This window comes from Gorilla gorilla, chromosome 3 (assembly GCF_029281585.2).
Source record: "Gorilla gorilla gorilla isolate KB3781 chromosome 3, NHGRI_mGorGor1-v2.1_pri, whole genome shotgun sequence".
Taxonomy (NCBI): Eukaryota; Metazoa; Chordata; class Mammalia; order Primates; family Hominidae; genus Gorilla; species Gorilla gorilla.
The window spans coordinates 172,145,748-172,376,761 of record NC_073227.2 but is presented as its reverse complement, the minus strand read 5'-3'; the positions used below and the strand labels follow the sequence as shown (position 1 = coordinate 172,376,761).

General features: G+C 41.0%; 2 protein-coding genes and 1 pseudogene across 15 annotated transcripts; 1 reads left to right on the top strand and 2 right to left on the bottom strand.

Annotated features, from left to right (window-relative positions):
* Window positions 1–15,717: 15,717 nt before the first annotated feature.
* On the top strand, window positions 15,718–223,211 carry SH3D19 (SH3 domain containing 19). 14 transcript variants are annotated; one of them, XM_055385529.2, is made up of 23 exons: window positions 116,663–116,842; window positions 118,366–118,438; window positions 118,520–118,559; window positions 155,958–155,998; window positions 161,722–161,762; window positions 164,054–164,096; window positions 166,493–166,631; window positions 166,761–166,923; window positions 167,775–168,779; window positions 177,557–177,664; window positions 183,961–184,073; window positions 193,938–193,999; window positions 195,326–195,590; window positions 199,223–199,291; window positions 199,461–199,601; window positions 203,694–203,766; window positions 205,655–205,785; window positions 208,380–208,438; window positions 210,280–210,482; window positions 211,133–211,185; window positions 215,169–215,355; window positions 215,809–215,906; window positions 221,290–223,211. In XM_055385529.2, the coding sequence occupies exons 5-23, from the start codon at window positions 161,747–161,749 to the stop codon at window positions 221,404–221,406; spliced, it is 3,045 nt and encodes a 1,014-aa protein (XP_055241504.2). In that variant the 5' UTR covers window positions 116,663–116,842; window positions 118,366–118,438; window positions 118,520–118,559; window positions 155,958–155,998; window positions 161,722–161,746; the 3' UTR covers window positions 221,407–223,211. The 14 variants fall into 14 exon arrangements, with proteins under 14 accessions (XP_055241501.2, XP_055241502.2, XP_055241498.2 ...); XM_019025166.4 differs by lacking the exon at window positions 116,663–116,842 and having other exon boundaries at window positions 118,208–118,438; window positions 166,761–166,914; XM_055385523.2 differs by lacking the exons at window positions 116,663–116,842; window positions 118,366–118,438; window positions 161,722–161,762 and adding an exon at window positions 15,721–16,235.
* Window positions 40,590–40,687, bottom strand: LOC134758413 (uncharacterized; annotated as a pseudogene).
* On the bottom strand, window positions 49,422–66,662 carry PRSS48 (serine protease 48). The gene is made up of 5 exons (XM_031010049.3): window positions 66,551–66,662; window positions 63,812–63,974; window positions 61,355–61,620; window positions 60,495–60,664; window positions 49,422–50,166 (listed from the first exon to the last, which is right to left on the bottom strand). Exons 1-5 carry the CDS (start codon window positions 66,600–66,602, stop codon window positions 49,777–49,779), a joined length of 1,041 nt encoding a protein of 346 aa, XP_030865909.2. The 5' UTR covers window positions 66,603–66,662; the 3' UTR covers window positions 49,422–49,776.
* Window positions 223,212–231,014: the final 7,803 nt, after the last annotated feature.

Sequence of the window (231,014 nt, the reverse complement as noted above, 5' to 3'; positions counted from 1 at the left end):
TAGCCAGGTTAGTCTCGAATTCCTGACCTCAGGTGATCTGCCCACCTCGGCCTCCTAAAGTGCTGGGATTACAGGTGTGAGCCACCGCACCTGGCCTAGTTATTGCTATCTCTTACTTTACTGATCAATAAACAGTTCAGAGCAGTTAAAATCACAGGATGAGGAAGTGAACCTGAGTTTGTCCAAAGTCCATCTTTTCTCTTCATTCCTGCTATCTTAGCCCAGGTGGAGACATTAAAGAGAAGGCTGTGTTGAGGACAGTGACCAGCAGAGGGTGGGGAGGAGACCAGTGGGCAGTGGATGCTGGTCATGGCCAGGCTATGAAGGGCCTCCAAGTACTAACGCTTGTAAAATGTGTCAGTCCCACTACTTTGCTCATGATATTTAGCTCTAAGAATTGCTGAAGCTGAACATTCCCTTTGGAATGCACAGAATAAGACAAGCTCTGTGTAAGACATTTTTGGTCTTGCTAAGGTCAATGTGGTGGGTTTGTTGCTGAGGAAGAGTTCTGACAATTACTATGGAGACACTACATAAGCAAAGGTAAGCAAAAATGTTTGTCTTTCAGAAGCAAAATTAGAGGGAAGCACAGTAATCAAGATTCCGTACATAACAGGTTTTGTGAATAAACACCAATTCAAACAAAAAGTTCAGAAAATTATGTTGAAATTGAACAAGTCCTTAAAGAAGACTCACTCACTCTTTTCTCCAGATTGTTGGATTGCTTGCAAATGAGGACATTTACTTTCATCATCCTATGGCCTCTTTATTTTGAGAAATATAAATAAATAGAAAATTTACCTTTGATCTCTATTACACAGTTGAAAACATCATATGATTTAAAGTGAAGGAGCAGGGTGCTATTTGTACTCTACTGGGGGAAGAAGAATATTATTTCCACCTAGCTTTTTAAATAATACATTTGGTATTGATTTTAATATAACAGAAAATGCATTAGCATTGAGTTTCAATTAAGAACAATTCAAGAACATTATCAATACCTATTTAATCTGATATATTTTAAAGTATAACTTAGATGAAAGCAAACCAAAAGAGGTGTTTTTTTTTGTTTTGTTTTTTTCATGCAGAGTCTTGCTCTGTCACCCAGGCTGGATTGCAGTGACAGGATCTCAGCTCACTGCACCCTCTGACTCCTGGGTTCAAGCCATTCTCCTGCCAAAGGCTCCCGAGTAGCTGGGATTATAGGCGTGCACCACCATACCCGGCTAATTTTTGCATTTTTAGTAGAGACAGAGTTTCACCATGTTGGCAAGGCTCGTCTTGAACTCCTGACCTCAAGTGATCCACCTGCCTCGGCCTCTCAAAGTGCTGGGATTACAGGCATGAGCCACCATGCCCAGCCAAAAGAGGTCATTTTAATAGCATATCTTCTTGTTCCCGTAATAAAAACGTACACGTTTTCTGCCAATATTATTTACTTATTTAATCAATTTTTACTGAGGATTTACTCTGTACCTAGCTTGGTGTCAGGCACTAAGAATGCAGTCATGATAAAGGCAAACACAGTCCCTGCACTGGTGGAGTTTACAGTCTGATAATACCAGAAAATTATACCAAAGTGTTCAAGTTAGACATTTTAATCATTACATTGCAATAGGTTTGCACTGGTGAGTGCATAGAGCAGTGCTTCTCAAAGTTTACTGTGCATGTGAATCACCTGGGGATCTTATTAAAATGTAGAGTCTGATGCAATGGGTCTGGGGTGGAGCTGATATTCTGTATTTAAATAAGCTGTCAGGTAATGTTGATGCTGCTGGTCCATGGATCACACTTTGTAGCAAGGGCATACAATATTAATATGAAAGATGGTAAGATGTAATACTAAGATGTAAGGCATAGAGTAAGATTAGTAATTTTTCTTTTCTGGAGGTATAGAGCACTTGGTAATATTTCGGTGAATGACATGCATCTACGGACAATTGTACCAGACAAATGTGAAATGTTCACAAGGGGAGGTAGAAAGTGGCATAGGGGCTAAAGAGAGGAGAAACAGGATTTAGGTTGGGGAGAAGAGGGGGTTCAGGAGATGCTTCTTAAGGAAGGCAGAGTCTCTAATTGAGCCAGGAAGATGTGGAGGATGTTTACTAGTGGAGCAGAGCAGGATGGTGCTCCAGGCTGAGGGCTGAGCACTGGTGTTGGTGTTTTTTGTTTTTGTTTGTTTTTGTTTTGGGTTTTTTTTTTTTTTTTTTTGAGATGGAGTCTCGCTCTGTCGCCAGGCTGGAGTGCAGTGGCAAGATCTCAGCTCACTGCAACCTCTGCCTCCCGAGTTCAAGCGATTCTCCTGCCTCAGCCTTCCGAGTAGCTGGGAATACAGGCGTGTGCCACCATGCCCAGTTAATTTTTGTATTTTTAATACAGATGGGGTTTCACTATGTTGGCCAGGATGGTCTCGATCTCCTGACCTTGTGATCTGCCTGCCTTGGCCTCCCAAAATGCTAGGATTACAGGCGTGAGCCACCGGTCCTGGCTGGTGTTGGAGATTTTGTAGGTCAGCACAGAGAATGGCTAGTGGTCCTGTTTGGCAGCTCTTCCATTCAGGGAAGCAGGAAAGATAAGGCCATAAAGTAGAGAACCCCCAGCAAGGCCAACCTCAGCATTCCTAAGCATGAACCCAAAACCTGTCATTTTCTCTGAATACATAACGGGCAATACCTTGCTTTATTGCTCAGTGCTCTGTGTGGTGTCCAGTTCAGGCATCTCTGTGTTTCAGCTCTTCTGGCTACTGTCTGATACCTGCGTACCCCTATTATTTCCCAGTACAGTGCTTTTCTCCTTTTTTCTATCATGGCACTTTTTGGGGCAGAATATCTGCTAATAGACTTATTTGCATTGGCCCCAAGAACCCTTTTGTGACCTGTTGCTTTGGGTACTCTGCTGAGTTCTGTTGTCATCACCAGAATTCTTGTCAAGACTGGTCCCAGGCCAGGTGTGGTGGTTCACACCTGTAATCCCAATACCTTGGGAGGCAGAGGTGGGAGGATCACTTAAGCCCAGGAGCTCAAGGCTGCAGTGAGCTATGATCATGCCACTGCCCTCCAACCTGAGCAACAAAGCAAGACCCTGTCTCTAAAAAAAAAGAAAGAAAGAAAGAAAGAAAATTGAAAAGAAAAAACTGGTTCCACATTCCTGCAGCAACTGACTTGCTGCTGCCCTTCTCAAATGGGCGTCAGCTCTCCCGTTCACCTGATCTTCCCATTTCCTCATTGTCTTGCTCAGTTATATTATCTTGGTCCTTGAAGGCATTTGAGGTTGCAGTCTGATTGAAATGGGGGACAAAGCAAACAAGGAGTCAAAGATAGAGTAGTAAGGAGGAGCCATTAGGAGCTATGTCTGCTTTATTCACTTCTGTATCCCCTGTGCCTCAGACAGTACCTAATCCATAACAGGAGTTCAACAAATCTCAGCTGGCTTTTAAATACAGACTTCGTATAATTGTATTTCACTGATTTTTAAGACATTATTAATTCAGAAAAGCACTCTGTTTAGGAAATTTCTTAGGTTGAAGAACTTTCTCAACTGACAAATTTTGAAGGTAGGTGAGGTAATGTTTGTGGTAAATGGACTTCTAAAATGATCCCCAACAATCCTCATCCTTCTGACTGTGGGTGGAACCTGAGAATATAATGAGATATCACCACTACCATTATGCTATGTTGTGTGAAGATTATTTTGGATGGGCCTAACATACACATATGAAACCTTTAAAAGCAGAGAAGTTTCTCTAGATGGTTGCAGACGACAAAGCCGGGATTCAAAGCACAAGAGGGATTCAGTGTACCGTTACTGACTTGAAGATGGATGGGCCACGTGGAAAGAACCCAAGAGTGGCGGCTGGGAGCTGAGAGCCAGCAAGAAAATGGTAACTTCAGTCCCACAACCACGAGGAAGTGAATTCTGCCAGCAACTTGAATGAGCGTGGGAACAGATTATTCTCCAGAACGTCCAGATAAGAGCCTGCCTTAGGCCACACCTTGATTTTGACTTTGTGAGACCCTAACCAGAAACCTATTTGACCCAGCCTAGGCAGAACTGTCAGCTAATAAGTGGATGCTGTTATTAAGCTGCTGAATTTGTAGTAATTTCATATGAGGCAATAGAAAACTAATATAATGTTTTATACCTCAAGGAAGTTTACAGTGTGTATGTACACATGTATACATATGTATTTATCATGTGTTCACGTGATATGTGCATTTAACTTGTCTGTATTCTACTATATGTACTAGAGGAAAAGAAAGGAGAGAACAATAATTTAAATAGCATGAACAATAACCTTACCTTGATTATCCCATTCAATAAGCTATCAGCAATATCTGACAGAATGCACTCTCTTCTTGTAACACATTCTTCACGTTGCCTAATGAAAAGCCTCCTTTCTTGGTTCTCCCACCTCACTGGACACTTCTTTTCACGCCTTTGCAGATTTCTCTTTATGTTTCCTAATTCTAAACATTCCTACATACACTACACATACACATTACCTGACATGGTGGCATAAACAAAATATATATACAGTTCTTTATAGGCAATTAAAAGCTATTCAAAGGGCCAGGTGCAGTGGCTCATGCCTGTAAATCTCAGCACCTTGGGAGGCTGAGGCGGGCAGACCACTTGAGGTCAAGAATTTGAGACCACAGACTGGCCAACATGATGAAACCCCGTCTCTACTAAAAAATAAAAAAATTAGCAGGCATGGTTGCACACACCTGTAATCCCAGCTACTCAGGAGGCTGAGGCAGGAGAATCCCTTGAACCCAGGAGGTAGAGGTTGCAGTGAGCCAAGATAGCACCAGTGCACTCCAGCCTGGGCAACAGAGCAAGACTCCATCTCAAAAAATAAATAAATAAAAAGCTATTCGAAGGTAATTTTTTGACTATTCCTTGCTTAAGAAGAAACTTTAGTTTATTAGTTTTTCTCATCTAAAATTGGGAGGCACCCAGCTATTTCAGTATGAGGTCAAGAGGAGTAGTGAATTAACCTTGCCTTCACACTGGATTTCTGCACTAGCTCTGAACCTGTGCTGTCCAATATGGTAGCCATCAGTCACATGTAGGGATTTAAATTTAAATTTTAATTAATTAAAAATAAATGAAATTTAAAATTTAGCACTTCAGCTGCACTAGCCACATTTCAAGTGTCCAATAGTCAATGTGCTCCTTGTTACCACATTAGACAACACAGATATAGAGCATTGCCATCATCACAGGAAGTTCTATTGGACAATGAAAAGACCTATACCTTTAATTGCCATTTGGTCTGCTCCACTTAAATATCCCAAACCCTTTGCTGTCCCCCAGAGGAGATTTTGCAAAGAAGTGATGTGAAAAGTGCCTTCTTTGGGATCAAATTGTCTGAGTTTGAATCCAGCTCTATTGTTTGCAGGCTCTGTGTCCTTAGGAGGGTTACTTGACTTCTCTGTGCCTCAGTTTCCTTTTCTGCAAAGTGGGAATAATCACAGGAACTATCCCTTAAAGTTGTTGTGAAGATTAAATGATATAATTTATGTAATGTACTTAAAATAGTACCTAACTCTTAAGTATTGAATAAATTTAGCTATTGTGTTTTGTATTAGCATTATTTTAGAGACCAAATTGAGATTCATCGCACTTCATTTATCTGAAGATTCATGACATTTATTAATTCTGGACCATTTTCAGTAATTATCTTTTCAAATGTTGCCTTTCCTCAGTTCTTTTCTCTTTTCCGTTCTAGAATTCTGGTTGGACATTCATTGTACCTTATCATATCTCTATAACTCTTATGTCAGTTTCCTTTTCTGTAAGATGATGATACAAACAGTATCTACCTCATGGAGTTTTTGTTAGGATTAAGTGAGTTGAGCTATGTAAAACACTTAGAATGGCATCATATGTGTGCCAGCTATTATTGACACTCTGGTTTAGCTCCTTATTTATTTTTGGCCCTTGGAGATTTCCCTCAATTCATTAGAGATATTTTGTAATAATTTAGTCCACTCTATAAGACCAAAAGTTATTCTAGACTCTTTTTTTTTTTTTTAAAGACAGAGTCTTGCTCTGTCTCCAGGCTGAAGTGCAGTGGCGTGATCTCAGCTCCCTGCAACCTCCGCCTCCCAAGTTCAGGCGATTCCCCTGCCTCAGTCTCCCGCGTAGCTGGGACTACAGACGTGCGCCACCACTCCCGGCTAATTTTTTGTATTTTAGTAGAGATGGGGTTTCACCCCATCTACTAGGTTGGCCAGGATGGTCTTGATCTCCTGACCTTGTGATCTGCCCGCATTGGCCTCCCAAAGTGCTGGGATTACAGGCGTGAGCCACTGTGCCCAGCCCAGATTCTCTTTTTGTTGCAAGCGTGACATACACGGTTTCTATTGTTTGGTACACTTTCTTTCCCTCTTAGCTCCCTTCATGACTGTTTAAAACAGAATTTAATGTCTGTATTACTTTGAGTTATATTAAGTATGTAACAGAAAACACAAAATAACCATATCTTTAAAAAGTAGAAGTTTCTTTTTTTCCCCCATAAATGAAGTCTAGAAGTATGAGGTCCATAGCAGATATGCCTTCTCCATAATCATCAAGAGTCCAGTCTTTTTTCAGTTTCTCAACATTTGGCCTTCTTCTTGTGATCCAAGATGACTGCTCTGGTTCCAGCCATTACATCTAAATTCTAGTCAACAGAGGAAAGGGCTAAAGAAGGAATGCCTCTTCACTTCAATACATTCTTGTAAAGTCATATGTACCATTTCCTACTGGCCAGAACATAATCACATGGCCGTGCATAATGCCATGGGACACTGGAGAATGTCATCTCTATTCTTGACCGCCAAATGCCAAGGAGATAACAGATATTGGGGGAAACTAGCAGTTTTTGCCACAATGCCTCTTCTGTGTTCCCTCTAAGAGTATATCCTCCCTATCTTGTTCACCTCTGGGGTGAATGACTTGGCCTGGTTTACCTGGGGCTTTTATGGAGTTAGCACTGAAAGTCTTGTGTCTCAAAACCTCCCAAACACACATCAGTCCCGGACAAACTGGGATGGTTGGTCACCCTGCATCTACCATGGATCTTATCCATGGTAGATCTTAAGGACAGATCTGTGTCTATTCACTGTTATATCTTTAGTATCTCACACAGGGCTGCACGTACAGGATGTATTCAATAAATAGCAAATACTTACGTGGTGCTTTTATATGCCAGGAGCTGTTCTAAGGGATTTATGTATATATCATGAGTTGAATTTTGTTCCCCCAATATTCCTATGTTAATATCCCAGTACCTCAGAAGGTGACCCTATTTGGTATAGGGTTGCTGCCAATGTGATTATTTAGGATAAAGTCATACTGAAATAGGGTGGGGCCCTAGTCCCATATGACTGGTGTCTATATAAACAGGTGAAATTTGGATGCAGAGACAAGCATGCAGGGAGAAGGTCATGTGAAGATTTGAGTTATGCTGCCAAAAGACAAGGACCTACCAGAAGCTGGAAGAGAAGCCTGGAACAGATCCTTCCCCAGAGACTTCAGAGGGAACAGGACCCTCCCAGCACATTGATCTTGGACGTGTAGTCTCCAGAACTATGAGACAATAAATATCAGTTGTTTAAGCCACTCAGTTAGTGGTACTTTTTTTAATGGCAGCCTCAGCAAACCAATACAGTATATTAACTCATTTTAATCTTTACAATTTTCTTGTGAGATAGCTATTATTATTATTATCCTCATTTTACAGATGAAGAAATTGAGGCACACAGCAGTTAAGAAAACTAAAGAATGCCAAGGAGGCATAAAGAGAAAGTGGTAAAGGCAAACTGAAAGGAAGGGAAGAAGAAAGGGGAAAATCTTGAAGTTAAAAGATGGACAGGAATAAAGAGAAAGAAAGAAAAATAGTGGAAGAAAAGGATTAAAACTTGACCTGACATGACTTTCTAAGAACATTAGAAGCTCTAGGTCACTATATAAACCATTAACATTTTTTTTTCAGATGTGTCATTAACATTTTCTTTTTTAGATGAGTCTGAATAACTCTTCAAAATGAAGGAATAAGGAAATGCTCCCTCGTTTTTGACACTTGCAGGTGTTTTATTATATTTAGAAACTGAAGCTACAGCTCTTAAGAGTCCTCGTCTTGATTTTGCAATATATGGTTCATTTTTATTTGAGGGGAAGGACTAATAATAACTTGTTTTATGAATGTAACTTTAAGAAGTTTAGAATTTATGTTCACATGCTTTATAGATCTGTTTTTGATGGGTGAAATAACACTTACTTTAAAAAGTTTTGACTGGGTGTGGTGGCTCATGCCTGTAATCCCAGCACTTTGGGAAGCCGAGGCAGGCAGATCATGAGGTCAAGGAGTTTGAGACCAGCCTGGCCAACATGGTGAAACTCTGTCTCTACTAAAAATACAAAAATCAGCAGGGCGTGGTGGCGTGCGCCTGTAGTCCCAGCTACTCAGGAGGTTGAGGCAGGAGAATTGCTTGAACCTGGGAAGTGGAGGTTGCAGTGAGCCAAGACCGTGCCACTGCACTCCAGCCTGGGCAACAGAGTGAGATTCCATCTCAAAAAAAAAAATGCTTTATATGTTGTACTTCTTACCTCTAGTTTATATATGTGTATTCCTGCTGAAGGCATAAATGAAATGCAAAGTCAGAGGCAATACCCTGAGAATATGGAGCTTAATCTTCCAGAATGCAGTATACACATTGTATCAGAGACCTTTACATGGTGCTGTATCTCCAATCAGAATCTGTAAATCTGGGATCAGAGGGGTGGACCCAGGATTGGCTGCAGTTACAATCACTCCCAATGGCCTACTGGGGACATCTTGCTTCCGGGGCTCCATAAGGTTAGAGGTCCTGTTGCCAGCAGGGGCACATGCTCACCAGAGGATGCAGCTAAGGTCCAATTGATTACAAATTATGGATGCCCTCTGGGCACTGAGTTTCTTGTGGCTAGGGGCCAGCAGGTAAGAAGACTGACCATCTTGGCAGAAATAATAACTCTGATCAGCAGTGGAAGGTAAGACTGATCTTACACAATGGGAACAGGAGACGTGTGTGGAATTCAAGATGACCCATTTGGGTGCTTCTTGGTTGTTGGTTCTCCCTTGATAGATCATAACTGTGAACAGACAAGTGAAGCAACTCCCACCTGAGAAGGATATGATCACTAGGGGCTAAGAAAACTCAATAATGAATGTTTGAGTCATACCACTAGATAAGCCACCGAGACCAGCAGAGGTGGTGGCTGGGGGGCAAGAGGAATTTAGATGGAGTGTGGAGAAGGGAGATTATACTGGAGGCCCTGAGACCAACTGTGGTGATGGAGGGTAACCTGAGCTATTTCCTGAACATGTATGGAAAAGTAGATTTTCATGATACAAGGAACAGATCTGCATGACAGCTGAGGCAGACACTGAAGCTAGGGACTCTCAGCATACTGACATAGCATACCATATCCAGCATACCTGGGCAGCAAGGCTTTGTTGGAGGGAGATTTGAGTGGCACATCTCTTTGTGTCTCCCATAGTGTCTGCCTCAGCTTTCATGCAGTCTAAGTCAACGTGGGAGGCACATCTCTTTGTGTCTCCCACAGTGTCTGCCTCAGCTTTCATGCAGTCTAAGTCAATGACTCAGCAAGGTGGTGATTCAAGGGCCCACCCATTTACATTAAAAGTGGAATTCTGATCTTTATTCTAGAGCTTCCCGTTGGACTAGCAGAGGCTATGTCAGGTCTGCATAGTGGTATGACAGTTCCCCTTGACCAATCTTTCTGTCTCCCTTGCTCCTTTCACAGGTGTTAACCCTCTAAACTTTCGTACTAGAACTCTCTTTCAGCCCATTGATTCCTGGAGAATCCCAAACCAGCACATGCTGCATAGCAAACAATCACATAACCTCACTGATATAAAACAGTAAGCACTTCTTACCACATACAAGTTTACAGGCCAGGTGGCAGTGGTTTTAGTCTTAGTTGGGTCACTCATGTGTCTGTAGTCATTTGTTGGTTAGATAAGCATTTCTGTTGATCTTAACTGGGTTCTTTCACATGTTTGGGGGTTGGTTGGCTGCATGCTGGTCTAAATGGCCTCAACTGGGACAACTGGCCTTTCCTTCACGTAGTGTTGCATTCTTTAGTTGGCTCACGTTGGCTTGATCACATGGTGGTAGAAGGCATCTGATATGGTTTGGCTCTGTGTCCCACCCAAATCTCGTGTTAAATTGTAATCCCCAATGTTGGGGGAAGGACCTGGTGGGAGGTGATTGGATCATGGGGGCAGATTTCCCCCTTGCTGTTCTCATGATAGTGAGTTCTCATGAGATTTGGTTGTTTGAAAGTGTGTAGCACTTCCCTCTTCATCCATCTCTCTCTCTCTCTCTGTCTCTCTCTCTTTCTCTCTCTCTCTCTCCCTCTCCTGCTGGCCATGTGAAGATATACTTGCTTCCCCTTCACCTTCTGCCATGATTTTAAGTTTCCTGGGGCCTTTCCAGCCATGCTTCCTGTACAGCCTGCAGAACTGTGAGTCAATTAAACCTCTTTTCTTATAAATTATCCAGTCTCAGTAGTTCCTTGTAGCAATGTAAGAGAACAGACTAATACATCATCCAAGAGAACAAACTGAAGCAAACAAGGCCTCTTGAGGTCTAGACTTGGAATTCACACACTGTCTTTTCTGCCATATTCTAGTCGGCCAAAGCAAATGCCAGGGCTAGCTTGGCTTCATGGATACAGGGAATCCTGTTTTTTTGTGTTTACTTTTTAGAGTCAGGGTCTCACTCAGCTACCTAGGCTAGAGTGCAGTGGTAAAATCATAGCTCACTGCAGCCTCAAACTCCTGGGCTCAAGTGATTCTCCTGCCTCAGCCTTCTGAGTAGCTGGAATTTGGAACCACTTCTTGATGAAGATGCAAATGTACATTAGAAATGTATAAATAGAGGGAGGCATAAAGATTTTGGAACAGTTTTGCAATAATCTGCCACAGGGAGAATTTCCTAAAGTGGACAGACAGAACTATAGTGGACAAACAGAAACTATGGACAAACAGCACTGGACAAACAGAAACTATAGCTATCTCAATCTATTATACTGTACTTTTAGCTTTTCCTTTATTTTTATTTTTATTTTTAATATAGGTTCTCAGTCTGTCACCCAGGCTGGAGTGCAGTGGCATAATTATAGCTCATTGCAGCCTCCAACTCCTGGGCTCAAGCAGTCAGTCTCCCAACTCAGCCTCCTGAGTAGCTGGGACTACAAGCACATGTCATCAGGCCCAACTAATTTTTTCTTTTTTAAATAGAGATGAGATCTCACTATGTTGCCCAGTCTGGTCTTGAACTCCTGCCCTTAAGCATGAGCCATGGAACCCAGCCTGCTTTTATTTTTTTTGAAATGAAAAATTAAAAGCAAATAGAAAATATGGAGAATAACATAATAACCACTCATGGACTCACTCTTCTACTTTAATATATCTTAAAATTCTGTTACGTGAAGAGCTAAAACTTTGGAGATGCTGTAGTTTTAAAATCCATTGTATATCCCTGTTCTTCCTTCTTATTTCTCCATTGAAGTCTTCAACTGAAAACTTTTAACTCCAGATAGTTACTTTTTAAGTTAAAAGCCTTGAGACTCATGCCTTCTGGTGATTCAGCAAGAGAAAATTGGAATTATATTCATTCAGTCATTAAACAAACATTTATTGTGCTTCTATTTGCTAAACACTGCACCACATATATATTTATATAGTATATTCTTATTTTTTGTAGTGTTCTATTTGCAGACCATTTTGCTTCATGTAAGATTATATATCTAAAGTGAGAAACCAAGAACATTGTCCTTTAAAATGGGGGCCCTTTTTCAATATCTCTTACAAAAAATTTTTATACCTTCAAGCTTTGAGGGTGAATCTTGTTTTACTCTTAGGATGTAAATTTTCATTCCAAGTTTCTTATCACTTTCCTTCTATGGGTTTGGCTCTTGTTGTGTCACTTGGGTGGGTAGGATGTTTGAGCATGTTTATTTAGTTACTAGTTGGCTGCACCTTTGGTTTGCTTTCATATAATTACATTGTTCTGGCTTGTAACTTCTATCTGGTTTCTCTTCCTCAATATGATGACTTCAGAGTGCAGTCCTCTCCCTGGTTTGTTTTCTGTGCTTTTGTAGTGAGCTAGTTATATCTTTTTAAAAAGCAGCTTTATTGAGATATAATTCATGTACCAAAAATGTATCCCTTATATTTACAAAATTGTGCAACCACCACCACTTCTGATTTTAGGATATTCTGATCACCTCAAAAAGAAACCTTATACCCATTGGCCATCACTCCCCATTCTCCCCTCCCCTGGCAACCACTAACCTACATTTTGTTTCCATGGATTAGCCTATTCTAGATATTTCATATAAACAAGATCATACGAATCTTTTGTCTCTGGCTTCTTTAACTTGACATAATGTTTTCAAAGTTCATCTTTTTTTTTTTTTTTTTTTTTTTGAGACAGAGTTTCACTCTTGTTGCCCCGGCTGGAGTGCAATGGCGGGATCTCAGCTCACTGCAACCTCCGCCTCCCGGGTTCAAGTGATTCTCCTACCTCAGCCTCCCGAGTAGCTGGGATTACAGGCATGCGTCACCGTGCCTCTCTAATTTTTTGTATTTTTAGTAGAGATGGGGTTTCACCATGTTGGCCATGGTTAGCCAGGCAGGTCTGGAACTCCTGACCTCCTGAACTCCTGGCCAGGCAGGTCTGGAACTCCTGATCCACCCGCCACAGCCTCCCAAAGTGCTAGGATTACAGACGTGAGCCACTGTACCCGGCCTAATTGGGTTTTTAAACAACTATTGTTGTTTTTTATATGTTCTGAATATAAGGTCCTTATTAGAGATATGATTTGAAAGTATGTTCTCCCCTTCTGTCTTTTCACTTTAATAATCGTGTCCTTTGAAACACGAAAGTTTTAAATTTTGCTAAGTCCAATTTATTTTTTCTTCTGATATTTATGTATTTTGGTATCATATCCAAAAAATTATTTTTTAAACCATGGTCGCAGAGATCTAATCCTATGTTTTCTTCGAAGAGTTTTATAGTTCTAGTTCTTACATTTAGGTCTATGATCCATTTTGAGTTAATTTTTGCATATGGAATGAAATAGGGGCTCAAATTCATTCATATGCATATGGATATCCAGTTGTAAAGACAATTCCTTCCCTGTTGAATTATGTTGGCACCCTGTCCAAAGTTATATCTTTATTGAAGAACTTACCAAGTTTTGTCTCGTTTTGTGTAAACTGTATAGACCTTCCTCTCTCATTGAAGGACAGGGAACATGTTTTGTTCTTTTGCAATGAGAAGACATATGTGAAAAGCACCTACCATAGGATGTGATCATGGATATTTCTTTCCTTCTTTTGAGTCTGCCCACAGCACCTAGCGTGGTACTTGGCACACAATAGTTACCATAAATGTTTGCTAATTGTAGAGTGGGCTTGGGCATGCACCACCCACCCACCACAAAAATATGGATTCCCAAAGCTCTAATTGGCTGGGAAACCCAGAACAACTTTCCAAATTAAGATTCAATGGCTGGGCTCAGTGGCTCACGCCTGTAATCCAGCACTTTGGGAGGCTGAGGCGGGTGGATCACGAGGTCAGGAGTTTGAGACCAGCTTGGCCAACATGGTAAAACCCAGTCTCTACTAAAAATACAAAAATTAGCCGGGCGTGGTGGTGCATGCCTGTAATCCCAGCTACTCGGGAGGCTGAGGTAGGAGAATCCCTTGAACCCGGCAGGCGTAGGTTGCAGTGAGCCGAGATCGTGCCACTGTACTCCAGCCTCGGCAATAGAGTGAGACTCTAGTCTCAAAAAAAAAAAAAAAAAAAAAAAAAAAAATTAAGACTCAATGACAGTAGAAACTGACTCCAATGGCTTAATGAAAGGGTACTGTTGGTCAAGGTAGGGATTTTTAAATTATTCATCCTTGAAGGGAAGTGACAAATAAGGTTTCACTTACCAAACATTTAAAACAACCCTAAAGGTCCAGAACCTTTGTTTTGTTGTTGTTGGCTTAATTTCCAGTTCTCTAAGTGTCTACTTATTTAATCGCTTATGCAGTAATAAAGTTTTAACTTGTGGATTTGACCTCAATTCCACAAAATCGATTGTGGTTCTTATCTGCTTAAAAGCGGAAAGATTTTCTCAGGCGGCAACAGCCACTATTGAAAAGGCAAAGAAACAGCACTCAGGGGTGGCAGGCAATTCTATTTTCAGTGACCCTTTTCTCCCTTTCTTTTTCTCTCCTACTTGCTGAACATTAGGAGCTCTCGGTAATCTCTCAGAAATAGAGCAAGACGCCAAAGATAAAGGCCTGTTCATCGCACTCAGGAATTTCCTAAGCTTTCATGTCCAGATAATATTTCTGCCTGCTACTTGGGTATCTTTTGGTGAAATTCCAGAATCTGTTCCTCTCTGTGTGAAAGTAGGTACGTGCACCTACTGAACCTAAGATGTGTACTGTGCAGGTACACACAACTTTGGTTACACGGTTCTTTCCAGCTTTGAAAAACTTTCTTAGGGGTAGCTCACACAGCTAAGTGCTTCAAATTACAGTTTCTGACTCCAGAGCCAGTGCTCTCTCCACTTCCCCTAGTTGCCTCTCTAATAATCACGTATGGGTCTCTTTAACACATTTCTTCCTGTTCTTCTAGGAATTGTAGCCATATCCTAGCCCTAAATGAACTGGAATACAGTGAGGCTTGATTTATTATTAAACATTTTTATTAGACTTTTTTTTTTTTTTTTTTTTTTTTTTTTTTTTTTTGTTGAGACGGACTCTCGCTCTGTCGCCCAGGCTGGAGTGCGGTGGTACGATCTCCGTTCACTGCAAGCTCTGCCTCCTGGGTTCAGGCCAGTCTCCTGCCTCAGCCTCCCCAGTAGCTGGGACTACAGGCGCCCGCCACCACGCCCGGCTAATTTTTTTTTTTTTTTTTGTATTTTTAGTAAAGACGGGGTTTCACCGTGTTAGCCAGGATGGTCTCGATATCCTGACCTCGTGATCTGCCCGCCTCGACCTCCCAAAGGGCTGGGATTACAGGCATGAGCCACCGCTTCCGGTCTTACTAGACTATTTTTAAGAACAGTTTTAGGTTCACAGCAAAATTGAGCTAAAGGTACAGAGATTTCCCATGTACCCCCTGCTCCCACACATGCATAGCCTCCCCCATTATCAACATCCCCCACCAGAGTGCCACAGTTGGTACAATTGATGAACCCACATTGACACCTCATAATCACCCAAAGTCTATAGTTTACATTGCGGTTCACTCTTGGTTTTGTACATTCTATGGGCTTGGACAAAGGCATCCGCTATTACAGAATCATACGCATAGTAGTTTCACTGCCCTAAAAATCCTCTGTGCTCCAGCAAGTCTAGGTTTTTAAGGGCGAAAAGAGAGGGAAAGAAAAAAGTGTGCATCACAGAGGCTCGACCCAACTCCAAGCCAAGTTTGTTCCAAAGTTCAGCAGCTCCCAGCTGTCCCATCTCTCCCAGTTCGGCCCCGGTCGGGTTCCTCCTCTTTTTGTTTAAGTGTCAAACAAATGGGTTTCCTGTTGACACTGGAATATCGTGAAAAGGCAGGAAGAGGCCAGGTCACCTCCTCTTTCCCCTCTTCCTATCCCGTTTATTTATTTTGCACACGTTTGTTTGGGTCGAGCTGGTGTTTCCAGCGTGTGTGGCTGTGGGAAGGCCTTAGGGGCCGATAACCCCTCCCTGAGGAGGCGAGGCCAGGCCCGAACCCGCCCGATCCGCGGTGGAGCTCTACGGGGCGGGGAAGGCAAAGAGGAAGGGGGAAGAGAGCGGGAGTGGGAGTGGGAAAGGCCAGGGATTAAGAGGCCGCCGGGACGCCGCAAGGAGGCGGGGAATCGGCTCGGCCCGCGCCCTGCCGCTGCCCGGCCGGCTGCAGGTGGAGTTAGCGGAGGTGGCCATTTCCACAGCCGCCGCCGACGCCTCCTCTCCGGGAGCCGCCTTCCCCCCGGCCTGAGGGCGGTGGCGTGGGGCGCCGGGTGCCGGCGTTCTGGGGCGCCGGGGCCGCAGCTCGCCGGCCATCCCGCGGCTGCGCCCCGCGCCTCGCCCATGGCTGAGGGCCGGCGGCGGGAGGACGAGGAGGAAGAGCTACGCGAGCGCCGCGAACTTGGTGGCCAGCGCCGCGCCCGGGGCCGTGCGCTCTCGGGCCACTCGGCCGCAGGTGAGAGGCGCGGGGGACGGGGCGGCGGGGACCCAGAGCTGCGCGCTCTGGGGTCGCTCGGGTCCTGCCCCACACAGCGGCAGCTCCTTCACGCGCCGGGATGGGACCGGCTTCTTTAACTCTCAGAGGCCAGACTCGGGGAGGGTGGCCTTTCCATCACCATCCTCACTTTCCGGCCGAGCCCGAGGAAATTCAGACCCGTCTTTAACTGCTAGTGGTCGTACAGCTGAAACTCCAAATTTTCCGTGCACACTAAATCCAGGAGCTGCTGGCTTGGGACTTGTGGCCTGGTTGATGACTTATCTCTGGATGAGTCAGAGGCCAGTGGCCGTCTCGGTGGACAACGACACCTTCCGAGGGGTTTGCCTGCGCCGCCGCAGCCAGGTCAGAGCACGTGCTCATAACTGAGGCAAGTCCTGTTTCGGCGTCCCTTGCACTTCGGACCTGTGACCCCCCTCCCTCCCTCCCCCAGCCGTCGACCTCACCAGTTTTCTGTAGGACTTGTTTTCGTTAGTTGTGAGACCCTCCCCCACGCAAAGAGAAGTCCAGAATATAGCATTCCAAAAGGCCATTCATTTGGGCTGAGAATCATTTTCGGGCCTGTAATTACTTTTATGATACTGTGTTTTGGGTACACAAAAGCGGCACGGATCAAATAGTTTGGCACATTAGTGAAAGAGTGAATAAGTGTAGATCCACACCCCTTCCCTCTTCCGGGCGGCTTTTCAGTCAAACATAATAGAGAGGACATTCTTTGGCCTTTGGTTCAAACTGGGTAATCCGAGTTATCTGAAAACAAGGGGGAAGAACAAACCTAGGGGGACTGGCAACAAAAGGGAGATAGGGAAGTGAGAGAGTCGGAGGAGAACGATTCACTGAGAGCCTCATTATAAAGTGGAATATAGCGAATATTCCATGCAGTGGAGAAGCTTTTCTGTGTGACTCCCTTAACCACTAAGAGAAAGTTGGAAAAATAGAGAAGATATTGTATCTGTGCGGAACAAATGGAGGGTAGAAAGTAGGATGAAAGGAAAACTTGAGAAGAACATCTTGAAGAAATAGTCAATTTAATGCCTTTGGTAGAATCTTGGAACATAAAAATAATTCTCCATGCTCATTACTACAACTTTTCATCAAAATAAGGCATTTGGCTGTCTATATGAACACCAGTTTTGAACATAATTGGTAATTTTGTTCAGTGTAAACCCAAACCTCGTGAAATAATGAATAGTTGCTGGATATAAGTGAATATTTCTTGCAAGAGTACAATGAAAAAGCTTTACAAAGATATACCGCCATGTCTGACCTATGGATTTAAACAGGGTAGGCCACCTTAGATTCCTGTTACCTTCAGCAGAAAGCTTCACTCTCACAAGAGACTGTACAGTGAAGACCTGTTTTGGAGTTCAGACTAGATGTGATCCAGATGTGTGTTTATCATTTAGTTGCAATATGTGTATTTATTCCAAAGCTGGTGGAAATGACATTTTGTAATTAGTTTTCACCAGTTCCCTAATTTCTCAAGGTTGACAAAGGCTTTTCTAGGTTCTTTGATAATATTTTGCTGAGACATGACATTGTGTACTTTTTGCATTCAGTAATTGGTGTTTGTAGTTTTCTAACCATTTATATGCCCTTTTTCCATTAAAGGGTGTGAGGACGATGTTATGGAATGAGTAAGAGGGTTAAACTTGCGATTTTTGGATTTATTTCTTTTAGAAGAAATTATTTAATAGTTTACATTTCTTTACAAGCTGAGCTCCACTTTCCCCTTATTAGTTAACATGTTTTTCAGACACTAACACATTCCTTACCAAGCTTGGGCATTTGTTAGTTATGTCTGTGCTAGATGTTGCTCTCCTCCAAGTGAGAGGGTATGAACTGACGCAGAAGCTTCATGTTTTTTCTGCATCACCTTTTCAGTTTTTCACTTTTCCTGTTCTCAGTGCTCCCTCCTTCCCTTATCATTTTACAATCTAAAGAGTTTCCTTTTCTCTGATTTCACCTAGCTTGATAACCATAAACCTGGGGTTTATGGACTTAAGGTAGTCTGTGAACTCTTCCTGGTCTCCCTGCTAAATTTTGGAGTGGTTGTGTAAGTGCATTTATTTATTTTTGTAACTTACATACAGAAGAACATATGAAATTTGTAAATTATAAAGTAAAAACTCTTGTAACTCATGCTCAAGTCAAGAAATAGGATATAGTCAGTTCCTTAGAAATGGATTCCTATCCCTCCTAGACTTAGCCGCCTCTCTCCCCTAGATGTAACCATTTTTTTAACCTTTGTGATTATTATTTCCTTTTTATTCTGTACAGTTTTACCATACACATATGCATCTCTATAAAATATTGTTTAGTTTTACCTTTTTAAGATCATTTAAGTGGAATCGTCCTGTATTTTATCAACCCAGCAGAAAGCAAGTAATGACTTGAGATTATGAAAAGTCTGGAATGAGTTCTTTTCATTCAAAGGCCAAGAGCCCCAGGCAGGTTCTGAGCACAGGACAGTCCTTGTAGGGCATCCTTAGGAAATAAATGTGTGTGTGTTTTTAAAATGATGTTAAGAAAATTGGGTTTGATTAATCACAATTTTATTTTACAACAAAGGATGATAGTTGATCTGGTGCCCACCCTCTTTATAAAATGTATTTATGTTTCCCAGCTTTTAAAGTAATAAAATATCTTCAGCATGATTCTAAAATAAATAAAAAGCTCAGTTGAATTTTTTTTTTTTTTTTTTTTTTTGCAGAATTATAGGCAATCAAGTACTGAGGTCAATTCAGGAAAGGTTAATTTTTTTTTTTTTTAATTTAGGCAGAGTCTTGCTCTGTCTCCCAGGCTGGAGTCTAGTGGCGTGGTCATGGCTCACTGCAACCGTCACCTCCCAGGTTCAAGTGATTCTCATGCCTCAGCCTACAGAGTGGCTGGGATTACAAGTGTGCACCACCATGCCTGGCTAATTTTTGTATTTTTAGTGGAGACGGGGTTTCACCATGTTGGCCAGGGTGGTCTCGAACTGCTCCCACCTCAGCCTCCCAAAGTGCTGGAATTACAGGTGTGAGCCACTGCACCTGGCCAGTGAGGGTTAATTCTGTAGTAGCTCATGATGCATGAGATTAATAAGCAGATATAGGAAAGTAAATGGGGAGCAGAGAGTATTCCATTGTTTGGGTTTCATGTGCTGAGGCTAAGGTGTCGTAAATCTGGCACTATGTGAAATATTTACTGTTGATGGTGGTATCCAAGATCCTTAATTGCCTGACCTGACAGAGAGTGGTAATATGAAAGCTAGACACAACACCTGAATTCTTGGGGGTGTCTCACTAATCCACCAAATGCCCATTACAAACAAGGAAGAGAGGATGTGGGTACACTAATCCAGTGGTTCTCAAACTTTTGCCACATGTATCTGAATTGCCTGAAGGCCTTGTACACGCTCAGTATCTGATCACTTGGTCTGGGATAGGGCCTGATAATTTTCATTTTTGACACATTCCCAGATAACATTTATGTTGCTGGTTCAAAAGGATGATGCACTTTGCAAACTCCATGTAATTAAGAGAGAAATCACACCCCAACACAGATTGTTAAATTCTAAGAAATAGTTCCTTTGGCTAATTTGTCCTTTTTAGTAGATTAGATGAAAACCCATGAGATAAACATGGAGATTTCCACAGGCTAACTTATAGGACTTAGTTTCCATTGTGGGTTTTCTCGGTAGCTTAAAGGATTTCATGGTTGATTTATACAGCCTGGCATTTATGATCAACTTCATTTTTGTTTCTTGGTTTTTTTCTTTCTGTTATTGATTGCATATTCTTCATCTCTATCTGCACAACTGAGATTGGTGTGTTAGTGCCACTGTGTTAGTGTTAGTTAGTGCTAGCCAAGGGCAAGAAGTGGAGGGTGGGGGGAATAGGCGGACGAGATTGGGTGACCAACTCTTCCCAGTTTCCCAGGACTTTTCCAGCTTTTAAAACTGAAAGTCCCCCATTCATGGAAACTCCTCAGTCCCAGGCAAATCAAGGATAGTCACCCTAGAGGAAGGATAGCTTGGGTGGGGGAAGAAGGGAGGATAAAGGCTACTGATAATGTTATTTATACTAACATCCCTGCTTTAGTCCAGGTGCTTTTTTCACTCAACATTAAGTTTGTAAGATTTATTTGTATTGTTACATGTAGCTGTGGGTTTTTGTTTGTTTTGAGACAGAGTCTTGCTCTGTTGCCCAGGCTGGAGTGCTGTGGTGTAATCTCGGCACACTGCAACCTCTGCCTCCCAGATTCAAGTGATTTCTCCTGCCTCAGCCTCCCAAGTAGATGGGACTACAGGTGCATGCCACCATGCCCAGCTAATTTTTGTATTTTTAGTAGAGGCAGGGTTTTGCCATGTTGCCCAGGCTGGTCTTGAACTCCTGACCTCAGGTGACCCGCCTGCCTTGGCCTCCCAAAGTGCTGGAATTACAGGCGTGAGCCACTGTGCCCGGTTCTGTTTTTTTTGTTGTTTGTTTTCATTGTATAAATACATACCACAGCATTTTGCCTATTATTTTTTATTGATTTATTGGAGTTCTTTGTTTACCCAGGAATCTCAACTTTTGTTGGTTATGTGTGTTACAAATATCTTCTTCCACCTCCACTCTGGCTTACTTTTTCATTTTCTCTATGGTTTCTTTCGATGTGGAAATTCTTCATTTCAGTATAGATGAATTTATGAATCTTTTCCTTTATAATTTGTGTCTCTTCCCCCCTCACCCCCATTAAGAACATGATTTCTATCCAAGGTCATGAAAATATTCTCCTATATCTCCTTTATTGTCCCCTAAAAGCTTTGTAGCTTTCCTTGGGGAGAAATGCCATAGCTTTCGTCAGATTCTCAAACAGATTTGAGAATCTCTGCCTGATATACAACATTTTAATATTATTTCTCCAAAGGGAGGATATACAAGATTCTGGATCCTCCTCCCAACATCTGGAAGAGTAGTAGGCACATAATAGGGCTTACTAAATGCTAAATAAATTTACTCTTTCTATATTTTGATGTGTTTATGGTAAACCCTGGAAGGACTGATGTAACTGTTGTCTGTTGTGCTTTGAGTAAAATAACTTTAATATCATCAGTATGAGGGCACAGAAGAACATTCACTGTGTTCACTGTGTACCAGGTGCTTCTTTATGTTATCACCTGTGAGGTAGGTATTATTTTCTTCATTTTATCATTGAAAAGACTGAGGCTCACAAACATTTAAGCAACTTATCCACAGTCCCTCAGCTAGTAAATACTGGAATGGTGATTTGAATGCAGGTTTTTTTTGAAGTGGAAGTCCATGTTTTTCCAGGTGATCACACTGACTGCTCATATAAGTCAGTTACTATTGATGCTCCACGCATTTATACCTGTATGCTGCTTGCTGTATTCTAGAAGTACTTTACATTTATGTGGTGCTTTTCTATTTATGAAGGGCTTTCACAACTGCATTCATTTGGATTCTTACAACAAACTGAGAGGGAAGAGGGTAAGTTTTATTGTTCCCATTTTAAAGATGAGTAAACTGAGACTCAGAAATGTTAGAAGGTTTTATCTAAAATTACACAACTAGGTATAGCTGAACCTCAGTCACCTCTATTGTGTGTTGCAAGTTGTAGAGTTTTTTTTAGTTGATTCATAAAAGATGTCAGGTCATATCCTCTCAGAGTCTGTGGCTTTGTCTACTAAGTTAGATAGTTTTGAAAACTGCATTAGTTCTCTGGACCACCAGCTTACTGTTTTTTGTTATTAGAATTCCAAAGTTGTCTAATTTATTTTGAGAAAGTTATTTTAAGTTCCATGGAAACTATGAGTAGATTTACATGTTGTTTAAAAATCCTGTACTCATCACATTCTTTAAGAAGACCTGGGCCAGGTACAGTGGCTCACGCCTGTAATCCCAGCACTTTGGGAGGCCAATGCGGGTGGACTACCTGAGGTCAGGAGTTCGAGACCAGCCTGGCCAACATGATGATACCCCGTATCTACCAAAAATACAAAATATTAGCCAGACGTGGTGGCGGGCACCTGTAATCCCAGCTACTCGGGAGGCTGAGGCAGGAGAATCGCTTGCTAGGGAGGTGGAGGTTGCAGTGAACTGAGATCGCACCACTGCACTCCAGCCTGGACAACAAGAGTGAAACTCTGTCTCAAAAAGAAAAAAAAGACCTGTCTAGTTATCCCCATCAATATAATGTATGCAAAATGGTGCCTAAAATACTGGCAATACAAAGAGATATATAAAATAGGCTCCCTGCTTTTAAAGACTATGCCATAGAATTAGGGAAGGTAAGACTATTACACTTTAAAGAAGATAATTAAGAATATAAAGAATATAAAGTAGTCCATGGTGGGTATCAGTTTGACATGAGAGAATCAGACTGTCTTGGTTCATTTTTTGGCTGACCACTGGCTGTGTGACCTTGGACAAGTTACGTAACCTCTCTGCTTCTATTCTTTATTTATATTTCTAAATTTGAATAATAGTAAATCCTATTGCATTGGGTTTGAAGACTAAATGAGTTAATGTATATAATGTCCTTAGAACATGGCCAAGCCTATAGTAAATACCTATAAAATTATTAGCACTTATTTTATGTCTCCTTTTTCTTATTATTGATAAAATATTTCACAGTTGAGTCTGCATTTTCTTCACTTGGAAATAGTTATGAATTTCATGTTGTCAGAGGAAAAAGAAGGTAAATCTGCAGTGTCATCATTTAATAATCAAATGTAGTTGCTTTTCTTTGGCGTTCATGTATCTCTTGGAAATATCTTAATTCTAGAGGACTCCCAAAGACTGAGGCTAGTTCTTCCTTTGGTATTTCTTAAGCCATATGAATTACTTTAACATGGCCTGGTAATAATGCTCAGCTTTTCTTTTCTTTTTCTTTCTTTCTTTTTTTTTTTTTTTGAGTCAAAGTCTCACTCTGTCGCCTAGGCTGGAGTGCAGTGGCGCGATCTTGGCTCACTGCAACCTCTGCCTCCCAGGTTCAAGCAATTCTCCTGCCTTGGCCTCCCAAGGAGCTAGGACTACAGGCACGTGCCACCATGCCCGGCTAATTTTTTTTTTTGTATTTTTATTAGAGACAGGGTTTCACCGTATTGGCCAGGTTGATCTTGAACTCCTGACCTTGTGACCTGCCCACCTCAGCCTCCCAAAGTGCTGGGATTACAGGCATGAGCCACTGCACCCGGCCCATCTTTTATTTTCTTTTTTTTTTTAAGAAAGAGCCTCGCTCTGTTGCCCAGGCTGGAGTGCAGTGGCACAATCTCAGCTCACTACAACCTCCACCTCCCAGGTTCAAGCAATTCTCCTGCCTCAGCCTCCCAAGTAGTCTCATCCTCCCAAGTAGCTGGGATTACAGGTGCCTGCGACCACATTGGCTGATTTTTGTATTGTTAGTAGAGACAGGGTTTTGCAGAGTTGGCCTGGCTGGTCTCGAACTCCTGACCTCAGGTGATGTGCCTGCCTCGGCTTCCCATAGTGCTGGGATTATAGGTGTGAGCCACTGTGCCCAGCCAACGTTCAGCTTTTCTTTATTGTCCACTGAAAGCTCATTATTGTGACATAAGCAATTATGTTCAAAGTGATCTCAGCAAATCAGAGGTGAGTTGATCAGCCTATGACCTATTTTTAACCAGAGTGCATCCCTTCGTTCTGTTTTCTTTCCCTCTCTCACACTAGTCATCCAGCAGTTCTATAACTTCACTGGCATATTATATTCTGAGGACAACATATTCACTGTTTTCCCTTAGGTCATTTCAGCTTTTCATCCAATGGTGCTTAGAGACTAATCCTTTGAACACTTGGTTCTAATCCCATCTGTCAATTAGCTTTGTAGCATCCAGCAATTTATAGCATCTTTCTGGGCCTTAGCTTTTGGTGTATTAATTGAAAGGATGAGGCTTCCAACTTTACATTTTATGATATTAGGAGATGAGCAGAAAAATAACTTCCGACATAGTTTACAGAAGTTTGCCCATGTACTAAGTTAGATCTTGGAGAGTTTCTCCCGGGCTCCTTGTGAACTGCTCCACTGGTGTAGGAGAAGCCAAAGGGGCAAAGCTCAAGACGGTGTCTCCCTGGTGAGGGCAGTTACATTGGCATAAGTTGTCTAGCATAACTTGTCATGCCGACCCCTTTTCAAGATAGCAGCTTCATTCACTGATAATGTGGCAGTGTTCCCCTTCATCAGTGGAAGACATGGGATGTGTTCTAGGGGAATTTATAGTACTTGACGTGTATGAGGGAAATTCTACTATCAATTAAGTACAAGAGGAAAATACGTGTCAGGTAGTTTCAGGGCATAGGGCAGGGTAAAGGTTGAGGAGGAAGCTTGGATAGCTTGACACAGGGCAGGAAGGAGAAGGCTCTGGCAGAGGCCTGGCCCCCTTGTTTAGAAGCAGCTGGAACGAGTCCTTGCTCCTCAGTAGCTGTTGGCCTCACCTTCAGGAACTGTAAGCTTGTCCTTGTGGTGGGGATGGGCTCATGGGGGTGAGGGTAGGAGCTGTGGACCATTATTTTCTTTCTTTTTTCTTTTTAAAAATAAAATTTGTTCCAAGTTATACCAAGGGAAAAACAATTTGTTCCAAGTTATACCAAGGGAAAAAAATGAATTAAGAAAAAAATAAAAAAATTAAATGTTTTTTAGAATATTTTTTGAGTAACAGAAAAATTGTGAAGATAGTACAAAGAGCTCCCATATACCCCACACCCTGATTATTAGCATCTTAGTATGGTAGATTCATCACAATTAATGAACTAATATTGATGTATGATTAAACTCCATACTTGACTCAGATTTCCTTAGTTTTTGCTTAATGTCCTTTTTTGTGTTGCAGTATCCCGTATAGGAGACTGTATTACATTTAGTTGTCATATCTCCTGAGGCTCCCCTTGGCTATGACAGTTTCTTAGATCTTCCTTGTTTTTGATGACCCTGACAGTTTTGAAGAGTACTGGTCACATTTTTGTATGTTGTTCCCCTGTTGAGATTTGTCTGATGTTTTTCTCATGATCAAACTGGCTTACGGGTGTTTGAGAGGAAGATCACAGAGGTAAAGTGCCATTTTTATCACAATTCAAGGGTATATATTATTATCATGACTTTTCTACTGACCTTGATTACCTGGCAGAGGTAGTGCTTGTGAAGTTTCTCTGCTTGAAAGTTACTCTTTTTGGCATTGGCGTCCACTCTCCCTCCCCAACTGCAAGACCCCATTGCAGTAGTCCTTCAAAAGAAATTTTTTTAAAAAGTTAAGCCTTTTTCCTCTCTTTCCATACTGTAGAAAGTGAAGGAAGTCCCTATGGAGTAAGAGTTATGCTACACTTAAGGAGTAAAGAATTATGCTATACCTCTTTAAGGGTAGAGTATCTACATACTTTTTTAGAAGTTATTTTGCATGAGAGAGACCTTTTTTTTGTAGAAATGGGGTCTTGCTGTGTTGTTCAGGCTGTACTCAGACTCCTGGGCTCAAGGGATCTTCTTGCCTCTGCCTCCCAAGTAGATGGGATTACAGCCACACACCACTGCACCAGCCTAAATTCTTTAATACTCCCTTAGTTTGGTCTCTCCAAAGATCTGATTAGGATTGTCTCTAGGCCCCACCTGTTGGAGAATGTAAGCTCAATTTCTCCATCCTAATTCTGTCCAAAATATCTGATCTGTGTGGATGTCTGGGAGATAATTTCATTGTATAATTAGAAAGGAAAGGCATGAAATACATTTGTCTGATTGAGGTGACCTATGACTAAGACTCATTTACACTAGAGTCCTCTGTCAGCAGGTACAAATGACTAATATAAATTCCTTTCCAATTTTGGAAATGGAGGGGAAGTTAGGGTAGGAAAGGAATTTGGAAAGCACTGGGCTAAGATAATCAAATAACAAGTTAATATTTATTGTTCACTGGGTGCCGAGACAATTCCAGTTGTTTTCAGTGTGTTTTTCTCATTTAGTCCTGGTACCAATCCTATGCAGTAGGTGTGATCGTTTCCTTCATTTAACAGATGAGGAACCTGAGGCCTAGAAAGGGTGAATAATCTCCTCAAGGTCACACAGCAAGGGAGTGACAGAATAGGATTCTGTAGCATGGACTCCTGGTTGCCTCCTTTTTTCCTCATTTCCTCCTTTTTTGGTCAATGGAATCCCTGTATTTCTGGATGTGGCAATGTACCCACCTATGAAGCTACTTCTTCCAGCCTGTTAATGAGATACAAGTAAAAGTTGTTGAATGGGGTTGCCAGGAAAGTTCTTTAAAGGGGGTTCACTCAACTGCACAGAATACCCTTTTCCCCTTACCATCTTCCTCCCACCTCCTACCAGGAACAAGGCTGTGTAGCTCACAGTAGCCACCCTGGGCCATGAGGTTACTTTGAGGTTGGAACCGAAGCACTGAGAATAGTGGAGCAGAACAATAGATGGCCCTACAGTCCCTGCTGATTAGATAGAGTCACCACATGGGTTTTGATTGCCTGCCTCCTCCTTTACTTAGAAGGAAGGAATAAGAAACTCTACCTTGTTTAAGCCACTGTTATCATAGGCCTCAACTGGCAGCTGAAGGCAGTTCCTAACTGATAGATTCTAACTTGATCTTATTGTTTCCTTCCTCTTACCACCAAGCTGTAATACATTTTGTTATAATGAAGTTACCCTAAGATACCTAGATTCTCATTGCTATTTTGTACTTTACTGTAGTGTGACCTTGGACATGTTAGTTAGGTTTTATGAGGCCCCCGCTCCACCGTTTTTTTACATCTTTGGAATAGGAATTATTCATGCTCTAACTACTCTGTAGGCTCATTATGGGGAACATGCTTGTAAACTTCAAGTGTTCATGTGTGATGTGTAGTTTTTGAAGTGGTTGTGGCCATCCTTGGGCAAGTGGAAGGGTACCAAAATGGAAGCCTTGAGAATCTGAATATAGTTTTCTGGTTTTGTTATTTTGCCTAGTGCCAACTTCATTCAGAATAAATAAATAGAAGCTGTGAAGGGAGGTGATGTTGTCCCTGCTCTGATGCATTTGAGTAGATTAACAATTGCATTGCTGATGAGCCCTAGAATGCATGCCAGGGCTGCTGCATGGGACTGAGAGTTCATTTGTTTTCAATATGGCTGCCTTCATTATACTGGAGCTTTGTTTCCAGAAGATACATTAATCAAGGAATCATTATACTGGATGATAGTTAACCGCTTTTTCTCTGAGAGCTGGCCAAGAACAAAGGGCTCGGAAGAAAATGTTTGTACAAGATGTGGAGAATTAGTTTTTCTGGCAATAAATGTCACCATTTCCAAATAGTCCTTTGAAACTAGTGTAGAGGTGTTCACATAACACTCGAAGGCCCCCAGCATAGGGTCACCCATGTAAATGATCCTGTCTTATCTTGCCACCACAACCTTTGTTTCTTCATTCCTTCACAAAGATTCCCCTCAACATACAGGCTAGCTCAGTGGAGACTACTGGAGCTACCTGGAGATTACAAGGTAGATTCGTTACTCTCAGTGAAAGTGTAACTATTGCCAGTGGAGGGTGCGTCTGGAAGTGGGATTCATTTGGAATAAGGAATGTTACTGCAGGTTTTAAAATGTGCACAGCCTGGGCAACAAAGCAAGACCCCGACTTTATAAAAAATAAAATACATTAGCTGGGCGCAGTGGTGTGTGCCTGTAGTCCCAGCTACTCAGGAGACTGAGGGAGGAGGATCGCTTGAGCCCAGGTGTTTGAGGCTGCAGTGAGTCATGATTGCACCACTGCACTCCAGCCTGGGTGACAGAGTGAGACCTTATCTCTAAAATAAATAAATAAATAAATAAAATATGCAGACTTCTATTTGAATATTACTCTTAATTAGATGCTTAATAATGTGACATTCCTTTATATCACAAGTAACATTTTATCTCTCACCTTGTTCCTTTCGTATTTCTCCTTCATGGGAAGTTTCATGAGGTATTCAACTTTATAACGTGGTTTGGTATTTCTTACACCTCTGTAGCAATGGGAACTCTAAAGAGTGCTTCTCAGACTTTGTTCTGCCTACAGATCACCTGGAGATCTTGTTCAAATGCAGATATAATGTAGTAGGTTTTGGGTAGAGCTGTAACTCTGCTTTTTTTTTTTTTTTTTTTTTTTTTTTTGAGACAGAGTCTCGCTCATTGCCCAGGCTGGAGTACAGTGACATGATCCCGGCTCAGTGCAACCTCCCCCTCCCAGGGTCAAGTGATTCCCATACCTCAGCCTCCCAAGTAGCTGGGATTACAGGTGCTCACCACCACATCTGGCTAATTTATTTATTTATTTATTTTCTTTATTTATTTTTTTTGAGATGGAGTCTTGCTCTGTCACCCAGGCTGGAGTGCAGTGGTGCAATCTTGGCTCACTGCAACCTTCGCCTCCCGGGTTCACACCATTCTCCTGCCTCAGCCTCCCCAGTAGCTGGGACTACAGGTGCCCACCACCAGGCCCAGCTAATATTTTTGTATTTTTAGTAGAGACGGGGTTCTTCCATGTTGGCCAGGCTGATCTCAAACTCCTGACCTGATGTGATCTGCCTACCTGGGCCTCCCAGAGTGCTGTGATTACAGGTGTGAGCCACCACGCCTGGCCGACTCTGCATTTCTAACAAGGTCCTGGTGATGCCACTGCTGGTGGTCCCTGGGCCACATTTTGAGCAATAAGGCCCTCAGTTATCTCTACTGTAGGGCCAGGCTTCTCAACTCTTGGCAGGACATCAGAATCAACTTTGAAACTTTAAAGAAAACATGTGCTCATGACCCCACCCTCAGATTTCCAGATTCATTACTCCCGGAATAGTTGCTGAGGAACTGGATTTTTAAAGTTGTATGTAAGGTGAGAATCACTGCCTTAGTATCCTATTTAAAAATACGATGTTGATTGGTTTCAGTGTGATTTCTTATAATTTGAACTGTTATGTTTTTCCATCTTAAGTAATTCATGTTGTGATAACTTTTATTTAAACAGAATAAACAGAATCCATCATGCATTTTTCTTTTTTCCCCCTTTTTCAGCTTTGTGGAGGTATAATTCACTAATGAAAATTGAATATATTCAAGATGTACAACATGATGTTTTTATATATGTATACATTGTGAAATAATTACCACAATCAAGCTGATTAAAGGATCCACCACCTCACATAGCTACCTTTTTTTTTGTTTCTTATAGTGAGAATACTTAAGTTCTCTCAGCAAATTTCAAATATAATACATTATTATTAATTATAGTCACCATGCGATATACTTGGTCTCCAGAACTTATTCATCTTATGACTAAAAGTTTAGACCTTTGAATAATACCTCCCCATTTCCCCTACCCTCACAACTCCTGGTAACCACCCTTCTGCTCTCTGGTTCTTTTATTTTTGAGACAGGGTCTCACTCTGTTGCCCAGGCCGTAATGCAGTGGTGCAATCACGGCTCACTGAAGCCTTGACCTCCCGGGCTCAAATGGTCTTCCCACCTCAGCCTCCTGAGTAGCTGGGACTGCAGGGACATGCCCTGCTAATTTTTTATTTTAAAAAAGTTTTTGTAGAGATAGGGTCTTGCTATTTTGCCCAGGCTGGCCTCAAATTCCTGGTCCCAAGTGATCCTCCCACTTTGGCCTCCTAAAGTGCTGAGATTACAGGTGTGAGCCACTATGCCCAGCCTATTCTCTGCTTCCATGAGTTTGACTTTTTTAGATTCCACATACAAGTGAGATCACACAGTATTAGTCTTTCTGTGTCTGGCTTATTTCACTTAGCATAATGTCCTCCAGGTTCATCCACGTGGTCGCAAGTGGCAGGATTTCCTCCTTCTTTTTCTCTAAACAGGGTCTTGCTGTGTCACCCAGGCTGGAGTGCAGTGGCATGATCATGGCTCAGTGCATCCTTGACCTCCTGGGCTCAAGTGATCCTACTATCTCAGCATCTCAAGAAGCTGGGACTACAGGTGCTCACCACCATGCCAAGCTAATTATTATTATAATAATTTTTTTGTAGAGATGCAGTCTCACTGTGTTGCCCAGGCTGGATTTCCTTCTTTTTAAAGGCGGAATAAAATTCCACTGTGTGTGTATATATATATATATATACATGTATATATGTATACATACATATATATCTCCCTATCTCAAAGAGATATCTGCACTCCCATGTTCACTGCAGCATTATTCACAATAGCCAAGATACATAAGCAGCCTAAGTGTATACATATATAATATGTATACACACACACCACATTTTGTTTATCCGTTCATTCGTCATCAGACTTAGGTTGTTTATGTATCTTGGCTATTGTGAATAATGCTGCAGTGAACATGGGAGTGCAGATATCTCTTTGAGATAGGGATTTATTGGCCAGGCATGGTGAATCATACCTGTAATCCCAGCACTTTTGGGAGGCCAAGGTGGGTGGATCGCTTAAGGTCAGGAGTTCGAGACCAGCCTGGTCAACATGGTGAAACCCCGTCTCTACTAAAAATACAAAAATTAGCCAGGTGTTGTGGTGTGCACCTGTAGTCCCAGCTACTCAGCAGGCCAAGGCATGAGAATCACTTGAACCCGGGAGGTGGAGGTTGCAGTGAGCCGAGATCCTACCACTGCACTCCAGCCTGGGCAACAGAGCAAGAGTCTAAAAAAAAAAAGAGAGAGAGAGAGTGATTTATTTCCTTTGGATATATACCCAGAAGTGGCATTGCTGAATGGTAGTTCTATTTTTAATTTTTTTGAGGAACCTCTGTACTGTTTTCCATAATGGCTATACCAGTGCACCGATCAACAACATACAAGAGTTTCCTTTTCTTCACATCCTTGCCAACACATATCTTTCGATTTTTTTTCTTTGTTTGGTGCAACAGGGTCTTGCTGTGTTGTCCAGGCTGGAGTGTGGTGGTGTGATCATAGCTCACTGCAGCCTTAAACCACTAGGCTCAAGCAATCCTCTTGCTTCAGCCTCCCGAGTAGCTGGGACTACAGGTGTGCACCACCAGTAATTTTTTTTTTTTTTTTTTTTGTAAAGACAGGGTTTCGCTGTGTTAACCAGGCTGGTCTCAAACTCCTGGCCTCAAGTTATCCTCCTGCCTCAGGCTCCCAAAGTGCTGGGATTACAGGCGTGAGCCACCATGCTCAACTGACTTTCTTTTTGAGACAGGGTCTTAGTTATCCTCCTGCCTCAGCCTCCCAAAGTGCTGGGATTACAGGCATGAGCCACCATGCTCAGCTGACTTTCTTTTTGAGACAGGGTCTTGCTATGTCACCCAGGCTGGAGTGCAGCGGTGTCATCTCTGCTCACTATAGCCTTGACCTCCTGGGGTCAAGAAATCCTCCCACCTCAGCCTTCCAGGTAGCTGGGACTACAAGTATGTGCCACCATACCCAGCTAATTTTTAAATTTTTTGTAGAGACTGGGTCTCAATGTGTTGCCCAGGCTGGCCTAGAGCTTCTGGACTCAAGTAATCCTCCTGCCTCGGCCTCCCAAAGTGCTGGGATTACAGGAGTGAGCTGTCATGCCCAGCCTCTGGCTGACTTTTTGATAATACCCATCCTAACAGATGTGAGATGGTATCTAATTGTGGTTTTGATTTACATTTCCCTGATGGTTAGTAATGAGTACCTTTTCATGTACCCATTGGGTGTTTGTATACCTTCTTTGAAAAAACATCTATTCATATCTTTTGCCCATTTTAAAATCTGGGGTTTCTTTTGCTATTAATACGAGTTCCTAATATATTTTGGATATTAACCCCTTATCAGATATATGGTTTGCAAATATTTTCTCCTGTTCCATGGGTTTCCTTTTATTTTTTCCTTTGCTTTGCAGAAACTTTTTAGTCCCGCCATGAATTTTATACATGGATTTTAGTCAACTCCTGTATTGTTTTATAGTCTAAGTAGGCTCCCCATAAAGAACGGTGTAGTGAGTTATCATTGAAGTAACTGGAAAGCACTGTATGTGTTCATTATGTTCTTTCAGCTTGCAAGAAATGGGCATGCTCACCTTAGCTGATGGAGGCTTATTGGAAGGATATACATGTAAGTTGAAAGACATGGAAAATATCTCCGGGCACGGTGGCTCACGCCTGTTATCCCAGTACTTTGGGACACCAAGGCGGGTGAATCACTTGAGGTCAGGAGTTCAAGACCAGCCTGGCCAACATGGCGAAACCCCATTTCTAATAAAAATACAAAAATTAGTTGGGCATGGTGGTGTGCACCTGTAATCCCTGCTACTCGGGAGGGTGGAGCATGAGAATTGTTGAACCCAGGAGGTGGGGGCTGCAGTAAGCCAAGATTGCGCCACCGCACTCTAGTCATAGTGGGTGACAGAGCAAGACGTCTAAAAAAATAAAAAAAAAGAAAGACGCAGGAAACAGTTTCAGAAGGTATTTGAAAATGAGAGTAACTCTAAAAAACTGACAGCAAATAGCTACTCTGGAGAACATTTTTTAATAAGTTGGAATGACTTTGTTGCTCCTTATGGTTAGTGACACTACAGTTTATTGATGTCTGCTTCCATGGCTTCTAAGGTACTAAATAATTGGCTGTCTTTTGTTTTTCTCACAGTCAGCCTCCCCAAGAAAGAGGCTCTAAGTAGGTTGGTCAGCCACAGTTCTGCACAGGATGGCCTTTTGCAGCAGGGTTCTTATGCCCATTTACCTTGGAGGTGTATGGCAAACCCATAGAGAGCTGCCTTTTCAGACCCATCCCAGGTCCCTTTGGGGCAAGATGGCAGAGTCTTGTGGTACCCACATGGCTCACCTAGAAATGCCTGCAATTGCTTTTGTCTAATGGGACCTCGGGCCTGTGGGGGGTACCTTAAGTTTTCTCAGAATGGAAAGAGGGTAAAGTTGGTAGGCTCCAGGAATAAACTGACCACTCTGACTTTCAGCAATGTGAGATTCCTGAGGGAAGAGGCTTACTTTGTTCATATCCCTCATAACTCAGAACAGTGCTTGACACATGTGCTCAGTACATAGCTGTCAAATAGGACAGTCTTGAGTTTTTTAAAAGATGTTTTAGGCTGGGCATGGTGGCTCATGCTTGTAATCCCAGCACTTTGGGAGGCCGAGGTGGGTGGATCACTTGAGGTCAGGAGTTCAAGACCAGCCTGGCCAACTTGGTGAAACCCCATCTCTACTGAAAATACAAAAATTAGCTGGGTGTGGTGGCCCGTGCCTGTAATCCCAGCTATTTGGGAGGCTGAGGCAGGAAAATCACTTGAACCCGGGAGGTGGAGGTTGCAGTGAGATCGCACCATTGCACTCCAGCCTGGGCAGTAACAGCAAAACACTGTCTAAAAAAATAATAATAAAATAAATAAAGATGGTTTAATGTAGTCTTTATTTTTAGTTCAATTACATTTCATTCTAACTGGAACTCTTATGTACACAAGGTTGGAAGGCAAATCCCTCTTCTGCTCATGGCTCACCCTGTGGAGGGGAAACCACGCATGCTAATATGCAAAACTTCACGTTTTCCTGTTTCTTTGTTAGTCCCGAGCGCTTTAGATGTTTGCCGTTTGGTGTCAATACAACTGACCCAGGCTTTGGGCTGCTGCACAGTTCATGGATGTCAAATCCAGGCCCAAAGGCCTTCCCAACTATCCTCAGAGACAGCAAAGGGGCCTCGCAAGGCCTCAAACTCCTGAACGCGATGCCCTTCGTCAGGCCCTGCGGGCACACACCTGCCTGACGGGTCTAGCACCAGGAACTCTGGGAAGGCAGAGCCTAAGGGTTGGCGCCCAGACGCGAGTGGCTTTTTGGGCTCATGAGGGCTGCGCCACCTTGGGTCCTGATTAATTTGGATTTTGAAGCTTAAATGTAGATTTGGATATTTGGCCAAAGAAGGCTCATGTTGTTCAGGTAAGAAGGGAGACACTAAAAAGATAGAAGTCATCATTAGGAGTGTTTGCAGCAGCTGCTGCTTTTTAAAACCCCAAACCCTGAAAATTGTAAGGAATGATGCGGGAGAGTGGATGATAAAGATATTTGAGAAGGAATCTACTGAGTTAGTGACATGGGATGCAGAGCCTGAACATGAGGGACAAGTCCAGTGTTGCTGACGTTTCATGAGTTGGAAAAAGGTGGTTACCATTTGACAGCCTTTTCAGGAAAGGGACAGTGACACTGAACATTTAGTACTAAACCTTAATTACAGCGCATTTGCTACTAGTGTTAAATTTAATGATGAGTACTTACGTAGCATTTAGAACAAACCTTTCAATAGCTCCTTGAGCACATGGGTTTTGCAAACCTTGTAGAATGTAATTTGGTATTGCTCACCTCATAGGTTTCCAATGAATGTTTAATGAAGTTAATGAAGAATTGGGGTTTTAATTCCAATATTCTTTTTTCCCTTGTTTTAGTTGAGTCTCCAGCTTTCTTACTTATTCCTGTAGTAGACTTTTTTAAAAAGTACCGACTTTTTAAAAAAGTACCAACTTTTTAGCATATCTGAATAAAATATTCATCAATCATTTATTTATACTACATATATGTCAGGAACTCCTGTAATTCCCCTAACAATCCTGGAAGGCAGGTTCTTTTGTCATCCTGTTATTAAAATAAGAAAAATGACGTAAACAGAAGTTAAGTGCAGCTGAGATTTGAATCCCTGTAGTCTTTTCTTCTTTAATTTTTAAATGTACATACAGTAAAATTGGCTTCTTTTTGGTGAACAGTTCTATGAATTTTATTACACATGTAGTTTCTTGTGGCAACTACCATAGTCACCATACAGAACAGTTACATCACCTGGAAATTCCCTGGGTTGCCTTTGTAGTCAGACCTTCTCTGCACGCCTTTCCACTGGCAACCAATGATCTGCTCCCTGTCTGTATAATTTTGCCTTTCCTAGAATATTAAATAAATGAATTCATAAAGTATTAATATATAACCTCTGAGACGGGCTTCTTTTACTCCTGAGAATGCCTTGGACATTCATTCATTTTGTTACTATATCAATAGTTTGATCTGTTTTACTGCTGAGTAGTAGTCTATTGTGTGAGTGTACCAGTTTGTTTATGCTGGTACACAATATCCTGATGAAGGATATTTAGATTGTTTTCAGTATTTGATGATTATTAATAAGCTGCTGTAAACATTTGTGTACAGGTTTGCTGGGTCATATGGTAAATATAAATTTAACTTTATAATAAATTTCCAAACTGTTTTCCAGAGTGGCTATCCTGTTATGTGTTATCACTAGCAATGTATGAGAGTTCTCATTGTTCTGCATTCTCACCAGCACTTGATGCTGCTAGATTTTTTCTAGTTTTTGTTTATTTGTTTGTTTTTAGCCATTTTAATAGAGGTATAGTGATATTTCATTGTAATTTTAATTTACGTTTTCCTTTTGGCTAATGATATTGACCATCTATTCATATGGTTAATTGCTATCCATATGTCATCTTTGGGGAAGAATGTTCCAATCTTTGCACATTTAAAAATTGGGTTGTTTATATATGTTCAAAGAGCTAAAGACACTGTTAAATAGAATAAAAAGATAAGCTACAGACTAGGAGAAAATATTTTCAAATCATATATCCAACAAAAGATTTGAATGTAGAATACATAAAGAGCTCCCCAAACAATAATACAGAAGTATAAAGTCTTTGTCTAGTAAATCCAGCATCTGGGCTTCCTCAGAAAGAACAGTTTGTATTGATTACTTTTTTTTCTGTGTACAGGCCATATTTCTTATTTCTTTGCATACCTTGTATTTACAAGTTGAAAACTGAACATTTTGAATACTATAATGTAACAGCTCTGGAAATCAGATTCTTCTCCCTTCCCAGGGTTTGTTATTGCTGCTTGTTATGGTTGTTGTTGTTTGTTTAGTGACTTCTCTGAACTAATTTTGTAAATCCTATATTCTTTGTCATGCATGACACTGAAGTTTCAGTTTCATTAGCTTAGTGGTCAGCTAGTGATTGGACAGAGGTTTTTGTTTTGTTTTGTTTTGTTTTGTTTTATGCCTAGAACCAAAAAGAACCTCCCAGCTTATGTAGATGGGCTCTGTTGTGTTTTGACACACCTTCAGTACTCAGACAGGCAGTTTACAACTCTGCTTTGCCTTTACTTCTTTGTGCATATTCTGACAGTCAGCCAGAGGTGGCAGCTTAGGGCCTTCTCAGGTCTTTTCTGAGCATATGCCCATCCTGGTAATACAGTTGGCCTTCTAGATTCCCGGGAATATGTGGGAGCTATTCAAAGCCTGTATTCCTCAAACCATCTCATTCTCTAGCCTATCTTCCCAACCTTTTTGGTTAGCTTATTGTTTGCCCCAACTGTTATTCTTGTGCAGCAGCAACTAATATATTTATTTGCTTGTCAGTGTTTTCAGCAAGTGCCCTCTAGCTAGCCACTTTTGCACTGATAATTCCAAATTAGGTAAGGTAAAAGAAAGTCTTCTCCAGGGAGAAACCAGACAGGTCAAGACAAATTATTACAGTTCTTTGTGAATAAGGTTGGTTTTGTTCCCTCTAGTCCTGATATTGGTACCAGGAATGCAGGCTAACATTTTTAAGGTTCCCACTGAGCTGGGAAGAGGGAAGGGACCAGGGTAAGTTAAAAATGCCACAAAGCTCAATATTCTAACCAAAATCCAGCTAGTTTTTCTGGATTCAGTGTTTCATTAGTTGCTACAAGCTTTTGGTTAGTTTCTAGAGTTCTGAAAAGTTGATTCTGCCAGTTTCTATCAGCTTTTTATTGCTTTTATGGAGGGATAGACTCTTGGAGGTCTTAACTCTGCCATTTTTTCTGATGTCACTCAGATATGTCAAATATGGCTTAAAGAAAAAAACTGATTAAGATAATCAGAGCTGGGTTGGGTAGTATGTGCCTCTAGTCCCAGCTACTCAGGATACTGAAGTGGGAAGATTGCTTGAGCCTACGAGTTTGAATCCAGCCTGGGCAACAGAGTGAGACCCTATCTCTTAAAAAAAAAAAAAAAATCTGCTTTTATGAGTAAACCAGCCCAAGTTTAAAAAAAAAAAATGAGAGAGCGAGAGAAGGTAGGGATACTCTTAACCCATTTTTAAGTTTTTCTACATTCTACAGTAGCATTATCAAGGTGTTTTTATAGAGAGGAGCCTCACTCAGCTGGTTACAGTGCTGGGCTCAAACCCCTCATTCAGACCTTGAATGGGCAGCTTACTTTTCTCATTTCTAGGCCATATACCACCCCAAACCCCTTTGTTACTTTTCAAAACATGATATCCAAGGGATATCTGGCCAGGGGAACTCTATATTCCTCTTTGTTGTTAAAGTGGCTCAGAGGAAGTAGCTTTACTGCACCGTTCTGAACAAATCAGCCATGTTAAAAAATAATGTATGGCTAATACTCTGGGGAGTGGAATCGAGGAGGGCCTGGAGTGTGTCACTTTATACTTCTGTATTGTTTCAGTTACTTACAATGAATGTTTATTACTTTCAAAATTAAATAAAAATAAATTTAAAATACTGTGAGAAATAATTGGCTGCTGGTCCAGTATATTTCTTGCTCATATTATGGTATTTTTAAAAACCTATTTTTCCCTAAAATGAATTACTGTAATAATCATAGCAAATGCCATCCTGTTAATAAAAGAAATGATCGATAATCTATTCAAGAAAATGGTGGTTGGAAGGAGTATATAATTGTGTTTCCTCTGAAGATCATTTTTCAAAACACTGGCTAATTTATCATTTGTTTACCTGTTTGGTCTCATGACATTTACTTCTTTTCGTGAAAGCTATAATCACTCGAAAAGCAAATCCTCATTTATAACCAAACTGTTGAAAGCTGTTTAACATAATCAAAACCTATCTTTAGCATTCCCTGCTTTATTTATTGTGTGTATTTCATCTCCATCTTGTGACCCAACAGAACCTGTTCTAGAGGACTAGATTCAGAAGACATGCATTCTTTTTTTCTTGTTTCTTTTTATACTTTAAGTTCTGTGGAACATGTGCACAACATGCAGGTTTGTTATATATGTATACATGTGCCATGTTGGTGGCTGCACCCATTAACTCGTCATTTACATTAGGTATATCTCCTAATGCTATCCCTCCCCCCTTCCTCCACCCCACGACAGGCCCTGGTGTGTGATGTTCCCCACCCTGTGTCCAAGTGTTCTCATTGTTCAGTTCCCACCTATGAACATGCAGTATTTGGTTTTCAGAAGACATGTATTCTAATGCTCAACCTCCCACTAGCCTGCTATATGACCTTGATTTAATCTCTCAGATTCTTCATTGACAGTATGAAAGATTTAGACCCAGAGCCCAGGCTCACTGACTGTTTTTGTGAATAAAGTTTCATTGTCTATAGTCGTTTTTTCCTACATCTGCAGAGTTGAGTCATTGCAACAAAGTCCACGTGGTCTGCAAGCCTAAAATACTTACTATCTCACTCTTTACAGAAAAAGTTTGCTAACTCCTACCAAGTTTCTTTTCAGGTTCAAAATTCTTTGTTCTAGTTTTGGAATACTTAGGCCAACTATTTTTTTCATCAGGTTTCTTCTTAACAAATCACCAGAAAAATTTGACTTGAAGAGGGAAACACCAATAAGTCATACATTCTTATTTGTTAGACACCAGTACCTGTCATATTTTGTTGTTAATGCTGTGATTACAAACAACCTCTAGAGCTCAGTATTGTGTAACAGTTATATTCAACTGGTGAGATGTAGCTCAGCCTCACCTGTGGTGCTCATTCTGGGATTCTGGCCGAAGGAGCAATCCCTATTTGGGAAAAAGATAGCAAAGCATGTACCAGTGTTTATAACGATGCTCAGAAGTGGCATGTATCACTTCTACTCACTTCTTTGGTTAACCTGACATTAATGGTGTGGCGGTCCTGCAAGTTACATGGTACCTTGAGTGGCTGGATAATCTTTTTACACAGAGGGCAGTGAATCATTGGGAACAACAAAGTCATCTACCACAGCCTTCTTAAGGGCTTGCTAGTTTTAGCAGACCAAAACTCATGGCAAAAAACTTGGTTTTGGACCTCTTTGTGTGTTATTCTTCATAAACTCCTTGCAAATAATAGTCACTAGAAATTAGCCCAGGGAGCTTTTGGAATATATTGTAGTTCTCTCAGTTTGCTTATTTAATGCTCAATGTAAGAATGTAATGTGCCTTTGGGTTTCCTTTTTGTAGAGTCTTGATATCTTTAACTTATTGTATTGGTCCATTCTCACCCTGTTATACAGAAATAACTGAAACTGGGTAATTTCTTTTAAAAAGAGGTTTAATTGGTTCATGATTCTGCAGGCTGTACAGGAAGCATGGCTGGGGAGGCCTCAGGGAGGTTTCAATCATGGCAGAAGGCGAAGTTGGGAAGCAGGCACATCTTCACATGGCCAGAGCAAGAGGAAGAGAGAGAGCGGGGAGTGCCACACACCTTTAAAACAAGCAGATCTCTGGCCAGGCATGGTGGCTCACGCTTGTAATCCCAGCACTTTGGGAGGCTGAGGCGGGCGGATCACCTGAGGTTGGGAGTTGGTGATGAGCCTGACCAACATGGAGAAATCCTGTCTCTACTAAAAATACAAAATTAGCTGGTTGTGGTGGCACATGTCTGTAATCCCAGCTACTCAGGAGGCTGAGGCAGGAGAATTGCTTGAACCTGGGAGGTGGAGGTTGTGGTGAGCCGAGATTGCGCCATTGCGCTCCAGCCTGGGCAACAAGAGCAAAACTCTGTCTCAAATAAATAAATAAAAACAAGCAGATCTCACGAGAACTCTGTTGTGAGAACAGCCCCAATGGGGGATGGTGTTAAACCATGGAGAAGCTACTGCCATGATCCAATCACCCCCCATCAGGCCCCATTTCCAACTTGAGGATTACAATTTGACATGAGATTTGGGTGGGGACACAGATCCAAACCGTATCGCTTACATTTCTTACCTCTAAACTATTTCTGTGCCAAGGTTCTATATCTCATTGAATGACAGACACCACAAGTTGCCCAAGCCAGAAAGCTGGGTGAAGTACTTAACTTCTTCCCTCAACACAATTGCCTACATATAGTCAGTCAATTACCAGATTCTATTAAATCTATCTCTGATGTAGGTCCTGATTCTGTCTACTTGTCTCCATCTTCATTGCCACTGTCCTGTTCCAGGTACCTCTGGCTGTTTGCAACAGACTGGAAACTGGCCATTCTGTGTCCTGACTTGTTTCTCTAATCCATTCTCTATACAACCACCAAAGCAATTTTTATAAAACACAAACTGATCATGTTATTTCCCTGAATTAAAACATTTCAGTGGTTTGTACATTATACCTCCGCCTAAAAGCTCAAATTTCTTAACATGGCCATACACCTTAAAAAAAAAAAAAAAAAGGAATGCTTGATGAATTTGCATGTCACCCTTGCCATGCTAATCTCGGTATCTTTCCAACTTTAGTATACATGTTGCTGATGTGAGCACATGGCCATACTACCTTTCATTCCCTTTATTTTTTTTATTATTCCTAGTTCTGTCCATTTACACTCAGCTTACATGGCTTTAAAAATATAATCTTCTAGAAATTTTTTCCCTAGAGCATATTTTATGAACTCAGTATTTGCTAAATGTTTTTTTCATTTGTAGAGACTCAAACACTTGATTTAAAAAAAATTGTGCAAAGCTGATGTGTATAGTATCACGCATAGTCCAATGCACAATGCTCCCATCCTGCTGCTCAATAGGTTGTTCCTTCTCAGAAGGGCTTACCATTGGGCTGTAAAGAAAGCTGGGTTGACATTTTTTTTTTTTTTTTTTTTTTTTTTTGAGATAGAGTTTCACTCTTGTTGCCCAGGCTGCAGTGCAATAGCATGATGTCGGCTCACTGCAACCTCCACCTCCTGGGTTCAAGCAATTCTCCTGCCTCAGCCTCCCGAGTAGCTGGGATTACAGGCATGCACCACCACGCCTGGCTAATTTTGTATTTTTAGTAGACATGGGGTTTCTCCATGTTGATCAGGCTGGTCTCAAACTCCCGACCTCAGGTGATCTGCCCGCCTTGGCCTCCCAAAGTGCTAGGATTACAAGCGTGAGCCACCACACCCGGCCGACATTGGTTTTATTTCTTTCTCTGCAACCTGTTTTTAGAAGTTTAAAATAGGCCTATTTTGGAACTAGTTGTTTATTGGACCTCTTTAAATGGGTTAACATATTTTTCCTTGTATGACTCAGCAGCCTCTGGATAAAAAGAATGTGAGACACAAGTGCATTTTTTTCTTGTTTATGGTACTGTCTCCTTGAGGTCTTTCATATTAGCCCTCTGTTCCAGAAATTAAAATAACTTCATTGAACTCATAAGGGAATAGGAGATTTGTCCTAAAATCCAAATACTTGGCTTTGAAGATGCTACAGTGATTTTAATTTTTTTTTTTTTTTTTTTTTTTTGAGACGGAGTTTCGCTCTTGTTGCCCAGGCTGGAGTGCAGTGGCGCAATCTCGGCTCACCGCAATCTCCGCCTCCCAGGTTCAAGCGATTCTCCTGTCTCAGCCTTCCCAGTACCTGGGATTACAGGCATGCGCCACCACGCCAGGCTAATTTTGTATTTTTAGTGGAGACAGGGTTTCTCCATGTTGGTCAGGCTGGTCTCGAACTCCCAACGTCAGGTGATCCGCCCGCCTCGGCCTCCCAAAGTGCTGGGATTACAGGCGTGAGCCACTGCGCCCAGCCATGATTTTAATTTTTTAAGGCCACAATGTTTTCATTATTTAAAATGTGTTGATACAGATTTCTTTGATCAACCAATTGCTATTTTTTGTTTTTATCTAACCTAGTAATATGGAATTTTTAATAAAATTAATCAAACCTCTGAACTCTGAAGCTTTGCAGTAGTTGCAACCATAGCTTTCTGTTATCATAAACTAATTTTAAAAAGCAAGCTTAATTTTAACAAGCAAGATTTTAAACATTTAAAAAGGAATCAGTGGCATATTGACCATGACCAAATCCTTAAGTATGAGAAGAAATGTTAGAGGGTGATGGTGAGGAACACTATGATTATGTGGGGGATTTGAACTTTTTATATAAGGATTTCTGTGACATTTTGTTTTTTGTTTTAATAAGTAGAAGTGGAAAAGAGGTTTTTAAGTTTTTTGAAGTGAAATGATATTCAGTTTCTTCCTCCGTAGGGAGGCAGCAATCTTACTGGGGTTAGAATAGGCTGCTTTGTGATTATATATAATGTTCTGGGAGTTCTGTGAATATAGGGAATTCTTGAACATCTTGAAATTATATAAAAAATATTGTAAATGTGCATGAGTGCTTTCTTGGATGCAGTGTTAAAGGTGATGTGGAGAAGAGGGTCCATGATTCAAACAGATTGTTATGCTTTTATTTCTCTAGTCCTGCCCTCTCTTCTGAACTCTAGACTGCCTATTCAGCATCTTTACTTGGATATCTAATAGGCCTCTCAAATCTAAAATGTCTGCATTTAGTTTCCTATTGCTGTTATAACAAATTAGCTACAAATTTAGTGGCTTAAAACAACATGAATTTGGCTGGGCGCGGTGGCTCACGCCTGTAATTCCAGCACTTTGGGAGGCCGAGGCGGGAGGATCACGAGATCAGGAGATTGAGACCATCCTAGCCAACATGGTGAAACTTCCTCTTTACTAAAAATACAAAAATTAGCTGGGCATGGTGGCGGGCGCCTGTAGTCCCAGCTACTCAGGAGGCTGAGACAGGAGAATCTCTTGAACCCGGGAGGCGGAGGTTGCAGTGTGCCGAGCTACACTCCAGCCTGGCGACAGAGCGAGACTCTGTCTCAAAAAAAAAAAAAAAAAAAAATTATTATTCTGTAATTCTGGAGGTCTAAAGTCTAAAATCAATTTCACTGAGCTAAAATCAAGGTACTGGCAGGACTGCATTCCATCTGTAGACTCTAGGGGAGAATCCTGTTTCTAGCTCCTAGAGGCCACCTGTATTGCCTGGCCCATGGCCCCTTGCTCTGTCTTCAAAGCCAACAGTGTAGCATCTTCATTCCTGTCTTCTTTCTGCTTCCATCCTTCTGTCTTCTGCATACTCTCATTAGTATCCCTGACCCTGATCCTCCTATCTTACTCTTATAAGAAGCCATGCGATTGATTACATTGGTCCCACCAGATAATACAGATAATGTCCCCATCTCAGGATACTTAATCATATGTGCAAAATCCCCTTTACTACGTGTAGTAACATATTCACAGATTCTGGGGATTAGAACATGGACATCCTTAGAGGGGCTATTGTTTAGCCTACCATTTGATTTCTCTGCTTGGCAAATCTATTCCTCCTCTAGCCTTCCTCATTTTATTTAATGGTACAACATTCTCAGACCAGTAACCTATAGTCATTCTTGATTTCTCTTTGTCTTTATTTTTTCCTTCTACCATCTACATCCAATTCATTAAATTACATCCAAATCCAAACAATATGTTATCTTGCTTCTACTACCCAGCTGTCTCTAGATTTGTCTTCTTCTCACTAATTTTCACTAAAAGCAGAGTAGCATTAGCATTCTGGAGCCATAGGCCCTCATCCTATCCTATTCTTTTCACTCCTTGGTGTTCAGAGATAATTATAGTACAAGGCTATGTGGGCTAAGTGTCATAAGAATGGCACACAAAGTGCCACAGGACTAGATTCCAATTACTTTATCCAACTATATGGATATGGAAAGTGAAGGCTTACATAGTAGTAGACAGTGGAGAGAATTTAGGTTGGTTGAGGATAATTATCCTGGAAGGCAAATAGAATTTCCATTAAAGATTTCTATCTTTTTTATTCTTCAGACAGTGAATGTTTCTTCTCAATTATTAGTAGCCAAGAATACATTAATCTGATTTCTGATTATTTTGAATGACCCCTCCCCTTCCTCCTTTTCCTGAAGCAATATATTTTTAAAAGTTCTCAGGGAGCTGATTTCTAGTGTGTGGATAAACTATACACAGTTGGGCAGGAAGAATGAAATGAAACATCTGAAAAGAAAACATTCACTGTTGAAATAATATCAAAATATAGCTTTGACATTTTATTATTCTGAATCCTTTTTCTGTAATGTCCTCACATTTTTGGGGTAACATTACAGTTTAGTGGAATATAGGGAAAAAATGGGTCATTATTTGAACTAGTCTATTGAAAAAGATCTGGAAATAACTAAATTTACAAATCTTCCCCACATTTAGGAAAAAAATTGCTCATAGGATTTTTAGCAACCTTTATTTGTTAAAATCTCACCTTAATTAAAATTTCTCAAGATGTGTGAAATGAAAATTGAAGCATATTAAAATCAGATATTCCACAGAATAACATATTCTGCAAATTTATATTCATTTTTAAGGCAGAAATGCTGTATTGAGCCCCACAAAAGTAAAGATGTCCCTATTATTTCCTCCTCATTCGTGGTGTTACTGATTAAATTAGTTACCAGTAAATAATAATTTTGTTTTGTGAATGCATATGTTTATTGTGTATTTATTTATTTATTTATTTTCTGCAGGGGACAGGCTCTAAGTGTACACTGGGTGGCCCCCTGCCAACTCCGAGTGGCTCCCTCCCCCACACAAATGTTTATTGATCTTTTTCCCTCCAGTAATGTGTTACCAGGTGCTGTATCTCATGTTTGGGGTTGAACTTTTCATTTTATGTCTTAGCAATTGAAACAAAATGTATATAGGTAGGTTGAGCTTTTCTTTGAAATAGAATCACAGAAATTGTTTAGATCTGTGAAGAGCCCTAAATATATTACAAATGAGGAATTATTTGTATACTTTAAGCAGGAGAGAAACTCCCTGTTCATGTTTTAAAAATAGCTTCAATGAGTTATAAATCGCATACCATACAGTTTACCTATTCCCTGTTAATTTTTTAAAATTCTCTTTTTTCCCTATTACTCTTAAAAACCATTTTCTTTCTTTCTTTCTTTCTTTCCTTCCTTCCTTCCTTCCTTCCTTCCTTCCTTCCTTCCTTCTTTCTTTCTTTCTTTCTTTCTTTGTTTTTTTTGAGACGGAGCCTTGCTCTGTCGCCAGGCTGGAGTGCAGTGGTACAATCTCAGCTCACTGCAACCTCCGCCTCCTGGGTTCAAGTGATTCCCCTGCCTCAGCCTCCTGAGTAGCTGGGACTACAGGCGCATGCCATCATGCCTGGCTAAATTTTTGTGTTTTAGTAGAGACAGGGTTTCACCATGTTGGCCAGGATGGTCTTGATCTCCTGACCTTGTGATCCGCCCGCCTCAGCCTCCCAAAGTGCTGGGATTATAGGCGTAAGCCACTGCACCCGGCCTAAAATCCATTTTCTAGGGTTCTTTTAATGTGTTTTTTAGATATTCACTGCCTCCTTTTCTAATCAGTGGGCAGAAATAAGTGGGTTGAGGTATCAAAAGAAAGGTATTCCAGGTGTAGAGGACAGAGGAAATAAAGCCTTGAGGTGGAAATGGAATGAAGAAATGAGAACACTTGTCTGAATAAGAAGAAAACAAACAGGAAGTGAGTTAGCTGTTTTGGTGATGAATTCCGAAGTCAAAGGTAAGAAACTTGGGCTGTACCTTTCTCAAGTCACTTGGTAAATGGGGCCTTACTCTAAGGACAGTGCAGATAAAGAATAGGGGACGGTAACACAACACATAGCCTCATGTGGAAACTCACTGATATTCAGGATACAGCAGTCCTTGTTTCACTCAGCTCTACTTCAGTGCCTTGGTGTCTAATTCTTTCTCTCTGCTTTTTGTTTTGACTCTGCTACCATCTGACTGCCCTCTTTGCCATCCTGGCCCCCTCCTGGCCTCTGCATATTCCCATGAGCAGTGGTGTGGGATTCTCTACTCTTCTGTTCTTTCATCATTCCCTTGCTCTCACTTCACCAGTGGCTTCTCATGTCACTGAGAATGAAATTCAGAGTCCTTACTGAGGCCTAGTAGCTTCTGCAGGACCTGGCCCCTGCTCCCTTTCTTTCTGGTCTCAGTTCATACACCTTTCCACCTTTGCTCACAGTGTCCCAGCCACATTGACCGGCCTGTTCTTCCTCACACCCACCTAACCTCAGAACCTTTGTACTCGCTGTTTACTCGACCGCACCTTCTCTCCTTTGTTTAGTCCTTGCTTCCCTCCTCTGTTTAGGCCTCTATCAAATGTCACCTCCTCAGAGAACCTTCCCTGACCACCCTGTCTAAGGTGGGATTTCCCATCCTGATACTCTTATCTGCTTCTTCTATTTTATTATCAGGCTTTCTTGTACATGACATTATTATAATATGAATTTATTTTGCATTTGGTTATTGTCTGTCTTCCACTGCAATGTAAACTACTTGAAGCCCAGCTTGATTTGTTATATTTACTGTAGTGTCCTCCATGCCTAGAATGGTACCTGGTACATGGTGGGCACTTAATACTGTTGAATGCACGTAGACATACTATATGACTGACATTTGGATTTCTCCAGAGGAGGGTCTATTGTGTTGTCCAACACTGAGTGCATCTGTTGGGTAACATGCTGGGCTAACTGCCCCACCACCCCCTGGGCAACTGTTATGTTAGGTGCCTACGCTTGGTGCATCCACCCAGTAGTGATGAAGATAGTGAGATCATATGTCTTATTCTCTTGATATTCCTTTCTTTGCAGTTGCATGGCCTGGTCCTTCCTTTAAGTTTCAACTCCTTGTTAATGAGAAAAATGTTGCCAGATCCTATGCTGTAGAACAGTTACTTCCAATTTCAAACTAACTTGTATTTAACTGATATTTGAAAACCTACTTTGTGCGAAACATTGCGTCAGGTTCTGGGCTACCTCCATAAACAATATCCAGGTTCTCACAGTACAGTTAGGGAGACAAGCTGAATGGATGATTATTACTCATTCATTTTTTTCAACAAATTATTGAGACTAGGATACAGTGGTGGATAAAAACAAAAATTCTTACATGGACTTACAGTTTGATAAGATAGACATACATTAATTAGACAACTACATAAATGAATGTTCAATTCTAGCTATGTTGAGTTCTATAAAGGAGGGCTCCATAGTGCTATGAGAATTAGGAGGACCTGTCCTGGTTAGGAGAGATGGGGATAGCTTCCTTGAGGAAGTGAAGGGTAAATTGAGATCTGAAGGCACAGTAAGAATTAACTAGACAAGGGCAGCAGGGGAGAGGGAATAGTAGATGCAAAAGTCTGGTGCTGAAAGGGTGCTTAGAACGTTTGAAGAAGTTTAAGCATAGAGAATAGGCTGGAAAGTGAGCCAAATGAGGCTGAAGAGACAGGCTGGGGTCAGATTGGCCGGACTTTGTAGGCCACAATAAGGGATTTGGTCCTTACTCTGTGAGCAGCAGGAGGATGCCTTTGAAGTGCTATAAGCAGGGGGAAAAGAGGAGCAGTATAAACAATACTTTTATTTTTAAAACACTAATCTGAATGCTGTGGAGGAGAATAAATGGAGTTGGGTGTAAATGGAAGGCATAAGAAAGGATGTGGAAATGCTAGTTAGGAGGCTGTAATGGCAATCCAGATGCTACTAACCCAGGTGGGGTTAATAAGGGTTAGCAAGAATTTTAAGTTTCCAAATCTACCCTTACTTTTTTTTTTTTGGAGACGGAGTCTTGCTCTGTTGCCCAGGCTGGAGTGCAGTGGCGCAATCTCGGCTCACAGCAAGCTCCATCTCCCAGGTTCACGCCATTCTCCTGCCTCAGCCCCCCGAGTAGCTGGGACTACAGGTGCCCACCACCATGCCTGGCTAATTTTTTTTTGTATTTTTAGTAGAGACGGGGTTTCACCGTGTTAGCCAGGATGGTCTTGATCTCCTGACCTCGTGATCTGCCCACCTCGGCCTCCCAAAGTGCTGGGATTACAGGCGTGAGCCACCGCACCCGGCCAGTCTACCCTTATTTTCTATTAAATGTATTTCCATTAAATGTACTTTATATTTTATTTTATTTTATTTTGAGACAGAGTCTGGCTCTCTCGCCCAGGCTGGAGTGCAGTGATGGGATCTTGGCTCACTGCAACCTCCAGCTCCTGAGTTCAAGTGATTCTCCTGCCTCAGCCTCCTGAGTAGCTGGGATTACAGGCACCCGCCACCATGCCTGGCTAATTTTTGTATTTTTAGTAGAGACAGGGTTTCACCATGCTGGTCAGGCTGGTCTTGAACTCCTGACCTTAAGTGATCCACCCTCCTTGGCCTCCCAAAGTGCTGGGATTACAGGTGTGAGCCACCTGTAGCTTAAAGCTTAAAGTAAGCCAAAATGTACTTACTTTAAGTCAACTTTCAGAAACAAATTTTTTTTATAAAAGGATCCATATCTTGTAAAAGACACAGATGCAATAAAACTTAAGTTCATTTAAATGAGAAATAAAGGATGACTTAAAGAAGTATGAATGGAATTATACCAGAAAATCTGTGGTGAAGATAATGATTGTAATTGAGTTCAAAAGTTAGCTCTGAGTTTCTGGCAGCCTAGGTATAGAAGGGAATAGGATAGGTTGTGTGATTGTTTAACAAAGGAAGCATGGGATATAATGTTCTTTTCTATAATGTCCTTTGTTCCAAATATTTAAAGTGTTTTTTTATAGATGTGAAGTTAAACCACTTAGATAGGTCCAGATTGTTGAAACCCAAGACCTCAGCTCTTGAGATCATAGCATTAATCCATTGTTCGTAGTAGGTCACACTGGTATTTTAAAAAGTAAAAACTTAAGAAAAATATAGGGCTGAACTACATATATGCATTTCTTTCCTTCTTTTCTTTTCCTCTTTTTTTTTTAAAGACAGGGTCTTGCTCTGTTGCCCAGTCTGGAGTGCAGTGATGTGATCATAGCTCACTGCAGCCTCGAACTCCTGGTCTCAAGCTATCCTTCCACTGCAGCTTCCCAAGTAGCTGAGACCACAGGCACATGCCACCATTCTTGGCTAATTTCTTATTTCTTTTGTAGAGACAGGGGCTGTGTTGCCCAGGCTGGTCTTCATCCCCTGGCCACAAGTGATCCTTGGCCTCCCAAAGTGCTGGGATTACAGGTGTGAGCCAACATGCCTGACCCATGTTTGCATCTCTTTTTTTTTCTTCTTTTTTTACTGCTCCTTATGGAACGGGGCTAGCTAATCCGTAGGCAGTGTGCTTGGAATTGGCTTTATATGAATTTTTTATTAGCCCTCTTGTTACAGTTGAGGAGTAAAGGGAGGGTTAGAAGGGAAGTTAAAGATAATAGAGAAGGTGAGAAATAATAGACTAAAATCCCATGATGCAACCCATGGGCACGAGGTAGACCCTTATTATATTTTCCTGTGTCATCACAGATACTTGCCTGCCTCTGTAGTAGCTATTTAATTTGTGTCTACAAATACTTATTCATAGAGGACATCTTCCTGCCTTGGAAGACACATTAGTCTTATAGCTATTTAATTTGTGTCTACAAATGCTTATTCATAGAGGACATCCTTCCTGTCTTGGAAGATGCATTAGTCAGGGACAAAGAATGTACAGAAGTGGCAGTTTTATTTCTTAACTCTTCACATTCCAACCCCAAAACTTCCAAAATCAAAAACCTTAAAAACAAAATCATTTCAAATTGTAAATAAAGTCACCCAGGGTTAGCAGTGGCTCTCCTGTGAGTTCTCTGCCCCTGGGACTAAATCTCCATGCATTCTCTTCCCAGCCCTGTATGCAAGCAACAGCTTCAGCTACAGTGCCTACTCTGTGTATAATGTTAGGTCCAAAGGCACAGGAGGGACGCAGGAGAGCCAGAGAGAGTAGGACAATAGGGAACAAGAAGTCAGAGAAGTCTAGATTGTTGGCTCTTGAAATAGTGGCATTAATCCATTTTTGGTAGTAGATTACATTGGTGTAGACTCCAGGAAGAGATTTACCACATTCTGATCCCCAGCTTACTACTCCTGTCTGGATCCATACACCATCAATGTGACACGACAGAGGCCCTCCAGAATCACCCTAAGGAAGAAATAAAAGGTAATGAGCATAGTGAAAAGAGGCATAAAGAAGAGAGTAGTAATAAGGGGTGGAGAATTCTTTAAAACTGGGCCATGAGACCCATGGAGCTGTGGAACCCTGCAGGGGGCTGGACTAATCACTGCTTTAGGGAGATATCACAGGAATTTTAGAATTATAGAATTGAAATTGTCAGAGACCTTAGTGAAATATATTAGTAATTTCAAAATATTTGTCTGTGATAAAAAGAGAAATAAAACTAATGGGATGATTTTTTCACTAAAGATAAATTTATTCAAATGAATGAACTGCCTTAATTTCCTGTTCTTACTGCTCTTTTTTAGTGTTAAGTAATCCATTCTTACCTAAAATGATAGTGATAGTTGTTGGTAGTAGTCTTCTAGTCTTGTTCTCTTTCTTTTTTGTAACAGCTTTACTGTCATATAATTCACATACTACATAATTCAGTGGTTTTTAGCATATTTACAGTGTTGTACAACCATCACCACAACCCATTTTAGAACATTTTTATCACCCTAAAAAGAAACCTCATACCCGTTTGTAATTATCCCCATTTCTTCCCAACCCTCCCAGCTAGGCCAACCAGTAGTCCACTCTCTGCCTCTATGGATTTGCCTATTTTAAGACATTTCATATAAATGGAATCATGTAATATCTGGCCTTTTGTGTCTGGCATGTTTCAGTTAGCACATTCTTTTCAAGGTTCCTTCATGTTGTATCAGTTCTCCACTCCTTTTAGGGCTGAATAATATTCCATTGTATGGATGTACCACTTGGTGTTTCTGCATTCATCACCTAATGGACATTGTGATTGCTTCCATTATTTGGGCTATTATATTATAAATAATGCTTCTATGGCCCAGCATGATGGTTCATGTCTGTAATCCTAGTGCCTTGAGAGGCCAAGGCAGGAGGATCAGGCCAGGCATTTGAGACCAACCTGGGCAACCTAGTGGAAACCTGTCTCTTCAAAACAAATAAATAAATAAATAGCTGCTATGGTGGCATATGCCTGTCATCCCAACCACTCGGGAAGCTGAGGCAGAAGTATTTCTTGAGCCAAGTTTACAATGAGCTATGATCCTACCACTGCACTCCAACCTGGGTGACAGAGCAAGACCCTGTTTCTAAAATAATAATCATGCTGCTGTGAACACTTGTGTACCGGTTTTTTCTTTGTTTATTTAGAGATGGGGTCTCTCTGTTTTGCCCAGGCTGGTCTTGAACTCCTGGGCTGAAGCGATCCTTCTGCCACAGCCTTCTGAGTAGTTGAGATTACAGGTGGAAGCCACTGTGCCCAGCTCACGTGCAAGTTTTTGTATGGACATATTTTTATCTTTCTTGGTCATATGCCTAGGAGTGGAATTTCTGGGTCATATGGTAATTCTGTGTTTAACCTGTGAGGAACTGCCAAACAGTTTTTCAAAGAGGCTGCACCATTTTATATTACCACCAACAGTGTTAGAAGGCTCCAATTTCTCTACATTTGCATATCTTTATACCAGTTGGACATTTGTATATCTTTAGAAAAATATCTATTCAGATTCTTTGCTCTTTTAAAAATTGTGCTCTTTTTATGATCGAGTTACAAGTGTTCTTTTTTCTAGATACAGATCCCTTACATATATGATTTGCAAATATTTTCTTACGTTTCATAGGCTACCTTTTTACTTTGTTGATGGTGTCCATTGAAGCATAAAAGTTCTGAATTTTGAAGAACTCTAATCTACTTTTTTTGTTGTTGCTTATGCTTTTGATAACATATCTAAGAAAATGTTGCCTAATCAAGGTCACAAAGACCTACCTATATGTTTTTTCCTAAAGGTGCTATAGTTTAGCTCTTATATTTAGGTCTTAGATCCATTTTGAGTTAATTTGGTATATGGCGAGGTCAGGGTCCAAGTTCATTCTTTTGCATGTGGTTGTCTACTTGTCCCAGCATCATTTGTTGAAATGACTATTATTTGTTCATTGAATTGATTCAATACCAATGTTTAAAATTAATTGACCATAAATATAAGGGTTTATTTCTGTACACTCAATCCTATTTCATTGATCTATAGATGTCTCTCCTTATGCTAGTACCACACTGGCTTGATTACTGTTAGTTTTGAAATATGAAAAATGTGAGTCTTTCAACTTGTTTCTTGTTTTTCAAGATTGTTTTGGGCTCCTTGAATTTCCATATGCATTTTAGGATCAGCTTGCCAATTTCTGCAAAGAAACCAGCTGGGTTTTCTTAGAGATTATATTGAATCTGTAGATCCATTTGGAGAATACTGCAATTTAAACAATATTAACTTTGTTCCTATTTTATTCTTTTTAAAACTATTATAAATGGAATATTGTTTTCTTAAATGTTTCCTTAGATTATTCATTGCAACTACATAGAAATACAGTTGCTTTTTTCTTTTTTTTTTTTTTTTAAGACAGAGTCTCGCTTAGTTGCCCCGCCCAGGCTGGAGTGCAGTGGCGAGATCTCAGCTCACTACGCCCAGCAAGTTTTTGTATTTTTAGTAGAGACGAGGTTTCACCGTGTTGGTCAGGCTGGTCTCGAACTCCTGAACTCAAGGAATCCACCTGCCTTGGCCTCCCAAAGTGCTGAGATTACAGGCCTGAGCCACTGCCCCCAGCCTACAGTTGCTTTTAGTATATTGTCCCTATATCCTTCAGTTTTGCTGAATGTGTTTATTAGTTCTAATTTTTTTGGGGTGGCATTCCTTTAGATTTTCTATCTATAAAATCATGTCATCTGTGAATAGAGATAGTTTTACTGTTTCTTTGCAATCTGGATATCTTTTTATTTGTCTCTTGCTTATTAATTCTGGCTAGAACCTCCAGTACAGTGTTGCATAGAAATGACAAGAATAGACATCCTTGTCTCTTTCCTGACCTTATGGCAAAAGCATATAGTATTTTACCACGAAGTATTTTAGCTGTGGGTTTTTTTGTAGTTGCACTTGATCGAGTTGAAAAACTCCACTCATCTCATTGTTGAGTGTTTTGTTTTTTTTTTTAACGTGAAGCGTTGTTGGATTTTTGTCAAATGTTTTTTCGATATTTATTGACATGATCATATGGTTTTTGCTCTTTATTCTAAGAACATGGTATATTAACATTGATTGATTTCTGGATTTTAAACCAACCTAAGTTTCCTGGGATAAATCCCAGTTGTTTATGGTATATCCTTTTTATTTTTTATTTTTTGAAAAATAAAAAAAGAGAGAGGGTCTCACTTTTGTCTCCCAGGCTGGAATGTGGTGGCACAAACGCAGCTCACTGTGGCCTCGACCTCCCGGTCTCAAGTGATCATCCCACTGCAGGCTACCGAGTAGCTGAGACTACAGGTGGCTAATATTTAAAATATTTTGTAGAAACGAGGTCTCACTATGTTGCCCAGTCTAGTCTTGAACTCCTGACCTCAAGTGATCCTCCCATCTTGGCCTCTCAAAGTGCTGGGATTACAAGGCTTGAGTCACCACATCCTAAAAAGAACCCACATACCCATTTGTAATTACCCCCAGTTTGGATTTTGAGGTCAGCCAACTTGACTTCCTGTTGAAACATGAAATCGGCATTCAGGTATATATAGTCCTTTTTATATGTTGTTGGATTTGGTTCATTGAGGATTTTTGCACCTCTATTCATAAAAGATACTGGTCTATAGCTTCCTTGTGATGCCTTTGTCAGGTTTTGGTCTCAGTAATACTGATCTCGAATGAGTTGGGAAGTGTTCCCTCTTTTTTTTTTTTTTTTTGGAGACAGAGTCTTGCTCTATAACCCAGGCTGGAGTACAGTGGCATGATCTTGACTTACTGAAACCTCTGCCTCCCGGGTTCAAGTGATTCTCCTCCCTCAGCCTCCTCAGTAGCTGGGATTACAGGCATGAGCCACCACACCCAGCTAATTTTTGTATTTTTAATAGAGACAAGGATTTACCATGTAGGCCAGGCTGGTCCCAAACTCCTGACCTCAGGTGATCTGCCTGCCTCAGCCTCCCAAGGTGCTGGGATTACAGGTGTGAGCCACTGTGCCCAGTCCCCTCTTTTATTCTTCAAAAGAACTTGTGTAGAATTGGTATTAATTACTATTATTATTATTATTATTATTATTTTTGAGACAGAATCTCACTCTGTCACCCAGGCTGGAGTGCAGTGGTGCAATCTCGGCTCACTGCAACCTCTGCCTCCCAGATTCAAGTGATTCTCATGCCTCAGCCTCCTGAGTAGCTGGGAATACAGGCACGTGCCACCATGCCTGGCTAATTTTTGTATTTTTTGTAGAGATGGGGTTTTGCCACATTTGCTAGGCTCGTCTCGAACTCCTGGCCTCAAGTGACCTGCCCGCCTTGGCCTCCTAAAGTGCTGGGGTTACAGGTATGAGCCACTGCCTGTGGCCAGAATTGGGATTAATTATTTAAATGTTTGGTAGAATTCATCAATGAATTCTATCTGGACCTGGTCTTTTATTTGTTGGTAGTTTTTTTTTTTTTTTAATCACAAATGCAATCTCTTTACTTTTTATTAGGTTTATTCAGACCATCTATTTCTTCTTAGGTAAGTTATGGTAGTTTGTGTGTTTCTAGGAATTTGTCCATATCATCTTAGTTATCTAATTTTTTGGCATACTGTTATTCATAGTAGTGTCTTACAAATTCTTTTTATTTCTGTAAGGTTGGTAGTAATGTCCCAGTTTTATTTTTAACTTTAGTAATTTCAGTCTTTTTTTTTTCTTGCTCAGTTTAGCTAAAGTTTTTTTTCAATTTTATTGATCTTTTTAAAAACCAACTTTTGCTTTTATTTTCTCTATTGTCTTTCCGTTCTCTATTTCAGTAATTTCCACTATATCCCTTATTTCCTTCTTTGTATTTTCTTTAGGTTTAGTTTTTTTTTTTTATTTTTATTTTATTTTTTTTATTTTTTATTGATCATTCTTGGGTGTTTCTTGCAGAGGGGGATTTGGCAGGGTCACAGGACAATAGTGGAGGGAAGGTCAGCAGATAAACAAGTGAACAAAGTTCTCTGGTTTTCCTAGGCAGAGGACCTTGCGGCCCTCCGCAGTGTTTGTGTCCCTGGGTACTTGAGATTAGGGAGTGGTGATGACTCTTAACGAGCATGCTGCCTTCAAGCATCTGGTTAACAAAGCACATCTTGCACCGCCCTTAATCCATTCAACCCTGAGTGGATACAGCATATGTTTCAGAGAGCACAGGGTTGGGGGTAAGGTCACAGATCAACAGGATCCCAAGGCAGAAGAATTTTTCTTAGTACAGAACAAAATGAAGTCTCCCATGTCTACCTCTTTCTACACAGACACGGCAACCATCCGATTTCCCAATCTTTTCCCCACCTTTCTCCCCTTTCTATTCCACAAAACCGCCATTGTCTTCATGGCCCGTTCTCAATGAGCTGTTGGGTACACCTCCCAGACGGGGTGGTGGCCGGGCAGAGGGGCTCCTCACTTCCCAGTAGGGGCGGCCGGGCAGAGGCGCCCCTCACCTCCCGGACGGGGCGGCTGGCCGGGAGGGGTGCTGACCCCCCCACCTCCCTCCCGGACGGGGCGGCTGGCCGGGCGGGGTGCTGACCCCCGCCACCTCCCTCCCAGACGGGGCGGCTGGCCGGGCGGGGGGGCTGACCCCCCCCACCTCCCTCCCGGACGGGGCGGCTGGCTGGCCAGGCAGAGGGGCTCCTCACTTCCCAGTAGGGGCGGCCGGGCAGAGGCGCCCCCACTTCCCCGACGGGGCAGCTGGCCGGGCGGGGGGCTGACCCCCCCACCTCCCTCCCAGAGGGGGCGGCTGGCTGGGCGGTGGGCTGACCCCCCCACCTCCCTCCCGGACGGGGCGGCTGGCCGGGCAGAGGGGCTCCTCACTTCCCAGTAGGGGCGGCCAGGCAGAGGCGCCCCTCACCTCCCGGACGGGGCGGCTGGCCGGGCGGGGGGCTGACCCCCCCCACCTCCCTCCCAGACGGGTCGGCTGGCTGGGCGGGGGGCTGACCCCCCCACCTCCCTCCCGGACGGAGCGGCTGGCCGGGCAGAGGGGCTCCTCATTTCCCAGTAGGGGCGGCCGGGCAGAGGTGCCCCTCACCTCCCGGACAGGGCGGCTGGCTGGGCGGGGGGCTGACCCCCCCACCTCCCTCCCGGCGGGGGCGGCTGGCTGGGCGGTGGGCTGACCCCCCCCACCTCCCTCCCGGACGGGGCGGCTGGCCGGGCAGAAGGGCTCCTCACTTCCCAGTAGGGGCGGCCAGGCAGAGGCGCCCCTCACCTCCCGGACGGGGCGGCTGACCGGGCGGGGGGCTGACCCCCCCACCTCCCTCCCAGACGGGTCGGCTGGCCGGGCGGGGGGCTGAGCCCCCACCTCCCTCCTGGACGGAGCGGCTGGCCGGGCAGAGGGGCTCCTCACTTCCCAGTAGGGGCGGCCGGGCAGAGGTGCCCCTCACCTCCCGGACAGGGCGGCTGGCCGGGCGGGGGGCTGATCCCCCCACCTCCCTCCCGGATGGGGCGGCTGCCGGGCGGAGACGCTCCTCACTTCCCAGACGGGGTGGCTGCTGGGCGGAGGGGCTGCTCACTTCTCAGACGGGGCGGCTGCCGGGCGGAGGGGCTGCTCACTTCTCAGATGGGGCGGTTGCCAGGCAGAGGGTCTCCTCACTTCTCCGACGGGGCGGCCGGGCAGAGACGCTCCTCACATCCCGGACGGGGCGGCAGGGTAGAGGTGCTCCCCACATCTCAGACGATGGGCGGCCGGGCAGAGACGCTCCTCACTTCCCAGATGTGATGGCGGCCGGGAAGAGGTGCTCCTCACTTCCTAGATGGGATGGCGGCCGGGCAGAGACGCTCCTCACTTTCCAGACTGGGCAGCCAGGCAGAGGGGCTCCTCACATCCCAGACGATGGGTGGCCAGGCGGAGACGCTCCTCGCTTCCCAGACGGGGGGGGGTGGCCGCGCAGAGGCTGCAATCTCGGCTCTTTGGGAGGCCAAGGCAGGCGGCTGGGAGGTGGTTGTAGCGAGCCGAGATCACGCCACTGCACTCCAGCCTGGGCGCCATTGAGCACTGAGTTAACGAGACTCCGTCTGCAATCCCGGCACCTCGGGAGGCCGAGGCTGGCAGATCACTCGCGGTTAGGAGCTGGAAACCAGCCCGGCCGACACAGCAAAACCCCGTCTCCACCAAAAAAATACGAAAACCAGTCAGGCGTGGCGGCGCGCGCCTGCAATCGCAGGCACTCGGCAGGCTGAGGCAGGAGAATCAGGCAGGGAGGTTGCAGTGAGCTGAGATGGCAGCAGTACCGTCCAGCTTCGGCTCGGCATCAGAGGGAGACCGTGGAAAGAGAGGGAGAGGGAGACCGTGGGGAGAGGGAGAGGGAGAGGGAGGAGGAGGAGAGGGAGAGGGAGAGGGAGAGGGAGAGCCTTTTTTTTTTTTCTTTAAGACAGGGTCTCACTGTGTCACCCAGCCTGGAGCACAGTGGTGCAAATATAGCTCACTGCAGCCTTGAACTCCTGGGCTCTAGCAATCCTCCCAAGTAGCTGGGACCACAAGTGTACTACCATGCCTGGCTGATTTTTTTTTTTTTTTTTTTTTAGAGATAGGGTCTCACTGTATTGCCCAGGCTGGTCTCGAACTCCTGGGCTGAAAAAAAATCTCCTACCTTATCCTCCCAAAGTGCTGCGATTACAGGTATGAGCCATCACACCCAGCCTTTTTTTTAGTTTTATTTATGTATATATATATTTTTAAGAGACAGAGCCACAGAGTCTTGGTCTGTTGTCCCGGCTGGAGTGCAGTGGTGTGATCATAGCTCACTACATATGTGAACTTCTGGGCTCAAGGGATCTTCCTGCCCCAGTCTCCTAAGTAGCTGGGACTACAGGCTTGTGCACCATACCCAGCTAACTTTTTAAATTTTTAGTAGAGACAAGGTCTCACTATGTTGCCCAGGCTGGTCTTGAACTTCTTTTTCCAGTGTCTTGTATGGACGATTAGGTTACTGATTTGAGATATATTGTTTAACGTAGGCATTTACAGATATAAATTTCTCTCTAAGCACTGCTTTAGCTGCTTCCATAAGATTTGATATGTTGTTTCTTCATTTTTATTCATCTCAAAATATTTCCTAATTTAGCAGTGTGTTTCCACATATTTGTGAATTTCCGTATTTCTCTCTTATTTACTTCTAATTTCATTCCATTGTGATTAGAAAATATAATTTGTATAATTTTAATCCTTCCAACTTTATTGAGGCTTGTTTTACAGCTTAGCATATGGTTTATTCTGGAGAATGTTCCATGGGCACTTAAGAGGAAAGTATATTCTGCTCTTCTTAGGACTTTTTCTGTTTTTAAAATTTCTTATGGGAGTGACTTGTCTCTGACAAACTCTGCTTTGGGTAACAGTTGTAAATTGTGGACAGCATATAAAAGGCTACTCTCTGAAGGCAGTGGAGAGTGGCCAATAGCAGGCAGAAACTAGAGTCAATCCTTGGAAGAAAAGAATGACACTCTTTTTTTAAAAAGTGGCTTTTCCCTTAAAGCAGGCCCCAGTCATTATCATGCATAGTGGCTGGTAAAAGAAACCCACAGTCTTACTGACTTGAGGAATTAGAGGATAGAGTTCAGAGCTACCTTAGCAGTTGGAAAGTGAAGGGAAATATACCAGAAAGGAGAGAGCCACAGAGCGAGAGTCCCAAGTTCTGCATATAAACTCTGCTCAAATTTCTGAATACATCCTGAATTACATACATGTGCAGGTTAGACTCCAAGCAGCTCAGCTAAGGCTAAAATAACTGCTGATGCCTATCACAGGAGAGATCCAGTTTGGATTTTGAGGTCAGCCAAGTTGACTTCCCGTTGAAACAGGAAATCAACATTCTTTAGAGAAGCATAACAATCTGTACTCCCTACACCATGCTATTGACATTGTCCAGGATATATTCCAAAATGATTAGATATTAAAGTAAACAAAACAACAGGAAAATGTTTTCCAAGATAAACTGGAAAATGCTACTCATGAGAAAAAGCAATTGTTGGAGAATATCCCTGAGATAACTCAGGTTGATTTTGGAATTAGCAGATAAGGATTTAAAGCAACTATTATAACTGTGATCAACACATGTAAAGGAAAATATTTATAATATACAGCTAGAAAATCTTGGCAGAGATCTAGAAAGTATATGTGGATGAGAGGAGAGAATAAAACCAAATGGTCATTCTATAACTAAAAAATAAAATGTCTGAAATAAAAACTTCACTAGATGGACTTAAAATGTAAATGACAGCAGAAAGAGGCAGTGATCTTCAACACAGATCAATTTAAAAGTATCCAATTTGAAGAACAGAGAGAAAAACATAAAAATAAAATGGACTTGTGTAAAAATACCAAAAGGTATAACTTAACAAGTTTATGGTTTCATCTAGAAGGGGAGGAGAGAGAAATGAGGCAGAATAGTTTTTGAAGAAATCATTACTGAAAAATTTCCAAGTGTTGGTGAACTATGTTAAAGAATAGATTTAAAAAACCAAAAACTCAGTGAACCCCAAATAGGATAAATGCAAAGAAAACCACACCTAATACATCATATTCAAACTGCTGACAATCAAAGGTAAAGAAAAAATACTGAAAGCAGCCAGAGCAAAACAACACATTACACTCCATGGAATGACGATGCAAATAATGGCTGATTTTTCATCAGTTATGACCAGGAGACAATAGAACGACATCTTTTAGGTATAGAGTGAAATGTTCTTACTTGAAAAAATTTAAAAGTTGGCAATTCTGCTTCAACCTCATAATATACTTATGAAAATATACAGGTCTATAAAAGTCTAGCAACCCAAGGAGGAAGGATTGCTTGAGGCCAGGAATTTGGGATCAGCCTGGGCAACATAGTGAGACCTCATCTCTACAAAAAAATGAAAAAAGTATGTGGGCCTGGTGAGGTGTGAGCTTGTAGTCCCAGCTACTCAGGAGGCTGAGGTGGGAGGATGACTGATTGAACCCAGGAGCTGGAGGCTGTAGTAAGCTATGATCATGCCACTGTACTCCAGCCTGGGTGACAGAGCAAGGCTCTGTCTCTAATTTAAAAAAAAAAAAAAAAAAAGTCCAATGACCAGTCGTTAGTATTGGTCTAGATCAATAGTCTTATAGTTGAAGAAATTGATTTCACAGATAGAAGTTAAGTGATTTGTCCAGGGTAACATAAGAGTTATTCTTAGAACCCTCATCTCCTGACTCCCAATCCACTGTTATTTACAGATAGGAAAACCTGGATCCAAATTAAGATCTCATGTTTAAAAAAAAATTCTCTAGAGCAAACCCTGACCTTGCAACTATCCTTCATGTTTTGAGTATCACCAGCACAAATCTTGTCTTCTTTGATGACTGGCTCCAGTGCTGGCAAGAAGATACCGATGGGATTGTAGAGCTGTTCACAAGCCTGGCGGTCAATAATGGGTACTTCTGCTTCCTGAAGGGTAGAATGGTAATCTCTATCTGTGGAAGAAGACAGGAACAAAAGATTAAAGCAACCTAGAAAAGTGCAGGGGCAGCATTCAGTCATGATGTGCAGAAGTCTCTGAATGGGAATCCAAAAGCAGCTTACAATGCCTTTCCAATCATATTTGCTTATGGGTGGATCTTTTGGTACACTTAAATCTAAAACTCAGTAATTATAAATTATTTCTGCTTGAGGTTTTTTTTTAATTGAGCCATTGTTCTAAATAATGAGTACTTCCGATAAATTCTGATTGAGTAAAGGTATGAGTATTCTAAAGGATTCTAAAACTTCTTCCTTTCCCATTTTTTTTGCTTCTAGATCAGTTCTTGTCTGTACTCCAAGCTGAGAAAGAGTTAACATAAAACTTGAAAAACAGTTAAAAAACACTAGACGCTCTCCAAACTTTAAATCAGTCTTATTAACCTGTTTGAGAGGTAGTTATGTGTTTAAATTGTTAGTATCTGCTCTTCCAGCTATAGCTAGACTCTGCAAGATGCAAGAGTAAATAACATAAAAATATAAATGTCAAAAAAGATATTTTATTTAAAAACTTATAGATAATATCATTAGATTGATCTGGTTTTGTTGAAAAATATCTTCCATGGTAAGGATATGCCTAGAATATGAATGTTCTGGAGTACAAGAGGATGACATATAAAACAACCCTTCTCTCTGCCCATTCTCACCTGAACTTTCCTTAACTTTTCCCCATCCGGTCACCCAACAAAAGGGTGGAATTGCCAACTGCTTTGTGACACTGGGCAAGCAAATAGGCAGGATGGCAGAAGTCAAGGTGACTTGAGAGGACAGTTTCAACAAGGCGACGTCTGCCGTTGTATCTTGGTACTTGGGATGGATGACAATTTTGGACACGTAGTACTTCACACGTTTCCTTGAGTCACCTACTTTAATCGATCCCAGCCACACAGTATATAAAAAAGTAGTCCAGGTCCTCTGGGGAAAAGAAAGGAGGCCTGCTTATGGCCTGCAGCTGGGTCAGAACAGGCTGCCTATATGTAGCACTAAGTCTCTAGTCAAGAAAGGAGGGTAGCCAACTGGGAATTAACCATGGTGCTTCCAACTTCAACTAGGGTTGATTTGTCTCCTTCTTTCCTCTCTTTCTCTCTCCCCGTCCTTCCCTGACCACTCTTTCTGTGGTCTCTTCCTAGAGGCTTGTGGCTTGAGTTTTGTCCTGTATTTTCTCTCCGGTTCTCTCATTTACCTCTCCCATTCTCCATGGTTTCAGCCATCACCTGTATGCTTAATAGACATTGCTGTTTATTGTCCATACTAATTTCTGTTCTGAGCACTAGACCTTCATTTCTGAATAAAATTTTAAAGCAAAATATAACCACAGTTACACATATACACAGTTAAAATGCCAGGTAATTTGGTAAGATGTACAAAATAAATAAATAAATAAATAACAAGTTCTCTGCCCCACCACCCTCAGTTCAAACTATTTAGAGGCAATGACTTTCAACTCTTTTAGCTCTTAGTAATTTTCAAGTGTTTTCAAGGAATCCTATATATAGCTGTTTCTTGATTTTTCTTTTTCAGTTTTAGAATCCTGAGTTCCTAGTGTGGAAGGTGAGGATTGAGCTTTCTTACACATCGCTGTCTACCCCCCACCTCCCACTTCCATTCCACCCATCCTCCTAGCCAGTGTTATCATAAGTTTTTGTTAGATCAGTATTTAATGCGTTTGTTCTTGTGACTATGTAAACGTTATTCACTACTGGGTCCTATTGGGTGATTACATTTCTTATAAAACGTTTTGCTTCTCCTGGAGTTGATAAGTGGGCTCACTTTGGTTTTTTGTTTTTATCTTTATACCCATCACCAGTCTCATTCCCCAGGCTCTCCACCAGAAGTGTAAATCTCCTCTCATTTTGTTCAAACTTGTCAGGCATTCTATCAATACTATCTTTTTTTTGGAGCCCTCTGCTCTCTTGTTCTAATCTGGGCTGCTGCACAGCCATCAACTTGGCACTTTCTTTATCCTTTATGACTTTCTTAGGGATTCTCTTCTGTGTTTTATTCCCCTTTTGTCTGGGTCCTGTGTTTTCCTGTTTTTCCCCCTTTATTTTGGTGGAGCAGATTCTCCTATGGCTTCTTGAGAAAATGTGCATGAGAGGTAACATTTTTGCTGCTTTGTGTATTTGAAAATGTTTTACTTCTATCCCACATTTGATTGATAGTTTGCATATGGGTAGAATTCTAAGTTGGAAATAAATTTTTTTTAGCATTTTGAAGTTATTACTCTATTTTCTTTGAGTTTTTTTTTAAACTCAATTTTTTTTTTAGAGACAGGGTCTCACTCTGTCGCCCAGGCTGGAATGCGTGGTACAATCATAGGTCACTGCAGCCTTGAACTCCTAGGCTCAAGTGATCCTTCTACCTCAGCCTCATGAGTAGCTGGGATTACAGGTGCAAGCCGCCACACCTGGCTTATTTTCATTGAACTTTCAGTGTTGTTATTGAAGAGTCCTGGAATTTTAATTTCTGTGTGTATTAGTTATCAATTGTTGCATAATAAGTTATCATAAAGCTTAGTGGCTTAAAACAACAAATATTTATCTCATAGTTTTTATGGGTCAGGAATCAGGTGTGACTTAGTTGAGTACCATTGACTCAAGGTTTCTCATGTGGCTGCAATCAAGGTGAGCTGCAGCTGCAATCAAGGTGAGCTGCAGTCATCTTATTGGGGAGGATCTGTGTCCAAACTCACGTTGGTAGGCTTTGGGTCTTCTCGCTGTTGACTAGAGATGCGGGTTCCACATGGGCCTCTCCATAGGGACACTCACCACATGACAAGTTGCTTCTCTCTCAGCAGTGGCTCTTAGAGCTCAGATTGTGTTTATGACCCAAAAACACTTACGACAAAAATCTCCTGACTGGTATTTAGAAGGTGATTTGGCAAAAAATAAGAAAAGTCTTTAATATAGTGCCTGTCTCCAACTTTCCTTTTTCTACTTCTATGCCCTGTCTCTAGTTGTTTCGGGTTTGATAGTCTGACATGACCTGGGTTTCCTTCCGCCCTGCCTATCTTACCACTTTCATTTGTCTTTTGGTTCATTCATGAAGTGATACAAATATTCACTGAGAACCTGTCTGTGTGTTAGCTGCCAGCTAGAACTCACGGTTGTATGCAGTGTGCTGCTGTCAGTATCAACCTCTCACTGATGAGGGAACCTCCACAGATAAAGTTGTGGTCAAAGTGTAGGCTGACCTGCCAAGGCCAGCGCCCTGCAGCAGCATCCTGGCCACCTACAATGCGGCTTGAGTATACAGGTCGCCCACACACTAGAGAAAGAGAAGAAAGGGAAATGTGGAAACCTAGGAGTCCTGTTTCTCTGGTCCCCACCTTATCATCATTCCCAAACTCCCATCTATTCCTAGGACCTGAATCCTCCCTAGACACCATACTCCATCCTATTCTGGTTCCACACCCAGCAGTCTTGGGCTCAAAATGGAGACCACTCCCCTGATTGTAGCTCTTTCTTTTTGGGAAAAGAGTGTGAGCAAGAACCTAAGGAAGAAATAGGGTATCATTAACACATAGTAACACATCTAATATCTAGATTCACTGAACAGAGAGCCTTCCTTTATATTTAAATTTTCCAGATTGGTGTTAAAGGCCAAAATTTTCAAATGCCTTCTACCTATTAGTGGGAATCTTCACAAACATACTTACCTGCCTTCTTTAGCAGCACACATGGAATATAATTTAACTTAAATTTTTTTTTTTAAACCAGGGATAGTGGCTCATGCCTGTAATCCTGGTGCTTTGGGAGGATGAGGTGGGAGAACTGCTTGAGGCCTGGGCAATATAGTGAAACCAGGTCTCTAAAAAAAAAACTGAAAAAGAAAAAGATTTCCACATTTCTCTTTCTCTTCTTTCTCTAGTGTGCTGGTGACCTGTATACTCAAGACGTGTTGTAGATGGCCAGGATGCTGCTGCAGGGTGCTGGCCTTGGCAGGTTAGCCTATACTTGGGCCACAGCTTTATCTGTGGATGTTCCCTGGTCAGTGAGAGGTGGATATTGACAACAGCACACTACATTACAAGTGTGAGCTCTAGCTGGTAGCTAGCACACAGACAGGTTCTCAGTGAATATTTGCATGACTACATAAATGAACCAATAGACAAATGAAAGTGGTAAGATTGACTGGGCACGGTGACTCACGCCTATAACCCCAGCACTTTGGGAGGCTGAGGTGGGTGGATTGCTCAAGTCCAGGAGTTCAAAACCAGCCTGGGCAACATGGCCAAACACCGTCTCTACAAAAAATATAAAGAAATTAGCCTGACATGATGGTGCATGCCTGTAGTCCCAGCTACTTGGGAGGCTGAGGCAGGAGGATTGCTTGAGCCCGGGAGGTGGAGGATGCAGTGAGTTTAGATCATGCCACTGCACTCCAGCCTGGGCGAGAGAGTGAGACCCTGTCTGAAAAGAAAAGGAAAAAAATGTGGTGAGATAGGCAGGGCAGAAGGAAACCCTAGGTCACATGGGACTCTCAAACTAGGGATGAGCAGAGACAAGGCACGGAAGTAGAAAAAGGAATGTTGGAGACAGATGCTATATTAGAGACTTTTCTTAGTTTTCACAAATCACTTCCTAAATACTAGTCAGGGTTTTTTTTTTCTTCTTTTGGGCCACAAACACAACAGGTGTGGTTGCACACCTGCAGTCCCAGCTACTAGGGAGGCTGAGGTAGGAGGATTGCTTGAACCCAGGAGTCTGAGGTTGCAGTGGGCTATGATTGCACCACTGCACTCTAACCTGGGTGACAGAGTGAGACTCTGTCTCTTAAAAAAAAAAAAAATGCTCTATGAAGATTCAAATTTAGCTTTTGCTTGATTCAAGGTCACCATCAGGAATATGAAGTATGTTAGTTTATAAATACAATGATGCCCTCAGATGCGGTTGAGGTTGCAAGCTGTTTACTTTTGTGCTATTTGGTTTAACTGAATTGGCATTTTGCAGTATTTGTGTATCTTTCTTCTTTGCTACCTGTTAAGTTTTTTGCTCTCTCAGCATACCCTTTCTGTTTTTGGGGGGGACGGGGTCTTACTCTGTCACCCAGGCTGGAGTGCAGTGGCGCTATCTCGGCTTACTGCAACCTCCACTTTCCAGGCTCAAGCACTTCTCCTGCCTCAGCCTATTGAGTAGCTGGGACTACAGGTGCCCGCCACCACGCCCGGCTAATTTTTGTATTTTTTGTAGAGATGGGGTTTCACCATGTTGCCCAGGCTGGTCTTGAACTCCTGATCTCAGGTGATCTGCCCGCCTTGGCATCCCAAAGTGCTGGGATTACAGGCGTGAGCCGCTGTGCCTAGCCAGTATACCCTTCCTTTAAATCCCTGTGGACCAGAAAAATAAATGAACAAGCATATACCTGAAATCATAGAATAGTGTTTGCTCTTCCAGTTCCCTCTGCTTGAGATGCTCTTTTCCTGGATCCTCTTAGCTAATTTACTTATCCCCTTCAGTTCTGCTCAAATGACTCCTTCTTAGTGAGGCCTTCATTGACTACCCTTCTAAAGATTGCAACACTCCTGCCCCTGTACTTCAGATGCCCCTTTCCTTTCATAGTATTTATTACCTTCTAACAAGCCTTATAATTTACACATTTAATATGTGCATTTATTATAAGTCCCACGAAGATAGGGATCTTGTGGGTGTGTGTGTGTGTACTGCTATTTCCAATCGGGAGCATTGGAATGGTGCTGGGTATATAGTAGCCTCTCAGAACCTTCTCAGGCTGTGCTACTCATAACTAACATCCCATGGGTGAAGTGTCACATTGTTCTATATGATGCCCTCTTTAGTAAAAATCCTCTGCCTTTGCCTTCTCAACCCCACCCTGGCGCTCACCTGAGATCCCCAGCAGAAAGAGCAGCGTGAAGGCACAGCCAGCAGGGCCCATGTCTCTGTCCTCAGAGCCAGTGAGCGCTTCCTGCTTCCTGGACTCAGGCTCCCAGGAAGAGGCCAATGGGGAGCCGCCAGAACTAGCTTCTCCTCCCAGATGGATTCCTCTGCTTCACCCCCTCCTCTCCTTTGGTCTTCACCCCCTGCCCAGATCCTGAAGGGACCAGACTTCAGAAGTGCAGCTGCAGGACCCAGGGGAGGAACTGGGGTCTGCGGCGCCCCCTGCTGTCCTGGGAGAGCAGGGTTTCTGGGGTTTCTGCCTGTAGTGTTGAGGAGTGGCTGGTTGAGGGCACTGGAAGAAACAGGACCCTGTCTCTAAGCAAGGAGATAGAAGGTGGGCAGGATTCTCCAAAAGCAAGAAATGGAAAAGAGGAAATGAACCCAGTATCTGGTTAATTTTTCTGAGTTTTTTTGTTTGTTTGTTTGTTTTCATTTCTGTTACAGTGTTAGCTGCACTGCAAGTCAAGTTTCCTGGGAAACAGACTCTAAGACAGAGATTTGTGTGCAGGAAATTTATTTTGGAGTGGTCTCAGGATCAGCAGCTCTTGGGTGGGTAGTAGGATTGGTTAGAGGGAGAGTTGAACTGTGATGCGTTTGCAACAGAGGCCACAGCCTATCTCACAAGTTTCTCTGGAGCTGAGGTGGCCCTCAGAGACTTTCTGTACTGAGCTAAGAAGGATGCGTTCTTAGAGGTCTGCATCGTTGGATGCAGGCCACCTCCTAGGAGGGGGCATTACCTTGGGTGAGGTGGCTGTGTTGGCAGTTCTTGGGATAAGATTACTTAGCTGTGAACTGTCAGTAGCCAACACTCCTAGCTGCTAAGGGAATGAATGCTTCAGTTCTAAAGGGGGGTCTGGATGGTACACCACAACATCTACCTCAGAAATCTTCACTGTGCCTTTTGTTTTCTGTGCCAATTGTTTGTAGGGTGCTAGGTCTGTGGAGGCAGAATTCAATGAACTATTAAAATGTTACTGCTCTCTTGCAACTCAAAATATTGGGATGCTTGAAAGAAACATATGAACAGTTTAAAAGTAATAGGCCAGGCGCGGTGGCTCATGCCTGTAATCCCAGCACTTTGGGAGGCCGAGGCGGGTGGATCACCTGAGGTCAGGAGTTTGAGACCATCCTGGCCAACACGGTGAAATCCCGTCTCTACTAAAAGTACAAAAATTAGCTGGGTGTAGTGGCATGCACCTGTAGTCACAGCTACTCGGGAGGCTGAGGCAGGAGAATCGCTTGAACCCGGGAGGCGGAGGTTGCAGTGAGCCAAGATGGCTCCACTGCACTCCAGCCTGGGCGACAGAGCGAGACTCCGTCTCAAAAAAAAAAAAAAAAAAATAATGACAATAGAAGTGGCTGGGCGTGGTAGCTTACGCCTATTATCCCAACACTTTGAAAGGCTGAACGGGGAGGATCCCTTGAGACCAGGAGTTTGAGATCAGCCTGGGCAATACAGGGAGACCCTATATCTACAAAAATTTAAAAATTAGCCTGGTGTAGTGATGTGCACCTGAAGTCCCCAGCTACTCGGGAGGCTGAGGCAGGAGGATCACTTGAAGTCAGTAGTTCAAGGCTACATGAGCTATGACTGTACCACTGTGCTCCAGCTTGGGCGACGGAAAGAACTTGTTTCAAATAATAATGGAAGACCAGAAAATGTAGATATTTTGGTAAGAACTATTCAGTTACAGGCAACTGAGCCTCACTTAAGCTAGCTTAAATCAAGAGGAGATTATTTTAAAGCTATTGTTTTGAGCTGAATTATGTCTTCTCAAAAATGTATCTTGAGGCTGGGCATGGTGGCTCACACCTGTAATCCCAGCACTCTGGGAGGCCGAGGCGGGTGGGTCACGAGGTCAGGAGATCGAGACCATCCTGGCTAACACAGTGAAAACCCGTCTCTACTAAAAAATACAAAAAATTAGCCGGGTGTAGTGGCGGGCGCCTGTAGTCCCAGCCACTTGGGAGGATGAGGCAGGAGAATGGCGTGAACCCTGGAGGCAGAGCTTGCAGTGAGCCGAGATCGCGCCACTGCACTCCAGCCTGGGCGACAGAGCGAGATTCTGTCTCAAAAAAAAAAAATGTATCTTGAAGTCCTAACCGCACTCCCATACTTCAGAGTATGACAGTATTTGGAGATAAGGTCTTTAAAGAGGTAATTATATTAAAAAGAGGTCATTAGGTTGGGTTCTAATCTCATATGAGTGATGTCCTTAGAAGAGGAAATGTCATGTACGTGACATGTATAGAGGGAGAAGACAGCTATTTACAAGCCTAGGGTGCCTGAAACAAATCCTTCCCTCATGGCCCTCAGAAAGAACCAGCCATGCTGATACCTTGATCTTGGACTTCCAGCCTCCAGAACTGTGAGGAAATAAATTTCTGTTGGTTAAGTTCATCTAGTCTGTGGTACTTTGTTACAGCAGCCCTAGCAAACTTATGTAGATGTCTATGGAATAATAAGAACAGGATAACAGGGACACCTGGAGCTGCCATAGGACAACCCTGAAGACCAGAGCTGAAAAGGAGCTCTGGATTCATGACAGCTTAAGAGCTCATAGCAGGATCCTCTCTCTGGTTCTCTGCTATTAATATGGCTCAACCAAATTCCATGTCATTTCTTTCTGTCCTACTATAAACTGCTCAAGTTGTTCCCTATTTTCAGTTCAGACTCCCAAGACGTCTTATTTGGCACAGATTATCTTTTCTAACCAGGATATAGGTTCATGGCCGTGGATTAACTGTCCTTGGGGTAAGTACCCTTATATGGGAAGGTGAGAAGATGGGGATGCAGAAATATGGCCAGCTCAGTTGCAGGGGCTATTGTGGCAGGGCAGATGCCAGGTTTGCTATATCTCAGTAAAGTAGCATAAAGATGTTTACCTCTTTAAATACATTTTAAAAGATTTTAGAAGTGAACACGTGAAAAAAATCTCTCCATTTGCTTTTTTAAGCAAACACTGCAACACCATGAATTTTTACCAAATTTATGTTTTTAAAATTCATTTGTTTTCATTTGTGTCTGCTTGATGGGGATGAAAATCTCCTACTACTATTACATTTGTGATAGTTTCTGAATACATTTTTAATGGTTCTTGTTTTGTGTATCCAATTTTGTTTTTGTGGTTTATGCATTCACTCTGGTTTTCTGCTACTCACTGTGATTTTATCATTATACAATGACTCTTAGTATTTTTCATCTTAATTTTTTCTGAAATTAACATTACAACCGGCAGTTTTCTCCAGCTCGTTTCATTGAAGAAAAAGATTTCTTATTCATAGCACAACCATCTTTGTGAATATTCCAATTAATTTATGGTATTCACAGACAATTTTAGCTATTGAGTTAACTCACTTAATATAGTTTTTTTAAAAGGTCAGACCTCAGTTTGAGATTTGCTTTCTGATCATGTTTAGAGTAAAGGTAGCTTATTATTCATTTTGCAGAGACCTGAAAGCTTTGGACAGATCTTTCTGTTGACTTACCACAGGAGCAAAAAACTTGACCAGACAGTCCATTCCCTCTGAGGATTTTGTGGTTGTCCCAGGTCTTTGGACTTCTTTTTTTTTTTTTTTTTTTTTTGAGATGGAGTCTCGCTCTGTCACCCAGGCTGGAGTGCAGTGGCGTAATCTCGGCTCACTGCAACCTCCGCCTCCCAGGTTCAAGCGATTCACCTGCCTCAGCCTCCCGAGTAGCTGGGACTACAGGCGCCCACCACCACGCCCAGCTAATTTTTTGTATTTTTAGTAGAGACGGGTTTTCACCATGTTAGCCAGGATGGTCTCGAACTCCTGACCTCGTGATCCACCCGCCTTGGCCTCCCAAAGTGCTGGGATTACAGGTGTGAGCTACCATGCCTGGCTGGACTTTTATTAATACATCACTGGACAAATCGGAAGTACTGGCTTATACCCTTTATATGTTAGTTGGATTGCTCACAGAATCTCTCCTCTCCTTTGTTTAAATGTTTTGTAAATATATATTTCAGTTTTGGTATCTGTTAAATTTAGTTCGAAATAAACTCTACATCAGTTACTGATGTAACTAAGGCACCAGTACTTTATTTTGAAAATTGGAAGGTAAAAGGAAAGAATTAAATAGTTATCCTAGTTTTCCTGTATAAAGTGTAATTCAGAGTATCAAAATAGGTTTAGTTGGTGAGAGAAGAATTCCAACTAATAAATGTAGTTGGACCAGTAGCATTAGAAAATCACCACTTACAGCCCCTCATGAAATAATTGATTCAAGGAATGACTATCAAGTCTTTAGATGAAAAGATGATAGAGAGCTGAGGCTGTTACCATTTGAACCCTCTGATCACTCTTAGCATCACTAAAAGTGGGACAAGGCAGACATGTGCCTCCTGATGTTACCCCCTATGAAGTATCCTTGTTAAAAAAAAAAAAAGAAAAAAAAAAAGAAAAGTGAAACCTGAATCTCTAAAGCTACTTTCACTTGCAGCAAATATAAGGGATAAAGGAGTAAGTCAGATTACAACTTAAGGAAGTAAATAGACAAATCCAGAATGTAGGACATTTTACAAAGCAGCTGACCCAGTTACTGTTGTAAGTCCATGTTGTGAAGGTAAAGAAGGGAGAGAGACTGCTCTAGATTATGACACTTAAGAGACATAAGTGTGTTTGGATCCTGATTTAACAAACCAGCTTATTGTTAATCTTGACAGGTGTGATAATGGCATTTAGCTTTGTAAGAAAATATCTATTCCTAAAGACAAAGGTGGGACCCTCTTAACCCTTTCTAAATCTAAGCTAAAATGGTGTATCATTTTGGAGAAAGTTCCTCTGGTTTTCAGCCCACAGTGCTATTCTTTCGTTTTCATGGGTATGGCTGTATTACCTTATTACCTTAAGCAAGTCATCTTTTCCCTAAGGCTTGTATTTTCCCATTGTACCATGAGGGTGCTGGAATCAGTTGATGATCTCAAAGATTAAATTATGCATTGCTTGTTTATCACCGTATTTTATCTATTTATCTTTGCCTTTTGCCTACATTATCTGTCTATAAATAGTTTCTTCCTTTTTATTCAGTAATCAAGAAACATGTTGGATCTGCCATTTTACTGCTTCACTGGCTCTTATAAGGAAGTGCCAAAGAGTTGGAAGCAAGAGAGTGGGTTCTTAATGCTCACCCCAAGGACTTTCCTGAACACAGCTCTTACAGTTTCTGCCTCTCTCATTGTGCTGTGTCTTCAGGTCTTAGATTATCTGTCCCCAGATTATTACCCTATGCTATCATTAAAGTTATCTTTAAATACCTGTGCCATACACAATACGTATAATAATAATTGCTGCTAAATAGGAATAATAATATCCCACAAGATTTTCATAAGAATTAAATGAGATATTATAGAGCTAATACTTAGCTTGGGTTTGGCCTATTTAGCATGTGATAATTAATGGCAGCTGTTATTTTTATTATTGTTGTTGTTGAACTCATTTCTCAGCTTGAAGTATGTAATTCTACCCAAACAGTTTATCTCGGTGATGGCTTGGATTGATGTTGATGGTACCTATTGACCAGGGCTTCTCAACCTTGGCACTATTGACATTTTTGGCCAGATGATTCTTTGTTGTGGGGTAGCTAGCCTGTTCATTGCAGGATATTAAGCAGCATCCCTAATCTCTACCTATTAAATGCCAGTAATACCTACTACACCTAGTTGTGACAACCAAAAATATCTCCAGACATTGCCAAATGTCCCCTGGGAGAACCACGGCTGTAAAGCAAAGATGCCACTTCAAGAATTCAGTCTTCTTTTGAGCACCCTGAGGATAAAACAGGGAAAACAATAGATTTGCAAATTTTGTAGCTTTTTATCTGTATTAACAGAAAGGGCAAATGGACACTATTCTCTGTTTTCTAATTCAACCCATCAATCAGTCTACTATATTGGAAAATGAATAGATCTCCTTATAAAACAGTCTCCTAAAGAATAACTGAGGCCATGCATAGTGGCTCATGCCTATAATCCTAGGCCTTTGGGGGGTCAAAGTGAAAGGATTGCTTGAGCTTAGGAATTCAAGACCAGCCTGGACAACATAATGAGACCCCCATCTCTACAGAAAAATTAAAAAATTAGCCAGGCGGGGTGTTGCATGTTTGTAGTCCCAGTTACTCAGGAGGCTGAGGTGGGAGGATTGCTTGAACTTGAGAGATTGAGACTGCAGTGGGCTATGATTGGGACACTACACTCCAGCCTGGGTGACAGAGTGAGACCCTGTCTCAAAAAAAAGAATAATTGACTTATCTAGTACGTGTATATCAGGCCTTGGCTTTTGCCTTTGTTTACTAAAAGGTCCAGTCTAGTTTTAGTTTTTGAACTTGGACAAGAAATTTTTTGTGAAGCTTTTGTTTCACAAATCAGTAAGTGCTAGAATTAGTCCATATACAGTCATGTGCCTCATAATGACATTTCAGACCACTTATGCTAGGTTGGTTCCATAAGATTATAATGGAGCTGACAAATTCCTATTGCCTAGTGACATTAGAGTTGTAGGGCAATGCATTACTCAAGTGTTCATGGTGGTGCTGTTATAAACAAACCTACTGACTGCCAGTTGTATAAAAGCATAACATATACAATTACATACAGTACATATGTGGCAGGCCATTCTTCTATTGCTGTAAAGAAATACCTGAGACTGAGTAATTTATAAAGAAAGAGCTTTAATTGGCTCATGGTTCTGCAGGCTGCACAGGAGGCATAGCGGCATCTGCTTCTGAGAAGGCCTCAAGAAGCTTCCAATCATGGAAGAAGGCAAAGGGTGAGCAGGCACATCACATGGTGAAAGCAAGAGAGAGAGTGGGGAGGTGCCATACACTTAATGACCAGAAGTCACACACTATTTTGAGGATAGTACCAAGAGGATGGTAATAAACCATTCAGGAGAAACTCACCCCTGTGATCCAATCACCTCCCACCAGGCCCCACCTCCAACATTGGGGATTACAATTCAACATGAGATTTGGGTGGGGTCAGCATCCAAACTATATCAACATAATACCTGATAATGATAATAAATGAGTATGTTACTAGTTTATGTATTTATTATGCTATACTTTTAATCATTATTTTACAGTGTACTCTGTCTACTTTAAAAAAAAAAGTTAACTGCAAAACAGCTTTAGGCAGGTCTGTCAGAAAGTATTCTGGAAAAGGCATTGTTATCATAGTAGATGACAGCTCCATACATGTTATTGCCCCTGAACACCTTCCAGTGGGACAAGATGTGGAGGTGGAAGACAGTGATACTGATGATCCTTACCCTGTGTAGGCCTAGGCTAATGTGTGTGCTTGCGTCTTAGTTTTTTTTTTTTTAAAGAAAAGCTTAAAAGGTAAAAATAATTTTTAAAAAGAGAAAAAAGCATATAGAATAAGGATACAAGGAAAGAAAATATTTTTGTACAACTATACAATGTGTTTGTGTTTTAAGCTAAGTGTTATTAGGAGAGTCAAAAGTTCTTAAAAATCAGTATGTTTATAAAGTAAAAAAGTTATAGTAAGCAGAGATTAATTTATTATCAAAGAAAAATTTTAAAAATACACTTAGATGGATTAAAGACTTAAACGTTAGACCCAAAACCATAAAAACCCTAGAAGAAAACCTAGGCATTACAATTCAGGACATAGGCATGGGCAAGGACTTCATGTCTGAAATATCAAAAGCAATGGCAACAAAAGCCAAAATTGACAAATGGGATCTAACTAAACTCAAGAGCCTCTGCACAGCAAAAGAAACTACCATCAGAGTGAACAGGCAGCCTACAAAATGGGAGAAAATTTTCACAACCTACTCATCTGACAAAGGGCTAATATCCAGAATCTACAATGAACTCAAACAAATTTACAAGAAAAAAAACAAACAACCCCATCAAAAAGTGGGCGAAGGACATGAACAGACACTTTTCAAAAGAAGACATTTGTGCAGCCAAAAAACACATGAAAAAATGCTCACCATCACTGGCCATCAGAGAAATGCAAATCAAAACCACAATGAGATACCATCTCACACCAGTTAGAATGGCAATCATTAAAAAGTTAGGAAACAACAGGTGCTGGAGAGGATGTGGAGAAATAGGAACACTTTTACACTGTTGGTGGGACTGTAAACTAGTTCAACCATTGTGGAAGTCAGTATGGCAATTCTTCAGGGATCTAGAACTAGAAATACCATTTGACCCAGCCATCCCATTACTGGGTATATACCCAAAGGACTATAAACCATGCTGCTATAAAGACACATGCACATGTATGTTTATTGTGGCACTATTCACAATAGCAAAGACTTGGAACCAACCCAAATGTCCAACAATGATAGACTGGATTAAGAAAATGTGGCACATATACACCATGGAATACTATGCAGCCATAAAAAATGATGAGTTCATGTCGTTTGTAGGGACATGGATGAAATTGGAAATCATCATTCTCAGTAAACTATCGCAAGAACAAAAAACCAAACACCACATATTCTCACTCATAGGTGGGAATTGAACAATGAGAACACATGGACACAGGAAGGGGAACATCACACTCTGGGGACTGTTGTGGGGTGGGGGGAGCGGGGAGGGATAGCATTAGGAGATATACCTAATGCTAAATGACGAGTTAATGGGTGCAGCACACCAGCATGGCGCATGTATACATATGTAACTAACCTGCACATTGTGCACATGTACCCTAAAACTTAAAGTATAATAATAATAATAAAAAATACACTTAGTGTAGCCTAAGCATACAGTGTTTATAAAGTCTACAGTAGTGTACTATCATGTCCTAGGCGTTCACATTCACTCACTGCTCACTCACTGACTCATCCAGAGCAACTTCTATTCCCGCAAGCTCCATTCACAGTAAGTGCCCTATATAGGTGTACCAGTTTTTATCTTTTATAATATATTTTTACTTTACCTTTTCTATGTTTAGATACATAAATACTTCCCATTGTGTTATAGTTGCCTACAGTGTTCAGTACAGTAACTTGCTGCACAGGTTTGTAGCCTATGAGCAATAGACTATAGCATGTAACCTAGGTGTGTAGTTGGCTGTATCACTGAGTTTTGTGTCATTTCACTCTACGATGTTCACACAATGACAAAATCACCTAATGACACATTTCTCAGGACGGATCTCCATCATTAAGCAACATGTCATGTACTTAGCATCTGTTATGTCAGGGCCAAGGCTTGGACAACCTTTCACAGACAATCTTCTTTCTCTTCCTGGCTGTTTGCCTTATTGACCAGTCTACAGGTTTCCCTGGACTGCACTCATCTCCTCCACAGGGACTAATCTTGCTCTGAGCACCATCCTACTTGCTTGAAACACTAATGCCCTTTAAAACCAGTCCCCCTTTACAGGGGGGACTGGTTATTTTGATCACCAACTAATGCACCTGTTCTTTTGATCACTAACAAAATACATTTCCCTTTTTATGTTTATTCACTTCTCATACTAAAGGAATTCTTCCCTGTGGTTTTGACAGCTGGCTTTCTATAGTCTATAGTTCTCATTTTGTAAATTGAAAGAAACAAGATTTGATACTATGTTTGCAGGATACTACATGTTGTTAGAAGGTCAAAAAGATGAATAGGACATTAGTTAATTTTCTCAAGTCTGTTTTTATCCATTCAGAAGGAAAAGTAAAAGCTATGTTCACTCAAGGAACTACAAATAGAGATAAGAAGTACAAGAGGTACAAATAACTAGGGCCAAAGGGCAAGTGTTATTTTGGTGTAATGTAAGGAAAAACCTTATAGCTTTCCAACAATGAATGGAGGTAATTTGGTATAGTGGAAAGAGCCTTTTTTTTTTTCTTTGACAATAGGGTCTTGCTCTGTCGCCCAGGCTAGAGTGTAGTGTGTCGCCCAGGCTAGAGTGTAGTGGCGCAATCACAGCTCACTGCAGCCTTGACCTCCCAGGCTTAATCAATCCTCCCACCTCAGCCTCATGAGTAGCTGGGACTACAGGCACGTGCCACTATGCTAGACTAATTTTTTTTTTTTTTTTTTTTTTTAGAGAGAGAGACTGAGTCTCACCATGTTGCCCAGGATTGTTGCAAACTCCTGGCCTCAAACCATCCTTCCACCTCGGCCTCCAGAAGTGCTGGGATTACAGGCGTGAGCCACCACACCCAGCTGAAAAAGCCATATTTTTGAAGTCTGACAGCCCTGGATAGATCTGTTAAATTAAATATTAGCTGTTTAGTCTTAGGCAGATTACTTAGCCTCTTTGAACCTCAGTTTTGTGTGTTTTTATTTCATTTGTAAATGGGGCTAAATAGTACCTTCTTGAGTTGTTAAGACAAAATAAGATAATATTTAAAGTGACCAGCATAGTACTTTAACACAGAGGAGTCATAAAGTAAATATGAGTTCCTGCCATTGTTAGGAAATGAGACAGATATGTCATGTTATCCAGAGAATTCACTTAGGCAGGTCTTCCATAAGCAACATGACTTGACTCAAGTAATCTCAATCTAGTCTCTGGGTTCTTAGCTTTTTAACTTCTGGACTTCAGGCCTTGTCAGAGCACCTAGAAGAGATCAAATTCAAGGGACTGACTTACTAAACTCTGAGGCTTATGTATGAACCAGAATATTTATTCTCACTAAGGGCTATTCATTTCCATTATTCGGAATTTTCACTTTTCCCAACCAGGGCACCTCTTCTTCATATGAGTCGAGCAACTAAATGTGTTGTGGTTTAAAGAGGTTTAAAATGAGAACAAATGGAGGTAGCTAATCTCCATGAGCATTTCACTTACAAAGATGAAATATCTCATCTTTACAAAAACTGAAAGACCACTTTTCTATAACAGAACATGTTTTTCTTTAAATTTAAAGTTTATATTCATTAGACTCAGGGTCTTTCTCCCTTAACAGCTTAGAATCTGATGAACACATATAGTTAACGGACTTTTCCCTTCTTAGATTCCATGCTGACTATCCTCCGTCTTAATCCTGGTTTTCTTCAACCAGTGCATAATACTGTTGATTAGATTTAAACTTTCATCGGTACGATCTCATTCCTAGTACGTTGCCTTAAGATTATACTCAAGTCTCCAAGATTACCTTCTTCCTAAAACATGAGGTGTGTATTTACTAAAATCTTTTAGGTTTGTCCTACATGTAACTATCTCATCCATTATGTGTGTTATTTTACTTGTTAAGTTTCAGTTTTAGATGATTCTTGTGGGCAAGGGGTGGGCAATACTGTGTAGTGAAAATAGTTCCCATTCCCTCATTCCCAACAATGAATAATTTTCCAAAGCTGCTGTAATAAGTATAAGGGGGCCAGGCGCTGTGGCTCACGCCTGTAATCCCAGTACTTTGGGAAGCTGAGGCGGGTGGATCGCTTGAGGTCAGGAGTTCATTACCAACCTGGGCAAGGGCAATGTGGAGAAACCCCATGTCTCTACAAAAAATATAAAAATTAGCTGGGTGTGGTGGTGCACACTTGTAATTGTAATCCTAGCTACTCTGGAGGCTGAGGCATGAGAATTGCTTGAACCTGGGAGGTGGAGGTTGCAGTGAGCTGAGATCGTGCCACTGTACTCCAGCCTGGGTGACAGAGCAAGACTCTGTCTTTAAAAAGAAAAGAAAAGAAAAGAAAAGAAATAAAATAAATATAAGGATTAACTGATCATTCTATTAAAAAGCAAACTTATGCCTTGAGCTTGGAGTAGTATCGGATAATTTGTAAAGTGCCTTCCAACTGTTATATTTTGTGATTTTATAACCTCCTTTTATCTCCTTCTATTTTTTGGCTCCACTATCTAGATCCATCATCTTCTCTCACATTCTATCCTCTTTTTTTTTTTTCAACTGATTTAGCATCCCACGTGTGTAGTGAGTTTACCTTTTCTTTTGCTGAAGCATTTTCCACAGTGTCAAGTATGCCTTGTTTGAAATTCTGTGGTGTTGTCATCTACAAAAATTCTAACAAGATGTTACTGACATAAACAGTATCCCTTTGAGAATAAATTGTAATCATTCTTTATCCTGCTTATAATTTGATAATTTTTGCATTTGGGAATTTGTTTTTTTCTGAATTCTTTTTTTATATGTATGGAAAGCTTTTTAATGGCCCACATTTAATTAATTTATTATTATGTAATTACCTTTTGTGATTATTTATGAAAATTATCATTTTCAAACAATGATTTTATTAGCGTTCAATTAGAATGAGGAATATTCACTTTGCAGTTGTTCATTCCACTGTGTTGCCAAAACTCCTTCCTTATTTTTTACTCTTTAGTCATCAAGTAATGTAGAGCATTGTGTCTATTATTGTATTTTAATCCGCATCCTATGAAATCCAACTCAGCTCTGGTCAGCATCAGATCCCATGTTTTTAACCATTCTTTGTATATTAGAAAGAAAGGAAAAAAAAGAAAATAAGGCAGCATATTTTTCATATGAAACATGTTCTTAGACTACTCTGATTGTCTACAGGATGTTACATTTTGGAAATATCTCTAGTAAACACCTTCATTAACACCAACACACCTGAGAACACAACTATAAAATTTAATCCATGACTACTAAACACAGTCAGCCTTAGCTTCTCAGGCTCTCATTCCAGACTCTTCCTGTACTCTCTGTTTGTGAAGACAGCCTTCAAGATGGCCTCCAATGATCTTCAGCTCCTGATATTCACACCTTGTTGACTTACTACTAAAGAATAGAATACTATAAGAAATAATGAGATGTTAGGGGTTTTTTTTTTGTTTGGTTTTTTTTTTTTTTTTTTAAGACAGAGTCTCACTCTGTTGCCCAGGCTGGAGAGCAGTGACGGGATGTTGGCTCACCCCCAGCTCCCAGGTTCAAGCGATTCTCCCCCTACCTCAGCCTCCCGGGTGGCTGGGATTACAGGCGCCCACCACCATGCCCGGCTAATTTTTGTATTTTTAATAGAGACAACGTTTCACCATGTTGGCCAGGCTGGTCTTGAACTCCTGACCTCAGGTGATCTGCCCACCTCAGCCTCCCAAAGCTGGGATTACAGACGTGAGTGAGCCACTACACCCAGCTGAGTTGTCAGTTTTGAGATTAGGTTATAAAAAGACTGTGGTTGGCCAGGCATGGTTGCCCATGCCTGTAATCTCAGTACTTTGGGAGACGAAGGCAGGAGGATCACTTGAGCTCAGGAGTTCAAGACCACCCTGGGCAACATGACAAGACTTTGTCTCCACAAAAATTTTAAAATAGCTGGGAGTGGTGGTGTGTACCTGTGGTCTCAGCTACTCAGGAGGCTGAAGTGGGGAGGATCACTTGAGCCCAGGTGGTCGAGGCTGCAGTGAGCTGTGTTTATACCACCACACTCCAGCCTGGGCCGCAGAGTGAGACTTTGTCCAAAACAACAACAACAACAACAACAACAACAACAACAACAAAAACTGTGGCTTCCATTTTGGGTGTTCTCTATTGCTCTGTCTTGGATCATTCACTCTGGGAGAAGCCAGCTGCCAAAGGCATTCCTTCAGCGAGGCCCACATGAATGGTAACAGGCAAGTGAGTGAGCTTGGAAGCTGATCCTTTCCTAGTTGAGCCTTGATGACTGCAGCTGTAGCTGACACAGCAGTAGCTTTTTGAAAGATCCTAAACCATAACTAACCAGCTAAGTCTTCCAGATAACTGTCCTGCAGAAACTATGAGATAATAAATGTTCATTGTTTTAGCTACTGAGTGTTGGGGTTATTTGTTGTACTGCAATAGATAACTAATACACTGCCGGGGCTCCTCCTCCGGCCTGGCCCGTTTTATCTGAAATCTTCTAATCTTCCAAGTCCCTACTTTTTCCTCAGAATCCAGTCTAATCCCAGGGTTGGATGGTTTTCATCTTGGATTAAGTCAGTGGCAAACTAACCTCTGGACCCCAGCATCTTCACCTATAGAATGTGTTGGGCTAAGTGATGTCCAGATTCCTTTAACCCTCAAGTTCTCTGCTTCTGCACTTCCCCAGGCTCTGTCTTCAATTTCATCAAAAGAATGAATATAAGAACTAATTGTTAGAATCAACCAAATTTTATTCACTCTGGGGATCTTGTTTACTAGGCTGACTTGTGCGGGGGAAAGGCAACAAGCAAATTAGGCTTATGGGACAGCAGAACTGCGTCTGTCTTGCTGACTCTTCAAAATCTGTCTTCAGAATCCTCAACTCTGGAATTTCCTTTTTCTCTCATTCTCAATTGTCACTTTACCCAGGGCATACTGACCTCAGCCAGTTAAGGTGGCCTCAGGAAAATCAGAGGCAGAAGCATAATAGGCAGGAGCCCAGAGAGGCCCAGACTGAGGGTAGCAGAAAACTCAGCAAGCGAGATGGGAGACTTCTCAATCCAAGACTTGTAGAAATGGATGTTTGTGTATATTCCAGGCCCACTGGTTTGGATGCAGTTTGATCCCTGGCTTACCACTCCTACCAGGACCTAGAAATCTTCAACTTGACACATCACGGGGTCTCATCTACTGCCCGGAGAGAGAGAGAGAGAGAGAGAGAGAAGAATGTTGGCTAGACAGTACATAGGGCAAAGGGAAGGAGGTGAAACTCTTCAACAGTTTAGCCAAGAACTGTGCAGTTAGGCCTGTCCAGACACTCCTGGGTTCACCCAGGGTCTCTGAAGATATGAGAAGTGGAGGAAGCACACTGGGGAAGGCAAGGCCTGTGAAAGGTGCCTGAGGGGTGGATTCTTACAGTACACTGATCCATCTGCCCCACTGGGAGCTTGGAGCAGATCATAGCTTCACTGATGATGAGCTCAACTCCATGCAGCAAGATTTCATTTTGATAGTGGTCACCGCATGTCTGGAGATCAATGAGGGGCACTTTCAGCTCCTTCAGTGTATAAGAAGGCTTGATATCTGTAGGGCCAAAAAGAGTCAAAGCTGTCTTAATTAAAAAGTGACTTCTGGCCATGGATACAGATTTTGTGCCTTTGATTTTCAGAGAAAGCTCTAATTTCAAATATTCTGCCCCATGTTAGATAGCATCCTGATTTCTGGTTTGGGAAACAACCTGAAGGCTGAGCTCCCTGGTCCTGAACAAGACCGTGGGCAGTTGGCTCCTGTTCACATAGCACAAATTAGTAACAGAAAAATCTTGTAATTTAGGAAAACCCCAAACAGAATGCGGATTTAAGTTGTCTTCAGAATATGTATTTATTTTTCTATAGAAATAAGGGGTAGATCTAGTAAGAAGAATTACCCAGAAATGAAGCTGTACTCTCCTAGCTAGTTTGAGTCAGGAACTTTTGCTGAGTGGCCTTACTTTCCTGAACACATCTTCATGTCTCCTTCCCCTATCCACCTACCCACACACACTCCACCCAGGTATGGAGGGAAAACTATATTACTTCTCAGACTGAACAGAACTATCCTATCTCTAAATTCATTGCTCTGTCCTTTTTACTTTTAAGGTCTCAGCACTATTGCTAAACAAGAACAAAAGCAGGTATCAATAAGCAAAGAGATTATAGCAGAAGAAATATGAAAGAGGCAAAGGGTCACAGAGAATTTGAAGTCTGAAGCACCTCAGATTACTGTAGTATATCTGGTGCTCTAGGGCTAGGATAGAGAGCAGGCAGAGAGAATGTCAGTCGAAGAAGTTAGAACACAGAAAATCAATGTATCCTCACATTGGAATATTCCAGTATAGCCCCATCCAGTCACCCAGCAGGAGGTTGTATTCTTCTTCAGGTAGACTTCAGATGAGGGAAGGCAGATGAGCAGGACAACAGGGCTAACAGAAACTGGGGAGGGCAGTTCTACCACAGCGATGGCACTAGATGTGTTTGCTTGGAAATCAGGGTGGGAGGATAATCTGGGACACAGGTATTATCGTCATTTTGGAGTCTGCACAACCAAAGATCTGAGCCCACCAATACACTGTATTTCCTGGCATCCTTAGACCTGAGAAGAGAAGCAGAAGAGATACCATGGGTTTCTTGTGACTCTGCCCTGGGTCATCATAGCAGAGCCCATTGTTCTGGATATGGCATTTTTCCTCTAGTTCTTCTGAGGCTTTCATTCCTTCAAAAAGTATTGAGCATCTCCTGGTAATATAAATGAAATTAAAATAGATACAATCTGGCCGTCACAGGGCTATAATTTTAAGGGGTGTGTGGGTGTGTGTGTGTGTGTTGGGGCAGGGAGAGAGAGACAAGCAACAAACAAGTACAAAATTTAAAATTGTGATAAATGTTATGAAGAAAACACACAATTTTAAAGTAGAGAGTAAAGGAAGCGGGGAGAGTCTTTATTGGATGGTCAGGAAAGGTCTTGTTGAAGAGGTAACTTTTCAACTGAGTCCCAAAAGGAAGAAGTCAGCCTTAAGATCGATAAAGCATTCCAGACAGGGAATAGAGTATGCAAGGCCTTGAGGGTGAGAAAGAGCTTGGCAGTCTCCAGGAACTGAAAGAAAAGCTGGAGAATAGGATGAGGTTGGAAAAGTGGGCAGACACCTGGTGATTCATGGCTTGTAGGCCACAATGTGTCATTTGGGTTTTATTATAGGTGCCTGGGCAACCACTGGGGGATTCAAAGCAAGGAGTGATGTTATCTCACCTCTAACTTTAAAAAGTCATTTTTTGGTGTGTATTGAAGGTAGTAAAACCTATTATACTATTGCAAAGGTCCAGGGGTATCTATGTTAGAGTCAAAGTATATTTTGGAAGTAAAACTGACAAGAATGGTATGTGCATTGCATGTGGAAGGTGAGGGAAAGTGAGATACAATATTTGTCTTGAGTAACTGGTTACATTGGTGAATGAAATGGGGAAGGCAGAGAGAGAAAAAGATTGGGGGACAGTGATGGTGGTAAAATTACCTTTTCTGACCATGTTACCCTTGAGATGCCAAATAGAAGTGCATCAGGACTAGTGTTTGGGGCTAGAGATGCAAGTGCGAGTGTTATCAGCAAATATATGACATTTAAACCAAGGGAAATGGATGAGGGTGGATAATGAGAAATTACTTAATGGGTACAATGTACATTATTTGGGTGATAGATACCTTAAGAGCTCTGACGTCACTGCTATGCAGTCTAGGCATATAACAGAAATTATACTTGTACTCCATAAATGCATACAAATAAAATAAAAATATTTTAAAATAAGAGGCAAGTGTAAGCACACTTTCTTTCAAAAAGGAAAAAAACAAAGATGGATGAGTTAACTTAGGGGTAGTGAAGAGGGCTCAGGATTGTGCCTCTGAAGAGTGGTATGAGGTGTAGGCATGCTGCTGTAAGGGAAGGATCCCTTCCTGGGGGATGTCTCCTGGGTAGAGGCTTCGAATTGAGGAATGGGGTGGGAGAATGTAACTATTTTTAGGTAGTCATTTCAATCAAGATAATGTTAAATTTGAAGAAGCCTGAAGTCTGAGAGTAGTTGCACTGAACTGAGAGCTAGAGTAGGAAGTATTTGAACCCATTAATAACGTACAACATAGTGTATTGAGCAGTGCACGATAAGCCCCACCCTGGCCTCTCAGGCGGTGCAGTCACCCAGGTGCCCTGATGGGTCTCCGCACAGCAGGGCCAGCACTCACGGGAAGCAGATCGCCACTGTCAGCACCCACTCCTCTGAGATGAGGGAATCTGAGCAGATGTGAATCAAGCCCTGGTGGATGCTGACCTGCCAGGGCCACTGCCCCACACTAGCCTCCCAGCCGGAGGCAATGCCAGATGAGACTGTGGGCCGCCCACAGACTGCCAACAAAGGGCAAGAAGACTTGGAGGGATGCAGCCTGGAATCCTGCCCCTCCACCCTCACCCCTCCATGGTCATTTCCCAAACTCAGGTCCTCTTTCCTCCTTACACAGATTCCCTTCCCTCAGTCCATCCAGGCATGCTGCCTCTGCCTGAAGTGTCTTACTTGACTTCAAGAGATTCTCTGGTTCATCCTCATTTGTCAGTTTTGGAAGTAAAACTGACAAGAATGGTATGTGCATTGGATGTGGAAGGTGAGGGGAAGTGAGATACAATATTTGTCTTGAGTAACTGGTTATATTGTTGAATGAAATGGGGAAGACAGAGTGAGACAAGGTCTCACTCTGTTACCTGGGCTAGAAGTACAGTGGGATGATTATAGCATACTGCAGCCTAGACCTCCTAGTGGGAGAATGGGGAATATGGGAGGCACTCTTGATGGATTCTTGCTGCTACAGAGGGTCCTCACCCATGCCCTGTGCAGCCTTTCCTAGTCTGAAGCCCCTGTCCCTACCTAGGGCTTACCCCATTCTGGGGGCTCACCCGAAATCCCCAGCAGAAGGAGCAGCATGAATGCATAGCCAGCAGTGCCCGTGTCTCTGTCCTGAGGGCCAGCACTCCCTGCCCCCGGACTCAGGATCCCAGGGAGAGGCCAGTGGGGAACACCCAGAGAAGGGGGAGCAGAACCATCTCCTCCTAGATGGACTCCTCTGCTTCACCCCCTCCTCTCCTTTGGTCTTCACCCCCTGCCAGATCCTGAAGGGACCAGACTTCAGAAGTGCAGCTCCAGGACCCAAGGGAGGAATTGGGGGGTCTGCGGCGTCCCCTGCTGTCCTGGGAGAGCAGGGTGTCTGGGATTCAGCCTGAGGGTGGGTGATGGGAGGTAAGAAGAAGGGAAGGTTGGAGGTGGGCATTGGAAAGAGCAGGGCTCGCTCAGTGCTTAGTGACCCTGGTGTTGAACAAGTCTAAGTTCACACACTTCCCTCTGCCTAACCTGCCACATCTCAGGGACCTGCCCTGGTGTGCCCATTTAATTCTCCCCTGACCAAAGGTGAACCAATGGAGGGCAGATCCCTGATTTGGGATCTCAAATGGCTGTGCAGACTGGCCACCCTAGGTCCTTGGCCTCTAGAATGGTTCTGACAGGACTGACAGGAGAAAATAAAGGGGAAATAAACCAGTCAGTTTTCTGACCAGTGTTTTCTCTCTTTCCCTTTGTGCCTCAATCATTACGTGCTCTTAGCCTTCCTTAGGTAGCAAATATGTATTAGGTCTGTGTTGTGTTAAGGATATTGTGTTAAATGTGGAACAGGATCTCTAGGGAACTGCCTGCCTTCAAGGAGTTTACATCTAGTGGGAGAGAGGTGGAATAAGGAAGTAACTCAGGAGGTTTTTACTTATAATTTATACCTTGTTCATTTGAAAAGGGGGACAAGGGACTATGGAAACTAAACAAGGGACTGTGACATGGGACTATTGACAGAGCGTTTGTATGTGTGGCACAGACTATTCAGCCTCATTCCTGGCTCCCCCAAGGACTGGCTTTGTTGGTTGCTTTTTTTATTTTTAGACAGACTCTCACTCTGTTACCTAGGCTAGAAGTACAGTGGCATGATCGTAGCATACTGCAGCCTAGACCTCCCAGGCTCAAGCGATCCTCCCTCTTCAGTCTCTGGAGTAGCTGGGACTACAGGCATGCGCCACCACACCTGGCTAATTTTTTGTAGAGATAGGGTCGTGATATGTTGCCCAGGCTGTTCTCAAACTCCAGGACTCAAGCAATCCTCCCTCCCCAGGCTCCCAAAGCATTAGGATTACAGCCTTGAGCCACCGCACCCAGCCACGGTTACTATTTTTAATAGCATGATGATGATGATGATTAATAACATAATAATGATGATGAAGAAGAAGAAATAGTTGTTGAGACCCTTTAACATTCCAGGCCCAGTGCCTGGCACAGGAGGGCATCATGTGTACAGTAAAAATGAACAGAGTTAGAAGGGCCATAGAAAAAACTGGGGAAGATTATACTTCCAAAAATCAAGGCTGGGATTATTACAATTATTACAATTGAGTTAACTCCTGGGCATGGTGACTCACTCCTGTAATCCCAGAACTTTGGGAGGCTAAGGCAGGTGGATCACCTGAGGTCAGGAGTTCGAGACCAGCCTGGCCAACATAGTGAAACCGCGTCTCTACTAAAAATACAAAAATTAGCCGGGCATGGTGACACGCGCCTGTAGTCCCAGCTACTTGGGAGGCTGAGGCAGGAGAACTGCTTGAACCCGGGAGGTAGAGGTTGCAGTGAGCCAAGATCATGCCATTGTACTCCAGCCTGGACAACAGAGCAAGACTTCATCTCAAAAAATAAATAAACAAACAAACAAATAAATAAATAAGAAAAGAAATTAACTAGATTAGGCCAGCCAGGCTCTGTGACTCATGCCTGTAATCTCAACACTTTGGGAGGCTGAGGCAGGCAGATCACTTGAAGCCACGAATTCGAAACCAACCTAGCCAAAATGGCAAAAACCCTGTCTCTACTAAGAAAACAAAAATTAGCCAGGGATGGTGGCACATGCCTGTAATCCCAGCTACTTGGGAGGCTGAGGCAGGAGAATCGCTTGAACCCAGGAGGTAGAGGTTGCAGTGAGCTGAGATCAGCACCACTACATGCCAGCCTGGGCAATAGAGCAAGACTCTCTATCAAAATAATAATAATAATAATTAACTTGAAGCTTTCTAGAGGCCAAGCCAAAAAAAAAAACAAAACAAAACAAAACAAAAGTGTACCATACACCTTATATCATCAGATAATAAGAACAATACTCTTTAGTCAGGAGAAAATTTTTCCCCCGTGTAAAAAGCACATTGGTTAACATAATATGCAGTTCTATAGGGGACTGAGAAACATTCCTCATTTTTTATATTGTCTCTCAATGAATGCGAACACCATCATTTTGAATCATGATTAAGGCATTTCTGTGAAGAGAGAAACTAATTTAATTGAAGTATTTATATTTATTGTTATGTAACTTGAAAAAGTGGAACCTAATAGAAGATGTCTCTTTCCTCTTTCAAATACTTCTGCTTCCAGCTGTGCTTTGGCAAGGCCCATGTTCTCTCAATGGCCTTTGGACTTTCTCGACATTTTACATAAACAGGAATCTGACTTGTATTTCTGCACCTGTGGGAAGGATATTTCCAGAGCCAAAAGTATCAAAGATCTCAAGATGACAAGTCTCATATCCCCCTATTTAGAAGAGAATGGATAAGGCCTCAGGACAGAAAACAAAAATAATATTGGCCATAATGCCCAGAAGTTTATATGATATTAAAGTATACAATTTATATATAGACAATTACAAACTCTAGAGAGAGAAAGACAGTTTAAAATCTTTATTATAATTCAAGGTATCCTTTTGGTTTACAAAGTGACTAAATCTTCTCAGCATAAACTATTGTCTAAAAATCTTAAAGTAATTCTAAATAGTATAACATATGTGATCAGTTACAGAAGCTTGATAGTGTTTTACATTTGCCTGACATTTTCATTCACACAGAGGGTAACGCATGTTTTCATTCCCTTTATAGATGAGGAAACTGAGGCCCTTGGAGGTTAAATGGCTTAACTAATTATACTGTGCAATAACAAAGCTCGGCGTCACTTCTATTTTCTTGTCTGTAATCATACTCAAACCCAGATCTTCTAAGTCATCATCTAGTTATCTTGCTACAGCAGCCTCCCAAGTCCAGGAAACCTCATTTGTTTGTCCAGCAATCATTTATTCAATACCCACGCCAGGGACTGTTTTCTAGAATAGAGGTATGAAAACAGAAAAAGCCTCTGTCCTCATAGAGGTTGTATTGTAGTTGTAAGTCAGAACATGACAAGTGTGTTTTTGTTGTTGTTATTGTTGTTTTTTTCTTGTTTTTTTTTTTGAGACGGAGTCTCGCTCTGTCGCCCAGGCTGGAGCGCGGTGGCGCGATCTCGGCTTACTGCAAGCTCCACTTCCCTGGTTCACACCATTCTCCTGCGTCAGCCTCCTGAGTAGCTGAGACTACAGGCACCTGCCACCACACCCAGCTAATTTTTTGTATTTTTAGTTAGAGACAGGGTTTCACTGTGTTAGCCGGGGTGGTCTCAATCTCCTGACCTCGTGATCCGCCCGCCTAGGCTTCCCAAAGTGCTGGGATTACAGGTGTGAGCCACTGTGCCCAGCCAACAAGTGCTTTGTTTAATAACAGGCTTAGATACTTAGGGATGCTGGAATGGGGCATAAGTTTTAAATAGGGTGGTCAGACAAGGCATCACTGAGGTGATTTCTGAGCAGAGACCTGAGAGGTAAGAGAGGAAATGAGCCAGGTGGATAACTGAGGGAAGAGGGGTTGAAGCATGGAGAACAGCAGTACAAAGTCCCTGAGGCAGGGGTGTGCTTGGAACGTTTAGGAAACACTGTGGCCAGAGCAGAGTGAGGGGCTCCAGTGGTGAGAAATAAGGTCACACAGGGATTGGAGGCCAAATGATGTAGGCTCTTGCAGGCTATTGTGAGGACTTCAGTTTTTATTCTTAGTAGTATGGGAAGATAGTTGATCTGACTTAAATTTTAAATGAATCAAACTGGCAAGTAGATTGATAATGGTCAGGGATAAAAGCAGGGAAACCAGGCAGAAAACTATTGCAGTGATCTGGGCAGGAGGTGATGGTGGATTTGGACCAGGGATATAGAGAAGTGGTAAGAAGTGGCAGATTCCAGTTGCATTGTGAAGGTAGAACACACAGGACTTGCTGATAGATTGGATGTGGTTGTGAGAAGAAGACAGGAGCCAAGGATGACTCCATTTGGCCTGAGCCATTGGAAGAGTGGAAGTACTGTTTACTGAAATGGGGCACACTGTAGGAGGAGAAGGTTTCTGGAGGGTAGATGAAGAGTTCATTTGTAGGCATAAGTTTAAGATGCTTGATCGATATCTAGCTGGAGATGTCCAGTAGGGAGTTGAATATATAAATCTGGAATTTGGAGACTTGGCCCAAACTAGGGCTAGATTAGGGTGTCATCAGCATGTCATAGTATTTAAAGCCATGAGATGAGATTAGGTCCCCTAGGGAGTGAGTATAAATAAAGCCCACTGTGAATGCTAAGGATTGAGCCCACCTAAGTTTCATGAGATGAATAAGAACCAATAAGAGACTGAGAGGATAGTGGTGAGGTAGGCTGAGAACTGAGAGTAGTATCCTGGAAGCTGAGAAGAGAAAGTGTATCAAGGAGGAAAGTGATAGGCTGCCAAATGCTGCAAATGGCTGAGAACTGACCATCAGATTTAGCATCATGGAACAGGCTCAAGAGAGAATAAAAGGGGAGCACTTTGAGATAGAAAAAGTAGTTTTGCTGTAAAGGGAACAGAGAAACAGCTGGCAGAAGAGGCTGGGTGGCACAGTCTTTTGTTCTTGTTGTTTTAAGATGAGAGAAATTACATCCTGTTTGTGTGCTAATGGAATTATCCAGCAAAGAGGAGGAAATTGATGACACAGAAGAGAAAGCAAATAGTGCTGCAGTGGTGTCCTTGAGCAGGGGACAGATCCCAGCTCACCAATTGGAAGGTGAGAATGCTTAGATTGGAACACAGACGGATTTTCCTACACAGGAGCAAAGGCAATGGGCACAGATGCCACTTGGCAGCAGGTGTGGTGGTGGAATTCCTCTGCTTATTGTTTCTGTTTCCTCAGTGAAGCATGGAAATTATCCATTGAGAAAGAGGATGGGAATGGAGGTATTGAGGACTTATGGAGAAGTGTGCTAGTCATGTAGCAGTGAGGGAGATGAATGAACTAAGAAAATAATAGTGTGACTGCTGGGCAGCTGAAAGGATCCACTTGAATTAAGTGAATTTGGCATAGTTGTGTGTTCACCAGTGCTGCTCAGCAACATGGGTAGAGGCATGGAGAGAGCAGAGAGTTGGCTGCAAGCAGGGTGAGGTTTTCAGAGGAAGGTATGAAGAAGGGTGGACAGGGGAGTGATTACAATGAGAAATCACTAACTTAAGCTGGAAAGGAGGAAAGTAAGCAATGAAGGGGGTGTAGAGAGTAAAGCGAGATAAAGTCAGTAGATTATAAATCCTGATGGAGTAGAAAATTATTGGAATTGGCCTTCTTGCTGTAAGGAGTTCAAGAAAGAACAAATGGGCCACGTGCAGTGGCTCACACCTGTAATCCCAGCACTTTGGGAGTCCAAGGCTGGTGGATTGCTTGTGATCAGGAGTTCGAGACCAGCCTGACCAACATGGTGAAACCCCTGCCTCTATTAAAAATACAAAAATTAGCTGGGCATGGTGGTATGCACCTGTAATCCCAGCTATTCGGGAGGCTGAGGCAGGAGAATCGCTTGAACCCTGGAGGCAGAGGTTGCAGTGAGCCAAGATCACACCATTGTACTCCAGCCTGGGTGACAGAGCAAGACTCCGTCTCAGGAAAAAAAAAAAAAAGAAAAAAAAAAGAAAGAACAAACGGGTTGGTAAGGTGGAATGCTTAAAATTGAGATTCTGGAAAGGGTGCAGGTATTGGTGATAACAAGGTCAGGAAGACCATGGAAGTAGTGCCTAAGGTCTGGTGAAAAATCATTTAATCCTAAAGGCAGATTATGATGAAAAGGCAGTGAATGGAGGAGGGATAGGTGAGGGCGTCTCAGGAGTATTCTGGGGTCTGTGCCCTCCCTCCCTGCCAGAGCCCATGAAACTTGAGACTGGAATGGATCCATCGGCCAAAAGTCTTTGTTGACTGATCCTCAGCTAACGATGTATCCAGCCAAACTGTGCTCCTTTTTGCGCCACAGGTTTCCATTTGGTTCACAAAAGCATGCTGGGAGACTTTGTGTTAGGAATTGTGTACTGACAACCAAAGCAGAATGCTCTTTATCTCCAGCAGACTGATGGAAAGAAATCTGAGGATTAATAGTTGTTATTAAAATATTAGTAGGTTTGACTCCTCTTCTTCTGGTGCCTGCTGGGCATAATATATGGTTGGGTTTTTTCTTTACAATTACTAAAAAAATTTCAACACCAGAGAAATGTATAAGGTAAAATAGAAAGTTTCCTTCCTTATTGTCTCCACTTCTAGCACCTGATGGGTTGTTTGTGAGCATCATTCTAGATTGATCTCTCTCTCTCTCTCTCTTTCTTCTCTTGCTGCATATCCATATATATTTGTGTGGGGTCCATATATACATGTCTGTATATTATATACACACATATATATATAAATATGTATATATTTTCATCACAGGAAAACATGAGAATATTCTATATATCATTCTACATGCAACTTTTTTCAAAGTCCTTCCATGCCACTGTGTACCGACCTGATTACTGTTCTTTAAAATAGCTGCATAACATTCCACATATAGAAGTAACCTAACATTAAAATAATGCCTGTGTTGATGGATACTTAGATTTTCTTTATTTTTTGCTGTTACAAATTATGCTTCAGTATATATATTCTTTACCCCTCTTTTTGAGTACTTGTGCAATTGCTTTGACGTGGAAGTATTAAAGAAAAGACAATCTGCATTTAAAAATCTGACCTCTATTGCCACCTTATCCTGCAAACAGATGGCACCAATTCACAGTGATGGAGAACATCCCTTTTCACATGTGCTCAATCACACTGATTATCTCTTCCCCCAGTCCCTACATTTTGGCCAGTTTGATGGGACCATCAGGAGAAAATATTTTAACTCAAGCGTACGCCACTAATTTGGGAAGAATAACTGAAATTCAGGAATTAGAAAATAGGAATATATTTTATTCTTTTTTATGTAGAGGATTGAATATTAATATTTCTCCAAAATTTAATTTAAGACTTTACTTGAATAGATCTGGCCTTAACTAATTCCTGAAAGAGGAAAGTGATCAGGGGAAGAAATAGAGAGTAATGAAAGTCATCAAAGCATTAAAAAGGTCAGATCTGATTTCTATTCCTTTGTTCCTGAAAATGTTGTTTCTAAATCTTTTTTTTTTTTTTTACATGAAGTTTACAAAAATTGCAAATTTTGTGCTAAACCCTTATGAGGTATTGATTTCAGATTTCATATGAGTTTAATTCCGAGTTTGTGGTGATTATGTTGGAAAGAAGTTTTATGTCAATATTCAGGTTTTTGGGATCTTTGACCTATTTTGGAAAGAGGGGCCTGTAATACTATATGTTTAATATATAGTAGTACAGATTTAGAGTTAATAACATTTTTCATTTGCTCATGCTAATTCTATACAGAATATTTTATTTACTATCTCCATCCAATTAAAAGTCACATTTCTTATTGATCACTTGATAACTTTCTAATACTTCTTTCACAGAAACATTTGAAAACAAGTCTTAAGTATGAAGCTAGAAGAGCCAATTATAATTCTTTTATTTAACTAAGAAAATATTTTTAAATATTGTGACTTTTACAGATATAATCAATATATACCTAACATGAAGTGTATGGACAGACTCTGAATATGTGTATGAGTATATGTGTGTTTTGAATACCTTTATTGTGAATTTATACTTGTCAGCACAATAATTACATACCCTTGAGTGTTTTATAGTGGGGCATTCATGTAAGTACACATCTGTTTAAATCTCAAAACAATCTTGCAATATGCACTTAAATGTTTTTGAGGCTCACTTTATGTCTTTGAGTAGAAGATGATAGAAAAGTAACAGATGGCCAACAAGGATATTGAGTTGACAAGAGAAAAACTTAACTTAGTTACTTTAGTTCCTGAATTTAAAAAAAAATTAATCAGTGTAAATTCACTCTAAGGAAATCTTGGGAGTATGTTTCCATTGAAGTGCGTTGTTTGTTTGCATTTTGTTTTGTTTTGTTTTGTTTTACAAGGGGGTGCCAGGCAGGGAGGAGGGAAAGAAAGAGGCAAGAGGAAGAATATATTGGACACCTATCTAGTGGTTGTTGGACCTGAAATCTGAACCCATGTCTGTGGCTTCAAAGTCCATGCTCCTTCCACTTCTCCAAGAGTTTGCTTTCTGTTGACCTTTATCAGTGGAAGAATTTCTCAGTGCTGAGAGCAATTTTTCCAATACTCTTAGATCTAAAAATGCTACTGACTGGATTATTCATGTTTGAACATGTAAAAATATTTTCTTGTTAAATTAAGTTTAATCTTAAAGTTCGCTGTGTTATGGAGAGAACTTTGAAGCAAGAATCAGAAATCAAATCACACTAATGCTTCCTAATTAGAGAAATCTCTATTCAATGCAAACTAAAAATATATTGGCTGGTGTTCTAATCAGCTGTGCTTAATTCTAAGCACTAAATTCTGAACACTGTGGGTAAAACACTTTGTTCATTTCAGAAATAGCTAGACTTTTCCTAAACTCTCATTAGGAAAAATAGAAGAAATTAAGAAAATAAAGCTGGGCACGGTGGCTTACACCTGTAATCCCAGCTTCTCAGGAGGTTGAGGCAGGAGGGTTGCTTGAGGCCAGGAATTCAAGACTAGTCTGGGCAATATAGCAAGATCCCATCTCTAAAAGCAAAAACAAACAAACAAACAAACAAGTAAAACATTGAAAAATACCTTACAGTTTGAAAATCTGGTCAACATGAAGAATAACAGCAATTTCATCTGTAGGCAGGGTGGTTATTGTGATCATATTTTGGTATTAGCTTCCTATTGCTTGCTGCCAATGGGGCTGTAAGGAATATGCGTTTATGGAAGTCTCAGCGCTGATCATAGGAAAATGATAACAGTCATACTGTTTGTTTTTTCCATAAGTACCAGGTAGCTTTAATGAGCTATAAGAAAATTATACGATTTGCGCAGAGTACCACATTCAATTCTTAAAGTTAAATATTTTTTATATAGTATAGTCACATTATATACAATACATCCAAGATTTGTCTCTGCTATCTTATTTAATCCACATAAAATAAACATGTCTGTTTATATACATTAAAGTTATAGAGCTGAACTATTAAAATGGAGGAGCTGGTGATGGCAGCAGGGATTGACTGCAACTGGGCACAAGCAATCTTTCTAGAGTGATGGGAATGTTCTAAAATGATCTCATTGTGATGATTGCACAACTCTGTAAATTTACTAAAAATTATCCAATTGTACATTTCAAGCAGGTAAATTTTATGGAATATAAATTATATGTAACAATCTGTTTAATTTTTTAAAAGAAATAGAAAATATATGACTGTATCTGACTCCAGAACTCTTAGAAAATCTGAAAGACCAGTTATTACTGATGAAACAAGTTGTCATAGAGCTACCCTCCTTTCCCTCTCCTTCAGAGTTTGCAAAGAAATTCTATCAAACTTTTAAGAAACAGATTATTCTAATGCTATTTTAACTGTTCTAGGACATAGAAAATGAAGGAAGGCTTCCAGTTCGTTCCTTTTTATGAAGGTGAAATAACATTGATATTGAAACACAGAAAATATATTTCTCCTAAAAGAAGACCAGGGACCGATTTTGCGTGTGAATATTGAAACAAAAATCTGAGAGAAAAATTGTAAAAATTTTATCATTTTTTAGAATTCAGGATCACATTTGAAAAATAATACACAAAAGAAAAATAAGAAAAGTAATACACAAAACAGCAATATGGTGTAATGCTAAAGAGTTTCAGCTCTGGAGCTGGACTGCTGGTTTGGAACCCCAGCACCGTCACTTCCTAGCTCCATGACCTTGGGCAAGTTTAAACATGGATCAATCCTACGTAAATCTTGTGCCATTCAGTATTAACTGAAGGTTCTATAGGGCCGAAAGGGAATTATTTGTAGCAGCAATGTCATTACTTCTTTACTTATGGTAAGCAGAATAAATAAAACAATGAACCCATCCATTATAAGGCATGAGATAGTCGGTGTTCATTTTTCACTTCTTTCTTTTCTCATCAATAAATGGGAATTCTGGGTAAGAGAACATACTTCATAGGGCTCTTGAGAAGGTCAAGTGAGTAAAGCAGTTAGGTAAGTGCCTGACACTTAATGTCAAATATGATCATAACTGTATAGTATATTTTAAAAATTATTAATGACAAAATTTAGATTTGCTATTGTAAAGAACAGTGCAATAAATATCTTTATCTGGAAATTTATCTCACCTTTCTGTTTCCTGAAGATAGTTTTTTAGAAGCTGAATGTTGGAGAAAAGGTCATAAACTTTTTAAAGGCTTGAATTACTCTCCAGAAAGATCATACCCACTCCTACCAGTGGTAGCTAAGAATGGCTCTATCCTGCACTATTTGCACCAGCTTTGAACATCATCATTGCAAGGAAAATGCTAGGTAATTTGATAAGCCAGAAACAGAATTTGATCATTCTATGTTAGATGATTCAGATGTTGAAAGGATAGATACACAACCTTAATTCAGATGTTATCCTGAAATCCCTGAAACTCAGAGAAATAGAAATGTTGTCAGTACCCATCTAGATATATACCAGGAATTAGGTTTTCCTTTTCAGATTCAAATTTTATGTGGTATTAGAGTATTTGCCTTTTGTAACTTTAGCTATTTAATCTGATGGAGAATTTTTCCTGAAAACATAAATTAAAAAATAACATACCAGAACAAATGCCACCAGGGAAGTACTTTATATTTCAGCCTTACTTTTTTTTTTTTTTTGTATGTCTTCAATGGGGTTATAAAGTCATATATCTTTCCAATCTTACTTATTTTTCCTGCTCCAGTTAACTTCATCCCAATCTTTAAACTCTTTGGGAAATGAGAATGGGTCAAGTCCCAGTAAAAGACTCATAAACCCAGGCCGGGCGCGGTGGCTCATGCCTGTAAATCCCAGCACTTTGGGAGGCCAAGGCAGGTAGTCACTTGAGGTCAAGGAGTTCGAGACAGCCTGGCCAACATGGTGAAACCTCATCTCTATTAAAAATATAAAAATTAGCTGGGCATGGTGGCACGTGCCTGTAATCCCAGCTACTCAGGAGGCTGGGGCAGGAGAATCACTTGAACCTGGGAGGCGGAGGTTGCAGTGAGCCAGGATCGCGCCACTGCACACCCGCCTGGTGACAGAGTGAGACTCCGTCTCAAACAAACAAACAAAAAACTCAGAAGACCACACTGGACCAATGCAAAGCCATCCAATAAATTTGAATTTAGATGACTTTTCAGCTACAGTAAACCAGGAATGTTTATGGTCTTTTACAGGGAACAGGTATGAGGAATATCTAGAAACTCTGGGCACAGTTGTCATTAAAGTCTGGAAAGTAGAAAGAACCCATCTCTATCCAGGCTTCACGCTGCTAAGGGAGGAGTCCCTTTTCCTTAATCAAGCATTGATGTGTAAATCTTGCCAGACAGTGTCTCCTCACTTTTTCCCCTAAAAAAACAAATTAACAAGGAACTGAATCAGGGAACTGAGTAGTTAGTTACACTACTTAATTAAGACTTGAACAAATTAATATATTAGTGATTTTTAAAGGCTTTAACTCAGAAAGGTCAGTAGTGATAAAGCTCCTAAGCAACTTTATTACTATTATTATTATTATTTTATTTTATTTTATTTTATTTTATTTTATTTTATTTTTTTGAGACGGAGTTTTGCTCTGTTGCCCAGGCTGGAGTGTAGTGGCGTGATCTCGGCTCACTGCAACCTTTGCTTCCCGGGTTCAAATGATTTTCCTGCTTCAGCCTCCCGAATAGCTGGGACTACAGGTGTGTGCCACCACACCCGGCTAATTTTTTGTATTTTTAGTAGAGACGAGATTTCACCGTGTTAGCCAGGATGGTCTCTTATCTCCTGACCTCGTGATCTGCCTGCCTCAGCCTCCCAAAGTGCTGGGATTACAGGCGTGAGCGACTGCACCCAATTATTTTTATGTATATTTGAATTCTCTACAACAGAGAAATCTGTTTACCTGTCATTTTTGCTATGGCTATGTTTTAGAGATAGCTACACCCAGTGACACTTGATTAACATTTCAATTCAATATTGGAAACATGTTTTATGTACAGATTAACTGTTTTAAATTGTTTGCACAATTAAAAGACACCACACTTCTGAGGTACACTGGCACCTTAGGCTCTCTCAGAGTGTACATTTCACTTGACTGTACACACTGTGGTCTCTGACTATAACATGATTTGGTCAGGCCCTTTAAAAATAGACCTGGATTTACATTTAAATCTCAGTTTGAATAATCTTTATTGTTTGTTTTTATTTACAAGATAATTCTGAGAAAAAGTCATTCTTTTGTGATCCTCGGGTGTAAAAAGAAACAACTTAGAAGCAAGTATTAGAATCTTCCTTTCCCGACTTTGTTGCAGATTCTCTTTTCCTTGGGTTAAATTGAATGTTAAGCTTTCCTTCTATGCCCTGTCAACGTTTGAACAATTTCTCTAAAATCTAAAGGCTTGTTCTCCAAATTCATGTACTAAGATATCTCTGAACCAAACAAAACAAAACAAAACCAAAAACCCTTAAGCAGGGTTGGGTTTTTTTGTGTATTTTTGTTGTTGTTGTTTGAGATGTGGGAAGATTCTGTGGTATTACAGTAAGATGTCTGTGTCTTGTTTACTATAGACTCTTAAGGGTCAAATAAACTTTTATTCCCTAGTTATTAAATTCAGGGGCTAATAGCCAACTGTTTGATCAAGTCGCAGAAATAACTCAGCCTCCCTTCCAATCAACACCTGATAATGCTTTGAACAAATGTACATAAGGCTTTGGAAATTCCACAGTGAGTCTTCAAGGTCCACGGAATTTTTTACTCTTTGAAGAAGGTATGATATTTGGAGATGTACTCCTTGTTCAGTTCTTGGTCTAGCAAGAGTTTGAAAATCTCTGTTGATGGTTTGTCTCCTTTTTAGCAGCAATTCTCAAACTGCAGTACTCAGTCTTCTCTGAGCTTATATCCAAGAATAGCAGTTTTCCTCAATACTCAAAAATAAGTAGTTTTTTTTGGAATGTCCAGCTTTTCTCCCAACAGTTGTAATGCTTTGACTTAGGATATAGCCCTGGAGACATATGATACAGATCTAGTGTCTCATGGTCTGTTTCAGTTTTCAAAACAATAACACTAATAATCAGTCATTTGTGTTATGAAGGACCCTCATACCCATTACCTTGCTTAATCTCTTGTCCATATAGGACTTAATTTCTGCCACTAGGCAACATAATATAAACACTTAAAACAGTTAAGAACTTCCATATTGTCAGTGACATCCTGACATGTAAGAGACAGGGATCACTTATATTCACTCTCATTTTGTTTTGAGGGCCCATGCCAACAACTTATACAATTTCACTACCACATCTTAACGGTATTTACAGAGGGAAATAGAAAGCAAGTGACATTTCTTTTTCATTTTATAGTATAAAGGCTTAAATTTTCATTTGTTGTTTATTATACTTTTTATTGCTCGTAACAGAGTACTCTCAATTTAGATATTAAATGATTTTTCTCACAAATAGTTGGACACAAATTACTTAGGAAGTATACAGATTCTTTATTGCAGCTCTATTTGCTCCGAGCTGATTAGCATCATAAAGACTGAGGACAGATAACCAGGGATAGGTCTTTCTTTTTTATTGTGCTATTTGTTTCTAGGGAAATGGAAGAAAAGTTTGGGAATGTTCTCTTCCCTGTAAATCTTTTTGCAATTTTTCTAATAGAATTAATTACCTCATAGAATTATCAGTGCACCTGTCACCTGGAGTTGTTATTGGGAAATTTCTTCTGCATATTCTCTTTTCCCTCTTGATTCATACAGCTTGGTTGTACTATCAATGCCAAATCTATGTTCAGCTTCCTATGTATATCTGGGAGATTTTCTTACAGGTTTTTATTGAAAGATCATTTATCTTTTTTATTTCCCATGTATCATATTTAGAGGTTTAGAATCTTATATCCCTTGTTAAATATAACCCCTTTATTAGTGAAGCTCTCATAACCAGACACTTTATGTCTTAGAATATTATCATTAATTTCCTAATCAACTGTCACCCAAGGGTATAAATAATTATATAAAGTCATATAAAAGCTGTGCTTCTAAATATACTTTCTCCTTTTCATTCCATTTCAGTTTTTCCTTTTTACAAGCAAAACTCCTACTTATTAAAAAAAATGTGATGCTTTTACTTTCTTTTGCTACCTGTTTTTTAAAGATATGTCAGGAATGTGTTGCCTGAAAAGCCACCTGGATCATGGGATTGCAGTCAGGCTGAGCCGGGTTCCAGTCTCAGCTCTGCCCTTTGCTGGTTTTGTGACTCTGGGCATGTTATTTATCCCCTAAGAACTTCAGTTTCCACATTCTAAAATAGGACTCATTGTAGGACAGTGAGGATTAGAGTTGATGCATATGGCTCACAGAATGGAAGTCAATAAACACAGGTCTAATTATTACCATTACTTTTCAGTTTGGCATAGATCTTGTTGGCCAAGCCAGTATATGAAATTTGTAAGTCGTTTTCATAAAGAACCAGAAATCCACTTCTAGAATGTTGTTAACTGAAAATACAAACCTTTTTTTTTTGTTTTGAGACAGGGTCTCACTCTGTTGCCCAGGCTGGAGTGCAGTGGTATGCTCCACTGGAGCCTTGACCTCCCAAGCTCAAGCAATTCTCCTGCCTCAGCCTCTTGAGTTGCTGAGACTGCAGGCTTGCACCACCATGCCTGCCAAATTTTTTATTTTTTGTAGAGACAGGGTCTCACTTGTTGCCCAGGCTGGTCTCAAACTCCTGGGTTCAAGCAATCCTCACACCACAGCCTCCCAAAATGCTAGGATTACAGGCATGAGCCACGGACACTGGCCAAAATATGAACTTTAAAATTTTTAATACCATACCAAATTGTATCCATTGAAAACATATTTAAGAGTCCTAATTCATATAGTCTTCTACTTCTATAAGTATTAAAATGAACAGCTCAACCATTCACTCATTTAATCAGGGTTATTCCTTTTTGGTAACAGCTTTATTAGATATAATTCATATACCATAGAATTCACCCATTTAAAGTGCACAATTTAGCTGGGCACAGTGGCTTGCACCTGTAATCCTAACACTTTGGGAGGCCAAGTTGGGCGGATCACTTGAGCCCAGGAGTTCAAGACCAGCCTGGGCAACATAGTCCCTGTCTTAAATAAATAAATTAGATAAATAAATAAAATAAATAAATAAATAGTTTTTTAGTGTATTCACAGAGTTGTGCAGTCATCACCATAATCAATTTTAGAACATTTTCATAATCCATAAAGAAACCCAAACGTTTTAGCCTTCACTCCTTCAACTCTAGACAACCACTAATTTATAATACTTTGTCTTTTTAAATAGACCTATTTATTCTAGACATTTCATATAAATGAAATTATGTGACATGTGGTCTCTTGTGACTAGCTTGCTTGCTTATTTACTTACTTATTTATTTATAAAGATAGGGCCTCGCTTTGTAACCCAGGCTGGAGTGCAGTGGCACAATCATAGCTCACTGCTGCCTTGAATTCCTGGGCTCAAGGAATCCTCCTGCCTCAGCCTCCCAAGTAGCTGGGACTACAGGCATGTGCCACCACGGCTGGCTAGTTTTTTAATTTTTTTTTTTGTAGAGATCACGTTTCACCACCTTACCCAGGCTGGTCTCAAACTCCTGGGCTAAGGCAATCCTCCCACTTCAGCCTCCCAAAGTGTTGGGATTACACCTGGCTGGCTTCTTTTTTTTTTTTTTTTTGATTCGAAATTTTGCAAATAATTGCCTGGATGAAGGCAATTCTTTTTTTTTTTTTTTTTTTTTTAATTGATCATTCTTGGGTGTTTCTCGCAGAGGGGGATTTGGTAGGGTTACAGGACAATAGTGGAGGGAAGGTCAGCAGATAAGCAAGTGAACAAAGTTCTCTGGTTTCCCTAGGCAGAGGACCCTGCGGCCTTCCGCAGTGTTTGTGTCCCTGGGTACTTGAGATTAGGGAGTGGTGATGGCTCTTAACGAGCATGCTGCCTTCAAGCATCTGTTTAACAAAGCACATCTTGCACCGCCCTTAATCCATTCAACCCTGAGTGGATACAGCACATGTTTCAGAGAGCACAGGGTTGGGGGTAGGGTCACAGATCAACAGGATCCCAAGGCAGAAGAATTTTTTCTTAGTACAGAACAAAATGAAAAGTCTCCCATGTCTACCTCTTTCTACACAGACACGGCAACCATCCGATTTCTCAATCTTTTCCCCACCTTTCCCCCCTTTCCATTCCACAGAACCGCCATTGTCATCATGACCCGTTCTCAATGAGCTGTTGGGTACACCTCCAAGCCGGGGTGGTGGCCGGGCAGAGGGGCTCCTCACTTCCCAGTAGGGGCGGCCGGGCAGAGGTGCCCCTCACCTCCCGGACGGGGCGGCTGGCCGGGCAGGGGGCTGACCCCCCCCACCACCCTCCTGGTCGGGGCGGCTGGCCGGGCAGAGGGGCTCCTCACTTCCCAGTAGGGGCGGCCGGGCAGAGGCGCCCCTCACCTCCCGGATGGGGCGGCTGGCCAGGCGGGGGGCCGAACCCCCACCTCCCTCCCGGACAGGGCGGCAGGCTGGGCAGTGGGCTGACCCCCCCACCTCCCTCCCGGACGGGGCGGCTGGCCAGGCGGGGGGCTGACCCCCCACCTCCCTCCCGGACAGGGCGGCAGGCTGGGCGGTGGGCTGACCCCCCCACCTCCCTCCCGGACGGGGCGGCTGGCCGGGCTGAGGGGCTCCTCACTTCCCAGTAGGGGCGGCCGGGCAGAGGCGCCCCTCACCTCCTGGACAGGGTGGCTGGCCGGGCGGGGGGCTGACCCCCCCCACCTCCCTCCTGGACGGGTTGGCTGGCCGGGCGGGGGGCTGACCCCCCCACCTCCCTCCCGGACGGAGCGGCTGGCCGGGCAGAGGGGCTCCTCACTTCCCAGTAGGGGTGGCTGGGCAGAGGCGCCCCTCACCTCCTGGACAGGGTGGCTGGCCGGGCGGGGGGCTGATCCCTCCACCTCCCTCCCGGACGGGGTGGCTGGCCGGGTGGGGGGCTGACCCCCCCACCTCCCTCCCGGACGAGGTGGCTCTCGGGCGGAGACGCTCCTCACTTCCCAGACGGGGTGGCTGCTGGGCGGAGGGGCTCCTCACTTCTCGGGCGGAGCGGCTGCCGGGCGGAGGGGCTCCTCACTTCTCAGACGGGGCGGTTGCCAGGCAGAGGGTCTCCTCACTTCTCAGACGGGGCGGCCGTGCAGAGACGCTCCTCACATCCCGGACTGGGCGGCAGGGCAGAGGTGCTCCCCACATCTCAGACGATGGGCGGCCGGGCAGAGAGGCTCCTCACTTCCCAGATGTGATGGCGGCCGGGAAGAGGCGCTCCTTGTTTCCTAGATGGGATGGCGGCCGGGCAGAGACGCTCCTCACTTTCCAGACTGGGCAGCCAGGCAGAGGGGCTCCTCACATCCCGGACGATGGGCGGCCAGGCGGAGTCGCTCCTCACTTCCCAGACGGGGCGGCAGCCGGGCAGAGGCTGCAATCTCGGCACTTTGGGAGGCCAAGGCAGGCGGCTGGGAGGTGGTTGTAGCGGGCCGAGATCACGCCACTGCACTCCAGCCTGGGCACCATTGAGCACTGAGTTAACCAGACTCTGTCTGCAATCCCGGCACCTCGGGAGGCCGAGGCTGGCAGATCACTCGCGGTTAGGAGCTGGAGACCAGCCCAGCCAACACAGCGAAACCCCGTCTCCACCAAAAAAATACGAAAACCAGTCAGGCGGGGCGGTGCGCGCCTGCAATCGCAGGCACTCGGCAGGCTGAGGCAGGAGAATCAGGCAGGGAGGTTGCAGTGAGCTGAGATGGCAGCAGTACCGTCCAGCTTCGGCTCGGCATCGGAGGGAGACCATGGAAAGAGGGGAGAGGGAGAGGGAGAGGGAGAGGGAGAGGGACTGGCTGGCTTCTTTTACTTAATGTTTTCAAGAGTTATCATGTGTGGCATGGACCAGTACTTCGTTCCTTTTTCTTGCTAAATGACATTCCATTGTATGGCTATACCACATTTTATCCATCACCGGTTGATGGATTTTGGAGTTGTTTCACTTTTTGGCTATTACAAATAATGCTACTATGAATATTTGTGTACAGGATTTTGTGTAGACATGTTTGTATTTCTCTTTGATATAAACCTGAGTAGAATTTCTGAGTCATATAATAATTCCATGTTTAACCTTTTGACAGTTGCTGGACTGTTTTCCAAAGCAACTGTACCATTTTACATTCCTACCAGCAGCGTATGAGGGTTCTGATTTCTCAACATCTTTGCCAACATTTGTTATTAATATTAATCTGTCTTTTTCATTATACCCATCCTAGTGGGTGTGAAGTGGTATCTTATTGTGTATTCTTAGTAACTTCTTAAAATTAAATATATACAAATTATATTGCTCATGCTTTGGTGACATCTGGTCAATGGTGAGACTGAGAAATTAAGCCTCATGTGCAGTACCTTCTGCTTATGAAACACGTAGTGAAGAGAACTTCCCTTGACCTTTTTTTTTTTTTTTTTAGGAGACATGTTCTTGCTTCGTCGCTCAGGCTGGAGTGCAGTAGTGCAGTCATAGCTCACTGCAGCCTTGAATTCCTGGGTTTAAGGGATCCTCCTGCCTCAGCCTCCCAAGTAGCTGGGACTACAGGCTCGTGCCACTCTTCCTGGCTAATATTTTAATTTTTATTTTTTGTAAAGACCAGATCTCGCCGTCTTACCCAAGCTGGTCTCAAACTCCTGGATTCAAATGATCCTCCCACCTCAGCCTCCCAAGTAGCTGGGACTACAGGCCCATAGCATTGTGCCCAGCTAATTAAAAAAAATTTTTTTTGGTAGCGATAGGATCTCCCTATGTTGCCCAAGCTAGTTGCAAACTCCTAGCCTCAAGCAATCCTCCTGCCCCAGCTTCCCAAAGCACTGGGATTACAGGTGTGAACCATGGCACCTGACCCAAGAGTTTTTTCCATAGCAGAATTTTAGAGCGTGTTCTACAGATAAATCTCCTCCTGGTCATTTATCCACTAAAGTCTCAGGGTAGCTTATTTCATATTTATAACTTTTCAGCTGCCATACCTTTGAACATGTTACCCCCTCTATTAGCTCTATTATCTAATTTTATGCTGAATTAGCATTTCAGGAGAAGTATAAAAGAATGAATGATATGGACCTCTTGAATCTGTTTTTCTTGGCTCTTAATTTTTATGTCTTCTATCTCTGTGTTTTTGACTTGTGTTCTTTAAAATTCTGTCAACATATTTTTTAGATTACATTTATCTATGTCTATTCCACAGAAGGGAATCCTTTGTGTAGCTTCCTATGCTTCGTTGTCGTAATTGCATTGCTTCCCACCCCTCCCAAAACAGTACATTTTTCATTATGTGAATATTATGTTTTTAGTAATTCTGCAATTCTGAAGTAGCACTTCAAAATGCATTCTTTCCAAATAAAAAATTTTTGAAGCCTTGTGGTAAGCACAATACTTCTTCTCTATGAATTAATAGCATCCACCCCTAAAAAAAACCAAAAACAACACAGAGGCTTTTTAGCTCAGCTGATCTCCAGCTTGCAGAGGTGTGGAGAGGACTCATACCAGTATATTCGACAACAGACACTTACGTTGTACCTATTTTGTGTAAGGTGCTCTGCCAGGCATTTCAAGGGATGTAAAGGCTCTGTCTTAAAGAACCTTATCATAGTGGAAGCAATAAGACATAAAGAGGATTATAATGTGAGTCAAAATGTGGTAAGTGCCCATAGGTGCTAAGCACTGAATATATAGATGTCGAGGTGGAAGGCATTATTTCTGCCTGTGGAAGATCAAATAAGGCTTCAAAGTAAAGGTGACAGATGTCTCCAGGTGTCTCTTCTCACTCAAGAATTCTGTGAATCTTTAGAACTGTGAAAAATCAGAATTGGGCACTTACTTTAGAAGCATTCTACACAGTGAGTAATAGAATGAAACAATTGAACATTCTCTTTGTTTGTATTTCTGTATCATTTTGAAAGTGTTGTCTGGATGGAGGTTAATGAAGTGGAGAGGAAGGACAGGGGTGGGCTTGAATTTGCAACAGATGTTGTGTTGTACAGAGAATACATTCCCTATCCTCAGGTAGTTTGTCAAGGCCTGGCTGTGGCTTTACCTCTTCTTGATTGGAAGAAAAAGATTTTTTTTTTTATCACTCTACATTAGAGACCAAGACTGCCCCACTGTGGATAAAAATCTCAGTTTGAAGACACAGATCGGAAGAATCCTCATCCAAGCAGAAAATGTTGCCAGAGCTGAGTGTTCTTATACCAGAGGGAGGTGCCTGGTCTTTGGAGCCCGTGAAGGAGTCTTTTGGTTACAGCAGTTTCTGATATTTGTTCATTTTGCAGGGTCAGCTACACAAAGGTATAACTTTATGAGTTCTGTGGCACAAACAAAACTAATGGAAGAGAAGACAGTAAAAAGTGGGACTTTTGCCCTTTAAAGAAAATAAAATCTTTATTTTTACCCTTAACAGCTGAAAACCAATGTGTAGAGATGTTATCCATCCTTTGGCACCTGAAATAATAATTTTAATTTTTGTTTTCTGTATTGTCTAAGAATTCCATACTATCCTGAAATATGGGAGATTCCAGTAATTTCATAAATAGATAAAAAATTTACATTTAATCTATCTAGTTCCTTTCTTTATGCCACTCTTTCATCCTACTCAGAAAATTCATTTGGGGACTCTTCTCTTAAGTCTTAGAAAATGACAGTGAGGACTAAAATCCACATGATGAACTAGGAATGAGGGAAGACATTAGGGAGAATGGAAGGGATGGTGATCCCTGGTTGGCACAGTTTATCTGTCTGCCTTTTAGCTCTCTTTCTCCCTCTTCTGCTTACTTTTAGGGCTTATTTATTCTGTCAGAGGCTACAGTGGGAAAATGAAAATCAGATTTATTAATTTTCATTATAGCCCCTGGTTCAGAAGGGCTGGGAAGAGAAAGAAAAGGAAAAATAGGCTGAACCGTTGAATAAGGGAAGGTTTAGAAATTATTTATTAGTACATTGCTGTCCCCTTGACCAGTAATAAAAAAGAAAAATCCTACAGATTAAGAAATCCCTATTCGACAAAGGATAATTACCCTTTAGGTAATTCTGCCCACAATATTATGAACTTGCTAAATATTCTGTATTCCTGATACTATTATCATAATAGTAGATGTTTATTGAGCACTTATTCATAGCAAATATACTACCCTTTATGTACCTTTATTCATTTAATCCTCTTTCTGTTTGATGAGATGAGTATTACTATTATTCCCCATTTTACAGATGTGGACACTGAAGCTTAGAGATGTCAAGTTTGTTGTGGTCCTTCAGGTAATAAGTAGTGAAGCAAGAACTCAAAACAAGGCGTGTCTGACCTAGAGTTCCTGCTTTTAACATCTACCTAGATTGTCATACTGAAGTATTTATTGATTTTCCACTGCAGGCACACCCCAGTAGTAGACACCTGGAGATGGTAAGCAATTGGTGCTGACCTTCTTTGTGTAACCTGTTATTCTGAGATGTACAAATTAACCTAAGCAATGCAAAAATCAAAGATATATAAGTGATAGAATTAAAGAAAAGATATAATCTTAAAAGATCTTAAAAGGTTTGTGACCTTATGTCCAGAATTGGCGGGTTCTTGGTCTTGCTGACTTCAAGAATGAAGCCACAGACCCTCCCGGTGAGTGTTACAGCTCTTAAATGCGGCGCGTCCAGAGTTGTTCATTCCTTCTGCTGGGTTCGTGGTCTCGCTGGCTTCAGGAGTGAAGCTGCAGACCTTCGCGGTGCATGTTACAGCTCATAAAGGCAACACAGACCCAAAGAGTGAGCAGCAGCAAGGTTTATCGTGAAGAGTGAAAGAACAAAGCTTCCACAGCATGGAAGGGAACCCGAGCGCATTGCTGCTGCTGGCTTGGGTGGCCTGCTTTTATTTCCTTATCTGGCGCCACTCACGTGCTGCTGATTGGTCCATTTTACAGAGAGCTGATTGGTCCATTTTACAGACAGCTGATTAGTCCGTTTTACAGACAGCTGATTGGTCCATTTTGACAGATTGTTGATTGGTGCATTTACAAACCTTTAGCTAGACACAGAGTGCCAATTGGCGAATTTACAATCCTTTAGCTAGACACAAAAGTTCTCCAAGTCCCCACCTGATTAGCTAGACACAGAGAGCTGATTGGTGCGTTTACAAAACCTTTAGCTAGACACAGAGTGCTGATTGGTGCATTCACAATCCTTTAGCTAGACACAAAAGTTCTCCTAGTCCCCACCAGATTAGCTAGACACAGAGCGCTGATTGGTGCATTTACAACCCTTTAGCTAGACACAGAGTGCTGATTGGTGCGTTTACAATCCTTTAGCTAGACACAGAGTGCTGATTGGTGCATTTACAATCCTTTAGCTAGACAGAAAAGTTCTCCAAGTCCCCACCCGACCCAGAAGCCCAGCTGGCTTCACCTTTCAATGGCCCTCGCCGCGGGACTTTGCAGCACCTAGCCCGGGCACTCCGGCAGCCCAGAGAGAGCTCGTCCCCCAGTCAAACCCAGCAGGCGCCAGCCGGCTGTGCCAAGTGTGGGGCCCATGGAGCCCATGCCCACCCGGAACCCCCGCCAGCCCGCAAGCCCCGGGCGCAGCCCCGACTCCCGCTTGCACCTCTCCGGGAGGAGAGGGAGCCGGCTCTGGCCTCGGCCAGCCCCAGAGAGGGGCCCCCACAGCGCAGCGGCAGGCTGAAGGGCTCCTCCAGCGCGGCCAGAGCGGACGCGGAGGCCGAGGAGGCACGAAGAGTAAGCGAGGGCTGCTAGCACGTTGTCATCTCTCAGCCTGATTGGATTGGAGAGGAGACTGATTTATCATTGCTTCCCACTCCCTTTGGCACTTGGAGCCTGTGCCTGGCCCTATAGCAGTTGGAGTTCAGTTCATTTGAGAAGTGGTAGCTATGGGTCAGGCCTGGTACTGGACACGGAGATGACTAAGACTAAGCTCTGTATAAGGGACTTTGGTTTCCTGGGAGAGTGGATGGTGATAATGAGATAACATTGTCTTTGCTTAGGTACCAGATACCAAGTCTGATCCAAATTGATTTTGTAAGAAAAAAATTTTTTTTTTTTTTGAGACAGAGTCTTGCTCTTTCACCCAGGCTGGAGTGCAGTGGCGCAATCTCAGCTCACTGCAACCTCCACCTCCCAGGTTCAAGCAGTTCTTATGCCTCAGCCTCCCAGGTAGCTGAGATCACAGATGTGCACCACCACACCCAACTAATTTTTGTATTTTTAGTACAGACAGGCTTTCACCATGTTGGCCAGGCTGGGTCTTGAACTCCTGGCCTCATGTGATTCACCTCCCTTGGCCTCCCAAAGTGCTGGGATTACAGGTGTGAGCCACCGCACCTGGCCTGTAAGAAATGTTTTATCCTCAGATTAGTTAGGAGAATGTGTTAAACAAAGTTAAATAAATTTTTTTAATTGCAGGATTTTGAGAGGTTATTGTAATTTGGGAAACACTGAAAGCAATCTGTTATTAGATCACTTTCTCAGATTGCCTTGCTTATAGCATATCTTATTTCAGGTTAAATTTATGACCCTTATTAAAAACCACAGAAAACCAAATACCACATGTTCTCACTTAAAGGTGAGAGTTAAACATTGAGTACGCATGGACACAGAGAAGGAACAATGGACACTAGGTCCTACTGGAGGGTGGAGGGCGGGAGGAGGGGGAGGATTGAAAAATGACCTGTTGGGTGCTGTGCTCATTACCTGGGTGACAAAGTAATCTGTACACCAAACCCCTTTGAAACATGTAACAAACCTGCGCATGTACCCCTGAACCTAAAATAAAAGTTGGAGGCTGGGTGTGATGGCTCATGCTTGTAATCCCAGCAGTTTGGGAGGCTGAGGTAGGAGGATCACTTGAACCCAGGAGTTCGAGACCAGCCTGGGCAACAAAGTGAGATTCCATGTTTACAAGAAAAAAAGTTTTTTTAATTACCCGGGTGTGATGGCACACACCTGTAGTCCCAGCTACTGGGGAGGCGAGGTGGGATCTCCTGAGCCCAGGAGGTCGAGGCTGCAGTGAGCCAAGATTGCACCACTGCACTCCAGCCTGAGTGACGGAGCGAGCCCCTGTCTCAAAAAAAAAAACAAACAAACAAAAAAAACACAAACTTGGAAAGAAAACAAAAACCAAGAAAGGAAAGAAAAACCCTTAGGAATGGCCCAATATTTTGAATTTGATAGTCAGGGAACTAAAAGGTCTTTTTGTACCTCCTTAAATCACAAATTTTGCTTGCTGAAAAATATTTTATAACAAAAAGAGGTATGAAAGTAACTATTAAGGCAAGAGAATCATTAGGGAGCTTAAGGAGGGAGCAGCAGGAAGGGTTGATGACCCCCTTTCTCTAAGCCAGCTTCCCTTGCCGCTCCCCTCCCTACCTTACTTCCCAGGACCCAAATGACACTGATTAAATGTTCATTTTCCTAAAGTCTCTACCAAATTCACCCTGCAGTGAAAAGGGGCAATACAGATGGTGGCTTTGATTTCATCTCTGAAACAACTAACATAAGAACCCCAAATCATTAAAAGCCTGATTCAATAGTCAGTTGAATTCAACAATCAGAATGATTCATTTGAACCATTTCGAAGAAGAACTATTAAAAAGAATTAGCAGCCTGTCACTAAATAGCTGGTTTCTCTTCCAGTTCAAATGTGCTGTAGTTTTTTCCTGTGCGTTTTTTGTTTTGGAGAGGACTATGTTGAGCAGAAGAATAGACCAAATGTGAATTGTTTTAGGAGAAAGTTGACACCAAAATCACTATTGTATTTATAAAAAGTCAAAAAAAAAGTATGGGAATTCTTAAGATACATCATTTTGCAGCAATATTAGATATATCCATGAACCAACTACAGCATAAAAGATGCAGGGCAGAAAAGAAAATGGGAGGGCATTGGATAGTACCATTATGAACAAACATTTACAGAGTACTGACTGTGAAGCAGAGTCTAACACAGAGACCCTGCCTACATCAGACGCTGCTTAGATAAAGGGGACAGACACATGCTCAAAACCTTAAACAGCAGTGCACCCTGTCATGCTTAGTGTGAAGTGCGTGCTATAGACGGATAGTCTGAGAGTTCAGATAGGGTGCGTTAGGCAGAGTGATGCTATCCCCCTCCGCACAAAGATGTCCACATCGTAATCCCTGGAACCTGCAAATATGTCACATTTCCATGGCAAAGGAGTATTAAGGTTGTGAGTCAACTTGACATAGGGAGATTATTCTGGATTGTCCTGGTGTACCCAGTGTCATCATAAAAGTCCTTTAAAGTAGAAGAGAGAGGTAGATGAGGAAACCAGTCAGAAAGAGATTTTTAAATGCTACACTATTGGAGGAAAGGACGACAAGCCAAGGACTGCAAGTGACCTCAGGAAGCTGCGAAAGGCAAGGAAAGGGATTCTCTCCTAGAGCATCCAAAGGGAATGTAGCCTGGCAAACACCTTAATGCAGCGGTCCCCAACCTTTTTGGCACCAGGGGCTGGTCTCATGGAAGACAATTTTTCCTTGGACCAGGTGCAGAGGGCTGGTTTCAGGATCATTCAAACATATTACATTTATTGTGTACTTTATTTATATTATTATTACATTATAATATACAATAATTATACAACTCACCATAATGTAGAATCAGTGGGAGCCCTGAGCTGGTTTTCCTGCAACTAGATGGTCCCATCTGGGGGTGATGGGAGACAGTGACAGATCATCAGACATTAGATTCTCATAAGGAACACAAAGCCTAGATCCCTCCCATGTGCAGTTCACAATAGGGTTCAAGCTCCTATGAGGATCTAATGTGGATGCTTATCTGACAGTAGGCGGAGCTCAGGCAGAAATTCTTGCTTGCTTCCTGCCCTGCGGCCCAGTTCCTAACAGGCCATAGACTGGTACTGGTCCATGGCAGAGGGGTTGGGGACCCCTGCATTAATGGGTCTGGGGATACTCATTTTGACTTCTGGCCTCTAGAACTTTAAGATAATACATTTTTGTTGTCTTAAGCTGCTAAGTGTGGTAATTTGGTACAGCAACAGTAAGAAATGAATACAAGGATGCTGAAGAGAGAGGAATCAGGGACAGCTTCATGGAGAAGGTGGTTCTTGAGCCATGCATTAAAGATATTAAGAGTGGTAGTCACAGAATTAGAGTCATAGAATTGATGGTCTAGATATTGAACTAAACCTTTCATACCCTTTAATTCATTTATCCACATAAAAGCTCCATAAGGACAGTATTTTCCCTTGTTTTGTAGGTGAGAAAACTGAGGCTTAGGGAGGTTAAGTGACTTGTACAGTCACTATGATGCAGTATCATTTGCTACAACTAGTTAATAGCTGGCCTTTTAACAACATGACGGCAGCTGACATTTGTGGTGTGCTTAAGTGTACAGACAGGGTGCTAAGAATGTCACTGGCATTATCTCATTTAATCCTCTGAAGATCTAAGTGATTTATAATTTTTCTGAGGCCTAGATTTATTTGGCCAGCAATATGATTGGGTTAGAGGGGAAGAAACTGGGGCCAGAAAATCCAGTCAGGACATAAGAGTCCAGACAATTGCTGATAAGAACCTAAAATGAGGGTAAAAACAGTGGGGATGGGAAGGAGAAAACATTCCAGAGATAGTCTGCTTCTTTGTTGAAACATAAATTCTTTTTTGAGACAGAGTCTTGCTCCATCCCCCAGGCTGGAGTGCAGTGGCGTGACCTCAGCTGACCGCAACTTCCGCCTCCCGGGTTCAAGCAATTCTCCTGCCTCAGCCTCCTGAGCAGCTGGGATTACAGGTGTGCACCACCATGTCCAGCTAATTTTTGTAGTTTTACTAGAGACAGGGTTTCGCCATGTTGGCCAGTCTGGTCTTGAACTCCTGACCTCAAGTGATCCGCCCACCTCAGCCTCCCAAAGTGCTGGGATTACAGACATGAGCCACCCCAGCCAGCCAAGACATAAATTCTTGTTTGAAGAAACTTCCTTTCCATCTCCAATTCTTCCCTTCCTGGGTAATTAGAGTACTGCATTTTAATGAATTTTAATGAATTTAGGCACTTTTTTTTTTTTTTTTTTTTTTGAGACGGAGTCTCGCTCTGTCGCCCAGGCTGGAGTGCAGTGGCGCGATCTCGGCTCACTGCAAGCTCCGCCTCCTGGGTTCACGCCATTCTCCTGCCTCAGCCTCCCGAGTAGCTGGGACTACAGGCGCCCGCCACCACGCCCGGCTAATTTTTAGTATTTTTAGTAGAGACGGGGTTTCACCGTGTTAGCCAGGATGGTCTCGATCTCCTGACCTCGTGATCCACCCGCCTCGGTCTCCCAAAGTGCTGGGATTATAGGCGTGAGCCACCGCGCCCGGCCTGAATTTAGGCACTTTAATTAATGAACGATGTCACTATTGATAGTGCTGTAGACCAGACTTTCCCACTTACCCATGGAAGCATGGGCAGCAGCAGCCATGTAAACTTCTCTGTAGTATGTCTTATTTCTGCCCTGCAGTGGTAACTGACAGAGACCCTCTTTAATTTCTTGGCTTTTTTAACCAAGAGAGTAGGAATTTTCTGACTTAATGTGTTAGTTCAGCAACAACAAATATATATTTATTGAAAAGGTATCATTTAAAAGAACAATAGACCATCACTGTGGGAATCTCAAATGTAAATAAAAATCAGTTTGGAGACACACCTAAACAAGGCTGTCAAATAGAAAGCAGAGGTGGATTCATATTAGTTGGTGTCAGTAACTTTGTAGAATGAGCACTGCCTTCTTTTCAAGTGTATGTATATATATGCTTGAAGTATATACTTGAAATATATGTATATATTTACAGTTTTCTCTCTCTAAATATAAGAACCATTTAAGGTTTTTAGAAAAGTTATTTGAAATTCTGATATCTGATAAGTAAAATCCCATCCATGGTCTATTTGTTTGGAATCAATTATGCAATCTTTTAAAGAATCACCAAAGTAAGATGTATGAACACTGGGTATCTTATGTCTTATAATGGATGAGTTCATTGTTTTATTTATTCTGTTTGTCATAAGTAAAGATGTAATGACATTGCTGCTGCAAATAATTCATTTTCAGCCCCAAGGAACCTTTAGGTAATTCTGAATGGCACAAAGGGTTTATATAGGGTTCATCCATATTTTTAAAATGATATATACTGTATATACTCCCAAGCTGGAACTTAACAGTAATGCTTGGGAGTATGCTACAGAATTGCTTCATTGGTAATGCTTCTGCTAAAGAGATTTTGGTATGCCAAGATGAGATATAAGATAGACACTTTGGCCGGGGATGGTGGCTCACACCTATAATCCCAGCACTTTGGGAGGCTGAGGTGGCTGGATCATGAGGTCAGGAGTTCGAGACCAGCCTGGCCAATATGGTGAAACCCCATCTCTACTAAAAATACAAAAATTAGCCGGGCATGGTGGCATGCACCTGTAGTCCCAGCTGAGGCAGAAGAATCACTTGAACCCGGGAGGCAGAGGTTGCAGTGAGCCGAGATTGCACTCCAGCCTGGGTGACAGAGTGAGACTCTGTCTCAATTAAAAAAAAAAAAAAAAAAGATAGACTCACTTTAAACCACTTCTTACTCCATTATGAGTATATCTGTGTATATTCATTCATGTAGACTGAGCCTTGCCCTTAATTTCAAAGAATGATTTCAGGTCTTTCATTTCCAACTTGAGTTAGTAAAGTAAGTCCCTACCCAATGGGGTTTGATTTTTCTCTCCTGTTAAGTGATCAAAGCTAAATCATCAAAGCCTGAATGTCTTACAACAGATTCTAATAAGTTCCGAGTTGGCTATTCTTCTTAGTTTTAATCAAAGCAAAGATGGCATTTGCATTTTTGTCATCTCCATTTCAAAGTATTATTAGAGTCAGAATCACCCTGAATGGTTCCACATCAGTAGGATCTGCATAGCCGTACGCAAAAACTGTCTGTGCCAGAACAGGGGCCCATTTCTACATAAGTGGCATAACACCTAAATACATAAACATTGGAATCATATGTCTAGATTACATAGAACCAAGTTGACATGAAAGGAAAATGTGGATAATCTGGAGTTCTTACACAGAATCCTTGACCCATGATGGCATCCCACCACTCCCCTAACTGTTCTTCAGTCCCCTTGACATACCATGGGTTCCCCCATTGCATCCCTCACATCTCCCCCACAGCATTTATACACACACAACCAATAGTCTTTGTGCCAGCTCTGCCTTGTTTTTTGTTTTTGTTTTTGTTTTTGAGACAGAGTTTCACTCTGTCACCCAGGCTGGAATGCAGTGGCGTGATTTTGGCTCACTGCAACCTTCATCTCCCGGGCTCAAGTGATCCTCCCACCTCAGCCCGCTGAGTAGCTGGGATTACAGGCGTGCACCACCACGCCCAGCTAATTTTTTTGTACTTTTGGTAGAGATGCGGTTTTGCCATGTTGGCCAGGCTGGTCCCAAACTCCTGACCTCAGGTGATCCACCCACCTTGGCCTCCCAAAGTACTGGGATTACAGGTGTGAACCACTGCACCCAGCCTCTGCCTTGTTTTCTGTCTTTGTTCTACTTACAGAGTACTTTTCTATTCCTCAGTTAGCCTTATTAACCACGAGGCATGGATGAGAGGGACAAGGAATGCAAGAGCGGTGTGTGTGTGTGTGTGTGTGTGTGTGTATGTGTGTGTGTGTGTGTGTGTGTTTGTGTGTGTGTGAGATACATATCTACAAAACCATTACATGGTTACCCAGCCATGGTTACCCTCACACTGAGTATATACTGCTGGTCTTTGAGTGACCCAAACCATCATGCTCTGCTGGGCAGGCCCCTGGAATAAGTATATCATCCACAGCAAATGTGTAGCATTTGGCAAAATTTAGAGTTAAGGCATTTTATTTTTAATAACTCTTTTTTTCATAGAAATGGTGAGACTTTGGGCTAGAAAGTTATTCATATGATTTCTAAATATGCAGAAGTTCAGAAAACCTTTAGAAATATTCTCCCCTAATTAATTTGAAAATTAGAAACTAAAAAATTGGAAGGCTGAGCACAGTGGCTCATGCCTGCAATCCCAACACTTTGGGAGGCAAAGGCAGGAGGATCGCTTGAGTCCCGAAGTTTGAGACCAGCCTGGACAAAATAGGGAGACCCTGTCTCTACAAAAAAAAAAAAAAAAAAAAAAATTAATTAGCTAGGCGTGGTGGCATGTGCCTGTAATCCTAACTACTTCAACTACTTGGGAGGCTGAGATGGGAGGATCACTTGAGCTCAGGAGCTCAAGGCTACAGTGAGCTGTGATTGCACCACTGCACTCCAGCCTGGAGGACAGAGCGAAACCTTGTCTCAAAAAAAAAAAAAGAAAGAAAAAATTCAGAGAATGTGCTGAAGAGTATTTGATTTAAAATAAAATCCATACATTTAAAGCACTATATATAGCCAAGATTAAATTTCCATGTTTGCTATAGATCTGTTCTCATTCTTAAGGGGATTTCATCCAAATGTTTTGTTATTGTTGGCAAGAAAGCAGATTCTGAATCCACCCTCAGTGATTTGTTTTGTTCAGTCTTGGCTTTTGGAACAAAATAATAACCACTTATTATTTTGCCAAAAAATTTATTTCTACTAATATATTTCTTGACAATTGCACAATAATCTTGACTATCATGAAAATTACTTTGTTTAAAATGTAAGTATATGAAAAAGTATAAGTATATAAGACACACAGATACGCAACACACACCCCATTATTTATATGTATTTAAACTAAAAGATGGCTCTATGGCAAAATGTGAAATCCAAATATTTGTATACTTTGAGGGAAAAGATCAAGCCAAGAACATGTGTTTCAGTTTGTTTTTCGTGGTCAAGAGGTGAGGGATGGGAAATATTGTGAGTAATGGATAATTTACCCTTACCCTCAAATTATCAACTATGTGAGTTCTTAGGAGTAACATTTTATAAGTACTGCGTATCTATATTTACACAGGAATGTAACACAGATAACACTAATATGAATTTGGGGGGAAAATTTTAAAATTTCCCCCAGCAGATAATCAAGTCTTTTGTTGAATTTTAATTACTGGTTCAATAGAAAAGTGCTATGAGAAGACATTCGTATTTTCTTAGAGCAGAAAGTATAAAAATGACTGTAGAATTTCCTGTTTTAACCAAGAACGAAGGAGAGCTGTGAGCCATTTGCTTCCTGAGTGGCCACATTCCAGCTGTGCAGACTGGTCATAGCACATCTGCCAATCAGAACAGGCCCTGGAGGGAAGCCCTTGGATACTGAGTCTTGTTTACATGCATCGTGACTCTGTTTCTCCCTTCCTCTTGTGTATTGTACCACTAGGAAGATTAGTGGGGAAATTTGCTATTACATGCCTAAGTAAACTATGCAACTAGGATCACAGCCACAGGAAATGATGTTCTGGACAGAGTTTTAGCTCGGCTTTAGCCACAGGTAAGAGTTGTTGCTTTGTTATATGAGGATAGCTAATCTGTATTCAGTTTCTGGCTTTACTTTGAGACATTATACTTCATTTTTGTAGCGAAGCTAGCAGGCTAAAAACTGGAGAAGAATGATTGAGAGAAATGATTTAAATGTGCCCTGCATTACTATGACTTTAAAATCTTAATACTCATCAAATGAAAAACATGATATTTTCATTTAAGGGAGGGGTAAAACCAAGTTAAATTAAAACAGAAAAGTTTTAAAAGCTGCAGTAATACTAAGTCACAGTGTAGAAAAATTGGAAGCAGAAATGTGCTAACACTATGTGTTTGGAAATCATTATATCTAAGCAGGCATGCTTTATTGTGAATCTTTTTACTTATTAGTCTTTCAGAGAACAGTGTTTTCATGAGTACTAACTTTTTGGCTTTGAAAAACATTTCTTTTTTATTATGAACTCATTCAGAAAGAATTGTTACATACGTTTAACTGTGTAAATCCTATTCCTTTTCTTCCATATTTCTTTCTAGAAGTTTTAGAGTATGTTTCATAATCCTCTTATTCTGTTCCACCAGCAATAAAATTAAGGAAAAACTAAAAGCATTCCTGTCTTAATCTTTACGTTGCCATTAAATTCTATCTTGTTAGCATTAATTCAGAAGATACTATAGAAAACTGTATTTTGATAATATTCCGTAGGATTTTTTTCTTAACGTCATTGCTTAGGATATATTGTGGTTTGTATATTGCTTCATATTGTTTATTTTTGCATAACACTGCGGCCTTTTACTTCATTTATTTTAAATTCTTAAGCATATAGTGGAGGAAAAATTGTTACTCAGGTTCAAAAAAGACAACCTGTGGGTTTTATGGTTCTCTTGTATATGATAGTCTCAAGGTTGATTAATAGCATGTTACAGCAGTCTAGAGAGTCACTTTTGAAAAGTTCAAGCATCTGTGCTCTTATTTCTTACCCTATAGCAGGGTTTCTCGACCTCTGCACTGCTGACATTTTGGATGAGATAATTCTTTTGGTGAAAGGGACCGCTCTATGCATTGTAGGATCTTTAGCAACATTCCTGCTTTCTACCCATGAGAGTTCCCTTCTTCCCAGTTGTGATGATCAAAAATTTTATATAGAGAGCACATTATATCTAATTACTGGAGAAACATTGAAATCCAACTTCTGAAATGTTCTGGGTGGTAGATAGTTAAGGGTGAAGCTGTATTGGTCTTAGTATTTGCAGATGTTGTAGCTGACTGCTCATTTTTCCCCCTCCCCATTCTGTTAGAAGCTTCTGCCAACCATGATTCATGGAATGATTTTTTTGAGCTGAGTAATCTGTGGCTTTGCAGTTTCCTTGCTTTCTTTCCTTAGCTAAATCTCTTCTAGTGTTAGCAAAGTATTTAGCACAGGAAAGATCTTATAAAATGAAATAATACATGTAATGATACATTTTCCAAGTAGATGATGTTAACAAACCGTAAGCTTTTATGCCTGTCCTTCATTGTGTCTTTTCTGCCTCTGTCAGGCGAACTGTGATGAAGAGCCTTATACTTAGGAAGACACAACTACCTTTGAACAGTCCTTTGTGAAATCTAATGGTATGGCAGCTGGTCTTTAAAAACTTCTTTCCAGAGCTTTTAAAGAACATTTTGACACGTAACCATCTTCTTTCTCTACAGATCGCAACGAACGAAATAAACCAGAACATCGTTCTTCAAGGTATGAATTTACAGTATCTAATAATTCTGTATAAAGCTTCTTATTTGAAAAGTATTGTTTGGAAGCAATGTAAGTGTCCTCTTTAGAGTTACTATCTATTGGAATCTTCTGTGGCATTCAGAGAAGCTTCATAAGGGAAATCTTATTCATTCTCTGAATTAAAATTTCACATAAAACTATTGACTACCTGGAAAACATGTTTTATTTTAGGAATTCCCATCAGTGACAGATATATTTTCATAAAAATTATTTTACTCTCATTTATTTGTTTTTGTGACTTATTTTCCTCCCCTCCCTTTAACCAGTATTTTTGTAAGTGTGTACTGCTGTTTTCCTAATCATAAAACTAATATAGGCTCACTGTAGAAATTTAAAAGATATTTTAAAAATACAAAGCATGAAAAAAGCAGAACAAAACAAAACCCAGACTGCCTTCCATCAGCCAGAGATGGCTGGCTATTGCTAAAATTTTGGTACATTTCTTTCTAGACTTTTAGATTATATATGTATGTATATATTCAAATGGATTATTTTGTGTTTTTGTTAGGTATTTCAAGTGGCCGGGAAGGTTGTATCACTTAAGCTCTCAACCACACTGAGTGTATTTCACTAGAATTCTGCAACACTGAAGAGTACATTAAAAAATCCTTGTCAAACTTATAGGTGAAAAATTGTCTGACTTCTCATAGGCAGGACTGGCAGGCTATATTTAATATTTTTAACCTAGTACTATGAAAGTTTATAATTTTTCTAATATTAATTTCTTTTTATTCCACATTCTACCACCTTTTTTGATGTTTTATTTTGTGGGAATTGTTAAAGTAATGTACTCATTGGATTGACTGCTCTGGTAAGCCAAATCCTGGTTCTTTTTCAAGAGATCAAACCCTAGAGTGCGTTGACCTCAATCAATAAAAATATAAAATCTATAAAAATTTCATTGCTTAGAATAGCAATGCGTTTTGCAGAAATTGTCAATCAAAATAAGTTAGTGAGACCTAATCTGAGAGAAGAATATAGCTGGGTATTTAGAATATTGACTGATTTTTTTTCCAGGTACAATTTACATATGTTAAAATTCATTCTTTTTTGTGTATAATCTTACTAGTTTTGATAGGCATGTACAATTATGTATCTACCGCCATAATCATTAAACAGTTTGTAAGATTCTTTTATATTAGATACTTAAAGAAAAATAGCAGCCAGGCATGGTGGTTCACACCTGTAATCACAGCTACTTGGGAGGCTGAGGCAGGAGGATCACTTGAGCCCAGGAGTTCAAGACTAGCCTAGGCAACATAGCAAAACACTGTCTCATCTCTGTTAAAAATAAAAATAAGGCAATGTAAGAGAAAGGACTTTGACAGCATGCTTAACTGTGAGTGACATAAAGTTGGAAGAGTAAAAAATACTTAGGATGGTAAAACCAGGATCCCCAAGAACTTTGACATTCTGAAGATTGGACTGAACTGAGCAATATGAATTTTAATAGGCACAAATGCAAACCCTTAGAATGAAACACCAGTGGAACATAAAAAGATAAGGGAGATGTGACTTAGCAATATTTTTGAAAAAGTCTGAAGGATTTAGTTCTTCATAAATTTACCATGAATCAAAAATCTTATGTCATTACGTCTACCTTCCCCCAAAAAAGTCTGCACCGATTTGATTACACTGAAAGAAGTTTAATGTTCAGGCTAAAAGTGGTAGCTCTAGATCATACTTTTTTTTTTTTCTTTGAGATGCAGTCTCGCTCTGTTTCCCAGGCTGGAGTGCAGTGGCACAATCTCGGCTCACTGCAAGCTCTGCCTCCCGGATTGACGCCATTCTCCTGCCTCAGCCTCCCGAGTAGCTGGGACTACAGGTGCCCGCCACCACGCCTGGCTAATTTTTTGTGTTTTTAGTAGAGACGGGGTTTCACCATGTTAGCCAGGGTGGTCTCGATCTCCTGACCTCGTGATCCACCTGCCTCGGCCTCCCAAGGTGCTGGGATTACAGGCATGAGCCACCGTGCCCGGCCTAGATCATACTTTTGATATTCTGTTCAATTTGGGGTCCACAAGACCTTGAAAAATTGAAGTATGCAGTGGAGTGACTGTATAGATACCACATGGAGACCTTAAAAAACAAAACAAAACAGAATCCCAAGCCCAACCCCAGAGATTCTATTTAATAAGTCTCAAATGAATCCTCAAAATCTGTATATTAAACAAGTCCCCCAGTGATTCTGACGTGTAGTCAGGTTGGGGACCACTGGTCTAGAATATAGCAGCTGAGTTGGGACAGGGAAGATGAAAAAGAAGAGTAAGATAAAAGTCAAAGCTAAACCATAGGAAGACTGGTGTGAGGAACTGGGAGAACTTAGCCCAGATGTGAAAATTTGGGGAAGTGCATGGGATGGAAACGATAACTGGCTTCAAACACCCAGAGGCTGATATGTGGAGGAAACTAGCAGAATTCTTCCTAATAAATGCTGTTCCCTACTAAGAGGAACCCTGGCCACTGGAGGAATGGCGGATTCTGGGTCTGGGCTAAGGGAAAATGCAAGATGATCCTGGACATCTAGTTGTGATAGAAAGCTAGGAAGTGCTCAACTAATGGGGTCATGTTGAAAAGACAGATGGTAGCATCAAGGGATTTTCACTGGCCAAATTTTGGGGTAATTTGAGTATCCAAAAAAAATGATGATAATGGATCCCATGTAGGAGAAATGACAGAACTTAGAAAATCATCATTTTGTAATTCTCAAAGTAATAGTTGATGCAGGCAAAGATCATCAGTGGCAGCTAAAACTTCTGTAAAAAGTTGTTGGGAAACATCAAAAGATACCAGCTGCTGTTGAAAAAAAAAAAAAAAGTTGTTGGGAAAAGTTGTTAAAATATCACCCCACAGATCAGTTTTTAATTGCAAAGGGGGAAAATTTACCATTTCAATGGAGAGACCTAGTGGTCACCATCTAAATCAAGTAGTCAACATGTATATTATCACTAGTGAGATAAGCAGTACACTTATGTAGTAGTCCTAAGGAAAAAAAAAAAAAAAGCTGGGAGAATATTCCAGGTAACAAGAGACCAAAGAGGCCAGGCGCGTTGGCTCACACCTGTAATCCCAGCATTTTGGGAGGCCAAGGCAGGTGAATCATTTGAGGTCAGGAGTTCGAGGCCAGACTGGCCAAAATGATGGTCAACTCCATCTCTACTAACAATTAGCTGGGCATGGTGGTGCATGCCTGTAATCCCAGCTACTTGTGAGGCCAAGGCAGGAGAATTACTTGAACCCGGGAGGCAGAGGTTGCAGTGAGCCAAGATCACTCCACTGCGCTCCAGTCTGGGCAACAGAGTGAGACTCCGTCTCAAAAAAAAAAAAAAAGAGAGAGAGAGAGAGACCAAAGAGATATTAACAAACAAATCTAATATGTGAATTAAAAAAAAAAAATCTAGGACTAAAAAATCCCAACTTTAAAAAAGGTTGGGGAGGGGATAATTTAAACATGGATGTTATTTTAAATAATATTTTATTAAATATTACTTTTTAAGGTGTAGAATAGAAATGTTATTATGCAGGAGAATGTGATTCTTAGGAGATATATGCCAAAGTATTAATGTAAGGGTGATATAGTTTTATGTTTGCAAATAAATCTCAATTCAGGGGGAAAAAACCCAGGATGAGCAATAAAGAAGCAGATATTGGAAACTGTTAATAATTGGTGAATAGATGAAAGGCATATAGGTGTTACTTATACTGTTTCTTCAGCTTTTTTGTAGACATGAAAATTTCAAAATAGAAAGACACAGTGGAGAGAACTGTTGTGTGTGTTCTTGGGAGTCCCAGAGGGAGGACAGAATGCACCTCTGTGGGTGGAACTTGGAGGGGGATATATTTCTGCACAAAATGAGGAAGAATTTCCTGACAGAGCTGGTCAAAAATGGAATGGGCTACTCTGTGAAGTAATGCTGTCAAAGAAAAGCTAAATAAGCTAGCGCTGGAAATAAAAATAGAGAAGATTCATGCATGGCTAAGTCATTATTCTAGATGGCTCCAGCTCCTTGCTCACTAATAGCCAATAAATATCTCTTATGAGTCTCTGTTCTGGCTCAGAATACAATAGAAAATAAGAAAAAGTCTCCAGGTTGATGGAGGGTCCATTGTTGTGGACTTACACTCCCAATCTCTGAGAATCTATTGACCCTAAAGTGAAGTTCCCAGTCTTTACAGTTATATTTTAGGCAATGCTATGGTACTTTTGAGGGTATTCGGAAAGTATTCTCAGTATTTTTCATCTCTTATTTATACAGTCAAGTTCTTTAGGACTGTGCTATTGGTCTTGGTAACCCTGACACTTAGTAGATTGCCTGGCCCACAATAAACAATAAATAACCGTTGAATAAATAAATGCCAAAGGTATTTTGAGGAGAGAAAGGGAAATATCAGTATTTTTACCTTGCAAATCGGGAAGAACCTGACTCTCAAAAGCTCGCCCACGACTATTATTGGATCTGTGTGTTACAACAGCAAGGAGTGATGCCGTATAAGAAAGGAGAAATGTTTTTTCAGGAAAGGACATCGTTTTCTGTCCAGGGTATCTGCTGACATTGGCGGTGACCTGTTCTCCTGCCATCCTCAGCTGAGCAGGGCTACCCCGCCAGGCCAGCAGTGCATCAAGCAGATTAATACCTGCTGCATCAACAGAGCAGAAAGAAGAAAATATAAACAAAAAGTCATTTGATTTTGGTATGTTTTTCGGTTCTCCTCAGGCCACTTGGCAACAAGAATGATGGGCTCCAAGCCCAACAGGGATAACAGAAATGCATTTCTCTTGTTTGTGTTTTTAGAGGCCAAGCACTCCTATAGCTTTCATAGTAAGAGGTGAATAAATCTGGGATGTCTGCCTGTTCTTTCACCTCAGTGCTAAACTAAGAAGGAAAACATAATTCTTGTCAAGTTAAAGGAAAAGTTTTATCATATGTAGGCCAACACTAAGACCCCAAGCAAAAGGCATCCTGGGTGGTTTTTGATTACTTTGTTTTGATGTTGATTTGCTTGCTGCCAATTGATTGATACACATGTGAGAAATATCTACGTTGTTCTTGTCTCAACCTTATTAGTTTAAACACACCATTTCCAAAATTGATGTCCCACAGAACTCTCTTCAGTAGATTATTAATCAGTATGTCAAGAAATAAGTGTTAATATGCAGAAAAGTTTATGAAATGGCGAGTTAAACAAAATTAGCCATATTTCTTTACTGTGATGCTCCTCAGAGTCTTTGATACACTCAAGTACATTATAAAACTCCAAGTGAGAGCTATACTACACACCCGTTTAAAAATTTATTTGAATTTATAACTTCTTTTCCCAGACATAGCTATTAATAACATCTAGAAAAAAGTACCATGGAGTGGCAGTTTGGGAAACGAATTAGAGGGAAGTAGGAGCTAAAGATAATAAAGAATGTTAAGCCCTGTGGCAGTCAGTGCCCCGAATAGAAAATTAAGAGCTCTTTTTACCACCCCACCAGCTCTAAATAATAGGTCTTGATGACTTAGGGGTCTGAACTACCAGCTAATTCATCTCATGTTTTATCTACTACAAGGAAATATTTTACAGCAGCAAAAAAAGAAGGCGGCAAAACAAAGAACCTTAAATCTATTTCTCAAAAATTGTCATTTGAATCTTGGCCTCCCTAAAGTCTTCTTGTAGTGACCTGTCATAATCCCCTTTGATATCCATTCATAAAATTAAATGAAATTTCATTAAAAATCATAGAAGTAAGAAAATGGAAATTCAGCAAAGTGATTCTTAGATGTATAAGGAAGAGCAAGACTAACCAAGGCAATTTTGAAGATCAAAGAGGAGAGGTGAACTCTTTTAAGTAATTAAGACAGTCTTTTGTCAGCAAACCTAGAAATAGGTTGTTGAAGCAGACTAAAGAGCCCACAGACATAGATGAATACATAGAGTTCTGTGTTATGTGATATGATAGAGGCAGCATTACGGATCAATGAGGGAAAGCTGGTATGTCAACAGATGGTGCTTGAATAACTGATTATCCATATTTTTAATCTACACGGAATTTGATTTATCTTATGACATGAGATAAAAATCTAAAGAAATGAAAGAAGTAAAATGGAAACATTTCAAAGAAATGTATAAGAATATCTTTATGAGGTAGTGAGTTCTTAAGGATCAACAAATACAAACCATGAAGAAAAAGATTGATAAATCTGACTATGTGAAAATTTAAGATTTATGTACATGAATACATCGGAAGCATGTGAAAAGGGAAGTCATGACTGTGCAGTGCACGTAGGCGACAAAGGTTAGTATCCAGGATAAAGAAAAACTACGCATACGGAAGAAAAAGACAAGTAAATACAGGTAGGGAACACATAAAAGATGAAACCTAAGTAACCAGTTAATATATGAAAAGATTCTTCACCTTGATAGGATTAAGATGTGCACTAACATGGTAATGAGATACCATTTCACTTCCGTGGAATTGGCACAGAACTCTCAAAGACTGAAAATACCAAGTACATATGAGAGTATGTAATTTGGTACAACTGTAAGGAAGACTTTATTCAGGACTATCAAGATAGGTATAGGGACAACTGCAATGGGATTTTGCAGTCGGGGAGTTAGGTCGGGCTCAACTCATGGGCAAGTGGGAATTTATAGTAAAAGAGCAGGGCGTGGGGGTCAGTGGATAGAAAATTACTGAGAGGAAACATCGGGGATAAAGGGGATTATGGCTAAGTTGACCTAATAGGATTCTTGCTGAAGTCAGACCAGGGTGATCAGACATCACCAAGAGGATGGCAGGGGATTGAACCTGATCAGATGTTAAGAGTAATCTGATATTGAAGATGAGGATTCTTGCTAAACTGACTTACTGCCAAAACTGGATTTTACAAGGAAGTACACAGATGGGACTAGGAAAAGTTTCAGAATCTTTGTCAGTTCAGAGTAGCCCTGTTTGAATTAAGGATATGTAGTATGTGAGAACATGGATACATCTCAGAAACATAATTTTGGATGACAAAAGCAAGCTGTAGAAGGATAGTTACAGTATAATGCCATTTATATAAAGCAGAAGTCAGCAAATGGGTCAAATCTGGCCTGCCACCATTTTGTAATTAAAATATTACAGTAACTCAGCCATGCCCATTTGCATATCATCTCGGGCTGCTTTCACATTACAACAGGAGAGTTGTACCAACAGGGACCACATGGCAAAACACAAATAATACATTGTTTGTTGTATATTTTTATGACTACGTATAGGTACTAAAAGTATAAAAAGATGTGCGGAAGTCATAAATAGTCAAATTAGGGTATTGATTATCAAATGAATGGGCCAGGAAAGGATCCACAGGGAGCTTCAAGTGTATCTTGACTGTTTTATTTCTTATGCTAAGAGATAGGATTTGCAATATTATCTATACTTTTTTAAACTCCTGGAAATTAGCTGGGCATGATGGCTCATGCCTGTAGTCCTAGCTGCTTGGGAGGCTACGATGGGAGGATTGCTTGATCCCAGGAGTTTGGTGAACTATGATCACACCACTGTATCCCAGCCTGCATGACAGAGTGAGACCCTGTCTCTTAAAAAAGAAAGAAAAAAAAATCTCTGCATAGTTTAATAATTTTTTTAAAAATGGCATCAGGAGACCTTTTTGAATCATATGGCAATGATAAAGATGTTTTTATAGGACTTGAGTATAAAATTGAATGAATTCTTTTTAAAGAGAAAAATTGAGGAAATAGTCAAGAATGTTCAGAAAAAATTGATTAAACACTTCAGATTTTACCTCTACTTATAGTCCTGCTCCCATGTCTCCTTTTACTAGAAGCATCTTGTATTTCTCTGCAAATTTTTCTCTTTTTTGGCACTTAAGAGTTCTACAACTAACACATGAAAACATTTTTTAATAGTACAGAAACATGTGGTATCTGCCTTTATCCCATAGGTGACTTAAGAGTGATGGTTCAGTGTCTATCCTAGTCTGCTTTCTATGCATATATAGCATATATTTAAATAATAATTAGAACAAATGGGGATATATATATATGTGTGTATGTGTAGTATGTGTGCTTATATGTATGTTTGTATATCTGTATACATATATATGTGTTTCTGTCAATTTGACTTTTTTAACTTATTTAGAAAGTATTACCATGTCAGTTTCCACTTCATTATTTTTTTAACTACTGCATAAAATTTTCCAGTGTAACCTTATTATAATTTATTTAACCAGTCCTTTAGGTTGTTTCCAATTCATTGCAGTTAGAAATGATGTTGCAATAAGCATCTTTATGTTCATATCTTTGTGTATAGATGTGTAGGAAAACCTTTATTGTTCTTCCAAGATAGATATTTTTTTGTTTTCATTCACAATTACTTTTAAGTTTTTAAAATTTATATGCCGTACATGTCTGTTTGCTTCCCAAATCTCAGATAGCTTCCTGGTGTTTGGTACTGTTCCAAGTTCTCTAGAGCCCATTACAACTTCCCTCCCCATAATGTGGCCTGAAATGTCACCCAGCACAGGGAGAGACTGAAACTCAACATGCAGAATATTTGTAGCACATAGTTTAGTACTCTCAGAGTTAATAGTTGGTGATGTTAAAACTCATAGCAATCACTATATCATTACGAATTTAAAAGGGTCTTGGTTCTCTGCATTGGTATCCTGTTGATCTTATGAAGATGTTGAAGATTTTATTTCGACACTTTACCATCATCACATTGTGGTTTAAATAGATTAGCTAAACGCAGAAGATTTAACTTGTTTTAGCTGTTCTCTTTTCTAAGTATGTCTATCAAAATACCATGCTCTGCTGGGGTTAGTTTAATACTGAAATTCTGTAGCATTTCCCTGACCATATGTTTTGATGCCTGTACCTCTATAAACTATAGCTCTGTGTAATTACTTTCTGGCATTATGTTTTCTAAGCTATAAGAGAAACATTACTTTTGCTGCAGCATCTGTAATGCCATAAACAAGGTGAAACATTTAAATGTGTACAGGTTTTGTAGGCGGGAAATTCTTTTGCAAAGGAAGATGTGAAAGGACTATTAACATTTTTTTGTCATCCTACAGAGAATACACACACACACACACACACACACACACACACACACACACAGTGTTGTTTTGTTGTGGTTTTCAGAAATGTAACTTTAGCATTTCCCCCTAGTGTGATGGGAATGAAAATGAAGCATTTATATGGTGTAGCAGTTGGGTAATTGAAAAGTTTTATTGGCTGGTCTACCACTGCCATAGTACTTAGTGTGGGGCTTTTCTGAAGTTGTTTCAAATTAAACTATCAGCAGGCAGTTAACTTTGGAACAGCAGCTGGTCTTGTGTTTATTACTTTTTCTCAAGATGGGCTTGTTGGCCACCCATTTCTCAGCAGTCCAGGGCGCATGGAACTCCTGGCCCTTAAATTTTTTTCATCCTAATTCTTTCCTCTCTTTCCCTTGGGTTATATTTTATATTAGTTATTTACCTTTCTGCAGTATAATTTAGAAGTAGTTGTTTATACAGTTCTACAAAATGTTGGTTAAACAGCCTGTAGTCAAGTGAAGTTTGTATACATCTTTGTGGCCCTCAATCTGTCCTTAGGTTATGGTTTTACTCCAACTAATAAATATCCTTGGGAAAGTGGACTTTAAATTTTTATTCAAATATTTTCCCTTATTGAACACAGCATACATCACATTCTTCAAATGTATTGATTAGCACTGTACGCCACAGAAGCGTACTAGCTAATTCCTGGAAAAATCTTAGGACAGAATTACTGAACAGTCATTCATTAGCTCAGTCACCTCCTGTCTCATTAAAAGTAAACTGCTGTTGATGAGAATTCAGTCTTGTCCTTAAAGGTAACACCCTGGCTGGGCGCGGTGGCTCATGCCTGTAATCCCAGCACTTTGGGAGGCCGAGATGGGCAGATTACGAGGTCAGGAGTTCGAGACCAGCCTGACCAGCATGGTGAAACCCTGTCTCTACTAAAAATACAAAAATTAGCCGGGCATGGTGGCATGCGCCTGTAATCCCAGCTAGCTACTCAGGAGGCTTGAGGCAGGAAAATCACTTGAACCCGGGAGGCAGAGGTTGCAGTGAGCCGAGAGTACGCCACTGCACTCCAGCCTGGGCAACAGAGCAAGACTCCGTCAAAAAAAAAAAAAAAAAAAGGTAAAACCCTTTCCTGAAACCAGAAATCAGGCCTGGTCCCAAGAATTCAATTTCAAGGTTTGAAGTATCTTTGTTGATTAGCAGCTCCTCTGCATAATAAATCAGAGCATTCATTTCTGCCCTCGTGATAAGTTTTTGCCACTTCTAATCTCATTTTAGTTGTAGGCCATCTTTCCAGAAATGCAGAGTGAGCAAGCCAGCTCTTTTGCAACACTTCTAAATGCAGCAACATTTAAGGCAGGAATCTTCAAGGACTTGTTTGTGACCTTGCTTCCTTTTGTACAGGAGGATTGAGAATCAGTATCCTTTGTTAATTAAAAAAATGAAAGAATGGAAGGAAAGTATGGATTGTTTGGAGGCTTCAGAGTAACATTGTGTCTACAATGCAAACATTCCCTCAACTATAAACCTGTTTCCTCAAGATAATGTTTTCCCTTGGCACACTGCCTTGTGCAGGCAGTTCAGGGATGCTATCAAGGAATGACAGGCGGACTTAAAGTGTATCACTATCTATTGCCCAGTAGTTTCTCTTGGTCATGGATTCTGAAGAGAAACTCTAGGTAGAAGAGGCCTTATAAACTGAAGTATGGTCTTCAGAATATTTTCATGAGGCCGGCTGTGGTGGCTCATGCCTGTATTCCCAACACTTTGGGAGGCCAAGGCAGGAGGATTGCTTGAGGCCAGGAGTTTGAGACCAGCTTGGGCAACATAAAATTTAAAAATTAGCCAGGCACGGTGGCATGCACCTGTAGTCCCAGCTACTCAGGAGGCTGAGGCAGGAGGATTAGCTAAGCCCTGAGCCTAGGAGTTTGAGGCTACGGTAAGCTAGGATTGTACCACCACACACCTGGGCAGCAGAACAAGACCCTGTCAAATAAATAAATAAATAAATAAATAAATAAATAAATAAATAAATTCATATTATTAATTCCTGTCTCCCACTCCCCCTCCAAGACAGGATCTTGATCTGTCACCCAGGGTGGAATGCTGTGGTGCAATCACGGCTCACTGCAGCCTTGACCTCCTAGGCTCAAGCAGTTTTCCCACCTCAGCCTCCCAAGTAGCTGGGACTACAGGTGTGTGCCTCCATGCCTGGCTAATTTTTGTATTTTTTTGTAGAGACAGATTCTACCATGTTGCCCAGGCTCGTCTCGAACTCCTGGGCTCAAGTTATCTACCCACCTCTACCTCCCAAAATCCTGGGATTAGAGGCATGAACCACCACTCCTGGTCCCAATATCTTAAAATAAGACAGCCATGAAGTTTGCCACATCGATTGACTCTTCCTTTCACAAACAATTTCTCTGCAGCATGCAATGCTGTTTGATACCATTTTACCTACAGTAGAACTTCTTTCAAAATTGGAGCCAATCCTGTTAAATCCTACCACTGCTTTATCAACTAAATTTATTCTAAATCCTTTGTTGTCATTTCAACAATGTTTACAGCATCTTCACCAGGAATAAATTCTACTTTCTTTGCTCATCCAGAAGAAGGAACTCCTCATCCACTGAAGCTTTATCATCAGATACATCAATGTGGTCACATCTTCAGGGTCCACTTCTAATTCTAGTTCTCTTGCTGTTTCCACTATATCTGCAGTTACTTCCTCCACGGGAGTCTTGAACCCCTCAAAGTCATCCATGGGGGTTGGAATTGACTTCTTCCAAACTCCTGTTAATGTTGTTACGTTGCCCTCCTCCCATGAATCACAGATATTCTTAATGGCATCTACAATGGTGAATCCTTTCCAGGTTTTCCATTTACTTTGCCCCAGTTCATCAGAGGAATTACTATCTATGGCAACTATGGCCTTACAAAATGTATTTCTTAAATAATAAGACTTCAAAGTCAAAATAACTCCTTGATCCATGGGTTGCAGATTGGATGTTGTGTCAGCAGACATGAAAACAATATGAATCTCCCTGTACATCTGCATCAGAGCTCTTGGGTGACCAGGTGCATTGTCAATGAGCAGTAATATTTTGAAAGGAATCTTTTTTCCTGAGCAATAGGTCTCAAGAGTGGGCTTAAAATATTTAGTAAACCATGCTGTAAACAGATATGCTGTCATCTAGGCTTTGTTGTTCCACTGGCACTGGCAGAATAGATTTATCATAATTCTTAAGGGCCCTAGGACTTTCAACATGGTAAATGAGGCCAGGTGCCCTTCACACGTATAATCCCAGCACTTCAGGAAGCCAAGGCAGGAGGATTGCTTGAGGGCAGGAGTTTGAGACCAGCCTGGGCAACATAGCAAGATCCTGTCTCTACATAAAATAAAAATTAGCCAGGTGTGTTGGCATGTGCCTGTAGTCCCAGGGAGGCTGAGGCAGGAGGATTGCTTGAGCCCAGAAGGTTGAGGCTGTCATGAGCCTTGATCACAGCACTGTACTCTGGCCTAGATGACAGAATGAGAACTTGTTACTAAAAAATAAAAAAATTATTTAATGGTAAATGAGCATTGGCTTCAACTTAAAGTCATCAGCTGCATTAGCCTCTAACAAAAGTCAGCCTGTCCTTTGAAGTTTTAAAGCCAGGCATTGACTTTTCTGTCTAGCTAGGAAAGTCCTAGATGGCACCTTCTTCCAATATAATGCTACTTCATCTACACTGAAAATCTGCTGTTTAGTGTAGCCACCTTTACCAATCATGTTAGCTAGATCTCCTGGATAACTTGCTGCAGCTTTTCCATCAGCACTTGCAACTTCACCTTGCACTTTCATGTCATGAAGACAGCTTCTTCCCTTAAATTGCATGAACCAACCTCTACTAGCGTCCCACTTTTTTGTGCAGTTTGCAGTTTCCTTACTTATCTCAGCCTTCATAGAATTGAAGAGAGTTAGGACCTTGCTTTAGATTAGGTTTTGGCTTAAGGGAATGTTGTGGCTGGGTTGATCTTCTATCCAGACCACTAAAGCTTTCTTCATATCAGCAGCAAGGCTGTTTCACTTTCTTATCATTCATGTGGTCCCTGGGATAGCACATTTAATTTCCTTCAAGAACCTTTTTTTTTTTTTTTTAATTACAGATTTGCTAAATGTGTGGTGCAAGAGGCCTAGCTTCTGGCCTATCTCAGCTTTCGACCTGCCTTCTTCACTAAACTTAACCATTTCTAGCTTTCAGCTTAAAATGAAGGAAGTGCAATTCTTCCTTTCACTTGAACACTTAGAGGCCACTGTGGGATTATGAATTGCCCTAATTTCAGTATTGTTTTAGGGAATAAGGAGACCCGAGGAGAGGGGAAAAGATGGGAGAACTGCCAGTGGAACAGTCAGAACACACACAACATTTATCCATTAAGTTCACTATCTTTTTTTTTTTTTTTTCGAGATGGAGTTTTGCTCTTGTTGTCCAGGCTGGAGTGCAATGGCACGATCTTGGCTCACTGCAACTTCTGCCTCCCAGGTTCAAGTGATTCTCCTGCCTCAGCCTCTGGAGTAGCTGGGATTATAGGCATGCACCACCAAGCTTGGCTAATTTTGTATTTTTAATACAGATAGTCAGATATCTTGTATTTTTACAAGATAGTCAGGTATTTTGTATTTTTAGTAGAGATAGTCAGATATTTGTAGTAGAGATAGGCTGGTCTCGAACTCCTGACGGCTGAGATGAGATGGGGGTTAAGCCTGGGAGGTTGCAAGGCTGCAGTAAACTATGATCTATACTCCAGCCTGGGTGACAGAGCAAGACCCAATTTCAGAAGAAAAAAACAACAACAAACAATTAAATTTTGTTACTATAAAATAATACATGCCTATTATAGAAAGTTTGTAAAAATACAAAAAGGGGAAAAAAAATAAAATCATTAATAGTCAACGATAATTGCTATTAGTATATTGGTGGTTCAGTCTTTCTTTTGTGCATACTTGGTGTACTTTAAAAAAAATATTGGGGGGCCAGGCACAGTGGCTCACGCCTGTGAGCACTTCCCCAGCACTTTGGGAAGCCAAGGCAGGCGGATCACAAAGTCAGGAGATCAAGACCATCCTGGTTAACACGTGAAACCCCGTCTCTACTAAAAAGTACAAAAAATTAGCCAGGTGTGGTGGCGGGTGCCTGTAGTCCCAGCTACTGGGGAGGCTGAGGCAGGAGAATTGCAGGAACCCAGGAGGCGGAGCTTGCAGTAAGCTGAGATTGCGCCACTGCACTCCATCCTGGGCGACAGCGAGACTCTGTCTCAAAAAAAATAAAATAAAATAAAATTGGGATGGTATATATAAGTTTCTTTTCATAAAACAATAGTTTATAAACATTTTCCCATAACATGATTTTCATGGCATTTCATCATGTAGTATACCAAACTTTTTCTATTATCAGACATTTAAGGTTATTTCAAGATTTTACTATTATAAATAATCCTGTAATCAGATTCTTATACCTACATTTTTATGGACCATCACTGATTATCTCCTTGTGATAAATTCTTAGCAGTAGAATTAATGTAACAAAAAATATATAAATATTTTAAGACTTTTCATATATACTACCAAATTATCTTCATGAAGGGTTGCATTCTTACCTCTGTAACATTCTTTGAGGTTCTTCCCTTTCCCTGTGTTGTTTACGGATGAACCAGAAGAAAATGGTCCTACGCTATTTGGCCATAGCTAATAGAACTCTGTCCTAGAAGGTGTCCAATAAGAATATTGTTTCTTCCAGTTTAACTCATATTTTTATGTTATAATGCTCAGATTTTTTAACCCATTTCTGTTATTTTTATTTCAGGTCCCAAAAGAGCACTTTCCAAAAGGGGTCTTGTACTAATCCACAGCCTCTGGAAATCTGTATGCTCGGAGCTTTTCAGAGGCCTTTCTGAAGCCATTCAGGAGTCAGATCACTTGGATTCAAGGCATAGACACCAGTGCATAACTCTTAAGCCTGTATTTGAAACCTGGACTGTCTGTGCTCAAATTTGGGAAACTTTTAGGGTGATCCAAAGTGAATTTTAAAAATACTCTCAGGTCATGCCCAAGTTTGGAGGCTTTCTAGGGCAATCCAAAATGATTTTTAAGAAATACTTTTTCAGGCTGGGTGCAGTGGCTCACGCCTGTAATCCCAGCACTGAGAGGCCGAGGTGGGCAGATCACTTGAGGTCAGGAGTTCGGGACCAGCCTGGCCAACGTGGTGAAACCCCATGTCTACTAAAAACACAAAAAATTAGCTGGGCGTGGTGGTGAGCACCTGTAGTCCCAGCTACTCAGGAGGCTGAGGCAGGAGAATTGCTTGAACCCAGGAGGCAGAAGTTGCAGTGAGCCGAGATTGCACCACTGCACTCCAGCTTGGGTGACAGAGTGACGCCTTCTCTTAAAAAATAAATAAATAAATACTTTTTCGACTGTTTAGGTTCTGCCTGTATTGGTAGAACCACTCGAGAAGCTGTGGGGTAGTGTGTGAAGTACTTGGGTCCAGGCATCAGGCTGACTGAGTTAGAATCCCAGTTTCACCACTTGGGAGCTGGGTTCCCTGGGAAAGTTTCTTAATCTTTCTTTACCTCAGTTTCCTCATCTATAAATGGAGCTAATTAAAGTACCTATCTCTTGGGGTTATTATAATTATTTAGTTGCTTTATCAGTCAGGGTTCAACCAGAGAAACAGGACCAGTAGGAGATGTATATTAAAGAGATTTACTGGCCGGGCATGGTGGCTCAAGCCGGTAATCCCAGCACTTTGGGAGGCTGAGGCGGGCGGATCACAAGGTCAGGAGATCAAGATCATCCTGGCTAACACGGTGAAACCCCGTCTCTACTAAAAATACAAAAAATTACCCGGGCGTGGTGGTGGGCGCCTGTAGTCCCAGCTACTTGGGAGGCTGAGGCAGGTGAATGGCGTGAACCCAGGAGGCGGAGCTTGCAGTGAGCTGAGATCATGCCACTGCACTCCAGCCTGGGTGACAGAGCAAGACTCTGTCTCAAAAAAAAAAAAAAGAGATTTCCTGGGGCCGGGCACAGTGGCGCATGCCTGTAATCCCAGCACTTTGGGAGGCCAAGGCAGGTGGATCACCTGAGGCCAGGAGTTGGAGACCAGCCTGACAAACATGGTGAAACCCCATTTCTACTAAATACAAAAAACTAGCCAGGTTTCGTGCCGCATGCCTGTAATCCCAGCTACCTAGGAGGCTGAGGCAGGAGAATCTCTTGAACTCAGGAGGCAGAGGTTGCAGTGAGCCAAGATTGCACCTTTGCACTCCAACCTGGGCAACAAGAGTGAAACTCCATCTTTAAAAAAAAGAGAGAGATAAAGATTTATTGCAGGGAAATATTTATGTGATTGTTGGAGCTGATTTAGGCAAGTCAGAATTTCGTAAGGCAGGCCATCAGGAAGGGCAGGCTGGAACTCTCACCCATGGAGTGAAGCTGCCATCCACAAGTGGAATTTCTTTTCATTATGGAAGCCTCAGCTCTGCTCTTAAGGCTTTTTAACTGATTAAATCAGGCCCACACAGATTTCATAGAATAATCTCCCATACTATACCCTGATAAAGTCCCATCAACTGGTGGACTTTAATCACACTGACATAATGCCTTTATAGTGACGTGTAAATTAATGTTTGATTAAATAACTGGAGACTGTAGCTTAGCCAAGTTGACACATAAAATTGATTATCACATTTGCTTTGGACCTCAGTTAAGCAGGCTAAACCCACTTGGAAATGATTTTCAGTGTTATCTCTGCTTTTCAAGGTCAGGGCTCTTCAAGTCTCTGTAACCCGGAAGTTCTTTCTGACATATCAGTTTGATGTTTGTTAGTTTTGTCATAAGAAACTACAGTTGCATTATTATTGTCCTAAAGGATTCTCTCAACTCAAGCCAGGGTGTGTGGTCATGGTGGGATTCTGTGAAGGAACATAAGCCAGCATCTGCATAAACACCTTGATCCAGGCGGTATTTGCTCTTATACATTTGTGCTATCCCTTCGTGCTTGGAGAAGCACACTATTGTTACATATGCCTGCTTTGTATGAACTGGTAAAGTCTGGAGTTGATAGGAACTGTTGAGTAGTCCCACAGGCCTCTGTCATAGTGGCAAAATATTACCTTTGGCTACCTGAAGAAAAGATACAGATTTGGTCCTCTCTTTTCACTAGTGCTAATTTTTCGAGACAGTGATCAACTTCCTTTAGGGAAGCTCATTGCATTTCTTTGAGCATAACCTAATCTCCTCTCATTCTGAATGCAGGATGTCTTCTTTGCCCTCTAACTCAAAGTAGGAAAAGATAGGCCACTCAGAAGTAAAATAGCTAATGGAAAAAGCATGATAAACTGTTAGGATACTTCCTGGTGGCCTTGGGTTTCAAAGCTTTTACCAATCAATCTGGAAACAACTCCTGTAATTGTTCCTCTTGTAGATTCTCTAGGCCTGCATTTCAGTGTTTAGTTTTTTTCCATAGCTTTGAACGATGAGGTGGTGATGCACTGCTACTAAATCTTATCTCATGCATCCCTGAGAACTGCCTCCCAAGCCTCCAATCTCAGCTGAAGGAAAGGCACCTATGGCCAGGTTTCCACACGGTCCTACCCCATTTGGCCATAGCTGATAGAACTCTATCCTATAAGGTGTGCTAATCAAGTTTTTTCTCTTGAAAATTTAAACTAAAAGACAGAGCTGACAGCCATGGTTTCTGGAGGTTTAAAATTATTTAGATTTGGGCTTGGTAGGATATGCATGCTGATGAACACTGGCCAGGTATGCCAGTGAATGAGCAGGGAGTTCAAGAGAAGAAGACTGCAAAAACTGAAGCAGAGGTGATGTGGTCCCAAAGAGAAAGTGAGGAAGAATGAGAGCATGCACGAGAAGCTGCCTTGTTTCCCAGCACTGCCCAAAGTTTAGCTGCACTTCGTGTTCATACCCATTCCCAGGATACCTTTGTATGCTCATAATAAAAACCCCTTTAATTTAATTCAAGTTTAAAGGGGTTTCAGTTGTTTTAACCTCACAAGTCAATGCAATACCATTAGAAGAAATAATGATAACCATACCGTAATTTAGAAATGAAAGTCACATACCTAACATACTCATGTTGGTTTTAGGACTACCAAAACTATAGCCTTGATTTTAGAATTTATTTCCATATAGATTAGGGTGCCATGAATATATTGAGAAAATAGAGTAGGGTAGTACTTTACAGTATTTATGGAGAAACAAAAGCCATGCCATATAATATGTTGTATGAAGAGGGAAGTGTATTGCTTGTCTTACGAACACTGACATCAGATCTATGCCAGTGAGTAATAGAAGACTTTATTGTTTTGTCTTCTTTCATCAACAAAAGGCAAAACACACACAGACACACACACACAAAAAAAACCTTGTTTAATGTAGGATTTTCTGAAACAACACAAAATACAGCCAGACCTATAAATATCCTATCATTTATTTGTATATACTCCCTGACATGTTATATTTTGTGAATAAATCCCAGGAGTGATAAAAGTCTTAAATCATTTTCTGATACTATTTAAGATTCTGCCCCCTTTCCTCCACTGTTGCTTCTGATTTAACTCTTCCAGCCATGGGATGTTCAGTGAAAGAAGACAGTTCTTAAGGTTCTTTGGTAATTAAATCACAATTCTCACCTAATGTGTTGTGTGTGTGTGTGTGTGTGTGTGTGTGTTTTCCTCTCAACAGTCAACTGTATGTGAACTTTTTGTGAGATAGTAAAGCACAGTAGCAAAGAACTCTGGCCCTGCCTAGAGTCAGACTGTCCAAGTTCCAGTCCTGACTTCACCATTTACCAGCTATGAGTCCTTTGACATTTAAATTATGTAAACTCTTTATTCATCTCTAAAACTGGGATAATAACAGTACCTTCTTATACGGGTGGATGTGTGGATTAAGTGAGTTAAAAGATGTAAAACCATTAGTGTAGGTCAATTAGATTAGCTATTTCTTTATTATTATTGGAATGGATTAAATATCAAGTCCAGCTCCCTTACTGCAGTTGGATTAAGTAATTGATTGTTATTAAATGAATTTAAATTGGAATCTTGGAGTGTTTTAAGTTTCATATTTTAAAAATTTTAGACCTAGTGGGTAGAATAGAGATCATCCAATCCAATAATGTCATGTTACAGATAAGGAAACTGACATGTGATTATACTCATGGAGTGAGTAAATGCAGAGCTGAAATTGGGCTTGTCAGACCCCCAGACTCCTCACACAGTTCACGCTCTGTCTGACAACCATCAGGGGGATGGTCCTACATTCTCCGTGTCTCCAAGAATTCACTGATAGCCTAAAACAAACAGATGCTTTATGTACAAAGACAGGAATGCCAGCAAACAGTCTTCAAGTGTACCAGAAGATGTGAAGATTGAAGCAGAGATGATGTGGTTTCAGAGAGAAAGGAAGAATGAGAGCTTGCACAAAAAGCAGCCGTGTTTCCCAGCACTGCACAAAGTTCAGCTGTACTTCCTGTTTGTACAAATTCCCAGGATACCTTTGTATGCTCACCTCTTCCCTCTTCTCTTTGGCCTTCTATTTGCGTAAAGAACAGACTTGGCCGGGCACCCTTGGCTCATGCCTGTAATCCCAGTACTTTGGGAGGCTGAGGTGGGTGGATCACCTGAAGTCAGGAGTTCGAGACCAGCCCGGCCAACATGGTGAAACCCTGTCTCTATTAAAAATGTAAAAATTAGCCAGGTGTGGTGGTGCACACCTATAATCCCGGCTACTCGAGAGACTGAGGCAGGAGAATCACTTGAACCCAGGAGGCAGAGGTTGCAGTGAGCCGAGATCACACCACTGCACTCCAGCTTGGGTGACAAAGTGAGACTCTGTCTCAAAAAAAGAAAAAAAGAACAGACTTGATCTCAGTATTTAAATAAGGTACTGCTATATTTCTTTAAATAATGATTGTTAAAAATATCACCTTTGAGTTTCCCATAGATTTGTTCTGCTTAAGCCTGAGGCAAAACAACAACTTTAGTTTATGTAGGCCTGATGTTGGAAAGATCATGATTTTAAAAATAACATCTCCATGAAACATTGATGAATCCATATTTGACATCAAATGGCAGATGTACTGGAGTTTCTGTACTATGATATGTTTTGAAAGTGAGATTCACTTACATTCAAAAGATTTATTGTGTGTGAAAAGCATTTTGCTAGACACTGAGGTAGTTTATACTAAATGTAAAGACTTGGAACCCTAAAAAATAAATCTACAGAAATTTTTCTTCACCCTGATTTACTGTGTAAACCCTATTAAGAGTTAGCAGTCTTCCTGCCTTCTGAATTTTTCTTCCTTTTACTAGTACTTCTTTGTAAAATACCAACCCAAATATTCTGTCTTTGTATGGAGCTAGTCAAAGTGGTGAGTCCTGTGAATGGGCCTACTTGACCTCACTCCTTGATTTGGACATGACTTTACCTTAAGAAAATATTTAGGTTTTGACATCATTTTTGCTAACAATACTGTCACTCAGTGTTTACAGTTCAGTGTTATGCTAATTCATGTAGGGTTTTTTTTCTATTACTTTCTATAAACCTCTTACAAATAAAACATGGAGAAGTAGAATTTATACCAGACTAGTTTAAAAACACATTGTGACAAATATATTAATGTAAGATGAGAATAGTAGGGAAAACAGTGTGGGGTATGTGACAACTTTCTTCACAACTATTCTGGAAATCTAAAACTAATTTACAATTAAAAGTTTATTTAAAAAAAAATCCTCCCCCAAAAACATACACACAAAATTATTATGATGAAATAAATTGCAGCAATTTAATATTAGCATGGTGACCAGCTTTTATTCTGTTCCCCTAAATAATATAAAATAAAATGATCAAGGCTGAATTATTTCAGTAAGAGAAACGTCATTATTCTTATAGAAAGTCCTAGTTTGAAAACAAACATTTCTAACAGCAGGTTAGAATTAGAAGGGAATACAAGTACAAAGTCTTGGTGTTAAAATTTTAAAACTAGGATTAAAGTTATTATTTGAAACATTTTGATTTCTCAGGGACAAAAACAAACCAAAGACAGTTCCTTGGCATACTTTTATCTAGAGCACAAATGACCTTTATAAGTTGGTGGGGCTCGCATCCCCACCTGAGGGCAGTGGTTCATTTTTGTATCTCCAGCCATGGTCTGTAATCGTGAGGTTATCAGTGATCGGTGAATGTTTCCTGAATTTAGTGGCAAGGAAACATTTTCACTTGAAATAAAAATAACAGAGAATCTGAGGACCTCTAGAAGTTTATTCCTTTTTGAAGCTACTTGCAAAAATAAATAAGCTAAAGAAAACCTTTCTGGTTAGGTTCTGTGCATTGGTGATCTTCACACTGTTGTCTTCTCAGGCTGATGAAAGTCATCCAGTAGCCCCAATCCCCACTGCCAAGGATTGTTCCGTGTCAGCTGACTCTTCCTGGGAAAGGGCTGGTGGCGATGACGGGGTCAGTGGCACCGATGCTGCGATTGCTGGGGGTCCTGTCATGGGAACTCCACCTGTCTTTTTCAGACCTTTGGTGTTAGGACTGTGGCCTGTGGGAATGAGGTGGGATTAGGAGTCAAGCTTGGAAGTGAGTCTTAGATCCTAACCCCACCACCAACAGTCACATTTCTCTTTCCTCGTGTGTCTCCATCTCCTCTCCCCCTTCAATCCCCCAGCATTCTTGAAATTTTAGGCAGCATTCCAAATAGCCTCTGACATAGTTCAACTTAGACCGAAACAGTTGTATAATCTTTCCTGGGAAAATTGAAGCCCCAGTTTTAATGGTCAGAATATTTGTCTGGAAGCAAAATGTACAACTTCATCACACTAGTTTTGGGTGTTTAGAAGGGCCCTCATGCTCTGTTATTCCATTAATAAAATATAAATACTTGCTACCTAAATAGATGGAACCTAAAGGTAGTGGGATTACTAAAGACTGTATCTTGTGTTTTGAAAGTAAGGTTGTTAAAAAGAAGTCTGTCTGTCTGTCTGCCTACCTACCTCTCCCTCCATCTATCCATTCACACCTTCATTTCGGTTGATTCCTATCATTAGGAATTTTTCCAACAAGAAGGGCCATGACGCAAGAAACAGTTGGCATATCTTACAGACATTCTTTTGGTGACATAGATATTGGTTAGAGGTATGAGGAGGATCATCTTTAGTGCAACTAAAAGTTGGAATTAGTACTGGACTGTAGTGCCACACCAGTTCTAAAAATGCCAGCACTGGACTAGCTAGGAGTTTGAGGAGTGACTCTGGCTTTGGCTGCTACAGAAAAGCAGATGTTACTATTCATGTATGCATAGTCTTGCCACTAAGAATCTATTTTATTATTATTTTGAGACGGAGTCTTGCTCTGTCGCCTAGGCTGGCATGCAGTGGCGCGATCTCGGCTCACAGCAACCTCCGCCTCCTGAGTTCAAGCAATTCTCCTGCCTCAGCTTCCCTAGTAGCTAGGACTACAGGTGTGTGCCACCACGCCTGGCTAATTTTTTGTGTTTTTAGTAGAGACAGGGTTTCACTGTGTTAACCAGGATGGTCTCGATCTCCTGACCTCGTGATCCACCTGCCTCGGCCTCCCAAAGTGCTGGGATTACAGGCGTGAGCTACCACACTCGGCCTTATTGTTATTATCATTATTTTCTTTCTTTTTTTTTTTTTTTGAGATGGAGTTTTGCTCTTACCGCCCAGGCTGGAGTCCAGTGGGGCAATCTCGGCTCACTGTAACCTCTGCCTCCCGAGTTCAAGCAAATCTCCTGTCTCAACCTCTCCATTATCTGGGATTACAGGTGGCCGCCACCACGCCTGGCTAATTTTTGTATTTTTAGTAGAGACAGAGTTTCACCATGTTGGCCCAGGCTGGTCTCGAACTCCTGACCTCAGGTGATCCACCCGCCTCGGCCTCCCAAAGTGCTGAGATTATAGGCATGAGCCACTGTGCCCGGCCTATTTTATTATTTTTTAAAGTTTGATTATACTTTACCCTCTCCTTTAGTTGTATTTCATTGAAATTGGCATTCATGATTAGTTCTATATTTGTGATACTATTTTTTAAAGACTCCAGATATTCCTAGGTGGTTCCACATTTTCTAATCTGTATTAAAATTGCCTGTTTAAAAAATTGTTTACTTCTCTGTCTTCTGTACTTAACTGTAATCTCTTTGAATAGAGGGACTCATCTTGTTTTACTTTTGTCCTCAGCACCTAGGAAAATTGCTGGAATGTAGAAAACACTCGGGAAATAATAGCTAAATTAATGCTTTTAAAATTCTAAATGTTATATGGATTTAATTGGATTAACACCCTGTATTTTTATTTTATGCTGGAGCAATAGGGGTATGGGAAATACAGAGATTTGAAGTTGTATGCATGCTGTAATTCATTTTTGTTATTCACATCAGGATTCTGGGGGATTTTCAGCCCTGTAATGGCATCTACATGTGACTTTGAACTCAGCCTGCTGTTTCCAGAAAGTGATTGATTGGCTGGTGGTTTGGCTGTAATCTTCATTATTTAGAGGTCATGAATTTGACATGAACCAGTGAATTTATTTTGTTTTGTTTGTTTGCTATAGCAATTTTTAAAAATAGCACACAAATTATTAAAGTAATTATGAAGCTTGAAAAATTCAGAGACACAGGTAGATGACAAATCATTCATAGTTCTTTACCTCTTAGAATCAACTATTGTTAACATCTGGGGCCTGTGCAGTGGTATGCTGATAAATGTGAGCAACTCGCTCTCTGAGTGTAATTCCAGTATGAATGTTGGTTGATATGTTTGTTTATATTAATGAGTAAGATAAATGTGAAACAAAATATGTGTCAAAAACCAAAACCAAAATATATGTCAGAGTTTCTATTCATTTGTCAATTGCATGAACAACCTCTTTGCTGATTCAGATGATAGTTTTCAAACTGGAAGAATGTTTCCTCAGTTTTTTTGTTCTTGTCGTAATGTAACAGCTCCACATATAACATGCTTTTAGGTTGAATGTGCATTATTACTAACATTTTCTTTGTCACTTTCTTAAGTTTAGACAGTCAATAAAATGATAAATTAAGCCCTAATTTGCCAGTTTTGTGGGACAAATATTCCCACCATGGCCAATTTAAAGCTACCAATATGATACCACTGGTGATAGATTGGGAAGAGATGCACAGTAGCACGTCATTAGCAGTAGTAAAATTTAAGAAAATAATTAGGAAATGATGAACCTTTAATATTAGCTTTACTTTAATTGTAAGTTTGTATAACTTAATTTTTAATAATAGTTATATTTAACAACTGGCTTGCAAAATTTCTGAAAATTCAATTGTCACATGAGCTGGCTCCAGCACATCACTGGGTAGATGCGTTCTCACTTTTTTTGTATAAATGTAATTATACAAATGTGTGTGGGGTGTGTGTGTATGTGTATGTATGTATGTGTGTATGTATGTATGTGTGTGTTAGTCCATTCAGGCTGCTATAACGAAATACTATAGACCAGGTGGCTTATAAATGACAAACAAACAAAAAAATCCACACTTCTCAAGGCTGGGAAGTTCAAGATAAGACACCAGCAGACTCCCTGTCTAATAAGGGCTTGCAGTCTGGTTCATAGACAGTATCTTCTTGCTGTTTCCTCTTATGGCAGAAAGGCAAGGGATCTCTCTGGGGCCTCTTTTATGAGAACATTAATCCCATTCATGAGGGCTCTACCCTTATGACCTAATCACTTCCCAAAGGTCACATCTCCTGGTACCAAAACCTTGGGGGTTAGGATTTCAATATATGAATTTGATGGGGCTACAAACATTCAGACCACAGCAAAATAAATATATATTTTTTTAAAGTAAGATTTTACAAATAACATTGGGATTATACTATTTCGTAGTTTGGGGACTTGTTTTCCTTGTAGACATGGATTCCGGTGTCATTTGGTCATGCATGCTCTTTTGCTTTGGCACGGTCTGCACTTCGGGCCCTTTCACAGTGCATGTAGCTGGTCACAAGGGGAGGCTAGATGAGAATAGCTGAATAAAATGCTTCCAGTGTGGCAGGAAAGAAGAGGGAATGAATGGGGATGGGGCAGCCTATGCCCCCTGTGCAGCAGGCGAGTTATTTCAAAGTATGCTGCCAAATGAGCTTTATCATTTCCCAGGCAGAGTCCTTACTTTGAGACTATTTGGAACCTTGCTCTGTCCACCCACAATATTATGCCCCATCCTTTGTTCTGCTGAACTCCATACCTGACATTTTCTACTACATTCTCTGCTGTACCTTCTTGCATCTCTCCTGTCTGCTTCTTTAAACTGAGGCTGATAAAAGGCACATTTCCTCTCTGTGAATCTTTTTAAATATCCTGAAAACAGAACTGTTTGTTTGGGGACAGTTGTACTCAGACTCAGAGTCTATAGTCCTAATGAACAGTCAGTCATTCCCCTTAAATGATGGTATCCTCAGATACATAATATATTAATAATATCCTAAAACATACTTCTTTGTGGGCTCCCAAATCTAGAAGTTTACTGTATCTTTTGGGTAATTTCATGTAACTATTGGTATTTATAATTTTAAATCACTTTAATGTCCTTCGGCTACCAAATATGTTCTTGGTATCTAATGGGAAAGTTCTCCAGTGGCTTTGCAAAAAAAAAAAAAAAGATGTTAGCTGGTGGGAAGGCTGCTAGCCCTGCTTGTGTCATGGAGAAATTGTTGAATATTTAGAGTAAAGGTTTTGTGCCTACCCACTGCTGAAGTTTCTGTTGCAATTTCCAGAGAAGAACAAATCTTTGATTGTTAAGAATGAATTCAGCTGTTTCCACGTTGTGTTTATATTCTTGGTTGAAGCCTTCAGCTTTATAACAGTAACTCCTTAAGAGCTGCCTATTTTTGAAAGACTCAGTTAAATGAGTGTTTAAAATGTGTTTTTTTTAATTGGTAATTAAATAATTTATGCATTTTTATGAATTTACATTGTTTTGCCGTTATGTATATATTTGTTGCTTCATTATTATTTTCTCAGCCATTGATTGAGTGTATTTTATTTTGGCTTAGACATCACTAGATATTTGGTGAAAAGCTAGAAATGTAATGATGTAGGAGCCTCTAAAGGGTCAAAGGAAGGCTTAGCTAACCTAAAACCTTTGATCAAGTGATACAAAGCTAAGAAATGGTTGACTAGGGCATTCACATTTGAAAGATATGTATATATTTTTATATATAAAGATAAATATATATATTTATATATATTATATATTTTATATAATATATATTTTATATAATATATATTTTATATGATATATATTTTATATAATATATATTATATATGATACATATTCTATATAATATATATTATATATTAATATAATATGATATATATTTTATATAATATATTATATATGATATATATTTTATATAATATATATGATATATATTTTATATAATATATATTTTTGTATTTTATACATATATATATATTTTTTGAGACAGAGTCTGGCTGTGTCACCCAGGCTGGAGTGCAGTGGTGTGATCTCGGCTCACTGCAACCTCCACCTCTCGGGTTCAAGTGATTCTTCTGCCTCAGCCTCCTGAGTAGCTGGGACTGCAGGCATGTGCCACCATGCCTGGCTTATTTTTTGTGTTTTTTGTAGAGATGGGGTTTCACCATGTTAGCCAGGATTGTCTCGATCTGCTAACCTCATGATTCGCCTGCCTCGGCCTCCTAAAGTGCTGGGATTACAGGCATGAGCCACCGCACCTGGCCTGAAAGATACATTTTTTAAAGTTATCTGATGTGGAAAAAATCTTACAGTGTCACAACAATTTAAATAATTTATGTATTTTTATTAATAACATTCAAATTTTGCTTTTTAAAAAAAGTATCTGCCTCACTATTTCACATAAAGCCTTGGCTTCAAACTGACCTAATTTCTAGGTTTTTAGAAATGTCATTTAATTAATATTTTGATCATTTTCAGATGCTTAAAATATGTATTTGTTTTTACTTTTAAAATGACCACTATTATCCCTTATAGTAGTTTTATTTTAATCTCATAAAGAATGGAGAGAGACAAAATCATGTTTCTCACCTTTTTTCTTTCCCTTCTGCCTTCTAAACACACTGATTTTTCGTATGTTTTAGAATTAATAGTAGGGTTTTATTTTTCACAGGAGAATATTGCAGTGGTTAATTGAGATGAATATGCTCTCGTTTGAAAATATCACATGTTGAGGTTAAGGCTCTTCCCAAATAGTCACGTGCATGCACACACCCCCTTGTTTGTAACATTTGTTGCTAACCCAGTTCCAAATATTAGCTGCTTCTGGAACATTTGAATTTTTGTGCTGATTTTGATTGCCACATCATCAGTACACCCATGCCGTGCAACTGTCCCTTCTGATGAATTCAAAGTAAATTAGAAGGCTGGGTGTGGTGAATTGTGCTGCTATAAATATGCATGTGCAGGTATCTTTTCGGTATAATGACTTATTTTACCCTAAGGTGCCCAGCACAATGCCCGGAATAGCATAGGCATTAGATGTCTTGGTTGAAAATTAAGATTAACTCTTTTTTTTTTTTTGAGATCGTCTTGCTCTGTCACCCAGGCTGGAATGCAGTGTGTGATACCTAGGTAGATACCCAGGAGTGGGATTGCTGGATCAAATGGTGGTTCTACTTTTAGTTCTTTAAGGAATCTCCACACTGTTTTCCATAGTGGCTGTGCTAGTTTACATTCCCACTAGCAGTGTCAAAGTGTTCCCTTTTCACTGCATCCATACCAACATCTATTAATATTTTTTGATTTTTTTATTATGGCCATTCTTGCAGGAGTAGAGGGGTATCACATTGTTGTTTTGATTTGCATTTCTCTGATAATTAATGATGTCGGGCATTTTTCATATGTTTGTTAGCCATTTATATATCTTCCTTTGAGAATTGTCTATTCATGCCCTTAGCCTATTTTTTGATGGGATTGTTTGTTTTTTACTTGCTGACTTGTTTGAGTTCCTTGTAAATTCTGGATATTAGTCCTTTGTTGGATGTATAGATTGTGAAGATTTTCTCCCACTCTGGGTTGTTTACTCTGCTGATTATTTGTTTTGCTGTGCAGAAGCTTTTTAGTTTAATTAAGTCCCATCAAGAAAAATAGATTATATGTTCTGATGAGAACCAGCATACTGGAGTATTCAGTATATGTTTAGTTAAAAAAAAAAAACTAATGCTATAAATAGCAGATTTTTCTAGGTAGTGATAAGCTAGTATCTTTTCTCCTTCCCTTTTCTCCCTGAGAATTTTTTCATCTCTGGACAGAGGGCTTTTTCTTGGTGTTTTATGTTTTATTTGTTTGTTTTTGAGACAGGGTCTTTCTCTGTTACCCAGGCTGGGCTGTGGTGGTGCCATCCTGGCCCACTGCAGCTTCGAATTCCCAGGCTCAAGCCATCCCCCTGCCTCAGCCTCCCAAGTAACTGGGACTACAGGCAGGCACGCACCACCACATCCAGTTAATTTTTTTTTATTTTTTGTAGAGATAGGGGTCTCACTATGTTGCCCAGATTTGTTTCTTATTATATGTATAGACTGTAAATATGGACCGTGATGGTAGGAAACACCTGCCTTTGATGTTCCTTTTTTGATATGACCAAATGATTCCTGTTTGAACTTCCACCCAGCTTCCTGTGTCCTACTTTCTCTTGCCAGGCAGTGTCCCCTGCCAGTCTCATGTCTGTGGCAGCAGCTTATACCAGGTTTTCCCCAAACGTTCATAAGGAAGTGTCCGAAGGGATGTGTCACCCCTTTGCATATATATAGTTTTTGAAACCAGGATGACCGGTTTGAGAAAATTCTTTTTTCTTTTCTTTTTTTTTTTTTTTAAGAACTTGTCTTACATCTTTTAAAGTCATTGTTAAGTAGGGTGTAACTGGATGAGTCAGTTGTTTTTCAGAAACTTTTTCTTTACATATGATCTAAAGTATTTTATGGCATGGAATCTGAGCATGTCAAGAGGACTTCTTAAACTGCCTTAATTTTTTAAAATTTGCTGTAATTATTTTTTTAATTTAGGATTTATGTGCAACATCATTCCAACATGTCCAACATGTATATGGCCTGAGAAGGAGATTATATTCTAATAGAGGAACTAATATCTAAAAATACCTCTCTGATAAAAGATTAAAAAATATATAAATGTTCTAATTTTAAGAAAAGCAGAAATTCAAATCATAAGCTCTTTTCTTATCCACAGGCTTCTCACTAGACCATGAGCACCTATGAGCACCTATGGGCAGGGGCCATGTCCTAGTTAATCATCTTTCTTTGGTGCCCAGCACAATGCCTGGAATAACATAGGCATTAGGTTTCTTGCTTGAAAATTAAGGTTAACTCTTTTTTTCTTTTTCTTTTTTTTTTTTTTTTTTTTTGAGACAGAGTCTTGCTCTGTCCCCCAGGCTGGAGTGCAGTGGGGCGGTCTGGGCTCACTGCACGCTCCGCCTGCTGGGTTCACACCATTCTCCTGCCTCAGCCTCCCGAGTAGCTGGGACTACAGGCACCCGCCATCATGCCCGGCTAATTTTTTTCGTATTTTTAATAGAGACGAGGTTTCACCATGTTAGCCAGGATGATCTCGATCTCCTGACCTCGTGATCCACCCACCTCAGCCTCCCAAAGCACTGGGAATATAGGCGTGAGCCACCGCGCCCGACCTTTTTTTTTTTAAGATGGTCTTCCTTTGTTGCCCAGGCTGGAGTGCAGTGCGCGATCTTGGCTCACTGCAACCTCTGCCTCTCAGGTTCAAGTGATTCTCATGCCTCAGCCTCCCGGGTAGCTGGGATTACAGGCAGGTGCCACCACACCTGGCTAATTTTTGTATTTTTTGTTTCACCACATTGGCTAGGCTGGTCTCGAACTCCTGACCTGAGGCGATCCACCTGCCTCAGCCTCCCAAAGTGCTGGGATTAAAGGTGTGAGCCTCCATGCCCAGCTGAAAATTAAGGTTAACTCTTAACAGTTAGATGCACATTAATCGTTTGACGAAAAATAAAGAAATCATCAGCTAATAAGACAACAGTTTAGCCAGGCACGGTGGCTCATGCCTGTGATCCCAGCACTTTGGGAGGCTGAGGTAGACAGATCACCTGAGGTCAGGAGTTCGAGACCAGCCTGGTCAACATGGTGAAACCCCATCTCTACTAAATTTACAAAAAATTAGCTGGGCGTTGTGGCAGGCACCTGTAATCCCAGCTACTCGGGAGGCTGAGGCAGAAGAATTGAAAAAGACAAAAGTTTGAAAAATCAGTCTGTAGATGTTGTGGATGCTTCAAACTGAAACTACCATATATTTGTCTATATTTTATCTCTTATTTTTTTCGTGGCATTTAATAGACACCTCTTTAGACCTATGCTATCCTTTTTATGCCTTTTATGAACAAATAACTCCTAATCATAAATATTAATCCTACTGGCTGGGGGCGGTGGCTCATGCCTGTAATCCCAGCACTTTGGGAGGCCGTGGTGGGTGGATCACTTGAGATCAGAAGTGTAAGACCAGCCTGGCCAACTGGTGAAACCCCATCTCTACTAAAAATACAAAAAAACTAGCTGGGCGTGGTGGCGGGCACCTGTAATCCAAGCTACTTGGGAGGCTGAGGCAGGAGAATCGCTAAAACCCAGGAGGCAGAGGTTGCAGTGAGCCGAGATCATGCCACTGCACTCCAGCCTGGGTGACAGAGCTGAGTGACCAAAAAAAAAAAAAAAAAAAAAAATTAATCCTACTATACTGCTACACATCTAGAAAAGAGAGGATTAGATTTTAGCCTTTTTTGTCTTTTTAGGTTTTCTGTATAAACTCTTTCTATAGATCACTTAGGTTGACTGTGGAGGAAAGATATAACCCCAGAAAAGTTTTATTCTGGTTATTCATTCCTTGGTTCATTCAATAGGTGTCCATTGAACACAATTATACATCAGACCCACAGTTCTTAATCTTTCTGTGTTCACATTTGAAGGGGTTAGATTCTGAGCTCATATGTTGCAGTAAATGGTACATTTCTTAGGTGCTAGGTTGACATGCACCATACCTCTTCCCAAACCGAGTTGTATCTGTTCCATGTCATGTAACATAACCCACTCAGACAAGTTCCATCTTAGTAAAATCACTGTATGTTACTGTATATTACACATGGTTTGAAATTTAGCAGCATACCAGTGAAGAGTTTGTGCTGCTTGTTGCTTAGGAACTACCAGAGTCTTAACTTATGAAGAGACAGGTTCTAAAGAAAGTGTATAATGAGAAAACCAAATATGCAGAATTACTTCCAAAATTCTGTTAATTGATACTAAAAGTACAGTATTTATTGCCAATTTCAAGTGCCATGTTGAAGTCTACCGTACCATCTCTAAATAAGGTCAACCTGGCTAGTTTTCCATTAGAAGTGAGTGCTGTTCTTTAGTGAACACCAAATGCTCATCAAGATGACTTTTTATATTTAAAAAAAAAACCTAAACATTAGACCAGACACTTTTGATAAGATGTGCATACAGTGAGATGTAACTGGCAACTGAGTCCAACTAAACAAAACCAGCAGCAAAATTATCCCTGGGGATTTGCTTATTAAGTGGATTATAGGTGGAGTAACTAGTACTATTTAAATTACAATATTTCTTTCTCTCTATGAGTAGAATTGAGTTCACATTAGTCCAGTAGTGGGCACATGTTACATGATTCATTCTTTCTCCTTGAGAAGCTTGCAGTCTAGTTAGAGAGTCAAGACAGGAATGTGTGATTAAAAAAAAAAAAAGAATTGGGAAGGACAAGGCAACATATTCTGATTTTTAGACTGGCTGTAGTTATAAAGAACATAATTGAAAGTCTTTTCCAAGATCTTTGAACTTTTTTGTGGGATTTCTTTTTTAATAGAGTTAAATATGAAACTAAATATACATAGCTACTTGATCAGCATGCCCATTTCCTGGGAAACATCCTGAGAAGGATGACCTAAAGGAACAGAGGTCTGTGTTTTCAATGGGGGAAATATAGTGTTCACAAAGGCTTGTAGGTTTGTTTTGTTCTCTTGGTTTTGTTATTGCTTTGGCTTCATAGGAGATTGGGTATATGAGAAGTATGTGTTGTGAAACTCAGAATGATTGTAAATGGTAAATAATAATTTCAGCAGAAATGCAAATCATTTAAATTTATAAGGTAGGGTTATAATAACTATAGATTAACCCACTGGTGATGGCAGGATAGTCCCAAAAATTTCAGCCATATATATAGTGAACAACAGAAATGTTTACATTGGAAAATGGGTAGGAAATTTAACATATCTTGAGACTCTAATACGTGCCCAGTACTATGATATATATTTCACAGAGTTTTCTTATTCAGTCTTAGCAGCAAGCCAAAAGATAGGCACTAGTATCCTCATATTACAGATAAGGAAACAATTCCAGCAAGTAAGTAAATTGGCCAGCTCACACAAATAAGAAAACACCTCTAGCTGACTACAGATTCTGTACTCTTGCCGGGCGCAGTGGCTCACGCCTGTAATCCCAGCACTTTGTGAGGCCAAGGCAGGCAGATCACGAGGTCAGGAGATCGAGACCATCCTGGCTAACGTGGTGAAACCCCATCTCTACTAAAAATACAAAAAAATTAGCTGGTCGTGGCACCTGTAGTCCCAGCTGTGGGGAGGCTGAAGCAGGAGAATGGCGTGAACCCAGGAGGCGGAGCTTGCAGTGAGCCAAGATCACGCCACTGCACTCCAGCCTGGTGACAGAGCAAGACTCTGTATCAAAAAAAAAAAAAGGGGGCCGGGTGCGGTGGCTCACGCCTGTAATCCCAGCACTTTGGGAGGCCGAAGTGGGCAGATCACGAGGTCAGGAGATCGAGACCATCCTGGCTAACATGATGAAACCCCATCTCTACTAAAAATACAAAAAATTAGCTGGGCATGATGGCGATCACCTGTAGTCCCAGCTACTCGGGAGGCTGAGGCAGGAGAATGGCATGAACCTGGGAGGCGAAGCTTGCAGTGAGCCGAGATCGTGCCACTGCACTCCAGCCTAGGTGACAGAGCAAGACTCCATCTCAAAAGAAAAAAAAAAGAACAGATTCTGTACTCTTCTGACAGTCATGCTGCCCCAGTGGGTATATCATGCTTTCTACTTACATGCCTTGTACAGGGGAACACCTCTTTTTAAAACCATCAGATCTTCCAGACTTATTCACTATCATGAGAACAGCACAGGAAAGACCCACCCCCATAATTCAATCACCTCCCACCGGGTTCCTCCCATGACACATGAGAATTGTGGAAGTTAAAATTCAAGATGAGATTTGGGTGGGGACACAGCCAAACCATATCATTTCACCCCTGGCCCCTCCCAAATGTCATGTCCTCACATTTTAAAACCAATAATGCCTTCGTAAGAGTCCCCCAGAGTCTTAATTCATTTCAGTATTAACTCAAAAGTTCACAGTCCAATGTCTCATCTGAGACAAGGCATGTCCCTTCCGCCTATGAACCTGTAAAATCAAAAGCAAGTTAGTTACTTCCTAGATACAATGGGCATACAGGCATTGGGTAAATACAGCCATTCCAAATGGGAGAAATTGGCCAAAACAAGGGGCTACAGGCCCCATGCAAGTCTGAAATCCAGCGGGTCAGGTCAAATCTTAAAGCTCCAAAACGATCTCCTTTGACGCCAGGTCCAAAACGATCCAGGTCATGCTGATGCAAGAGGTGGGTTCCCATGGTCTTGGGCAGCTCCACCCCTGTGGCTTTGCAGGGTATAGCCTCCCTCCCAGCTGCTTTCACGGCTGGCGTTGAGTGTCTGCGGCTTTTCCAGGAGCACAGTGCAAGCTGTCAGTGGATCTACTGTTCTGGGGTCTGGAGGACGGTGGCCCTATTCTCCCAGCTCCACTAGGCGATGCTCCAGTAGGGACTCTGTGCTGGGGCTCCGACCCCACATTTCCCTTCTGCACTGCCCTATCAGAGGTTCTTCTTGAGAGCCCCACCCCTGCAGCAAACTTCTGTCTGGACATCCAGGTGTTTCCATAAATCCCCTGAAATCTAGGTGGAGGTTCCCAAACCTCAGTTCTTGACTTCTGTGCACTTGCACGCTCAACACCACGTGGAAGCTGCCAAGTCTTGGGGCTTGCACCCTCTGAAGCCACAGCCCAAGCTCTACGTTGGCCCCTTTCAGCCACAGCTGGAGTGGCTGGGAGGCAGGGCACCAAGTCCCTAGAGTGCACACAGCAGAGGGACCCTGGGCCTAACCCATGAAACCATTTTTTTCTCCTAGGTCTCAGGGCCTGTGATGGGAGGAGCCGCCATGAAGACCTGTGACATGCCCTGGAGACATTCTCCCCATAGTGTCGTGGGGATTAACATTTGGCCCCTTGTTACCTATGCAAGTTTCTGCAGCCATTTTGAATTTCTCCTCAGACAATGGGATTTTCTCTTTTATCACATTGTCAGGCTGCAAATTTCCCCAACTTTTATGCTCTGCTTCCCTTATAAAATTGAATGCCTTTAAAAGAACCCAAGTGACTTTTTGAATGCTTTGCTGCTTAGAAATTTCTTCTGCCAGAGGCCCTAAATCATCTCTCTCAAGTTCAGAGTTCCACAAATCTCTAGGGCAGATGCAAAATGCCACCAGTCTCTTTGCTAAAACATAACAAGAGTCACCTTTGCTCCAGTTCCCAACAAGTTCCTCATCTCCATCTGAGAACACCTCAGCCTGGTTTTCATTATCCATATCATTATCAGCATTTTGGACAAAGCCATTCAGCAAGTCTCTAGGAAGTTCCAAACTGTCCCACATTTTCCTGTCTTCTTCTGAACCCTCCAAACTATTCCATTCCCTGCCTGTTACCCAGTTCCAAAGTCGCTTCCACATTTTGGGGTATCTACAGCAGCACCCACTCTACTAGTACCAATTTACTGTATTAGCCTGTTTTCACACTGCTGATAAAGACATACCTGAGACTGGGCAGTTTACAAAAGAAAGTTTTGTAAACTTTCTTTTTGGACTCACAGTTCCACGTGGCTGGAGAGGCGTCACAATCACAGCAGAAGGTGAAAAGCACATCTCTCAAGGCGGCAGACAAGAGAATAGTGTTTGTGCAAGGGAACGCCTCTTTTTAAAACCATCAGATCTCATGAGACTTATTCACTATCGTGAGAACTACACAGGAAAAACCTGCCCCCATAATTCAATCACCTCCAACCAGGTTCATCCCACGACATGGAATTGTGGGAGTTACAATTCAAGATGAGATTTGGGTGGGGACACAGCCAAACCATATCACTGATTGACTTAAAACAACAGAAACTTGGCCGGGCGCGGTGGCTCACACCTGTAATCCTAGCACTTTGGGAGGCTGAGGCGAGCAGATCACAAGGTCAGGAGATCGAGACCATCCTGGCTAGCACAGTGAAACCCTGTCTCTACTAAAAATACAAAAAATCAGCTGGGCATGGTGGTGGGTGCCTGTAGTCCCAGCTGCTTGGGAGGCTGAGGCAGGAGAATGGTGTGAACCCGGGAGGCAGAGCTGGCAGTGAGCCGAGATCACACCACTGCACTCCACCCTGGGCGACAGAGCGAGACTCTGTCTAAAAATTAAAAAAAACAAAAACAGAAACTTACTGTCTCACAGTCTTGGAAGCTGGAAGTCTGAAATCAAGGTGTCAGCAGGGCTATGCCCCCTCTGAAACTCATAGGTGATTTCTTCCTTGCCTATTAGCTTATGGAGGTTGACCAGCAGTCTTTGGTGTACCTTGGTTTGGCTCTTCAGATGGCCATCTTCTAAGAAATCAGTTATGTTGGATTGGGGCCCATCCAACTCCAGTATGACCTTATCTTAACTAATTACATCTGTAATGACTCTATTTTCAAGTAAGATCACATTCTGAAGTCCTACTTGTAGGGACATCAACATTTCTTTTTGAGGGAGGATATGCTTCAACCTGTAACACCTTCCGTGTTCCACCCCAATCAATACATCTTCCTTCTCAACAAAAAAAACAAAGGATGTTTTAAATTCATATCATCCCTGCCAAATCAGTGGTAGTGAGCAAGGAGATTGTGATGTATTCACTAAGAGGGTTGTTACCCCTTCCATATTACAGATTGAGTATCCCTAATCCGAAATCCAGAATGCTTCAAAATTTGAAATTTTTTGAGCAGTAATAACATAATGTTCAAAGGAAATGCTCATTATATCATTTCAGATTTCAGATTTTTGGATTAGGGATACTTAACTGGTAAGTATATAATGCAAATATTCCAAAATAAAAAGAAATCCTAAATAATTCTGGTCCCAAGCATTTTGGATGAGGGACATTCCGCCTCTACCTTATACTAATTCTTTTTTCATGTAGCTGTTTTACAGAAAGCCTTTAAGCACTCTTTAAAAAATCAGTATTACTGTAAACAGTTGTATCTTTATATTACAGTCCTCGCTTTAAGGTATTAGAGACCTCCTAGAGCTTAATCTTTCCCTCTGTATAACACAATAGTATTGTCTTAGTCAATTTTGTGCTCCTATAATACCACAAAATGGGTAATTTATAATGAACAGAAATTTATTGGCTCATGGGTATGGAGGCTGGGAAATCCAAGATTGACAGGCTGGTATCTGGAGAGGGTCTTCTTGTTGCCGTGTCATCCCATGGTGAAAGGCAGAAGAGCAAGAGAGGAAGCAGGGTGTTGGGTAGGAGGGGAGAAAGGGAGAGAAAGAAGGGGGAGAGAGAGACAGCGAGTCTGGGAGGGAGAGGGGAAAGTCTCACAAGATTATTTTATTTTTAGTTGGTGGTGTTTTAAATTCTAATCTTAAGAAGAAATGCTGTTGTTCCTTAGGTCAAATTGACTATATAGATTATGTACTTTGATGTGATATATGAAGATAGGAATTTCAGTGTCAAACACAAAAGAGCCATAAGGAATAAAGTTCTTTTGAGCGCCATGTAATGCTGTCTAATTATGAGTGGTATCCAGATTTTCACTGGAAGATACAGTATGTAAGTAGCTATGAAAGCAATTTTAAGGCAAAATTTTACTTACACTGCAAATATATTTCCCATAAAACAAATTAAAGGCAAGTTTTAAAAATTTCTTTAATTTTTGATTTGTAAAGAGGATAGGCCAGTAAATAATGTATCAAACTTGTGGCTTAGCACCATATTGAATCCCAGAAATGACTCGGCCTTATGAATGGCTCTTTTCAAAAGGATTAATGAATGTATAATAAGTTTTCTTTCTTTTTCTAGCCAAGGACCCTTGTCATCCATTAGAGCGGTAATCAAGAGATGTAAGTTTGTTTTTTCCTTCTCTGTATTTTCCTCTGTAATAATTTTAAGTGATGATTTAGATTTCCAGCAGGTGATTGTATTTGACGAATCTGCAAAGAACCCAAGAGTAGCTTCTCCTAAGAAGTATTAAAGCATTTCAGACAAACAGCTACTTTTCAGCTTATATTTATTGATAAGCCGGTTTCTCAGAACTGTGTTTTTCTCTTGCAGAACAAAGCTGGGGTTTTTTTTCCTTAATCCCAAATGTGATACTATAAAGCTGTTTTTTTTTTTAATTTGTCTATCTAGTTAGTTTCTGTGATCTAATATAAATTTTATGTAGCGGCCGGGTGCAGTGGCTCATGCCTGTAATCCCAGCACTTTGGGAGGCCAAGGCAGGCGGATCACGAGGTCAGGAGATCAAGACCATCCTGGCTAACACGGTGAAACCCTGACTCTACTAAAAAATACCAAAAATTAGCCGGGCATAGTGGCAGGCGCCTGTAGTCCCAGCTACTTGGGAGGCTGAGGCAGGAGAATGGCGTGAACCCGGGAGGCAGAGGTTGCAGTGAGCCAAGATCGCGCCACTGCACTCTATCCAGCCTGGGCGACAGAGCGAGACTCCGTCTCAAAAAAAAAAAAAAAAAAAAAATTTTATGTAACCATTTTCTAGAGTTAGAGATATCTAACAGGTTTAAGAAATATTAAATCCTGGCAGGCACGGTGGCTCATGCCTGTAATCCCAGCACTTTTTTGGGGGCTGAGGCAGGTGGATCACCTGAGGTCAGGAGTTCCAAGACCAGCCCAACCAACATGGTGAAACCTCGTCTCTACTAAAAATACAAAAATTAGCTGGGCATGGTGGCAGGCACCTGTAATCCCAGCTACTCGGGAGGCTGAGGCAGGAGAATGGCTTGAACCCAGGAGGTGGAGGTCGCAGTGAGCCAAGATTGCGCCACTGCACTCCAGCCTGGGCAACAAGAGCGAAACTCTGTCTCAAAGAAAAGAAAAAAGAAGTATTAAATCCTGTTCCTTTTGGTTCATTTGTTTCTACAGGTACTTTTCACAATATATTTTTTAACTGTATAAGTGCCTATAAAGATAGGCTTATACTACCATATCAAGATAGAAGTGCTAAGAGTAGAATTCCCATCAGACAGGAACATTTCTATTTTCTGTCCTTATCTCTTGGTTAAAACTTCAAAACTTGCTATTAGTGTGGTATTTTAACACTTTTTTAAATAAAAGGCCTGGAAAGATCTCTTTAAAAATAGAACATGGATTGCCTGTGTTAGAAAAGGATAAAGATAGGATTTTAGATGTTCTTTGCATTATTTGAGCTGAGGTTACCACCCCGAGGAGAATGTGCCCTGTTTTTAGAAACATAACTTGGTTGTTTTTTCCCCCCGATACATAGTCTCTCACTGTCACCCAGGCTGGACTGCAGTGGCGCGATCTTGTCTCATTGCTACCTCCACCTCCTAGGCTCAAGCAGTTGTCCTGCCTCAGCCTCTTGAGTAGCTGGGATTACAGGCACCCACCACCATGCCCGGCTAATTTTTGTATTTTTAGTAGAGATGGGATTTCACCACATTGGTCAGGCTGGTCTCCTGACCTCAAGTGATTTGCCCGCCTTGGTCTCCCAAAGTGCTAGGATTACAGGCGTGAGCCACCATGCCCATTATGAATTTAGGATATTCACAGGTCATGAAGAACATGCATTTGAACAATTCCAGTGAAAATTTTACAAGGTGACAATACAGAAAAATATGCCATGTTTCCCCACTCCATTTTTTTTCTTTATTGGTGAACTATAAATATGTGGGAATGCTATGGTATAAGATGAAAAGAATTCAGATACAAAAATGAAAAATTCTTGATAGCCTTTCATGCCTTATAACCCTTGGGTTGGGGGTGGCAGGCGATGACGGGCAGAGAGATAATTTAATACAAAATTAGGATCTAGAACTTAGGCAAGAATTTATTGGCTGGAGATATAACTTAGAGTAATCACTGTTATAAGCAAAATCCTGGAAGCAGCCAAACATGTAGGGAGAAAGTACACAGGATAGGAAAGATGAGAAGGGATAGAATCTTGGAGACGCTGACATCTGAGGACAAGCTATGCCTTCAAGAGGCATAAGGCAAAAATGCATGACCCAATGAACCCAGCCCTGCTGTGAAAGGCCTCCTTTCACTGAGTCATATCTGTGGGCTCCTGCACTTTGTTCCCTGGCTTCTTGCCTTAATTCCCTTGGATTTCAGGACTTTTTTGTTAGGGAATCACAATCTGTGCCTGACTTCCCATGGATCCCCCAAGATGGATCTTGCTCACCTAGAGGCCCCTATGCTGTGCAAAGCACAGCTAAGACATGGGCAATAAAAGCTTAAAAGGGATGGTCAGAGTAAAAAAAAAAAAAAAAAAAAACACAGGACACAGCTGTGTTTTAGAGGTCAAAGGAGAAGATTTTAAAAGGAACAGGTGAATCACCAATAGCTCTTAATACTAAAGCCAGGCCAAGCAAAAGGTGCTGAGAACAGGTTATTGTGTCTGGCACTTAGGAGGTCAATTGAGACCCACGAGAGAGCAGTTTCAGTAAATATTGAAGTTGGAAGCCACACTTCAATTTCAACAATGAATAGAATATGTGGAAGTTGGGGCGGCTAGGGTAGCCTACTCTTCTGTGAAATTTGGTGGTGAACAGGAGAGATATGGGCTGTAGTTTGAGAAGGAGGCAGAGTTAAGGAAAGAGGAGATCTGACTATGCTTAGGATGAGGAAGCATGAAGACATTTGTAGGCAGCAGGGAAGCAGTCAGTGGAGGGATCAGACTGGAGCCATGAAAGAAGAGAAAACGGTGAAACAGGGCCCTAGCAGAGAGAGGAAGGAGGAGATGAAACAAAGGGAAAACCCTTGCTTTGAGGTAGCCGGTGTTTTTTGGTTTTTAACTCAGTTGTCTTTTAATTCTTCTGTCAGTCCCTTTGTAAACACTAAAGAAATACTTGCATTCCTGATGTTTAGGCAAGAAGGCCAAACAGATCCTTTCATGATAACATATAAATACAGAATGAGGAACAATTGTGCCATTCCCTTTTGTTTTCTTCTTTTTGCCTATTCTATAAGAAAAAGCTGTAAATAATTTTTATCTTAGCCAGCCCATTAAAATGTGTGTGTTACTATCCCATACTCAGTCATCTAACCCTGGCAAGCGGAAAGACTTTATCCCATTTTAAAAGTGATATTCCTTAACTGGTTGTAGTTCAACTTATTTCATAATGATTCTGGTTCCAGTCAAGCCTTGGGGTCCTTTTCTTTGCATGTATTCTTGTGAATCCTGAGTATTTTTGGTAAAGTGTTTTGATGTATCCTAATTGGATACATCTAGAATTTTATGTTCTTCCTTTCATTAACTTTTTAAGAGAAAATTATTTTCTGAAATTCAGACTTAGTTAATATTGTTTACCTACCATAAGTCAGGAACTGTTTCCATACATTATAAAATAACACTGTGCATGGTAGGTGTTGACCCATTTTACATGTATGTGGTAGTGAAACTGAGTCCCAGAAAGGTTAAGTGGCTTCACAAGATAGAGCCAAGATACGAACCTTGTTTCCTGACTTCAAGGCCATTGAGCTTTCCACTCCACAGACGTTCTTGTTATCATGTCAAATGCATCTAACTCTTACACCCTGTCCCAAACAAATGTAGTCAGTAAGTTTCTTATATTATTGTGATTTTCATTGATCTTTCATTCTTAGTTCATTGATCATTCATTCATAGTTCTATAGCAAGGGTATTTATAATTAATAATCCTTCTATGTGTTTATTTCTTCTGACATCATTTTATTGATAATTTTGAATTATTTAGATCAAGACTAGCTAGCATCCCACTCTCCTGGCTCCACACAGAGTTAAACTGCTTCAAGAAACAAACTGCTCCTAGCCTTGCTCCTAAAGGGCTGTTGGACTTGGGGTAATTCATTTAACCCCTCTGTATCTCAGTCTCCTCCTCTGTGAAGTTTGAGTAGGACGATCGCTGAGGGCCTTTCCAGGCTTGTGATCCTGCTGGAATTCGAGAAGATTCTTTATTGGTGGTAATACTGCACATCTACATCTCAACTTTAACATGAATATGTTTTGTATTTAGAATTTAACCACTTGAACTTGAAAAGTTTGAAAATAGGCCAGGCACTGTGGCTCACACCTATAATCCCAGCACTTTGGGAGGCCGAGGCGGGCGGATCACCTGAGGTCAGGAATTCGAGACCAGCCTGGCCAACATGGTGAAACCCCATCTCTACTAAAAATACAAAAATTAACCCAGCGCAGTGGTGGGCACCTGTAATCTCAGCTACTAGGAAGGATGAGGCAGGAGAATCGCTTGAACCTGGAAGGCAGAGGTTCCAGTGAGCCAAGGTCGTGCCACTGCACTCCAGCCTGGGTGACAGAGAGAGACCCCAGCTCAAAAAAAAAAAAAAAGAAAAAGAAAAGTTTGAAAATAATTCTGTAAAATGATAGGATAACTCTAACTGAAAATACTGCCTTTATTCTGTGGCATTAACCCAAACTGTACCAGACTAGCAGCTTGTGGCAGAAAGGTAAAATGGGACATGCTTGTCTATATGGGCAATCTGGCAAATTCGATTTTCCTGGCAACTACAGCAAATTTGTTTAATCTGGGAAAGTGAGAATGAGATGTATAAGCGGATAGTTGAGAAATTAGCACAAAGAGCATGAGACAACACATGAAAATCTGCAGTGAAAACCGAAAGTGTTTGTTAATTAATCTTGTTCAGCACTGACAGAAGGTGTCAGTTTTTCCAGAAGGATCAAGAGAGAAAAGAAAGATTTCATAGATAAGTGAATGTGAAAAAAACCAGACAAGGAGAGGGGAAAGCAGTGATTCTTAAAGGATGTGCAGAAGGACATCTGTACGTACGACTGCAAGACCCCTCCGTGTTCTTCAGCGGCAGTGCCACTCTGCTGCCAGGGGGCCTGCTATGAATGACCTCTGGTGTGAACGGGCAGAATCAAGTTAAAATTGCTGATTTTAAACAATGTAGATTGACTACTGAATTACCTTTTAAGTACTATTCATACTTTAAAATCAATGCTTATTGAAGTAGCAAATTGATTTTGCAAAATAGTTTTTAGATTTTTTAAAACCGTTGTTAAAAACTGCAGACAGGCCAGGCATAGTGGCTCATGCCTGTAATCCTAGCACTTTAGGAGGCCAAGGTGGGCGGATCACTTGAGGTCAGGAAGTCGAGACCAGTCTGGGCAGCATAGCAAAACCCCGTTTCTACAAAAAACACGAAAAGGAGCCAGGTGTGGTTGTGCATGCCTGTAGTCCCAGCTACTCAGGGGGCTGAGGCAGGAAGATCGCTTGAGCCAGGGAAGTCGAGGCTGCAGTGAGCCAATATTGTGCCACCGCATTCCAGCCTGGGTGACAGAGCAAGACCTTGTCTCAAAAAAATAAAAAAAAAACCCACAAGCGGGTTTTTCAACTGGTTATGTGTGTGGATATCCTGGTCTGCACAGACAAATCTTTGCGGCAGTATTTCTTTACTCTCTGAAACTGTGGATCATCAACTTTCCTTTTCCATTTAAGTGTGCATAGCAGGGGAAAACAGTGGTATGGCAAGACAGTTGTGCTCCTGAATTCCTTTTAAAGCTTAGGCAACTAGGTTCACTCTTTTCTCTTCCTTTCCTCTTCTATAACCCCTTCTTTTTTTCCCTTAGCACTCATGAATAGTACACAGCAAAAATGCCCCGTGGAAGAGGTATGTTTGTGACGATAACATGAAGTCTTTTAAAAGTGTTATCCCTGCTGATTTCAGCGTTAGTGATGGTGGTGATGTGATTGTAGCAAACTTGAATGGGCCTCTGACTTAATGAAACCATTCTTACAAATCAGACACACCCTGCAGAGCTCTAGCCTCCCTGTCAGCTTGGTTTAGCTCTTGATAAAAATGTTAATAGTCAGTCAAACCAGTTGATGATATGAATATGAGGACATCCTCCAAGTAGAAACCCAGGGGTTTTGGTTTCAGATGTTAGAGGTTTGCTTTACCAACCCAGTAGAGGTTCACCTGTTACGGCTCCAATCCAGCCTAAACTTCATTCCCACCTTCCACTTCCACCCCTGCCTCCCCCAGTTTTGACAGCCTCCTTGTTCAGAGAGAAGCAGAAGTTAATAGGGGGGAAAGATCTATGCTTCCAATCTTTTCAAATAGGAAGAATTGAACAAGTTGAGTATTACAGAGATATGAAAGCAACTGGTTAAAATAGTTTATATCTGAAACAAATTTCCTTTGTGCACAGATCTTTATACTATAGTATTAGAAGATTTTTTTCCCCAAAGAGATCTTTAGAATATGTTCCTTGAAAAATAGAGGTAGGCCGGGCGTGGTGGCTCATGCCTGTAATCCCAGCACTTTGGGAGGCCGAGGTGGGAGGATCACGAGGTCAGGAAATCAAGACCATCAAGGCTAACACGGTGAAACCCTATCTCTACTAAAAATACAAAAAAAAAAAAAAAAATAGCCAGGCATGGTGGCAGGCACCTGTACTCCCAGCTACTCGGGAGGCTGAGGCAGGAGAATGGCATGAACCCAGGAGGCGGAGCTTGCAGTGAGCCGAGATGGCGCCACTGCACTCCAGCCTGGGCGACAGAGCGAGACTCCATCTCAGAAAAAAAAAAAGAAATAAAGAAAAATAGAGGTAATAGTCTCTATTACATAAAAATTGAAAAATTGACCCCATATGGGTCGGGCGCAGTGGCTCACACCTGTAAAGCCAGCACTTTGGGAGGCCAAGGCGGGTGGATCACAAGGTCGGGAGATCGAGACCATCCTGGCACGGTGAAACCCCATATCTACTAAAAATATAAAAAATTAGCCAGGCATGGTCGCGGGCGCCTGTAGTCCCAGCTACTCTGGAAGATGAGGCAAGAGAATGGTGTGAACCCAGGAGGCAGAGCTTGCAGTGAGCCAAGATCGCGCCACTGCACTCCAGCCTGGGCGACAGAGCGAGACTCTGTCTCAAAAAAAAAAAAAAAAAGAAAAAAAAATAACCCCATATGTGATATGTTCCAGATTATCTGATTAAAACTTAGTTTACTTTATAAAGTAAAATTTGGGAAAAAATTTAAACTATCAAGCTTAAGGACTTGAGTTTGAGACTTAAGGAAAAAGTCAGTGCTGCATATACAATAATATGTGCTATAAACAAGTTTATAAAAGTGATTTGAACACCTTTTACATTAATTATTATATCTTAGTTTAAGTAATAAAAGGCTGGGCATAGTGGCTCATGCCTGTAATCCCAGCACTTTGGGAAGCCCAGGCAGGAGGATCGCTTGAACCCAGGAGTTTGAGACCAGCAACATGGTGAAACCTCATCTCTACAAAACATACAAAAAATTACCAGGGCAAGGTGTCATGTGCCTGTAGTCTCAGCTACTTGGGAGGCTGAGGCAGGAGGATCACTTGAGCCTGGGAACCTGAGGCTGCATTGAGCCCTGAACATCATGTCACTGCTCTCCAGCCTGAGCAACAGAGTGAGACCCTGTCTCAAAATAAATAATAAAACAACTTAAAGGTTATAAAATGTCAGATAAGTTAGACAAAAGATGAAAATTTGACCAGTTTCATTCTACAATAGATTTATAAACAAACATCACAAAAGCATAGTCATATAGATTGGAATCGATATTTAACATTTTTTCTGCCCATTGTTACTTCATGTCATCATCTTAATGCTCCAACCATGCAATTTATATTTAATAGCTGTCTTCTTTTCTCTGTTCATTCTTCAAACTATTTTCACAACTACAGAATGTTCTTTGGGGAGTTTTTGAAATCTATATATTATGCAATCTCTAATATATAACCATAATTAACTTTATGCTAATAAAATGATTGTTTTGATTTACTTTTTTAAGGATATTAAAATTCATACATTCTATATGATGTCAAGTATAAGCTTTTTCCAATTGTGTACTTTGTAAAAATTTAAACCCTTACCAAACATAATAATTTTGTACTATACCAGTTTATTCCTTCTTCAACAGCTTCTCGGACTTCTATTCAGAGTGAACTTCATCGAGATAGAAGGTATGGTTATATTTATAATGGAGGACATATATTAAACTAATAATTGAAGTAAAAGTGTTATCAGGTAGCAAATTAAATGGTTCACTTTCATAAGCAATGTATTCTTGTATTCTGCTTCATCAATATATCTCCTGAATTAACTTATAAGTTTGAAAGATGATTTTGCTTGAGAGAAGGAGTGATACAGGCTTGAAAATGTTCTTTTGAATATAATTATTTACTGAAGTTGATTTTTTAAATGTTTATTAAACAACTGTTACATGTAAAGCATTGTAACTGCTTCAGAGAAATGCTTTGTACCTCATGCTACTTAGTAAATGTTGCCTAACCAAATGGATGGATGACAGGATAGAAAATTGAATGGAAGGATAAAGAAAGGAAAAGAGGAGGTAGGCACAATGAATAAAGGCTGGATGGCTTTTTGGAAAAAGGAAGGGAAAAGAGAAGGGAGGAAAGATAATATTTGGGTAGATAGAAGGAAGGACCAGTGGACAGATGGACAATAGAATGGACGGAAGGATGGATGGACAAATGGCTAAATGGATGGATAGATTTTTTTTTTACATTACATCATGACATTCAATCAGATAGAGAGGTTTTCATAAGTCATGGTCCCTGCTGTCAAATTGCTTACAGTATAGTATAGAATAATGAAGGACTTTAGAGTCAGAACCAAATTCAAATCCTGACCGCCACTTTCCTACCATGTGACCTTGGATGACAAGCTGCTTAATCTCTCTAGTTTCTTTATCCCAGCTTTAAAATGGTGCTAATCATACCTACATCACAAGGTTGTCATAAGAATTAATATACATATGATGCTTAACATTTATTAACTAATAACTCTTACTATTTAGTTAGACAAAAGCTATAAGCAAAGGTTCTTAGGAAGTGCAGTTCAAATTTTATCAATGATCAGGTTCTACTGTTTCACAATGTAGCATGAGTGTGTGTGTAATGCATAATTTTGAGAATGACAGTGCTTTTTTGTTTTTGTTTTCCATAGAGTGCTAGAGAAAGGCAGAGCAGGTATTATCATCCATGTATGTTCCATGAGAAAACTGAGTTTTCCAATCAAAACTGTTGATTGATTTGTTCAGGGTCACACAGTTGGTGTTTGTTAGGAAATCAGGTTTAAGAGAAAATTTAAACATGCTCCAGGCACAGTGCCTTACACCTTTAATCCCAACACTTTGGAAGGATTGTTTGAGGCCAGGAGTTCGAAACCTGCCTGAGCAAGATAGTGAGCCCTCGTCTCTACAAAAAATTTTAAAAATTAGCCAGGCATGATGGCATGTGCCTGTAGTCCCAGCTACTCAGGAAGCTGAGGGGCAGGGAGCTCGAGGCTGCAGTGAGCTATGATTGTGCCACTGCACTCCAGCCTGGGCAACAGAGGCCCTGTCTCTACAAAATTAATTAATTACTTTAAACATGAGAATGTAGAATCAGATTAAGAAAAAGATAAAAGGAGTCATGCCTAAATCACTATAGCTCTCCAGTATTAAAGATTAATCATCAAATCATATACAAACCTGATCACGAACCCAGAGACACATATCAAAGTCTAGAAGTGAACATATAAACCCAAAACACTTAAACATAACTGTGAATTGGAACAGAGATGAAGTAAGGCAGAAGAGGATATTCTTTTTAAATGGTAATTTTTCATTTCAGAGTATGCACTTTATAATAACAGAAAACCAAGCTGGGTGCAGTGGCTCACGCCTCTAATCCCAGCACTTTGGGAGGCTGAGGTGGGCAGATTGCTTGTGGTCAGGAGTTCGAGATCAGCCTGACCAATACGGTGAAACCCCATCTCTACTAAAAATACAAAAATTAGCCGGGTATGGTAGCACACGCCTGTAATCCCAGCTGCTCGGGAGGCTGAGGTATGAGAATTGCTTGAACCTGAGAGGCGGAGGTTGCAGGGAGCCAAGATCGAGATCGCGTCACTGCACTCCAGCCTGGGCAACAGAGTGAGACTCTGTCTCAGATAATAATAATAATAATAACAGAAAAACAATTCCATTTGACTAATGGGCTTTTATACCTTACACTGTATGTTTGCCCTAAGGCTAGAAAGCCCTGGAATGAAGAGATTGTATAGGCCTTACTTAGTTCTTATCCTTATCAACCAAGGCACAGCCAAGTGCGCCCAGGGTCCAACTCTAACTTTTTGAGGCCAAAGTCATAGAGGATGATTGTCATTTGCTCTCTTGAAGCCTGTCTGGGTGTACTGTCAGAGGCAGCCCAGGCCTGAGAGGTCATTTCTGTGACTGTGTTAGTTCTTACAACTTTTTTGGTTGATGGTGGTTTTCATGAATCTTTGAACATTTACAGATAGACAATAGCTTGTTATCATTCTGCAAAACCTCACTGAGGCTTCTGTCTACTAGGCGCCCAGAGATCACCATTGTGGCAGCTGAGCCACTGAGGCCAGCCTCTTGGTTTCCAGGAACCCCACCCCCAGGACTGGGATTTCCTACATCATCTGCAGCAGGCTCTTGGAGGCCTAATGAGCTGGTTCCTGCTGAGGTGAATAAACATTACATTATCTCTTTGCATTTTATTTTTTAAATGAAATTGGAAGATAAGAACAGTGAGACTGTCAACACCTTAGCTATTGCCCTTAGATGTCTAAAATCTTCATTCTTTACTTTTCAGCTCCCACCATCTTATGAACAAGTTATAAAAGAAATCAACCAAGTTCAAGTTAATACTACAAATAATAATAATGCTGCTGCTACTCCAAGGCACACTATTACTTCTGCAACTCAGACTGACTTTTCAGAAGAAATAGACAACGATCTGCCTCAAAGTAATGCAAGTAATTTGTCTTCCCTAATTCTGACCTAGTTCTAGGGAAGTAATCCGTAGGCTTCCAGCCTTTAAAATAACTTGCAATTTGTGCATAATTCATTGAGCTCTGCTGCCCAGTCAGTGTGATCACTGTGTGCTTGCTTTATTTGGGTGTGCAGTGATGATTATAATAGATCATTCTTGCAAACTGCAGCCCCAATCTCTTGAGCTTACCCTAGTTTATATCACAAAAACATTATCCGTATAATTCATGGTGGGTATTACCACTGATTCCCTTTATTCCCTCTGAGAAGGATCTTATATTTAGCAACTTATACTTGATAGGATGCTAAGGGTGGTTGTCCTGTTAGGCTTTTTTAAAGTGTTGCACTGTGGCTTATGCCTTTAATCCCAGCGCTTTGGGAGACTAAGGCGGGTGGATTGCTTGAGCACAGGAATTTGAGACCAGCCTGGGCAACATGGTGAAATCCCATCTCTGCAAAAAAATGCAAAAATTCGCTGAGTGTGGTGGTATGTGTCTGTAGTCCCAGCTACTCAGGAAGCTGAAGTGAGAGGATCACTTGAGCACTGGAGGGTGAGGCTGCAGTGAGCCGTGTTAGAGCCACTGTACACCAGCCAGGGCAACAGAGCAAGACCCTGTCTCAAAAAAAAAAAAAATTGCTATATGAAGAGCACTCCTACAGGAAACAGAATAAACATTTCCATTTTTGAATCACTTTTTACTAATTAAAAGAAACCAAAATCTCTTGATATTCCATGTATGTAGTTTTAAATCTGTGTATCTTCTATTTTTTTCTTATAAATTGTTAACGTTATGGCTTGTTTTTATTTGTTTTGGTTTTGTTTTGGTCTCGTCAGCACTACAGGCACCTCTCAAGCCTCTTCAGCCTTTCCCAGCAGTCTCGTCTGGCAATCTTCCAACAAATGTGGCACCTTTAATCGTCTTTGATATTTCTGAAGAACCGAATTGTCCAGAAAACCCCAGTGCTACAAGATGTCCAGTGCCAAAACCAAGATCAAAAAGCAACCTCAGACCAATACCCAGAGATTCTCACATTAAAGAGCAAAGTCAACAGAAAATCAGCCCAGCAGCCGTAGGAGAGGAGTCATCCCCAGACCGGCCCCAGTCTCTGCTGGACAACACTAGCACCTCAGACAGTCAGGCAGTGATGAACATTATGAACACGGAACAAAGCCAAAATAGTATTGTTTCCAGAATTAAAGTGTTTGAGGGTCAGACAAACATAGAAACCTCAGGACTGCCCAAGAAACCAGAAATTACTCCACGTTCACTTCCTCCAAAGCCTACTGTTTCCTCAGGGAAACCTTCTGTAGCTCCCAAACCAGCTGCTAACAGAGCTTCTGGAGAGTGGGACTCTGGGACTGAGAACAGACTCAAGGTGACCTCCAAGGAAGGACTCACCCCATACCCTCCCCTGCAAGAAGCAGGAAGCATCCCAGCAACCAAACCTGAATTGCCAAAGAAACCAAACCCTGGCCTTATACGAAGTGTTAATCCTGAGATTCCGGGAAGAGGGCCCCTGGCTGAGAGCTCTGATAGTGGGAAGAAAGTGCCAACTCCTGCCCCGCGGCCTTTGCTGCTGAAGAAATCTGTTTCCTCAGAAAACCCCACCTACCCTTCAGCTCCACTGAAACCTGTCACTGTTCCTCCCCGACTCGCAGGGGCATCACAAGCCAAAGCATACAAGTCACTGGGAGAAGGGCCCCCAGCCAACCCCCCAGTTCCAGTTCTGCAGAGCAAGCCCTTGGTGGACATCGATCTCATCAGCTTTGATGATGATGTTTTGCCCACCCCATCGGGGAACCTGGCTGAAGAATCTGTTGGTTCAGAGATGGTTCTAGGTGAGTGAAAAATCAGCAGTGGAGGGGAATCTAAACTCATGATAGAGTATTTTAAATGGCACTTGCTGTTTTGTTTCTAGTACATAAGTTATTGAGGTGTGTGTATACAAGTATGTGCACATGCATGTGTGTGTATAGAAACAGAGGAATGAACAGAGAGATCAAGAAACATGGGAGCTATGTGGGGAATGGAGACAGGGAGGGAAGGGAAAATATGGGATGGGGGTGATGGAGTCAGAAATGGGGAGACACATGCATCGATTACTATTATATGAGCCAGAAGTAAGCAGACTGGGGCTAGGAGCTAAACTATAATAGGTTGTGGGGCTGGCTCCCCTTACTCTTGGCAGATAGAAGTTCAGACTTCACATTGAAAGGATCCAGGGAGGTTATGGAACATGTAGAAGGATGCAGAGGAAGTTTCTCTTAGATGGGAAGTCATGCAGTGGCCCCAGAGGGGCTCCTCAGATGAAATGGGCCTCAACTGGGAGTGCTGGGAGAGGGGCCAGCTCCAGGGGAGGACTCGAAAATGTACGGAATGAGGACCCAGCCACATGTTGCAAAATGTTCCTTTAATCTTCACAGAACATCTTCCCTTGAAAGTGAAAAGTTTTGTAAATAAAATACAACAGATGTAAGTTAGCTGCCAAGATCAGTACAATTAAATATCCCAGAAGGCAGAGAGTATGTTTTCTTTCCTCTAACTGTTCCATTGGAGAGTGTGATGGTAAAGCTTATCTTTGATTTGTCAAACTAAGCTGCTCTACTTGTCATTGATAAGATTTCTTTTACTGCTGTTGACTTATTTGGGTGGAATTTGTGAACATATAAACTTAATAGAATTTTCAAAAGCTTAACTGTCACTGTATAAATGTTTAACATGCGTCAAAATAGTACAGGCTCTGTGATTTCACAGCCACATTCTGCATAGCACAGGTGTGTTTAAAATGAAAACAAACATACACATTATTAAATATTCATCATGCACAGAACATTGTAACTGACACACAACATTTTAGCATATAAACTAAAAGATATACATGGCTTTTGTCCATAAAGGGTGGAAGGAAAAACATTTGAATATATTAAGCTTCTGCAGTGTACCTAATGCTCTGCTAAATACTGAGACATACATTATTTTATTTAATAATTGCAACAACCGTCTGTGAGATATCATTGGCCTAAGTTTGCAAATGAAGACAATGAGACTGAGAGAGATCTATGGATCACTTGCCCAGTGTCATAAAACAATTGTTCAAGTCAGGATTCAAACTTAGTGTTTTTATTCTAAGCCTAGTTTATTTTTCACTGTATAATGTTGCTACCCAATATTTTCATGAATCCTTAACCAGGCAACACTTTAAAAACTTTTCAAGTCTTTGATAATACCATTTTCTTATATAAGCCTTTTTGGTATTAACAAGATTCAGAGAAGGACAGGGATAGATAAACCCAACAGCAGCAAGCTAAAGAAATATTACCTTTTGTAGAACTTGCTAGTTTCTATGGGGATGGCAACTCGACTAATAATTGCTGAGAATTTATTTTGTATCATCTAGCAGATAATTATAGTCATCTTCAAAAAGGAAGGTCAACAATATACTTTAAACATGAATACAGTCTCATGCTTCATACTCAGCCTTTTCCATTTCTTGATTTCTACCACTTCATTGAACAACATTTAATTATTGGGGCGTCTTTTAGCAAAGTGTGTAATTTGCTTGTGCTATCTGACTTTAACCATTGCTCTTGACTATGGAGTTATACTGAGCTGAATACTATCTTCTTTCTAAACCTTCTTTCTTCCTATATTTTGCAACTCACTAGTGACACCATCACACACACACCAGCCTTCCCTGGAGAAACCCAGAGATCATCCTTGAGTCTTCTCACCGTGTCACACAGTGGCTAGCTGTTCAGATTTGGAGTCTGCCAGGGTCTACCATATTTGTTACATGACCTTGGGCAATTTTCTTAACCTCACAGTGCCTCTGTTTCCTCATTTGTTTAGACGTAATACTACTCCTCCCCTAGGGTATTGCAAGGGATAAATGTGATTATGCAGGAAAGCCCTATGATCATTAAGTAGTAGTTATTATTGTTACTTCTCTGCCTTCACATCTAATTAGTTACCAACTCCTGCTGGTTTTACCTTCCAAATAGTTCTTGACTCTGCCTCTCCTTTTCATCCTTCCCTGTTCTGCCCCACTTTAGGCCTTTACACTCTGATGACTGCAGTGGCCTCCCAAATTGAGCCCACTCAGACAAGCCTATCACAATCCATACTGTGGCTACCCAGGGGGAGTTTCTAGAATGCACACTGGTGCTTGTTGCCTCCCTACTTATGCCCTCCAAAGGCCTTCAGGATCACCTCTGAATGCCTTGACCTGTGGAGGGATTTTTGTTTGCTCTTTGATTTGGGGCTTTGTGACTTTTTGGTGGTACTTTGGTAGCATTGTCATTGTAAATAAAGGTTTATGGTCCTGGGAAACCTTGCCTAATCATCCAGACACCAGGCAGAAACTGGGAGAGGAACACAGGAGAAAGAAGAGAAACTTACAAATAAGTCTTCCCTTCCCTTTCTCTTACCTCAAAAATAAAGAAAATCTAATAAAATAGCATTCATAAAATGAAGTTGCCATATTAATCTCAGGAAATAGAGATCTGAAAATACTGAAGCTATGAAAACATTGTAAAGATTAGAAAAATTATTAAAGGAAAACTCATAAAACAGGCAATTTAATATTGGATTCATTTCTTGGGTAGAATGCCTTCCAGGTTAATGTAATGGAGCCCAGAAGTATTAGCAATTCTTCTTCACACCTTTACAAATCATACCCAGTTGTCAAAAAAAGCAGAATGTTTCTGCCGTCAGCCCCATTACACAGACCAGAATAATAGTTTAGCAGCCAATTTCTGCTATTAACAGAACTCAAGGGAAAGAAATGACAGAAAAGCAAGCCAGGGATGGTGAAACTAATTGTGATGACAAGCATATTATTAGAGACAGGTAATGGGCGGAAAACTACTTCATCATCAGTGTTTTTCTCAGTCCAGTAATGAAGACCATGCGGATATAGGTGTAAAGAGGCCTCTGCTTGTTCACCAGCAGGTGTGGAATAATTGGTGCTGGTGTGAGGGGGTAGAGGGAAGACAGAATAAACATTGCAAATATAAGTAGACAAAAATGCCATCACTGCAAATAAAAGTAGACAAAAATGCCATTTTCTTGTCTTAGATTCAGATAGGAGATTCTTCTTAAGATGCTCTGTGGTTTTTGTTTTTTGTTTTTCTGTAGAAGCAAGAGCAGTCTGTGATAGAATTATGGCAGCAAGTTCTTAACCCTTTCCAGATTACCAAACTCTGAGAATCTGAGGTAGCCTGAGAGTCTTTTCTCTCCCCTGAAAATAGCCATTAATTCAGTGACTGGAGCTGTGAGGAAAAAAAAAAAAGAAAATAGCCATTAGCTCATGTGTACACAATTCAAGGTACAATATCCAGAGCTTAGAGGGCCCATTTTGGGCTCTAGATTAAGGACTTCTACTATAGAATATTGGAAATAAATGTCAATGGACTGCTTAAATAAATTATAGTACATCCATAACAATGGAGTATTGTGTGATAATTAAAAGGGAGGGAGACCTATTATCCCCTACTTTGGACCAACCTCCAAGATATTATTAGGTGAAAAATGCAAGGTACAGGATACTTTTTATGTTATTTTAGCTATTGTTTGTGTTAAATGTCAAATGCAATGTACAGTAATGTATGAAAAGGTGGTACAAAGTTTGTCTTTTATGAAGGAACTGGATAGGAGAGAACAGGGAACCTCGTTTTCACTGTATGCATTTTGCTCCCTTTTGAATTTCAGACCATGTGGAGGCATTACCTTTAACAAGATAGTTAATCAATAATCTTTTTAAAATAGCTGAACATAAGCATAATTAGGCTGAAAGAAACTGGGAGAATTGTCTCTTGTCGTCTTTGCCACTTCTGAAGAACTGCTTCCCCCACTGACCCTCAGATTCTGATAAGTAGAAATTTTTAAAATAATAAAATAGTGATTTATCTAAATGGTTATATTATTCAAAGTTACAAATAGAAGCTACTTGTTATGAATTAAATATGTCTAAATTAGATAAATTCAAATTTTTATATCTGCATTATTTCCTTTTAAATTGAACCCCCAAAAAAGAGTTTTTATTTTTCTAGTTACTTTATGGAAAATTTTATGGCCATTATTGCCTTGCAAAAGCAACAAAAGAAACCAGAAGTTTCTTTTGTTCTCTTATTTTTAAGTGGTTTTGTTCTGGTTTGTTTGGCAGAGGTGTTAACTCAGCTTAATCTTGTAACTTTTTCCTTATGATTGAATTTATTTTATTGGATTTGTTTCTGTTAGAAAAGTAAAATATATTCGTTGTAACAAGTCATACAATTCAGAGATTTTGGATTAAAAAAAATGTAAACTCCCCGCGGTAACCAGTGTGAACAAAGTATGCAGCCTTCTGTGCCTTTGGGCATGCCAAACCAAAGCTTACGCATATACACATAGTGGACTTTTTCCAGAAATTTTTACCATACGATACCTGTTACTCAGCAGAGTGCTTTAAAAAACAATGACATTTATCACTTCTCTTCAGGATAATAGGTCTAATTCTAATTCATTGTCTCCTTATACCTGCCTGATACCTCATAGTATATCATAGCTGGTTCAGTATTTCCCCTGTTGATGGACATTCAGGTTGTTTTGTTTGTTTTATTTAGTGGGGCAGGGGGATGTTGTTTTGTTTTGTTCCTTGTTGGTTTTTGCCACTACAAAAAATGCTGCAGTAAATACCCTCATAAGCATGTTCACTTCTGCTGATGCTTTTATTTCTGAAGAATAAATTTCGGAACGTGGGACTACTAGTCAAAGGTTATGATCTTTAAACATTTTAACTAGTACTAATGATACAGTTTCCTACCTGGTGGTGTCTGGAGTACCCCAATATGAGGTGCCAGCCTTGCTTTATATGTTGCCCACTTATAACTTCTGTTGGAAAAAATAGCCCTCTTAGGAAAAGACATAAAAAGTGAACTTACGTTGCTAGAGAGAAACTTGCACACCATCATAAGATAAAAAACAGGCCTCTGGCTCCACCGTCTCATTGAAGTGATGCTGTTTATCCTCCCCACTAATCTGCACTCCTCACATGGATCACAGCCCGGACAACATGCAGACACAGAGGCAGATGCAGAGCTCACTAACTCAGTGAGCACAGCTGGGGGAGATCATTAAACAGACCACTCCTGCCAAACAGCCTGCGGTGGTGGAACACGAAGACTTCCTTGCCTCGCCACATGGAGAAAGAATTTTTTTTTCCCGGAGACATGTATAGTAGAATAATTATACACTATCTGAGTGCCAGTTATTAAAAAACAGCTAACGGTATTAAAAATAAAAAAAATGAGAGAGTCAGTAAGCTAGGACACTTTGAATACTTCATAAGTTATACCTATGCTACTTCAATTTAAATCCTTCAGGTTAAAACAAAAAATGATTGGACCCTTTAACAAAATAGGTGAGATCTGCCCACACTGTGTGCAGGATTTGGGTCAGGATTTCCTGAGGCCATTCTTCCCACAGCAAGCACGTTTTGGATGCCCCCTATGTTCAGCCCCTCAGGGGTGCTGATTGTCCTCTTTTCTCCTTTCCCTGCCCGCCCCTACCCCCATCCATGCCCTCACTTGTGAAATGTGAGTGTGTAGGTCTTATACTGGCCCAGAATTTAATTTGATTTGGGAAACAATTTAAGTCATCACATGCTCAAGATTTTCTTCCCCCTTCACACCCACCCAAAAAGCATCATTAACTAAAATTTTAAACTAATAACCAACAGGGTATTGATACCAAAAGCAGCTGTTAAAGAAATAGCACTTCAGGCCAGGCACAGTGGCTCACACCTATAATCCCAGCACTTTGAGAGGCCAAGGTGGGAGGATCACTTGAGCCCAAGAGGTCAAGACCAGCCTGGACAACACAGTGAAACCTCGTCTCTACAAAAAATAAAAATTAGCCAGGCATGGTGGCACATTCCTGTAGTACCAGATACTCAGGAGGCTGAGGTGGGAGGATTGCTTGAGCGCAGGAGGTTGAGGCTGCAATGAGTTGTGATTGCACCACTGCGCTCCAGCCGGGGTGGAGTGACAGAGTGACACCGTGAGACAGAGTGAGTGGGTGAGAGTGAGACCGTGTCTCAAAAAAAAAAAAAAAAAAGAAAGAAATGCTACTCAAAAGATAGGACACCGTGAATAATTATTGGAAGAACTATTCAAATATGTAAAATCCAGTTTTTGGAAAGACAATGTCATCTGCCTCACCTCCTGCACTCCTGTTTCCTTCTGCAACCTGCTTCCCTTCTGCCCACACCTGAAGTTCCTCACCTTGTTCTGCTTTTTCATTTTTCAATATACTTCTCACCTTCTAATAAACCTCGTGAATTGCTTATCAGTTACATGTATTGTTTCTTGTCTCGATCTTCCTGCTGGAATGCAAGCTCCATGAAGGCAGAGTTCTGTGCTTTGTTCACTGCTATATTCCCAGCACCTAAAATAGTGTTTTGTTTTGCTTTGTTTTTTTAACTAAAAAGTAAAGTTTAATGTCGAAAATGCAAACTTGGGGAAGACAGAAAAGATCACACACAAGGCTGTCACTTCACATTTGGAAGGTTGCACAGCGGCCGGGCAGAGGCGCTCCTCACTTCCCAGACGGGGTGGCCGGTAAGAGGCCCTCCTCACTTCCCAGACAGTGGGGCGGCCGGGCAGAGGCGCTCCTCACTTCCCAGATGGGGCGGCGGTCGGGCAGAGACACTCCTCACGTCCCAGACAGGGCGGAAGCCGTAAAATAGTGTTTAATGCATAGCAGGCACCCAGTCAATATTGAATGAACAAAAGTGCTACAAAGAAATTGATATAAAATGATCCTGGGTTTGTTTTTCAAAATATTTATATAATAATAATACATGTAATATTTATAGAAAATACATGGACAGATATACCAAATTTTAGACAATAATTAATTTTAGAGAGATGAGATTACAAGAGGTTTTCTTTTTCTATTTTATATAATTCTTAATGTTTCTCACTTTTACAACAAATATTACTGTGAAGTAAAAAAAGTACTATTATACTTGTTATTATATATTTGTTATAATAAAATTAAAGAATTAAGGAATTTGGTTAAATCTAAAAACAGGAGGTTTGTTTTATGGGTGACATAGGTCACAGTGGAAAAAAGTTATTAATATAGTAGTTTTTTTTTAAGTTTGATGACATTCTTTTGATAATCTTGAGTTGATTTTTTTAATGTAAGACTAGCCTCACTCACTGTGAGCTGGTAAGATTCCACAGGGGAGTCATCTATTTTTTTTTTCCTCAGTAGCATAATAATAATTTTAGCTAGCTTGCCATCTGGGGACCCTTCCTAAGTGGTAGATAAGAAACTTAAAATAGGATTGTACTTTACCATCATATTTCCCCACCCAGCACTGTTACTGGCATAAATACGTGAGCAAGTGACTGGTGAGAGAGTGATGCCTTTGGCAGGGTATCTGATGGTGAGATTGACTGAGAACTGAGTGGAAGAGAAGGCGAAGTATCAGATTGCCAAAAGGGCTTTTATTCTTAGCTCAGCCCTTCACGTATCCTGCAAAGAGCTGCTCAGCAAAAGGTGCTTATTGAATTACACCTCATAACAGGCAGAATTTGAATGCTGTTCATCACAGGAGCTATGGAGTGCATAGTTTTATAGAGAGTATCTCCCCACAGGCAAGATACATAGAACAGGTGCGGAATTACAGCATATACTCATTTCGCCTCTTGTTAAATAAAAGCAAAGACAGTCTCATGCGATCCTGTGTGCTGAGTAGAATATCCATTATAGAGCATTTTCTTTTATTTTTGTTAATCTTTTTACTTGTAGATTTCCCATTAAAAAAAAAAAAGTATAGTCATTTTTCCAAATCACTAAAAAGGACACTTATATTAAAAACTGTTTCAGTAAAAAGTTTACAGCCATGCTTTTGTTTAAAGTATTTCTCCTAAGTATATACTGTCCATTTAAAATATTGGGTTGGCGCATTACTTTCAATGACAACAACTGCAATTACTTAATAAATCGGTTAAGATAGAGGAATGCCGAGTCATATATCCTTGCCCCAAAATTAAATATTTGAAGGGATATGTCTTATTTTATTTCTGGGGTAGAATGTTTTTCATTTTCATGTTACTGAAGCGTAGTTTTACTAAACTACTAAATCGGACACTGCTAAGCACCTTCCCTGTGCCAGGCACAGCACTGGGTAGGGTGAGGGCCCTGGGAGTAAATATTCTGGGACAGGCACAGGGGGTGTACAGGGAAAGAGTCTTTCCTCTCTGTGGCATCTGGGAGGCTTTAGGATGTGGGAAAGATGGTCTCCTCGTCTCAGTTGCCCCTCATTTTCAGGCAGACACGTATGAAATGATTACACTCCCCTGAAAGATCAGCTTCTACATAATTCAAGATCATCCTCAATCTCTCTCATCAGAGAGGAAGAAAAGCCGCATGAATTATTTACAGAACACTAAGTTATTTCCTTTTATGAGCTCCAACTTTGTTTTTGTCTCTGCAAACAGATTTTGTTTATCCATGAATAGTTTCCCCAGGGGCATGAAAAATATGACTCTTAAATTATGAATGAGGTTTTTTGTTTCAGTCCATGTTAACTAAAACATGCAAAATAAACTATGTTTTTCATTAGATCCCTTTCAGCTCCCTGCAAAAACAGAACCAATAAAAGAACGAGCAGTTCAACCAGCACCCACCAGGAAGCCCACTGTAATTCGAATTCCAGCCAAACCAGGAAAATGTAAGCACTTCTCTGCGTTCTTTATTTGCTTCTTCAAGAGGCTGGGAGAAATATATGCTAATTTATCAATGTCTGCTTTTTGTATAATCTGCCATTCATATTCAAAGCTGTTTAAAAGCAAATTGTTTTTTCACAATTCTTCGAAGAATTAGTTAGTAAATTTGGATTTCCCTTTCCCTTTCCCCTTCACTTCCCTTTCCCTTTCCCCTTCACTTCCCTTTCCCCTTCACTTCCCTTTCCCTTTCCCCTTCTCTTCCCTTTCCCTTTCCCCTTCGCTTCCCTTTCCCTTCCCTTCCCTTTCCTCTTTTTTTGGGAGTCATGCTCTCTCACCCAGGCTGGAGTGCAGTGGCACAATCTCAGTTCACTGCACCCTCTGCCTCCTGGATTCAAGCAATTCTCCTGTCTTAGCCTCCCGAGTAGCTGGGACTACAGGCACACGCCACCACACCTGGCTAATTTTTGTATTTTTAGTAGAGATGGGGTTTCACCACATTGGTCAGGCTGGGGATTTCATTTTTCTTTAATGTTGTCTTTAGACAGAGAATAGAGGGAAACTGAAATTTAGAACAATTGTTATATCCCATGTTAACACCTCTGGTACAGATTTGGTGGGAAAGTAATCTAAACTAATAGCAAATAAAGGTGTATATGTCTATCAGTCAGGAGTATATTATCGCAATCAGCATAATCTCAAATATGGCTATGTGTGAATTCTGTGAAGAGCAGTAACCAAAGCTTTAAATAATAGTTTATAAAAATACTTCTTAAATTGGCCAGGTGCAGTGGTTGACGCCGGTAATCCCAGCACTTTGGGAGGCCAAGGCAGGTGGATCACGAGGTCAAGAGATCAAGACTATCCTGGCCAACATGGTGAAACCCTGTCTCTACTAAAAATACAAAAATTAGCTGGGCGTGGTGCTGCGCGCCTGTAGTCCCAACTACTTGGGAGGCTGAGGCAGGAGAATCACTTGAACCTGGGAGGCGGAGCTTGCAGTGAGCCGAGATCCTGCCACTGCATTACAGCCTGGGTGACAGAGCGAGACTCCATCTCAAAAAAAAAAAAAAAAAAAATTAGTGTAACGTTACATTTTGGTTTACTTCCTTACTTGATTTTTTCCTTACTTGATTTTTTAATAGTATAACAAATGAAATTCTATAGGAGCTTTAATAAGTACTTCAAAAAGAAATCTGATATTTATTATAATGGGAAAGCCACAAGGGCCAGAATTATTTATTTTAGGCACCAGATTATTAAAAAGTATGATTAAAAGGGTGTTTGTGTATGTGTACACACACACACAGTGGGTTCCAGAGCAGTGCATGGCACTGCTTGGAGTGATCACACAGCTTTCTCTGTGGGCCTCTGATTTCGTTTATGCCTGCAATGCCTTTATATTATAGCCCGCATGCATCCTTTCCTTTGTCTAACAAGAGATTCTGCCCACTTCATTCTTCCTAAAGCAGAACAAGCATTCCACTCTTTCACCTGTAGCACCCAGGATTGTATGCAGGCATATTCCCTTTATTTTAGGAGTTTGGTTTTTCTATAAAGCACTACCCAGAAGGATCATCTTGGTTTGAGTTTTTTGATAATTATGTTACTAACTGATGGCTCTCAGCCAAGTAGCAAGAAAATTGAATTGAGTTGCTATGAAGAATGTGGAGGAGAAAAAAATCAAAGGTATCAAATTCTGGTTCTAGTTTCTTAGGAAGTTATATTTTATTTTTTTAGAGGTAATATTTTAATGTTAGATTTAAAAACCGGTGGTAGGCCAGGCATGGTGGTTCACACCTGTAATCCCTGCACTTTGGGAAGCTGAGGTGGGCGGATCACTTGAGGTCAGGAGTTCGAGACCAGCCTGGCCAACATGGTGAAACCCCGTCTCTATCAAAAATACAAAAAAGTTAGCCAAGCATGGTGGCACACACCTGTAATCCCAGCTACTTGGGAGGCTGAGGCACGAGAATTGCTTGAACCCAGGAGGGGGAGGTTGCAGTGAGCCAGGATCATGCCACTGCACTCCAACCTGGGCAATAGAATGAGACTCCATCTCAAAAAAAAAAAAAAAGAAAGAAAGAAAGAAAGAAAAAACTGGCAGTATATTTCTTTTGACAATATTATATAGCCCACAAATCAGTAAAACGATAGCTCATTGGGTTGTTTGCCTGTTTGCTATTACTTTGTTAAATGTAGTCTGGATTTTTAACAAGTATAGTAACATATAATGATAAGAAATTTTGCCTGGGTTTTAAGTAATACAACTTTTACAGAAATTAGTAATAAATACAAATTTTTAAATTTATTCATCAGTTGTGTCATTGTCCCCAAGACCACCCCCAGGTTTGATGATTCACTAGGAGGACTCACAGGACTCAACAGATAGTTGCATATATGGCTATTATTTATTATAGCAAAAATATATGAGGCACAATCAGCAAAGAGAAAAGGCAAATGTGGTGAAGTCTGGAGGAAACCAGATGCAAGCTTCCAAGAGTCTTCTACTGGTGGAGTCAGAGGACATACGTAACTCCTCCAGCAATGAGTTGTGACGACGAGTGTGAAATGTCAACCAGAGAAGCTCACTACTGATTCAGTGCCCAGGGTTTTTATTGGGGGCTGGTCATGTAGGCACTCCTAGAAATTTTGGCACATACCAAAATTCCAGATTCCCAGAAGGAAAGCAGATGTTCAGCATAAACCATATATTCTGTTTTATCAGTTTTGAGGATGGCGAGAACTGTCCCAAAGTCCAAGTTCCTATATGCCAGTCAAAGATCAGTCCTGTGGCTGGGTGTGGTGGCTCATGCCTATAATTCCAGCACTTTGGGAGGCAGAGGCAAGTGGATCACGTGAGGTCAGGAGTTCAAGATCAGCCTGGCCAACATAGTGAAACCCCATCTCTACTAAAAATACAAAAATAAGCCGGGCATGGTGGCATGCGCTTGGCTGATGCAGGAGAATCGCCTAAACCCAGGAGGTGGAGGTTGTGTTGAGCTAAGATCACGCCATTGCCCTCCAGCTTGGGCAACAAGAGCGAAACTCAAAAAAAAAAAAAAAAGGGACCAATCTTATAAGTAGGACTTTCTAGGGATAAAGTTTCAGGCCTGCTATGTTTACTTTTTCTCCACACTTGTAAACTGCATTAATAAGCTTTGAAATCCTGAAAAGGATATGCTGAGGAAGCAGCTTTAATTATTGTCCTGACAAAGCTCCAAGAACTGGTAGAAAATTGAATTCTAGGAGTTCGAGACCAGCCTGGCCAACATGGTGAAACCCCATCTCTTCTAAAAATATAAAAATTAGCCGAGCTGCAGCCATAACAAAGAATGAGTTCATGTCCTTTGCAGGGACGTGGATGAAGCTGGAAGCCATCATTCTCAGCACACTAACACAGGAACAGAACTAAACACTGCATGTTCTCACTCATAAGTGGGAGTTGAACAGTGAGAAGACGTGGACACAGGGAGGAGAACATCACACACCGGGGCCTGTTGGGGAGTTGGGGGCAAGGGGAGGGAGAGCATTAGGACAAATACCTAATGCATGCAGGGCTTAAAACCTGGATGACGGGTTAATAGGTGAAGCAAACCATCATGGCACATGTATACCTATATAACAAACCTGTGTGTTCAGCACATGTATCCCAGAACTTAAAGTAAAATTTTAAAAAAATTATTTTAAAAAATGAATAAATAAAAATAAAGGCTCAATTAAAAAAAAAATTTAGCCAGGCATGGTGGCACACACCTGTAATCCCAGCTACTTGGGAGGCTGAGGCAGGAAAATCACTTGAACCCAGGAGGCAGAGGTTGCAGTGAGCCGAGATCATGCCACCACATTCCAGCCTGGGTGACAGAGCGAGACCTCATCTAAAAAAAAAAAAAAAAAAAGAGGTATGAATTGAACAGTGAGAATACTTGGCCACAGGAGCACACCAACATGGCACATGTATACATATGTAACAAACCTGCACATTGTGCACATGTACCCTAGAACTTAAAGTATAATAAAAAAAAAAATATATATATATATATGTATAAAAGACAAAAACAAAGTGAGGAGGACTTTCTGCTTTAAATGGCAAGTAATTTATACCCAAAGAGGGTATTTTAATTCATCATTAAGCTCCTCTTCAAAAAAAAAAGTAAGTTGAATTCTGTACTGCTAAATGTAGGAGAACTGAAATGACAGAATGATTTCTAGAGAGTTATTTCTATTTATATCAAAAATCAATTCCTCAGAATTTTATTAATATAATAATGCATATATTCTGTGGAGGAAGAAGAATGAAACTTTGGTGTCTGAAGAATTTGGAATGGTCAAGGGAAAAAGGGGATAGCTTCATGGTGCAAATGTCCTTGATCTTATTTGAACCTGTCAGCTCCTTTCCCCGGGGCCTGTTTCTTCTGACCAGGTTGTCCTTTTCCCAGATGTCTGCAAGGCTCCCTCCCTCACCAATCCTTCAGGTCTTTGCTCATTGCCACTTTTTCTCAGAGACCTTCCCTGACTACATTATTTAAAATTGGAAATCTCCTACCTCCACATCCCACACATACTCACACCAGATACTCCCTGTGTTTCTCCTTCCAGTAAGCTATCTCCTTTCTACTTTCATATTACTGGCTTATACTCTTAAATATTTGTCACGACAGTATTATACTCTATACGATTAACTGTTTCCTTGTAAGAATAAGGAAACCACAGCACAGAAAATATCTTCAAGATGGTGACTGAGTTGGATGTTTTTATTATGTATGTCTTAATTCCCAGAGCCACTGCGCGCCTCTCACTAAGAATGTTTGCCTCGCTCTAAATCATTGTTTTCCTAGTTGCTGGCCTGGGTATTTTCCTCCCTTTGAGAATGTTGTCCTGTCTGCGGATAAAACAGGAACCTGACAAATCATCTTCTTGTTATAGGTTTTTCACTTGAAATGGAAGTAGAGAGTGTACATTTGAAAAAAAAAAAAAGAGAGAGAGACAGAGTGCTCATCTGCTCATCTCCTTTTAATGTCTAAACCAAACAGTGTAAAAGGTGGCTTTAGCGTCCTTCAGTATGTTACAGTCATCCACTCTCCCAATTGTTTTTGCACACTCATTTTAATTAGCTGTCACTAATTTGGTCATCTTGGTTTTCTTCTTTTTAAAATAAGTTGGGGCTACATTATCACTGATATGGGTGTGGTTTGGATGTAAAGGTATTGTTTGTTTAATTGAGGGCAGTTATGTTCATTAATCAGAAGCTAATGAATTAGAAAACACACTGGGCGGGTGCAGTGGTTTACGCCTGTAATCCCAGCACTTTGGGAGGCTGAGGCGGGCGGATCACGAGGTCAGGAGATCGAGACCATCCTGGCTAACACGGTGAAACCCCGTCTCTACTAAAAATACAAAAAAATTAGCCAGGCGTGGTGGCGGGTGCCTGTAGTCCCAGCTACTCGGGAAGCTGAGGCAGGAGAATGGCGTGAACTCAGGAGGCGGAGCTTACAGTGAGCCGAGATCGCACCACTGCACTGCAGCCTGGGTGACAGAGCGAGACTCCATCTCAAAAAAAAAAAAAAAAGAAAGAAAACACGTTGAATTCTTTTTGGATGAAGGAGTGTTGGATACACCACCTATTAAGAAGCAGCATGCCTTATCAAAATGAACATGGACTTTTAGGTTCAAAACAATGGATCTGACAATTACTAGCAGTAAGACCTTGGGTAGTGCATTTATTTTCTTCTTAGCTTCAGTTTCTTCATCTGTAAAACAGGTAGGATATTATCTAGTGTAGCACTGTGCGATAGAACTTTCTACAAAGATAGAAATGTTCTTTAACTGTGCTGGTAGCCACTAGTCACAGTGGCTAGTATTTGAAATGTGGCTAGTGCAACTGAGGAACTGAAATTTTAATTTAATTTAATTTTAATTAATTAAGATTTAAGACTAAATCATCAGATGTAGCTACTAGCTAGTGGACTGGACAAATCTAGCACATAGATCTTGGTTGGAGAAATGTATGTAAATATAGAGCCTAACTTAATTCCTGGCACATAAAAGGTTCTCAACAATGCTGGCTGCTGTTGTAATTGTTTAGTATTATTTTCACTCTCTATAAAAACATATAGTAAAATTAACTGATGTTGACTAACACATCAATTTTCTGAAGTTTGCTGGCAGCTCTTTCTCATTTGCTTAACTATTTGTGTGTATCTTTTATGATAGCCATTTTTCTAATAAACTAAGCAGCAATCATTTCATTCTTTGGAATCCCAAAAACTAGAAATTATTGATGAATTACTGCTACTTTTTCCAGGTTTACATGAGGATCCACAAAGTCCACCTCCTCTCCCTGCTGAAAAACCTATTGGAAACACTTTCAGTACAGTATCTGGAAAGCTCAGTAATGTTGAGAGAACTAGAAACTTGGTAAGTGGTCATTATAGATTGTACTAGATTGAAGACGTAGCTATGCATTAATTTTGAATAGTCAGCTGATATCTAAATTATTTTATTACTGGTCAGATTAAAAACAAGAACCCTCTATTAGAGACCAGTTTCTAAGCCCCATGTACTTATATAATATAGTGTTCAATATGTTAAAAGTCCCTATAGAGAGATTAGGCCAATTCATTGTACTTCACTATAAAATAATTTGTATACCAACTTAATGGCATTGTCTTTTAAATGAAACTAATAATGAGAAGGTTATTAAAATGTCTAAAAACCTTTAATATTCAGGGAAATAACTTTATTCAAGTTGTTGGTTTTTATTTAAAATACCCAATTAGTGACCAAAATTTAAGATAATTAACATAAGAATTTTTAAATCTGAAATTTAAGAAAAATGTATTTTTTTAATTTAAAAAATAGTGTTTTACTGTGCATTTGTTAAGATGGAGGTCAAAGAGATTTTTTAAAGTACATATATATATTTTTCATTTCAACTTCAGTATCCTCAATACTTTTTTTTTTTTTTTTTTTTGGTCTTCCAACTTTTGTGGTTTCTTGGGGAAACAGACATGCAACAAGTAATTAGAGAAGTGGTTTAAGAAAAAGAATAAAGGTGGCTGGACACGATGGCTCACACCTGTAATCCCAGCACTTTGGGAGGCCAAGGCGGGTGGATTACCTGAGGTCAGGAGATCGAGACCAGCCTGGTTAACATGGCGAAACCTCGTTTCTACTAAAAATACAAAAATTAGCCGGACGTGGTGTCGTGTGCCTGTAATCCCAGCTACTCCGGAGGCTGAAGCAGGAGAATCGCTTGAACCCGGGAGGCAGAGGTTGCAGTGAGCCAAGATCACGCCACTGCACTCCAGCCTGGGGCGACAGAATGAGACTCCATCTCAAAAAATAAATAAATAAATAAATAATAAAGACTTTCAAAGGACTTTATGGGAAGCCCATGACAAAGCTCCTGATTATTTCCTCTGTTTTAAATTTAAATAATAATTGTACATATTCTTGGGGAACATAGTGATGTTTCAGTACATATACTATATAGGGATCAGATCAGGGTAGTAAGCATATCTGTCATCTCAAACATTTTTCACCACTTCTGTTTGGAATGTTCAATATCTTCCTTCCAGCTATTTGAAGCTATATATTATTGTTAACTGTAGTCATCCTGCAGTGGTGTAGAACACTAGAATTTATTCCTCCTGTCTAGCTCTAATTTTGTATTATTTAACAAAGCTCCCTATCTCTCCCTTCTTTCTACCCTTCCCAGCCTCTAGTATCCTCCATTCTACTTTTTATTTCTATGAGATCAACTTATTTTTAGCTTCCATATATGAATGAGAAGATGCAGTGTTTAACTTTCTGTTCCTGGCTTATTTCACTTAACATAATATCCTCCAGTTCCATTTATGTTGCCACAAATGACAGGATTCCATTCTTTTTTATGGCTGTATAGTATTCCATGGTGTATACATGCCACATTTTCTGTATCCATTTATCTGTTGTTGGACACCTGGGTTGATTCCGTATCTTGGCTATTGTGAGTAGTGCTGCAGTAAACATGGATGTGCAGATGTCTCTTCAATGTAATTTCCTTTCCTTTGAATAAATTCCCAGTAGTGGGCTTGCTGGATCATATGGTAGTTCTATTTGTAGTTTTTTGAGGAGCTTCCATCCTGTTCTCTACAGTGATTGTACTAGGTTACATCCCCACTAACAGTGTATAAGAGTTCACCCTTCTCTGCATTCTTGCCAGCATTTGTTTTTTTTTTTTTATCTTTTAGGTAATAGCCATCCCAACTGGGGTGAGATGATACCTCATTGCCGTTTTGATGTGAATTTCCCTGATGATTAGTGAGGTTGAGCATTTTTTAATGTATTTGTTGGCCATTTGTGTGTCTTCTTTTGAGAAATACCCAGATCATTTGCCGTTTTTTTTTTTTCTTTCTTTTTTTGAGATAGGGTCTTACTCTGTCTCCTGGGCTGGAGTGCAGTTGTGTGATCACAGCTCACGGCAGCCTTGACCTCCTGGGCTCAGGTGATCCTCCCACTTCATCCTCCTGAGTAGCTGGAACTATAGGCGCATGCCACCACACTCAGCTAATTTTTTGTATTTTTTGTAGAGACAGGTTTTGCCACGTTGCCCAGGCTGTTCTTGAACTCCTGGATTCAAGCAGTTGTCCGGCCTCCGCCTCCCAAAGTTTATTTGCCCATTTTAAAATCAGATTGTTTGGGTTTTTTGCTGTTACGATGTTTGAGTTTCTTTTGTATTCTGGATACTAATCCCCTATCAGATGAGTAGTTTGCAAATATTTCCTGCTATTCTGTAGGTTGTCTTTTCACTCTGTTGATTGTTTCCTTTACTGTGCAAAACATTTTTGGTTGATATAAGCCCATTTGTTTATTTTTACTTTTGTTGCCTGTGCTTTTGAGGTCTTATTCATAAAATCTTTTTTTTTTTTTTTTTTTTTTTTTTTTTTTTTTTTTTTTGAGACGGAGTCTCGCTCTGTCACCCAGGCTGGACTGCAGTGGCGCGATCTCGGCTCACTGCAAGCTCCGCCTCTCGGGTTCACGCCATTCTCCTGCCTCAGCCTCCCGAGTAGCTGGGACTACAGGCGCCCGCCACTACGCCCGGCTAACTTTTTGTATTTTTAGTAGAGACGGGGTTTCACCTTGGTCTCGATCTCCTGACCTCGTGATCCGCCCGCCTCGGCCTCCCAAAGTGCTGGGATTACAGGCGTGAGCCACCGAGCCCGGCCTCATAAAATCTTTTTTAAGACCAATGTCCTGAGGTGTTTTCCCTGCTTTCTTCTAGTAGTTTTATTGTTTCAGGTCTTAGATTTAGGTCTTCGAGTTGAGTCTTATAAAGAGTGAGTGGGAGGGTTTAGTTTCATTCGTCTGCATATGGATATCTAGTTTTCCCCAGCACCATTTATTGAAGAGACTGTGCTTTCCCCAATGACTGTTCTTGGCACTTTTGTCAAAAATCAGTTGGCTGTAGATATGTGGATTAATTTTTGGATTCTCTATTCTGTTCCATTGGCCTGTGTGTCTGTTATTATGCTAGGTCCATGCTGTTTTTGCTACTACATCTTTGTGTAGTGTATTTTAAAGTTGGTAGGTGATGCCTCCACCTTTGTTCTTTTGGCTCAGGATTGCTTTGACTATTCAGGGCCTTTTGCGGTTCCGTACAAGTTTTAGGATTTTTTTTTCTTTGTTTGTAAAGAATGTCATTTGTATTTTGATAGGGATTGCATTGAATCTGTAGATTTCTTTGGGTAATATTCTCATTTTAACAATATTAATTCTTCTAATCCATGAATATAGAATGTCTGTTTGTTTGTATCCTTTGTATCTTCTTCCATTTAGTTTTCCTTGTAGAGGTCTTTCACTTCCTTAGTTAAATTTATTACAAGGTATTTCTTTTTGTAGCTATCGTAAATGGGATTGCCTTCTCAATTTTTTTAGCTAGTTCTTTGTCACTTATAGAAATGTTACTGATATTTGTATATTAATTTTGTATCCTGCAACTTTACTGAATTCATTTATCAATTCTAAGAGGGATTTTTTGGTAGAGTCTTTAGGTTTTTCTAGATATGAGATCACACTCTTTTTTTGAGACAGAGTCTCGCTCTGTCACCCAGGTTGGAGTGCAGTGGCACGATTTCGGCTCACTGCAACCTCTACCTCCTGGGTTCAAGCAGTTCTCCTGCCTCAGCCTCCCAAGTGGCTGGGACTACAGGTGCGCACCACCATGTCCAGCTAATTTTTTTTTGTATTTTTAGTAGAGACAGGGTTTTCTCATATTGGCCAGGCTGGTCTTGAACTCCTGACCTCAAATGGTCCATCCGCCTCGGCCTCTCAGAGTGCCAGGATTACAGGCATGAGCAACCACGCCAGACCACAATCGTTTTTTTTTAAATATCCATATGGCATATGATCTTTAAGGCTTGTTTTCAGAGAAATTAACTTTTAAGTCTTTGAACCAAATTTGCAGTTCAAATTTCATCATGATTTTACATTGTGCATTAACTATGCTTATTATACAGGCAAGCCCACCTAATCATCTGGAGAAGAAAAATTTCTTTGAAGGAGACATTAAATTAAATTAGCCAATATCAAGTTAATGAGATTTTCCTGAAGAATGAATTAAAATTTAGTGATCACTTGTGATTTTCAAAGTAGCTGGTAATAAACTTTTATTAAATCTGGGCCAAGAAAGCCCAAAAGAGGATAGTAGGGTTCCTACCATACTAATGTTAAACTGGAAAATCCCAAATTCCCTTGGAGGAAAAGTTGCTTGAGAAGGTTGGCTTCTACTCTGAAATGGTTATAAAAAGGAGTGAGAGGGTGATGAGTAAGTAAAACATCATTTGTTAATGTCCATTATATGTAATGTCCATCATATGTAATGGACTTTGTAAACTATAAAGCTTTATTGAAATAGTATTGGGGTGCATGGTGGCTCACACCTGTAATCCCAGCACTTTGGGAGGCCAAGGCGGGCAGATCACTTGAGATCAGGAGTTTGAGATCAGTCTGGCCAACATGGTGAAACCTCATCTGTACTAAAAATACAAAAATTAGCCAGGCATGGTGATGCGTGCCTGTAATCCCATCTACTTGGGAGGCTGAGGCAGGAGAATCGCTTGAACTCAGGAAGTGGAGGTTGCAGTGAGCCAAGATTGTACCACTGCACTCTAGCCTGGGCAACAGAGCAAGACTCGTCTCCAGAAGAAACAAAGAAATAGTTAGTATTATACAAAAATGAGCCAGGTGTGGTGGCACACACTTGTAGTCCCAGCTGCTCAGGAGGCTGAGGCACGAGAATTGCTTGAACCTGGGAGGCAGAGGTTGCAGTGAGCTGAGATCGTGCCACTGCACTCCAGCTTGGGCCAAGGCTCTGTCTCAAAAAAAAGAAAAGAGGCCGGGTGTGGTGGCTCACACCTGTAATCCCAGCACTTTGGGAGGCCAAGGCGGGTGGATCACTTGAGGTGAGGAGTTCAAGACCAGCCTGGCCAACATGGTGAAACCCCATCTCTACTAAAAATACAAAAATTAGCCAGGTGTGGCCCGGGCGCAATGGCTCAAGCCTGTAATCCCAGCACTTTGGGAGGCCGAGGCGGGCGGATCGCCTGAGGTCGGGAGTTCAAGACCGGCCTGACCAACATGGAGAAACCCCATCTCTACTAAAAATCCAAAAAATTAGCTGGGTGTGGTGGTGCATGCCTGTAATCCCAGCTATTCGGGAGGCTGAGGCAGGAGAATCGCTTGAACCTGGGAAGCGGAGGTTGTGGTGAGCCAAGATCACGCCATTGCACTCCAGCCTGGGCAACAAGAATGAAACTCCATCTCACAAAAAAAAAAAAAAAAAAAATGAGCTGGGTGTGGTGTCATGCGCCTATAATCCCAGCTACTTGGGAGGCTGAGGCAGGAGAATTGCATAAACCCAGGAGGAAGAGGTTGCAGTGAGCCGAGATCGCGCCACTGCACTCCAGCCTGTGCGACAGAGTGAGACTCCATCACAGAAAAAAAGAAAAGAAAAGAAATAGTTAGTATTATTATGTTTAGTGCTAAGCATTCCAGAAGCAACTTCCACATTTTAGAAAAACAAAAAAAAGGAAGTTATAATAAATTAAACCATCTGGAGAGATACCATATTCATAATTGTGTTTGTTCCTCACATGACAACATGAGGAAAATCCTGTCCTGCACTGTTTATAAAGGGAGTCAGAACATTCAGTACTGTACTATAATAAATGCATACCATAATAGACACACTGAATCTGAAGGAAGAAGAGATGAAGAATCAGACTACAAGTTAAATGATTTGCCTGAAGTCACGCATATAGATTTCTGGGACCTGAAAGTCAATCTGTGCCTAAGAAATCCCTTTTTAAAAAAAAAAAATTACAATTACTGAACGAATTTTGAAACAGAGGCCATAAAGACTTAAAGGTGTGGGCCAGGCACGGTGGCTCATGCCTGTATTCCCAGCACTTTGGGAGGCTGAGGCAGGTGGATCACCTGAGGTCAGGAGTTCGAGACCAGCCTGACCAACATGGTGAAACCCCCATCTCTACTAAAAATACAAAATTAGCCAGGTGTGGTGGAGCATGCCTGTAATCCTAGCTACTTGGGAGGCTGACGCAGGAGAATCGCTTGAACCCAGAGGTGGAGGTTGCAGTGAGCCGAGATCGCGCCACTGTACTCCAGCCTGGACAACAAAGCGAGACCCTGTCTCTAAAAAATAAAAAAAGAAGTAGTGCTAATTCTTGGAGAAAAAAGATAAGAAACATATGGAGGCCACTCAGTAATTCCAGCAGACAAGAGTGTGGTCTTGGGAGAAATACCTGTTTTTTAAAAAAAATATAGCGGCCAGGCGTGGTGGTTCATGCCTGTAATCCCAGTACTTTGGGAGGCCGAGGTGGATGGATCATGAGGTCAGGAGTTTGAGACCAGCCTGACCAAAATGGTGAAACCCCATCTCTACTAAAAATACAAAAATTAGCCGGGTGTGGTGGCACGCGCCTGTAATCCCAGCTACTCAAGAGGCTGAGGCAAGAGAATTGCTTGAACCCAGGAGGCGGAGGTTGCAGTGAGCCAAGATTGTGCCACTACACTCTAGCTTGGGTGACAGAACAAGACTACATCTCAAATATATATATATGTACATATATATGTAGCAAAAGGCTAGGCACAGTGGCTCACCTCTGTAATCCCAGCACTTTGGGAGTCTGAGGCAGGTGGATCAATTGAGGTCAGGAGTTCCAGAACAGCATGGCCAACATGGTGAAACCCCGTCTCTACTAAAAATACAAAAATTAGCCAGGCATGGTGGCGCGTGCCTGTAATCCCAGCTACTCGGCAGGTTGAGGTGGGAGAATTGCATGGACCCGGGAGGCGGAGGTTTGGTGAGCTGAGAGCATGCCACTGCACTCCAGCCTGGGCAACAGAGTGAGACTCCATCTCAGAAAAAAAAAAAAAAGAGAGAATAGCAAAAAACTGGGGAATTATTTTTAAATTGGAATATTATTCCAGTGCAGATGAACAAAAAGATGGAATCTGCAGAGACAATACAAGCAGGAAAACCAACTTTACCAGAAACTAAAATGCTTGTCCAAACACATTAAAAGCCAGAGTTCAGGGATATCAGAACTAGAGAAAAACTGTCAAAAAGCAAATGCAGAGAGCGTTGAGGTTATGTGTGGAATACCCACGAGGAGGAAGTCCCTAATCAGTTATCTTGCAAAGACTCAGCAGAACCTGGGCATAAACCCAGACTTGAGCAAACACTAAGACAATGGCTCCTGCAAGAACTGTCTCCTCTCAATATTTGGAGTATGTCAGATACAGCAGTGCCTTTCAGAATGTGCCTAACATCCCTAAAGAATTTGAATGTGCCACTCTTTCTTTCTGATTTAAAATGTTCTTACTGTTGCAAATTAAGAAATTTAAAAGATATTTAAGATTTTCCATAAAAATACCACCCCCCAGGAAAAACTATAGCTAATGTTTGGTACAAAATTAGGGTCATATGCTGTGCATTTATTACAGTACGTCATCTGCATCTTTCCATGTCAAATTTATATATCTATTTTTTAAATTTTCTTTATCAAGGTATCTAACAATTACAGTTTTGAGAAAAGCAATTAAAATTTCTTCCTATCTGCTAGAGTTTGTTTTAATTTTAAAGGTAGCCAAAGAAATAAATGCATTTTTCAAGCATCATGGCAATATTTGTCAGGAAAAACATAGGCAGCAGTGTAATTATAAGGCATGGATTATATTCTGGAATATTGCAGGGTTTATAAGCTGGTTACTTGCTTCACTACATTAACTGAACTCATTAGTGAAAGCAAGTTTTAAGGGCAAGCTTAATTTGTCTTTTAAAATGGGATTTTATAATATTGAAACATGTTTAAATGATCACAGTTATTGGCAATTAATCATTTGGTATTTAAGGAAAAGGTTATAAATATTCAGTATAATTTAAAAATCATAAAAGTGAGTTTTGGCTCATTTATAAGAAGGAGAAAAACAGTCTGAAGTAGCCCAAAGATTCCCAAGCTTTAATTAAACATCCTTTACAAAAAAAAAAAGCAATGTAATTTAAAGGGTCAGCATTTTTTTTCTTATGAAGTTTTGGGGAAATATTATTTCCTGAGTGTGTTGGGGACTTAGAAAGTAGGAAAAGTGGAAAACAAAAGAACACAGAATTAGAAGAATTTAGTGAGGGACTGGGTGTGGTGGCTCACGCGTGTAATCCCAGCACTTTGGGGGGCCAAGGCGGGTGGATCACTTGAGGTCAGGAGTTTGAGACCATCCTGGCCAACATGGTGAAACGTTATCTCTACTAAAAATATGAAAATTAGCCAGGTGGGGTGGCACACGCCTGTAGTCTCAGCCACTCGGGAAGCTGAGGCAGGAGAATCACTTGAACCTGGGAGGCAGAGGTTGCATTGAGCGGAGATTGCATCATTGCACTCCAGCCTGGGGGACAGAGTGAGACTCCGTCTCCAAAAAAAAAAAAAAAAGAAAAAAAAGAATTTTGTGAGGGCTTTTTCCCCCTCCAAAAAACAGAAATTTTGGCTTTGAGATCCTTTGGCTTCCCACTCAACAGAAGATCTGAAAATATTCTCCATGTATTACCTTAATTTCCCAATCCTTGGGCTATAACATGTTCAGAAAACCTGTTTAAATGGAACAGTTTGACCCTTCCCCTACAGAAATCTTCCTATTAATCTCCACACTTCCAGTTTCTCTCATCTACGATTAGGATAAAACATTCCAACTGTGCCTGTCTTTTATTGTTCACATTATTCTCCTTTACTCTTTTCCTCTTTTCTACAAAACTCTTTTTTAGCCCATCCAGCCCCTTTGCTAGAGTGGTACAAGCACACTGCTTTCTTGGACCTTAACTATTTCTCCTTACATGCCTTCCTCTCAGACCATCCTGCAAGTTTCTTTTACGTTCCCACCTCCTTCTAGTTCAAAACCCACTGCAAATTGTTGAAACCAAACAGTGATGAGATAAGATCTGCCTATTCAAAACAAAACCAACTAATAACCATCCCTCTTACTATGTGTTTAAACTTAGGAGCAGTATGTTTCTTATGTGTGATCACGGAATGAATAAAGAGCATATATATATATATATATATATATATATATATATTTTTTTTTTTTTTTTTTTTTTTTTTTTTTTGAGATGGAGTCTCGGTCTGTTGCCCAGGCTAGAGTGCAGTGGCACGATCTCGGCTCACTGCAACCTCTGCCTCCTGGGTTCACGCCATTCTCCTGCCTCAGCCTCCCGAGTAGCTGGAACTACAGGTGACCGCCACCATGCCCAGCTAATTTTTTGTATTTTTAGTAGAGATGGGGTTTCACTGTGTTAGCCAGGATGGTCTCAATCTCCTGACCTCGTGATCCACCCACCTCAGCTTCCCAATGTGCTGGGATTACAGGCGGGAGTCACTGCACCCGGCCAAGAACATACATTTTTAAATTCTCTTCAGGGCCTGCTTAAATTTTCCCTTAATATCTCATGAATCCACCGAGTGCATGGCCATGCAGTGCAGTTGCTCAGGCTGTGGCCCACAACAGGAGACTGGTTTCTTCCTGTCAGTGTTTTCACTTGTTATTAGGACATGAATAATTTAGGCAGAAATAGGTTAATATTGTTTAAGGCTGAAAACTCTTTTAAGCTACTTTCTATATTTCAACTGCATTTCTACTTGTAGATCCAGCCAAAAGGTTGCCTAGAATTTCTCTTGACAAGTTCTTGTTTCAGATTAACCTTAACTAAAAAGCATTCTCTGCTACTTGCAGGAATCCAACCACCCAGGTCAAACAGGAGGTTTTGTGCGAGGACCCCCAAGGTTGCCACCGAGGTAAGTAAATGTGGGAAAAGTTAGAGAAAAATTAATGACTCAGAGACCCAACTCTCTTTTTTATCACCAAGATTGAGTGTTGTTGGCCTTGAATCTTTTTTTAGAGATAAAATAATCTCACCAATTCATGCAGGCCCCTTCCACTGTCTGCTTCTAACGGTAGGTTGTGGGAATCTCTGCTCCCTTTTTAACACAGTTCAACTCACAGAGCATTTATTTCCTCAAATAAATGAAAAAGATTCATTTCTGAACTTAAAACAGCTCCACTTCTAGAATATACATATACATGCACACAAACACCCTCCTGGTTAAGAGACTGGTTTTTGGCATTTCCGAAGGAGACTGGCTTTGTGAGCTCAGAGGTGACTGCCTTCTGAGTTCCAGAGCTATTCAAATAAAGGGCTGTAATGCTATCAGAAGACATTATTACTATGTTGAAATTTATTTGTTTATTTATTTTTTGAGACGGAGTCTCGCTGTGTCACCAGGCTGGAGTACAGTAGCACGATCTCAGCTCACTGCAACCTCCACCTCCCGGGTTCAAGCGATTCTCCTGCCTCAGCCTCCCAAGTAGCTGGGACTACAGGCATGAGCCACCATGCCCAGCTAATTCTTGTATTTTTAGTAGAGATGGGGTTTCACCGTGTTGGCCAGGATGTTCTCGATCTCATGACCTCATGATCCGTCCACCTGGGCCTCCCAAAGTGCTGTGATTACAGGCGTGAGCCACCACGCCCGGCCGAAAATTATTTCTATCGTAGGGATTAAGGAAAGGCTTTCAAAGTAATAGTTGTCCTATCCTTTCAGAACTAGCTTTCTTTATATTAATCTAAATTAGACTTTTAATAGTAACACCTATAACATGAATATTAGGGGATTTTGATGTTCCTTTTCTAATCATGTACAAGACCCCAGCATGCACACATCGTATCTTATTATAAGCTTTTCACCTCAGACTTTGGTAGAAAGTACTTAGTTTCCAGAAATAGTCATGATGTGTTTAAGAGCAAATGGGACCTTAGAGAGCTCATGATAGTAAATGCTTGTTTGTCTTGAACTAATGAATCTCTAGCGCAAGATAAGAGGAAACTGGAACATCATGGCATTTCCTCTAATAATGTAATGTTTAATGCAGCAGTAGTTTGCTCAAAAATAGCATACCCTGCATGTTTCAGTAAACTGTATTCCACTAGCAGAAAGCTGTGTCTGTCTGTGTGTGTGTGTGTGTGTGTGTGTGTGTGTGTGTGTGTGTGTGTGTAAGACAGGACAGGACAGAATTTAATACTGATCAAAACACTGACTCATGGCTACTATGTTGACTTTCAGACCTGTGAATGGAAAAACCATTCCAACTCAACAGCCTCCAACCAAGGTGCCCCCTGAGAGACCACCTCCCCCAAAGCTTTCTGCAATCAGAAGATCTAATAAGAAACTGCCTTTTAATCGATCCTCTTCTGACATGGATCTTCAGAAAAAACAAAGTAACTTGGCAACTGGACTCTCAAAAGCCAAGAGTCAAGTTTTTAAAAATCAAGATCCGGTGCTACCCCCTCGTCCCAAACCAGGACACCCTCTCTACAGTAAATACATGGTAAATTTAGCTTTTAAAAATGTTTGTGGTCAAGAGGTGTGCCCTAAAGTATGTATACGATTCATCATTCCTTAGAAAAAGATGATGGAACAAATGTGGAATTGTCCCTTGACGCCAAGAGTGCTTTAGATGAGTAGGCCATAATAAATTCTAGGTCTTGGTTGGGCACAGTGGCTCACACCTATAATCCCAGCACTTCGGGAAGCTAAGGCTGGTGGATCAGCTTGAGGCCAAAAGTTTGAGACCAGCTGGCCAACGTGGTGAAACTCTGTCTCTACTAAAATTACAAAAAATTACCCAGGCGTGATGGCACAATCCTGTAATCCTAGCTACTCAGGAGGCTGAGGCGTGAGAATTGCTTGAGCCTGGGAGGCAGAGGTTGCAGTGAGCCAAGATTGCACCACTGCACTCCAGCCTGGGCAACAGAGTAAGACTCTGTCTCAAAGCAAATAAACAAAACACATAGGTCTTTAAAGCAGGGTTTCATTATTAGGAGAAATGTAGGGAAAGTGGAGAGAAAGCAGGGCAGGCCAGGCTTGTAACTTGCTGCCTGGCTGGACCAAACAGAAATTCTGAAAAACCTGACCCAGTGGGTTATACTAATGGGAGTAACTCTGACAGATACTATAGTTTATATCTTTTGTTTTTCCTTTCATTTAAGAGATGGAGTGTCACTCTGTCACCCAGACTGGAGTGCAGTGATGCAATCATAGTGCACTGCTGCAATCATAGTGTACTGCAGTCTCGACCTCCTGAGCTCAGGGATCCTCCTGCTTCACACTCCTGAGTAGCTGGGGCTATGGGAACATGCCTCCACTCCTGGCTTATAGTTTATATCTTGATATAGTTTATATCTAATAACTCCTTTTCCCCTTGAGTAAATTTTAAAATGAAGTAGAAAGTTCTTACTAAGATGGATGGTTTTTCCCTCATTTTCCCCTTTTGTAAGCCCAATAATTATCGTGGTCCATTTAATAGTTACCAGTTAGAAGTTTTCATCAATAGTTGAGCTATTGATTTTGTTCTCTTTTAATGTTTTTCTCATCAAATGACCTAAACCTTTGCCTGCATTTCCCACAGTTAAAAAACAGAGTTGCTGGGTGGTGGCTCATGCCTGTAATCCCAGCACTTTGGGAGGCCGAGGCGGGTAGATCACTTGAGGCTGGGAGTTTGAGACCAGCCTGGCCAACATGGTGAAACCTCTGTCTCTACTAAAAATACAAAAATTAGCTGGGCGTGTTGGCACATGCCTGTAATCCCAGCTACTCCAGAGGCTGAGGCAGGAGAATTGCTTGAACCCGGGAGGCAGAGGTTGCAGTGAGCCGAGATTGTTCCACTGCACTCCAGCCTGGGCAACAGTGAGACTCCATCTCAAAAAAACAAAACAACAACAACAACAAAAACAGTTGATGTGTTCTCTACTTTGATCAGGTTAACCTGAAAAATGTAAAACAAATAAAAATGATAAGGAGGCCAGGTGCAGTGGCTCACACCTGTAATCCCAGCACTTTGGGAAGCCAACTGCTTGAACCCAGGAGATGGAGGTTTCAGTGAGCCAAGAGTATGCCACTGCACTCCAGCCTGGGTGACAGAATGAGACTCTTTTAAAAAAAAAATAAAAAATAAAAATGATCAGGAGAGCAGGACTGCTTACTCTTTTTAACAATTGAACGACAGATAGCTTGTAACAAGAACAGCAATTAATAATTCTATGTTGTGTTACATTTCCATCATTGAGCCAGGAATTATTTTTTCTTTAAGCTGTTCAGGGTTTTTCAAAAATCCGCTTTAAAGAAGGGTAAAGACAAATAAGAAGGAGGCAGTATATTCATACATATTAATATTCACTTAAACTGATGAAACTTTAATTTCTAAAAGCCAGGGGTGTTCTTTGGGATAGATTACTTAATTAATAAATAACAGTAGTTGATGTATATTGAGTACTAATTATGAGCCAGGTGCTGTTTGAAGCACTTTATGTATGTATTAAATAACTCATTTATTCCTCACACCAACCTTGTGAGGTAGATATTATTATCCTCCTTTAACAAGTGAGGAAAATAAGAAACAGAGACATAAAGTAACATGCCCAGGGTTGCGAATCCAGTTAATGGTGGAGCAAGATTTGAGAACAGGTCAGCTGGCTCTGACGCCTGCTCCTAACCATTATGCCAATCGTTGCCTCTACTTGATTTGGCCATTCTGTTAAGAGCCGTTTCTCAAGGGGAACCAGATTTCACGTTTGGTTCTTGTCATGCACGTCTGTGTGAAGAGACCACCAAACAGGCTTTGTGAGAGCAACAAGGCTGTTTATTTCACCTGGGTGCAGGCGGGCTCAGTCCAAAAAAGGAGTCAGCAAAGGGAGACAGGAGTGGGGCAGTTTTAAAGGATTTGGGTAGGTAGTGGAAAATTCCAGTTAAAGGGGGTTGTTCTCTTGCGGGCAGGGGCGGGGGTCACAAGGTGCAGGGTAGGGAGATCAGGAGACGCATTGTCCCAGGGAGGAACATAACAAGGTCGATTGATTAGTTGGGGTGGGGCAAGAACAAATCACAGTGGTGGAATGTCATCTTTTGTGGTTCTTCAGCTGCTTCAGGCCATCTGGATGTATACGTGCAGGTCACAATGGCTTAGCTTGGGCTCAGAGGCCTGACAGTTCTTAGCATAGTCGTATAATGTCAATAAAGCATTTTTTAAAACTCAATACATTCAAAATGATGGTATATATAGAGCTGTATGTCTCATTACAAAATAATTCTTCAAATCTTTCATTTATTGCCTGCCTACAGTACCATTAAATTGCCAGCCAGGAATCTGGGTACATTGGAAGCCCTAGGAATCTGACAAAGATGTTGGGAAATGGCACCACCAAGCCAGCTGTACAGGGCCACATCCTTGCACTGTGGATCTTTGCTCCTGGGTGACCCAAGGCCCAGGCAGCCTTCTTCCCATGTTGGATGTGAGCTTGTGTGATTGCATTTCCCGGGTATGCCTTTTATATAGTACAGACCCTCTGATGTGCACTCATCAGCTAAAATTTTCCAAATCAGGGAACAGAGCCCCCTGGACAAGGTCCAGTACAGATGTAAAAACCATTCTAAGATCAGACAGAGCTGAGTGGACCAGCAAGTGGCTGGGATCAGGCCATGAAATGGATTTAAGTAGACACTTGGTATCAGAGAGACTCTAGGAGAAGAGCTTCAAGGTCTATGGAAACAGGCAGGCAGTACACGGAGGGCTCCAATCACTGATCAGCCTTCAGAGGACACCATTGTAAGAACCCTGAATTAAAGAACTGGCTGTGAGGTCAAGTGCTGGGTGTTTCTCCTTCAAACCCCCAGGGGACTTGGCGGATCTTGTCCTGTAGAACGGAACTTCCTGGTTATGGTCATTAAGGGAATGTTAGGCCATGTTTAGCTCTTGTGGTTCTATGGGCCTAACTCCAACTCCCAAGAGCCTCTTAACATCCATGAGAAATGGCAGGCCCCATTGATCTAGAGCGCGATGAAGCCAGGTGAGTTTAGCTGCTGGAGAAGGTGCACTTTAGGCACACACATGCCAAATTCCTAAATGATCAGCAACTTAAGAGGAGGTTATTTGATTGTGAATAAGCCTTTTATTGGTTTACGTTTAAGCTGTCTGTGCTTCATGGAATTGCCAATGAAGATATTGTCTCGCAAAACCCCGGAGAACTCTCTTGTAAGGTAAAGTAGAGCTCTTTCCTTACTGGTTAATGTAAAAAAAAAATTACTGGCCTCTGTTACTACCATTACACATTATTAAATGCTTTAGGCTCCAAAGATTAAAATGTGAAAAAGTAATAATGTTTTATTAAATAATAATTGCTTCAGAGAGTGGTATTGTACCTTGCAGCGTGGGGATGTACTTGTGATGCTGAAGCAGACGGAAAATAATTACTTGGAGTGCCAAAAGGGAGAAGACACTGGCAGAGTTCACCTGTCTCAAATGAAGATTATCACTCCACTTGATGAACATCTTAGAAGCAGACCAAACGTAAGGAATTAATATTGTTACAGCCCTCATATCACACATAGCAGCACATTTCATGGAACTATTAATTATATCTCATCTTCAGGTTTTTATTAGCACATTTATTTTAACCAGAGTAAAAATTACAGTAGCATTTATTCTACTTTTAGAATAAATTACTACTAAGAGACTTGCCACTGCCATACTAATCACTTCGATACAGAGTGACTACCCTGTGTTTTGTTTTCTTCACTGCACTCCAGCCTGGGCCGTAGAGCGAGACTCTGTCTTGGAAAAAAAAAAAAAACAAATAAAAAAATAAAGTAAATATGAAAAATAATAGTGATCAAGTAAAATACTTGGTTTGCCGTTTATCCTAGTTTTCATAATCTTTTCCCATTTTTTCTTCTTAGAAGGCAGTTTATCTTTTGAAGTTTGCTAAGAAACTAAAAAATTGTATTTGGAGAGCAGAGGAGATATGTGTTAAGGTAGCTTCTGCTGGCATATGAAAATCCTTACTTTAGCTCCCACGGGGCAAGTTCTCCACTGACTCATTTTCTCTGTTTTGGTACGGCATTATCCATCTGTCATAGCTGTCCTTCCTCTTTCAGAACACACTTATGGCAACAGTGGAAGTTATACTGCCAAAAAGCTTTCCTTTGTGAAAAATAGAAGCTAAAAAAAATTAGAATTTTTTTTTTTTTTTTTTTTTTTTTTTTTGAGATAAGGTCTCACTCTGTTGCCCAGGCTGAAGTGCAGTGGTATGATCACTACAGCCTTGACCTTCCCGGCTCAAGCAATCCTCCCACCTCAGCCTCCTGAGTAGGTGGGACTACAGGCGTGCACCACCATGCCTGGCAATTTTTAAAATTTTTTGTAGAGACAGGGTCTCACTATGTTGCCAGGGCTGGTCCGAAACTCCTGGGCTAAGCCATCTGCCTGCATGGGCCTCCCAAAGTGTTCAGATTACAGGTATGGGTCATCATGCCCAGCCAAAAGTTAGTCTTTTATAACAGTGCAAAGTTCTTTCCACCTTAAATACCACCTTCTCATCTTTTACTATAGACTTGCAGAGAGTTGGCCTCTGATGGGCAGCTATTGGTGATAATGAAATGAATCCTCCTTTATGCTTCTGGGTTCATGGCTATTGTTACTTTTTTTTTTTTTAAATAAAACTTACCTATTTGAAAGCCTAGTTTTAAGGTAAATATCTCTACGAATGTGTTGTACTTTGCCCTAACTTGGCAAATAGAAAATATTGAATGAACATGACCAGTTGTGGTTGAATCAGACAGATCATGGGAAAAGTGGAAGGTTGTTGCCTGGTACATGGTTGAGACCCCAGACCTGGGTTTCAGGGAAGTGGAATTTGGTTCCCCTTCCACCTTCTTCGGTGGTTATTTAACTTCTCTAAACTTTATTTTTTTAATGTGTGAGATAACTGCCCACAGAGTTGTCTTCAGAGTTGACAGATTATATGATTTTATTTGTGTAAAAGTCCAGAATAGATAAATCCATAGAGACAGAAAGTAGACTACTGGTTGCCTGGGGCTGAGGGGAGGGTAACTGGGGAGTGACACCTAATTAGTAGGAGGTTTCTTTGGGGAGTGATAAAAGTGTTCTGCACTTGGGTTATGGTGATGGTTGGATAATTCTATGAATATACTACAGCCATGTTCACTTTCAGTAGGTAAATTTTATTGTATGTGGGTTATATCTCAAAGATGTTTAACAAATTCATTGAGCTAATGCATATAAGGCATTTAACACAGTGAGTAGCACATAGTGAATGAGCAGTAAATATTAGCTATTCTTAATATTACAAAACCATTTGCATTAGCAGTTATAGTCATATTAGAAAGACCTTTGCATTATGTTATATTTACCTACCAGATACCTACCCCAGTGGTATGGTCTGAATTGTATGGACCACTCGTTGGCAACCCTGTCTAGCCTGTTCCTCTTGCCCTTCACCTGCTAGGCTGGGTTGATGAGCAGCATTGCCAGTGATATCCATACACTGAAGGCAGAGAAGGGAAAATGTGTGACTGGGAGGCACAAATTATCCCCTCCCTCCAAGGACTGGTTTATGTTTAGGCCTCTGGTCCATTTGGAGATTTCATGTTTGTGTTTGGTATGTGGTAGGTCTCTGACATCATTTTTTCCAAATGGATAGGCATCTAGCCTAATAACACTTATTGAATAGTAATTCCTTTTTCTCCACAGATGTAAATCAGAAAAAAATGAAAATCACACATGCACATGTATAACACATTATATAAATAATAATTAATTTGTTTAACTTTTTTTGGAGAGAGTCACTCAGTCATCCAAGTCAGAGTATAGTGGCACAATCATAGCTCACTGCAGCCTCGAGTTCCTGGGCTCAAGAGATCCTCACACCCCTGCATCCCTAATAGCTGGGACCACAGGGATACACAGGGGTGTATCACCATGCCAGGCTAATTTTTTATTTTTTTGTAGATATGGCATTTCTTATGTTGTCCATGCTGAATAATTATGAAAAGCCACTCCAGGCTGGGCATGGTGGCTCACGCCTGTAATCCCAGCACTTTGGGAGGCCAAGATGGGTAGATCACCTGAGCCCAGGAATTTGAGACCAGCCTGGGTGACGTGGCGAGACCCCATCTCTACAAAAAATACAAAAATTAGCCAGGCATGGTAGTGCTTGTCTGTAGTCCCAGCTACTTTGGGGACTGAAGTGGGAGGATAATTTAACCCCTGGAGGTCAAGGCTGCAGTGAGCTATGATTGTGCCACTACACCACAGCCTAGGTGACAGAGCAAGACCCTGTGTCAAAGAAAAAAAAAAGCCATGTCAGACCTAAAATATCTCAGAATTCATGAAATTTCCATATTGTTCATTTATTTAGAGAAAAGCATTAAGCAGTCCATGAAAAAATGTTAGGGTCTTCTTAGTAAGCTAATATAGTAAGCTACATTAGCCATTAGAGTCTTAAGTTATATTTCAGTTTACCTAACTTGAGAGAATGAAAGTTTTGTTTCTGCAGGTGCATTTTGGTTGAAAGAGCAGCTGAGATTTAGAAAAGGTCTCAGCAAAGGTGCTGCAGGGTTGAAATGGAGAAAGTGGACCATCATTCACAGTGCACTGCAATCAGCCTGGTGCATCATGGCCAGGGGAAGGGCAGAGGTATAGATGTGTCAGGACGTCTCTAAGGGGACAAGAGTTATTAGAGGAGGTGAAGAGACAAGAAAGGGCACAAAAATCTGCCTTTATTTATTTCACAGGCTTGCCAGTGTTGAAGAGTGTTAAGTTATAACTCCAAATAATGTCCTTCAGTGGGATTTGATGATGATGAGGATAAGCCTGTCTCTTGATATAAAGAAACTAAGAATAACAATTGCTAGTCAATAAGAAGAGGTCGTTCTTCAGCTTTGCCTTATCCTCTGGCCAATCTCGGCATTTGGCTAGATGGATAGAGAATGTTAGATTCTTTTTGCTAATTTATTTAGAACTACTGTTGAATAAACCATTCAGATTAAATACAAAATGCAGACCAGGCATGGGAGGTAGCATTGCTTTCAAATTAGAAAAAGCACTTAGTTAAGTGGTAATAAATGAAATGGATTTTACTTTTTGTGAATTATACTTCTGTTGAAAGTCATTAGCCCCTTTCATTACAAAAGGCAAGAGCATAAATCATAGAACTTTCTTCTTTTCCCATCCTAATAAAGACACAACTTTTAAGACTCTGTCTTGATCACAGTTTTAAGGAAAAAGCTATCCTTGAAAGGGAAAGAGGTCAAAAACCACTACTTTGGGGTAGAATAGATACTGTTTCAAAATAAATAAACAGTTCCCTTTTGTTTTACTCTCTCAGCTTAAAAAAGCAAAAAAGAAAACATACTGGGGGATATTTTAATTGAGATTTTCATCCTCCCTTGGCAAGGACACATTCTTCTTCAACTTGATAATAATTCCCTTGTTTGGCTCAACTGTGTGGTTTGCATCATGTACTCATAATGTAATTGTGTCAAGAGGACTCTAATGAGAAAAAAAAATTGGTCTCAGAGTGAATAATAAATCCACCATCTATCCTGCACACTTCATTCACAGCCCTTTTCTCCCCCTAAGGATCCAAGCCACGCTCAGAAGCCTGTTGACAGTGGTGCTCCTCATGCTGTCGTTCTTCATGATTTCCCAGCAGGTAAGGATGTAAATAATGCAGTGGGAGAACCACAGGATCCAGGAGTAAGTCTTTTTCCCTGCTGGGGGTTAGCCTCTCAAGGACATTCTTCTTCATTTTTCTGTGCCTATAGAGTCCTAGACTGGAGAGGTCATCTTATCCAGGACTCCACTTCAAGAAGGGTTGATTGTACCAGCCATTCCAGAAAGCTTAGTTGTATACCCTTGCCTTTGAAGCTCCCTGAGAAAGAGAAAGAGAGAGAGAGAGAGAGAGACTTTGCCTTACAAATGAACATTGCAAATTGCCTAGCAGTCACAAACTTTTTAACTCTTTCAAAATAGTGGGTACTAGGCCGGGCGCAGTGGCTCACGCCTGTAATCCCAGCACTTTGGGAGGCCGAGGCAGGCGGATCACGAGGTCAGGAGATCGAGACCATCCTGGCTAACATGGTGAAACCCCGTCTCTACTAAAAATACAAAAAATTAGCCGGGCGTAGTGGCGGGCGCCTGTAGTCCAGCTATTCGGGAGGCTGAGGCAGGAGAATGGTGTGAACCCGGGAGGCTGAAGTTGCAGTGAGCTGAGATCGCGCCACTGCACTCCGGCCCGAGGGACAGAGCGAGACTCCGTCTCAAAAAAAAAAAAAAAAAAATAGTGGGTACTAATTAACAGTTGTAATATGGCTGGGCACGGTGGCTTACACCTGTAATCCCAGCACTTTGTGAGGCCGAGGCGGATGGATCACCTGAGGTCAGGAGTCCAGACCAGTCTGACCAACATGTTGAAACCCCGTCTCTATAAATACAAAAAAGTAGCCGGGCGTGGTGACGCATGCCTGTAATCCCAGCTACTTGGGAGGCTGAGTCAGGAGAATCGCTTGAACCTGGGAGGCAGAGGTTGCAGTGAGCTAAGATTGTGCCGTTGCACCCTGGGCAACAAGAGCAAAACCCCGTCTCAAAAAACAACAACAACAAAAAAATTGTAATAAAGTTAATCGTAACTTAATAACTGAAGTTCTTTTGTCTTCAAAGTTGTCTCAGCTGCTTACTTACCTATGAGATCAAAGTAATTTTTTTTGTGTGTGTGTGTGAGACAAGATCTTGCTCTGTCGCCTAGGCTTGAGTGCAGTGGTGCAATCACTATAACCTTGAACTCCTGGACTCAAGTGATCCTCCTCCCTCAGCTTCCCCAGTAGCTAGGACTACAGGGGTGCCACTACACCTGGCTATTTTTTTTTTTTTCCTAGGGACATGGTCTCGCTATGTTGCCCAGGCTGGTCTTGAACTCCTGGCCTCAAGTGATCCTCCCACCTTAGCTTCTTAAAGTGCTGAGATAACGGGCATGAGCCACCCATGTCCACCCACAATATAAGTACTTTTGTAATAATTTTTAAAATACCCTTCATATCCAAGGCTACAAATAAACTCCTGATTTACTTACAATCTCTTTTTATCCACTTGATAGGCTGATTTTTGTTTTGGTATGGCTAAACTTATTTGCTAAAGAGTTGTAGTACTCCCTTAGTTAATATTTGAAATTAAAATGATTTTTAAGCATAATTGAGAATAATATTATACCATGTCTATAAACTTTTTTCATTGTTCAGTGTGTATTCAGCATGGCTTTATATTGGCACAGTAGGAAACATTTGCTAACACAATAGTGTTTTTTTCAACCATTTCCCATCAATCAAAGCATGGTAAATATGTCTAATTTGGTCTTTAAAAAGGGAGCTCATAACAATGTCCAAAAAAAGAATAGCATTTTTTAAGTCAATTTGATTAGTATAATCTGTTCTCAGAATCAGTGGAACATAACTGCCTCAGTGGACACAACTAAATGCTACTTTGTGCTTTTATCAAATCTGCAACCAGGATAATTCATCATACATAACTATAATTTTATATTACAGAGCAAGTTGATGATTTGAATCTCACTTCTGGAGAAATTGTTTATCTTCTGGAGAAGATAGATACAGATTGGTACAGAGGGAACTGTAGAAACCAGATTGGCATATTTCCTGCCAACTATGTCAAAGTGATTGTAAGTGGGTTGTGTTTGTTTTAATTTGGTCATATACTCAGTGGGTTCTATGTGACTTGTAGGTTGGAAAAAATAACTAGAAACCCAGATTCTAGTTCTCTCTTTTTCATTGATTCATTTGGCATTTGGAAAATTCAAAAATAAAGATTTGGTCAACTAGGTGATGGTTAATTATTATATTATGGAGTGTTAGAACTTAATGCCTAAATGCTGTCTGAAATCCTAAAGTGAAAGACCACCACAGGTCAACTGGTGAATCAGCTGTTCTTGGAGAGTTGTTAAGCACTTAAGGATATATGGTAATTCTTTGAGACATTTAGTGAACATGAATTCAGTGATACTAGCTTATCCTGTAGAGATGTTCTCTGAGGTTATGGTACCACTTCTTTTCTTTGGAGTACATTTTGGTTTGAGTTTCTTTCATCTTTTCCATTCTTATTTATCTCTATCTTTTAAAAAAAACTTATTTGGGAATACAGAAGTATTTGTATTGGAGATAGTGGTTCATTAATGGTTGTACCCACAAAATAATTTCTAATCTGATTAGGAAAATTATATTAAAGCACCAGAATTTTTATACCCTCACGGCCTAACTTGTGAAAGCATTCCTGTGTGTGAGAGCTGTGTGTAAGCCCAGATGGCTGTGTGAAACATGGGGATAAAATCAGACTGCCCTCACACATTTGTATCAATTGGAATAGGATGACTCGGTCCATGATATAACTTACTGATACTGTGAAATATCAATAAATCTAGCTTAACAGCATTAACAGCTTATTTGGAAGGAAAAAGTAAATAAATTCCATTACATCAGAATATTAGAAAATAAGACTAACAGAAAATCTGAATTCTTCAAATAGAAATGAATCTGAGTCTCTTGGATTATGAAGGGTAGGCATTAAACATTGTCCAGTGTATCTATGCCTTGATTCTTTGGAGAAATTCAACCACATTCTGTAAATTAATATTAAGAATAATGTTTGTTTTAGCACTCTTCCTCATTTTTCTTCTGCCCAATGTAGCAGTACTTTAAAAAGCACAATTACCACACTGAAATCAATCACACAGAATCTGCCACATTATTGGTATAAGTGTTATTTCTAAGCCCACAAGTTTAAAAAATTGTTTTAAAACTTCAAACCTTTAAAATTAATCAAGAAGGCACTGATTTAATATAAACCTCAAGCTTTAAGTAGTTTTAAATTGCATGCATTACAGCCAAATATTTTATTGCAACCCAGCCCTCCTCTACTGAGCCTTGTAAATGAGATATTATATTAAGTGCTTGGCTGGGCACAGTGGCTCATGCCTGTAATCCCAACACTTTGGGAGGCTGAGGCGGTAGGTAGGATCACTTGAGCTCAGGAGTTCAAGACCAGCCTGGGCAACATAGTGAGACCCTGTCCCCACAAAAAATTGAAAAATTAACTTGGCATGGTGTCACGCGTTTGTAGTCCCAGCTACTTGGGAGGCTGAAGTGGGAGGATGGTGTGAGCATGGGAGGGCAAGGCTGCAGTGAGCCATGATCACGCCACTGCACTCCAGCCTGGGCAACAGAGTGAGACCCTGTCTCAAAAAATAAATAAATAAAATAAAACAAAGTGTTGCCACTTAGTTTGCTAAATACAGATTCCTTTCTTCCCTATTCATGTTGAAGGGGGAAAATATTTCAGTTATAAATGTGAAGAGAATCCACAAGTTGTTTTTGTTTTGTTTTGTTTTGTTTTGTTTTGTTTTGTTTTTGAGACAGTCTCGCTGTTGTCACCCGGGCCGGACTAGTCTCGAACTCCTGATCCTCCCAGAGTGCTGGGATTACAGGCGTGAGCCACTGTGCCCAGCCTGAGAATCCAAAGTTTTATTGAAATGTTTTATCTTGGGGTCAGAGAAGTATTGCAGGATTCTACCAACACTTGGAGTAGATGTGGCAGGGCTAATGCCTGATTTCTATGTTAAGTCCTTCTCAGCTGCAGTTTTCAACCTGGAAAATATGGGATAGAGCTGGCAGGGTGCGGCAGCTCACACCTATAATACCAGCACTTTGGGAGGCTAAGGCAGGCAGATCGCTTGAGTCCAAGAGTTCAAGACCAGCCCAGGCAACAATGGTGAAACCCTGTCTCTACTAAAAATACAAAAATTTGCCGGGTGTGGTGGGCACACCGGTAGTCCCAGCTACTTGTGGGGGCTAAAGCAAGAGGATCACTTGAGGCTGGGAGGTCGAGGCTGCAGTGAGTTCTGATTGTGCCGCTGCACTCCAGCCTGGGTGACAGAGTAAGACCCTGTCTCAAAAAAAAAAAAAAAAAAAAAATGGGATAGAGAAAATTCAGTCAGAATTAGAGTGATATTAATGTGGTTATTCAAGTAAATAAGAGAATTGATTGGCTACTCAAGAAAGGCTACTTCACAAGTGACACTTTTTTTTTAATCCAAATTCAGGATTTGTTTTACCATTTAGCACCCATAGTTCCTCTTAATCAGATTAACACCTAGCTAAACCGATCGATTTCAGTCATGTACTTTCTAATTACTTAACCTTAAATTTATCTTATGAAAATCTGAAAAAAATATAATTGTTGCCTTGATTTTATCTTTGCTAGATTGATATCCCAGAAGGAGGAAATGGGAAAAGAGAATGTGTTTCATCTCATTGTGTTAAGTAAGTTTTATTTGTGTTCTTTTACGCAAAATACAAAGGAGATAACCATCTATATCATGAAGAATTATCAAGCTTAAAACACTCCAAGGCCAGGCATGGTGGCTCAGACCTGTATCCCAGTACTTTGGGTGGCTGAGGTGGGAGGATTGCTTGATGCCAGGAGTTCAAGACTAACCTGGGCCACATAGCAAGAACCCATCTCTATTATTTATTTATTCTTTATTTTAAAAGAAAACACTTCACATGGTGATAATTCAGATTCTCATTGTGTCTTTTTAATTACAAAGAAAACTTGTTTAAAAGGTGACAATGGGTTACAATTCTGATGAAAATACATCATGAACCTGCTGATAGAAGCTTACCTAAGCAACTCTCCAACATCAGTGCAGGACATAAAGAAAGCAGCAAAGACAGTCTATGCCAATGCTTCCTGCAGCCTGGTCTCAGCATGAGCAGAGATAGTTTCATCATTTACTGCATTTTATTTTGGCCATCTGGTGTTCACCCAGTTTTTAGAAGGTTCAAGTATTTTTGTCATGAGAAATAATTAAATCCTATAGAAATATGAATCCTACAATAACTGCTAGACATTTTATATGTTTTTGTTTTTAAGAGGAACTAGAAGAAAGTGAAGGAAGAGTTAAGTTGAAGGGGTTTTCCTTTATCTCTGAGGACGTTTCCCTGAATTTATATACCCTTTTATGTGTCATTGTAACTCCTTTGTGATTTAAAGCACTGCCACAATGCAACTTTATATTCTAGTTAAATGAGCAAATTAATAGAATTCATTACCTGCTGAAGACTGTAAACCTGTCTATGAATAGGTCAGACATAAGCAGATGCTCCCAGAGGACTTTAGAAAACAAATGCAAAGGTTATCACAAATAAGAAAACTTCTGATCCACAATAGTTGAATTCTATTTCAGATTCAGTTTTTCTCTATTTTTAAGCAGCATATACTGTGTCTCAGCAGGTTGAATTTGAAGTGGGCTTTTACAGTCATTGACCCATTGATCTGACTTAAATCAGAATTCTATTAAAGCTAGAATCAACCTTTTCTTTTTAGGCAATTGCTTCTCCTTAGCCTGTTGCTATTGAAACTTCCTTTCTAAACCCTCAAATCTAGGGATTAGTATTAAAGCGCACCTTCTAGAGACACAATTTTATCTCTGCTTTTATCTTATTTTCAGTCAAAATTGCAGATCATGTAAGGATTGTTCCAAATGTCAGAAATGAAGCCCTTTTAAAGGAGATTTTAAAAAATCATTTTTAAAGGCAACAGAGTTAGTTCCAAGACTGTGTGTTATGATATGCCAAGTTTCTGTTTTCTTTAAACCTTCTCCTAGTTTTTAAGGCCAGCTCACTGATTAATTGAGCATCTATTGAACATCGACTTTGCCCAGCTGATGCCCATTGCATTCTGCCCTGATTAGTAGTCAGAAAATTTGATGAATTGCCCTGAGATTCTCAGGGTTAGCACTCCTCAACTCAGGGCATTTATGATTGAAAGGGTTCAGACTGGACCATGGATTGCTATGGCCCAAGGATACAAACATACAGAGACTGGGGAGTAAGATGATCAAAAGACACAGCAGGGTAAACTAACCACCCAGCTGCGTGCACTCCGCGACCTTGAGCTTCAGCCTTTCTGAGTGAATAGGTTCATATCTGTTACTTAAAAGTGTAACTTACTCTTTTTCATGGAATAATTTCAAATTAGCCTAGTATACCTTATTCCATGGTAAACCCAGAATAAATATTTATTGAAAGACTGAATGAAGGTTTTTAAGCATTTTAAAAGCACTCTCTAGTCTAATCCACAAAATGTGTTCTTCATTCAGAGGCTCAAGATGTGTTGCTCGGTTTGAATATATTGGAGAGCAGAAGGATGAGTTGAGTTTCTCAGAGGGAGAAATTATTATTCTTAAAGAGTATGTGAATGAGGAATGGGCCAGAGGAGAAGTTCGAGGCAGAACTGGGATTTTCCCCCTGAACTTTGTGGAGCCTGTTGAGGATTATCCCACCTCTGGTGCAAATGTTTTAAGTGAGTATAGAGAATTTTTTTTATTATGTTATGTCCTAATTCAAATAAACCAAATAATATCATTATACTTAAGCTGTATAATAATCCATATTGCCATATTTTTACGGTAGAAGGAAAACTGATTTTAAAATGGGAATTTGTGGGGGATAGACATTATTTGTGGGCATCTCTCAAAGAGCTGGTTTTGGTATTTTAGGTAATTAGCAATAGCTTCATATAAGAAATGGCAAAGAGGCTGGGTATGATGGCTCAGACCTGTAATTCCAAAACTTTGAGAGGCCACGGTGGGCGGATTGCCTGAGACCAGGAGTTCAAGGCTGCAGTGAGCTATGATTGTACCACTGCACTCCAGCCTGGGCAACAGAGCCAGACTCTGTATCTAACAAATAAATAGCAAAGACTTTTAAACAGAAATGAACTATAGACTGTTACTAATGTATATAGACTATAAATAGTTGTGTTTACAATTAACTAAACAAGCTCAGTGAAGTTAGTACAGGTTAACGCAACATAGGCAATACATGAAGAGACCAGAGTGGAATCCCAGACTCTTCACTCCCACCTCCCACCTCAACCATTTGTTTTTAATACTATGTGGCCTTCACATCTAATGTTCTGACTTCTTGTGTTTGTTTGTTTTTTTAATGTAGGCACAAAGGTACCACTGAAAACCAAAAAAGAAGATTCTGGCTCAAACTCTCAGGTAGGCTGCTTGAACAGATGACTATAGTGACAGCCAGGTTCAGACTCTGGGAGGAATATTAAAATCATAATTTTCAAGAGAATATAGTATGAATTAATTTTTCAACTCATACAACAAATGTTTGTAATAAATTCTTAGATGGTTAATATATTTTATATAGAGAGCTCATACAAAAACATGCAAACCCTGATAGAAAATGAAAACAGAGGCTGGGCACAGTGGCACATGCCTGTAATCCCAACACTTTGGGAAGCCAAGGCAGGTGGATTACCTGAGGTTAGGAGTTCGAGACCAGCCTGGCCAACATGGTGAAACCCTGTCTCTACTAAAAATACAAAAATTAACCAGGCGTGGTGGCGTGCACCTGTAGTCCCAGCTACTTGGAAGGCTGAAGCAGGAAAATAGCTTGAACCTGGCGGTGGAGGTTGCAGTGAGCCAAGATAGCACCGCTGCATTCCAGCCTGGGTGGCAGTGCGAGACTCTATCTCAAAAAAGAAAGAAAGAAAAAAAATGATAAAAGAGACATGATTAGAGAATTCATAAAAGAGGCTGTGTGCAGTGGCTCATGCCTGTAATCCCAGCACTTTGGGAGGCCGAGGCGGGCAGATCACGAGGTCAGGGGATCGAGACCACCCTGGCTAACACGGTGAAACCCCGTCTCTACTAAAAATACAAAAAAAATCAGCTGGGTGTGGTGACCAGCGCGCGTATTCCCAGCTACTCGGGAGGCTGAGGCAGGGGAATGGCGTGAACTCGGCGGGCAGAACGTGCAGTGAGCCAAGATTGCGCCACTGCACTCCAGCCTGGGAGACAGAGCAAGACTCTGCCTCAAAAAAAAAAGAAAAAAAAAAAAAGAATTCATAAAAGAGATACAATAAGTGTCTAATATTGAAAAAATATTTACCCTTTCTAATAATCAAGAAAATATATAATAAAGCAGCAATAAAATACCATTTAACCTATTCAGTTAACAAAGATTCAGTGCAGCTCAGCACTAAACAAGCAATTATAAGCATGTGAGTGTTAAAAAAAAAAAAGAAAGTACACATTATTATTTATCACCCTAAGAAAAGGACAAAAAATGAGATAGGGTTTTAGTCACAAAGATGAGCATAGTACTAATATAATAACAAAAAATTGGAAACAACCTAAATATGACCATTATTGGGAGAATATTCTAAAGCTATGAAAAACTAGATTTATCAAATAAAATAATGTTTTTAAATGTCATGAGAGGAAACATAGGGAAAGGGGATATAAAATTGAATATATAGCATAAAAAGACTGGAAGGAAAGTATTCAAGTTACTAGTATTAAATTGCATCTAGGTAGTAAGATTATATATACGGGTAGGTTTTTTCCCCACTTCTTTTTTTTTTTTTTCTTTTTTTTTGAGACGGAGTCTTACTCTGTCGCCCAGGCTGGAGTGCAGTGGCGCAGTCTTGGCTCACTGCAACCTCTGCTGCCGGGTTCAAGTGATTCTCCTGACTCAACCTCCCGAGTAGCTGGGTTTACAGGTGCCTGCCACTGTACTTCGCTAATTTTTGTAGTTTTAGCAGAAACGGGGTTTTACCGTCTTGGCCAGCTGGTCTTGAACTCCTGACCTCGTGATCCACCCACCTCGGCCTCCCTAAGTGCTGGGATTACTGGCATGAGCCACTGCGCCTGGCCTTCTCCATTTCTTTATACATTTCTCAACTTTCCAAATATTTAGGAACATTTGTTTCATTTGTATAATGAGAAAGAGAAAAATAGTGGGTTAAAATGTTTACACTGTTCAGCATGACCCCAGAAATGCTTAAAGGTACTAGGAATGTGGTGCCTTCTGTTGTTTTTAGTTTTTTGTTGTTTTTGGTTTTATTTTGGTTTTTCTGTTTTGTTTTTTTTGGTTTTTTTTTTTGAGACAGGATCTCACTCTGATGCCCAGGCTAAGTGCAGTGTCGAGGTCTCAGCTCACTGCAACCTCTGCTTCCCAGGCACAAGCAATCCACCTCAGCCTCCTAAGTAGCTGGGATGACAGGCACACACCACCATTCCCAGCTAATTTTTGTATTTTTTGTAGACAGGGTCTCATTTTGTTGCCCAGGCTGGTCTCAAAATCCTGGCCTCAAGCGCTCCACCTGCCTCAGCCTCCCGAGGTGCTAGGATTACAGGGGTGATCCACCACATCTGGCCTTCCATTGTTTTTTGTGACAAATTTAGAAGAGTTAAGCCTGATGGGATCATTGTGTTTGTGAAAATGTCACCTGTAATTGGCCTGTGTGTCCCTTAATTCTTTATCCCTACCCACTGATAAAGTGAAACAGGAAGGAAACTGACTACAGTTCTCCAAAAGGAAATGTTCACATGGTTGTTGCCTGCATTTTTGGAGAATGATAAGTTCCATCCTTTAGGGTTGGTTACTCAAGTGCAGGAGCAAGAGGGGGTTAGTGTTGTTTGCTTGCTTTTTGTTTTTGTTTTATAAGCCATCAGTTATTGAGCACTTAAGATGTGCCAGGCACTGGGCTAAACGTTAGACATGCATTGTCTCATTTAATCCTCTTAGTAACCCCAAGATGAAGCTGAGCCTCAGAGAAGAGAAGCGTCTTGCCCAGTGTCACGAAGTTAAGAAGTGGCAGAACTGGGTCTGGAAACCTTACCTTGCCTGTGTAGCTCCAAAGCCTTTGTCCCGGCCAGACGCTGAGGCTCTCTCCTATAATCCCAGCACCTTGGGAGGCCAAGGCAGGTGGATCGCTTCAGGCCAGGAGTTCGAGACCAGCCTGGCCAACATGGTGAAACCCCGTCTCTACTAAAAATACAAAAATTAGCTGGGTGTGGTGGTGCACACCTGTAGTCCTAGCTAATCGGGAGGCTGAGGCAGGAGAATTGCTTGAACCCGGGAGGCAGAGGTTGCATTGAGCCAAGATTGCGTCATTGCCCTTCAGCCTGGGCAACAGAGCGAGACTCCATCTTGAAAGAAAAAAGCCTTTTCATTATCCTCTACTGCCTTCTTGAGCCTCTTGAACATAGGGTTCCCATCTCAAATTGGCAGAGCTGCCTCTTCACAGAGCAAAACCTTTCTCTAATGTGCTTGGGATAAAAGTGTTCTTACACTAGCCCACCATATCTGGGTGTTATCCTGCCAATCTTAGAGTTAACTACAGCTCATAAAATTAAAAGTGTGAATTGGTGAAATTCTGTGCTATGGACTCTAATTGTCTCTGAATCAAGTAAAGACCTGGGAATTCATAGACCCACCCATTCTGATCCTTCCTAATTTAAATAAAGAAGAGCTTCACTGATAATTACATACTTTATCAGAATTTTTTCATAGTGTCAAATAATATGCATATTTTATGCTTTTACCTAATTCTTTAATATAACAATATAATAGGTCATATTAAGAAAAAAGTTTTTTGGCTGAGTGAGGTGGATCATGCCTGTAATCCCAGAACTTTGGGAGGGTGGGGGGATCACTTGAGCCAAGAGTTCAAGACCAGCCTGGGCAACATAGTGAGACCTCATTTCTGCAAAAATAAAATAAAATTAAATAGCCGAGTGTGGTGGCTGCACCTGTAGTCCCAGCTACTCGGGAGGCTGAGGAGGGAGGATTGCCTGAGCCCAGGAAGTCAAGGCTGCAGTGAGCTATGATTCTGCCACTGTACTCCATCCTGGGTTACTAAGTAAGAACTTGGCTCAGAAAAGAAAAGAAAGAAAGAAAGTAAAAAAGTGTTTGCTTAAGCTTTGTATATCCCTTAAAAGCAGAAAAGCCACAAATTCGATCACACTTGTCATTTAGAGTTATAATTTAAGAAAAAATTATTGGAAACTTTTATTTCTGAAACTTGATAGCAACATAAAGTATTAGATAATTTAAAGAAGCCTTCAGGCTTTGAAATCTTAAGACCCCTTAGTTTTTTTTTCCCCACTACTTTTTAAGCTTTGTAGAACTCAATTTCAAATAAAATCTTACACTTCTGACCACACTTCTAATTTGATAACAGGTTAACAGTCTTTCGGCAGAATGGTGTGAAGCTCTTCACAGTTTTACAGCAGAGACCAGTGATGACTTGTCGTTCAAGAGGGGAGACCGGATCCAGATTCTGGAACGTCTGGATTCTGACTGGTGGAGGGGCAGACTGCAGGACAGGGAGGGGATCTTCCCAGCAGTGTTTGTGAGACCCTGCCCAGGTATGACAACCGCAAGACATGAATGCGACTCCTCACGGGGAGCCTGAAACCTTCAAAACTATATACATTCCTTTCCCCTCTGGCCATGCTCAGTTTGTCTGTCTATATTTGAAAGAGCTGATACATGAAGTTATGCAAACTTCATTCATATGCTTTGTTAGAGTTATAGAAAAAAAAGATAATGTCTTCACTAAATAATGGCTAATTCCATCTAATAAATATAGTTTACGTAATTTTTCCCTGCTAAGAGAACATTGTTCATCTTTTTGAAAGTTAAGTAAGTTCAAAATTAATTGAACATGTTTTTAAAAATGTTTTTCTTTGCCTAATATCACTACCTCTGAAGAGAAGATACTGTGTTTTTAGAGCGATAAGCGTTTTTTTAAAACAATGTTAGATTTACGTTTTAGTCCACTGTGTTTCTATATATTTAAATTTTTTATGTCTTCACAGCTGAGGCAAAAAGTACGTTGGCCATAGTACCGAAGGGGAGGAAGGCCAAAGCCTTATATGATTTCCGAGGGGAGAATGAAGATGAACTTTCCTTCAAGGTCAGAATGTGTATCTCTTCATAACTGCATTAAGCACTATAATTTTTTTAATGTTTTCCATTGAAGGATGGAACATTTGGGTGGAATATTAATCATTACTCAAGAATGAAGAGATCTCAGGCCCTAATTCTAGGGGAAGACATTAGAGAAAGTGAACAGTGCAAATAGGCCTGTTAATTTACAGTATCAACCAGGCATTAATGTACTTAGAGAAAACCTTGGCTTTACACCCCCATACATCCCCAAAGTAATCCCTTGTTCCTTGGTCTTAGGTCATCAGATCTCAGTAATATTAGGGTTTTTATTAGTAGCCCTGGTAACAGATGACTGTCTACATGGCCCTGCAAGCCTGCCATTGATGTGTCTTTGAAATTGATGGAGAATCAGATAGCACCTGCTACAATTTGCACTAGTAGCATAGTAGCCTCATAAGACACTAAATTCCTTTGGGAGGCCGAGGTGGGGGGATCACGAGGTCAGGAGATCGAGACCATCCTGGCTAACACGGTGAAACCCCGTCTCTACTAAAAAATACAAAAAAATTAGCTGGGCGTGGTGGCAGGCGCCTGTAATCCCAGCTGCTGAGGAGGCTGAGGCAGGAGAATGGCATGAACCCGGGAGGCGGAGCTTGCAGTGAGCCGAGATTGGGCCACTGCACTCTTGTCCACAAAGGCAATGACCAGAGGTTTGGGGAAATAGTCCCAAAAGGTTGAGCTAGTTTGCAAAGGTTTTTTTTTTTTTTCACCGAAGAAATGCCTAATTTCTTCTTGAAGTAAAAGTAGATATTTTCTTTTCTTTTCTTTTTTGAGACAGAGTCTCGCTCTGTCGCCCAGGCTGGAGTGCAGTGGGGCGATCTCGGCTCACTGCAAGCTCCACCTCCCGGGTTCACGCCATTCTCCTGCCTCAGCCTCCCGAGTAGCTGGGACTACAGGTGTCCGCCACCATGCCCAGCTAATTTTTTTGTATTTTTTTTAGTAGAGACGAGGTTTCACCATGTTAGTGAGGATGGTCTTGATCTCCTGACCTGGTGATCCGCCCACCTCAGCCTCCAAAAGTGCTGGGATTACAGGCGTGAGCCACCGCGCCCGGCCAAAAGTAGATATTTTCATGATTCTATTTCCCTAATCCACAACTGGACCATAGTCAGAGGAAAGCACTTTGGGAACAGTGCTAGAAGAAGGAGGGTGGTTTTAGTAGTCACTGCTGTCAAAATAGCCTGTGTCAGGCAGTGGTAAATTCTCTATCATTGAAGATATTCAGTCAGAGGAAAGGATGCCATAGAAAGAATTAACATATCAAGGAATGATTGGACAAGGTGTGGTTTAAAACAGTGGACAACCAAACAGGGTTTTCACTTGTCTGCAACAAGATGAGAAAAAGGCCGAGCAACAGTGGCTCACACCTCTAATCCCAACACTTCTGGGAAGTCAAGGCAGGAGGATCGCTTGAGGCCAGGAGTTTAAGACCAGCCTGGTCAACATAGCAAGACCCCATCTCAACAAAGAAAAAGAGGAAAACAAGGCAATACCTGAATCAGATATGTGCAGCCTTTGTCGGGGTAAGCGGGGATGCCTTGACTGAAATATGTCACCATAAAGTTGCTAACTTCCTATTTTGTGATGGGGTTTTACTTTATTCTGAATAATAAAATGTTATTTCATCTTTTTGTATTAAATGTCATTTCTGTTATATTGTTAGCAAATAATAGATATTTCTTATTCTTCCTTCCTTTCTTTTTTTTTTTTTTTTTTTTTTTTTTTTGAGATGGAGTCTCGCTCTGTTGCCCAGGCTGGATTGCAGTGGCATGATCTCGGTCTGCCTCCTGGGTTCAAGCAATTATTCTGCCTCAGCCTCCCAAGTAGCTGGGACTACAGGCGCACGCCACCACACCTGACTAATTTTTGTATTTTTAGCAGAGATGGGGTTTCACCATACTGGCCAGGCTGGTCTCAAACTCCTGACCTCGTGATCTGCCTGCCTCAGCCTCCAAAAGTGCTGGGGTTACAGGTGTGAGCCACCATGCCTGGCCTCTCTCTCTTTCTTTCTTTCCTTTCTTTCCCTTCTTTCCTTTCCTTCCTTTCTTTCTTTCTTTTTTTTTGGTTTTGTTTTGTTTTGTTTTGTTTTGTTTCTGAGACAGGGTCTCACTGTGTTGCCCAGGCTGAAGTGCAGTGACACAATCTCAGCTCACTGTGCAGCCTCGGCTTCCTGGGCTCAAGCGATTCTCCAGCCCTCAGCTTCCTGAGTAGCTGGGACTACAGGTGTGAGCCACCAATGCCTGGCTAATTTTTGGTATTCTTTGTAGAGACTGGGTCTCGCCCAGGCTGATCTCAAACTCATGAGCTCAAGGCGATCCATCCGCCCCAACCTCCCAAAGAGCTGGGTTACAGGCATAAGTCACCACACCCAGCCATAAATGATAGGTATTTCTTATGCTGTAAGCTATGCAAAATTAAAAATTTGTAACCTTCTATCAGTTCCTTTTTTTTCCTTTAACATCTTGGTCTTTTAAACAAAATTTAAGAAAGAAAGAAAGAAAGAAAACTGTTGCCTTAGTCCTTGAGAGTCAGTGGCTCAAAATGTATCCCTTTTATCTTTACATAAACTTACTGCAAGTGAAGAATCTGAATTCAAACTTCTTGGATGTTATTTTGGTCTTCATTTAAACTATGTCAGTATAAATAACAGAATGCACAGTATCCTCCAGAAAACAGGTTATCTTCATTTCATTTTACAAATGGTTGTCCATAAGATAGTTCTAGAATTGTTAGAATTGTTGTTGTTATTGTTGTTGTTAAGGGATTCTGCACTGCTTTCAGTTTTATTAAATATCCACAGAATGTTAATAGATAAAACTGATTTTTTTTTTTTTTAGAGAAGGAGTCTCGTTCTACTGCCCAGGCTGGAGTGCAGTCAGCGGCGCGCTCTCGGCTCACTGCAACCTCCGCCTCCTGGATTCTAGCAATTCTCCTGCCTCAGCCTCCTGAGTAGCTGGGACTACAGGTGCATGCCACCATGCCCAGCTAATTTTTTGTATTTTAGTAGAGACAGGGTTTCACTGTGTTGCCGGGCTGGTCTTGAACTCCTGAGCTCAGACAATCCACCTGCCTTGGCCTCCCAAAGTGTTAGGATTACAGGTGTGAGCCACTGCACCCGGCCAAAACTAATTTTTGAAAATAGTCCTAGCCTGGCTGGGTGCAGTGGCTCACGGCTGTAATCCCAGCACTTTGGGAGGCCAAGGTGAGTGGATCACCTGAGGTCGGGAGTTCAAGACCAGCCTGACCAACATGGAGAAACCCCGTCTCTGCTAAAAAATACAAAATCAGCCAGGTGTGGTGGTGCGTACCTGTAGTCCCAGCTACTCAGGAGGCTGAGGCAGGAGAATCTCTTGAACCTGGGAGGCGGAGGTTGCAGTGAGCCGAGATCGTGCCATTGCACTCCAGCCTGGGCAACAAGAGCAAAACTCCATCTAAAAAAAAAAATAGTCCTAGCCCTCAGGAAACTGACATGGTATGTAGCTTTGGACCAGACCTAAATAAAATAGCTTCAGTTAACTATTAAATTATAACTTAGGAACCAGAAGGAACTTATTTATAACAAAAACTTTGAATTGCCAGAATTTTTACAGATTTTAGCAGAGCAGAGTAAATTAATAACATCTGATTGCATGTTTCCTTTTCATTTTCCATAAGGAAAAGCCTTAAATCAAGCCATTTTTTTTTTCCAGAGGGTAATGTACTAGGGCTACAAATAAATTCATTTAGCCCAATAAAGGTAGTCTTAACAGTAGCCAGAGTCATCTGGGACCATTGTAGCATCTTAAACACAGATTCTAAGAAATGTTTAGAAACTATAAAGAACAAAATAGTTATGTCTTCATCTGCTGAAGGAATTCTAATTTGCACATGAATAAGACACACTGCCCCTTTGACTAACCTGATGAAGATAAAACAGTGTCCTGAGTCAAGGTGAAGCTCTTTAAGATGGGAAAAAATGCAAATTTGATATTGAGGCCATGGCAGGAGAATCACTTGAACCTGGGAGGCAGAGGTTGCAGTGAGCCGAGATCGTGCCACTGCACTCCAGCCTGGGCCACAGAGCGAGACTTTGTCTCAAAAAAAAAGATACTGGGGCCATAGGAGGAATGTGATAAACCAAATGGTAGAGGAGAAATGCCATTATGTGCAGGAATAAATGTAAAGTGCAAAATACTCTGGGTGTTGATAAAAGGCAATTACAGTAAAAGCCTTTCTAAGTAAAAAGGTCCATTGTAAAATGTGGCGGCCACATAGCCTAGTGGTTAGGAATATAAGCCCAGGAATTGCACTAGATTTGAATCCTGGTTCTACCACTAACTAGACATGCAACACTGGCAAGTTATGTAGTCTATCTGAGTTTTGGTTTCTTTTTCACTAAAATAAGGAAATCTATAAAAATATATCTCAGCCAGGGGCAGTGGCTCATGCCTGTAACCCCAACACTTTGTGAGGCCAAGGTGGGCGGATCACAAGGTCAGGAGTTTGAGACCAGCCTGGCCAACATGGTGAAACCCTGTCTCTACTAAAAATACAAAAAATAGCTGGACGTGGTGGCGGGCACCTGTAACCCCAGCTGCTCGTGAGGCTAAGGCAGGAGAATTGTTTGAACCCGGGAGGCAGAGGTTGCAGTGAGCCGAGATCGCGCCATTGCACTCCAGCCTGGGTGACAGAGTGAGACTCCGTCTCAAAAAAAAAAAAAAAAAAAAAAAAATCTCTAAAATGAGGATAACATAGTACTCATCTCTAGGACTGTGGTGGTGTTTACATAAGAGTTAGTTCCTGTGAAGTACACAGAATAAGACAAGGCATACAGGAAGCACATGACTCACTTTCTCATCTCCAAATCTTTGCCTATATGACACCTTCAGTGAGGCCCTCCCTTGATGGCCCTAATGAGTTGGCAATCCCATGCTTTCTGTCCTCTTCTGCCAGTTTATTTGCCTTCCCGTTGTAGAATGAGGGAATATTAATTGTGCTCAGAACAGTGTCTGACACATAGTGGGTACTCAATAAATAATCGTGTGTGTGTGTGTGTGTGTGTGTGATAACTGGTATTATTTGTTCAAGAGGGATTTTAGATTAGGAGTGGTGAATTTGAGAGGCACAAAGTATAAGAGGGAAAATCAAAGTGCAGCAAGGGTGGCAGTGGCAAAGGAATGAGATTTAAGGGATAGAGGCTTACAAGCAAATGGCATCATTAGGTATAGATCATTGTTGTCATTTAATTCTCGGCAATCAAGATAAATGAGTTATACAGAGAAGATTATTCATGCTGCCCTAGGTAGGCCACTATTTACCATGCTTATTCTCAACAGAAACCAGTAATTCTAACTCCTTTTGTCTTACAGGCTGGAGATATAATAACAGAGCTGGAATCTGTAGATGATGACTGGATGAGTGGAGAACTTATGGGAAAATCTGGAATATTTCCCAAAAACTACATACAGTTTCTACAGATCAGCTAGAGGAGAAGCTTGACTGTGTTCCTTGGCACAAGAACTCACTTGAACTATCACCTTGACTATCAGATATGTTTTTGCACTATTTTTTTTAACTGAAAAAGAAAGATCTAAGCTGTACATGGTACACTAGAATTTTCTGAAAGCAGAAAACGTTCAGATTTTGTAGTTAATTTTCATTACAATAGAAACATGCACATGGAAACCCATGAGCTAGGATTCTACCGAGGAAAACATCTAGTGGGATTAGCAAGGTGAAGGGAAAGCATCTGGTGGCATGGCAGCATGGGGAGGCTCACACGCAGAAGTTGCACATGGACATCTGTTTTAATCAGCACAAGTGAATTAACCATGCTTCTTCATTTTTTTACTTTAGTTAAAAAAGAGGACATTTAATATTCTACATGCTGTAACTATCAGGACCTGGTTAGCAATCTAAATTTCATTTTTGATATTCAAATTAATTCTTACAGCTTGAGCATATCAGCCTTATTACCAGAGCAAATCCTTCCTTCAGATGGGATAGTTTACCGACTAGTTGGAGCATTTGTAAGCACATGGTGAAATCAGCCCCTGCCCATCAAAATAATCTTTATGTTACCAAGTGATTCCCATTTGTCTAAGGATTTGAAGGGGGTCTAAATTGGATGTATCTTACTTAGTCTAAAGAACCAAAACCATCCCTGAAATGCCTTGCTAATACAACTAATCCTTCCATATATGTGCCATACTTATTTTTTTCCTCAGTGTATACTTTATGTTAACAGGGTTATTACAAAGCACATTTTCTGAATCTGCAATCATTCCTTTGACAATTACTGGACCCAAAGGAAAATTCATTTTCTTTGCATTATTCCAGTAATATATAAAAACTGTGTCTTGTTATAGTAGTACATTATGAATCACATATAAAATCTTACAATACAGAACAGCTGTTAAGATGGAAAACAGTGCCAAACCTCCACAGCTCATTTCTTTGTAATATAATCAGAATGAAAAATAATTTAAGAGGACAGAAGACTGGTACTTTTTTGTTTTATTTTTTCTCTAGCTTATCCCTGCACAACTATTAGAGTGAATGAAAAACCACTTTCCTGCTTTCCATTGTTATAAATTCTAAGCTTAAGATAAAAGTGGTTCTTTACATGACTGAATCAATTACAATTTATGGGCTAGAGCCAAATAGGTTGAAGACAATCGTCCAAACAGATCAATGGAATAGAATTTCATTGGAAATGTAAAACACTTTCCCAACAATGGTCAGGACTTTCTTCTGTTTTTGAGAAGAGTTGCACATGCTGGACCACATTTTAGCTTTTATTGTTTTTTTTTCCCATTGTCCAAAAAGTTAGGCAACAAGTGGCCACACTTTTCCGTGACTACAACCTGGAGTTCTGCAAAGAAGGTAATATTTACTTGGTCTTTGACTAAAGTTATCTCCCCATTCTATGGTTACATTTTATTTTGGACTATGGGGACTTCTAATATGTTTTGGTAAAGAAGAGAGTATAAAGAAAATTCTTGTCAAATTTCACTCAAAAGTAATTTCATGAGAAATCAATGATTTAAAGCATTATCCAAATTAAATTATCATTTGCAGCAAACTGTACAACAGCAGGAAGGATATGGAATGGAACATGAGGTATATATATCTTTGCCTTTATAATTTTAACATCTTATATTGAAGATTCTGAAAACCTATCTTTATTAGAGGAAAATCTCAATCTTCAGTTTTGGCCTTCTGTCAGAATGATAAGTGCAATAGTTGTAAATCTACTTGACACTGTAATAAACTGAACTGAACTTTCAAAGTCCCTTTCTCATACTAGACTAAGTTTTTTGAGAATGGAGGTGGTATCTTTTTTTTTTTTTATTTGAGACAGGGTTTAATTCCCTTTGAGCAGGCTGGAGTGCAATGCAATGTTGGCTCACTGCAGCCTCTGCCTCCTGGGCTCAAGTGATTCTCCTGCCACAGCCTCCTGAGTAGCTGGGACTACAGGCACACACCACCGTGCCCAGCTAATTTCTGGTATTTTTTTTTTCTTTTTGTAGAGACAGGGTTTCGCCATGTTGCCCAGGCTGGTTTCAAACACCTGGGCTCAAGCAGTCTGCCTGCCTCAGCCTCCCAAAGTGCTGGTATTACTGCACCTGGCCTCTGGTACCTTATTTATCTTTGTATCTCTAGTCCTTTGCGCCATTCAGGCTCAATAAAGGTTGGTTGGTGGGTTGGGTGAGTTGGTTGGTTGGAATGGATGGATGGATGGATGAATGACTTTCACATACAGCAATACCATCTTGGATTCACTCAATATCTTTCCTCTTTAATTTTTGACATAAATCTATACTAAAAATTCACAGTTTTATGTCATTTCACTCTCATGTTCTATGTTGTGCTTGCCACTTATTACCTACTCAACTGACAGGAAGCAAAAAGGTAACATATGGGCTCTCATAGATACTTTCTTTTTTTTTTTTTTTTGAGATGGAGTCTCCCTCTATCGCCCAGGCTGGAGTGCGGAGGCACGATCTCGGCTCACTGCAAGCTCTGCCTCCAGGGTTCACGCCATTCTCCTGCCGCAGCCTCCTAAGTAGCTGGGACTACAGGCGCCCACCACCACGCCTGGCTAATTTTTTGTATTTTTAGTAGAGACGGGGCTTCATCGTGTTAGCCAGGATGGTCTCGATCTGCTGACCTCGTGATCCGCCCACCTCAGCCTCCCAAAGTGCTGGGATTACAGGCGTGAGCCACCGAGCCCGGCCTCATAGGTACTTTCTTATTCTCTATATTGATTGAATTCAAGGCAAGACTGACCATGTTTAAGGAGAAACATAATTTTTATACTCAGTGAATTTTATGGGAGAGAAATAGGAACACATTCTGTTTCCTTTCAGGAATTTTAGGTTAAAATCTGATCTTGTTCATCTAAACCTCCTCAAACTAGAATCTCTTAATCCTTTTTCTTTGATAAGTTAAACCTAGAGGGCTGGGCGCGGTGGCTCACGACTGTAATCCCAGCACTTTGGCAGGCCGAGGCAGGCGGATCACGAGGTCAGGAGATCGAGACCATCCTGGCTAACACCATGAAACCCCGTCTCTACTAAAAATACAAAAAATTAGCCAGGCGTGGTGGTGGGCACCTGTAGTCCCAGCTACTCGGGAGGCTGAGGGAAGAGAATGGCGTGAACCCAGGAGGCGGAGCTTGCAGTGAACTGAGATCGCGCCACTGCACTCCAGCCTAAGCAACAGAGTGAGACTCCGTCTCAAAAACAAAACAAAACAAACAAACAAAAAACCTAGAGAAGTCTTTCCAAGCAAGGCGACTCAGTTGAAAAAAAACCTAGAGAAGCCATTTAATATATTATTCTTATCCTTTGAACACTAAAAGCGTTTTTCTTTAAAAGATGCCCTTGTTTATATGGCTGGAAGGGTAATGGAATATATCTGTCATTGTGCTCATAGAAATCACAGGTCTTGAATTCAGTCTGTAATATTCAAAATGAAAGAAAGTGCGTTTATCAGAATTTATTAGAACTTGCATTTGAAAAAAAAATCATTTTTCTATAAGATTGTAGATCAATACTCCTAACATTCATTTCTTAGTTTTTACTCAGTTTCTTAAGCTTACCTAAATATACCTAGAGAAAATAATGATGACTATATGGACTAATTATAAGGCGATATGTTCACTTTGGTATAATCATTAATGGTTTATTTCTTTTAATTAATGTCAAATGCACATGAGCCATATGATTCATGATTCAATGTCATTTTGAATGCCATCGAATGAATTCTTCACAGTGAATTTATTATTTTATTGTATTTTATTGTATTTTAGAGACAGGGTCTCACTTTGTTGCCCAGGTTGGAGTGCAATGGCATGATCTTGGCTCACTGCAGCCTTAGACTCCTGGCCTCAAGTGTTCCTCCCACCTCAGCCTCCCGAGTAACTGGGACTACAGGCATGTGCCACCATATCTGGCTAATTTTTTATTTTTTTCATTTTATTTTTTGAGATGGAGTCTTGCTCTGTTGCCCAGGCTAGAGTGCAGTGGCACAATCTGGGCTCACTGCAGCCTCTGCCTCTCAGGTTCAAGTGATTCCCCTGCCTCAGCCTCCTGAGTAGCTGGGATTATGGGCAAGCACCACTGTGCCCCGCTAATTTTTTTGTATTTTTAGTAGAGACCAGGTTTCATCATGTTGGCCAGACTGGTCTTGAACTCCTGACCTCAAGTGATCCATCCGCCTCGGCCTCTGAAAGTGCTGGGATTACAGGCGTGAGCCCCCGCATCCAGCCTAATTTTTTATTTTTTGTAAAGACGGGGTTTCACCATGTTACCCAGGCTGGTGTTGAACTCCTGAGCTCAAGCAGTCTTCTCGCCTCGGCCTCTCAAAGTGGTGGGTTTGCAGGCGTGAGCCACCTTGTCCAGCCAACTGAATTTTTTTCAGAACTAACGTGAAGTCATTTTCTAACTTGTGCCTTTTTACTTCACTGTAATTAAAGAAGGAAAAAAAATAGAAAGCCTGACTCAGAACAACACTACCATCTAGGGGCCGCTCTCTTAATTGCGAGCTCATCCTGTTATACCACAGAAGAGAGCCCTTGGAGACCAGAGTTCAACTTGCAGAGGTTAAATGATTTGCCTAAGGTCACAGTTACTTGCAGAGCCTAAAGTAAAACCTATCTCTGCGGATTTCCAATCCAGTTCTTTTTCCGTTTATTATGGCAAAGTGATAACTTTTTTTTTAGCAGTTAAACAAGAAGAATTGATCCGTTTCATTGGCCTGTAATGGTTGTAGCCTCTAATACTTAAACGATTAGAAAGAATTACACAGTATGTATTAAAGCCTTGAAGTTTTATCCTTCAGGAAGAAAAGTCCTGTCAGCTTCTTGGTTTTATGTGGACAATTTATATTGATGTTACCTAGAAACTGAAACATGAATGGATCCACTAATGGGGATTCCTTTTTCGCTTTAATAGAAAATATTCAAAAATTTAGAACATCAGATCTTGTACAGCTGTATCTTGTAGGGCTGTGCCCTTGGCAACAGTAGAGCAATCATAAATCTAGATTTTCATTAAAATATAACACAAAACACTGTTATTAGTATTTTGGAGTATAATAGATTAACCAAAGCACTGTTAAGCTAATAGATTTATATTTCAGAGTCTGAGACATTCTGATTTTTTAAAGGAATTCTAATTATATGTATACCATGGATTATTTATCTTCAAGTACTGTAAATTAGGCAATAATTAAATGAAATATTTGGTTGTCTATGTTTCACAAAAATTAACTAACAATACCAAAATATTGGCCTCTGGCTGAGCACTATGACTCACGCCTGTAATCCCAGCACTTTGGGAGGCCAAGGCGGGTGGATAACCTGAGGTCAGGAGTTCAAAACCAGCCTGGCCAACATGGTGAAACCCTGTCTCTACTAAAAATACAAAAATTAGCCAGGCTATGGTGGCACGGGCCTGTAATCCCAGCTACTGGGTGAGGCAGGAGAATTGCGCAAACCAATGGAGGTTGCAGTGAGCTGAGATTATGCCACTGCACTGCAGTCTGGGCAACAGAGAGTGACACCGTCTCAAAAAAAAAAATGTGTGTATATGTGTGTGTGTGTGTATATATGTACATATATGTATATATGTGTATGTGTATATGTGTGTATACATGTATGTGTGTATGAATGTATACGCATATGTATGTGTGTACACGTGTGTATATATACATGTGTATATGAATAGTGTATACATACATGTGTATATATACATATGTATGTATATGCATAGTGTATACATACACGTGTGTATATACATATGTATGTATATGCATAGTGCATACATACACGTGTGTATATACATGTGTATGTATATGCATAGTGTATACATACATGTGTATATATACATATGTATGTATATGCATAGTGTATACATACATGTGTATATATACATATGTATGTATATGCATAGTGTATACATACATGTATACATATGTATGTGTATATGTATATACACGTATACATGTATACATGCATGCATTTATACATATGTATGCACATATATATACATATACACATATATGTATACACATACACACTTTTTAAATATATACATACATATACATATACACAAATGTATATGTGTGTATATATACACATATATACTTACATATACATGCACATATACACATATATATACATACACATATATACGTATATATACATATATGTATCAAAAAAATAATAGGGCCAGGATGGATGTTATACACTTCTAGGAGCTGACACCTGCAATAATTTTTCTACCTTGACTTCTTTTTTTTTTTTTTTTTTTCTGAGACGTAGTTTCGCCCTTGCTGCCCAGGCTGGAGTCCAATGGTGCGATCTTGGCTCACTGCAACCTCTGCCCCCAGGTTCCAGCAATTCTCGTGCCTCAGCCTCCGAAGTAGCTAGGATTAGAGGTGCCCGCCACCACGCTTGGCTAGTTTTTTGTATCTGTATTTTTATTTTTGAGATGGAGTTTCGCACGTCAACCCAGGCTGGAGTGCAATGGTGTGATTTTGGCTCACTGCAACCTCTGCCTCCTGGGTTCAAGCAATTCTCCTGCCTCAGCCTCCCAAGTAGCTGGGATTACAGGTGCCCACCACCATGCCCAGCTAATTTTTATATTTTTAGTAAAGACAGGATTTCACCATATTGGTCAGGCTGGTCTCAAACTCATGACCTCAGGTGATCCACCCACCTTGGCCTCCCAAAGTGCTGGGATTATAGGCATGAGCCACCGTGCCCAGCCAATTTTTTGTATTTTTAGTAGAGATGGAGTTTCACCACTTTGGCCAGGCTGGTCTTGAACTCCTGTCCTCAGGTGATCCACCCACCTCACCCTCCCAAAGTACTGGGATTACAGGTGTGAGCCACCGCACCCAGCCCTACTTTGACTTCTTAAATGATCTTAGCAAATGGAAACTCATTACCCTTCATAACTGTCACACTTGCATTGCCTATCACAGCGTTATGTCAGAGAATTAATGACTCATTAAATTGGTATGACTGGATATTTAAAGATACTAAAGATTATTACTGAAATTTGGAGCTGTGTTAATAGGATTTTGGTTACATTTCTTTTTAAGAAATCATTTCAGAGATACATGATGAAATATTTACATTTGATAAGTTAAATTTGCTTCAAATAATTGGGGAGGAGAAATTGTCAGGAACTGTGCAGTGTTTGACATTTTACCCAACTTGTAAGCTAAAAATTTAGCCTGGCATGGTTTCATGGATGTTAGCAGAAGACATGAGACTTTTGGGACAGGAGCAAAACACTTCATTATAGCAAAAGTGAGAACCAGAGTTTCATGTTCTTATGTGTCAGTTTCCCATACCCCACCAAATCCCGAGGAGGTGATGCAAAGGGCCCATTATACAGTGAGTTGTGTGACAGGAGAGGAACACTGAGATCTACCACTTTTATAGCAAGTGGAAGCAAGCTTGCTTTTTTTCCTGGGGGAGACGTTACCTCATCCTTCAAGGTTGCTCACAAGGGTGCAAACACAGCCCTGAGAAGTGCCCAGGGTAAAGAACAGTCAAGGGATTGTATTCTTGGCATACTCAGCAAGAATGTGCAGAGACACTTAGGGTCTACAGCACATTGCCTCTGTCACTATTCACTCCTCAGCCTGACACATTCTTGGCCAAACTTAAATTTTTACACAAGTGTGCTACTCTGACAACCACTTCGATTAAGCTAACCAACAGAAGCCAGAACCAAATCCACTCGGTTTGTCTCACATGACGTTTAATTAAGTCTTTATCAAGACTCAAAGCAGCAGATGAAGCCAACCTGCAGTATTGATCTCAATCTTACTCTCCAGGGTCCCAGACAGCTTATTGTGAATAATCTCAGGGAGTACCAGTAGGTCTGATTTTAGGCAGCCATGAGGTATTCTAGGGCCAGGGTATTTTATTCATTAAGACCTGTACAGAGTTTAAACTGATCTGTTAATCTCTGGTGTCATTGCAATAATTAGACAATTGATGGGCCAGAAAGCGACCTCTGTCCTTAATGGGGAGACATCTCATGACCCATTTTTCTCCTACCCATTTTTCCCCTATATACAAAAATATAACCCCAAAGGACACAAGTCACTTTGGTTCAGGACTCGTTGCTAAACCTGATTTGTATCATCACATTGGTTAAGTCACAGGGGCAGTGTCACCAAATAGCTGCAGCTTCGGTTGCCATATATGGTATTACCCAAGGCCACTCAGGCATCAAAAGCATATGATCAGTCAGATTGAATCAAGGTTGTGTTGGTCCTGATGTCTCTATACATTCGAATTTGGGTGCTGTTGTTGATGGTATCAGGCACAGCAGAACAGTGCAGGACTGACCATGTTTATGAGAGATTTTCGTTTTCATAGCACATTTCATAGTGGTCTGGACAAGCCCAGCAGCAGGTCAGACTGTTAGCTGCAGCTGCCACTTGATTCAGGTAGTGGTTTTGAATCAAGGGCAGTGGTTCCAGCTGGGGGCAGTTTTGCCCTCCAGGGGACTGTCTGAGCCATTTTTATTTGTCACAACTAGAGGGAAGGTGCTACTGGCATCTAGTGGGTAGAGGCCAGTGTAACTGCTAAACAACGAATTATCTGGCCTAAAATATTAATAGTGCCAAGGTTGAGAAACTGACCTAGGGAACAAATTGTGCATTAATTATTCCCCTTCCAGCTAGGCATGGTGGCTGACACCTGTAATCCCAGCACTTCTGGGAGGCTGAGGCAGAAGGATCCCTCGAGCCAGGAGTTTTAAGACCAGCCTGGGAAATATAGTGAGACCCTATCTCTACAACAAATAAAAAATTAGCCAGGCATAGTGGCACATGCCAGTAGTCCCAGCTACTTAGGAGGCTGAGGTGGGAGGGTCAGTTGAGCCTGGGAGGTCAAGCCTGCAGTGAGCTGTGATAGCAGCATGGCACTCCAGCCTGGGCGACAGAATGAGACCCTGTCTTTACTCCTTAGTGTGGTCTAAGCTGTTTTCTCCGCAGATGCCAGGTTGTTGCCTTCCCTCCACTGACAAAATTAATACCTATAACACATTTTTCTTCAATCATCCCTTCTTTCATCCAGATCTTTTCTTTCACCTTCTTCTTTCACCCAGACCTTTTGTCCTGATTACTACCCAGGAGACAGTGAAATGGAGATAATCCCTTTCTGGGATTCTAGGACTGTCATATTCTGTGACCCAAATACTGGATAGTCAGGTGTGTGGAACAGGAGGAGGTGAGGGTGATATACTCAGTAACCTCTTTAATGCTCAACAATGCCAGCCAGTTATCTGCAGATGGTAGGGAGTGTGAAATATTCATCAAATAATCTCACTTTTGGCTCACTGCTGAGTGGCCTTTGTGAGAAAGGGCTCCCCACTGTCAGACTGCAAATAGTTTGGAAGACTAAGAATATGACACATTAGTTTCAAGAGCTATAATTGTATGGTCAAAGTCAGTTGGTCAGACTGAAACAGCAACGTCGTAGCCTAAGAAGGTCTTAACAGCAGTCAGCCCCTCCACCATGAGTTGCCCTAACAGGAGGCCAAATGGCCAGTGTAGTCAG

Coding starts and splice junctions, on each gene's coding strand:
- SH3D19 (XM_055385523.2), top strand. CDS start 16,124: ATGGCTGAGGGCCGGCGGCGGGAGGACGAGGAGGAAGAGCTACGCGAG. Junction 118,560..155,957: donor CCAGAACATCGTTCTTCAAG/GTATGAATTTAC, acceptor TTCTTTTTCTAG/CCAAGGACCCTTGTCATCCA. Junction 199,602..203,693: donor ATCTTAGAAGCAGACCAAAC/GTAAGGAATTAA, acceptor TCTCCCCCTAAG/GATCCAAGCCACGCTCAGAA.
- PRSS48 (XM_031010049.3), bottom strand. CDS start 66,602: ATGGGCCCTGCTGGCTGTGCCTTCACGCTGCTCTTTCTGCTGGGGATC. Junction 63,975..66,550: donor CTTTCTGCTGGGGATCTCAG/GTGAGCGCCAGG, acceptor CTCTTTCTCTAG/TGTGTGGGCGACCTGTATAC. Junction 61,621..63,811: donor GCAGCACACTGCATACAACC/GTGAGTTCTAGC, acceptor TTTTCCCCAGAG/GACCTGGACTACTTTTTTAT.